The sequence below is a fragment of the Camelus dromedarius genome, chromosome 25 (assembly GCF_036321535.1).
Source record: "Camelus dromedarius isolate mCamDro1 chromosome 25, mCamDro1.pat, whole genome shotgun sequence".
Taxonomy (NCBI): domain Eukaryota; kingdom Metazoa; phylum Chordata; class Mammalia; order Artiodactyla; family Camelidae; genus Camelus; species Camelus dromedarius.
Window position 1 is genome coordinate 4,800,743 of NC_087460.1, and position 235,991 is coordinate 5,036,733.

The window sequence follows — 235,991 nt, forward strand, 5'->3', positions numbered from 1 at the left end:
AGACCCCCAGCTTCACATACTCATTCTAGCTCCACAGCCCATAAAAACCACTCCCCCCGTCACAAAGATACCCCATGATGATCAACAGCCCTACTGTCACCTCACAGATGGACATCTAATCTCCTTTTCTCTAACACTGGAAAGATATCCCATAATTTTATCCCAGCACCCACACCCTGACATCCCATAATAATTGCAAAGGACCCGTGGTCAACGAGACATACCATAATACTCCCAGGACAACCCAGAGTCACATCCCATAATGCTTCAATCCCCACTCCACCACCCCTATACCTTTCTAGGCAGACATCCCATAATAGTCATATTCCTACCTCCCCCACCTCCAGAGGCTGTCAGTCTATTCTGACACCCACACCAGGAAGGGTGAAACAGGCTACCCACACTGCCCTGTCCCCGCCCCAACCTGTGCACACCTTAATGGGCCAAAGCAGTATCCTGGCACAAAGCCTCTTGATGTCTAGGACAGACCCTAGCTTCCCTCATTCATCATTTCCAGACATGCAGGAACTGAGAGTCAACCTAGTGCCCCACCCAAAACTAGATATTCTCCAGATACTTACTGACAGTTAAATTTTGAGTTAAGACCAACCAAATACCATGTAAGTGAGACAAGCCATTCACATAAAGTTTAGTTGACCCCAGAGCATCCCATAATAATTACAAACTCCCATCTAAAGAGTATTTCTCAGCATTCCAGCAATCCTCTTCCCACACCCCTGCCCAGGTCAAACGGTCCATTCTAACCTTAGGCCACTCCTAAGGATGGATAATCCCACCATGGTATGAACGGAGGATCCTGCTACATACTCATGAAGAGTCAAGACCTGCTCTCCCTCTACTCACTGTACTTACGTTCAAGCAAGGCACAGAGCTGGGCACTGTGGGGAGTGCAAGGACCATGGGTGCCTCCCTCCCTTCAAGAAGCCTAAACAACTAAACTACAAGAAGAGATAGACTGTGTGGTGTCAACAGACATTCTGAGTGCTATTTCCTAATTTCCTGTTACAGAGAATAAAATAAATCCCAACTGATCTCAGGAGAGATCAGATCCCAGTAGAGGTTCTTGGCGGTCCTTCTGGAGGCAGGAAGGTCTTTCAAAAGGATTTACAATATGGATGGATGGTCAAGATAATCTCCTATCTGTTCCCTACATACTAAGGACTTTTGACTGGAATAGCAGTGTTCATCCACCCAGCACTTCTAATACTGAAATCCTATAATATCATCAGGTGCCTCCTTCTTGAGAGACTCATCAACAGGCCAGAATTGTTTTCCTCATGTTTGAACACCAAATTCTGCTTACCCTCAATGTGCCGTATTTCTCATTCATATCCTTTCTCATTTTATATCCTAAAATCTCATAATACTTGCAACTGCCCCCATCCTCAGCTTGTTGAGGCCCCATTTTCCACCCAATAATAACCCATCATTGTAAAATATTCACCCACTTCCCCTCCCGTGTACAAGTAAACGTTCCAGAATGCCTTCTTCATTCATTATGCCACAGGTAGCCTCCCAACATATACCATCCCCTTCCCTAAGCCACTGCAGGGACCCAGCAGCCACTCCAGGGACCCAGCCTGAGAAAGTCAGAGAGCCCAATCTTAAAATCCTTTGACCCTCAGAGAACCTGAGCCCAGAGAACCAGGACCCCCAGAAAACCAGTGTCCCGGGACCATCTCTTTGCTGCACCCACTCCGGAGCCCAAAGTCAGATATTGTCTTCCTCTACTCTCCCGTGCCTTTTCCATACAAGTCCAAGACCTGCAGCAGTAGGACAGGTTGAAGAGAAACTGGAGCTTCCTCCTAGGAGAGGCCCTTCCCGACCAGAAGTGAGTGGGATGAACTTTACATCATCTCTGCTTTGCCCCTGAAATCTCAATTCCCTAGAGAAAGGGCCTGGCCAGATGACTCTCCCTCCTCTGGGAACCACTGGACTGGAGAACTGGCAAGGAGAGGGGAGTTCAGGAGAGGCAAGAGCCTGCTTCAGGAAATCACCATCCCTACGCTTCCAAGAGGAGCACCAGTGATGCTGAGAAGTCTTTACCCCAGCCCCTGCTGGACTTAATTTTCCAGACCACCCCTTTGGCATATCCACTGTGGCAGACAGGTTGTCTCCCCCATTCTGCAAGGCTGCCTGGTCTTCTCATTCGATTTTCTTGACAGCCAGACTGGGCCCCATTCATTTGTGTAAACTCTCTCCCATGCTTATTCTGAGTACCAGGATCAACCCTTGTGCTCCTTACTTGGGGGACAGGACGCAACTCTTTTATTAAGATAACATAATGTGGAGACACCTCCTTTCAAGAAGTTTCTCATTTGTATACAGACCTGCCAGATACCTGGTATGCCCTCCTCTCTCCCCATTTCTCTAGGGGATCCAGCCTGCCTCTGGGCCTCAAATTCCCTTCTGTAATGTCTCCATCCGCCCCATACCCTCTCTTTCCCATGTATGTATGTGTGTGTGTGTGTATATATATGTGTGTGTATATACACACCACATTACTACAGTGATTCATAATATAAACCAGGAAGAGAGTTTTGTAACTGGGTAGTCACAGCCTCTTGCCTGTGATTACAAACATGGTAACTTTTGTCCACCACAACCCCTCTGCCTCATCCCTGCAGATTCAACCCACTCATCCCCTGGCTCCTCTTACTCTTCACCTCTCCCTGATACCAGCACAAGGAGCAGGTTAAAGTCCCTTACTCTCTTCTTGAGTTCCAGAGAGGGCTAGGATGTGTGTGTCTGTGTGATGCTTTTGTGGTCCTTATGCTTCTACTCCCCCTCTCCCTACCCTCGCCCGTGCTATCCTCCCAGATAAATTATAAATAAACCACCAGCATGATTGGCCCACAGAGACTAAGGGTGGGATAATCTCCTGATTAATGCACCCAGGGGGACAGCCTCTCTAGCCTGTTACCTTAGAGTTCTGTTTCTGTCCCATGGTACAGAAAAACCTAGAATAACACTCAAGATTAAGTTGTCCATGGAGTTTTCAGCACACGCTCTATAGTTTCTCTCTCTGCATCTCTGTTCTGTGTGAGCCCCAGAAACTCTGCTCATAATACATCTAAGGGATCAGTGTTCTCCTGCTCTGTCAGAAAGGGGGTCTGGGAAGGCGACACAGGACAAAAAAGCCAGAGTGACAGGGCACTCTGATGACCAGACAGGATGCAGGTGGTGCAGGGATGGGGGTGGGAACCACCCAAACATGTGTCCCTCAGGTGCCAACCTAGTCTCAGCTCCTCAGGGATGACTGCAAGGTGGCAGAGCTCCCCTGGACAGACCCCTACCTGAGCTACAGTCCCAAAGCTCAAACCCAGGAAGGCAGGGAGAGAGGGGGACTTGGTGCTGCGGTAACCTGGGAACACTGCTCCCTCGGGTGCCACACGGGCACAGCCAGAACCCAGGCCTCCTCATTGCAGGCCCTGGACTCGGCAAACCTCTAGCTCACAAGCTTTTTAGGGACCCAGGTGTCCAAGGTTCAGAGTTGGCTAGCGCTTGCCTGCCCCCGGGGCCCCTCCAAACAGCTGTCACTGAAGAACCTCTCCAGCCAGTCACTCTTGCCAGGCCTCAGGTCTGGCTCCAGGGCTCACCCCACCCTCCCCAGCTCCTTCCCTCCCTCTTCCTTCCTTTCCTTCCCCCTCCCCCCTCCCCAGAGCTTCACCTACCCAGGACAGCCCCACCCAGCTGTGCTGGGCACATCCCATAATAATCCTTCTCCTTGCTAGCCCCCACCCCCCCCCAAAAAAGAGAGGCGGCCATCCCATAATAGCCACCCACAAGAGACATTCCGCGGTGACCGCCCCCTCCCTGCAGAGCTGCAGGAGCAGCCATCCCATAATAGCTGGCCGCCTGTTTTACTGGTTACGGCTGTGGAGGGAGCTGGAGAGGAAATGGAGGGGAAGGGGGAGGGGAAGAGGACCAAGAGCCCCCACTTTGTGGTAGCGAGGTAGAAGGGAAGGAGAGCGTCCCAAGGGGATAGGGAGCCCAGGGGAGGCCGTGCAGGTGGGAGATGTGGTCCATGGCCACCACAAGCCTGCTTTGGGACCTTCTCCCCATCCCCAGGGGCTGCCTTTCCCTCTCAGCATCCGGGAGGTGGCTGCTAGTTAGGGGAGATGCCCAGGAAGGGTTGAGGTGCCCAAAGAGCTAGTGTGGGGATCGATTTCAGGTGTTCCCCTTGGGCCATTTGAGAGAGAAGGCAGACCTTAGAGAGGATGGCAAGAGAGTCAGGGGTGGGGGGGGTTGGAGAAGAGCTCCTCAGGCCCTCCCCATTCTGCACCACCATCCCATAATAATCCCCCAGCCCCACTCCCCCTCCCACACACGACATCCCATAATATCTTCTGGAGAAGCAGTCCCCGCAGTAGGTACAAAGAGCTATCCCATAATATGCTCCCCACCCCCTACTCGCCACCCCCCCAACTTGGCCCCCCCTCAGTCACATGCAGCCGGTGCCATCCCCCGCTGCTCCCCCCTCTGGCCACCGAAGGCCTTGCCAGCCCATAATACTCTAGCCTCTGGTCGCAGGAGGCCTCCAGCCCATAATATTCCCTTCCACCACCACCCCCCCTTCCCGCCCCGCACCCCTTCCTCCCGCCTCCAGTTGGAGCCGGGCCTCACCAGCCCATAATATTCCCCAGTCTCCTAAGGCTGTTCCAGCCCATAATACTCTCCCTGTCTCCTAAGGCCTCTCCATCCCATAATACTGCCAGACGCCTGACCTATGGGCCAAACCCCAGCCCGTTCCACACATCGAGGCTGTGTCAGCGCTGCCGGTCTCGCTCCCTGTCCCTCCCTCCTCCCTCCTCGGCGCTCTCCCTCCCAGGCTGTGTCCCGCCCTCCTGCCCTGGGCCCCTCTCCCGGCCCCACCCTGTGCCTGCCTGGGCCCTCACTTCCCCTCCAGCCTCCTCTCTTGCCCTTTCTCCCGTGCTTGGTTCTTCATCCCATGCCCCTTCTCCTCTCCTCTTCAGACACTTTCCCACCCACTCCTCTGTCTGTGGGGTGGGCAGTGGGGCCGATGGGGAGAGAGTGCCCCCAGAGGGCGACAGGCCAGTCACTGCCCCTGAAAACTGTCTCCTTGACACCATGGAAGCTGGCCCAGCCTGCCTTGCTCACCCATCCCTGGCCCTGGTTCTGACTGCTGGCCGAGCTCCGCCTGGGTGAGGATTCACCTGGAACCCTTGCTGTCTCAGAACAGTCCCCTTGGGCATCACAAACAGACTTTCCCAAAGGCACCTCCTCCCCACACCCTGGTGGAAAGAGAGCTCCCCCTTATGGGCTGCCTCTCAGGTGCCTTTCAAAGGTGACTTCATTGACCCTCACTACAACCTAGTAAGTAGGTATCATGATCCCCATTTTGCAGAGAAGAAAATAGAGGCTCAGAGAGGTTAAATAGCTTCTAAGGTCACATTGCCAAGAAGCGACAGAGCTGAAATTAGTACCCAGGTTTCTTTGGTTGCAAAGTTCTGAGAGCCTTTGGGATTCCCCAAGCTCCTAGGAGAAACTTCACTTTTCAGTATTTTCAGTGCTGCCCAGGAAAGGATAAAGCCTTCCTTGTCCCTAGGATCTCCTGAAAGAATAGAAAAAGGGGGCTCCGTGTGAGATTAACCTCACCCTCCCCATTTCTTCCTGGGGACCCCAGATGGCAGCCCCGCAGGGACTTCCCTCAGGATGGCCCAGGGCTAAGCACCTCTGCCACCTCAGTATCCCTTACCTCTGGTACACCCTGGTTCTCCTCAATTTGTTTTATCTTAAGACCAGTGATTGATACTCTTCCTCCAACTACTCTCACCACGTGGCGGGACCATCCTACAGAGGAGGCGGACTTTGAGGAGAACCAAGGGAGGTGTCCTCTTTGGTTTAGCTGGTGGACAATCAAGAGTGCTGTCTTGGAGATACTGGGTACATCCCAGGTCGGGGAGGGGAGTCATGGCCGACTGACTGCACTGCACGAAGGGTGAGCCATCCTGCCTTGGGTGCCACCCACGAGCCACTCCCTTCTGAGCCCTCGATGGGATGTGTTTTAGGGCCCAACACCATTGGAACACAGTGAGCCCAGTTCTTGGTGCTCACACAGCAGCACTGGGTCCTCCACAGAGGCTGAAGCAGGTGGATAGGGCAGGTATCCTGTAGGGTGAGTGGGTTAGGAGCGCCAAGGAAAAACTGCCAAGGTGGGGCCAAGATGACACAGCAGACTTGGGACGAGAGAGGCAGTTGGGGTGGCCTACATGAGGAGGGAAGGAGGAGAAAGGAAGGCAGGGAGGCTGAGAAGGTGGGCGGTAGAGGAAGAGGAGACGTACTGCACAGAGAAGGAGTTTGGGAGCCAAACAGATACTGTACTACTTCCTGGTTGTGTGGCCTTAAGACCTTAGCTTCTCCAGGATGTTTCACCTGTAAAACGGGGAGAATCATCATCCCTGACTCAGAAGGATATGCATTTTAAGCACCAAATTGAGGTCTTGGCATAGAAAGTGTTTTACAACTTAATGCCCTTCTACCTCTAAGATTTTCTCATTTTTCTCCTTTGGATTTTCCTAAACCTTAAAAGACGTAACTGCAGGACCTGGGCTGAGGGCTCTCGATTTCCCACATCTTGCTTCTGTCACACTGGCTGCCCAGTAGTTGGGGGTTCCCGTGGAAGTGGCAGTGGCCACAGGCTTTCTTAAACGTCCAATAGTGTCGCATTCTGTTTATTTCTCCTCTGCCTGCAACATCTACTTAATCCATGCTTGCCTCTTTAAGCTCTTGATGGAAATCCTTTGGATATACTGAATGTCGGGGAGCAGGGCACCAGAGCTTGAACAGTGGAGATTCCACACTGGAGAAAACTCATTTCCATCTGCCTCCACTGGCCGCGGGCACGCTCCTCCTGGACTAATTTAACAGCTCTCTGAGCAGTCTTTCTTTCCCCTTAGACTCCCCCCACCCCATTTCCCTACAGTGTATCCCACACAGTGTGTCAGGGTGGGCAAAACCTCACTCCAGAACCTCCAGGGACTTCCCATTGCCCACTAAATTAACTGCCAGCCCCTTATCCTGCATTCTCACGTCTTCCATCTTGAATGATAATTATTATTGACTTGTTCTGTGGTCCCCACAAGATAGTAAACTACTTCACAGCAAGATTCAACCATTCGTCACTCCACAAACATTTATTAAGTACTTCTTTTATGCCGGGTGCTGTTCTAGATGCTGGGGATACATCAGAGAAGCAACTAAACAAAAATCCCTGCCCTCAGGGAGCTTACATTCTACCTGAGGGTGGGGGGACACAGACAATAAACCACAAAATTTATAATAAATAAATAGTAAATTGTATAGTATGTTAGAAGATACTTGCTATGTGACTTTTAACTACTTTGGGATTTATTCACATATCTGCATATAAAAATACTTAAGTAGTTTTTTAAAATTGTGTTCTGTCTTGTTCAGATAGGGCAAAGTGCTGAGACTTTGGACTATGACGACTTTTGGCGTTCCCAGGGCTGGAAGGGCGTAGGTCCTGAACCCTAAGGATGAAGGAAGATGGAGCAGGTGCTAACCACCAGGCCTCTTCTAGATCAGCAGGAGGCGAGGACTCTAACCTCCGGCCAGATGGAGGAGGGCCCGACTTCACTGCCATCACTGAGGAATCTGGGTCAGTTCTCTGGTTTGGCCACCAGGGGTCATTTTCCCCCTGTAAATCACCGTCTGGAGCGATCACATCAAGACACACAAAAGGCTTAGTCCCAACTAAAACAGACACACACCCGGGAACACCCTGACACTGTCTCTCTCTCTCTCTCTCACACACACACACACACACAGAAACTTACAGCACTGAGAGGCATAAGGACAGAAAAGCATGCAGAACACATGCATAGCACCAACTCCCTCACTGACGTCAGGGTCTCAAGATGTCATAGAGCCAGCCCTGCCATCCCTCTCAGCCCCGACTCTGCTAAAGAGGGAAGGAAACAGTAGGTGGCCCATAGACCAGACTTCCAGTTCCCTGACCTCCAGCTTGCCACAAGCAGCCAGCCAATTCCTATCCTCCCATCCGTCACGCTGTTACGTCTGGTCCTGGTAAACTCTTGCCTGGCTGTGGCACAGTTCCCTATTCCCTGCCCAGAGAAGCCCCCCACCTCCTCCTGAGTGTTTGTGTGACTAGTTACACCCCCATCTCTGGCTGCCGTTCCAGGAAGTCAAGGTGTAATGTTCCATTGGGTGTGCAGCTCCTACCCACTCCCCGCCCCCCCCCAAAAACCCCAAGCCTTAAGGACTACAATTAGCAGTTGATCTGTGGATCCCTCTCCCGGCAGCAGTTAAAAGCAATGTGTATAATGCCCTCGGAAGGAGTTACACACTCACTGCTCTAATACTACAGAACAGGTATGGCTTTCCCACTGTGATGGGGGATGGACTCTTTGAGGAAGTCCACGAGGTCAAAGTTGTTTTCATAATATTACTAAGATTCATTTGTCCTCTTCTCTCATTCTCTCACTAGTAGACAGTGGAGTTTGCCAGACGACACAGCTGCTCTCACAGCTAGGGGGATGCGTGATTATGTATTTCTGTTTTAAAAATGTATTCTTTTTGATTTATAACATGGTTAAGTGTCAAAAGAACAAAGAATAAGCAAAAGCTCTTTGGAATTCTCCATTTTAAAGAGTGTAAAAGCATCTGAGACCAAAACGTTTGAGAACCGCTACTCTAGTACAGAGAATGTTCCACTTACTCTAGATGAAGCAGCAGCGACATCCACACAGAATTTACGATCTAGAATGGAGGCGATCTTGAAAGGGGGGTGAGGTGGAAGAAGGGAAGACCTAGAAAGGGGAACAGGGACCAGAATCTTGGAGGAAAAACCCCTCTAACTTACAGTTTTGCCCTGCCCTCAACCACCCATGTTGGGTGTCAGGTCTAAATGTTGAAAGTCACTAAACAAGAAGGAAACCATTTCAGCCGGCATCCAATACACTTTCGTATTATGCCTCAGTGCTGGGCTGGGGGACCCCGGGTGGACAACAGAGTGGGTGGCGCCCATGGCCCTAAGACCGCTGCGGTCCGTCTAAATGCACGACACCTGTCTTCTGCTCCATCTACCAGCCATCGCTGTGTTCATGCCCCGCCAGGGGCACTGCATCCAGTCTCCCCCCTCTGCATTGGCAGGCTCACAGCAGCACTTCCTAAGGACTGGGGAAGGAGTCCTTCCGTGCTCACCTTCACCCCCGATTCAAAGAAGACACTTCCAGCAGCTTTCTTCCTTCCCTGTGTCCCTGGTTCCCACACTTTGCTCTCTCCTGCTCTCACACTTTGTGAGCTGGAGCTGCCGCCCAGAAGTCCAAGTGCCCAACCCACCGCCCAGCACGTCTGCGAGTGAGAGGGGCGCGGGACTGGGAGTGGGATGGCCACGCTTTGGCACGACGTGCTTTCAGAGGGACGAATCCTCGGGGTCCTGGCACTGGAGGAAGGACGACCTGGGGTTGGAGGGCCCAAGCAGCCCCTGACTGCCGGCGGCAGTTGTGGTAGCATGCGAGGTCTCAGTGGACGGTTCGGCGAGCGCTCCCCGAGCCCCGTTGGCGGCCAAGGTCCTGTCCCGGAGCGGAGTGCTGAGGCCGCGCAGGGTGTTGCGGAAACCCTCGGCGCTGAAGTAGTACACCAGCGGATCGAGCACGCAGTTGGCGCCGGCCAGCAGCACCAGCACCATGAGCACCCGGCGCACCCGGCTGCGGGCCTCTGGGCTGGCAAGCACCACGTGGCCGCGCAGCAGCCCGTAGACGGCCAGCGTGGCGTTGTAGGGCACGAAGCACAGCAGGAAGATGACCAGGTTGGCCAGCAGGAGGCGCACCGTCTTCCGCCGCCGCCGGCTCTGCGTGGCGTCGGGCCGCGCCAGCGTCCAGAAGACGCGGCCCGACGAGTAGACGACGGCCGCCAGGGGCAGCAGGAAGCCCAGCGCCTCGGCCAGCAGCACGAGCGGCAGCAGCTTGCCCTTCCACAGCTCGTCGCTGAAGCTCTCGAAGCACAGGCGCACAGAATGGTCGTCGCGGGTGCAGGACGAGGGCCGGTGCACGAGGACGGTGGGCACGGCGAACACCAGGATGAGCGCCCAGACCCCCAGGCAGAGCAGCCGCGCCACGCGGGGCCGCCGCAGGTGGCGCAGCCGCAGCGGGTGCACGATGGCGGCGTAGCGGTCCACGTTGATGAGGGTCAGGAAGATGCAGCTGCCGTACATGTTCATCTGGAAGACGGCCCCAGCTAACTGGCACAGGAGTTCTGAGAAGGGCCAGTAGTGCCGCGCGTAGTACGAGAGGCGCAAGGGCAGCGAGAGGGTGAAGAGCAGGTCACTGGCCGCCAGGTTGCACATGTACACGCTCACCACCGAGTGCACGCGCAGCGCGCGCAGGAAGACCCAGAGGGCCAGCGCGTTGAGGGGGAGCCCTGCGGCCAGCACCACGCTGTAGACCACCAAGTGCAGGTGGTGGATGGGCTGGTGGTCCGGGCACTTGTTAACAGAGTCATTGATAGAAGTGTTGGCTAAGGAGTTGGCCAGCATCGTGCCAAAGTGCGAGGAGGAGCTAGGCTGGGGGCATCATGGGGCGCACCAGCGTCCTATCCAGGCGTTCATCTCCATTCTCCAGGGCGGGGGCCTGGAGGCTGCGCAGAGACAGTCCCAGAGCAAGCAGACGCAGGGCATGGGAGTGTGGGCTGTGGCTGCAGGGCAGACGGCCTCCAGGAGTGGGATGCCTTTGGTCACAGCTTCATGGGCAATGGAGACCTGGAATAGGAGGGAAGCCGAAAGTCAGGATTGTACAAGGAAGGGCCGAAGACACAAATGTTTATCTAGCTGAACTGGCTGGCCTCCTGAGTCTTTTCTCAGCCTCGTATCTTTCCACCGCCTTCCTTCTGGCTTTTCTGCCAAAGGGCTGTACGGCCCAGTGTTAAATGCCCAGGCCCTGGAATCAGATTGCCTAGGTTTAAATCCGGGTTTTGACAACTCGCCTAGCGTTTGTCCTCAGAAAAGTGACTTAATCTCTCTGCCCCTTGCTTTCCTTACCTGGAGAAAAAAAAAAGAAGAGGGGTCCCTACTTCATGAGGTCCTTGGATTAAATTAGATAATATACGTTAAGTGCTTAGGTTGCTGTTATTATCTGTTAATATCTCTCCCTCCCTTTTTCTTTCTTCTGCAAATGCTTCCTGGGACTTTAGAAGGTTCCAGGCATGTTCACAGCCGTGAACAATATAAAGACCTTGCCCCACCTACTTTCCATTCCATTGAAGGGAGCCAGGTAATAAAGCACAGTGAAACAGGTGTTACGTCAGGCGGTGACAGCAGCTCCCCTGGCACCAGCCTGCTCTGCTGGCTCCCCATTATCTAAAGAATAAAGTTCAAATTCCTGAGTACAGGACAGAATCCCAGCCTCCCCTCCACCACTGCTCCTGTGTGGCTGGGTTTGTGGTCAGAGGGACCTGGGTTCAGCTGTATTGTTTGACCTCTCTAACTCTCAGTTTCTTCAGCTGTAAAATGGAGATGAGATATAACAGAGCTTCCATGGGCTGATCACACACACAGCACAGTCCTGCCAAGCCCTGAGCGTTGAATGAGAGAGTCTGACGCAGGTGCTTTGCAGATGGGATTCTGTGATGGGAGGAGGTGGTGGTTTAGTAGTGAGGTATCATGAGCACCAAGGAGACTGCTGGAGAGAGCAGACGACAGCCACTGCCGTCCTCAGGCAAAAGCTGGCAGCAAAGGATGTGGCCAAGAGGGAAAGCAGCCAGAAGACAGCCCTTGGTCTCAGGATCCCAACTTCCGTAATGCCTTATATAAGGTCACACAAGCCACCATCCATCGCGACCTCCAGATGCCATCTATTTTGTGTGTGAAAAAATATACATAACTTAAAATTTACCATTCTAAATATCTTTAAGTGTATGATTCAGTGACATTACGTACAATCGCAATGTTGTGTAACCATTGTCACTGGTTCCAGAAGTTTTGCATCATCCCAAACAACAACTCTATACCCATTAAAGAATAACTGGGGAGGAGTGTATAGGTCAGTAGTAGAGTGCATGCCTAGCATGCACGACGTCCTGGGTTCAGTCCCCAGTACCACCATAAAAAAAAAATCTAGCAGCTGTGATGGCCAAGTGGTTAGAGGGTTGGAATCAAAAAACAAAAATTTAATTACCTCCTCCCACAAAACAAAACAAAACAAAACAAAACAAAACAAAACAAAAATAACTTCCCCTCCCCGCCCATAACCTCCATTCTAATTTCTGCCTCTGTGGATTTCCTGTTCTAGAGAGCTTATCTGAGTGGAACTATGTAATACCTGTCCTTTTCTGTCTGGCTTATTTCACTTAGCATAAAGTTTTCAAGTTCATCCATGTTGTAGCTTGTATCAGAATTATAGTCTTTTTTAGGGCTTAATAATATATTCCTATATATACACCATTTTTTGTTCATCCAATCATCTGTCCACGGTTACTTGGGTTTTTCTACTTTTTGGCTATTGGGAATAATGCTGTGAACATGGGTGTCCATGTGCCATCTTAGAGGCAGAAGTTGTCCGGAGACCCTGAGCCGTTATCCCAAGATACTGAACGTACTCCTTCAAAAGGAACTGCTTAAACCCTTACATGGAACCAAGTTGTCAACCTGACTATAACAAGCCTTGTTGTCATTCATGCCTTTGTTTTCCCTCCAACTCCATGACTCCAGCAGTTTAAGACTTGGGAGAAGCAGAGTACAACAGTTAAAGGGAATGAAGAAACATTTCCTCCACAAAATACCAATTTCAACAACGAGCATCATGCTAGATGGGGCTTATGCTTGCTGAAAAGGAGCACCAGCCTCTTTTCCTGACTCACGCCCACCTCCCGTGCTCCTTTGCTCCAGTCACGCCACACTAGTGATAATTTTGCACCTACCTTATGTTTTCAGGACTCTGCCTTTGCACGTGCTGTTACTTCAACTTGGAATTCTCTAAGTGGCAAACTCAGTCATTTCTTGGGACTCTGCGATGCCTTTCCTGACTCCCTCCCTTCCCACCAGGCAGGTGCAGTCCCCTCACCGGCGCTTTCCTGGCACTTTGTTGCCATCTGTGCTGTGATTGGCTGCTCTCCGTCTGCCCCTCCCGCTAGACGGTGAGCTCCCTGCGGGAGGGTCTGCGGACTGTGACTTGTTCATCTTCATAGCCCCAGCCCCTCCCTCAATAAATGTTGAGTAAAAAATAGTAGCTGCCATTTACTGATCACTCACCGTCTCCCAGGGTGTTTCATGTGCGCCAGCTCAGATCCTTCCGATAGCCCTTCCAGGTAGGTGTTTCTCCTGATTTTCACTTGAGCTCAGCCAGTGAGGAGTGAAGTCAGGACTCAAACCCAGGACGTCCCGACTCCAAAGTCCAAGCTGCTTCCAACAAGAGTGGGTGGGTGGCTGTGAGCTGGATGTGGTTCCGAGCACCTAGCTTTTACAGCTGCCTGTGTGAAATCTGTGCCCAGAGGTGAACTGTTTTACTTCCTCCTTTGTCCAATTCAGACATATACTTTTAATAACCTACTTTCTTCTTTCTCCCTGGTCACACAGACTCATCTCCCTTTCACACACACACAGATATGCCCCCCCTGAGGATTTCCCCTTCCTGTCGAAGCCCTCACTTTGCTGCTGTGAACTCCTCAGTTTGTGTCACTTGTATTTGTTCTGTTTCCTGAACTAGATGGTAAGGTCCTGGTGTGGGGGCCACACCTTCCACTGCTTTACTTCTAAATTCACTTCAGTCTCTACTCAGCTGGCCCTTGTGAGATCCACTAGCTGACTGGCAGGAGACCGCCCTCCCCCCATGTCTGCCCAGCCTGTAATCCAGTTATATTTCTTGTATTACTCCAGTCAGCGAGCCACTTTTTTTTTTTTTGTTGTTGAGCAAAAGTGTATTTATTTAGAGAGGTAGGGGGGTGTTAAAGTAAAGGCAAATACACACTCTATAGGCAGAATGCGGGCCATCTTGGAAGGCAAGAGAGAGAGCCTGTGAACCACCTCCTCTCACACTCCTGACCATCTTGCCCACACGTATAACTCAGTGAAAGGCTGCGTCCCTTTTAAAAGGCTTGTTTGGGAACAGCATGCATTAAAATTTCAAGAAGAGTTTACTCCATGATTACAGTAACACTTACCATTCTGAACCTTTACTTGGAGAATCAATAGCGTCTTGCAACTAGGGGCACATAGTGGACGCTGACTGAGTGAATGACTAATTAATTTCCAAGAATCCCAAGTCTTTCCTCAACAAAGTTACACTGTTAAACCGGCCAAAACGTATTAGGTGCACCTACTTGAAGGCAGAGAGCTAGGAATCCTTCCGGAGAGCAAAAGGTGATACTTCATTACTCCATTCCAAAGGGGAGAAGCCCTCGGGCTTATTTGTCAAAAAACCACCCCTTTACCACAGACTCGCACAGAATGGCCCAAGCTGAGTGTTGAGAGCTGCCAGGCCCCTGCCCTGGTCCCCACCCCAACCGCTTGCTTCCCTGGGCTGCCCGTCAGTGGAGCTGAATGGGCACAGTGCCAGGCCAGATGGCAAAAATGGGAAAAACTGCCAAAAAGGAGGCAAACAGGAAATGGAAGGAGGGCTCAAGGCATGGGGGAGGGGCAGCACAGCCCTCCCCTCAATCCTGCCTCGAGCAAGAGGTCAGGTTGTCTGGGGTGTAAAGCGGAGAAAAGCAGGGACTTCATCTCACTGGGGAGAAGGAGGGACGAGAGGCCCACACAGGCCCAGTAACCTGAGCACGCCCGGATGTGGCCACGTGCGCACGCCACTGCACACGTGCGCGTGCAAGGCCACACCAGGGGCCGGTACCCCCTCGGGGTGCGTACGCAAGATCCCTGGTCACTTGCAGTCCGACACGTCCACATGGCCTATAGCACATGTGTGTGCACAGAGGCGCAGACGGCGGGGCCAGGAGAGGAAGGGCAGACACAGCCCCCATCTTAGGGGCAATATCCTTGGGCTGACAGACAGACAGCTTCAGGAGCACATATGTATGCAGATGCCCAAAGACAGACCCCAGTCTCATGGCCCCAAGGCCCCGGAAACTGCCCCTTCCACATCCTGGCCCCCTACACCACGCACACACCAGTGGGTGTGTGGCCATTTTCCTCCACCCGGTGTCTCTGTCCTTCAGCGTCCCACGTGCACACCTGGGGCCCATTCCTTATGTCCTCGGGGCGTCTGGGACCTGTCCCAATACTTTCTGAGCTGGGCTGGGCACCAACTTTGCTGAGATAAGTCAGAGGGGCAGGGCTCTTCTCTGCACTGGCCGGAAGTGAGAAGGAGAGTATAAATGTGGGCAGGAGACTGGATCATCATCTTTCCCTCCCTCTCCTCCCACAACCAGCCCGTGGTATCCACCCTTCTGGCACCTGACCAACAGTGCAAAGGGGAGCCTGACAGAAAGGGATGGGCGATTTGGGACAGTACTGGAGGCCAGGAGGGGAGGAAGACACCTCCTGTCCACCTTCATCCTATCTGCCACCCTCTCCATGTGCTGCCCCCGACCCCCACCGCACATTCACCAAAGACCTTGCTGTCTTCACCCCCTCTTCATAGGAATCCATAGCCTTCGGAAGTTGGAAAAGCAGGAATCTCAGGTCTCATACTCCTAGCCTCAGAAGATCGGCTCTAGAATAGCTCCAGCCTCCTTTTAGATTCTGGCGGCCAGGAGCTGGTTAGCGTGCCCCCACCCCCACCCCCACCCCCACCCCACACAGCATGCACTCCGGCAGCGACAAGAGGAAGCACCTGGACCCACAGACACGTGTAATTAAGTGTCTGGGAGGGAGTTCGGACTCCCCAAACTGATTCAAACTGTGCTGAGCCTCTAGCAGAAGTTTAATGCAGTCTAAAATGAAGGCTTTGTGAAAAGCTCTGTCCAGGGCTGCTCCGGGGACACAGATGAATCCCGCCCATTACCTCGTCCAGGCTCTGTCGGGTGGAGATAGTACGAGGTCACTGGGGTGAGTGGATGGCCTACCTCCTGCCCTAGGAGTCATGTTCTTCCCCGCACACGTGTCCTATCTTCTCTCCAACCCCACTCCTCCCTGGTCCAGTCCTGCCCTGCTTTCTCCAGCCCAGATTCCTGCTACAGCCTCCCCTCACCTTTCCAACATCATCCTCGGGTCTTCTCACCTCAACTCTCCAGATAATTTTTCTGGAAAAGGAAGAAAGCAAAGACGACTTACAGCTCAATAGTCAGTTTCCTCAGTGTGTGGATGTCACATCTCCACCTGCTCACGTCCTTCCGCCCTGCTTTTGGGAGCTGGAAAACCAGGGCACAAAACCCCAGCCAAGAGAGACGCTCAGCTGGGGTGGGCCCTCACAGCTCTGTGCGCTGGGTGGTCCTTGCTTTGGGACTGGGCTGGGTCCCGCTGCCTCAGAGAAACCTCCTGGAGACTTTAGCCTTGTGGCCCTTGCCCTGACCCCAGGCGGCACTGAGTGTGCTCCATGCACCAGCCCTCATGCCTCTGCTGTCCTCTTCCCCCTGGGCTGGGCATGCAGGCTTCTGAGCTGTGGGGGCATCAGACAGAGGTAGATGGGGCTGGGCTCTGGGGGCTCTGGGTGGCCAGGGAATGAGGCTTGAGGGTTAAATTTCTGCTTTCCCTAAGTCCTTGCCTCCATCTCCTCTTTGGCTACAACTGTATCTCACCCCGAAGGGACTTAAGACCCACAAGTGGGAGGTCCCCTTCCTGTCAGAGAGGCCCCCACAATCACAGCGAAGGGGAGGACAGTTGGGAAGGATGGCTGTAAGGGCACTTCCGTGCCTTGAACCCTCCTGGAGTTTAATCAGATCAGTTCATTGTCATCCAGCAGAGGCCCGGCCCGGGGTGAGCGGGTGTAGGGGATCATCTCATCTGAGAGTGGGAAAGGGCTGGAAACCATCCCCAGAGGGCCCTCCTCTGTGGCCCAGGAACCAGGGTTCAGTGAGACTGTAGGGGCCTAATGCGTGAAGGGGAGGTTGGGGCCTCCAGGACCTGACAGGCCCCAGTGTGGGGGCTTCAAGCTCCAGGGCGCACCCTCTGTCTGAGCAGCTCTGCCTGCCCCAGGCCATCCCTTTGAGCGTTTTACTCTATTCAAAAAGGTTTCCCAGGGCCCAAGGCCCACTCTCGGCTCCACCCCATCCCATGGCCCCCATTTCTAAAGGAGGGGTGCTGCCCCTTGTTTCCCCCCGTGAGGTGCAACCCCACCAGGGACGCCCAGTACCTGTGCTCGCTGTGGCTCTGTGCTGCCCCAAGCCAGCTTCCGCTGCCTGCTCTGGGCTGGGCCGGGCTGGTAGGACCTGCTCTGGGGTGAGTGGAACACACCCACTTCAGCAGATCTGGGCAGATCCCAGCTCCCTGCACTCACCCAACCCCACACGGGGCAGGGAGAGAGAGAAGAGGAAGCAGTGCCGAGTAGCCACTGCAGCCTGGCCAGGGGAAAAGCACTTGATTTGCCCCAACTCTAGTTGACTAATGATTCCCCCAACTCATAGCTCAAAACTCCCTGCAGCTTCCGGGAAGCCAGCTGACACACCCAACCACTGATGCCAGAAGACTAACCCACCAGCCTCTCATTCTCCTCCCCAGTTCCCCTTGGCTGTCTGTCTCTCTTGGGTTCCAGCAGGCGGTTTTGCTCTTAGGACGTATGACTTATCCCTCCCTTTATGGGTGTGTATGGTTGTATGTGGGCAAGTGGCGGGAAGCAGGGCTCAGACGACAGCCCCTTGCCCCTGTACTCTGGGCTAAACCCTTTGTCCTCCGTAACAGCAGGGCCAGGCATGTTGTCTGTGCTCAGAACAAGAAAACAAACTTTGAACAGTAGGTGAGAAAGGATGTGGTGGTTGACTAAAAATGGGAGACGCTCACGTGAACCGGTTTCCCTTTTACAGGGCTTCTCAGAGCCTTCAACGTGCCATTTAAAGGTTGACTGTGTGTTGATAATTGAAGCTGCATGAAGGGTGCCTGGGGGTGTATCGTACTAGTCTATGTTTGTGCATGTTTGAACTTTTCCATAATAAACGTTTTCTTTTAAATGCTGTATAATTTCCCACACATGTGTGTCCCCAGAACATGTTTTGGGAGATCCCAGACTATTAAAGGTTGACGCTGGAGTCACACCTCCCGCATGGTGTCCAAATGCAGCTCCCCCCACCTTCAGACCATAGGGCCCATTACTGGACATCAAAGCAAGGGTTTCCTGAACTCCAGCCCCCGTTGTTTCCTCCCTCCTAAAAAGTGCAAGTTCTGCCCTACAGCCCTGGGGTTGGTCCCCCTGGACATGATCTCATTCGGATTATCCTCCAGAGGGACGATCCTACGCTTGCATCTGAGGTCACTGGACTCAGGAATTCAGAAATGAAGACACATACGTCCTCATGGCCACATGGTCCCCAAGACACTGGCTGTGACCTTCTTCAATCCAACTCTATGATTTCTTTACGGCTTCTCCTCCTGGCAGAGGGCTGCTTCCCTGAGTACCATTCCCATGGTTCCCTCACCTGCAGATTGATCCATAAACCCAGGGGTGGGAAGGTTGAATCCTATGGGGCAGGGTGGCAGGGTAGCAGGGCTGAGGGTGGGATCTTAACCAAAACAGGCCACACAGGTTGAAAATAAACACTTTATGTAAAGACATCCTTTAAGATGGGTGGCGTCCCCATCATGGTCTTCTCTGGGACTGCTGATCCAACCCAAGGGAAGCATGAATTGGAGCCAGATAAGAGACCCATAAGGGGCAGCCTGGGATTTAAAAGCAATGGAGAATGTGGAAAGGTGGGGCTGGGGTGGGGACAGGATGGAGACCAGCTCATCCGGCTTGGCTTAGAGTCAAAGTGCTAAACTCCTGGCTCCATCGAAGCACGAGGTCCTCGCTTTTGGCCTGGGTCAGGACCGTGTACGTCTCGTTCTGCAGACATCTCATGCGGGACACCTACGAGGGGATTGGGTGCACACAGCCCCACGTCAGGGAGCCAGGAGCCAGAGATGCCGTGGTGGGCAGGTGTCAGAAGTCCAAGAACCCAAGGCAGGCACGTGTGGGCAAAGGGAGGAGAGAGGAGGAAATTCAGGTATGGGTTTTTAAAGCGCCAAGAGACACCGCATAACCCAAACCCCATCCTTTCAGAAATGAGGCTGGAGAGGAAGTGATTTTGCCCAGATGACTTGGTGAGTAAGAGCAGGCCAGACTGAGGCCTCAAATCTGACACCTAACCAGGCAGGGGGTTTTCCCACCTGGCACCCTCCCTCCCTCCCTCCCAGACCCCTCAGCCTAGGAGGGATGCTCACCCCCAAATTGGAGGAGTGGGAACAGAGCTCCAAGGAGGCCTCTACCCAGAGGGTCACCCTCCCTCCATACCCCTACTGCTCAGACACCACGGGGGGCTCAGAAGAGTCCCGCCCACCCCTGGAAACCAACTGAGGGGTGGGTCGGGGAGGGCAGCGTGAGGAGCTCACCTTCCGGTCCCGGTTTCTCATCATACACTGCTGGCTTTTGAAGGCACAGTAGTTAGGGTACTGCACGTATTCTGTGTCACAAATCTAAGCCAGGAGCCAAGGATGGGAGGTGGGAGATATTAGAAGCCTCACAAGACACCAGCTCTCCGGAGCATGCCCACCATGGCAGAACCAGAACAGGGGTATGGCCTCGGATAACCAGACCCCCCACGGCACCTGGGGTGTCCCCTCTGCCCTTCCCATCCCACCCTCAGTCACAGTTCAGCTGCTGGGAAGAAGCCAGGAGCTGGAGATGAGAAGGGGCTGCCCTGCTGGTCAGCTTTCTGGGAATGAGGACCGGGGACGGTGGCACTAAGGACCCAGGGCCCGGGAAGGTGCCCAATAGTGGTCCCATCACAGGGAGCCTCCTGGTGATGGTTTAGTATGACCTTGAGGGAGTCACTTCCCTCTGAGGATGTCGCTCCCCATCTGTAACTCCAGGGGAGCGGCTGAGATGGACCAAGACCCCTTCCAGGTCTAGGGACCCAGGGAGAAGAGCTGGGCAAAAGCCCCTCAGCTCAGCTAAAAGCCCTTTCTCAAGGTGCCCCTACTTTTCCTCGCCGTGATTTTTCCGGCTGAGCCAGAGAAGGGAGAGCCTGGCTCTCAGCCAGGACAGGTAGTTCCACAGGGGAGGTAACTCCCCTGATTCCACCTAGAGGGAAAGCCCTGGAAGATTCTGGAAGGAGCCTCCAGATGGAGGCAGGGAAGCCTGAGATCAGGACCAGTTGCCCCTCAGGCATCACTCACTGTTTGCTGTGGAGATGAGGCCCCGCCCCCGCAGGGAGAGGGCAAACTGGGACCAGAAACTGTCTCCTGCCCCCTAGTCCTGGCCCCACCCAGCCCTCCGATTCCCACTCCTTTGCTAAATACAATCCTGCTCTACTGAGGGGTTGGGGTGGGGGGTCCACTGGAGACAGGCAGGAGGCTCCGCAAGGACTTGTTCTCAGAAGCCAGGGGCCCAAACCGCCTTCCACACCCTAGGGCTCCCAGGAGCAGGTAACCAGAGGCACCAGGGTGAGCAGGTGGGGCTGAGCTCTGGGGAAAGCTCTGACCCTGGTGGGGAAGTCCCCGTCCTGGAAGCTGAGGAACTCAGTCTGGAGCCAGCTGGCGACTCGACTGTCTTCGCAGCCCTTGGTGGCCAGCCGGGCACACCAGAAGTCCATGCGCAGCCCACCATATAACTCCAGCCCGTAAAAGCGGCCTGATTTTGCGGTCCCCACCTGTGGCACAGGGGATAGGGGAGAGGTGCGTGTTCCGGCCCTCCTGCTGCCCCATCCTGCCTGGAGCCTACTCCCTCCCCCAGCCGCAGGCTGCCGCATGAGGTACCTGGGTGCCAATGGACATGCTCTGGGACGTGAGCAGGGGGCTGATGAAGGGCGTCTTGTGGGAGATGTCACACTGCTGCCGCTGCAGGTTGGCCTCTGAGTGGCACTGCTCCAGTTTCAGGGAGCAGAAGTCACAGAGGGTACACGTAGCTATGTGTCGCCGCCCAAGGTTGTCACAGACCTGAGGACAAGTGCGGTTGAGAGACTGAGGCTGAGGCCCTCCCAGGCCTCCGCCTTCCAGAGCCGCCCCGCAGAACGTCTCCACATTAAGGCTCTTCCAGAAGCTCCTCTGACTTTTCTCTCCTCCTCCCACCCCAGCCAGAGTCCTCAAGGACCTCACATCAGCTCTCTATTTCTTCCTTTTCCTGGATGATTTATCTTCTCCCAGGTAATCTTCATCACCTTGCCGGTGACACCCAAACCTTTAGCATCAGTTCTGACCTCTTTTGCAAGCTCCAAATCCCCATGGCCAGGTGCCCAACAGTTGTCTGACGTAGCCTATCTGAAAAAGACTCATAAGCCGCCCTCTCTCTCTCTGCTAATGATAATGCTAATATTTGCAAACAGCTGGCAGGCACAGTGCTGCACACCATGGCAAGAAAGATCGTCATCTCACTTACAACCCTAGACTAGCTTAGGTACTAATCATGTGTCCGTTTGACTCACGAAGAAACTGAGGCTCGGTGAGGCTGAGAAACTTGCTCAGATACACGTCTAAGACACAGTGGAGGTGGGACATTGCTCCAGGTGCTTCCAAGTCCAAAACCTGTATGTTCCCTGAGAACCTAGGGGAAGACACTCTTCAACGTGGAGCCGTGCATCTCTCGGCCAGACTCTCCGGCCCGATCTGGTTTCTGCAACCTTCCCAGGAGGGAAAGCCACGGGCACAAACCTCTTCCGCTGCCTTGTTTGCTCCTCACAACAGCACTCGGGGGTCGGGGGAGGCATCACCACATCCCTAACCGAACATCATTAAATTCCCTTTTCCTACCAAATTAAATACAAATGCTTCAGGCTACCATTCGTGATTTTTCATATGATGACCCTTACTATCACTTTGACTCCATCTCCAGGTAAAACAGGGTTCTTGCTGCTCCCTTAAGCAAGCCAAGGGCGGGAGAGGTAAGCTCATTATTCTTGGTCCTGCATGAAATCTCTCCTTTTTCTCACCACAGAGTCTTTGCACGTACTGGTCCTTCTAGCAGGAACCTCTTACCAACCCCTCCTTTGGCCTGGTTAACTTCTTTTATCTTCAGATCTCAGTTTAAACATCAGTTCCTCTAGGAGGCATTCTGCTGTCCTGCCAAACACCACATCTGTGCTCCCCAGATGCTCTCTGCCCTTTGTCCTTAGTCATGTGTTGATCTTGTCACCCTGTTCTACCTGTTTCTGCGTCTGTCTCCCCACTAGACTCCAAGAGGACAGGGGACTGGCCCTGTTGTGCTCACTGCTAACGTCTCAGAGACCTAAGCACAGAGCTGCTCATGTCTCAGACACTGAGCCCAGTCAGTATCTGTTGAACAGTGGATGAATGGATGGCATACTAGCTCTCAGCAAACGCTTGCTAACGTTACCGTTTGAAAATTTATTTCAAAGTCCTGTTTCCAGGGAATGGGACTTGCTGGGTGCTTAGGACACACAGAGCTGGGATCTCTCTACAGGTCCCTGGAATGAGCTCTATGACCCCTCTAGAGAGGAGAGCTGCATCTAAGGTAAAGCCACACACTGAAGACAGTGAACTAGCTCAGGCCTAACAACTAGAAGCCGAAGAATGAATACTGGACTGGAGTCAATTCCAGACTTGGTCTCGAGCCTTCCTCCTTTAAGGGGAGCTGGAGATGTCCTTCCAAAGGGATTCTCACTCGGAGAGACTCTCTCCAGCGATGCCTCGTGCTTTCCGTGGCCCCGCCCGTCCCCCACTCCTGAGGTCCAGTACAGTGCCAGGCCCAGAGGATGTCCCATGAGCCTGGACCCGTTAAACAGCATAGTGGGCCTACCGACTTCCCGAAACCAAGGATCTCATCCTCCAGGTGCTGCCAGGCCCTGGCTGTGGGGGTTATGATGCAGGTGTTCTCCACAATCGAATAGCACAGTGTCAGCAAGGCCTCCACGTGGGGCAGCTGCAGGAGGCTGCAGGGACACACGCCGGCTGCGGGAATGGTCCAGACAACCACATCCACTCCCCACCCCCTTCAGCATCTAGTCCTAGTCACACACGTTCCACATGCTGCATGGGGCCTTAGAGGCCTCCGGACCAACTGCCTCCTTTTAGAAAAGGGGAACTGACACCCAGAAAGGGAAGTGAAAGTTGCAGTGCTAATCAGGCCCAGAGACCAGACCAGAACGCAAGCCTGGCAGCTCTAGATTCCACTGTATCACTGCGAGAAAGGATGTCTAGGGCAGTGCTGAAGCCAGCGAGGGCCACAGAACAGGCGAGGCGGGGACTTGCTGCAGCCAGGCAGATCTGGGTGGGTCTGGAGGCTGAAGCTGGCCAAGTGGGCTTCTCCTTCCCAAAGAAGACAACAGGGAGGGCTGGGCTGGTGTGTGTGGACGGGAGGGGGGCAGTTCAGAACTTCCGGTACCTGCCGGTGCTTTGGGCTTTCCGAATGTTATCCTCCTCATAGATATCATTCATTTCATCCATTTCCTGGACTGATCGGATGAGCTCCTGGAGGTTCTCCATCATCGTGGGGGTAGACTCCACTTCCCGCACCCGGGCAGTGAAGGAGAAAGGATTGGAAGAGACAAATTCGGACTGGAGCTTGGACTCGGAGTCTGCCTGCAGCCCAGACCTTGCCTCCAGGGCCTCCTCTGTGCCCTGTCCTTCCTCCTGCTTCCCCTCCTCCTCCTGCTCCTCCTCCTGCTCCTCCTGCTCCTGCCCCTCCTCCTGCTTGTGCTCCTGCCCTTGCTCTTGCTTGTGCTCCTGCCCTTGTTCCTGCTTGTGCTCCTGCCCTTCGTCCTGGCTGCCCAGGGACAAGGAGGACTGCAGCAGCTCTTCCACGTTGTTGTTAAGTCGCTCTGGCCAGGGCTGGAAGAACTGTCGTTCTGTGCCTGCAGCAGGGTTTGAGAGGGACCGAGAGAGAGAAGGGAAAAGGCCGGTCAGGCTTCTGGCCCCAGTGGCTTTATTCGCAGAGGGATGCACGTAAACACAGAAACACTAATCACACACTCACTCAGTCAAGGATAAAAAACACGGAAAAGAATATGAACATCAAAATAAAAAAATATTACCCTGGTGATTGTGGTGGTGGTGGTGGTGGTGGTGGTGTGTGCCCCCGTCCCACCTCCCTTACAAGTGCTCCTCTCCCCAACCCACTTCAAATTCCACCTTCTGTCCCGATCACTTAGGAAACACCACATATTCTAAACAGCTAGCAATCAATCCTTTCTGGAATGAAGATGTGAGCTTAGGAAAGTCCCAGAGGACTTCTAAATGCAGGAATGTTTGGGGGATCTAGGAATCAGAAAATATTCTGGGATAGGAAAGCCCCAACTTGTATTCATGAAAAGCAGGCTCCCCCTTACGTAAATAGCTGCCCACGGCTACCTCCTCGGGCTCAACATCCTCCCGGCTTCCCTCCCACTGACACCTTCAACCCTGGGCTCGGAGGAGGAGTAGCTGGTAGTCTTCCCGGGGCCCTGGGAGGGCCTCACCTGTGATGTGGGATGACATGGGGGAGGTCATCTTGGTAAGCGGCAGGTCAGGGGAAGTGTCTGCCTCCTTGAAAGTGTTAGGTGAGAGGATTGAGACTGGCTGGGAGCACCGGACTCTCTGCAAGGAGAGAAGGAAAGTGGGAATGCCTTTCCCAAGGGGCCGATTTCTGCTCCAGCTCATCCTCTGTCCCTGTGCCTCATGTTTGCTCTCACAGTTCCTGGGCAGGAATGAGGGGACATGGCCCCTGGTGGAACCTGCTAGACCTGACAAGTGGTTGCCTTGCAAGATCAAAGTCCCATCTGGCCCACACTCTTGCCTTCAGTCTTTTGCATTTGACTCTGACTGAAATCACCACCCTGTTGGAAGAAAGGGAAGGGCTTATCTCTTCGCCTCTTCCCTACTTTTCTTGCAGTAACAGGATTGTTCTGGCAGTCTGAACGCCCAAGGTGAGACTGTACTTCTATATAATCAGGGTAAATGATGGCAAAGTGGCAGGAAAGGAGGAGCTAAGGATGGCCTGGGGCCCTTCCTCAACTCTTCACTGCTAGCCTCTCCGTAGGTCCTGGCCACGACATCCAGCCTTCGTCCTGGCCTCACCTTGGCATAGTAGACGTGGTTGGAGCAACGGTACTGAGTAAACTGGCAGAAGGATTCAAACCAGGAGGCGTAAGGGAGGTCCGAGCAGACAGCGCCTGGGGAAGGGCGGTGTGGAGGTGAAGACACTGGGCAGGGCAGAGGGGACGTCCTCCCAGAGCGGGGCAGTGGGCTTCTGGGGTCTGCAGAGCGGAGCTGGCTCAGGGAAAGGAGCCAGCTATCCCCTTCCCCTGTGTCAGGTGAGCTCAGGGCTGGCCCTCCAGTCGGGCCCTCACCGTCGGGCACCAGGCCGTGGTTTTCATACTGGTCCAGCTGGACGAGGGTGGGGTTCCGGCAGCCGTGGGTGGCGCGGAGCCGGCAGGTGGTCTCCGCCTTCCAGGTTGGGGTCAGCAGCGCGAAGAAGCGCTCATACTCTGTGGTAGAGAGGGGGCTGCCCGGAGTGGAATCCTGGGCTGAGGCCGGTGCCAGAGGCAGGAGCAGCACTATGGGGCGGGAACGGACCACGGCTGGACCCGGCTCCGACACCCGCGGGGCCGGCCTGACCCAGCGGGAGAGCGGGGCGGGGACCCGGGGACCCGGTCGTCTGGCCGCCGAGGCCGCGGGTGAGGGTGAGGGGCCGGGGGTAGGGGGCCGTCTGCCCGCAGGGAAGGTGGGGAGGGGTCGGGAGCGGGGGCACCGGGCGCCCGGGGGAAAGCGGCTGAGACACTGTGACGGAGGGCTCCGGAGGCGGAGGACGCTCTCACCCTTCAGGAGTGAGAGCAGGGAGCCGGCGGCTAGCTGCCTCATGGCCCCGGAGGATCCGCCCGCGTTCCCGGGACCGAGCGGCCTCTAACGGGCCAAGTCAGGGGGTGCGAGGCCGCCCGACGTCACAAAGGGCGGGGCGGGCCGCGGAAACTGACGCGGCGGGGGCCCGGGCGGCGGGTGTCGCATTCCGCTCGAGAGGACAGGGGCGGCAGGTGACCACTGACTCGGTGCTTTCGATGGAGTGGGTCCTGCCTGCGTTGCTCTTCACCGTATTACCACTTCATCTCCCATAAAGTGGGTACTGCTACCCCTACTTTATAGACGAGAAAACCGAGTTCCGAGAAACCACCTGCCCAGGAAGGGGTGAGGCCTGGAAGCGAGGCAGGCGGTGATGGGGTGATGGGGCGATGGGGCGATGGAACGTACTAAGGCAGTCGGGCTGCCTGGGTAAGAACTAGAGAGGAAGCCTCCAGGTAAGGAGCCGAAGGGGAAGCAAGAGCCAGTTCAGGCGCGGAGGAAATCAGCCGCGAGGACCGCTCAGCCTAAGGAAATGGTTTCCAAGTGGAGGTGAGCATTGGCGTAGGGAAAAAATACTTGTTTTCTTGCTTAGTATTTAAAACAAGTCAGGCTAATACTTACTATAGTAATTCATGTGTAAAACAAACACACATTTATTGGGAATCAAGTGAAAGGTATTTTATGGAGAAAAGATACACAATCTTAAGCTGTGTTAACCCCTGGTCTGAGGCACAGCCCCAGCCAGCTCTGTCCTCCTCAAGCAGAGAAGCTGATGATTCCGGAGCAGAGGTACCACTTCTGGTTCCATGTCTCGTCCCACTTCTGACATGTCCGCCTCCCGCCTTTTAGCCAACTCAAAAGAAGGCAAAAATCTGCTTCGCACACGTGCTAAAATAGTGTCTCTACAATAAACACAACAGACCAACACGTACAGCTTTTATTCACCTACCCACCTCCTTTACACGTGAGATATCTGCATTCCACCCCGCCCCTCCCACTCACGAGGCCAGGATGAATCCTCTTGGCACAGAGGAAGGGGTGCCGTGCCCCTTCAACCAGGGCCACAGCCCAGGTGATGTGGGGGAGCCCCTGCTGAAAAAACCAGGAAGAGAGTGGAAAAAGTTTATCACACGATGGCCCCCCACGGGGGGAGCGAATTAGGAGGCTGGGGGAGGGCCCCACGCTACTGCCTCAGTCCTTAAATACAAAGCAAGGGGAGTGAAGAGGACCATCCCTCAAAAATGCAGCACCAACCTCAGCATGGAGGCAAAAGGACAGTGGGCAGGACCACCTCCCTCGGGAGACGGGGGCTGAACGAGAGCACATACCATTAGTGGCTGCGGCACCCCCCCTACCAGGGTTTGGGTGCAGCTTCAGCACCAGGAGTGGGAGGGGAGGAGAGGGGATGACGACGCTGCGCCATCCACCTCTCCCTGCCCCCGGCCCCGGCAGGCATCCCTCTCCCCACTAGCCCAGGTCAGGGGATGTGGAAGAAACTGTGCTGGAATCCAAGGCCCTTATCTATTTCTTTTTCCGTTCTTGGGAGCAGCGTGGGCAAAACCTAAAAAAGAATGCGAGGGAGAAAGGGGAGAGTGAGCGAGAGGGAGGATGCCCCTGGTCACTCAGCTGGGGGCTGTCCAGCTCTCCGCAGCTCTCACTCACCACTTCCCTCGAGGCTTGGTGGTCAGCCCCACACAGGCAAAGTGGAACCACTCAATGGAACACTGGGAAAGGAAGAAGATGGAAGCAGCAGAAGTCAGGGACCGGGGGGGGGGGGGAGGGCAGAGGAAAGGAAAGAACCCCCCATCCCTGACTCCTTAGGAATATTCCCTTATTCTGTCCCTTGGGAGAATCCTTGGAAGTCCCAAGGCCAATCGACTCCAACCACCTTCCTCCTATCCCGAAGTCCCACTATTAACCACCCCCTCCTTGTCCCTTCAGGTCCCCAGAACCCCGATCTTGAGGCAAAATGGTTCTTACATCAGGGTTGTCACAGCCAATCATCTCTCCGTAGGAGACCTGGTGACAAAGGCAATAGGTGGGTTCGTTGGGATCCACAGGCATATCCAACACATCAGAGGGGTGGACACTGCCAAAGGTCACTGAGGGCATCCCATACTCAGGACTTCTGCGTGCCAAGAGGAAGAGAAGGTGTCATCTGCAGGAAGGGAAGCTACACCCTGAGACTCCCAGAGGTGGCAAAAGGAGACCCTTATGGGGCTAGTGATCTGTGGCTTCTCCTCTGCCCAAAAGATTCCAAAATAACAAGAAGGGTAGTTGGTGCAGAAGACAGAGAGAGTGGCAAGGGGCAGTGCGAGTGGGATGGGCAGTGGGAAAGAGCAATCCGTCACTTGGCCAAGTGCTCCCTGACACACTCACGTGCGCACAAGTTTTAACTTCTTCTGGGCGGCCTTGGGGGCTTCTTCATCCGAGTTTTTCCCTTTGGAACGAGCACGAGCAGCTTTCTTCTCCTTTTGAGTCCTGCCTTCTAGGAGAGAGGCGGGGAGCCAGAAGGCAGGGAGACAGAAAGATGGGTTAAGTCCCCTTCTCCTGCCCCCACCTGGTGGCCTGCCCTCAGCCCTCAGAGCTGAAGAGCCCCTGGCTTCTCCCTCTGGCTTCTCCCTTGGAATCCTCGCCCCTCTGCTCACATCCCCACCCCCCTCCTCACTCTTTTTGCCTTTGCTGGAAGAGCTGTCATAGTCACTTGACTCAATCTGTTTCTCCTTCAGATCAGCCTCAAAACGGGCCAGGTCTGTGTCCAGTCGCCGAATGTGTTTGTCCACCTGGGTGGGAAGGAAGGAAAAGGAAGAGCTACAAGGCTGGTTCCACCAGAAGAAAACAGACTAAGACAGAGTCTGTGGCTCTCCCAGACCCAGAACAGATCCCAACACAGCTGAAGGAGGGGTCGAGGACCCCGAGGAACAGATGGGAGGTAGGTGGGGAGCGGTGAACAGGGCCATACCATCTCATAGGTCTGCATGGCCAGCTGCACCTTGTCGTCACCAAATTCCTTGCACTTGCCATAGGCCTCCTGGATCTGTTTGAGAAGGGCCAATTTTTCCTCGGAGCTCAGGCTGCGGGCGCTACTCATATACTCAGTGGCCAACTTGTCAATTTCAGCCTTCAGGTCTACAACAGAGACAGAGGCCTGGTCACAATGGCCCCTGGGTGGCTAGGTGAAACACACTTCTTCCTCTTGCTCCTTGGACCTTTTCCATGGACCATCATAACCTTCGAACTAAAACGCACTGAACGTTCCTAGGCACTGGGCCGTGTACTCAAGGAATGCAACATATTCACAGTATTTGCTGTAAAGGTGCCTTCAGGTGCTGAGAACATTGCTATCATATCTGGAACTGAAATTACTGAAACAGAATAAAGGATTCTTTGCACATTGCATTAATGTGAAGTATAATTTTGTTGATGTCTGAAGATGCTTCTTTGCAGGGCTTGCTGCCTCTTGAACCATGAGTTTTGTCTCAAAAGCCATCCAGTCTCTCATCTCAAAAACATCCCAGAACTGCTCTGAGTGCTGCAAACCAGGCTGGGTCATGTGCTGCTGCCGGCTTCCAGGCCTGCACGTCTATGCTTCATTTAAAGTGAGGCCCTAGTCCACTCGTGTAACGCTTCTTCTACTTCCTGCCCACCCTGACTTGCTTATCATTTACAGCTTGGTTATATTTCCCATCACTTTTGTTCTGTCTGTTCATTTTAGAGACTGCTCCAACATTTTAATACTGGAAGGCTGATGGCATCCCAGGACACTGCGACTGTACATGCCTACTGCCTAATATTTGGTAGCGCTCAGAAAAGATGTGGATGGAGACACAAGTGCGACTGCAACATGGTGCAGCAGGAGGAACAAGGACCTGTGCGCACACTGTTTCTGCCCCGCTTCGCTGGAAGCCCTTGGAGGAAGCTGGGAAAGCATGCATATAGTTCAGTCAGCTCCAACTGGTCTTTCTGTGCGTGAACTCAGGAGCTGGAGCTGTATAAGACCAGAGCTGGGGCGCAGCATTTGGCAGGCAGTTCTCAGGGGCCTGCGTCCAGGATTTTAGATGATGGTCACCTTTTCATGAGTAAACTTAACCCGAGTAACTTAAACCACAGCTTCAGGTGTCCTAATACCAGCTCATTACATCCTGGAGCAAGGCTACATAAGGATACCCTACGTGTCCTCCAGCAGGCATGGGGGATAGCTCCAACAGACACCTTCCACCCTGAAGGGAGAAACTTGATCACTGAAGTATAGCCTCAGCGCAGCCAAACCTGGTCAATGCCCACGGAAGGCCACAGCTGGCATCTGGCGCTTCTGTTAGGTTGAAGGACGTAGTGTAGAGATCCTGAGGTTAATTGCTTTTTTCCTTCTTTCCTTCCTTCTCTCTTTCTTTTTTAAGAACTTCTCATGTAGCAAAGCTCCTCTCTAACAACGTGAGTTGCAGTCTAAAGCCACACCGAATTTTGTGATAGTCAAGTTAACAGTCCAGTGGAGTACAAACATTCTAGTCTTCCTATAAACACACTGAATATGGAGAGGAGAAATGATTCCAGGGGTGACTTTGGTTCTGTGAATTCTTCTTGAGGAAGCTACAAAGAGCACAGCACCTCTGAATCCTTGAGGCACCGTCCCAAATCTCCATGTGTTATGGAAAAGCGGATATAGAAATGTGGGTTATCATTACTCTCCTTTTAAGAATTGCAAGAAAGTGAAAGAGAGAAGCCGCTGCTCTCCCAGCCAGACCAGATGATATGGTAACACCAAACAGAAATGACCAGACACGCTCATAACACACTGGACTCCTTACTCCATACATACCCTCTGTTCTTTGGTCCAGATCCCTCATGAGCTGGAAGTTTCTCTGCAGTTCAAAGGGGAGGTTTTCAATACCTGGGAAGAAGAGAAGAAACTGATACTCCCTGCACTTCCTAGGTCCTACAGCTGCTTTTGAAGAACAGGTCCAAAACAGGACTCCATTTTCCTGTCTTTGAACTGTCAGATGGTCTGTGACAACATTCATCATTCCTCTCAGGAGAGGCCACGTCCATGTCTCTCCACAACCAAGCCCTCCATCTCTGCACAGCTTTCCCTCCCTTCCCCTCTTCAGTGACCCTACTCTACAAATCAGCCCCTCCCTTTCCTTTATTTTCAATCTCTGCCTCCAAGCTCCTAGTCCTCAATTTACAAATACCCTCCTGGCCTCCTCCATCACTCATCTCACACACACTTCCAATCTGCATTCTGGATGGAGCCAGAATATTCTTTACAATACACAGATTTGATCAAGTCACTCTCCTGTTTATAACCCTCTGGTAAGTTCCTATCACAATATTCTTAGTCCTGTTCCACACCTCCTGGCCCTTGCTTACCTCACCCCAGCCTTAACTCAGGCCAACGCCCTGCTGCGTGCTCTCTGCTCTATCCCACTGGCCCTCTCTGAGTGCCCTTCCTGCCATGTGGCTTTCCACATGCTACTCTCTCTGTCCGGAATGCACCTCCTGGTCTTCATCCCACCTCCACCGTACCTGTTTGCCTATTAAATTCCTGTTTATTCTTCAAAGTTCAGCTCAACCCTGAATTCCCCAGACTCTAACAAGTGCCCTGGATTATACTGCCAAGCTATTCTATCTCTACCCTTTTTGGCGCTTATCCAATATAATTAAACAAGTAACTGTGTAATTAGGTATTTGGTATCTGTCTCCTCAGCTCTCCAGAAGAGTTGGACATGTCTGTCTTCTTTTCTATTTCCCTAGTGTTTAGAACTATGATGTGCATACAGAGGGTCCTCAATAATTACGTGAATAAATGCATAAACACTTAAGTCTTAAAAAGGAAAATCTCTTCCCATGACTCTACTCCCAACTTTTCAAATGCCTCTATGGCTTTAACCTATAACCTCAGGTCTGCCACCACCAGTTTACTGAGATTAAGTCCCCAATGATTTACTAAATCAAATGATCCCTTTTAGGCCTACCCTAAAAAAAATATGTTTTCAGCAGCTGGCACCATTTTTTCTCCTTCAAGTAACTTTCTTTGTTTTAGGATTCCAAATTTCACCATATATTTCCTGGTAATTCCATCACTGACGTTTCCTTAGCCTGTCCCTTAAATGTCAATGTTTTCTTGAGCTTACACTTAATTTAATCCTCTAATTTTCTCACTTGGTTTCCTCGAATGATCTCCATTTCCTTTACTCTCACAAATACAATTACCATTCCTATGTTTAAATTTAAACTGAATTAAATATATTACTGTCACTCCTGAATTTCTTAACTTATTGATGATATATTTTCCACCTCACTTCCCAAACAGGAAATTGAGAAGTCATCTTAGAGTCTTCCTTCTCTCTCCTCCACTGAGTCATTCAGTCAGTCCTATCTAACCTTTAAATACTTCTGTCACTCCCTGAGATCAGGTCCTCACCTCTGACCAGGACTATTATCACTAATTGATGTCCACGTTACCAATGTTATCATGTTCCAATTTATCATCCATCAGTTATTTTCCTCTGTAAAAAAAATCATTCTATTTAAAAAAATTTGTTTACTCCTCACTAAAGTGCAAGCTTCGTAGCTTGCTTAAAAGACCTTGCACAACCTGGCCCCAGCCCCCTTCTGTAGTCTCATTTCCCACTCTTGGACCTTAGAGTCCTGCATATCAAACACTCTGGTCTCACTTTTCCCTGACCTTACCACAAACCCATCACAACTTTGCTGATGCTTTCCCCAACCTGCAATTCCCTCCCTCTCTCCTCACTGGCAAATAAACAACCTTCAAGACTCTATTCAGGGGGGAGGATATAGCTCAGTGGTAGAGCCCTGTTTAGCACACACGAGGTTCTAGGTTCAACCCCCAGAACCTCCATTTAAAAAAAAACAAAACACTATTCAAACATCACATACTCTGTAGAGCTTCACTTACATCCCCGGGTAATTAGCTACTCTTTTCCAGCGTTATCTACTGTTCTTTCAATGTATTCCTATTATTTCACTTGTCACACTTTTATAATCATTTACTAGCAGAATCTGTGTCCTACTGGATTCTGAGCACTTAAGGGCAGGGGCTGTGTCTTACTCATTCTTGTATATTCCTAGTACCTGCCATTACGTCTGACCCATCGCAGGACCTCAAGAAACGAATGAACGAATTGACTTCCAAGGCCAAGACAAATGTAAGCACAGAGGTTGACAGGCTCCCTGAAGGGCTGGGTTACACAGATAGCATAAACACCAGATTTCCATGTGATGGGAATTGGATCTTTACTCCAAGAAGAGAAGCCTTCCAGTTAGTCATCTGACAGTCTTCACTCATAACTCTCCATCCCCATGAGAAGCCGCTTCTGCTAAAGAACTGGGCAAAGGAGCCACGAGCAGTTCTTTGTCGCTGCTCCAAATGGCAGTGGATGATACACTAAAACGACGGATTCAGAACGACTTTGAGAAAAAAAAAAAAATACCCTGAGGTAGGAGATCCTGAAGGTGGGGCAGCAAATATTTTCCCAGGTATGCCCACCAGCCCTTCAAGAGCCGTCCCTCAGCCCCGCCGCGCAGCCCCTCCTTCTCCCGTCTATATCCCAGAGCGAGGCCTCGACCCCGCCGCCCCGCCCCCTTTCTTCACACACTCCAGGATTCTCTCTCACGCAGCCCTTCACGATCGTGACCTTCTGACTACCAGGACTTCGGGGCCGTAGATCTTCTCAGCCCCGACCCACCTCCACCCCTCTGTGACCCCTGACCCCCTCCTCCAGCCTGCTCTTACTGTCCAGATAATGTTCCAAATACATCCCCGCAGCCATCTTGAAGCAAAACAAAGCAACTTCCGGTCCGCCCCGGAAGTGACTGAATCGCGACGGGCGCCCAAGCTGTCCTCCTCGGCCTGGAGCCCTTCCGCCCTCACGAGGGGAACTTCCGTTCTCTGTACAGCGCCCGCCGGGACGCCTCCGCGCGGCACCTACACTCGTCCCTCGCGGGGCCGCGGAGCGCCGGGTCGGCGGCAGCTGCGGCGGAGGGCGCCATTTTGCATCCTCGCTCAAACTTCCTCTCCCTCCAGGACGGGGATGTGCGGGCGTGAGAAACCTGTCTCTTTAGGCTTATAGTCCATAAAGAGCCCTTTGCAGCAGCCGAGGGTCTTTCTGCCCCTTTGCGGAATGTGAATCTGGTGACTAGGACATCTGGTCACCTTCTCAAGTCACTAGTTTCTTACGGAAGTTGAGGGAGGCGCACCTGGCCGTGGGAGATTTATGCGCTCCGCATTTCTGTTCACTCTCAAGAACACCAGCTCCTCAGGGTTATGTTCTAACGTGGAAGCAACTCGTTATTTATAAACTCTACTGGTAAATACAAAGAATTGCTCACAATAAAACTGCGATTGTCCACGCCTTTTGTCAGGGTTCCTGTCTTTTCATACTCAAGTACGTTATACAGTGACAATACTTCTGGCCTTTTTCTCCTGTTTTGGTCTCCCTCTTTATTCGAGTTCACAAAAGATGTTAACTAGCACCACGTTCTGGAAGTACTGGGACACGGAGCTGTCACAGCTGGGCCAGTTGGATGTAGCTCTCACCCTGGTCCGCTATTGCACAGCAAAAGGCACGCTTTTCATCAGGAGGGAAAGCCCATGCGTGACAGGCTGCCACCAACTCGGCAATCAGAACTCGACGCCTAGAACACGATCGTAGTGTTAGGACAGTTTTGGAGAACACCGTCTCCCCTCACACATTCTTGATAATAATATCACATAGTAGGTTTTCAATGAAACAGATTTTCAGCCACATAATTTAGATCAAATAGGTTAAAAAAAAAAAGGGCAAGGTTTACTACTGAGCAGGTGGTAAGACAGGATCTAGAATAGAATCTAGAAGACTTCCCTCTAATTGTAAGTGGCATGCCCTTGGATAATTTAATCTCTGTGCCTATTGCCTTCTCCATAAAATGTCTGTAACGCTACCTACTTCACAGGGTTGTTGCTGTTAAGTGTGAGTGTATCCCTTAAAAAGAACAGATTCTGGCTCCAAAACCTGCGATGAAGGTAGGGCTCTCAGCCCCTATTCAACAGTTGGTGAGAACAGGGGGAAAAGCAGTGAATATTTAAGAGGCTAACAAACACTGGCATATTTGGTCATCCGTGCTCCGTGCATCAGTGTCATACCACAGAGTCAAACTATCTTGGATGCCCACACAAGAGACTGAGCCCTAAATTAAGAGGCATTATTTCATCGCCTGTCCACACGCCACCAGGTAATGAACGCAGCTGCCCAGCAGTCCCACAGACAACAGCCACACTGTCAGATGTGGCAGCATTGTCACAACTTTTTCAGTGCTTTTTTAATTCCCAAAAAGGATTCTTGGTGGTGATCTAGCCCAATCCCTTCATTTAATAGCTGAAGAAGCATCACGGCTGACACTGGTTGATGGGAGAGCCAGGGCTGAAGTCCAGGTTTCCTGACCACGTTCTATCCTCAGCACTACAACTGTCCTGCGTCGTTCTTCAATCCTGGTTTTCACCACTGGAAACCTCTGGTTTTAGGTGCCACAGGATAAGTCAACTGGAATTAGCACTGAGCCCATGGATGCTCTGGCAGAAGTGTAGGTCCTTCCAGGAGGCCAGGCTTCCATTTCTTTGATGGGGAGCTTTGCGATTTTGTCTTGTTAATAATACGTGAATGACTTAGGCAATGCGGTCCTCGCAACAGGATTTGTATGTAGAAACCCTCGTAAACCAAGACTTCACCTCAGAAGTATCAAAGCTGTACCCTTCTATGGCTGGGGATACACACAAGGCCGCGACACGCAGCATTCAGTCTTCGCATACGCACACCCTGCTGTAAATCCTCGCACGCCTCCCCAGACAGCTGGCTCCCATGCTCACTCACAGCAGCAGCTCCACTGCCTCCGATCCTTTTACACGAATTTATTTCTATACAAGGTTCTAAAAACACCCCTTGGTTTGTACATAAGATTTTCTTTTTTTCTTCATTTTAAATTGCTTTATAACAACTGGTTTTCTGATTTTTTTTTTTCATTTTCTCTTTTCTCTGAAATCTGCCATGATTAAAAAAAAAAAGACAAAAGGAAACAAAAATGCCATTGGCCAGAAGACAGGGTGGAGAAAAACAAAAAGGACAAAAATAAACAAAACATCAAATATGAAAATTCTCGGAGATAATGCATTTATAAACACAGAAATGGTTACAACAAAGATGGCCGTGATGAGTGGGTATATATATATTTATATATATATATTTATATATAAATCCGTGTCCGGCAACTGACCGTGGCACCTAGGGAGTTAAGTCCAGTCCTTGCATTTGCCCTGAACTCTCCCTTCTCTGCACTGCTCCCTTGTCATGGGGTTTCACAAAGAACCCACAGATTCCACAGCTCCTTAGGTTTGGGGACCAGGAGACTGAGCAGGGAGCCTCGGCTGGCAAAGAAGGGGAGAGGTTCCAAGGGAAACCACAGCCCACACTTCTAAGCCACCTGTGACCATTTTGGGGATCTCTGGCCCCTTGGGGACCACATCTCAGCCCTTGCCCCTTTACAAATAAAGGGGGTTTGACTCCCCCAGATCTCCTTCCAGCATTAGGTAGGAAGTGAAACGAGACCGTGAGGGGAAGAAAACGGCTTGGGGAAGAAAACGGCTCCCAGGGACAGGGGTATGAGAGAAACCTCTGTTCTTGTGCAGGCAAGGACAGAACAGGAGGCCGGCTGCATTTAGGGCTCCCTCCTCTGGAATCTGGGAGGCCAGCCTCTAGTCCTCTATCAGCCCAAGCTTGGAGGATCACAAGGGTGAGGAGAGAGTTTAAGTGCCCATGCTGGAAAAGTCTCTATGAGGTCATAGCAAACCCCTCCCCTGAGCACCGACCCCCAATTTTAAAAGCTATGCTTAGGAGGGGAGGCTGCTGGATTACGCTACCAGCTCAGGACTCCTCTGCCATCAGGAGGGCTGACGTTCCTTCTGAAGAGGAGTCAAGAACAAGGATGGTGTCCTGTGAAGGAAGGCCGTGCCTGAGGCCCAAGGAGATGGAGCCAAGGCCTGTCAAGGAAGAAGAGGACTTTTCCCACCAAGGGGAGGTGGAGAAAGAAGGGAGCGGAACTTCTTTCCCCTCTTCCCAGTGGACGGCAGCACAGGTCCCTATGAGCTGGCCAGGTGCTCCACCTGGATGGTGCTGGTGGTGACAGTGAGGCAGATGTCCTTATGATGCTCCGCCGTCTTATAGGGGGTCAGGTCAAAGGAACACTGGGGTGGGGGGTTGGGGTTGCTGTCCCCGCCGCCCCCACCCTGGGGGGCTGCCCCCGGGGACTGGAAGTGTGGTGGCTGCGGCTGCTGCTGCTGGGGCTGCTGCGAAGCCTGGGAGGCCTGGGCCTGGGCCTGGGCTTGAGCTTGGGCCTGGGCCTGGGCCTGGGCCTGCGCCACCGCCGCCGCCGCCGCCGCCGCCTGCACCTGCTGCTGGAGATCAGGAGGGTTGTGTTTGCGCATGTGTTTCATCAGGTACGTTTCCTGAGGGAGATGAAAAAGGAGTTGAGGGAAGGAGGAGAGAGGTTCCTTGTGCCCAGCACCCTGGGCTCTTACTTTGCTGTACAGAGAACGACACTTATACAGGGGTTTTCTGGAGCCACTTCTGGTGTCACTACTTGGGGGACCTTTAGCATCACCGTGGGCATTCCACCAGCACAGGGCAAGCTGCCATCTTCTCAAATATCTCTGCGTGGAACAACCTGACCACCTGTCTCTGGAGTCTAACGGAAAACATCTCACTGAAAACTCTCCTCCCACAATTGCCAGATGCTCTCTTCTGCCTGATGTTTAAGTCAAATGAAGAATCACTGCTTAGCAATCTCTATAGGCCTAAAGGACCAGGCATCCTCTCAGCTCCTCAGCTCTGGGTCTTTGCAATTTCTGTTCTCTTTACTGATTCTGCCAGGTTGGAACAAGGGAGGGGGCGTGTCTGCCGCAGCAGCTCTTCACCAAGAAGGTGGGTGGTGGCGCTGGCAGGAGGGAAGGAGGGGAGGACTCGAGCGCTCACCGACGTGTAGGCCCGGCTGCAGATGGTGCAGGTGTACACCTTGGCGTGCTTCACGGTGTGCGTGGACAGGTGCACCTCCAGCGAGGCCGCGTCTGTGTATGCCCGATGACAGTTGTGGCACTTGAAGGGTTTATCTTTGTTGTGCTGCCGCCTGTGGGACTGGGAAAATTAAGAGAAATCAGGGTGAGTGCGCTGGACTCCGCCCTTCTGCCTCCTTGACCTTACTGGAAAGCCCTGAGCGGGGTGCCAGGGCTCCCAGGTTCTCCTCCTATCGGAAGGCAGCAGAAACTGCTCCAAATGAAACTGCAGGAGCTACCGGCTAAGGGAAGGAGCGTACCTCATGCAGCACATACCAGGGTCCCGAAAGTAAGAAAGATGGCTATGCCTGGCCCCGCTAGTCCAGTGGTTCTCAAAGTGAGGCACAGGGATCGCTAGGGAGTACCAAGGCCTTCTCAGGGGGCCCCCAAGGTCAAAACTATTTGCAAGATAATAATAAGACACTGTCTGCATTTTCACTCTCATTCCATCGTGACTGTACAGAGATTACACACTGTGTAATATAAAGACTGAACGCAGCAGATGTGAGAACCTCGCCACCTTCTAGGCAGCCAGGTATTAAATAAATATGCAAAAATGTAAAGCCATGCCATTCTTCTTAAATTCTGGGGGGGGGGGGTGGATTTAGAGATATGTTACTTACGTTAACATGCAATAGGCTTTGTTATTTTTAAACAAATTACTAAATATTTTTTCAACTTTTCCACTTTTGTAATGTCTATGTAATTCGATGTTACTCACACCAAGCAAAGCTTTTTGGGTCCCCCCAGGACTGTGAAGAGTGTCAAGGGGCCTGAAAGTCTGAGAACCACGGTTCTAGTCAAGCGGCCCTGCGACCCCAAGTCTTAGGCTCAAGGCCTCGCGTGGAGGGCGGAGCATTTACCTGCAGATTGGAGAGCTGCGTGAAGGCCTTCTCACAGCCCGGGTGTGCACATTTGTACGGTCTGTCACCGGTGTGGATTCTGCACGGGACGAGAAAAGAAGAAAGGGAAGGACGTCAGCAAGGCCACTCGGGGACCGGCGCCTCAACAGGCCTCCTCTGGGAGCACACGGAGGTCTCCAGGAGGCGCCAGCTCAGCGCCTCTGACACGGATCAGGCTGGATCAGGATCAGGCCGGGGGGCCGGGTTTCCACGGCTGTCTGCACCACTCAGCCGGGGCTGGGCTCCTCTCTGCCAGGGGCGGGGCTGGGGGCAGGCGGACCGCAATGACAGACAAGGCAGCTCCTACAGTAACCGCCCCTCGCTCATGAACATAAGGGAAACACAATGGTGAGAAAAAAGAAACACGCAACACTCTTCCCTTGGCCCCCAACACACAGCCAGAAACTCTCCCCCCAGCCTTGAGTACCACTCCCAGAGAAAGTCCTGGTGTCAAAGAAAAGCAGAGTTATGCGCACTGTGAAGAGCAGCAGTGATACTAACACTCGTGGACACTCCCTGGGGCTTGTCCCAGTCCAGCCCCCTAACTGCAGGAAGTGCCTAGTTAGTACCAATTTGACCTCTTTCCAAACACTACAGGGCCCTCCGCTGGGATGAGCCACAGACTCGAGGGTGTACAGACCCCTGCTCCTCAGCAGGGACTTCAGAACCGTCTCCGTGACTGGGTGCTTTTCAAGACCCCTGGTATGAAATTCTGAAAACTTCGCGGGACACGTCTCCCTGTGAGGAAAGCCCAATTCCTTCTCTTCGTGAAGCAAGATGTCGGACCGCCTTAAGGGGGGTCGCCACCTCCAGAAGCAGCCGGGAGAGGTGGCCTACGGCCAGCAAGTCTGAACGCCAGTTCAACTTGACATACCATCGAAGGAAATCACCACCTCTTCTAGACGGCAGGCTCACCTCCTCCGAGTCGCTCCAGATTCACGGGGCAAACAGTGCACATCCTTACGGAGTCTGAGCTTTTCTGTTTTGTGTGCTGGTTCTCCGTGAACATGCAGGACACACTTTGTTCCACGCTCCACTCCGGGCATCCCGAGGAGCCTTGCTTGTTGCTGCAGGTGCCGCCGGGCTGGGACCCAGCTGAAGTCTCATTCTAACTCCCATTCATGATTGGTGCCCCAAGGGCTAGAGGGACGGGCTTCAACCAAATGGCCCTGCTTTGGCATTGAGGAAGAAGTCTTGCAAGACATGTGCATGGGTGATTTCAGGGAGGGAAACGAGGGAAGAAGACATCTCCACTCCAGGTGAGGCTCCTCCTCCCACAGGCCAGGGAATGCCACACAGTCGCTGCATCTCCTCAGCACTGCTTCTGCCCCAGAAGGGCTCTCTCTGAGCATCCATCTGTGCCTCCAGTGTTGCTTGGTCTTTCTCCTAGGTGCCAGCGGTGCTCTCCTCCAGCCAGGTCTCTCCTCCAGCCGGGTCTCTCCCCCGCCCCCCGCATGCGGGTTGTTGTGTGTGTCCGGGGCGGGGGTGGGGAGGGCATGCCAGCGGGGCGGGGGCAGTAGCCTGCCACTCTCCCTTACCGTGTGTGCTGCTGGAGGTGGGAGAGCTGGCGGAAGGCCTTCTGGCAGTAGGAACAGTTGTAGGGCTTGGCCCCCGAGTGGATACGGAGGTGCTGGGCCAGGTAGGAGGTGTTGGCGAAGGTCTTGGAGCAGTGCGGGCACTTGTGGGGCTTGATGGTCTCCGTGTGCATCTTGGAGTGGATCCTGCCGGAGAGGAGAGGAGGGAAGGAGGGAGGAGGGAGCAGTTCGACACCACGGGCTCAGCTCTCTGCTGGGTGAAATGACGTTGCTTGACGGATGAGAACGCCCCTCCTCCCTCCCCCAACACGCACTCCGGCCTGAAGAGGCTAATGAAGAGGACACCCACGTCTATGTTGCTGCTGATCTTAAGTCGGTGGCTAGAATGGCAGTGAGATGATGAAGAGCTGCAGCCCTGGCTCCTGTAACCTTAAAGATTTCCGTCTCGTCAGCCCTCTGCTCGGCGCTAAGGTTACACACTCACCACAGACACCCTGCTTCCAAATAGCAATCTGAACAAGACCAAGACCGCCTGTTCCCCATGGACCTGAGGCTGTAGGCACACTTTGGCTCTGAACTGAGTAAAAGCAGGGCCTGCTCTGCAGAAGATTTCCAAACACAGACACAGAGAGAAACCACACACATCATTCCAGACTTTGGGATGGGAGAGCACCATTTTCCAGGCCCCCCAGACTGCAGGGATATGTAGTTGAGTTTTCACAGACAGCAACAGGAGAGCACTGAGGCTCCCCGGGGACAGAGGCGAAAGGGAAAAAAGAAGACGTGGAGAGAAGAGGAGGTGCAGGCCACGTGGCCTTGGGGTGAGGGGCTCACGGCAGGGAGTGGGGTGAAACCAAGAGCAGCCTTACCGGGTGTGCTGCTGGAGGTGAGAGAGCTGGCGGAAGGATTTCTCACAGAAGTTACAACTGTAGGGCTTGGCCCCTGAGTGGATACGGATGTGCTGGGCCAGGTAGGAGCTGTTGGCGAAGGTCTTGGAACAATGTGGGCACTTGTGGGGCTTGGTCTCGGTGTGTGACTTGGAGTGGATCTGCATCTCCGACTTTGAGTAGAATGTCAGGGAGCACATCCGGCACCTGGGCCAAGGGAGGGCAGCGGTTAGCACCTGCTCCGCCAGGAGGGCACTGCTGACCCCGCCCCTCCACTTCCAAAGAAGCCAACCTGTCTGATGGCTCTCCTTTTCCAGCGACACTGGGAAGCCCGCGAGAGCTCTGTTTTACCTGTCTTTACAGTCTATGCTTCTAATACAGCCCAACACAATAAAGGACTTCGTAAGTGTTGGCTGAACGACTGGACTCCCTAAATGTGTACAAAAATAAGAATTCAACCAGGTGCAACAGGAAAATCTTGTTACGGGCTCTGGGCTGATGTGGATTCCACTAAGCCAGGAGTATCACCCAACTTCCGTTTTCTTTCTGCCTATAACTTGATTTCAGACTTTTAAAGAACTCCTTTCCCCAGTTCCCCATGGATCAAGTATATCCTTCAGGTAGTCCTCAAGTTCCCAAGATGATGATGAGGACACACTGACTAGATTCCCCAGGACTTCTCTCCTGACTCCTCATTTAACTGTCTTCTCTCAGAGTTTCTCCTGCTTCCTTTTTGCCAGTGATTCCTAGAGGGATGGGGTGGAGAAGTGTCAGGATTACATGGAGGGCCTGTCCCAAACCACAGACGTCTGGCCTCCACCCTGTACCTGGTGTTCCAGCAACCACCCCCACCGCCCAGCCCCTTGGCGATCAAGTGAGAACCACTTCTGCAATGAGCCAAGGTAACTGGTGGAGTGAGCTGTATCCCTCAGAGGTGTAGGAGAAAAAGACTGGCAGGACCTGAGCTTCCCTGGCACAGGGAGCCAGTGTCAGCGCTGCTGGGGACTTCAGCAGCATCTGAATGTACTTTCACTCATCACCTGAGATGGCCATCCTTCTTCCTGCTCCGATACTGCCCAACAACAGCAAATAAGGAGGCCTGTGGGCAAGATGAGCCACGCCACTCAGACTTTACTGGGCGAGAGCGATCTACAGGTGAGCTGGAACCCCACCATCCCTCAGTAACTCACCAGCACACAACGCAGGCTGGTGGAAAGGGCCGCAGCCTGGGAGGCAAGCTCCTGGGACAAGCCCCTCTCCCTCGGGTCCTCCCCAGCCTATCTCTGTGAGAGGGGTTTGGGATGGGGAAGGGTGGCTTCTGCTTTTTTCTGATCTCAGGAGAAGTTTTACAGAATAGCTGAGATGCAATCTAGAATGATCTCTGAGCTCCTCAGAGAAGAAGAGCCCACTGATAGTGGCGGGGGGTATGGTCCCTGTATTTACGCTTCTAAAATTCCAGTCGTTAAGGCCAATTTCTAGTTCTCTAGTCACTTGATAACTCTGAAGGAAATCTGATTACCAGTTCACCAACCCCAGGCTGTGTCTGAGAAGCCCAACCATTGGATGGGAGGCGGGAGGTTCTGTTTATAGTTAGCAGGGTCCACAGGACACAGCCCATGGAAATCTGGACACCTGGGTTCTACCCAGGGTTCAGTTAAAGGCTTGCTTATCAATCTAGACCTCAATTTTCTGGTCTGTAAAATGGAGAGAGAAACATCTGCCCCCCCAGAGGGGCCAGCAAACACCCAGGATGGTCAGTGTAAGCCAAGTGTCCTCTCACAATGAAAGTGTGTCACCGTGAGCCGCACCAGCACTGGACGAGCTCACGCCGCTGTGCATTTCACTAAGACTGAGGCTGGAAACTAGCCACACTGTCACTTGGATGGGAACTGAACTAAAGTTACAAAATAACTTCCCTTGGCCCTGAGATTTCTCTGACAGGTGGGACAACACGTTCATTATAACTCAAGCAAAATTTCCTTAGTTTGCATGTAAATGTTGAACACACAACTGCACCCTTAATCTGTGACTGATTATACAAGAGAAAACAGCCCTCTTCATCAAAGTTTTCAACTAGGGAAGAAGTTGCAAAACTTAAATTCATCAATAATGGGCTGGCACAAAACGAGCAGTCTCCGAAGGAGTGAGTATCATCAGGGTGATGACAGCAATGCCGTGATAACAAATGCAGTAATAGTTGCCACTCGCTCTTGCGCCTGATGCTGCCCGGCTGGGAATGAAGCGCTTTAAACACATTGTTTCCACTCCTTACAACAACCCAGCAAGTACAGAAAGGCTCAGAAAGGGAAAGTAATTTGCCAAAGGCTAACAGTGCTTCACTCGTGCCTGACCCGAGGCTCCTCTCACTAGCCGCATTCAGGGAGAGGCCGGACCCTCTCCCGCCAAAAACGTTTGAGCACTAAAACTACAGAGAGGCTCAGGCGACCTTTAAAGTATTTCCAACTCTGAAATCCCATGAAGCCAAATCAGTACAAGTCTAATGCAAGGTGTCGGGTGGTCGGAAAGAAACCTGACACAGGAGAGCTGTGGCAGGGGGCAGTGGCCGGGAACAGAAATGTCCATGTCACTGGGCGCACAGCTCTAGGGGGCATTATTCACACCCGACACGACAAAGGTGCCCCTTGGAGGCGTATAATGCCATGGCCGTGGTTACAATAACCACTGAGTTATCATCCCTTTTTTTCTAAGATGCTCAAAAATACTTTCAAATACTCCGATTTTCCCTCAAAACATTTCCACACGGTAGACGAGGGCCATGACTGCTTCCCATTCGCTGGATGGGAACGAAGAGCTGGGAGTAAGTGGACCCACCCAGAAAAACAGCCTAATTCCTCCAACACCCAGTCAGATGCCACCGACCACGGGGACGGATGTGACTGACGTGCATCGAAAAAGGGATTAAAAAGATTCCTTTGGAGCTTCAGATTTTCAGAAGAAATTCCATTTACCTGTAACACAATTAGTCCCCCCTAAGTTCAGAGTTCTCGAGTCACCTGGAGGTGAGGCCATCAAGAACTCCAAAACCACTGAGGGTGGGAAGGTCCTATGGGACTGCCCGCTGAGTATATATTCACATTTCTTTCCATACACCATTTGGGAAGTCTAGAAATAGCTTTAATGTGGGACCAAAAAGCAAACAAAGAAAACCTGGCAGAATCAGGGCCCTGGCCCATGAGACGGTCAGAGGGCAACCTGCTACTCCTACAGGAGCCGACTCTGTGCAGGTGAACCCTCATGTCACAATGACCTCACTTTAAGCAAATACATAAAAATCCAGACTTCTACAAAATAAACTTAAAAGGGATTTTCATTTTATGAAACGATACATAAAATAATGCCTTTAAATGAATTACACTTGTCAGGCAGTTTTCTGATACGATATAAACATTTTCCGGGAATACCTTTATTCTATACAGTGAGGTACACCTGCAATGATAAAGCTGCGATGAACTGTCAGATTATGAGCTGGAATTCTGCAGAGCTCGATACTTTCTGCATAGCAACACTCTCCTCGTTTTCACTTACAAAGAGGAATTTAGACACTGTACTCTCCACAGTAGAAGTGTACAACACATAGAAATAAAGTTAAACGATGACTGTTTATCTCTTTTGATGTTCCCAACATTTCAAATCTTATCTGATATATACTCCCGACACTTGGGAGGCATACACAGAATTCTCCCCATTTTACAGATGAGGAAACTGAGGCCCAGAGAGGGGAAAAGGACTTGCCCAGGGTCACACAGCAAGTTCGTGGTGGAGCCGGGAACTGAATCCATGAGCCCAAGGCTCTGTCCATTTCCTGTGCCGCAGTTCCCTTCGCTCCTAAAATGGGAACAACATTGCCCATCTCGGTACGCTAAGGACAGACCCCGTCTCCCAGCCATGCACAACTGCCCCTGTCTGCATCAAAGCTGTGACAGTGGTTATTCCACTCTGTACACTGGGACCACACTTCCCAAACCCACTAGGGCCCTTGATGGTTCTCAAGGGGATTAAAAGGTTTCCAACTTTCAAAGGGCAGGGAGTTTAGAGATGTAATTATTTTTGTACAGTACCACATGCAAATACGCACAGAATGCTTTTCGGCAATGGACAACTTAAAGGAAGTGGAGGATCAAGAGAACATCCATGAATGAGAAAGTGAGCAAACAGCCATCTCACAAGCATGTGCTCCACAGGGGGAAGGGGGGACCTTGTTCAATCCCGCCTTTTCATAGACCCCTCCCGTCATCCCCTCGTCCCAGCCATGCAGGGTCAGGCAGGCTCAATGCTCAAATACGGCCCAAGAACCTGTGGGTGGCACACAGGTCAAGGTTAGGGGCTTGGCAGGAAGGTTTCTTGGAAAAATAGGAATGGAAGATGGAGAAAGCAAAAAGGAGCTGGTGTCAAGGATCTCAGGCCCAGTCTGGAGCCTCATTACAAGAAACCCCATTATGTCACCCCAAATAAGTTAACGCTTACACCCCCAGAAAGGGCAGGGGTGAAATGGGTCTGCATCCTAGGGAGGAGGCACTGGAGAAGTGCCAGAAGCCCCACCTTCCTACCCTCAGCAGACGCCTGACATGCACAGGGACCTGAAGTGGAAGCTGCAGAGCACAGAGCCCGATGCGGCAGGGAAGCTGGGAGCCGCCCCCTGGCCTGCCCTTAGCTCTGACTCTTACCTGTAGGTCTTGCCATCTTTCTGATGGTCATCATCATCCTCGGGGGACAGGACATAAGGGTCGTTCATCTCAGGCAGCCCCGACTCCAGCATCCGCTTCTTCTTTCGGCCCCGGGGGGGCTTAGTGGCCACAGGGCCACCTCCACCACCACCACCGCCTCCTTCCTCTGTTAGGGTCGATGCTACCTTCTTAGAGAGGTCAGGGACCACCTGCAGGGCTTGTGAGCCAGGGGGAAGAGCTGAGACAATCATGGGAGCCGAAATGGGGAAGGTCTGAGCTGATGAGGCTGTGGTCACAAGGGAGCCTGAGGGGGACGTGATTACCAAACCAGGACCTAGGATTGGGAGAAAAGGGAGATGGTGTCATGTTGCCCAGTCCTGATCTGAGTCCTATTTAACTTCCCCCAGATCAGTGTCTACTTAACCCCTCACCACCACCCCCTCGCCCAGAGTATATAGGAAACCCCAAACCCTGTAGAAAAACAATAGTCTCCTAACCCCTGTCCCCACCCCATCCCCGGTAACAGTGAGATTTACCCCTTGATTGACTCCCTTCTCTTCTCCACCTCTGAGAACAGGAGACTCCTTGATTCAGAGAAGGAAAGAATGTCACCTCCTCAAAGGCAGGGACCGCATCTTCTACTTCTTTGTATCCCCCACAATGCCTAGCGCATTGCTAGGCACACAGTAGGCACTTAATAAAAATTTGATTGAGCAATCAAACACATATCCCACTCCCCAAGTCCTTGGAGCCCTCCAGCCTGGGGTACTGATCACAGAAGATCAAGACCTCAGATTGGAGAAGAGCAGAGGTGCTCACCAGCAGTCATCAGTCCTGTAGACGGCACAGGGACCACCGTGATATTCTGGGTAACAGATGCCTGGCTATGTGGGGTCAGCTGGTCTGGCTTGGACTCTGTGTCCATACTGATGCCCGAGGGCAGGGACACCGAGGCAGGCACTGTCAGCAAGGTGGGGTAGTGGGGTGGAGCCAGCCCACAGCCCTTCTCTGGCAGCAGCTGATCCTTCATCTTGTTGATGAACATCGTGTTCTCAATCTGAAAGGGAAGGAAGAGGAGAGCGTCTCTGAGGGGGAGTCTGGATCTGTCTGCTCCCTCGGCACCTTGTACTTTCCATCCTCCGTGGAGACCAAAAGGCAAGTGGTCAGTATCTCTGTGCTTCCGGAGAGAAGCCCAACAGAAACACTACAGAATTCTCAACAGAGGGGGACCCGGAGAAACAGCACGTGACTTATCTTGCTGTAGTCTCCACGGTGACAGAATTTACCAAACAGAGCTGAAAAAAGTATGCAATGGAGTAGAAGCAAAGAACCAATACCACCTACCTGTCCTGAGACTGTGGGGATAGAAGGCCAGAAGTACGGGTTAGAATTGAAGTGAGATTCTTCCATTCTACCTGAAGGAGGAAAGAGAGACCACGTCACACCCAGGAACAACGCGAAGCAGCTGAGCAGTGAAGGTGGGCTGAGGGGTTCCTGGTCTCCTCTCTGGCATCTGACCACAGGCTGGGAATCAGGAGTCAAGACCTTAGGATCCAGCATGGTCAGTCCCATTGGTCTGAGCCACTCGGCACTATTTCCCCATTCAACAGAGACTCTTCCAGTTGTGATGCTGGTCAGAGAGCTTATACACATCTCATTTTCCCACACGACGGCTCCCAGACCCCAAAGAAACAAGAGTTGGTGTTACTTTCTTTTGCTGACAAAAAGAGAAACTGAGGTCATGAGAGGGGAAGGCATGGGCCCAAGGTCCCACCAAGCAGATCACTGACTGGCCTGAAACCAGCCAGGGTATGCATCATTGTTCCTCTTCCTCCATCCCTCGAGTCCATCTTCCTAGAAATAAAAAATTTCAAGAGTTCTAATCGACACATTTATAGTTCCATGTAGCTTGTAAAGGTTCTAGGCCAGAACACAAAATGCCCAAGAGAAGTAAAGAATGAAATTGGCAGGAATCAGGATTAAGGTATTTTGGGGGACCATGCCCCACTCAACAGACCCCACCAAGGTCTAAGAACATCTATGACACTGCACTGGCCACCACACCCACTGGACTGAGCAGTGAGAACCTAGGAGTGACCAGTTTTAAAAGGGTTCTAGCGCCAGCAAAAGCAGCAACAGACCAGATCTCCACCTAAAGAGAGTCTGAATCGGGACGCCGATGGGCCAGACACTCACACATGACCAGACTCTTGTTTCGTCATTCTCCAACACTACGTTTCTGAGAGTTCAAGGTCCCTGTAGGTGGATGACAGGAGAGCTTAAAACTTCGGGAAGTAGAAAGAGATAAGAAGAAAAGCAATCCCTCAGAATCGCACTGCAAGTCACAGATGGGTCCAGAGCCCAGGCTTCCCACCCCCCATTTTCACACTCTGATCGCCTCTCCTAGCAAGGCTTCATTGCAGGATATTGGTCAAGAGCAACCTCCCCAAAGCCTGGACCAGGAGAGATGCAGGCTGGCAGCAGGCAGGTGAAGAGGGAGTATGAACGAGACTGGTGGGACGGGGAGACAAAGAAGAGTGGAACCACACATTAACACCACGCTGCTACCCTGGGCCAAGAGCAACCACGGTCTGGGCGGGAAGGACTCACAGGAGGCTCTGACTTACGGCCATGGCCCTGCTGAGGGCATGCTGGAGGCAGAGGCCAGTGGTACTGAGAGCGGGAGGCCGGACTAGACACAGAAACCAGGTTTCAAGTTGGGACTGAGGAAACTAGGAAGGTTCTTCAACAAAGGAAGTGAAGCAAAAGGATATCACTCTAAATGTAACCCTGCACGCGGTCCTCCTCCAGAAATCTCAACACCCTTTTTCTGCTCTATTGAACAGCCCTCTCAATTTTCATAAAACCCCAAGAAAGGAAGCAGAACTTAATTTCAGCCTATTTTTTCCCAAAAAGTAGCAAAGGAGAGGAGACGAGTGCACCAAATCTGTGGCTACAACATCTTCACACAAGTGAGGCTCAACTTTAAATGCCTTGATGATCAACCACAGGCAAATCCTGCTCCCTGAATTATAAAACACAGTAAAACCAGAAAGTCCCCAACACAGGTGCTACCTGTTTCCCTTCCAGCCCCAGCTTTACAAAGGGCCCCAGGCCCTCCTTAGGCAATGGGCATCAAGAGGCAATCAGATCACTGTTTAAGGGGATCCAATCTTGCCGACCTTTTTCGTAGGCAGGGGTCGCACCCTGAACTTGCCCCCAGTCTCTAACATAGGACTCATCACTCAGTAAGCAAGTCCACACTTAATGAACCGACTGACAGCCGACTGTACACTCAGATCTTGAAAACAATGCTAGGGGCTCTGACTTTAACCCACAGCCCCCATCCATCTAACCTTCTAGCTGAGGGGAATGAAACAAAGAGTGGTGACTATGGCGGAAATGAAGTAGGGAATTAGGCCTGGGAGTAAAAGAAAGGAGGGTCTACTTACAATTTCCCCCTAGAGAGTCAAGGAAGTAAACACATTATGGATGTGAAAACTTAGGAAGGAGGAACTGAGAGCCTGAAAATAAGAATGTCCTCAGATAGGACTCCTGTGAATGAGGCCCCCTCCCCCCAGAAAAGACTGCATTCGTTCACAGGGTCCTACCAGGGGCTCCGGCGAGGCCGTTTCTGGGCGAAACGTGGCCTTGGGTTCTCACCTGGTGGACAATATCACCACCACCACTAACGTCTATTAAGTGCCAACTGTGTTCAAGGTACTGTTCTAAACACTTTACAACCATTGCACCATTTACTCCCACAAAAAATCTATGAAGCAGGATACTGCAATCCTGTTTTTCAAAAGAGGAAACTGGAGGCAAACAGTAAACAGCAGAGCAGGGATCTCAACCTAGGATCGAAAAGCAAGCTAGGAAAGAGGTCCTACAAGAGACCAACCCAAGTATGTGTTCTCTGATGCTGTGGTTTGATTCACAAATCAAAATCTAAAATAATTCCAGGGAACGGACTATATACTTCTTAGAGAGCTCTCAGCAAATGTTTTTAAAAATGAAGTTCTCAGTAACAGCAAAATGCGGTGAAAGATGGTATTTTCCATCCACATCTAGTGAAACCTCACTTGGCCACCAAGATAACTGATTTTAGAATGATGGAGTCTGAGTTAAAAGGCCACACTGTCTGGAGGGGGTAAAAGGAATAAAATGTCCCTCCACCTCCCCGATACCCAGTCTTTCACTCTGTTTTGGTTCTTAAGAGAACAAAGTGAAGTTCAGAACCACAGCTACTCCCAAGACAAGACGATAAAGGTGCCTGTGGGCTTCTGATAAACACATCAGCCCGAAAAGGGGGTACATGGGAGCACTGCTGGCCCAACTAGAAGCAGTATTTGCCAACAGGATGACACCTGAGAAAGGCCCAACGCTGTTCTGATGAGGCTGACTTACATCTCTATTTTTCCTGACCTGAGAGCAAACAGAGGCCAAGAAGGCAGGCTGTTGTCAGAACACAATGTAAATGGCGCCCCCTGGAGTTGTGTCCTGCGGTGGCCGGGTGCCGGGTCCCTCAAACAGCTGTTTACTGTCGTTTTACCACTTCTGCTCTCAACTGTCCACCCTGTGTGAAGGAACTCCCTGCAAACGATCCCCACATCCAAGCAGGCACAGAGCAAGTCTTAAAACCTGAAGAAGGTAATGATATTACAGGGAAAGCTCGTCTTTACACAGAGCGCCGGTTTTGATGATTATGCCAATATTTAAAAAAAAAAAAACAAAACTGGTTTACCCTAGACTGAGAAGGAAGAGGAAGGCTTCTACTATAGCCCCAAAGGACAGAAAAGAAGGAAAAACACACTAGGTGGAAAGAAGATGTTGGCAGATTGAAAATTTGGGTTCTAATTTCAACTTTACCACTGCCCCAGGTCTCTCCTGTTCTACTAATATGAAGGGAGGTTTACTGTAATTAAGTTGGACACTACTTTTCTTTCAAGAGGTTTACATACTTCTTTTCCAATCTCAAAAGAAATTCTGGAACCACTGAGGAGGTGAAGGAAAAAGACAATATTAAGTAACATCCATGAAACATGCAAGAGGGCCTTGAACTCTTGCACCAAAGCTCTGTCAGTCTGTCCATCCTCCCACAGTGCTACTAACCACCCAGGGATAGAGACACCACTGCCTCCAGCATGTGGTTTTCGTAGATGTGGTGAAGACTACCACCTCTTTCCTGGTACTAAATGACAATTTTTTAAATTTAAAATTATTTTTCAAATAAAGCATGATTTTCTTTTCTCAAGAAACTAACGTTCTCTCAAACAACCAACCCTTAGAAAGTCATGAAATACTCATATAAACCAAATTTAGTAGAGGAGGAACCGAGGAATCAAGACTTCTGGAATCCAGTTCTTGGTCCTGCATCAGTGGATGACTGAATAATTTACTACTCTACTAAGTCTCTATTTGGGTAGAGGACAGAGGAGTATGAACCCCTCAAAACAAATTCGTAAGTTATCTGGTGATGAGATGGAGACAACACAAAAAAAGAAAAAGAATAAAATGCTCAAAGTACTCCTAAAAGGAAGAGAGAGAAGTTTTTCCATGTGATGAGGACTATCAATGACAATTAGTAGAAATTACATAAAGACCATATAATTACAAGGAACTACCCAAATGTACCAGACCTATAGCCTCCAGTTTAGTAATCACCAACTGGAAGCATTAACAAGCAATAGAGCTGCAAAAAACAACCAACTTAGATCCGACCACAGAAAGAACTTGACACATGGATCTCAAACTCTCTTTTGGGAAAAACTATTCCAAAATGCACAACTGCTGAAAAGTTGCAATATTAGCTAAGGACTTGAAGTGAACTAACACAGAGGACCATTTTTTCTCAAGTTAGGAAACAAACCCTTCTCAGGTCCTAAGGGCATTCAAGAGGGCCATCCCAATAGGATTTGGGGGGGCTTCCTACTGTGAGCTCTTCCAAGTACAAAATAACTCAGAACAGGTTTATCCTAATATTCTATTGGCAAAGACCATGCCCAAGCAGACCAACAGGATCACCACCACTGCAAAGCTGGCAGTCTGGGCCAAACATCTTCTATCCCAGGCACTGCTGGACCACTGTACCCTGCACCCTGCAGGACGAGTAAGAGTGGTTGCCCTTGCCCTGCCCATTCCACTATAACTGTCGGATCTGGGCAACGTGAGGCAGGACAGAGAAAGAAAAAAAAGGCTGGAGAAGAGGGAATATGCACTTAATATTTACTCACCACTTTGGCTCAGAAACCTCGGGGGAATAAATTTTATAAACCAGCCTGGAATTGGTTCTCAGAAGACACCTCTAAGATTATACTCTGAACTCAAACTCTTTGGGGTTGATATATTATCATTTCCAGGCAACCTAAAACTCTATCACCAAGTCTCATATATTGAATTTTTCCAGACCTACTTCTGGAGTCCATGCCATACACTTTTATCAATTTTACTTCAAACTACCCACAAACCAGTTTTTTCCCCAAAACTTCACCCTACCATGTCAAATTCCAATAACTCCATGTCACATATTCTAATCACTCAACAGATCCACTTCAAACACTCTGCTGCAATATTAAGGATACAAACCCCACCTAAAACTCAGTTCTGCTTGTTCCAAATACAGGAAGGCAATTCCATCAGCTGTGCCACAAGGAATATACTGGCAACGAGGAACCATTTGTCCTCAAAGCAGAATAAAGTTCTCCTTTGGACACAATGCAACACTGCTTAGTGATTTCACTTGAGAATTTCACAATCTATTCTTGATGAGGACTGGTGGGAATGGAAGGTGATGGGGTACAGTGCCAACTTTTTGCACAAAACTTCCTGAGGATTCGAGATAATAGGAAAAGGCTGATTTTCCTCCCACAGCAAACACCAGTATAACAATTGCTATTACTTGAAGAATTGTCACATTTTCCGTAAAAGGCCATTTGATTATGACCCTTTCTCCCCCCAAACCGGAAAAGCCATTAATCCAAAATTGTCTTACCCTCTCTCTCTCTTCCTCCTGTCGTCTTACTCCTTCTCCTTTCCAGGGCTCCTGAACTTTCTGTAAACAAATTGTCTGGGTTACAGGGGCCAGTAAGGGTGCATCCAACAGAGAACTGTGGAGAAGAACCTCAGGAATTCTTTGACTGTCAGCACTCAGTCTGGAAGGCAGGCGGACCCCCAACCAACAATCCAAAGATGCAAGGATACAGTAACAGGAGTGTAGTGCCACCCTCTATGTGGCTACAAGGGAAATAAATCCAATTTCCAGCAACTAAGAGGAACTCTATCACCAGTGTGTGGGTTCCACTCCCTGGCTCAGACACTGGTTCTTCTGGGTTCCCCAGGGCCGCAAGTATCCAGGGATCAGAGAACAGACGAGTTGGAGGAAAAGAAGGGTCCCCGCCTCCCGAGGATTGGCTCAGAAGGCAAAGCGGAGGACTAGGGGGGATGCACAAGCCCTTGTGTCAGGCACAGTGCCAGTTCAGGCCCAGCCACTTCCTCTGGCCTCCCCCCCACTTCTGCGAGGACTTCGCCCCTGCCTACCCAAGGCCCTGCGCCAAGAAGTACCTCCCTCAGCCTGCACAGTGGTCTAGCTATTGGAGACCCCAGCTTTTCCCAAAACACCTTCGCTGCCTTGAGACAGCCCCTGGGCGCCTTCGCCTGATGTCGCCCTACACCCCTTCCTCAAAGACCCTTCTTTGGGACTCCCCTCCTTCCCCTCCAGGGAGCTGAACTCTGCCACCCACCAGACAGACACCCGCCCCCTAAACCCCCCCATTCCTCCCCATCGCCCGCTCCTCCACAACCACTTCCGGTTCCGGGACGGACACACGTACAGTCCCATCGTGGACCCCCCCCTTCCCCGCCCCCCCAAGGAAAAGGGGAGGGGGGAGGAGCAGAGAGCTGGGCGCGCGCCGGCTGCAGCGGCGCGAGACTCACCCGGCGGCGACGGCTGCGGCGGCGCCAGAGCCAGAGCGCGGGAGGGGCGGCGTTTGCTGGGAAGGAGGGAGCCGAGTGCGGTGGGAGGACCCGGAGGGGGCGAAGGGAGGGGGGAGAGAGTGAGGCGAGCGCGCGAGCACGCACTTTAGGCGCGAGACAGACCCACACACTCACACGCACGGAACGCGCGCGAGACACCCGCAGGGCGGGGGCGCGAGGCGGTGGGTGGCCCCCTCCCTCCCTCCTCTAGCACTCACCCGGAAGTGGTGCTGCAGCTCGTGCGCCTGAGAACCCCGATTCCTCCACGCCCCCTCCCTCCCTCCCTCCCCCCACTGGCTCGGAGTGGAGCCGCGGCGGAGAGAAGGCGGGAGCGCCGGAAACGAAAAGGGGGGAGGGAGGGAAATAGCAAGGTGGGGGGGGGGCGGCAATGGGGAAAGGGGGGGAAAAAATGCAAAGGTCGAGTCACTTCCGGGAGCGGCTAGAGCACATCCGGCGCGGCTAGCGCTCCAGGATACTCAGGGCAGAAGTTACGACAAAGAGGGGCGGAAGTGGCTTCTGCCCCGAGACGCGGTAGGCCCCTCCAAGGATGTGACGTCACAGCGGAAGTGAAGGCGGGTTCCGCTAAGGGCAGGAGCTGAACCTCTAGAACCGATGTCCCGGGCTTCCGGAAGGGACTTCTGGGGAAGTGAGAGGGTGGGAACGCGACAGATTCATGAATTATGCATCAAGGTACGAGGGGAGGTATGCATTCTTAAAAGACCGGTCCTGGTTTCCTTACCTCAGGGGGCAATAGGCTGATGTAGGGAGTTACCATTCCTTTTTCTTGTGAACTCTCAAGAATGTCTCAATGCTTTGAATATGCGAGATCTCTACTTGGACCCAAAAAGTAACTAATAACTTCTCCCAGCTTTCAGAATCCGACCCTTCCCTAACCACACCCCGGTACACCCTTTGCTTTGGTCTCTATTTTCCCGTGACCCTCGTCTACATCTCTATCTCCTCCTCATCCGGCTGTACTTTTAAATATAGCACTCTACCTAATACTATATTGTTTGCTGTCCATCTCTTCCAACAGGGTTATTGTCTCCATGAGGATAAGGACTTAGAATTGTTTGCTGCTGTATCCTCAGAGCCTAGCACTAAGTAATCGGTCGATAAACATTTGTTGCATAAATGAACAGTTACTATAAACTCTCTCAGAAAGCCTTCCTTGATTGCTCCAACCCATAAGGGTCCCGTTCTCAAAATTCCCACAGCATTTAGTCTGTACCTTTTGTTGCTGTTTTGACTATATCATATATGTGATTCCTCAGCAAAATTGTCAGCTCCTCAGGGGAGAAACTGTCTCATACATGGTACTCTCCCACTGCTTTGCTGAGCACACAGTAGATGCTGAATAAATATATGCTATTTGAGTAAATGAATGCTGCTACCGACCTGACCCAGATCTGACCAGAATCCCTGTGGGCTCAGCTCTATTTTGAGTGAAGCACAACTGAAGTGTCTCTTACCAACAGTAATAGTTCCTTGCTTAGAGAGCAAAATAACCCTGATAGAAACAACTACCTACAATGCCCGTTTTACAGGTAATGAACATAAGACTGAAGATTTAAGTGATTTTTCCCAAAGTTACAGCAAGGAAGTACCATAAGACATCTAAAAAAATTTTTTCAATTAAATGTTTAAATAGAAGATATGTATTCTGGGCTTGTAAGTGTATCTTTTTTAAGGAGTCTGCCCTCTTTATCACATTTTGAGACTCCGCACTCAGCCTGTGTTAACCCAGTAGTGACATTTGGCAGGATAAGGGTCTTAAGGGCTGAGATGTGACCAGACCTAGTTGATTCATGTGTTGGAGATGGATGATTTGAGAAACCTTGATTTTGGGGGCTGTGAAAGAAAAGTGGGAGCAAAATGGTAATAATCACTATGAGTCCTGGTTTTTTCTTGTTCTTTTCCCATTTACATTAACTGGCACCCCCTGGACCTCAGTGGCTCCACCTGTCAGCCCTGCTCGTTGTGGCCTTGCTGTAAGAAGCAAGTTTTAAGTGCTTTGAACTCCTTAGAGAAAAGCTTTAGAGAGATAAATGTGGGGCGTAGGGGGAGGAGGGCTGTTAATTTTAGCCTGGGGTTTTCCAGCTGGCACACTGTTTCCATCTTGAATCACTTCCACACCCTGAGCTCTGCCTGGGAGATCCCTCCTCCTGGGGGCTTCCCCATTCCCTGGTTTGGTCTGAGCCACAATGGTAAGCATTCCAGAAAAATGCTTAAGACTAGCCTGGCTTAGTCATTTGATGCACAGCTCAGGAGATAAAGAAAGCACAGTGATGAGACTGGCTGTATGACCTCCAGTAACCAAAGGGGCAGAAAGACCATTGTTTGTTCTGGGTCTGTGCCTAAGCCGTGACTTTCTGGTCTACCACTTGGAGCCTTCTGCAGACCTCCCAAGACCCCATGGTTTCAGTTTCAACTCCAGGAGAGATAAAGTTAGGATCTGTTCCCCAGGGCCTCAAGACTTCCTGATGAGCATGACAGTGCAATTTAGTTTAGGGTCATTCCTTTAGGACAACTCAGAAGACCAGGACATCTCCTTTCTCCTCTGTCTTTCACTGCCATATGCCTTTTCAGAGGGAAGGCAGGCATTTAGGGAGAAGGAACAGGTGAAGGTTTCCAGTGTCTTGCTGGTGTATTTTAATTTATTTAAATTCAGAGAAAACAGCAGCCTAATCAGGCGATAATTAATTCCCTCTTCATTAGGGGCCTTCATGTGTGCCTTCTGCATATGGATGAGCCATGGGGGTCACCCTGTCCCTCTTTGTAGAAGGTGATATAGCCGTCTGCTGTCGGGGCACTTCAGCTCATCCTTTTCTGTGCCTCCTCTTCCCTCTGCCCTGCCCCCCCCAACTCCCCCCCCACCTGACCCCTGACAGGGACTAGATTCCTGTGGAGAAAGGAGGGAAAGGTTAAGGAGGCTTCCGCTTCCGTCCTCCTCAGCCTCATCAGGTCCCTCCCTCATTGCCCCCAACCCATCCCATCAGCACCTCTGCCTTCACCCTCAGGTCCCCTCCAGCCCTCCTCAACATGTTTGTTTGCCTCGCTCCTCTGCTTTTAATTGGTTGTTCATCACTCTTTGGCCTGGCTCTGCTTCTTGCTGCTTTTTGTTAGGATGCCTGATGCTTCCGATCCACATACTGCTCTGGTCCCAAGAAATTTGGTCCCTCATCCCCACTCACCATTGTGTGCTGCACGGAGTCAGCCACACTTCCCTGAGTACACAGTAAAGCTCCCCACCCCCTAAAACACGAACCTGCCGCCACACAGACGACGTTCCTGATTCTAGCTGCAAAAATAAACACGCGGAGGCAAACAGGCCAGGGCAGCCCAGACTGCCCTCTTGCACATTACAGTCTCCTCTCCTCCCCAGAGCTCCCCCATTTCCAGGGAGCAAGTGGGGCACAGATGGGGGTGGGGGGAGAAGTGGGACCTGAGTAGTTACCATGGCAACAGAGCCTAGCAACAGCTGAGAGGCTGTTGTGTGGGTTTTTGCAGGGCTATTACAAGAGCCAAACCTAGAATTGGGGGCTCAGAGGTGACTGATCCCAGCTGGGCAGCTTGTGTTCCCTTCTCCAAACACACCCCTCAATTCCACCCCCACACCCCAGCAGTGCCTCTGTCTTAGGGCAGAGCAGAGAAAGCTAATGAGAGCTAACCACAGGACTTCTGGGGGGCAGCTGTGGGTGGGGGCAGGTTAGGGAGCAAGGATGAAAATAAAGCAAGCAGGGCAGCCTCTTTCCTGCGGCTCCCTCTCATCTCTCCCATTTGCTCTATTTTTTCTTCTCCTTTTGCCCTTCACCCTCCATCTGTCTTATCAGCACTCTCCTCTTCCTTTTCTTGCTTGCGCCATTGCCTGTCCTTCACCAGGAGTTTCCTTTTTCTTCTTGCTCCTTTCTCGTGGTCTCCCTTGACCTCCTCTGGCAAGTAACAAGCCACTCTTCCAGTGTCTCTCTTGCTCCGGCTGCTCCTCGTCACGAATGCTCCTTTCAGCGTCTCTTCCTTCCGTTCCACCCCAAGTCAAAGCCCCCAAATCAAATCTCAACTCCAGGCCAGACCAGGCCAGGTCATGTCAGGTCCAGAGGGGTCACCACCATCTTTCTTTTCCTCCCTCTTGGCTGCCCATCGCCCCTGCTCTCCTCTTTGTGGGGCTCATAAGGCCAGGGGACTCGGGTATCTTGCAAAGGCTTTATTTGAAAATTTTGAAACTTACATCCCACAAGAATTCAAGATTATCACCACAAGAAGAAAGAGATAATACAAAAATATATATCACAGCATAGGAGCCAGGTAAGAGAGGAAAGAAGGAAGGAAGGTGGGAAAGTGGTGAGAAGTCAGGACAAACCTGAGGGGTCGGGGTGGAGGGAGGGAGGGAATGTGGAGGAACCAAGGAGGCAGGGAGGGAAGGAGAGAGGGAGAGGTGGATTGGGAGGCAGAGCTCCCAATGGCCTTGAACCAGCTGGCTCCAGTCCCTGGCAGCCTAGGTGGAGTTAGGGAGGCCCTCAGGGATGCTGGGAAGTAGAGGGCTGGCTCAGGGCTCTGAGTTCCAGAGTGACATACACAGACAGCCAGGACAGACAAGACAGCAGGGACTTAGGAGGCAGGGAAGGGCAAGTGGGAGCCCCTTTCTCATGTAGTGCAGCAAGTGACTCCTCCCAAAAGCCATCTCCCAGACAACAGAACTTAGCAGGGGGCGGGGGAGGAGTCTGGGGGCCTCACTACTCCCATTCCCACAGTGACGGGGAGCCCTCAGGGTAATGAGCGCACCCTCAGGGTGGGATGGGGGAGACAGAGGAACATATGGACCGGGATGGGACCGTGACAGACGGGGGCCCCAGGAGCCCCCAGCTCACCTCCCACCCACCTCCAGGGCAGCATGCAGGGGCCAGAGAAACTCCAACAGTGGGGTTCATGAGGTGGAGTGTGGGCACGACACACAACACCACGACGTGGAGTCAGGAAAGGCATGAGAGGTCGCGGGAGTCACCCACAGACCCCTGAGTGATGGGCTGGGCGAGGAAGGGGGCAGAAGAGAAAGTGAAAAGTGTGAAACAGAAGAGGGGATGGAGGGACCTGTAGAGGGGAGACTGGCTGTACACGAGCAGGAGTGTGTGCAATGGCCTGTGAGGGGAGAGAGGAGTGTGCAAGGCTTTCATGTGAGTGTGCAAGGGTGGGGATGGGGGACCAGAAGCCACAGATATGTGAGGCCCCCACCTAAAGGAGAGTAAGCAGGTGGGCTCGCCTGTGGGCTAATGAGTGTTCCGAGATGCGTGCTAGGGCCGGAGCCCCAGCTCCCACAGCCGCCCTGCCCTCAGCGGGATGGGGGCTCTGCCAGCCCCTTGGCTTCCTGCTTGGTGGCACCCCAGCATTGGGGAGCATCACAGATTCACCAGGGGAATCCTGAGAGGAAAAGGGAAAGGGCACAGTCAGGAACCAAAAGGCAGGCCAGAATCGAAAGGGCAGTCCAAGAGGAGAAAAGGATCATGGTTAAGAAGGCAGAGTGGACCTGGGACCTTGTGCATGCTAGGCATGCACTCCACCACTGAGTACCTCTATTTAAAAAAATAAGCAAATAAATAAACCTCCCCGCCTTAAGGGAAAATAAAGGAGGAAATAAAAAAGGGCAGAGTGGAGTGAAATGGCAGTGTGAGACCAGTACACAGATCCACAGAGAGCAGGAGACGGAAGGGTCCCCCCAAACAGGAGAGGTGCAGTCTCCTGCGGAGGGCCAGGTCTGCCTCCTCCCCACCCACCCGGAAGGGAGCACCCCAATCACAGCCCTGAGTTGCCTCCCCTCCCCACCCCCCCATCCCTTTGCTCTGCCCTCACCGGTTCAACTGGAAGGCTGGAGCCCCCTTGGGCTGGGGCATCCCAGGCCGGGGTCCCCCTCGGGGCTCCTCATGGTCAGGGGTTGGGGTAGGCGAGTCCCCGAAGGCCCCCAGCACAGTGACCCCAGCTGGGGACAGGTCTGTTAATGGCTGCTGGCTCTCCTCCTGTCTCAGGGCACCTTGCTGCCCTGAGGGCCTGCGCCGCTTCTGGCTGCGGTCCCAGCTGGTGCACCGGAAGGAAGGAAGTTCTTACACACTCAAGAAGCCCCCAACCTGGGCTTCCAGCGCTGGTCACCCCCAGCCACCCCCAGGTACCCCCAACATCCTACAGCAAAGAAACCGGCCTTTAACAGTTCCCCACACTGCATGTTCTGAGACCGTGTCCACAAACCACTTCCCCCTATCCCCAGGGGGCTCGGGAATCTAAACCACCCTCCTACCTGGTGCAGATCCACAGAATGAGTACCTCCTCCCCATCAACACACAGATTCCCCCAGAACCGCCCCCTCCCCCCTGCATACCCAGAAGAGCCATTTCTCTCCTCAGCAGGCGCCTGGCAGGTTTAGTTCTAGTTCAAAGTCAACTAATGATCTGGACGCCTGAGTCTAATGATTCTCGCAGTAAAGTGTGAAGGACTGAGTGACCCGTTATTAAATGCATGCAAAGAAAGCTCCAGATTTTCTCCCTCTGCCCAAGGCAGCCTTAAGAAGGGGCATGGCAGAATGGGTCTTGGAGGAAATGGGGACCAAGGGATGTCCACCAAAGCCCCCCCACCTCCGTGCACACAAGTGATTCCCCCATGTCTCCGATTACCCTTGTACTTCCCCGAGAGAAGGAATCTGCTCATTCCTCACTGCTCCCCCGACCCAAATCCTTCCTTTCTTTTCGAAAAGTTCTTGCCTTCCTCCACCTTCTGTCCCACCCCTGGCAAAACTGCTGCGCTGCCCTTGCTCCCTCCCCTCTCCCAGCCAAACATTGCCAAAAACTCAGTCCCCATCTGCCAGCACCACCCCCCCTTACCAGAACTTGAAGATGATGCCAGTGGCCACGAGGACAATGATGATGGAGATGGTAATTGTGACATAGAGCTGAGGGTCCACACCTGATTGGAGGGGTAGGGAGAAACTTTTAGGGAGGCCTGAGGTGGTGGGAGCCAAGAGGGGCAGGGGGTGGGGTTAGGAGGAGTGTTGCCATTTGAATCCACATCACCCAACTCTCTCTCTGCTTCTCTGGCGCCTCCCCGCCTTATTCCTTTTTTCTTTTTTCCCAAGCCCCCGCTTTATTCTTATTATCAGCTTTCCCCAGAGTTTTCAGCTCTTTTCCTCCCAAATCCTTTTTCTCCACTTCCTCAAATCTGCATGCGTGTGATCAGGAGGCTCCAAGGTCAGAGAGAACCTCTCTCTCTGCATAGAAGCTAGGGGGTGGACATGTCCATCTCTGTCCTGGCCCCACCCCCAAACCACTGGCCCTGTCTCAGCCCTCCCTGAGCCAAGATGTCACCCTGAAGGGCCGTTCAGCTGCGGTGTTCCTCTGCCTGGAGTACTCCCACTGTTTCCAAGGTCCAGCTCAAATGTCAATTCTTGGAAGGTGTCCTACTCCCCAGGCAGAAGCAGTCTCTCCTTTCTCTCTTTTCCTAAAGACATGCTGTGCATGCCTCTCTTAGAGCACTTATTACGTTGACTCATCCCCAAGTGTTTACGCATCTGTCTTCTCTGGTGGACCTGAACTCCTCTGAGGCTCAGCTGCATCTTCATCTCGGCCGCCTGTGCCAGCATACTGCCCACCCGACACGTTTGTGGAAGGGCTAACAGACAAGGCCCCTATTGCTGCCCTTGGAGTCTTCAACCAGCCTCCCACCCAACCCTCACATCCCTACCAGCTCCCCCCACTCCCACTCACCTTCCCCGCGGCCCCCGAACAGGAACGGCCGTAGGGTGGCAGGTGCTTCTCCCAGGATGAGCCCATCTCCATCACCCCGCATGGAGTCTGAGTTGGGGTGTGGGGTAGCCAGCCCATGGGGGGCTGCAAAACCATAGTCCAGAGGCAGAAATCCAGGATTGGCAGAGCTGGGGTCTCCTCCATCGTCTCGGGACACTGTGGGGCCCCATACAATAGCCCACGGGTACTGGGACGAGGGTGGTCCCTCCTCAAAGCCTGATGGGGTGGCAGGGGGCGCAGTGCCTGGCAGAACTTGCCGACGAGATCTTGGGACCCGAGGGGATCGGCTTGGTGGGGGTGCCCGCTCCCACACGCACACATGGCGTGGGGCCGAGGGGCCTCCCCGGGCACAGGGGGGGCGGGCTGGGGCTGGTGGGGTTCGAGGGGAGGAGGAGGAACCTTGAGCAGGTGGTGGGAGGGGCAGCAGCAGCAGTGGCCAGAGAGGAAGGAGATGGGACAGCAGCAGTGCAGGCCTGCGGGAAGGGAAAGAAGGTGGCTGAGACCAAGCCCATCCTGGGCATAAGTGTAAGGAGGATGGGCTACCAGAGTTCCCGGGTTGCCTCCCTCCAAGTCTCTGTGCCAAAAGCAGGTGGGCCTTGGGAAAAATGGCCTCATTTCCCATCTTCCTAGGGTCTAGCCCTCAGGATGGAAGACCCTGGGTGGGTCTAGGAGGGAAAGGGCCAAGACCTCAGGGAAAGTGGCTTCCAAGGTCCTTCTGCTGTGCCAAACTTACCACATCCTGGACTTCATGTCCGAGATCTTCCTCAGCGATGACCCGGATTTTCAGCCTTTACTGGGGGAGAGAGGGTTCATCACATTCCAACCCTGCCCTGAGTACTTCCCCAGCCCATTCATCCACCATTCACCCCCATTCTCCTCCCAGCTGCGGCTGCCAGCTATGCTGCTGCCGCCCAGGACCCACGGCTGCTTAGCATCCTCTTGAGGGAAAAACTCTGTCCCCTGTCTATCTCCCAGCTCCTGTCTGCAACTTCCCAGGTCCCTGTTAGCTCCCCACTCCAGGGTCTACCCTCACTTCTCTGGCTTCCTTCCTTCTCACTTCTTCTGCCCACAGCTCCAAGCTTTTCTTGGATCTTAATTTAGAGCCAAGAACCTTGTGATTCCTTGAGCACCTACCGCGAGGGAGGGAGTCTGAATGGGGGAGGGAAGAGGAAGTCAATCTGAGTGAGTGTGTGAACGAGCGTGTGGCTGCACAGGGGGGAGCATCCCAGCCTGCCCACCCTACTTGTAGTCTGAGGCATTTCTCTTAGGGTTGGCCCCAGGAATCTGCATCTTCAGGAGAAGGAGAAGAAGAGATGGAGGGATGGAAGGAGGGAGAGAGGTGGGTGGGAGGAAAACTACAGAATATCATTTTTGCTCAGCGTTTAATCATCCAAACGCATAGGTGCCCTGTGAGGGGAGGTAGAGTTGGGGAGAGGCCACCCCCTCAGATGTAGCTCTCCTGGGTAAAGAGTCCTTGGAGAATCTGGATGGATGGTTTTGAAAAAGGAGAACACGTTCTCAGAGCTGAGGGTGGTGGATGGGGGGGCAGGCTCCCCATGAATGATGACACCCTGTGTTCTCTGGATTCTGGGTGTAAATCTGGACATTAAGCACTCTCAGAGAATAACAGGGGAATAAGATGGGAGAGTGTGGAAGGGACTCGGGAAGCGAGCTGGGTGGAGACATGTGAAGGGTGATGGGCTGAGAGAGGGAAGGTTGGGGAGGCATGAGAAGGCAGGAGAAAGGTGAAGAGGAAGTGGGTGGGGGTCAGTCTTCAAAGAAGGGACTGGGGGCGCACAGAAGACTGGCAGCTGGAGGATGCTGAGGGACAGCCGGACGAAAGGTCAGGGAGGGAAACAGAGGGTGAAGGGGTCACAGGAGCCGGGGAAGAAGCGGGAAGGGCAGAAGGAGGAGGAAGGAAAGGTCCAGGCAGGACGGGAAGTGGAGACGGGAAGATGAAGGGAGGAAAGGAGTGGAGGAGACCAGGGATAGGGAGGAAGGAAGTGGGAAAGGAGAGAACAGGGTGCTGAGGACAAAATGAGACGAGGAAGGGATGGGGGACGGAAAACGGGAACAGCAAAGATGGAGGAGTTGGAAATTGTTTCTTCAAACGTAAAGGGATACGGAGCTACGGAGAGAGGCAGGGATGGGAGCCTGGTGGGAAGAAGGGAGAGGGGGCCGGGAAGAGAGCTAAGCTGCAGGGACGAAGGAAGGAGTGTGAGCCAGTGAAGCGGAAAAGGGCTCCCAGGGACATCTGTGGCCAGCTGACTCCAGGACCCACCCGCCTCTCCGTCTGTGCATCTCCCAACCAACGTCAACTCCAGTCCCCGGACCCTGCACCCTCTTAGTCACCCCCTCCAGGAAGCCCGCAGTCCCCGGCTGGCGCGCCACCCCCACCCTCCCCTCGCTCCTCACCGACCTGTTGTGCGCAGGAGACGGGCTGGGGGTGGGGCGGGAGCCTCGGGCTGGGGGAACCCGGCCCCATCCCCAGCGTGGCCGCCAACCCACCCCTCCCGCAGGCCCGCGCTCCCCGGACAGGAATGGAAAGCGACAAGAGTAGGGGGTAAACGAGGACCAGGGGGTAAACGAGGACCAGGGGGCAAACGCTGAGGAAGGGACTGCACGGGAGCGAGCGCCGAGAGCAGAAAGGGAACCCGAGGCAGGAGAATACACGGAGCCGGGGGCCGAGCCGAAGGCGGGATGGAGGCAGCCGCGGGGATGGTGACCGCTGCGCCAGGAGGGCAGGATGCAGTCGGGACCCGCGGAGGGATGGCGAGCACGGCGGGGAAGACGCGCTTAGAGGCTGGAGGGTTGAGCCGGGCGAGGGACCGCGCCGGGAGAGGCGGGGGCGCAAGGCGCGGAGTCCGGGAGCGCAGGGCCGGGCTCCCTTGGGTGGGGGCGGGGGGGGGCCCTCTCGCTCACCTGCATGCCTGGCGCGGCGGCGCGGCGGCTGCGGGCGCTCGGGGCTGCGCCAGGCTGGGGGGTCTCGGGAGCGGTTGGGGCACGGAGCATGGTCGGGGGGTTCGGCCGGCAACGGGGTGCTGGAGATGGTGGGGGGCGGGCGCCCGGGGCGCGGGGCGGCGGCGGCGGCGGCGGCGGCGGGAGATGCTCGGCTCGACTCGGCTCGGGCTGCGCTCGGCTCGGCTGGGCTCGGCGCGGCAGCTTGAAGCTCTCGGTCTCCGCCTCTCCCCCTCCTACACGGTTTAACCCTCCAGCTGCCGTGCCTCCAGAGTCGCGCCCAGCTGCATCCCAGGTGCAGGGTGGGAGAGGGCGGCGGAGGGTGAGCGACTGTCCGATTCCCTGGTTCCTGTGGTGGGCTTCTCCACCCTTCACCCCAACTCCATGGACACCTATGGTTGTCCCAGTTTCTGAGATTCTGAGTCACCCAAAGCTCGTGTCCCCGACTATTTTGCCCCTGCTGAAGAGTGCTGGGGGATGAGGTGGGGGTAGGGTGGGGGTGAAGACCTCGCACCATCCTTGGCTTTCCCAATGACTTGATCCTCTGATTCCACTCTGGCCCTGCTATGATGCATTCTCCCCGAAGCCACCCAAATGATCTTTACAATAAGTAGACCAAGTTGCATTACTCAGCTTTTCTAGCACTCAGAATATCCAAACTCCTTACTGTGACTTACAAGGCCCTATATAAACTGGCTGCCAGGTAACTCTGATTTCCCTTCCTAACACTTTTCATGCCCCAGCCACACTGGACCTGATCTCTGTTCCTAGAATTAGAGGCTCTTAACCTGCCACAGGGCCTTTGCACTTGCTGTTCTCACTGCCTGGAATATTTTCCCCTGGCTTTTCACAATAATTGACTCATTTCATTAAAATTTCACTTAGGTCCAGTTTCACCTCCTCTCTATTAAAAGCAGTTTCCCCTGCCCCCACTCTCACCCTATCCTAACCCACCCTCCTCTTTCATGTTACCCTGTTCGATTTGTGTTGCACTTCTAGGACACCACACTCTTCTAGTTTCCCTTCCTCCTCGCTGTCTTTTCCTTCTCCATCTTCTGCTCGACCTCTAAATGTTAGAGTTTCCTGGGTATTAGTCCTTGGCCCTGTTCTCGTTCCACATTCTGTGTCCAGTGATGTCATCCAGTCCCAGGGCTTAAATACTATGTAAATGTCAGCGAATCCTAAATTTATATCCAGAGCTCCAGACTCATTTATCCAACAGCCTACTTGACATCTCCACTTGGATGTCTAATAGTCATGAGAAGCTAATGGCTAAAATAGATGTCTTGAATTACCCCTCCTACCCTCCAGCCCACCCCCACCCCTGCCAGTCCATTTCTCTCCTGGTGTTCCCCATCCTGGGACATGACAGCGCCCACTTGTTCAGGCTAAACACCTAGGAAACATCCTTCCTCCCTTTCCCTTTTTTCGCTGATTCCCACCCTGTATCTAATTCACCAGCAAGTCTTATGGGCTCTGCATCCAAAATATATCCTGAATCCATCTACTTCTCTCCTTTATTGCTCTAATCCTGGTCTAAGCTATCATCTCTCATCTGGAATAGTGCAGTGGCTTCCTAGCTGGCCCCTTGCTTCTGCCCTTGCCCTTTACAAACTAGTCTTCATAATATCTAGTAATATTTAAAACATCTAAATCATATCATGCTTTTGCCTGTTTAAAATATTTCAGTGGCTTTTCATTGCACTTGGAATAAATCTGAACTCCTTGTTAGGAGTGGCCCTCCAGGTAGTACTTCTCGATGTTCAAACAATGCACCAGATCGAACTTCTTGATATTCTAAACATCTGAGATCATTCTCTTGGCACCCCTGCATGTTTCATTCTTTCTTCGTGGAATCCTCTGCCTGCCCCCGCCCCCCGCATCTTCACCTGGTTGGCTCCCTCTTGTTCAGCCACGCACTCTGTCTCATCAGTATCTTTTCAAGTCATCACTCTCTGAAATGATCTTATATTTGTTTACTGTTTATTGTCCACCCCCCCACACATACACTGGAGAACAAAGACCTCATTGGTCTTGTTCACCTGGTGTCCTTCCTCGTAGATGCTCAATACTGATCGCCTAGTGAACTTCACCTGGGACCCCTGCCCACTCTGAACTCTTCAGCCTCCCCTCTACTCTCCATCTGCCTTTCCTCTCTGTCTGCCTGCCCTCCCTGATCTCTGCCCTGTGCTGAATTTAAAGCATTTAAATCAAGTCTCTCCTCACACCCCCACCCCTCCAGATGCTCACCCCTCATCTCCTACGTTATTACTATCATTAGCCTGACACTCTTGCCTCCCGGAAGGAAACCTGCTGTTCTGACCAGCATCTGCAGCCGCTGCCTCCTGCTTGTCTGTCCCTGACAGCCCATAATTCTGAGGTCAGACAACAGTGAGAGAGCCCTCCTCCTGGTGTCTCTCAGTGGATGCAAACCGGGCCGTGTGAGGCAGGGTGTGCAAATCACACCGTGCCCTGGGTCCCACTGAGCCCTGTGCATCTTGAGGATAAGCTGTAAGAGGACTCGTTCTGTGATGGGTGTGGGTCAAATTTATCAAGTGAGTATTCACTACCTGTGTAAATGCCTTTTACGCTGATGACTCTGGGTCATTATGAATTATTTCTAGTATTCTTGATTCATTCATTCTTTCAATGACTATTTTTTGAACACCTACTACATGCTGGATACTGAGCTACTGCCTGGGGCCCAGTGGAGACAAAGAACAAAGTTATCACTGTCTTCATGGAACTTAGACTCGAGCGAGGGAGACAATGAAATACGAAGTGATACACGTGTCTTCAGATGAATCTGAGGACCTTCCCACACTCCACGGTCTATAAATTCTCTCCCTGTGTCTGGCTCTGCTGGCACCTTTATCATTATTTCCGGGCTCACTGGGGCTTCCCAGTATTTGTCAGGGTAAACTTCTGTCTGTTACCTGTTCTCAGATGTCCTTCTTCTGAACTCTTCTCACTCTCAGCTGATGATCTCGCCTGCTGCTTTTCTGAGAAAATAGAAGTAGGCAGAAGAGAACTTCCCCACTTCTATATCACCAAGTCTCAGTCCCCACCTCTCCTGCTGAGGGAGATCCCAGGCCTTTTCAGCCACCCAAAGCCATCATTTCAGGAACTGTCCCTCCCTCTCCCGCAGCATGACCTCCTCCTCTCTGCTTGATTATACCCAGCAGCAGGTAAACATGTTGTCACTTCTTGCAGCTTAGGCTTAAAACAAACCCTCCTTAGCTCCACATTCCCCTCCAGCGCTGGCCCTTCTCTGCTTCCTGTACCAGCAAAGATCTCAGAAGATGCGCTCTGCTCACCATCTCTTCCACTTCTCCTCCCTCTCCTTCTCTTTCTCTTTTATCAACTTAATTAAACTCTACTTTTTGTAATTTATTATTTTGAATTGGTAATACATTCACATGTATACAAAAAGGTAGGTAGTGAAATTCCTCATTCTCACCTGGTCCACTGTCTTTCCAGCTCCCACCCCTGCCGCAACGAGATGAATTTCTCTGTATCCTTCCAGAGTTTCTTTATGCCCACACAGGCAAATAGTAATGCAAATTCTTACTTCCTCATGTATTTGGTGTAAAGTTGGCATACCGTGTGCGCGGGTCGATGTCTTCCCTTTTTGACTTGGTGTGCCTTTGCTGTCTTGCTGTATCCATGAATAGGAGCTTCACAGTATCCTGACGTGGGGATGGACTCCCAAACTGTCCTGAACCCACTGCTGATGGGCTTCTGCCCAAACTTCTCTGCTGAAACATCTCTTGTCAAGGCCACCTGTGACCTCTATTTCTAAACCCAGAGGTCAATTGTCAGTCTCATTTTACTTGGTGATCAGCTGCCTTTGATACAGGTGATCATGTCCCATTTTATTTATTTAAAAAAATTTGAGGGGGAGGAATTAGGTTTTTATTTATTTCTTTATTTTTAATGGAGGTACTGGAAATTGAACCTGGACCTTGTGCAGCTAGGTATGCATTCTACCACTGAGCTATACCCTCCCTCGTTTTAGATGACATCCTTTTGTTTGTTTGTTTTTGGAGGGGAAGGTAATTAGGTTTATTTATTTATTTATTTAGTGGAGGTACTGGGGATTGAACCCAGGATGTGGCACCTGCTAAGCTTGCACTACCACTGAGCTGTACCCTCCCTCCCCTGTCTTAGAAGCACTTTCTTACCTGACTTTTACGCACACTGTGCTGATCTTGTCCCACCACACAGGCTCCCTTACTGATTCCTCTCCATCTCCCTGACTGCCAGTATCCTGGCTCTCTGCGCTATGGGTGGTCACACCCCAGGAGATCACATTCAGTCTGATCACATATCTGATGACTCCTAAAATGTAATCTCCAGCTCAGCCCCTTCTCTTGTCCCAGACTTTTCCATTCAACTGTGGACCTGCCCCTCCCTCAGCATTTCATCTCTTAATAGTGGCATCTCTTTTCTTCTTGTTGATCAGGATGAAAATCTTGGCATCATCCTTTAAAAAAAAAAGTCTCTGTAGCTGTCTAGACTTTCTTTTGTTCAACTTTATTAGATGTATATACACAAGTGTAATACGTATTTGTATTATATATAAATATAATTATGTATATTTTGCTACACAAGATACTAGTATATATGTTAGGAGCAAAATAAAATGAGTATCTGTGAACTCACCACTCTACCCAAGGACTATAAAGTTACCAATAACTTGCATCTATATAATCCCTCAACCTCCTATCCCCCTGCCTCCTCCCTATAATATTTTCCCCACTTTGAAAAAATTATTCCCTTTTTTTTTAATTGAAGTATTGTCAGTTTACAACGTTGTGTCAATTTCTGGTGTTCGGCATAATAGTTCAGTCCTACATATACATACATCTATTAGTTTTCATATTCTTTTTCACCATAGGTTACTATAAGATATTGAATATAGTTCCCTGTGCTCTACAGTATGAACTTGTTGTTCATTTATTTTGTATATAGTAGTTAGTATCTGCAAATCTCAAACTCCCAATTTATCCCTTTCCACCCCCTTCTCCCTCCGTAACCGTAAGTTTGTTTTCTATGTCTGTGAGTCTGTTTCTGTTTTGTAAATAAGTTCATTTGTCTTTTGTTTAGATTCCACATATAAGTATATCATGTGGTATTCTTCTTTCTCCTTCTGGCTTACTTCGTTTAGAACGGCAATGTCCAGGTCCATTTATGTTGCTGCAGATGGCATTATTTTACTATTTTTAATGGTTGAGTACTATTCTATTATATAAATACACCACAGCTTTTTTCTCCAGTCATCTGTCGATGGACATGTAGGTTGTTTCCATGTTTCGGCTATTGTAAATAGTGCTGCTATGAACACTGAGGTGCATGTATTTTTTCGAATTAGAGTTCCCTCTGGATATATGCTCAGGAGTGGGATTGCTGGATCATATGGTAGCTCTACTTTTAGTTTTTTAAGGAATCTCCATACTGTTTTCCATAATGGCTACACCACACTACGTTCCCACCAACGTGTAGGAGGGTTCTCTTTTCTCCACACCTTCTCCAGCATTTATCATTTGTGAACTTTTTCATGATGGCCATTCTGACTGGTGTGAGATGGTACCTCATGTAGTTTTGATTTGCATTTCTCTGATAATTAGCTATATTGAGCATTATTTCATGTGCTTATTGGCCATTTGTATGTCTCCATTGGAGAGTTGCTTGTTTAGGTCTTTGGCCCATTTTTGGATTGACTTGTTTTTTTATTATTAAGTTGTATATGCTGTTTATATATTCTGGAAACTAAGCCCTTGTTAGTCTCATCTTTTACAAATATTTTGTCCCATTCTGTAGGTTATTTTGTTTTGCTTATGGTTTCCTTTGCTGTGAAAAAGCTTATGAGTTTAATTAGGTCCCATTTGCTTATTTTTGCTTTTATTTCTATTGCCTGGGTAGACTGCCCTAGGAGAACATTGCTAAGATATATGTCAGATAATGCTTTGCCTATGTTTTCTTCTAAGAGGTTTATAGTGTTTTGTCTTATGTTTAAGTTTATAAGCCATTTTGAATTTATTTTTGTGTATGGTATGAGGGAATATTCTAACTTCATTGATTTACATGCAGCTGTACAGTTATCCCAACACCATTTGTTGAAGAGACTATCTTTACTCCATTGCATATTCTTTCCTCCTTTGTCAAAGATTAATTGACCAAAAGTCTATGGGTTTATTTCTGGGCTCTCTATTCTGTTCCACTGATCCATATGTCTGTTTTTATACCAATACCATGCTGTTTTGATAACTGTAGCTCTGTAGTATTGTCTGAAGTCTGGGAGGGTTATTTCTCCAGCTTCATTCTTTTTCTTCAGTATTGTTTTGGCAATTCTGGGTCTTTTGTGATTCTGAATAAATTTTAGGATTATTTAATCTAGTTCTATGAAAAAATGTCGGGTGATTTGATTGGGTTGTTTGTTTTTTTCTTGTAAGTCGTATGAGCTGCTTATATATTCTGGAGATCAAGCCTTTGTCGGTTTCATTTGCAAAAATTTTCTCCCATTCCATAGGCTGTCATTTTGTTTTACTTATGGTTGCCTTTGCTGTGCAGAACCTTGAAAGTTTAATTAAGTCCCATTTGTTTATTCTTGCTTTTATTTCTATTGCCTGGGTAGACTGCCCTAGGAGAACATTGCTAAGATGTATGTCAGGTAATGTTTTGCCTACATTCTCTTCTAGGAGGTTTATTGTATCTTGTCTTATGTTTAAGCCTTTGATCCATTTTGAGTTTATTTTTGTGTATGGTGTAAGGGAGTGTTTTAGCTTCATTGATTTACATGCTGCTGTCCAGTTTTCCCAACACCATTTACTGAAGAGACTGTCTTTATTCCATTGTATATTCTTGCCTCCTTTTTCAAAGATTAGTTGACCAAAAGTTTGTGGGTTCATTTCTGGGCTCTCTATTCTGATCCATTGGTCCATATGTCTGTTTTTGTACCAAAACCATGCTGTTTTGATTACTGTAGCTCTGTAGTATTGTCTGAAGTCTGGGAGAGTTATTCCTCCAGCCTCTTTCTTTTTCTTCAGTAATTTTTTGGCAATTCTAGGTCTTTTTTGGTTCCATATAAATTTTATTATGATTTGTTCTAGTTCTGTGAAATATGTCCTGGGTAATTTGATAGGGAGTGCATTAAATCTGTAGATTGCTTTGGATAGTATGGCCATTTTAACAATATTGATTCTTCCAATCCAAGAACATGGGATATCTTTCCATTTCTTTAAGTCATCTTTAATTTCCCTAGTCAATGTTTTGTAGTTCTCTGCATAAAAGTCTTTCACTTCCTTGGTCAGATTTATTGCTAAGTATATTATTTTTTTGGATGCAATTTTAAAAGGGATTTTTTCCTTTACTTTCCTTTTCTGGTATTTCATTGTTAGTGTAAAGAAATGCAACTGACTTCTGTATGTTAATTTTGTGTCCTGCTACCTCGCAGAATTCTTTTATCAGCTCTAGTGGTTTTTCTGTGGAGCCTTTAGGGTTTTCTATATACAATATCATATCATCTGCATATAGTGACAGTTTTACTTCTTTTCCAGTTTGGATCCCTTTTATTTATTTTTCTTGTTTAATTGCTGTGGCTAGGACTTCCAATACTATATTGAATAGAATTTGTGAGAGTGGGCATCCTCATCTTGTTTCGGATTTTAGTGGGAAGGCTTTCAACTTTCATCACTGAGTATCATGCTGGCTGTAGGTTTGTCATAAATTGCTTTTATTATGTTGAGATGTGTTCCCTCTATGCCCACTTTCGTTAGTTTTTATCATAAATGGGTGTTGAATTTTATCAAATACTTTTTCTGCATCTATTGAGATGATCATATGATTTTTGCCCTTTCTCTTGTTGATGTGGTGTGGTGTATGTATCACATTGATTGATTTCTGTATGTTGAGCCATCCTTGTGTCCCTGGGATGAACCCAACTTGATCATGATGTATAATCTTGTTTACATGCTGTTGGATTCTGTTTGCTAATATTTTGTTGAGGATTTTTGCATCTGTGTTAATCAACGATATTGACTTATAGTTTTCTTTAACTATATGTCTTTGTCTGGCTTTGGTATCAGGGTGATGGTACTTTCATAGAATTAGTTTAGGAGTATTCCCTCCTCTTCAATCTTTTGTAAGAGTTTGAGAAGGACTGGTATGAGCTCTTCTTTGTATGTTTGATAGAATTCCCCGGTGAAGCCATCTGGTCCTGGACTTCTGTTTGTAGGGAGGTTTTTTCATTGCTGATTCTATTTCACTTCTAGTGATTGGCTGTTCAAATGATCTATTTTTTCTTGATTCAGTTTTGATGGATTGTATGTTTCTAGAAACTTGTCCATTTCTTCCAGGTTGTCCAATTTATTGCCATATAGTTGTTCATAGTATTCTTATAGTTTTTTGTTTTTCTGTGGTGTTAGTTGTAATTTCTCCATTTTCATTTCTTATTTTGTTTATTTGTGTCCTCTCTCTTTTATTCTTGGTGAGCCAGGCCAGAGGTTTGTCAATTTTGTTTACTCTTTCAAAAAACCAACTCTTGGTTTGATTGATTTTTTTTCTGATTTTTTAAATCTCTATTTTATTTAGTTTCTCCTTGATCTTTATTATTTCTTTCCTTCTGCTGACTTCCATTGCTTTTTAAATATCATTTTCTCACAAACAGATATCAACTAAACAATATGTTGCTTAGTCTTGCTCATTTTCAGGCTCTATAAAATGATATCTCATTATATGTAGTCTTTCGGTACATGTTTATTTTTTCACTCAATATGAATATTTACAAGATTTGTCCATATGGTTGCATGTTGCTGGAGTTCATATATTTTCACTAGAATGTATTGTACCACAGTGTGATACACCAAACATACAATAATTTACCTATTCTTCTTTATGAATTATTTCCTTTTTTTTTTTTTGCTATTATAAACATTGTTGCTATGAACATGATTGTGTCTCCTGTATAAGAGCAAGAATTCCTCTAGACTACATACATATCTAGCAGTGAGATTGCTAAGTTGTGAGATATGAGAACAATCATCTTTGAGAAATAATGCCAAAGTGTTTTTCAATTTAAAGTCCTATCATCAGTGTTGGAGTTCCCCTTGATCTATGTTCTCTCTAACACTTATATTCTTAGACTTCTTAATTTTTGCCAATCCAGTAGGTGTATTATAATATCTCATGGTGGTTTTATTTGACATTTCTCTAACTTCTAATGTAGTTGAGTATCTTTTTATATAAGCATTAGCCTTTTGAGTTATATCTTCTGGGAAATGCCTGATTATTTGAGTTGTTTGTGTTTTTCTGATTGTTGTAGGAAATCGTTATATATTCTGGATACTAATCTTTTGTCAGTTTTATGTGCTGCAAATATCTTCTTCTTCATGAAGATATTTGTGACCTCTCCTTTCACTTTTTTTCATGACATATTTTGATTATCAGAGATTTGTAATTTTAATAAAGGCATATTTATCAATCCTTCATTTTATGATTATGCTGTTTGTATCTCACATAAAAAAATCACTCTCTACCCTCCTGGTCTGAAAAATATTTTCTTACATATTCTTCAAAAGATTTTACTGGGTGACTATAACTCAGTGGTAGAGCACATGCTTTGCATGCACAAGGTCCTGGGTTCAATTCCCAATACCTCCATTAAAAACTTTTTTTTTAAACTTTTGCCCTTTATACTTAAGTTCTAAGTCTACCTGAAGTTGATTTTTGTGTTTTGTGTGTTATAAGGGGTTCTTTTTCTTTCTTTTCTTTTCTTTTTTTCTGGTTATATATGTTTATTTTAAAAATTCAAATAATACAGATTAAGGGGGGAAAATACTCTCCAAATCTCATCATTTGGAAATAACTAATATAACAGTTTCTCCATTCCTGTGACCACATTTGGCTCACACCTCAGTTGATTTGGTTGTATAGTTAGGTGTTCCATTTTTAAGAAAGTCTTGTTTATGGTATATATTTTTCATTTTTTAATATGAAAAATCAGTTACCACAGCCTCATTTATTAAATAGTCCCTCCTTTCTGCCTGATCTGCTTTGCTACCTCTGTTAGAGATCAAAGTTCCATACATACATGGATCTGTTTCTGGACACTCTATTTTCTGTTCTGCTGGTCAGCTTTTAAAACCTGCACCAATAACACACTTTCTTAAATCATATAGCTTTAAAATAAATCTAGGTATCTCCCAGAGCAAACACCACTGTGCCAATACACTCTTCTTCAGGAGCACCTTGTCACTTCTTGGCTATTGCTCTGAGAATCAGCTTGTCAAATTGTGCAGGACTTTGGTTGGAATTGCATTGAACACAAAGTCCAATTGGAGACAAACTAGTATTTTTTGATAGAGAAACTTCCTATCAAGGATTGGGGATATCTCTCAATTTATTTAGGTCGTTAATGTCTTTCAATGAACTTGTGTAATTTTCTGCATACAGCTAATGCATATCTTCCATTTTATTTATTCCTGGTACTTTATTGCTTTTCTTTTATGGTAAATGGTATTTTTAAAGATTACATTTCAAATAGTTCTTTTTTTTTGCACATAGAAATGCAATTAATTTTCCATATTGATTTTAGAGCCAACCACCTTTTTTTTTAATAACCAAGGCTTTCTACTTGTTTTGTTTGTTTGTTTGTTTTTAAATTGGAAGTACTGGAGATTGAACCCAGGACTTCGTGTATGCTAACCACATGCTATACCACTCAGCTATAACCGCCCCCAACAACCACCCTAATAAACTCTCTCTTGTGTATACTTATTTTTCGATAGATTTTTGGAATTTTCTATGAAGACAATCATGTCATCTGCAAATGATGCCTATTTGCTTTTTCCTTTCCAATACTATGCCTTTAATTCCCTCTGCTTGTGCTGGCCTGGTCCTTTGGTACAATGTTGAACACAAGCAGTAATAGCTGGCTTCTTTCTTTTGTTCCTGGACTTAAAATAAACACTTACAATGTTTTCCCAGTAAGAAAGGTATTTGCTGTAGTTTTTTTATTTAAATAAGTTTTATCAAGTTAAGGAAGACCCCTTCTATTCCTAGTTTGCTAAGAATTCTGTCATGTATGGTTATTGAATTAAATGTTTTTCAAAGCCAATTTTTATTGTGAAATATAACATCAAGACATGCAATAAGAGCACAAAGTATACTGACTACTCATAAAAGAATACTTATAGAGGGAATACTCATGCAACCACCATCCAGGCCAAATTAAAGAATCTTGCTGGTACTCAGAAAGGAACTCTGTGTCCTCACTCTGTCACACAATTCCGCCCTCACCATAGGTTAAGTAGTATTTTGACTTTTATGGCAATCACTTCCGTGCTATTAATAGTTTCTGTGTATGTGTGTACATGCCTTAACAATATAGCTTCTTTTGTCTGCTTTTGATGATACATATGTAATAATTCTATATGTATTTGTTATGTATGTTGCAGTGGAATCAGGGCATAGGGCATCTTTATTAATGCTAAACTTTTCCACACTGGTTTAACCTCATTGTACTCTCATTAATTTTGTGTGAGAACATCTCTCGCTCCATATTTTTGTCAACTCTTGATATTTTCAAACTTTAATTTTAGCTATTTTGGTGGATACAGTGATATTTCATTATTGCATTTCTTTAATACTAAACTAATACTAATAAGGTTGAGCACTTTTTCGTAATCATGGCCTTGTGGATTTCCTCGTGTAGTGCAAGTTCTAATCTTTAGTTCATGTTTACAATTCGTATTGTTAGCATTTTTTTCTTACTCATTTTTAGTTCTTTATACATCCCAGACACATCCTTTGTCAGTGATATATATTACAAATGCTTCCTTCTATTCTGTGGCTTGTCTTTTGATTAACAGATGTTCTTGATTTTAATGTAGTCAAATGAACCAATCCTTCCCTTTATGGTCAGTATATTTGATCCTTAAGAAAGACTTCCCCACCTTGAATTCATCACTAAATTCTTACTATCTTCCAAAAACCTTTTTAAAAAAAAAGGGGGGGGGAGGTAATTAGGTTTGTTTATTTATTTATTTTAATGGAGGGACTGGGGATTGAACCCAGGACCTCGTGCATGCTAAGCACATGCTCCACCACTGAACTATACCCTCCATCCCTCAAAAGCCTTTTTTAATTTGCCCCTGACATTTAGGCTGTAGCATAGTATTGAGTGATTTTTAATACATGGCTTAAAATAGGGGTTCAATTTTATATTTTCATATAGATATCTACACCACATAGATGTCACAGCAACATTGAAATGTGTGTCCTTTCCCTCCTGCTCAAATGTGCAAACTATCATAAACCAAGTGTCCATGCGTGTGGATTTGTTTCTGAGCTCTGTATTGTGTTCTAGTGGTCAATTTATCTGTCTGTATCTTGTGCCAGTACTACGCTATCTTAATTATCATGGCTTTGTAATTGTGTCCTGGTATCTGGTAAAGCAAGTCTTTCCACCTTGTTTGTTTTCAAGAGGTTATTCTTGACCTTTTGCATTTCCATGCATTTTAGAAATCAGTTTGTCAGTTTCATATACTTACCAAAAAAGCCTGTTTGGATTTTGATTAGGATTGTACTGAATCTATAAATCACTTTAGGGAGAACTGACTTCTTCATGATATTATGAATTCTAATCTATGAATGTGAAATATCTCTCCATTTATTTTAGGTCTTCAGTGTCTCATAATAAAATTCACAACATATGGGTCTTATACATATTTTGTTATATTTATAAGTTGATATTTGATACTTTTCATAGTATTGCAAGTGGTAATTTTTTTATTGAAGTGGAGTTGATTTACAATGTTGTGTTAGTTTCTGGTGTACAGCATAGTGATTCAGTTGTATGTCTATATATTCTTTTTCATATTCTTCTTTATTATAGATTATTACAAGCTATTGAATATAGTTCTCTGTGCTATATAGTAGGACCTTGCTGTTTTATCTATTTTATATGTAGTAGTTTGTATCTACTAATCCCAGACTCCTAATTTATCCCTCCCCCTCCCTTTCCTCTTTGGTATAACCATAAGTTTGTTTATGTCTGTAAGTCTGTTTCTGTTTTGTAAATAAGTTCATTTGTGTCATTTTTTTTAGATTCCACATATAAATGATATCATATGATATTTGTCTTTCTCTGTTTAACTTACTTCATTTAGTATGATAATCTCTAGGTCCAACCATGTTGCTACAAATGGCATTATTTCATTCTTTTTTATGTCTGAGTAATATTCCACTGTATATATACCACATCTTTATTCATTCATCTGTCGATGGACATTTAGGTTGCTTTCATGTCTTGGCTATTGTAAACAGTACTGCTATGAACATTGGGGTGCATGTATCTTTTTGAATTACAGTTTCTTCCGGATATATGCCCAGGAGTGGGATTGCTGGATCATATGGTGAGTCTACTTTTGGTTTTTTAAGGAATCTTCATACTATTTTCCATAGTGGCTGCACCAATTTACATTCCCACCAACAGTGTAGGAAGGTTTCCTTGCCTCTGCAAGTGGTAATTTAAAAATTATTCATCATCTAATTGTTTGTTGTTCATATATATATAGTTGATTTTATATTTTCTTAATCAAGCAACCTTGTTAATTATTATATTATTATTATAATAATTTATTTGTAGATTCTTTTGAATTTTCTACATATGCAGTCACATTTTCACATTTTCTGTAAATGGTAACTGCTTTGTTTCTTTTTTTATCTAATCCTTTTACTTTTTTTTTTCTTTCTTATCTTAGTGCTCTGGCTAGGATCCCCGTTATGACACTGAATAGAATTGTTGACACCAGGCATTTCTTCATCAGATTTACAATTTCCCTTTTACTTTTCTAAAAGTTTTTCTTTAGCCAAAAATGAATGTTGATTTTATCACATGGTTTTTCTATATTTATTGAGATGATTGTGATTTTCCTTTAATCTATTAATATAATGAGTAAAATAAGTGTATTTTGTAATATAAAGCTACCCTTAAATTCCTGACATAAATTCAAGTTAGTCTTGGTGTATTATCTCTTTTGCACATTGCTGGATTCAGTTTGCTAGTGTTTTATTGAAGATTTTTGTATCTCTGTTAATAAGTGAGGTTGGCTTGTCATTTTCCTTTCTAGTATTGCCCTTTTCCGGTTTGGTTATCAGAGTAATCCTGGCCCCATAGAAAGTGCTGGGGAGTGTCCTTTCTTTTCCTATTTTCTGAAGAAGCTTATATAAGATTAAAACGACCTGCATTTTGAAAGTTTGGTGCAACTTGCCTGCAGGATGTAATTTTTAACTCCTTCTTTTCCTTTTACAGCTCACAACTAATCCATTTGCAAATTCTGTTCACCCTAGCTTTAAATTAACTTCAGAATCCAACAACTTCTCGCCTCCACTGCTACCACCTTCGTCTGAGCCACCACCATCCTCTCCTGCCTTGCTCCTTTTTCTTTTTTTAAACTCTCTTCTCCACTGTCACCTTATCAGAGAGGCCTTTCCTTACGACCATATATAAAATAGGAAATGTCTTCTGCATTCCCCATCCCCCCTCCTTGTTTTGTTTTGCTTTATAAGTTTATTACCTCCTGACCACTTATGTGTGGATGTATGTATTTATTGCCTGAGTCTCACCACAAGAATGTAAATACCATGAGGGCACGTATTCTGTCTGTATCCCTAGCAGTTAGAACAATGACTGGCATAAGAGGTGCTAAATATATTCTTTTCAATCAATGATGAATATTTTATTATGTGACTGACCCCTTAGACGTCAGTCAGTCTCTCAAGCTTTATTTCAGTACATCTTGTTTTCAATCCTCAGCATTAAAAACACAGCGCCTGGCACATGGCCTTGCACATAACTGTCACTTAGTAACAAATGAATGAATAAATGTTAAGTCCTAGGCTTTGCTTAAGTTTAATTAGCTCCATCCTTCCCTTGGAGACCTGTACTTTTCTTCCCACTTTCCCCTCTTCTTTCCTCATTTCTAGTCCGTGCTCTTCTTTCTCACATCTACCCCTCCTCCTCTTCTCTCTCTGCCCTTTCTAATCTCACTCTTTAGTCCACCCTCTCTCCTTTATTTCTCCAAATTCTCCTTTTCTATTTACTAATTGTTCCCTCATTTTCTCCTCTTATACTTCTTTGTCTCACGGAACGGAATGTAAAACATCAGAATTAGAACTGGCCTTTATCTCTCACTCTGCAGATACAGAAAAGGGGACACCACAAGATGGCATGATTTGCAAAGGTCGCAACTAGTGTAACGCTGAATTAGGAGGAGATCTCAGAATACCTTTCTCCTTCTCTTCTCTCTTTCATTTCTGCTTTGTCTTCTCTTTCCTAGCATAATGTTGGAGTCAGACAAACTTGTATATGGATCTCAGTTCCACCACTTATACTGGTGACCTTCAACAATTATTTAACTTCTGTGATCCTCAGTGTCGTCATATGTTAATTGAGATATTAATGTGCACCATAGCAGGGAGGGCATAGCTCAGTGGTAGAGCATATGCCTAGCATGCACAAGGTCCTGGGTTCAATCCCCAGTACCTCCATCAAATAAAAAAATAATAATAATAAATAAGTAAATAAGCCAAATTACCTTTCCCCTAAAAAAAAATATATATATATATATATATATATATATATATATATATATATATATATATATATATATATATATATATATATATATTTAAATATGCACCTCAAAGGGTTGTTGTAAAGATTAAATAAAAAGTTGAACAACAACATACACAGACCAAAAAAACCAAAAACAAAACCCCTAGAGCTAATAGCACACTTCACAGTGAGAAACTCAAAGCTTTCCAAGATCAACTAGAAGGCAAGGATATCTGCTCTCACCACTCCTTTTCAACATCATACTGGAAATCTTTGCTAGTGCAATAAAGCAAGAACAGGAAATAAAAGGTATACAGATTGAGAAAGAAGACATACAACTATCTTTCTGACAGATGACGTGGTCATTTATGTGGAAAATCTGAAGGAATGAACAAGAACATAAAACCTCCTGGAACTAATAAGCAATTAGAGCGAAGTTGCAGGATACAAAGGTTACTATACAAAAGTCAACTGCTTTCCTGTATACCAACAATTAACAAGGGGAATTTGAAATTAAAAACACAGTATCATTTAGCTATCCCTAAATGTGAAATACTTAAGTATGAATCTAAGAAAGAATATATAAGATCTATGAATAAAACTACAAAACTCTGATGAACAAATCAAAGAAGAACTAATTAAATGGAGAAATAATCCACATTCATGGATAGGAAGACTCAATGTTGTCGAGATCAGTTCTTCCCAATTTGACCTACAGATTCAATACCATCTCAATCACAACTGCAGCAAGTTCTCTTATGGGTATCAACAAACTGACTCTAAAGGTTATATGGTGAGGCAAAAGACACAGAATAGTCAATACAATATTGAAAGAGAAGAACAAAGTTGGAGGACTCACATGACCTGATTTCAAATCTTACTATAAATACTATATTACTATATAAAGCTATAGTAATAAGACAGTGTATATTGACAAAAAAAAAATAGATCAATGGAATAGAACAGAGAGCCCAGAAACAGACCCCCATATAGTCAACTAATCTTTGACAAAGGAGCAAAGGCAATACAACAGAACAAAGATAGTCTCTTCAACAAATGATGCTGGAACAACTGGATGTCCACATGCAAAAAAAAAAAAAAAATCTAGATCTAGACACTGACTTTACACCCTTCATAAATATTAACTCAAATGGATCACAGACCTACATGTAAAATTCAAAACTATTAAACTCCCAGAAGATAACATAAGAGAAAACCTAGATGACTGTGAGTATGACTTTTTAGATACACCACCAAAGACATGATACATGAATGAAATAATGATAAGCTAGACTTAATTAAAATTTAAAGCTTCCACTTTGAGACAGACCATATCAAGAGAATTATAAGACAAGCCACAGATGAACAAAATATTTGCAAAAGGTACATCTGATAAAGGATTATTATCCAAAATACACAAAGAACTCTTAAAACTCAAGAAATAAGAAAACATACAACCCAGTCAAGAAATGGGCCAAAGACCTTAACAGAGACTTCAACAAAAGAGATACACAGATGGTAAGCTCCACATCATGTATCATCAGAAGTGGTGAGGGAATAACTCAGTGGTAGAGTGGGTGCTTAGCCTGCATGAGGTCCTGGCTTCAATCCCTAGTACCTCCACTAAAAAATGAAATAAACAACTGGAAGTCCTGGGGAAGTCATGTACAGCATGATGACTATAGTAAAAAAAAAAAAAAAAAACACTGTGTTGGCATATTTGAAAGTTGCTAAGAGAGTAGATCCTAAAAGTTTTCATCACAAGGAAAGAAAATTTTTTTGTAATTATATGAGGTGATGGGTGTTAACTAATTGCAATCATCTCACAATATATATATGTGTCAAGTCATTATGCTGTACACCTTCAGCTTATACAGTGCTATATCTCAATTATATCTTATGAAAGCTGAAAAAACATAAAATTTACTTTAAAAAGTCAAAAAAAATAAAAAAGTTAAAAACAAAAAGAAAGAAAAAAGTTCCCCCCGCAAAACACAAAAACCTAATTACCTCACCACCACCCAAAAAAAAAACATAGAAAAAAAAAGACATATATCATCAGGGAAATGCAAATTAAAATGATAGCAGATACCACTACATACCTATTAGATTGGCAACATCTGAAGCACTGACAACACCAAATGCTGGTGAGGACATGGAGCAAAAGGAATTCTGGTTTATTCCTGGTGGGAATGCAAAATGGTACAGCCAAGTTGGAAGACAGTTTGGCAGTTTCCGTTTCTTACAAAACTAAACATACTCTTACCATATGATCCAGCAATTGTGCTCCTTGATATTTACCCAAGGGAATAGAAAACTTATGTCCACACAAAACCCTGAATAAGGATGTTTATAACAGCTTTATGCATAATTGCGCTGACTTGGAAGCTACCAAGATGTCTTTTAGTAGGTGAATGGATAAATAAACTGTAGTACATCCAGACAATGGAATACTATTTGGCACAAAAATGAAATGAGCTATTGAGCCATAAAAAGACATGGAGGAAACTTAACGTGAAAGAAGACCAGTCTAAGAAGTCTACATACTGTATGAATCCTACTCAATCTCACTCTGGAAAAGACAAAACTATGGAGACTAAAAATATCAGTTGTTGCCAGGGGTGGGGTGTGGGAAGAGATAAATAGGCATAACGCAAGAGAATTTTTAGGGCAATACACATTTTTAGTTCAATGAAAATACTCTGTGTATTACAGTGATGGATATCTGTCATTATACAGTTTTCCAAATCCACTGAATGTATGTCACAAAGAGTGAACCCTGAAGGTAAACTAGGGACTTTGGGTGATTATGTGTCAATATAGGTTCATCCTTGGTAAAAAAAAAAAAAAGTACCATTCTGATGAGTGATGTTGATGATGGAGGTTATGCAAGTGTGGGAGCAGGGAGTATATGGGAAATCTCTGAACCTTCCTCTCAATTTTATTGTAAACCCAAAACTTCTCAAAAAAAAAAAAAAAGTCTTAAAAAAGTTGAGCAAGTAAAGACCTGGCACATAATAGAACATACATTCACCCTTTTCTTGTTCTTTCCTCATAGTTTTCTTTTTCCTTCCCTCTTTATTTTTTTTTAGGTCTTTGACTTTTTTTTTTTTAATGATGTATAGTCAGTTTACAATGTTGCATCAATTTCTGGTGTACAGCATAATGTTTCAGTCATACATGTACATACATATATTCCTTTTCATTACAGGTTACTATAAGATATTGAATGCAGTTCCCTGTGCTGTACAGTAGAAACTTGTAGTTTATCTATCCTTCCCTCTTTAAATGGATAAGGTTGGACTCATAAATTCTTTGGCTCCTTCAACCTTTGGAATGTTTTATTAGCCTTTGCTCCCTTCTTCTCACTTTCATATGTCATCTTTCATTTATTTCTTCTTTTTCTTTATCCTCTTCTGCCTCTTCCTCCTCATTCTTTTTCCTCTTCTCCTTCCTTTCTCTGTTTCTGCTTCTCATTTTCTATCATAAACCAAGCCATGTGGACCATAAGCTTTGAGCTTAAAGTCCCTTCAGCTGCAGAAGTCTGCAAGTTAGTTCTATGACTTTTCTCTTAATTTATGTTCTTTTCCCCTCTCTCCATTACTTATAAATTACTTAACTTCCCTGGGCCTCGGTTTTTCCATTTGGAAAATGGAAACAATAATAGATTGTTATAAGCATCAAATGAAGTAAGTAAAGCTCTTACCTCAGTGCTTAACACAAAGGCCTCCAAAATGTCATTAACTTTACTCTCACTTGACCTTCTGCAAGTCCGGTGAGAACTATAAAATACTATAGAAATGTTAGTTGTTTATTATTTTTTCCTTCAAGTATCATGGTGAATTGGAAAGAAGGCTCCGGATTTTAAAAGACCTGTCTTCCAGGCAGAACTCTGAATTTTGATGAGCCTCAATTTCCTCATCTGTAAAATGAGAATAATAACATGTGCCTTCCCTCCACCTAAGATTTTTTTCCTTCCCCAGGAATTAAAAGGCAATGTACAGGAAAGCATCACTCTTCAAGCATATGTTATAATCATGACAGATGGTGTCCAGGAATCACAATGCGGACGCTCTATAGGCACGAGGATTCAATGGGATTAAAAAAAATTTTTTAAGATGCCCGATCAACAGTAAGCACTCAAAACATGTTAGCTATTATTTCCTTTACCTTTTCCATTCTTGCCTCTTCCTCCTTCTGAAAACTCAGGGGTTGCACTACCCAGCTGACCTCTGCAGCTCAACTTCTATTATTGTCTCCTTCCTCTCTCCTCCTCACCACCCGCTTTTTCCCTTCTCCCTCTCTCTTTCTACTGCAGCTCTCCTCTCCCCTCAGGCACCCGGTACAGCCCGAAGTCCACAACTCAGGCCGCTTAGCGCTGACACGGAACCAGCGAGAACCTGCCTGAGACCAAGGCTTCCCTCTGCAAGTGGCTACTAGCACTCGTCCAGCAATAAAGTTTTATTGAAATAAGGCAGAAAAAAAGGCGCCCGTCAGTCTTTCCTCAGCAGCCAATGAGAAAGCGGGACGTCTACGTCGCTCACGGGAGCTTCAGCAGTCCGAGGGGGGGCGGGGCACGTCGCGCTCGAAACCCCCTCGGAAGAGCGGAAGTACAGCCGGAAGCCAGCCATAGAGTTTAGGGGCCAGAGCGACTCTGCAGGGAGGTGGCAGGAAAGGCTGGGAACAGCTGCCGGAGGTGACGGAGCAGTGGCCCCGCCCGGTGTGCTGGAAGGCGAAGCTTCCAGGTAGCGGCCCGCAGAGTCTGACCCAGAATACGACGGGGCAGCCGACAGGAGCCCACGGTCCCAGGGCGGCTTCTTTAAGGGAGGGGGCGGAGCCACGTGAAGGACCTTGAGGGTGAGGTCACATGGTTCGGGGCACATGCGGGGCACCGTGGAGTTTTGAGGGATCGTCGTCGTTGGGGTGAACCACTATGTGCCATCCCTTCCTCCACTGCGACCCGTGCCTTGCGGTTTAATGGGGTGCACGTGCTGGGGCTTGGGGTTAGGGCCAGGGATGGGGGAGGGTGGGCGTGGCAGCCCTGTCTCAGCCAGGCTTCTATCGAAGTGGCCAATTTTAGGAGTCCTAGATCCAGTGTTAGACTGCTCCATCTCTGAATCCTCGTTGCGAAAGTGGCCCAGTGCCTCTGCAATCCAGCCTCTAGCCCTGTGCTTTCCACCCTTCCCAGTTCAGGAACTTCCAGCTTCACAACCTCTTTCCTTGCAGCTCCAGACTTCCGGAGCCCAGGTCCCCGCAGCTCAGTGCAGCCATGAGTGCCGAGGTGAAGGTGACAGGGCAGAACCAGGAGCAATTCCTGCTCCTGGCCAAGTCGGCCAAGGGGGCAGCACTGGCCACGCTCATCCACCAGGTGCTGGAGGCCCCCGGTGTCTACGTGTTTGGGGAACTGCTGGATATGCCTAATGTTAGAGAGGTGGGTTCCTGGCCTGGATAGCCCGCAGGGAAGCTTGGGGCTGAAGTTTGAATTTGAGAGTGGTTGGGCAGGGCTCATTTTGCAACCCCATAAGCATTCAGTTGAACAAGAATACAGTGATAATTAACTGGCAGCTTGCAGAGATAAGCAGGCAGGTAAATCTCTAAACCTCTTGTTTTCCTTCTGGGGATGAATGACCTACAAACCCCAGTATTTTTCACTTTTAAGCAAACGACCTTGCGATTCAGAATAGGAGACTTGATTCCAGCCTGTTTCCATCAGTGTACCTCTTAATAATTGTATCACCTTGATTAGGTCACTTTTGTTTTAAAGCCTAAATTTTCTTTTAAAAAAAATGGACCTGATACTACCTGTCACTGTTACTGTAGATATCAGGTGAGATTATGGGAAAATGTAAAGTCTGGTACAAATGGAAGGATGAATGTGAAATTGGCCTGCCCTGTTCTCTCCCTCTTTGCACCTTATGCTAATTCACTAAGTTAGATAAGGTAGAAGGTAGCTTTTCCCCAAAAACACACGACAAGATGCTAGGAACACAGCAGAGAGAACTGTTCACACAGAAATGGCAGAGTTAAGAGTTTAAAGTTCAGAGTGGGTGGGTTGCCAAGATGTATGACACCAGCTCGAGTTCTGAGATGCTGTGACAGTGCTGGGTGGGCTGGTGATTGAGTCAATGGATTTAGCTTTTCGGAGACTGCCATCTTTCCCTGCTTTCCTCTGCAGTGGAACTAAAGAGAATCAAGGTGAAGAAAAAGAAGTATGTTTGGGGTGCCAGTTTAGCACTCTGCTAGTTGTCTGGGAATACCAGAAAAGTACGAGACTCAGTGCTACCCTCTGATACTTACATTCTGGTTGCAGAGATAAAGATGAATGGATATCCATGTATAAGTCATTTATTTAGCAAGCATTTATCGGCAGAGCCAACTACATGCACAGCTCTGCTAGACCTAAGTGTGGTACCAGAGACTGGGTCTGTAATCTTGTTGAAAGATATTCTTAGGTAACAACTTTAGGTGGCCTTTGATTGACTAAATGCCAGAAGGGGTGATCAGTGGTAGGAGGAGAAGAGGTCTGGGTGGGTTGGCCTGGGTGATGAAAGCTCCCAGATGAGGCCAGTCTGAAGCAGAATCCACAAATCCCAGAGCCTGTCCAGTCCGTGTAGCTGTCAGGGGAGTGAGGCTGAGGCGGGAGTCTTTGGTGCATTGGGAAGTACAGCAGACTCCCTAAAGATACTCAAATTCAGAAATACTCTTAAGGGCCACACAACACAATTTTCAGTGTCTGGTGTGTGTGTGTTTGTGTGTTAGTTAGATAACACTCTGAAGGTTTTCAGCTCTGCGTTTAGGGTAGGAGTTGGAGGTGAATGGAGGACGAGGGGACTGTGGATTGAGGGGATCATGTAAACAAAGCCCTGGACGTGAAAATGAGGCCTTCCCATGGGGAGGGTGATCAGAGAGGCAGAGAGCTGCTTTTGATGAGCTGGGAAAGCTGATGTTGGAGGGGGAGGATAGGGCCAGAAAGTGGAATTCAAATGAGGAGGGTGGGAGGGTGGAGAGAGATGCCCTTCCTGTCACCTCTTCATCATGTTCTTGCAGCTGGCTGAGAGTGACTTCGCTTCCACGTTTCGGCTACTGACGGTGTTTGCTTACGGGACATATGCTGACTACTTAGGTAACCGGAGGGGCTGGAGCTCTGGACTATTGGAGGTGGGAGAAGGGCAGTTTCTGGAGGGACTTAGAAGAAATCCTATGTAGATCCCTGAAGTACACAGGGTCAGGGTTAAGACCTGAACTGGCATGGAAAACTTAAAAAAAAAAAAAAAGGCAAGAGACAGAGGCTAGAGCTTCCCACAATACAAAACCAGGATTTCCTACACTTTGTCTTTTTTCCTAGCTGAAGCCCGGAACCTTCCCCCACTCACAGAGGCTCAGAAGAATAAGCTTCGACACCTATCAGTTGTCACCCTGGCTGCCAAAGTCAAGGTGAGTGACAGCCCCCTAGTCCTGGGCCGAGGAGCACCCTTTTGTGTGTCCCTTCTCAAGGGCCCAGATAAAGGGAGTGGCCCTCAGAAAGCCTCTGACCACAGTGTTCCTTCTTCCTACCTCCTCTGATGTCCCTGCAAGGTCTGTGTCTGAACTCTGTTACCTGTGGCCTTTTAGACTGAATAGTATTCTCTTAGTTTTTTGTTTAGTTTCTGTTTTTCAATAACTTCGGTTCTAAGTAAAACTTCTTTTGTGTTTTGGGTCAGAATAGCAACTAGGGTGTCGCTCACTGTGCTGTTCAGCGTCCTGCACCCCCACCCCCTGTAAAGTCCCGTGCAGACAGCCGAGCTGGAACAGTGCTCTCTCTTCTGGTGAAGTGCCAGGCTTCTGTTTGCTAGAATAAGAAATACATAACCCTGAAGTATCTTTGTATGTCCCGTTGGCTTCCGTTTTTTAATAACTATCCCCCTCCGCCTGTCAGCATCTCCCACCTGTTACCTGACTCTCCTGTCTTTCTCACGATTTTACGTAAATCAGGCTCTTTACCGTGAGATGCCTCTTTGGAAGCAGACAGAATCTAAATGGTAAACAGAGTAACTCCAGGGAGAGCCCACATCCATCCTTCTGTTGTGTCAAGCTGATCTTGACCAAGTCCATGTGTGTCCCTGAGCTGTGGCCAGAGGATTGACACCCGGGCAGATGTCACTTTCTTCCCCTGTGGTGGGGAGGGTAAGCAGGGTAGGGGAGCATAAGTCTTTGATTTAAGATTGTCCTTTCCATGATGTTATTTCTCATGTGGAAATGCTTTTATTTATTTTGCCCTAGAACCAGACTTTTAGAGATGATTTAGGAGTAGGAGTGGAGGGTGGGCAGGGGGAAAGGAGGGAAGGAGAATCTTGGAAGCCCTCCTCTGCTGCTGAACCTCACAAACCCCAGCCTGACCTCCGGGCCCCAGTGTATCCCATATGCAGTGCTGCTGGAGGCCCTGGCCCTGCGGAACGTGCGGCAGCTGGAAGACCTTGTCATTGAGGCTGTGTACGCTGACGTGCTTCGAGGCTCCCTGGACCAGCGCAACCAGCGGCTGGAGGTTGACTACAGCATCGGACGGGACATCCAACGCCAGGACCTCAGTGCCATCGCCCGAACCCTACAGGAGTGGTGAGACCTGTGTTCCGGCGCTGTCCCTTCTCTGCTCACCCCAAGACAGGGAGGGGTTCTCTGGAGGGGGTGCTGGGCTGGGCGGCAGACATGGAACCCAAAAGAATGCAGGGGAATGAGTTCGTTCCTCCAGAGGCTTCTGAGGGAAGCGAGGAGTGGAGGTGGGCCTGGGGAACAGGAGGCGGGAGGCGCGTTCTCCATATAGCAATGGGGGAGAGATGGGGGAGCTCCTGAGAGGATCCTCACTGGGAGGTGGGATCCTCACCTGTCTCAGCTAGATTTAACCCACTGGTCTGACCAGCACTGTCCAAAGGCTGTGGCTTCTCCCACTTCTGTTTTCTCTCTGTGTTCCTGTCTGACGTTAGTTCATGAATACACCTTCTTTTTTGCGTCTCCAGGCACCTCCTTTCTCCTCCCTTATCCTGTCTTGAGTGTCCTTCTGGCTCCTGGGAAGGTTGTTGCAGGCGGTTTCCAGGTGCCCTGGCGAGGCTTCTGACTCAGGGCTCTGGATGCCAGGATCTAGGGGTCTTTCTGAGTCTGTGATCGCAGCCCTCTGCTGACACACCTCCCCGCCGATTCCCGCAGGTGTGTGGGCTGTGAGGTGGTGCTGTCAGGCATTGAAGAGCAGGTGAGCCGTGCCAACCAGCACAAGGAGCAGCAGCTGGGCCTGAAGCAGCAGATTGAGAGCGAGGTGAGGAGGCGGGGGAGGAAGACGGCCCAAAGCTCCTCCAGCCTGGGCTGGCTGCCCTGGGCAGAGGGGTTTGAACACTGGCTGTCGCCAACAGACCCGGGGGCCGGGCCTGTCAGTTTCTGGAACCTTCCTTGTTTTCCCCACTCTTTACCCTGGTAGGTTGCCAACCTTAAAAAAACCATCAAAGTTACAACAGCAGCCGCTGCCGCAGCCACATCCCAGGACCCTGAGCAGCACCTGACTGAGCTGCGGGAGCCGGCTCCTGGCACCAACCAGCGCCAGCCCGGCAAGAAGGCCTCCAAGGGCAAGGGGTGAGCAAGCGCGGCAGGGACCGCTCGCTTCCGGGCTGCCTTGCTTTCACTCCAGAGGCCTGGCCGCCCTCATCCCTTTGGTCATTTATGTGGGGGTTCGGAAGAGGGGAGCTTGCAGGGCTTCGGGGAGTCCCTGAGCCTCTCTCTCTCTCTCCACCCCTTGCCAGGCTCCGAGGGAGCGCCAAGATTTGGTCCAAGTCGAACTGAAGGGACTGTCGTTTCTTCCCTGGGGATGTGGGGTCCCAGCTGCCCACCTGCCCCTTAGGAGTCCTCAGAGAGCCTTCCTGTGCCCTTGGCCAGCTGATAATCTAGGTTCATGACACTTCACCTGCCTTCTTCTCTCCCCCACCCGCAAACATAGATCACACCTTCTCTAGGGAGGAGGCGAGTACAAGTCATGTTTTTGTTGGTACTTTTTAATGTGACTTTCTTATGTGTCCCATCATCCCCTCCTCCTCCCTGCCTATTTCTTTAGGAGCCAGCATCTGTCTCTGTTTATTATATGGCATTAGTAGGTGGGTCTGCTCCATCGCCAGCATCACCCACACATGTTCCTTCTCCCACTGCCCCACCCCTGCACGTCTAACCCCCAGCTCCTGCTCCCTGCCCCTAGCCTGTTTGGGCAGCATCTGAAGAGCCAGAGGGCTCCCACCTTTATTCCCACCCTGAGAGTGCCGGAGCCAGCCTGCCATTCTGGGAACCACTGGACACTTTCATCCTAGAATCCCATCACCCAGCAGTTGCTTCCTCTCCTCTCTCTTCCCCTTGGGTCCGGGAGCGCTGCTGCTTCAGTGACCCCAGAACCTAAGGGCAGCTGTTTCTTGAGCTGTTGTGAGATGGTTCTTTCTTGACTCTGGCTGTTTGAAAGCCTGATGGCAACCTTGCAAGGATTTATACTTTTGTGAGTTTGGGAAGGGAAGGGGATAGAGATTGTATAAAAAGAATATATATACATATAGCTATATATGACATGACACAGAAATAAATCTATGAGAAGTCTATCTACAAACATGCCCTGAACTGGGTATCTTCTGTCCTTGGTATTCGTGGATGGGAAGGCTCATTCCCAGTCCACTCTAAAGCAAAGTGCTGGGAAAAGGAGAGAACTGGATGCAACGTGCCGATTCCCCGCCTAGGAGCCAGGAGCCCTCGGCCCTGGGCTGTATGACTCTGGACACACTGCTGAGTATCTTGGCATTCATTCAGAAGCAATGGATACTTACCAAGCACCGACCCATGGTAGGCACTGGAGCTGCAAATGATGGTCACTGTCCCTGCTCTCAGCCTGTTTCCTTCCACCTTATAGAATTATAGGGGGAATAGTTGATAGTAAACTGCAATTTTTGCATCAAAACCACATAGGACTCTCAGGTCTCAGTAAGAAGCAGCAGTCGGGCTCCTGTCCTCTGTCCAAGGCAGAGCATTCCAAACAGCATGCTGGGAGGGTTGGTCTCCTTGGCCCAGTGCACTGCTGTGCGCATCCTAGAAGTGGAAGGTCTAGTGTAAGGGGCAGTTGGCCCCCCACTTGTAGGGGAAGGGATTGCCTCCTGAGGGTCCCAGTGTTGACTGAGCTGCTCTCCAGAGCTTGTGCTGACCTCTAGTGGAGGTGGAGGGTTGACCATTCTTCGTTGGTCTCAAAAGTATCAGTCATAGAATTGGAAAGTGGGAGTGGATCCTGAATTTTTGGTTAAATTGGGCCCGTTGTCTTGAGGAGCAGTGGATCCTTAATGAGACCAGTCCAGTGAGCCCTGTCTCAGGAGCTGACGCTCTCAGCCTCGCATTTTACCTTTGGCCTGGACAGGCTTGTTGGGCCTATTGCATCTTGCTTCTCAGTCTCTGCCTCTGAAATAAGCCCCTTCTTCCTTCCGCACCATCTCGTGTGTAGAAACCGCTAATTCCTGATGCTTTGCCCCTGTCCCTACCCTCCCCCAAACCTGCCCATTCCCCCAGATTTCCTCTTGAACTTCAGGGTCTCATTTTCCTGTAAGCTGGTCCCAGATAATGACTCCGTAACTCCCCTGGCTCCTCTAGTTCCAGCTCTCAGTGGGTGGCTCTAAAGTCTAGTGCGGGCTGGGCTGGGACTGCCTGGCCCAACATGCAAGCAGGGAGGAGGGGCCCTTCACAGCCCTAAGGACATGCAAATGCAATTTGTCCTTGATTTACAAAGAAAGGGCTCTTGGCCACCAAGGCATGGAGGTGGGGAAGGAGATTATTTGTGGGCTGTTTTTGACCATGCTGTGTGGTTCAGGATTTAGGGATTTGGTGTATAACCAAGCCTAGGGCACTAGGGAAATTCTCCCAACCAACCAAAAACCTTATCGCCACTTGCACATTCTCACACACTGGTCCCTCCTGTACAGCTGTCTTAAGAGATCTTAGGGCTGGACCACTCTGGGAAGAAGTGGAGGAAGAAAACTTGCCTTTGTGAGAATTCACATCTCATGCACGTGACACAGACGACACTTGGAAGGTTAAACCAAAGTCTCTGGAGCCAGAACAGCAGTTGGCCGAGGTGCGTCTACGCACAAGAAGAGCGGAGACAGTGTCTGCAGTCAGCGTTTCTTCAAGATCACCGGCACCTCAGAGTTCGGCATCCGAGGGGAGTACCACCAGGAACTAATGTGGAGTAAAGACATTCTCAGGTGGAGGAAAAGTATGAGAATTTGTTACCAGCAGATCTACTGTAAAAGAAATGCTAAAGGAGGTTCTTGAGAGAAGAGAAATGATAATGGGAGACTTGGGGCATCAAGAATGAAGGAAGAGCGACATAAATGGAATATAGATTGTTTTCCTTTTAAATTCTTTAAAATGTTTATTCCAGTTGAAAGGGAAAATTATGAAGCTGTCCAGTGGGGTTTTCAGTCTCGCAGGTGTAATATGTGTGACAACTGCAAAACAGAGGCGTCAAAGTAAAGGGATGTGGGTGACGGTCAAGTTTCTACATTTAAAAGGAAGTGGTGAGATAAAAGTTCTCAGAGAACTGTGAACATACGTATTTTGTAATCCCTGAAGCAAAGATTAATACACATGAGTCCACAGGCCAAGTCCAGCCCACTGCTTGGTTTTGTAAATTGAATTTTATTGGAACATAGTTACACTTCATTTACATTTCCTCCCACTGTGCAGTACGGCATCAGAACTGACTGTTGCAACAGACATGTGTGGCCTGCAAAACCCGACATATTTGCTATCTGGCCCTTAACAGAAAAAGCTTGCCGATCCTGTCCTAGAGCAACCACTTAAAAATTGGAAAAAAATCACTGGACAAAGTGGAATACTAAATAGTATTCAAATAAACCAAAAGAAGGCTGGAACATGGACATAGTCGAATTGTAAGTAGAGGACCAAACAAACAATAAAATGATAGAAATAAATCCAAACATAATAATTATATTAAATATAAACAACCTAAGTGCAATAATTAAAAGATAGAAATTATCAAAATGAATTTAAAAAACCAAAAGATACAACTATATGCTGTCTTCAGAAAATCCATTTTCAAGTGTAACATAGGTGGGTTAAAAGTAAAAGGATGGGAAAAGATATACCATGCAAATACCAATCAGAAGAAAGCTGAAGTGGCTATAGGAATATCGGACAAATTAACTTCAGAGCAAGGAAGACTACCAGGGATAAAGAAGACTATTGAACGATGATAAAAACTTCAGTTTTCCAAGAAGATGTCATTCTAAATATCTCTGCATCTAACTACAGAGCTTCAAATTACATGAAGCAAAAACTGACAGATATCAAGGTAAAAACACACAAAGCCACATTATAGTTGAAAATGTCAAAACTGCCCTCCTAGTAATCAAAGAACAAGTAAACAGAAAATCAGAGAGTATGTAGAAGGATGTAGAACTGAGTGATGCCATCAGCCAATAGGATCTCACTGAAATTTACAGAACACTCCTCAACATGGCAGAATACACATTTTTTTTCAAGTGCACATGGAACATTTACCAAGATAGACTATATTCTGGGTCATAAACCAAACCTCAACAAATTTAAAAGAATTATGGTCATACAGGGTATATTTTCTGACCATAATGGAATTAAACCTAGAAATTAATAACAAAGATAACAGGGAAATTGCCAAACACTTGGAAACCAAACAACACATTGGTAAATCCATAGGTCAAAGAGGTGGTCCCAAGAGAAATGAGAAGATGTTGTGACCTTAACAAAAAGGAAAATACAAAATATCAAAATATATGGGATGCAGCTAAAGCAGTGATCAGAGAAAAAATCGTCAAGCACTTGCAGTAATAAAGAAGGTCTGAAGTCAACAATCTATGCTTCTACCTTGAGAAGGTACATAAAGAAGAGCAAAAATAAACAGCAAGCAAGCAGAAGGAAAACAAGAGCAGGAAGTAATGAAAACAAACAAAAAAATCAATGAAACCAAAAGCTGTTTGAAATGATCAATAAATTTGATAAACCTCTAGCTATACTGACCAAAAAGAAAAAAGAGAGCAAGCAAGAAAGAAAAGGCACAAATAACCAGTATCAGGACTAAAAGGAGATACCACTGCACACGCCACAGACATTAGAAGATTGTAAGGAAATACTACAAGCAATTCTACACACAAATTAAACAACTTAGATGAAATGGACCAACTCTGAAAGCTACAAGTTACCAAAACTCAACCAAGAAGAGAGAGACAAATATAAATGTACAACTATAAAACTCAGAAGATAACAGAAGAAAATCTTAGTTACCAGGAGTTAGGCGAAGTGTTCTTACATATGACGCCAAAAAGATGATTCATAGAAGAAAAAGTGGTAAGTTAGACTTCATCAAAGTTCAGAACTTTTCCTTTGAAAAAGACATCAAGAGGAGAAAAGCCACAGTGTGAGAAAATCATTGTAGACCCCTGTCTACAAGACTTCTAAGCAGAATGTATAAAGAAATCTTAAAACTCAACAATAAGGAAATAAACAACCCAATTTTGAAAAATGGCTGAAAGACATTTCATCAAAGAGGCTATAATGATGACAAACACATGAAAGGATGTTCAACATCATTAATCATTAGGGGAATACCAGTTAAAACCACAGAGATGTGTCTGTTAGAATGAATAAAGGAATACCCACACACCTAACAGAACGGTTGAAATAAAATAAAAACTGACAATACCAACTGCTGGCAAGGATACAGAGCAGCTGGAACTCTCTCTCTCACGTTGCTGGTAGGAATGCCAAATGGTACAGCCACACTGGGAAACAGTTTGGCATTTTCTCACAAAGCTAAATACGCATTTACCATGTGACCTAGCAATCTCATGCCATTTCACTCCTGAAGAAATTAAAACATGTTCTCACACGTGTACCTGAATGTTTATAGCAGTTCTGTCCATAATTGCCCAAAACTGGAAACTGGAATGTTCTTTGACAGACGAGTTGATAAAGTATAAACACACAGTAGAATATTACTCAGCAATAGAAAGGAGTGAACTATTAATACACACGACAACAGGAGTACATCTAGAAGGCAGTGTGCTGAGTGTAGGAGCCAGTCTCAAAGGGTTACATACCACAGGCTGTCGATACCTTTACTGCCAGTTTGGTTCCAGAGCGAGTGAACATGAATTTTTGCTTTCCCGGTGCAAATGAAAGTTATACTTCTACTACACAGTAGTCTGTTCTGTGTGCACTAGCATTATGTCTAAAACAAAGTACATATCGTAATTTTAAAATACTTCATTGCTAAAAAATGATAACCATCATCTGAGCCTTCAGCAAGTCATAATCTTTGCAACAGTCACATCAGAGGTCACTGATCACAGATCACCATCACAAATACAATAATCATGAGAAAGTTTGAAATATTGCCAGAATCACCAAAATGTGACACAGAGACATGAAGTGAGCAAGTGCAGTAGGGAAAATGGCACCAATGGACTTGGTTGATGCAGGGTTTCCGCAAGTGTTCCGTTCATCAAAAAAACAGAAACAAAAACAAAAAACAGTGTCTGTGAAGTGCAATAAAATGAGGTCTGCCTGTGTGGGACTTGATTACATGACATCCTGGAAACAGCACAACTATAGCAAGGGAGAACAAATCAGTGGCTGCTGAGGGTTAGGACTGGAGGAGGGGGGTGGCTTCAGAGGAGCAGGAAGAGGAGGTTTGGGGGTGATGGAACTGTTTTGATCGTGACTGTGGTGGTGTTTACACAAATCTGTATGCATTAAAACTCATAGAACAAACACAGCAACTTCATCATATGTTAAAAATACAATATTGAAAAAAACAAACATGCTAGACTCCTGGCATCCATCATTTTAAACACCGTGCCATTACTTGTAACTTTTAATATAAATGTGAAAAAATTTTCAGTCATCAAGGAGCTTTCCATCTAAAGGACCCGCATCGTGAATCTTGCCGCACAGCATGTTAGTATCATTTGTGTCAATCTGGATTTTGAGTCCCGGCTGCTGGGTAGTTGTATTATGGTCCGCAAGTCACCCTGTACTTGAGCAGTAAAATAGGAGAGGGGGTTTGAATGGTATTTGTAACCATTGCTAAGCTGCATCGGAATCCTCTCCAACCTTGGGATTCTGCTTTAGTGGGTCTGGGGTGGTGATTCTGATCTGGTGTCACTTTTGGGAACGGCCAGAGAGGGTGATCTCTAAGATCTCTTTCAGCTCGAAGATTTTTATTTGTATCATATTCTGGGTTTGCTTGAATTAAGGTCTCTGTGTAATTGGGAATCAGCTTCTGTCCTTCCGGGCCACATTCCCTGTGAACTGGGGATCCCTCCTGCCCCGAATCTAGGACAGCTGTCTAAGTTCACCAGTGATTTTCTAAGAATCCAGCTTTTTCCCTTTCATCAAGCTGTTTCCCACCTCAGTGTCACCTTGACCTTTCCCAGTGTATTTCTGCTCCCTCTTTTATCTTTTTACTTTTTATTTTTTGACATTTCAGAAGGCTACTTAATTTTATTTTTTTATTATTCATTTATTTATTTTTTAAATTGAAGTAGAGCTGATTTACAAGGTTGTTGTTAGTTTCTGGTATACAGCTTAGTCCTTTTAGAGACTCAGTCCCACCTCTGGGGCCCTTTCTCATGCCAGCTTCTCTCCCATCCTCCAGCTCGGGGGTCTGAATGTCCTAGCCTCGGACCTTCAGACACTTGCTTGGCCTCCGGGCTGGAGAACACTGGCATCTGGGAGATAATTGTTAGAACCTTCCAGCTGTCCAGGTGACAGAACTGAAGAGGATGGGATGGACGCTGGGAGGAACCAGGGCAGCCCCTGCTTGTGTCTTAAAGATGAATCTTCAGGGAATAAGAATCATAAAGGGCAGAAAAAGAGCAAGGAACCCTGAACCAAAACCCACTCATCTCAGGGACAGTCCAGAGCCGGGAAGGGGCTGAGCCCGGAAGCAGAACTGCCTGCTTCTCGTCCTCCAGGGGTACCATTTAAGGCCAGCCACGGAGGCTAGGAAGGCTCAGAGCCGCCAGCCCTCTCTGCACGGGGGGCACTTCAGGCCCACCTTCTGTCACAGCTCTGCCAGCCTCTGCACCCCAGGCCCCTCAGGTACCCTTCCCTCAAGCCCCGCCAGCCCCGCGCGCCCCGCAGGCTCTTCCCGGGATGGAGCTGGTTGGGAGGCTCCTTTGAGGAAGCAGCTACGCACAGTTTCTGCTCATGTCCCTTCTTGGTTATTTCTTACCTCCCAGTGCCTCCCAGACCAAACTCCCTGTCTTCATCTCTCCCTTCTAGTGCCACCTCACCTGGCTCCCACCTCTCCTAGTGGAAGACCACACAGATGTCTAAGAGGGAGAGAGGTACAGCCTACCTTTTACTCACCCTGGGACCCCCGGAGTGGCCTGAGAGAAGGAATCCTTGACCCTTGCTGCCCCCTCAGCCCCTGGAATGACCCCTTCCCAGGATTGAGCGCATCGAGGCAGGACAGGTATGGGGCACTGAATGGACATAGAAGACAGGGAGCTGGGAGACCAGACTGCTGGGTACTTCTCGTGGGTCAGCCTGTTCTCTAGGTGACCTGTTTATTCGATGTGGGCATTGGGCAGAGGAAGTGGGCACTGGGTAACGGGTGTTACTAGGACTTGAGGCCCTTTGTTATCCAGACTGCAAGATGAGCTGGGTCAGAGTGGCCCCAGACATTTCTGTTTCTATTTTCCCGTCTGTGAAGCTGAGGCATAAAAAGGTTTGAAAGAGAATAGTTGGTAGCTGGGAGAATGGAGGGCTGGAAGCTGATGCAAGTTCAGTAAGATGATTTCCAGCTTGTCTGGAAGCATCTTAGGAGTCCTGAGAGTAGAAGTGGGCATAAAGACCACCGGAGAGCACTGAAGGCACAGGACCGGGACAGGATACTGGGGCAAAGTCAGGCACCTTTATCCCATGCACTGTGTCAAATGCTTCCTCTGTACTAACTCACCTGATCTCCTAACTCTGAGGTATGAATCCATGTCCCCACTGCCACCAGCGCCTACGAAAAGGCCCATTTTACAAAGCAGGAGACTGACATTGAGAAATTTAGAGTCTTCCCCAGGGTCAGAGGTGAGCAAGGGGGCCCGGTGGGGCTTGCTTATACCAGCTTGTAGTCATAATTTCACTCCTCTAATTCCTAGTCTCCTACCAAGTATCAGCCTCTTCCAACCTATAATTTTTGGGGCTGGGGGGAAATAATGTAAGTGAGTCTGACCATGTCCTCCGGACATCTGTCAGAGGGCTGAGGGGGTGGCCATTGTGCACGAGGCTGGGCTGACTGGAGAGCTGGAAATGTAATGTCAGCCTCCTCCCCGAGTCCTTTCCTGGCTCTGCTCCCTGGCCCTCACCCCACATGGAAGACAGGTCAGGAAAGGGCCAGGGGGCTGGCTCTTGAGCATCTCACCCACCTTGGCTAACACCTAATTTCCCACCACACATCCTTGCCAAAAACAACCATCATGGGCCCTACAGATAAGTGCTGGGTTGCAGAGTGGTCCTCCCCAAGAGCAGGAAGCAAGGGTGGAAACTAACTGGTTCATGTGTCTGAAAGCCAGGACCCAAATGGGAGAGCCTGTGAAACCCTAGATGACTCACCTAGACTGAAATCAAGGCAACCCTTGCCCTGCTCCAGCCCCCACTTGGAACTCTACCCCTGAGTGTGGGCACTGGGCCTGGAATCCAGGTTGAGAGGTTGGGCATGAATTGTGGCCTAAGATTTTGTAATTGGAAGGGACCTCTACAGCTGAGGGCCAGGGAAGTAAATGGCCTGCCCAAGAACACGTGGCTGGCTTGGTGGCAGAGCTGAGAGGAGGAGCCTTGGGGCTCCTTCTACAACCCCAGTGAGCTCTCACCTGCCGCCTCCTCCAGAGACTGCTCCTCCCCCTCCCAGAGGAACTGTGTGTCATCTTGACAGCACAGATCGCGCTGGAATTGGAGGGCTATGGACGCTTTGAACATCATCGTCCACAATTCAGCCACCCAACTGGAGATGACCTCTCTCTGCCTCAACTTCTGGGATTCCTGGATTTTTTTAGCTGCTGGGCTGATTCCCTTGACCCTTGTGGTGCACCTTCAACAGACTTTCATGAGATTTAATACCCACCCTGGCCTAGAAGCCCGTGCCTGGTTGTCAAGCTCACCCTTGTCTCCCTGGTTGTTCAGTGACTGGACAAACCCTCTTGAATCTATTGTCCATCAGTGACACCAGGAAAACCCCCAACCCTGAGAGAACCTGGAAGGAGTGGTTTATTTTTGCCTTTGATTTGCCAACTGACAAGGACTGAAGATGTTTATAAAGTAGAAACTGCCCTCAGACTCTCACAGACACCTGCCATCACCAGTGAGTTGCCAGGAGGATCAGAGCACCGTTTGCTGAGCCAGGTCAGGCAGGAGTGACTGTCAAGAAATTTGAGTGCCTCATGCCCTTCCAGGGCTGCTCGGGTTCCAGGCTGGTTTTCTTCTCTGGTCTCCTTCTCTTGGCTCAAATTCTCAACAGCTGGGGGTGGAGGGTTTGAAGAATGCTGCTGACCCGAGCCTCTCCCAACCCCGAAGGACTGCATGTGGTTATCTGGGCTCCTTCCTGCTCTGTACCCCAAGTTTTCCCACCCACAGTCCAGGGGAGAAACTACGCCCAAGGGACAAGGGGTGGAGACTCCTCAGGCACCAGTGTGGGATGCCCTGCATCCCCCTGACAAATGAAGGTACAGCCAAAGCCAGGGACGGAGCCAGCAGGACAGCCCTTCTCACCCCACAGCCCAGCCCAGCCCCGCCCGCTGCTGCTCCTCACCCGCCAGAGATCTGACAGCCCCACTGTCCTTACCGCTGAGGTGCTGGGCTTGAACTGGAGTTACGAAGGGCACACACAGAGACAGAGGAAAGGGAAGAAAGTGACTAGGAGGAGACAGGAGGGTTGAAACTGAACAGGGAAAAGATCAGAAGTAAAGCCAGAATCCTACTCAGTCTTTTTTCCATTCTCCTTTATTCCATAAACACCTAGTTACAAGTTGCACAAATCAAAAAATAAAGGGAGAGGAAGGTGCAGGGAAGACTTTTGTGATGTGTAGCGGGTGGGAAGGGAGAAAAGGTTGAGAACCGGTCCTCTCCCTCCACACACAGCCCTGGGCCAGGGCTACAGCCCCTGCATCGGGGAATCGGAGGAGGAGGTGGGTGGACCCAGGGTAGCTGAGGGACAGGGGAGGCCCCTAACCCAGGGCTCGTCCCTAAAGCCCCTTCAATGCACGGCAGGGGTAAAACAGGGAAGGAGAGGAGGTGCAGAGACGGAGATGGAGCAGCAAAGTGAAAAATCAAGTGAGAGGATACAGGAGAAGTGGAGTCATCGTGGTAAGGAGATTAAAGAAGGAGAAACTAGGTAAAGGGGCAGTGAAAGGCTCTCCCTGAGACCCCCAGGGAGAGGTGGGGGCCAGCTTGCCTGTTAATTTAATATTAAATTGGGAGTGGGAGTTGAGGAAAAGTAATTCCAGGGATGATTTCTCAGCCTCTCAGCCTGTACCTGGAGGGGGAAAAGTGATGAGCATGAGTCAAAAAGGAGGCAAAATATAAAACCAGGAGTTGGGTCTAATTCCCCTTGCCATGAGAGCACTCTTCTCTCTTTCCTTACCAATTAAAACTTCTCCGGGGGAGGGTATAGCTCAGTGGTAGAGTGCCTGCTTAGCATGCACGAGGTCCTGGGTTCAATCCCCAGTACCTCTATTAAAATAAATAAATAAACCTAATTATCTCCCCCCACTGCCCAAAAAGCCTTCTATTATCAAAGGCAGCATTTGCTAGGCACTTGGACTGCTGCCTCAGCAAAGGGATGTGCAGAGTGCACTCCCCACCCCCACAAACACCTTCGTCCCCACCCTCGGTACTTACAAGAGAGGCTGAGGGCTCAGGGCCCTCACCAGTCATAGCGGCGGGACTGTCGGGAGGGGGAGTCCTCAGGTCCCTGTATCGCCAGGCGGGGAGGTCCCTCAGCCCTTCGTCCTCCACCCGCTGAAGCCTCATGCCTTCGAAATTCCAGAGGGCGCTGCTGCCGGAACCGAGAAGTCTCCCGCCGCCACTCATCGTCAAATGCTGCGGCCTCACCTGCAGAGGACAGAGACCAGACCCGTCACCTGAACCGCCTGGCTGCCGGAGGCGGACACAAGAGCGAGCCGCAAGCTCTAAGCCCCAAAACCAGGGCGAAGGCTGAAAGTCTGTGTGTGGAGGGTGTTGGACGCAGTGACAGCGATTTATTTGGCAGTTTTGGATTCAGCATGGTTCTGGAAGCCACTAGCAGGAACTCAGGACGGGGATAATTAGTTAGTTACGGAGCACAATCCCATGCATACAGTAAGTAATAAATGTTTGCTGATTTGGAAAAAATAGACACAGAGGAGAAAGAAAAAGACCGGTCCAGATGGAGACGGGTAGATTACTATCGATATTTGACTTAGGTAACAAAGTCCGCCCTCCCTCGCTGAGGATGCCGCCAGCACCTGACTCAGCCCGAAGCTGACAGAAAGGCTCCAAGTAAGGTCAGGACACAGGGCTCACCCACCACCTTGCCCAAGAAATATACCTGGTGGTAGAGAAAGCTGCTGTCTCTCAGCTCAAGGGACTGGGACTAGCGGCTACGGGCAAGGACGCGGGAAGGGTGATGAGTGGGAAGGAAGGCTCACTCTCATCCAGGTTGATATAGTCCTGCCGCTCCTCCTGGTCTCCTGTGCGGTGGTTTCGGGAGCGCTGGAGGATGTGAGCCCGGTCTCGGATGTGATGCCCAATGGACATCTGCTCTAGTCCACTGTCTGAGTCTCGCACGGTCCTCCGGGTCTCCCGGATCTGGGGTGAGGCAGAACACACTCAGCGGCTCCTTCCAGAGCCTGGCTATGCCAGCCCCGACACACCGCCCACGACCCAATCCTGAAAAAAGCAGCCAGGTTTTCTGTGGGTGCCACTCAGTCCTGCCTCCTCTGGGACAGGAGGAGCCTTCAACTCACCCCGCCCGGAGCCGAGCGCATCTCTGATGTCTCTTGGTAGACCTTGGGGGCACCGTCACCCGTATTGGAGTAGGAGATGACAGTGGAAGAGGAAAAGGTCTGGCAATTGCCTCCAGCCGTCATGTGCTCCTGAGGAGGGGAGGAAACAGCAGGCTGAACGGGGAGGAGTTCCCCTCCAGACAAGGGACCCCCCCAACCCATCCCCCGCTTCAACTGCCGGTTCCTCCTTGTATCTTTCTCACAAAATGTGAGAACTGAGAAACCACCAGGACTCCTCATTCCTCGCAAACTCCCCTGAGTCCAGCAATAAACCAAAAGGACCTGAAGAGATGGAGCCTTAATCGCATATTCACTCAGCACCCCTGTGCCCTCCGGCCCCAGTCGCTTTATCCAGCTGACACGCTCTTCCCACTCCCGCCTCCTGGGACTCAAGGTGTAGCCGGCCATCACCGGGAACCAGGCTGGGGAAGGGGATGGGGCCAGAGTCTCACCATGTTCCCAATCATGTCGTTCATCATCCCAAACATGTCCATGAAGCCACCCGACTAGAGCAGAGAGATGGAACACAGAGTCAGGGTTACGTTCACAGGTTACTGCGTTCTGGTTCCCACCGGCTACGGGGCCTCACATCCCCTCTCCCCTCCCTTCACATCCAACAGCTGCTCTTCCTCATTCCTCCTGAAGGAGACCTGAGCACAACATGCCTCTCTTCGCGTCTCTTCCTGTGTGCCGCCGCCCTCCTCCCCAGGTCTCCAGGGCTGCTCTCATCCCATTTTCCTTCTCCTGGCTGCCCTATTTCCTCCCACCTTTAGGAAGCAAGCCAAAGTTACATACTCTGCCAGGCAATTACACTTTCCTAATGGGCAAGGCTCCTAGAAGTACAGGAGCCAGTGTGAATTAGCATCTCGAACTTACAGGACTCCTAGCACACGGCAGGCCCAGAGCTCTGTGAAGACTGTATGAGGAGTCTAGGGTTATCCATAAGGCTACCCCAGAGAGACACATTTGGAAATAATACCTAAGGGTACAGAGCATGCCTGAGATAGAAGGTCACAAGGAGATGAAAACTCACCATTCCCAGCATCCCAAAGGGGGAGACAGCCCCGGTCTACAGAAACACGTAAGGAACAGAAATTAGAAACCACATCCTGTCTCTTTACTATCCCACACCAAGCCTGTGGCCTCTGCTGGTTTTCCGTCCTCCTCTCAAAAGGGGATCACAAAGCTTGTTTTCCAGACCCCTTCTCTCACTCCTCCTGGAACGCATTCCACTTGCTAAAGTGGCCATTGTGCAAGAAAAATCAAGCACTTTACTAACCGCCCTCCAACCTTTCTTTGGGTCTCAGGTGTATTGCAGCACCATTACCTGCATCCTGCGGCTGGCAGGCCTGGTCCCTGGCATATTGCCATCTGTGATGCTGAGGAAGGGGCTGTATCCAAAGCCACCTGACAACATCTGGTTCATGTGCTGACGGTGAATGGCAAAGGGGTCCCTGTGCAGAGAGTGTGCAGAGTGGATGGCAGGAGGGCCAGCAGTCAACACCTCCCGCCGCCCCCCCCCCCCGGAAAGAAAACAGCCATAGGGAGCCAGGGGCACAGATGTCCCCTCCAAGTCTGAGCAGCCACCCAGTTGCCATCAGTGTCAGCAAAGGGAGCCAAGATATCTTTCTGAACTACTCAGAGACCAGAAGTGCAGCGGATGCCTGCTCTGGAGCACGAGAGGGAGGGGTTACTCACATCAGGAACATGGGGTCCTCAGGCTCCACGTCCCTCATGAAGCGAAACATCCTGACTTTAGCTCCAGGGGGCTCCACACTGTGAAGATGAGGAGGCTCAGTGTTTGGAGGCGGCCAGGCTTTTTGCACACCCGCACGGAGTCGGGACTTTCAGAGCAAGGCCCCTTCCAAATACTGTAACTGACCCCCTAAACTCCAATGAGACCCTTCTCCAGGTATTCAGGAGAAGAGCTCGTCAAATCTCTCTCTGAAGGAGGACCATGGAAAAAATTTTCCAAGCCTGTTTTCTGCCTCCCCCTCTCAGAGCCATCCTCTTCCCAAAGCCCTGGCGAGAAACATACTCCCCCCTCCCCCGACGCCACCGTTCCGGATGCGAATCCCAAGTACCGGCCCTCCGCCCATTAATGACCCCAACCACTCCGCCCCCTCCTTACACCCGGCCGCAGCCAGGCCTCCCCCGGGCAGGCCTCACCGTCCCCACCGCGCCCGTCGGCGGCTCCCCCGGCCCCTGCCTCCCCGCCGGGCGAGCAGGAGAGGCAGGCCTGTCCCGCTCCCCGCCCCGCATCCCAGGCTCCAGGACCCTGCAGCCCCGCGGGCCGCTCCCGCCCCGGACCGACTGCCCGCTCCGCTCGAGCCTCACCGGTCCCCGATCCGGGCTCAGCAGCCCATCCGGCCGGTATCGCCTCTCGGTGCGCGGCAGAATCGGGGCTTGCGGCCCGGGACGCGGGATTGGTCCGGGCGTGAGCTCCTCGGCCTTCCGCGCCGCCTCCTAGCACAGCTGCCACCTCCGTGCCCCTCCTCGGCCCACGGAGCCCGAACCCCGGCCAGGCCCGGACGGAAGTGACGTCACGATGGGACAGCCCACCCCGGGGCCGGGCCCTCCGAGCTCCGCCCACCGGCGGGCGTGGGGCGCAGGCGGGCGTGCGCCAGCGCCGAGGGCCCAGGGGCCGCGGGATTCTCCGGGGGCGGTGGGAAGAGAGGGCTCATCAGTGACCTGGACTTGGGTCCTGTAAACCGGAGGAGGCTCTCTACGGGTGTGGGGGAGGAGCAGAGGAGTCCATCCCTCGGGAGGGGAGGAAGAGGACGGGGGACAGATTCCCATGGAGGAAGACGGGCTCCCCTTGGGCGACGAGGTGGGGCGGATCCCTGGGGGAGCATTAAGCAGGTTTCTACCCGGGAAGCGTTCAACCCGAGAGGGAGGAAGGGCGGCAGTTCTGCGGGGGAGGCGCTAGGGCCAGTCCCCTCGGGAGGAGGCGCGTTCCAGGCAGGGGCGGGGTCCTCGAAGTGACGCAGGGGAGGAGGTGACAATTCTGCCCAGGTCTGGCTTCGAGAACTCAAGCTGGGGCAAGGAGAAATATAGGTTGGGGGACAGGCCGCCAGATGGCGCTCTTCGGCCAGGCTGGAACTGCAGTCCCTTAGGAACTGGCGTTGGAGAGGCCCCCGGACCCCACTGCTGTGAAGGGTCAGACTGGGAAGAAGTCCTAGTTCTGAAATCTTTTTATTTAATGCCAATCTCTCCTTTCTTCTCTCCAACCCTTGTATCCTCAAGACCTCTCAGTCCGCATGGATCTTTCCTGCCTCTAGTCAGGCAGGTAGGTAGGTCAAAAGTCTAACATTTGGGAGAAGGGGTGGAGAACTCTATTAACCAAGCTCACCCAGGGGCGGAGTTGAAAACGGGCTCAGGAGACCTGACTCTAAGGCCAAAGACTGATACTTTGACATACTAAATGTCTTGCATAAAATCTGGCCCAACTGGAGAGAAGGGCCCTCCCCCGGGGTGTCAGTGTTTGGACAGTCTCAGGTGGACTTTAGACCAGACTCATCCAAACTCCAGCTCTCCTGGTTCTTTACACTGGCCGCTGGCCATGTGAGTGCTCTGTGGGGCCTGACAGTGAGAAAGACTTGTTCCCATCCCCAACACTTCCCTGGGGGAGAAGGAGGAGAGGTCCCTGTGACTCAGGAAATAGTAGTGGGAGTGGGGCTTCTCAGGTTTCTTTGGACTTGATCATTATTAAAGAGAAAAAAAAAACAATAGTGGAGATAGAGGGGAACAAAGACAGAAATTAGAAGCTGGCAGACTGGCAAAGCCGAAAAAAGACAACAGCAGAATAAAAGAAAATGTGTTTTCCATTGATATTTCTGGGGAAGAGACTTAGGAAAATCTTTTGTCTTCCAGATGCTCTACCTCTGAACATCCTGCCATGCAAGTGCCCCTTTTCCTCTTGCACCCAAACCAAAATAGTTTGACATGTGATCAAGACTTGTCCCAGTGAGAGTGCGGCAGCCCAGACTTAACTAAGTGTGGTCCTCACCTTCCAGCCTCTCCCCTGTCATTTCATCGTGTTCAGCCTTCACCAGAGCTGATCAGCTTCTGGCCTCCTCCTTTTGGTCTTTTTCCATTACCTTGTGTCTGCTACCTACTGCCTTTAGGTGCCTAGAGCTCTTTTTCTTCCTTCCAAAACTTAAGAATCTAATATCAGTCATTCTTACCTTTGCATGATTTGATTTGTTTTCTTTTGGGGGGGGGTAATTAGGTTTGTTTGTTTGTGTTTTACATAGAGGTACTGGGGATTGAACCCAAGACCTTGTGCATGCTAAGCACCTAAGTGCATACTCTACCACTGAGTTATACCCTCCCCACCCTTTGCATGACTTTAAATCAGTTACCCCTCCTGGGAGTATTTACAACTATGAGAAAAAACTCCAAACCTGGGCTTTGTCTCAGGTTAAAAAGAAATCCTTGAACAGATGGGGATGAAGGAAGAGATACCAGAGCTCATTTTCAGATTCCACAGTGACTTAACATATAGGCAGCCATCCACTCCAGGAACTGAAAGGATGTAATTTTACAAGTAACTTTTCTGTCCCCTAAACCAGGGTTTGTGTCTGTCTTCCTCCTCTGTCACTTTCCTTTCCTTTCCTTTCCCTTCCCACCTTCCCTCACTGTCTCCCTCTCTCCCTGCCTTCCCCTCTCCCCTCCACCCCTACTTCCTTCCTACCTTTCTTACATCTCTGTCCAGTGAACACCGATGAACAGAAATTCCTCAGTCACCGAGTGTCCTGTAGATTGTAAGATGTAGGAGGGTGGGTGGCCCTGCCGGGGGTGAGGCTGGACTCAAGGAGGATAAGGACTGTTGGGAAGAAAGAGAAACAATGGTTCTTATATTCACTGCTTCATCTGATGGAGCCAAAGTCAGGAGGTCCTTGAGAGAGCAGAGCTGGGCCAGAAAAGGAGCCCTTGTTAGATGTGAGGTCACACATGGGGAACAATCCCAGGGCAGTTGGCAACTGGACCAGAGCGAGGATGGGGCGATGATGTGGGAGTTAGGGGAGACTGGATTCCAGCCTAAGCCAACATGAATAGGTGTGACTGAGTGTGTGTGCGTATCTGTGCAAGTGTATTGGGGGAGGGACGTAAACCCTGACAATTAGCACTACTTTGCCCCAGGTAAAGAGAATGAGTTGTACAGTGGACACAGATCAGAGTGAGATTGAACAGTGACTCAGAAACATTGTTTTGTTTTTAATTAATTAATTTTTAAGCTTTTTTGGGGAGAGATAGGTAATTAGGTTTATTTATTTATTTATCTATTTATTTAATGGCGGTACTAGGGATTGAACCCAGGACTTTGTGCATGCTAAGCACACGCTCTACCACTGAGCTATACCTTCTTCCACCAGGAACAGTGTTTTAAAACCCACCTTTTCGGTTTGTTTTTATATCCACATCTACTCAACAAGTATTTATTTACTGTGTCAGGTACTTTCCCCCACTATGGAGATACAGTGATACAGAGAAAAATAAACCAGGGTGGAAGGGGCACAGAGGAACAGGCAAGCAGCTGGGCGGTGGTGGTTGCTTTTTAGGGTGACTAGGGAGGCTTCACTGATAAGGTGATATTTAAGCAGAGACCAGAACCAGGTGAGGGATAGCTGGGGTGAGGGCATTCTGGGCAGAGGAAAAAGCAAGTGCAAAGGCCCTGAGGCAGAAGTATGCTTAACGTATTCAAGGAACAACAAAGAAGCCAATATGCCTAGACTGATGTGAATGAAGAGCAGTAGTGAGAGACAAGGTCACAGAGCAAGAAGGAAGCCAGATCCTGTGGGATTTTGTATAACTTACAAGAGGACCACTCTGGCTGTTGTGTGAAGAATAGACCGTTGGGGGACAGCTGAAACAGAAAGGCCTTTTAGCATGCTGTACCCATAATCCAGATGAGACTTGATGGTGGCTTAGAGTAGGTTAAAACAGTGGAGGGGAGAGACATGGTCAGATTCTATGTATATTTTGAAGATGGAGTTAACAATTTGCTGATGGGTGGATGCAGTTCAAGGGAGAAGACTCTAGAATGGCTCCAGGGTTTTCTGACCTGGGCAACTGAATGAGAAACCAATGACCATTCTGCTTCCCAAACTGTACTGAGTACCTGCGGGACTAGTGTGAGACTACATGGCAATTGTGTCCGGCTGGACGACCGTGACCCTGCTACTGCACGGGGTAACTGGACAGTCTTATGTTTAGAAGCTAGCCACCCAAAGCAGGAGGACAACAGGAATAAATGAATTCTGTGCCTAGTTCCACCATAAGATATTAGCTATTAGGCCCTCCTGGGTAAACTTGCTAATGTTAATTGTGGCCATTAGCATTAGGGTTTTGAATCTTAAGAACTTCCTGTTGGGGGGAGGGTATAGCTCAGTAGTAGAGTGACTGTTTAGCATGCACTAGGTCCTGGGTTCAATTCCCAGTACCTCCACTAGTAAATAAGTAAATAAACCTAATTACCTACCCCCCAAAAAAAATTAAAAAGAAGAAAATATATATATATTAAAAAAGGAAAAAAAAAGAATTTTTTGTTGTCCCTTGATCATTTCAAGACTTCCAGAAGGAGGCAGGATGTCTGGCGATTAACATGGACCTTAAGGATGGAGGTTTGTGCTACCTCTGTGGTGTCGATAAATATTTACTGAGCTCCTACTATGCGCCAGGTATAGTGCAAGGTTCTGGGGATGAAAAGACAAGTAAGACATGGTCTCTGCCCAAGAGCATTCCCAGCCCAGAGGGAGGCATCGAATCAATGAAAATCCTGTGATGAAGGCCACCATAGAAAGATGTATATTAAAAGGGCAAAAGTGGGAGGGAGTGGCTTGGGGTGGGGTGGGGCTGGGGAGCCAGGACAGTATTGTAGATGGAAGGTGTGATTAAGGCAGAGGCACAGAGGTAGGCTCCCTCCCTTTGCAAGGAACTATGAGGAGTAAAAAAAATGCTGAAGCAAAACTTACGAGGGAACTGTGGTGAGAGCTGAGGCTACAGAGGTAAAGAGGGACCAGAGGAGCAAGGGTTGTGTTTGCTTCTGGACTTGATCCTACAGGCCTGGGGAAGCTATCAGAAGGTTTTATGGAGGGAAATGACAACAATCCATTTGTATTTTAGAGAGAAAGGAAGTTTATGCATTTCAGCAAACATTTTTGAGCTTCTACAATATGCCAGGTTATGGGGGTAGGTGCTGAAGATACAAAAATTTTAAATCGTGATTGACAACCCGAAGTAATTAAGCTTAAAATCAGTGAGTGATGCTGACCCCTGAAGCCGAGGCAGGACTGGGCCTGGAGAAAGAGGAGGCAGTCAAGAGTCTTTAGCAAGTGAAATGTGAAGGATCTGGGAGGGAAAGAAGAGATGGCGTCTCGGATGACCCCTTGGCAGGACTGAATAGGTGGAGGACAGGACCTTTAACTGAAATAGAAAAACGAGAAGAGTTTCTGTTGGAATGTGTGTGGGGTTGAGGTACTGTGGAGGGTCCAGGGAGAGAAGATAGGAGGGAAGTGGAGCCATGACTCCTGCTCAGGAGAGAAGCCAGCACTAGAGGTAGGGGTTGGAGAGTCATCGGTGTTTGAGGTGTGTGTTGGCAGTGGGATCTGAACCCTGAGGGTTCATGGTGGAGTAACATACGGAGTCTGGAGAGTGAGAAAAGGACCCCTGAGACCTGAGCCACCTGGAACAGCCATTGCCTCCTTCTGGTTATTAAGTCCTCCCTCCCTCCCCCAGCCTTTTACCCTCTGGGCAAAAGAAGCCTCCAGCTGTCAGTGCTGGTCCCCTCTCCCCTCGCCTTTCCATTTCACTTTCCTCTCCTCTAGGTCAGCCACATAGTCTGTTTAATCTGTGAAAATGTGGAAATCCTCAACAAACATGCACCTGTGGTAACGTATGTGATAACGGTGGCCCAGGGGATCTTCCAACACGGCAGCCAAAGATGCTCTGGACTTTCTATGTACAGAACACTGAGGATGGAGATGGGAGACGAGGCAGAAAAAGAAGAGGCAGTTTAGGGCCAAGGTCTGCAGTGATGTGGTCCAATATGAGAGCCACTAGGCCCAGGTGGCTATTTAAATTTAATTTAAATTGGGGGGGAGGGTATAGCTCAGCAGTAGAGTGCATGCTTTAGCGTGCACAAGGTGCTGGATTCAATCCCCTAAACCTCCACTAAAAAATAAAATAAAATACAAAAGTAATTAAAAAATACATAAAGAAACCTAATTACCCCCCCCCCAAAAAAACAAGAGGGGAGGACATGGCTCAAGCACTACAAGCATATGCTTAGCATGCATGAGATCTTGGGTTCAGTCCCCAGTGCCTCCTCTAAAATTAAATAAGTAAACCTAATTACCTCCCCCCGCCGAAAAAATAACAAAAATAATTTAAAAAACCCCAAAACATAAATTTAATAAAACCAAATGCAACAAAAAATGCAGTTCCTCTGTTGTACTAGCCACATTTCAAGTGTTCAGTAACCACATGTGGCTAGAGGTCACTGTATTGGAAACTGCAGATATAGAACATTCCCATTGTCACAGAAAATTTTATTGGACAGAGTCAGGAAGCATCTATAAATGTCATTTTCCTTCTGGACTTTTTTGAAGGCCTGCAAAGACTTTTTTGAAAAGAATGGGGGAGGGGAAGTTGGATGAAGGTAGTCAAAAGGTATAAACCTCTAATTATAAGATAAATAAATACTAGGATATAACATACAACATGGTAAGTATAATTAACACTGCTGTATGTTATATATGAAAGTTAAGAAAGTAAATCCTAAGAGTTCTTATCACAGGGAAAAAAATTACTTTTCTATTTAATTTTTTATCTGTATGAGATGACAGCTGTTCACTAAACATCATGGCAGTCATTTCATGATGTATATAAGTCAAATCATTATAGTGTATACCTTAAACTTATACAGTGCTGTATGTCAATTATATCTCAATAAAAGTGGAATTAAAAAAAGAAAAGTGTGCACAAGGAGGAGAAAGTGGAAGGAGGGCAATGGAGGGTCGGGCAATAGTAAACTTAGAGTGTAAAAGTGAAGGAGGGGGAGGGTATAGCTCATGCTGAGCATGCAGGAGGTCCAGGGTTTAATCCCCAGTCCCGCCATTAAAAAAAAAAAAAAAGTGGAGAAGGTCATGAAGGACAGCACAGAGCATAAGAAAAGCCAATCCAAGAATCTGGATGGGAGGGATGATGGTAAAACCAATTATTTTTGCTGAGGTGAAAGTTCATGAGGCAGTAGGAAAGCCATAGAATTTGGCTTGTGATGTTGATACCGTAAAAGACAGACAGTGACCACCAGGATGTTAATAGTTATTGAGAAGAGCCCAAGTGAGAGAGAGGCCAGCCGTATCCGGTGTTCCTTCAGCCTGCTCAAGGGAAAAAGGCTGAGAGGGCTCTGAGACTGAGTCCAAAACAGGGTGTCAGGGCTAGGAAGTCAATGATTTATTGAGCTCTTCCTCTTGGGTGCCTAGCCTTGGGCTAGGTATTGGGCCTAGGGGACGGAGACAGCAGTCAGGGAGGGGAGCAAGGGAGGCAGTTGGAGTTGAGAACAAGGGATAAGGATCTGCAATCAGCAGAGATCAGGGAGGCACTCCAGAAAAGGAGTCCCCTGGAGATGGGACAGGGTGCTGTCCAGGGGAAGAGAGTGCTGGATACCTGTCCCTTCCCAGGTTGTACTTTGACCGAGCTCTCCTGTCTCTTCCTGGAGGGCAGGGACCACGTCTTCTTCATTCAGCTTTGTGTGTCCGCCACACAGCACAGTGCCCAGCACCTGGAGGGAGCGCGATAAAAGTGTTGAAGTGCAAGAGCTCAAGCTTGCTATAGAGGCCAAAAGAGAACAGAGGGTTGTAGTTTAAGTCTACATAGATGTAAGTAGACTAAGATGCTGAGCACAGCTTGATGGGGTGTGTTGTTGACTAATGTGCCTTCGTGTTGTTGTAAAGATGATTTCTTCAGTGACGCTCCTGGGGGTAATAACATACTCAAAACAAACATAGTCAAAGTTAGGCTGGGTGAGGTCTTTCTCTAGGAGTCCATCGCCTCTCAACTCTCCAGGGACCTGAGTTCTGAAAAGGTTAAAAAAAACAAAGTCAAAATGAAGAATAGCCAACAAGGTCATTGGGAATAGGATGGGAGTAAGTAGACAGGGAGGTGTGGGGAGCCAGGTTTCGGTCCTCCCATCATTGAATGACAGACAAGTAGAACTTCCTTAGCATTTCACCTCTCAGATAAATAGGCAAACTGAGAAACACCAGGGAGCTGCAAAAGGGGAAGACTTCACTTCAGAATGAGATGGGAAGAGTAAGAATTGAACATCTTCTGCACAGTAGGGAAAGAAACTGCTAGGATGTCAGGCCGGAAGTCATAGTTCCCAGGGGGCTCAGGCCTCCCTTGTTCTCACGTGGCCTCCCTTTTCTCACCTCCAGAAAAAGTGTAAGAAGCACAGGTTTCTCCATTCAACCAGCGGAAAATTCTCAGTTGAACTGTGGAGTAACAGAACTCTAGGGGGAAGCGAGCCTCCACAAGGCCTCGGAAATCACTGTCTGGAAGGGAGAGCACACAGGCTGGCATCCTTTCGAACCCTTGGTCCCAGAAGCCCGGCGGCCACCCCCAAGGACTGCGGAGGATGGACGGTGGGCTTTCAGCATCTCACTCGCTCCAAATTCACGCTAATTGTCACGTCTAGGTTTCTTCTCAAGAAGCCAAGACTTCAGGAGGCTGGTCTGATGTCTAACCAGACAGGGAAGGTTCAGGGGTGCTTCTCCCACGCAGGAAGGGAATCAGATCCAGGCCTCCTGCTTCCTAGATCTCTTTCCTTTGGTCCCTGTGGACCCTAGTGTCCAAACTCTCAGATTCTCAAGGCTTTCCCTTGGGCCTTGGGGCAGGATTCCCATTCTCTGCCTCTCTATCTCCCTGGAATTTTCCACTGCAGCTGCCTCCGCTCCCAGACACCCCTCCCTGGGCAAAATTCCCGGCTCCCTCCGCCTCCCCTTCCCTAATCACACCTCATTTCCACCCCCGGCCTTGAGGCCCAGCCCACAGTCCGGCCCACAGTCCACAGTAACCCCGGTGGTCCCAGTTAGAGAAATGGGAGGCCAGACCCTATGGAAGGGTGAAAGGGAGGGTCCCATACACTCTCCTGGGTGGGGAGAAAGGACAGTGGAGGGGCTGGTCCCCTGTGGGGCTGGAGTGGGGGGAGTGGCCCTCCTCAAATCCCCATATAAGGCAGGGCAAGCAGTTAGGCTCCTGGATTGGCTGATTCAAATGAGCATTCCACCTGGCAACAGGGTTTCTATTGGCTCTCGGGAAAAATAGGAGGAAGGTGGATGGAGGTTGTTGGTGGCGGTGATTGGAGGGGGGAGGGGAGTGGAGGTGACCGGAGTGGGGGGCGGTTACCAGGGCAACAGGGTAAGAGCCCAGCAGGGTGTCCGAGACAGCAGGCGGGGCTGGGAGGTGGAGAAGGGGGAAGAGGAAAGGAGGGTGGGAGGGAGAGGAAAGAGACTGGCGGGGAGGGAACGAGACAGGGAGACTGGATGGGGGGGGGGGGGTAAAGGAGGGGGGAGAGGGAGAGAAATGTAGCAAGAGAGTACAGAGATAGAGAGGGTCAGAGATCGCTAAAGGCATCAGCGAGTGTGTCAGAGAAACAGAGACAGGAAGATGGAAAGATCTCAGAGAAAGATGGACAGAGTTCAGCAAGGAAAAACCTGGGTGGGGTTCCAAGATTTTTGAGGAGCCGGAGACTGAGAAACTGAGAGAAGAGTCAGAAAGAGAAATTGGGAAGTGTGTACACCAAGGGACCAAAAGACAGTGTCTTTAAGCACTCAAAGCCTACATGGTGATGACTGATCAGCTATGTCTTTTTTAAGAAAATGAAAATTTAAAAAATGATAGACAAAATATAGGAGTGCACACACATCAAAGATATCTTTTTTCAAACTCTAGCCTTCCACCCATTCCACCTTCCTGACCTTTGATACACACCCCAGCTCCTGTCCCGTCCTGAAACTCCAAGCTTCTCAAAATGACCCAAAGACACTGAGACCAACCGAGGGTGAGGAGCTGAGAGTGAGTGGAACAGTGTGGGCTGGAACCTCCTGCAAAGGAGGCAGATATAATCCAGGAAGGCTGGAGAAGATGGCAGCAGAAGAAAGAGAAATGCCAAGAGAGGGAAAATGTGGAAAATAAGGATCTTAAGAGGAGTTGAGGAAAATCAGCTAATGACACAGGGCCAAGTGACAGGCTCAGATGAGACAAGAACAGAGTGGTCCGGGAGAGAGGGAAGGCGATCAGAGATGGAAGGCAGAGGAGGGCAAGTGAGAAGTGGAGAAGCGGGGACAGAAGAGAGATGTGAGATTAGAAGTGGATGAGGAGGGATGAAGAGAAATTGAAGGACCAGGCAAAGAAAAGTGAGGTGAGATGGACAAACAGGAAAGGTGGAAGATGGAAGAGAAGACAGGAGATTAGAGGGCCTCTGACTTCCCTCAGACCCAGAAGAGGTCACAAATGTCAGCCTCGGGGAGGATGGGACGTCGGCTGCCCTTTTTGCTCTCCCATCCCCTCCCAAGGCCACCCAGAGAACGTAGATGCAGGAAGAGAGGGGAAATCCAGCGAGATGTGGAAGTAGCTCCCGACCTCTTCCTTCTCTCTAAGCTTTTGGTTTCTCAAATACCTGCCGGCCTTTCCATCTGCTTCCCCCCACCCCATCACTTGGCAAAATCTCAGGGCTTTTAACGAGGGGGGGGGGGTGTCAGTCGGATCTTGGCCATCCCTCCAGTCCGCCCCCAAAAGACAGACTCCTCATACGCAGGCAGTAGGTCTGGATTCGGAAAGGTCCCTCCCCGCACGAACCCCACCCCTTCCCACCTCCTCGCCCCACTCCTTTCTCCGCGACCGTCAGTCTCTCCATTTCCCCCTCCTGGTCTAGTCCTCCCTCCCGCCTCTCGCGCGCTCCCTCCCCTCGCTTTCATCCTCCTATCCCCACCTCTCCAACCTCCGCTTTCATCCCCCTCCCCTCTCTTCTCCTCCCCGCTCCCGCCTGCCCCACCCCTGGGAAGCCCCTCCCGTCGGGCAGCGCCGCTTTATAAGCGGGTTCCCTGCCCGGGGGCGGCAGCGGCTGGTCGGCGGCAGCTCTGCGGGTGCGGGGGCGGCGAGCCCAGGACTGAGCGATCGCGGCCGGAGCGCGCCGGCCTCCGCCCGCACCGCCCTTCCGCCCGCCCTCCGGACGGCCGCAGCCCTGCGGGTCTCTGCTCCAGACCCACCCCCGCCCCACCCCGCGCGCCTCTGCCGCCTCTTCCAGAGCCCCAGCTTGCCGAGCGGCCGCCGCTGCCGCTGCCGTCGCCGCCGCCGTCACCGCGCCAGGTTCCGGCCGCGGCCACCCTCCGCCGTCCAGGGCCCCTCCGTCCCGGCCCCGGGACCCCGGCTCCCCGCCAGTCCCGGCCCCGGCCCCGACACCATGTCGGAGAAGAGCGTGGAGGCAGCGGCCGAGTTGAGCGCCAAGGTATGGGCGGGGCCGGCGGCGGCCCGGCCCCCGCGCGCCCCCCGGGCTCCGCGCGGTCGTGCGCCCCAGGCCGCCCCCGACGGCCCCATGCTGCTGCCTAGGCGCGGGGTCCCGGCGGATCCCGCTCCGCCCTCCCCCCAGCGCCCCAGCCTGGCGCTGCCTACCCGCTCCGCGCGGCTCGCGCCAGCGCCCTCTAGCTTCCCAAGTGCCGCGCGCCCGGCTCCCGGCCTGGCCTCTCCGGCCCCGCGCCGTCCCCACCCCTCTCCGGCCCCGGCTCGTGCGCCTCCACCCCGGCCGGTGCCCGTCGGAGCTCTGCGCGTCTCATCTACCGTGCCCCCCTTCCCCGCGCCCCTCTCCGGCCATCCTGACCTCACCTTTCCTCCGCTAAGCGGTTTGAGAACCTCCAGTGTAAACAGAATTCTCCCGGGAGGCTGCTCCTCTCGGGCTCCTCCCCTCAAGGCCTGACCGTCTCTTGCTGCTCTTCTCCGACAGCTACTGCCTCAGTTTTCTCCTTCTCTCCTTTCCTTCCATCTACATCCATTCCTTCCTCCTCTGGCCTTCAGCTTTCTTTTCTCTCTATATCCCTCCTCCAGAGTCTCCCTCCAACCCCCGACTTAAAGATCCTTGAATTCCTATAAATCAGAAGGGGGCCGGGAATAGCCTTCGAAAAAGCTGAGGCTCAACATTGCATGGCATTACATCGCGCCGCCCTTCCCTGGCCCCATCCCTTCGCCCTTGCCTCTCTTCCATCCTTCCTCTAATTTCCCCAGGGAACCTTGTGAGTGTCGCTTGGGGAAATTAATTCGGCCAGGATCTGGGGGCTGGGAGCCCGACCTTGGGTGGGGGCGGTTGCTGAGGAGGTCACAGAGGTCTCCCGGAGCCGGTGAAGAGAAAGGGAACCAATGGGATTCAAGGCAGTGGGAGAGAGGGGCTACGAATGAGATCGGACAAGGTGTGCCGAGCGGCCCTCCGGTGGGCTGTGCGGTGGCATGTGACTTCACTGAGTAGGTGTCTTTGTATGTCTGAAATCCAGCGAGTGTGTGGGACTGCCCGTGTCAGTTACATGTGTGCATGTGGAGACGTAGCTGTTCTGGAGCCATGTTGCCGCTTTGTGAAGGCCGAGTGGCTCCGCTGTGCTCTTGTGCTGTCTCAAGAGTGTGTGCCCGGATGCCCAAATACTGGGCCATGTGTCTCCGGATCGCGTGGGCGCCCCTCTGTAACTGTGTGTGAATCGGTGTCAGCTTGTGTCAGTGTCTGTGCCTGTGCTGAGTAATTGAGGCCAAAGAGCTGCTTAACACAAGACCTAGGTCACATACCCTCCTGGCAAAGGGATCATGGGAGGACAGTGACCAGGAGGACACAACGGGACAGGGGAGGAGAGGGCCCGGCCCCTTGGACTTTGGTCTTCGGTAGTCTCCCTCCCTCCATCAGCCTGCATGGGAAACTCAGACCAGGGCCACACAGACTTGGTGCTGGGGCCCCCAGAGAGAAGCTGACGACCCCCTGGCTCTCCAGACCCAGGATGTAGAGAAAGCCCACCAGGTAATAGAAATGCCCTACTGAGCATGTGGCAAAGAAAAAAAAATGAGAACAGCAAAGTGGCAAGAAGCAACCTGAGCTGGAGTGACAGGGGCAAGGGTTCTGCACTCCCCATAAAGAGAGAAAGGAGTTGGGTGTCCCTCCAGACACCAACCCACTCTCTTAGCCCCAACCCTGTTCCAGAAAGGACACACCCTCCCAGGGTGATCCACTCACCCAGAAAACTTCCATCCACATGGAATCAGATACACACCAACACCAGATCCGATCTGATCACACAGAGACACCATAGTGTCGCTCAGTGCCTGCCAAGGGGTAGGGTGGAGAGAGGACTGGAATCTAAATTGGAAGGGCTGCTGTGGTGTCCCAAGAGAGGGGACTCTTGTGAGAACCTCTCTGGGCCACATCAGAACCAGATGTCAAAGATGTGCTTGCTGGGGTCCTGGGAAGAGAGAGGGGCCGAGTAGAGGGAGAGGACTCTAGACAGGTACCATTCCCCCTACTTTCCCGTCCTACCCACACAGGCCTTGTCTGTCTCTCTTGGTCTACCATGTCCCACACTCTTGCCCTTCCAGGTTTCCTTTAACCTACTTCCCCTACATCCCCCTGGAAATCCTACCCTTCTGCCACACCAGTGCACACACCACACCAATGCACTCACCGCGCTGGTGCACGCGCCGCCATGCCCTTGCGCACACCACGGGTGGTCGGGAGGAGGAAGAAGCTTCTTGCACTGTTTTGGGGTGGGAGTGGGCAGAAGTGAGAGGGGGCCGTTGGGAATCAGGCTAGGGGGCTCCTATTCCTGTAGTGTTTGGCCAAGTAGGAGCCTGAGGATTAGGGGGGCACACAGAGAAACAAAAGCATTCGAAGCTGGGGGGAATGCCCAGGAGAGAGTACTCAGGAAAAGGCCCCAGAGGTAGACAAAAGGCAGAGCAGGGCAGGCAGTGGGAGGGGGCAGGCGAAGAAGGCGGAGGGACCTCTAGAGGGGGTGGGGCGTCAGGACTGCGAGCAGATGGAGGGGATTTGCTTTGCTGAGCTGAACCCTTCAGCCGGTGAGGCTAGGCTGAACTTGGTGGGGGTGGTGAGCAGTTACCTTGGCTGCCTCTTCCCTGGCTTCATCACTTTGCCCCCTCCCTCGAGTCTTGCGGAAGGTACCTGGTCTCAACCTTTTTGTGGCCTGAGGTGTCTCTCAGCCACCCTGCCCACCTTCTCCATTTCACAGTCCTCTAAGCTCACTGCAGAGGGAGAACCGGGGCTGGAGGGCCTTAAGGGCTGCAGATCATTTGTGGTGAGAGAAAGGTGACCTCTCTCTCTCTTGTAGGACTTGAAGGAGAAGAAAGAGAAGGTGGAGGAGAAGGCAAGCCGGAAAGAACGAAAGAAAGAAGTGGTGGAGGTGCGGAAGGGTCACCTGCCCGCTGAGCCCCCAGCTGCCTTCCTGGGGGCCCCGCCTTTTCCTGACCCCGCCCACCCCGTCGCCCCGCCCTCGGGGCCCTCCCAGGCCCCTTGCCATTGGTGGGGATGGTGGGCGGAGGCACAGGGCCAGCCTGACCACTCCCTCTTCTGGTCCCCACAGGAGGAGGAGAACGGGGCTGAGGAGGAGGAAGAAGAAACTGCTGAGGACGGAGAGGAGGAGGATGAAGGGGACGAGGAAGGTGGGGAGGGGCCGGGGAGGCTGGGCTCCAAGGAACAGGCAGGGTGGGTTTGAAGATCTGCAGCTGGGCTTCGGGCGACCACAGGGGGGTCTCTGCCGGAGCTTCCTGCCCTTCCCCAATGACCCATTTCTGGCTCCTCAGATGAGGAAGAAGAAGAAGATGACGACGAAGGGCCCGCGCTGAAGAGAGCTGCTGAAGAGGAGGTTTGGGCTGGGTTGTGGGCTGAGGGGCTGTCAGGGATGCAGCAGGGCCGGGAGCCCTTTGGATTCAGACCGGATCCTGCTGGCGCCGGGGCGGGGGCTGGAGCGGGACTGGGGGCGGTCCCTCTCCAGTTTGACAGCTACCCCAGCTCTTTTCCTCTCCACAGGATGAAGCGGATCCCAAGCGGCAGAAGACAGAAAATGGGGCGTCGGCATGAGCCCCGTGCCAGTGGGCTGGGGGTGGGAGGCCCCTCCGGGGCCTGGAGGTGGGGGTGGGGACAGCCGAGTGCAGCCACTCTTCACCTGTCTCCCTGCTCTGGGCCCTGCGCCAGAGCTGCCGCCCTCCCTCTCCCCAGCCTTCTCCTGCCGCCTCTCCATACACTGCCCCCTCCATCCTCACTGCCATCTTCCACCTCCTGACCTGCTCCATCTGAGCTCTCCAGCTGGTCCCCAGTTGCCCCCTCCCTCTCCCTTCTCCCTTCCTCCATCCTGTCAGCCAATCCTACTCTCCTCCAGCCAATCTCACCCTCCTCGGCAGCCTCTCCTTCCTGTCCTCTGCATCCCAGCCTCACATCCTGCCCATCCCTACCCTGCCTGATCCCTGGGTCTCCCTCAGACGCCCTCCTCTCAGACAGCGCCAGGCCGGGGTGGGGCCAGGGTTGGGGCCGAGCCCCACAGCTGCCCCCCTCCCCTCCCCTTTTTGTATAATTTAATAAAGAAACGGTCGCGCTTCTGTTTTTAACCTGTCTCCTGCTTTCCCGGTGCAGAGTAAGTAGGGTGGCCAAGGGCACATGCTGTCAGGGCCCCTCCCTTCTATAAAAAAGCAGCAGTACCCTCCTACCACCCACCACTTGAGAAGACAAGATTGCACTCTGGGGTGGGCAGGGAGTGTCTTTAAGAGCTGAATCCTGCCCTGGTTTTCCTGGTTTTGGATTATTAGGGCTGCTCCCTCCGGCCATACACACACCCTTCCCTGCTAGCAGGCACCAGGCTAGACACTGCTGAGCCCAGTGGAAAGCTACCAGCTCTATTGTGCTGAACCAGGCAAAGAAACAGCGTCAGAAACAGGAAGTCCCGCCCCTGAAGTGGGAGAAGGCTGGAGGCCTGGGTCTCAGCCTCCTTGGATGTTGTGAGAGTTGCCTGGTACTGAGAAAGTGAGCTCCTGGGGAGGCAGGGAGAACTCCAGGGCCTCCTGTGGCTCCAGGCCTGCTGTGTTCTGCCTGCTTAGGCTGGGTAGATCGCAGAGCAAGAGCTTTCCTGGCAGTCTCAGGCTTCCTAACCTAGTTCTGCCTCACTTTCCCCTGCATTTGGTCTCTGTTGCAAGAATTCTGCATTTCTCCAGATCACCCTTGCCCTCTCAGTTCAGAACCTCTGGATTGGGAGAAGCTGCTGATTACATAGGGGTTTGAACTAGAGAGGGGTGGGTGTGATTCATTGATAACATTCTAACCGAAAGATGAGGAAACACCCAGGGTCAGGACTGCGTGCGCGCGCGCACACACACACACACACACACACACACACACAAACACACACACATCTTTTGTCTTCATACTCCCTGACTTTGGCAAATTATTTAATCTCTGAAGCTGCCCCAGTTTCCTCATCTGTACTATGCGGGATAATATTAGATTTCACGAGTTACTCCATGTAAAAGGTCCACTACAGTGCTCAGCACATAATGAAATCTCAATACAGTGTAGCTATTTACCCTTGGGATGCCCTTCTTCAGACCTACCATTTGTAGGGTCTAGTAAAGCTGGCAGTCATCGGATGGGTGGGGAGGCAGGTGGACCGGGGCAGTGAGGTTCTGGGAAGTTATGGGAATGAGAGAGGAGATGAATACCAAGGAAAGGGCTTGCTAAGAAAGGTGGGGCCTGGGGAGGCAACTCAGAAGTGAGTAAACGGATAGTTCAAGGCAGAAATGGTTTAGAGAGAAGAGCAGACGGTCCCGAGAAAGGGAACAGTCAAGAGGGTGGGGGAGGAGTGGAGGGGGCGGTGGGGACACCCAGGACTGAGGAAATAAACAAGGGGAGCGCCACCACAGGGGTGGAGGGTAAGGCTGCTGGGAATCAGCCCCCTCAGACTTTCCACTGCGAAGCGAAACCGTGAGCCCTGGGGTGTTGGGGGGGGGGGCAACGGGGAGGGGAAGTGGGGAAGGTGGAGGGAAGGCAGAAGGACAGGGGCCAGGGCCCTGGGAGCAGCAGAACAGCCTCCAGCTCAAGACAGCCACTTTGCCTCCACTCTGCTCTCTGCCTGCACCCAGCCCCATTCCCTGGGACCCCCCACCCCACCCCACCCCACTCTAGACCCCACCCTCCCGTTGCCTGATCCAGCTAGCTTTCCTCTAGATTCCAGCCTCTGGTCATTGGTTCCTCCCCTCTCCAGGCCTCCATCCTTCTTTTTCTAGATTCTCTTCCTTCAGCTCCTTCTTTGCAGAACCTCTCTTTCATCCACAGTCCTTCTCCACTTTCTGACCTCTTCCCTCTGGACGGCTGTGTGACCCAGGCCCAAGGGGAGATGCGGGAGGCTCAGTTCCCGGTCTGGCTGCTTCTGCAACTGCTATGGGCGGCTGCAGGTAAGGGGGGGATGGCCCTCTGGGAGGGTTGCCCTCCAGACCCACAGCAAGGGGTCAGTAGGGATCTCTCAATCGCTACACAGATGCCAAATTCTTAGATTAGGTGCCTTTCTTGGGGCAGTCCTTCAGAGCCTCTCTTTAGTTTCCCCCTTGGCAGGGAAGGGGCAGAAACCCAAGGTCTTCCTCAGCCCTGTTTCTCCCTAGGGAAACACTACATCTCTTTCTCTACCTTTAAGTCTCTTGACTCATGGCCCCTCCTCTTGGCCTCTCTTTTCCTCCCCAGTGGAGGCTCCAGACCCTGGGGCAGAGTTCCCGGTGGTGTGGGCCCAGGAGGGGGCTCCTGCCCAACTCCCCTGCAGCCCCACAATCCCCCCCCAGGATCTCAGCCTTCTGCGAACAAGACATGTCACTTGGCAGCATCTACCGGACAGGTATGCATCCCAAACTGGGGCACCAGGACCCCCAAATCCAGCAGCAAAGGCATCTGGACCCACAATCCAAGGCCCAAGCCAGTCCTCCGCGTTCTCCCCTGAGCTGTCAGGCTCTCTGAAGCCAGTGGCTCAGCCTCCCCGGCCGCCCCTGCTGCACTCCTCCGCCAGCCTTTCCTTCGCTGAAGGTCCCCTCACACCTGTGTCCCAGAACATGCCTGGCTCTCCAGTAGTGGATGGTGCTGGCCCTACGGGAGTGAGGGACGAGACGACTAGCGACCCAGAGATCTTCCCTTTGGGTGGGCTTCCTCATCCTCAGAGTGTGGTTGGGCTGCCTCTTCCCCGGGGCTTCCTCCCCCTCGGGTTTCTCAGTCCCATCTCGCTCCGTCCCAGTGGCCCCTCGGCGCCCTCCGCCCGGGGCCCGGGGCCCCGCGTCTACACGGTGCTGAGGCTGGCTCCCGGAGGCCTGCGCATCGGGAGGCAGCCCCTGCAGCCCCGCGTGCAGCTGGAAGAGCGCCGCGTCCAGCGCGGGGACTTCTCGCTGTGGCTGCGCCCGGCCCGACGCGCCGACGCCGGCGAGTACCGCGCCGCGGTGCTCCTCGGGGACCGCGCCCTCGCCTGCCGCCTCCGTCTGCGCGTGGGCCAGGCGGCGGGTAGGTCGGGGCGGGACGAGGGGAGCGGGGCTGGGAGGAGGGCGCCCCATTCCCCGCTGCCCCGGAGGCAGGAAGGGCTGAGCAGAGTCTGTGCTTCAAGGATGCGCCCTAGGCCCTGCTGGAGAACCCCCAGCAGAGGGGCGGAAGGGGGTGGTGAGCCTGCTGGCGGGTGGATGGTGCCCCCAGAGAAGCACGTGTGTTGGGGGGAGGGCCTTGTGGAGAGATTGTATCACCCCTTGAGCTCCCCTTCCCCCACCCACAGCGGGAGTGCCAGGGTGGAGGAGGGGCGGCACCCCTTGGAGAGGAGAGTGCAGGGCTGGAGTGACTCAGTTCAGACATCTGTCTCTCAGGGTAGGGTGGGAGTGGGGGTTGGGTTAGTGGGGAACCTCAAGCAAGACCTGGAGAAGGGGAGAGGGAGACCATGCCAAGTAAACTGGTGGGGGGAGGGGGGTAGGAGGGAAGTAGGCAGGAGACTCCTGGGCATCCATTTTAAGCACCTCCAGGCACTGCGCTGGTTGGGTGGGTGCGCTGGAGGACAGTTGGAAGGGAGAAGACAAAGAGATCTATAGTAAGGTACTTGTTTCCAGGAGCTTCCAGCTTAGGTGGCCTGCTGTGCTGGGAAAGTGGGCCTGATAACCTTCTCTGTCCTTGTGCAGTGACTGCCATGCCCCCAGGGCCTCTCTGGACCTCCAGTTGGGTCATTTTGAACTGCTCCTTCAGCCGCCCTGACTCCCCGGCCTCTGTGCACTGGTTCCGGGGCCGAGGCAGAGTCCCTGTTCAGGAGTCCCCCCATCATCACTTAGCTGGAAACTTCCTCTTCCTGCCCCAAGTCAGCCCCTTGGACTCTGGGGCCTGGGGCTGCATCCTCACCTACAGAGATGGCTTCAATGTCTCCATCACGTACAACCTCACTGTTCTGGGTAACTCCTCCACTCTGCCTTCACACTTGACCACAACCCCTTCCTGCCCCCCATCACCTCCCCCGTACTTATGAGCCCCCAAACCAGCTCTCCGGCAGTGATGCCACCTGTGATTGCAGTGGGCCTCACTGTCCCACCCCTTCCTTTCTCTTTTCCTTTGCAGCCTTTCAGCGCCTTCTCCCCTTCTAGCTTTTCCCTTGGCCATCCAGCCTCACTTGCTAGCCTTTGGTGTCCTGCTGGCCCACCTGCATTCTGGGGTTCTGAGCATCTTCAATGTTTCCATCTTATTCTGCCCCTTAACACTCTTCAGAGATGGACCACCTCTTTCACCCTTCTGCCTCCCTTCCCTGCAGACCCAGCAGTCCAGAGCCTCTGCACATTCCTCTCCACTTTAACTCGGGGTTCCCTCTTCTCTCCAGGTCTGGAGCCCGCAGTCCCTCTGACAGTGTACGCTGGAGCTGGTTCCCAGGTGGAGCTGCCCTGCCACCTGCCTCTAGATGTGGGAACCCAGTCTTCCCTCACTGCCACATGGGCCCTTCCTGGAGGAGGCCCTGACCTCCTGGTGGCTGGAGACCATGGCAACTTTACACTTCGACTGGAGGCTGTGGGCCAGGCCCAGGCTGGGACCTACACCTGCCGTGTCCATCTACAGAGGCAGCAGCTCAGTGCCACTGTCACTTTGGCAGTCATCACAGGTCAGCCCCCGGTGGGAAAGGACAGGGAGGAAAGGCTGGCTGGGCAAAGACTGGGCCAGTCCGCTTCATGATGCCAGGCCATGGGGCGCAGGTTACAGGGGCTGCCCCTTGTACCTCCTCTTTTCTCGCCCCCATATAATGAACTGAAACTGAAAATCTCCCCTGAGTCATTGGATGAACGTCCCACTCTTTTGTAAGGGACTCCCCTGCTCTGAATTGGGGGGAGGGTCTGAGAAGTTAGGAGGAGAGGTGGCAAAAGTTCGAATGGTTCAAAAGAGACGGAGTACATTTTAAGAGTCCTTGTCCACGTTGGGGTCAGGGCTTGGGGTAAAGTTGCAGGAAATGACCTGGATTTGGGAGGAGTTAATAAATCAGTCCCTTAGTCAGCAAATATCTACCGAGTGAGGGCTTTTCAAGACAGTCTAAAACAAGCACAGAAAAAAAACAAACAAACTCAGAAAGTATGTGCTGATTGATCGGTAACTACCACAGCTTGGCTGCCACTGCAGTGCTCGCCTGTGGCCACTAAATGGTAGCACTACATGGTAGGTGCTTAATAATGCATGTTGGTTAAATGAATAAATGACTATGCTAACAAGTAATACATCTCCCAAAGGCCAATGCTGAATTTCCACCTGCTTCCCACATCTCTACCTAGATCTTGTACCCACACCTCAGCCGTTGGGAGCACTTTTTCCCCACAGTACCATCTTTTCCCCACATCCAGTCCCCTTGTGAAGTCTGCTTTCCAGCAGTAACTCCAGTTGTGTCCCACTCCTCCTGAAACCTGGCCTCCTCCTTCCCCGATGTCCCATCAGTCGACAAAGCCTACCAAGTCTTTCTGTCCAAGGTCTTCTCCAGGGTCAGCTGTCTTGAGTCAGTTTTCCACACTATCTGCATGACAGCTCAACGGGAGAGAGACTGTTGCCCCTGTTTTACAGAGAAGGAACTTTCCCAAGGTCACCCTGCTGAGAAGTGCCAGACTTGGGTCTAAACTCAGATGTCTGTGCCACCAAATCTTCAGGGGGCCTGTACACCGACTGTCTCCTCCTGCCCACCCTGCCCCTCACTGCACAGCTTCAAGATGCTGTCTCTAGATCAGTTAGTCTGTTCTCTAGACATTCAGAAAGAGGGATAGAGTTCATGGGTGGGAGGGGGCACACAGGTGCGAGCCACAGCATGGAAGAAGGAAAATGCAAGACATCCTGGGGACCAACTCACCTGACCAATATAGGGGGTTCTGAGCATTCGAGTAGAAAGTCATGTAAAAGAATCTGAAATAGTATTTGTTACGTGATCCGGGCCAGTTTGAATTTGAACAGTCCCCTGAAGGCAGTAGGGAGCCTGGAAAGTTTTGGAGCAGCAGAGTGATCTGACCAGAGCTTTGCCTTGATAAGATTAATTGGGCCATGACCCCGATCTCCTCCCCTCACCCTCACCCAATCAGAGCCCAGGTGAGTCAAGGCGACTGAGACTTGGGAGTTGAACCTATGCTTTCATGTAAAGGGGTCAAGGCCCCCAAAGGTCTCTTCCCTCTGATTTTTTCAGTGACTCCCCAATCCTTTGGGTTACCTGGCAACCTGAGAAAACTGCTTTGTGAGGTGACTCCTGCATCCGGACAAGAGCGGTTCGTGTGGAGCCCACTGGACAAGCGGTCTTGGAGGAGTCTCCCAGGCCCCTGGCTGGTGATGCAGGAGGCCAGACTCCTTTCCCAGCCGTGGCAGTGCCATCTGTACCAGGGGGAGAGGCTGCTCGGGACAGCGGTATACTTCACTGAGCCGTCTGGCCCAGGTCTGAGACCCCACAGCACCATAGCCCCAGCTCCGAGCAGTCATCTCCATCCCACTTCCAGAATCCCTCCCGCCCCATCCCCACTCTCTCCTTTCCAACCAGGGACCTGACTTCTGGCTCTTATCTAGGCCTGATCCACTTCTGCCACTAATTAGCTGAGTGACCCTGGACAAATCCCTTGGACCCCCTGGGTCTCATTGTTCACATCTGTAATGTGGGGGTGTGGCAAGATGTCCTTTCAGCCATGACCCTCTGCCGAATCCAATCCTACACTCTCTCCATAGGTGCCCAACGCTCTGGGAGAGCCCCAGGTGCCCGGAAAACGGGCCACCTCCCTCTCCTCGTCCTTGGTGTCCTCTTCCTGCTCTTTTTGGTGACTGGAGCCTTTAGCTTCCACCTTTGGAGAAGACGGGTGAGCCAGGAACCCCCCTCCCCAGTCCTCAGAGTGCTGACTGGCACCCTTTCCTCAGGAAGATGGGCAAGGTGGACCCCTAGACTTGCCCTTAGAGCCCCTCTCCATGAGCCTCTGCTCTGCAGGGACCCCTCGTGCCTGAAGAACCAGAGGGAGGCTCAGAGGGGCTGAGAGCAGGCCTGGGACCAGGTGGGCAGGGAGGGGTTTCTCCTTCCCTTCTCCCCCTCATCCTCCTACCTCTGCGTCTGTCTTCCCACAGTGGCGACCAAGAAGGTTCTCTGCCTTAGAGCATGGGACTCACCCACCTCAGGCACAGGGCAAGACAGGGGACCTGGAGCCGGAGCCCCAGCCGGAGCCCGAGCTGGAGCCCGAGTCGGAGCCCGAGCCGGAGCCCGAGCCGGAGCAGCCCTGACCGGAGCTGAGCACCCCGTGCACCCGCAGCTCAGTCCAAATAAACTCCCTGTCAGCAGCAAGCCCGAGTCTGGCCGCTTCTTGCCCAGGGAAGATTCTGTCTCTCCCCAGCCCCGGAGGCCTCCCTTCTCGCAGCCCAGTCTCCTGACCTACTTTCCCCAGCCAGTCTCTCATCTGCCGCCTTTCCGTTCCTGGTTCTTCGTGATTTTTCCTTCCTGGTCTCTCTTGCCTGTTGTCTCTCCTGGACAGTCGTTTTTTTCTGGAAGGTCCGACACACCCTCATCCCTCATCCCTCCAGCCCTCTCCTCCGTCCTTCTATCCTTCTGCTCATGTTGCGTGGCTGCCCTGGTTTCTTTACATTTTGTCCCTCTGACCCACCGCACGCTCACCCCACCTCAGCACCGCGCTTCGCCCTCCGGGTGCAGCACACGCGCGCGCGCACACACACACACACATACACACACTGTCTCTCTCAGGGCAGCCCAGCTGGGTCTAGTCCTCCCGGAGGTGGGGTCTCGCAACTTTCCTGGGTGGCAGCCTCCGCCCCACCCCCACGATCCTCAGCCCTGGGCGCCCTGTCTGGTCCCAGACATGAGAGCACACTGCCACCCAGTGGTCTCTGTTTGTCACACAGCACCCGAGGTCACGGGGCGGGCTGGCGCAGCCCGGGGAAAATAGCAGTGAGGGGGCCAGGGGGCCAGGCGGCACAGATGCCCGCGTGCTGGCTCTGCCTTTGTGGCTGCACCCTCCGTGGTCTGCACAGGAGAGCACACTAGCAGCTGTCTCCTGCCCTGTGCTCCCTCCGGGGCAGGGACTGAGCAGCACATCTCCCAGCTGGGGAAGTTTAGGATCCAAGTTTGACACAGGGGAGTCCCAGGAACAGAGGCCCCACACGGGGAGGAAAGCAGCCAGCAAGACTCTGATGGCCGCTGAGGCCCGAGGAGTCAGGAGACCAGGCTTCTGATTCTGGTAGTGCTGATGTGACCAGAGCTAGTCTTTCTGAGCCTCGGTTTACTCACCAATTATATGGGACAATGAAGATAATCCAACCAAACGGGTTGTTGAGAATATACTGGATAATAAAAGGGCTTTGAAAACTGTGACATGTGCTGAACACCCGTTTACGAAAGAGGAACAGGCCTGATCTGGTCGTGGTTGTGCAGGGAATGATGAAGTCCCCCCCCCCCTCTCTCTCCCACCCTTGGAGGGAACATTCATCTGGGCTTCAGCAGAGCATGCACATGCACGCACGCACACACACACACACAGCGCCTCACCCCACCGAGACCCAGCCCTCTGCCTGCAGTGTGTGCAGGGCTCTGGACTTGGGCTGAGGACGCTGTCACCCTGGACAGAAAGGAGAACACGTCACAAGTGGGGGAGCTGGCCTGCAGGAGCAGGAGGCATGTGGTGCACAGACGTGCTGTGGCAAAGGCCCTGCTGCTGTCCCACCAAGCCTGTGTGCGTGGGGGCACAGGCACAAACCATGGAGCTGAGGACCCGCCCCATGGAGACACAATGGCCAGAGATTTGGGGACAGAGGACAGGGAACAGGGAATCTAATTTGTGCAGAGCCCAAGTGGGGAGTGGCGCCCTCTGAAGCCTGAATAATGAACCGTTTAAGGCCATCTGAGTTTCCCAGCCTCAGGAGGGTGGTGGCCCTTGCCTTGTCACAGGCAGGGACGCAGTGGCACAGAAAGGAGCTGGCCAGGGATAGTCACACTGTAAGGTGAGGCCTGAGTTCCCTTTGCGAAGCCACCGGAGCAGCATCCCACCCTGTGCCGTGGGCTTGGGGCGCTGCCGAGGGGACTCCTGGGCTCTGCCCACAGCCCTGCTCTCCACCAGGTTCCAATGGTGCTGGGGTTTCCTGGAAATTTCTGTGGGTGGCGTTTTTCCTCTCTGCTAAGTAACACCCGCTGCCCTTTGGGCTTGTGAGAGGAATTACTGAGGAGTCATTGGCTTTGTGCAGGGACTTCCCCTCGCTCCTGCACAAAGGGGACAGGGAGGGGACAGGCAGAGCGAAGGGCCACCTGTTCCTCCACCCACTAAGGAAGAGGAAAGCAGAGGGCGGAAGGAAGAGGGGGCAGGGGGCTTGTGTATACGGCGCTCCTTTGATTCATCTTACCCTCTTCTCTGTGGGGTCTCTCCTAGCAGGGTGACACATTCCTGCTCCTGCCCCTCTTCTCCCAAGCCCCCTCCCCAACCAGCAAGATAACCTCCAGCCCTTTTCCTGTCTTCTTAGGGCCTTCCAGGGAGCTAGGTTAATTCATCCTGTAACCCCAAGTTTATCTGCAGGGAGCTAGTGGGGGCTGTGGGCAGAATCATCTTAGGCCCTTGTTAAAAAGGAAGGAGGTGTGCTAGTTGTCCACTGACACATAGCAAATCACAAAACTCGTGATTTAAAACAATAAACATATTATCTCACAAGTTCAGGAATCTGGGAGCAGCCTGGCTGAGTAATTCTGGTGCAGGTCTCTTTTAGGGTGGCTGCCAAGATACGGGCCAGGGTTGTAGTCATCGGGAGGCTTGGCTGCGCTGGAGGATCTGGTTCCAAGGAGACTCCCTCAAGTGGCTGCTGGCCTGAGACGTAGTCCCTCCCAACATGGACCTCTTCATAGGGCCGCTCACGACAGAGCAGGTCTTTATAAACTCATCTGGAGAGTGACATTCTATCCCTTCTGTCTGTCCTGTTCTGTTGGTCGCAGAGACCACTCGGTAGGAAGGGATAACACACGGGCGTAAACTGAAGGAGGCAGGGATCATTGAGGGCTGTCTGGCACCATCAGGCCATCAGAGTGGGGAACAGTGCCTGAGAGAGAACTAGGCCAAGAGCGGAAGAGGCCTCTCTGAGTACCTTCACCCCCAGCCCTGCCATGAACCTGACAGCCTCCTCCATGTCTGCCATCCAGAAGTTCTGGAAGCCAAATGAAGTCCAGAGCTTTGCCAAGTCAAGTGTGTCAGGCAAGAGGCCATGCTGTGCTCATTCAGACCTGTGGTCACATTTGCCAGTGTGTCCCCCATCCCTGATTTGGTCTCATCTCCACGGGTCAGGGCAGCCCCAGAAAGCTCCCAGCCCCACCTGCCAGAGATATGAGGGCTCAGGCCTGGGCCCCGGCTGCTACACCTCCCACTAAGGAGATGAACGAAGAGCTTAGGTTTCCCTGCTCGGGCCCACCCCAAGATGGAGTTCACCCTTTGAAGGGAATGAGGCTGGGGTGAGGATGAATTCTATCTGTTCCACTCTGCGGCTGACAGTTTCTCCAAGGGGCTGCAGGTGCCAGCTGGCTGAGCCCAGGCTGGGCTCTGAAATTTGCCTGCTCATACCTCCCATGGGGCGGGAGGTCTAGGAACCATCTTCTGAGAGATGCAGAAAGTGGTCCTGGGGCCAGAGGGGATGTGGCCGGGGTGGAGGTGGGTCAGCCTGGCAAGACTCTGCTTCCCAGAGAACAGTCCGTGTGGCCCTTCCCCCATGGCCTCCATCTCTGAGCCCTGCCCCCACCCCCTTTGCAGAGGGTATCAGTGCAGCTGCACATGTTCTGGTAAGGAGGTCACCACAGGACCGCACCTGGGGCCTCCAACTTCCCTGCTCCTCAGGCAGCCTTACCGCTTCCCCAGTAGCGCCCTGCCCTGAGGCTGGATTCCCTCAGCCTCCATCTCTTTCTCCCTTCCTGGCCTCCTCGCCCCACATCCCAGCTTGGACATAGAATACATGCAGCAAAAATAGCTATTTATCAGGAACCAGGAGACTTCTGGAAATCCCCAGGCTCCATGCCAACAGTCATATGATGGGGCAGATAGCTTAACTTCAGTTTCTCTTCTGCAAAATGAGGATAGTAGTACCTACTGAAAAGGTTTGGCATGCGCTAATGTATGTGAAAGTGCTTTGAAAATGGAAAATCTCTCTAGAGATGTGAGGGATCGTGGCGATGCTGAGGCTCAGAGGCCCTGGATGAGCTTGTTGACCTCATACCCTCTCCACTGCTGTGGGAAAAGACTTCCATTCACCTCATCCTGGCCTTTTTTTTTAATTGAAGTATGGTTGATTTACAGTATTATATTAGTCTCAGGTGTAAAGCAGAATGATTCAGTATTTTTATAGATTATACTCCATTTAAAGCTATTATGAAACAATGGCTGTATTTCCCTGGGTTGTACAACATATTCTTGTTGCTTATTTTATACATAGTAGTTTCTCTTAATCCCCTACCCTTTCTTGCCCTTTCCCCCTCCACCTGGCATTTCTTTCTTTCTTCCTTCCTTCCTTTTTTTTTTTTTTTTTTTTCGGTGGAAGTATTGGGGATTGAACCCAGGACTTAGTGCTTGCTAACTGTGCGCTCTACCACTGAGCCGTTACCCTCCCTGCCTGGCCTTTCTTAATGCAGAGGAGAGGCAGTAGGATGAGAGGGATCTTCCAGGGACTGGGGACAAAGCAGGAAGGGCCAAATCCCAGTTCCATCATTTATGGTTACTAGCTTTGCGACTGTTAGCAACTCTCTGAAACGCTTCAAGCCTCAGTTTCCTCATCTGTATGGTCTGAAAAACAATTCTTATGTCTGATCATTGTTGTGCAAATTAAAGACACAACCATATAAAGCACACAACAGTACTAAGTGTTAAATATAAACTTGCCATCTCTTCCTCTTTTCCTGTTTGAACACCCCAGAGGGAGAGCCGGGTTCCTGGGACATTGACTCCTGGGAACCCATCTTCACAGGCAGCCACAGGCAACAGACCCAAAAGCTGGGTGGCATCACACAGTCCACCTGTTACCAACCAGTAGGTCCTGAGTTCTATCCAACCCTTGGAATGCTTTGTGTGATTGAAATGTTGTACAAAAACGTGTTATAGCTCAGTTGTGACAGCAACTTGCATCCGGGTGAGAGACCAAGCAGCCTCCCGAGAGTTGGAGAATTCAGGTTTCTTATGCCACAGGGCCTACAGAAGTTAAGTTAACACTCCAAGCTCTGGACTCCATCTGTAGGTTTACACAGGCTTTTATAGGCTGCCAGTTTACACTTTGCAACATTGTATGCAAATAAGGTATAACAAAAGTTGACTAATTAGGAACAAGCTTTGTAGAAATGGACCAATCAAGAGGGAGAGAAATAACCAATCAGGAGTGAGCTCCATGCAAATAAAGTACTACAAATGGACCAATCAGAAGTTAGGGAAATGGACCAATCAGGAGTGAAGGAAATAACCAATCAGGAGTGAGCTCAGGGAACCAATAAAATTTTAGGGGTAAGTTCCACTTTCCTAGAAATAAGCCGTTTCAGAGGCAAAAAGTGAGATAGAGCCTCTGGGCCAGGAAACCGGATGGTGCTGGCAGGAGAATAGTGGCCCTGCCGGCCTTTTTTGTGGGGCTTCCCACCTCATATCCAGTGTTATTTTGGGGGTTTTGTAGGGTATGTTTCATTTTATGAGGGGAGGGGGTAAATTTACTTATTTTATTATCATTATTATTTTTTATTTAACGGAGGTACTGGGGATCAAGCCCATGACCTGGTGTATGCTAAGCATGCACGCTACCACTGAGCTATACCCTCCCCACTTTTACACAGTGTTAGAATAAAACAAAAATTTAATTAGGAGATATTACATAAATGTCTGCCTTTCCATCTTCTCTTGAAATTTTGGCCAAGCTGGCCACTCCAGGTTCACGTTCTGATGCAGCCTGAGCCTTCGGCCCAGCTGGAGCTGTGTGGGCAGAGGCTGCCTTCAGTAGATCTACCCTCAGGGACTCTGTTTACCTTGGTCCCCACCTCTCCCTGTTGTTTCCTGCCAGCATGCTTTTCTCATCTCTGTTACCTAGCAGGCCCCTCTAGGCATTGCAGTCTGTGGCCTTGGCTCCAGTCTCTCGCCAATCATTCATTCAAAAAGTACTCAGTGATCAGGGGCTGGGGGGAGGAGGAAATAGGGAGTTAGTGTTTGAGGGGGACAGTTTTGGTTGGGGAAGATGAAAAAGTTCTGGAGATGGATGGTTGTGACAGTTGTACAGTAACACAGATCCACACACTTAAAAAGGGTTAAAATGGAGCAAATGTGTCCCCATTAAGTCCATGTCTCTTAAAGTAAAAAAAAAAGAAAAGGTGAAAATTGTAAGTTTTATGGTATGTCTATTTTATCACCACAAATTTCATATCAATAGAATTTAATATTTTTTAAAAAGTGTGCAACAAGTATTAAAAGTATTAACATCTAGCAAGCCCCAGGCACTCTGCTGGGTGCTAAGTAAGACAGATGTGGTCACCACTGTAGCCTGTGAGACAGACACTAAACAGTAATTTCTTCATTATTACTCTTGGACAAGGGCTTCCAAGGGGGAAGCAGCACAGGGTCCGGGGAGATCTTCTCATAAAGGGACCTGAGCAACCTTCTCCGACTATGAGGCGGGGTCGTTCAGAGGATGAGGATGGCAGAGCAACAAGATACAAACAGGGTTAGGTGTGCTGGCATCTCCCCTCCCTCCCCTCTGGACCACCCACCTCCAGGCTTCTTTCAGATGAGAAATCAACTTCAGTCTCATTTCAGCCTCTGTTATGCTGAATTTTCTTTCACTTGTATCAAAGCCCGGTGCTTACTAATACATGCTTCCCGTGGAAGACTTTCTCGCCCTCCCAGTGGAAACAAGGTTCCCCGTGGTAAGCTGTCCCATCACTGTGTGCTTCACTCTTTGTAGCAACTGTCCGGTTGTAATGGAATTATTCAATGTTTAGTGTTGGTGTCACAGGCTAGAGCGGTGATCACATTTAACTTACTTAATGTCACATCCCCGGCTCCCAGCAGAGTTCCTTGGGCTGCTAGACACTGAGCTTTTGTTGAACATAAGAATGAGTGGAGAGAACTGGGCCAAATCAGGGCTTATAATCTTAAAAGCCTACAGAAGCCTGCTAGGTCATGTAAATGAGAAAAGTAGGCAGGCTGTAAACAGGAAGGATGTCTGCATTCCTGCCCAAAGGAGAACACACACACTCTCCCTTGAAGGACACGCCTTATGCTTCCAGTTCTCTCCCTTAACCCAGACTGAGTCATTTGGCCATGTCCAGCTGCAAGGGAGGCTGGGAAGTATAACTGAAATTGGGGTAGCCATGAACTCAGCTAAAAACTGAGGGTTCTATTACAAAGGAAGAAGGAGAAAACAGACTTGGGGGACAGCTAAAGGGCTGTGCAGAGAGACAGCTAAGATCTGAAGACTGAGTACACTTCTAGATTAGTGATTCTCAAAGTGTGGCCCACGGGGGTCCCTGAGACCCTTATAGGGGGTTTGCCAGGGCCAGCCATTTTCATATAAAATAATAAGGCATTATTTGCCTTTGTCACTATGTTGACATTGCAGTGATGTTGCAAAAGCCATCTGGGTTAGACTGCTGCCTTAGCACAAATTAAGGCAGTGGAACCAAACCGTGCTAGAGACGTCATACTCTCACTGCCAGGCACTTGCAATAAAAAAAGAAAAAAAAAGTAATGCCAGTTTCACTTAAGAATGCCCTTGATGAAGCAGTAACTATTAATTTTATTAGCTCTCAATCCTTGAGTACATTGTGTTATGAAATGAGAAGCAGCATAAAGCACTTAGGCTGCAAATAAAGCACAGTGGTTGTCTCAGTAGAAACCCTTGTATGAATGGCTGGAGTTGCAAGCTGAACTCGCCACTGTTTTTTGTGGTAAGGAAAGGCCATGATGACATGTGCATGTTGAACCGGTCACTCAGGCAGAAGGGAGAGGCCAGGAGACCAGTGAGTCCAGGCAGAGAATGATGATGGTACCCTCGATGGGAGTGGTGGGTGGCAGTGGGACAGAGTGACTTGGACAGACTTCAGAGCTACTTAAAGGGTAACATCCACGGGAATTGGTAAATAAATACTTGGAAGCGGGGAGGTTGTGTGAGGAAGGAGTCAAAGATTACACCCAGTTTCTTGGGCTTGAGCAGCTTGGTGGATGGTGAACCCTTCACTGAGTCGGGAAACTTGAACAAGAAGTCTGGGAGGGCAGCAGTACCCAGGCCATAAGTTTGGTTTGGGGTGAGTTGAGTTTGCCATGTCTGGTGAGCATCCAAATGGAGAGGCCAATGGAGAGACAGAGACCACATCTGGAGCTCAGGAGAGATCCGGGCTGGAGAGAAATGGTAAAGGCTGGCCACAGACAAAGGCCCAGAGGAAAAGAGCCTGGCCCACAGTCACTCTGGGTGTCTCAGATGCCTGCTGTCAGTCCACGGGGCCAATGACAATGCTTCAGGTGCCAGGAGCCCCAGAAGCACCCACTGAACTCCTCAGGGCCCTGGAGCCAGGGGCTGTGTGGCGGTTGCCACCACTGCGGTCACATGCCCACCGTCTGCCTCCCACCTCTTTCCCTGAAGCCCAGGCCAGCTTGTGGTATCACGGATGCAATCTTTCTCTCGCCACCCAACAAAAAAGCACAGTGATGCCTTTTCTTGGCACCCCAAGAGAAGCATGGTGGCACTCTGGCCTCTGGCCGGGTTCTGCTCAACGTTTTCCCTTGACTTTGCCATTTTCACTTTGACATCTTCCCTGAGAGGCAGGGGGTGGGGATCCTAGTCCTAGATGGTGACGCTGGGGGTTGGCCCAGGCCCAGGGCGTGGAGGAGCCTCACTACCAGGTTTCCTGTCTCTCGGTTTAAGCCTGTCTCTCGGTTTAAGCACGTCTCTGCAGAAGTAACAGGTGCCCTCCCCAGTGGGCTCCTGCTCCCAGCCCTCGCATCAACACACCTGTGCGAGAAGCAGAGGGGAAGAGAGACACAGGCCCAGAGGTAAGAGGGACAGATTGCTCCGTTCCTTCCAGCGGGTCAGGGAAGGGGAGGGGACCGTGGCAGCAGATGTGCTGCAGTGTGCTAGATTCCTGGGTCTCTGCCCACAGCTCTGACCACCTTCTCTTGCATTTTGTGAGCAGTGATTTCCCCACTGGAAGCTTCCAGAGGCTGGGAAATAGGCCACACTTCTCCCCTCGTCCCCACTGTGCACAGCTCAGTGCCCAGAGTGGAACGGGCTCCCCAGAGGCTTGGCAGAAGGTTGACTTGGACTCCGAGGGACGGGTGCTCAGGAGCCCCGGGCTGAGAAAGGCCATGAATCATGGGGAGTGGAGATGAAGACAGAGAGGGGGAAGAAGAGAAAGAAAAGAGGGAAGAAGGAGTGGGGAAGACATAAAAAGAATAAACAAATATTAAGGAGGGAGGAGTCCTAAACAAAAGACAGGAAAAGAGAAAACAAAGTAAAAGCAAGAAAAAGGGTGGAGTCTGTTCTAGAGACAATTCTCCCCTAAATCAATCTTCCCAATGACACGGTCAAAAACACCAGAACTCGTACTTGCAGCGTCTCAAAAGCCAAATGTTGGATGTCGCCGCCTTTCACTTGCTCCTTATGCGTGTTTTTATGTTTTTTGTCTACTTTTGCGGATTTTTAGGACTTGTGAACAACAGGTCTAAAGACACTTCCACTTCAGTTAGCTTTAAAATGATGAATGAAATGGGAAAGCTAACATTCCCAGAAAGGGTTGAAACAGCTTTTACGGATGACCCGCTGTGAAAGTGATAGATAGCCATATTTTTAGGTCATACGTCATTAGAAAAATGGGTTCTGAGGAATTGGCTTTAAGTGTCTCAGCTGCTCCGGAAGGGGAACCTAGTGGCGTTAGAAAAGGATTTGCAGGCCCTCCCTGGGCTTGGTGGGTTTGGGGGTGGACGCAGGAGGGGAGATGCCCTGCAAATGGGATGCCCTGACCGACGCCAGCCTCTCTGCCCTCAGTCTTGTCCCCTGTCCTGAGACCTCCCTGGCCTCAGCCCTGTTCCCTGGGCGTCCTCTGCCTCCTCTTCATAAGTGGATCCTGGGCCAGGGCCTCATCGTACAGTCAAGGCCCTCAAAATAGGAGAGGCCGCGTCCTCACTAATTCGAAGATTTCGCTCTGGGTGGGAAAGCTCTTCCTGAAAGCCCTGCTCTTGCGGGGCAAACTTTCTGGGGTGCGAGGCTGAGAGTAGAGCCTGATGGAGGAGTCTCCGCACCTCACTTCTGACAATGTCTTGCGCTGTGTGGAGTCTGGGCTCGTACAAAATGGCCGCCCTCTTCACCTCAGATGACAGGCTTCCTAGGGGACCAGGTCAGAGGGAACTCGAGATGCCTCCATCCTTCAGTGTGGGGCCACTTGGGTAGAGGAGGTCCACCCGAGATACCAGCTGGCTCTGGGCAGACGCCCCGCAGCGCCTGGGCCCTGATCCTGGCCCTAGTGGTGAGGTGGCAACCAAGGAGCTGGGTAGACCAAGGGCCTGGCACGTTTTAGGCACTTGGTACATGTTTGTTGAATGAATATCTTTGATGAAGGTGGGTGCGGAGAGGGGCAGGCGGGGGCCTGGATTCGTCAGCTCTGAGGTTGAGGTCTGTTCTACATCTTTCGGGGGATCGTGGAAGAGGGAGGGCTCCGGTCCCCCAGTGTGGGTGGCTGAGGCAAAGGAGAGGATGGTGGAGGTTGCAGCCACTGAACCACAAGGGTCCCTTCCAGGGACCACGTCTCGAGGAAGTTCATGTGAGGCGGGTGAGCAGCAGAGGGGGCGCGTGCGGTGGGGGTGCATCCCGCCGCTGGGCTGGAGGGGCTGATGGGGGGCCGTGGGGAGAAGATAAAAGCGCCTGCGGGACCACAGACTGTCACTGTGGTGGGCTGTGCCCTCTTCCTCACCTCCCCCCACCGCCTGCCGCTTAGCCCAGCTGGGCGGGGGGCAGCTCACGCCCTCCGAGGGTGTGCAGTGCTGGGTCAATGCTCTGGTCTTTCCTCACCCCACGGCTCCGCTCCTGCATGTGTCTCGCCTCTTAGAACGTGCTCATCTCTCTCCCTCTGCCCCGACCTTGTTTTGCACCGTCCTGGGCTTGGTGTGTGCCTGTACATCGCGTGAAGTGTCTCTGCTGCTTTAATGAGCTGCTCTGGGTCTCTCCGGGCCTTCCTCTTTCCCTCCCTCACTCTCGTCGCCCTCCCTTGGGGCTTCTGTGTGTTCCTCTGAATCTAGCCTTTTCCTTTTGTCCACCCTGCAACCATCTCCCTGGCATCCGCCCCTGGGCTCCAGGCTGTGCCCTGCAGGCTCCCTTTGCGTGGAAGCTCATAGAAGCCTCCATCTCTGCCAGAGGCCTTGGATGCCGGTTTCCAGGCCAGAAGGGACTAGAGCTCAGTGGCAGCCGGAGAGGGGAGGGAAGCAAGAGGAGAAGAGGCAAGGGGCACCTCCAGGGAGACCAGGAGTGCCGGGATTGCTTCCTGAGGCTCAGCGGAAGAGAGACACAGACGCAGGGAGGGGAAAGTGGAGGCATCCACTTGGGGAGGCACAGAAACAGGAGTGCACAGATGTAAGCAGAGCAACAGGGAGATGGAGGGAGGGAGGAGAGGGGACCCAGGGCCTCGGGGACCAGAGGGCCTCCCAGCCTCTCTCGGGGGACTGTGGTGTACAGGATGCTACTGTACTGGGGCAGAGCACCTCTGGGGAGGCTGAGGATGTGGGAATCAAAGGCCAGCTCTCTGGGGCGGCAGCGGAAGCCCCAGGCACTAAAGCAAACAGCAGCTGGAAACCCATAGCCTCTTCCTCCCAGCCTAGCGCTGGCGTGGGTTGGGGCAGGGCAGGGAGCTGGTAGCAGGGGCGGGTGACCCAGCATCACAGAGTGGGGAAGAAAAGGTGGCCACCACTTGGGGAGGGACAAGAATGACCCCTAGCCTTGCTCGGCCATTGGAGCTGACTTGGGACCCCAGGGAAGAGCTATCCCACCTGGAGAGTCCTCCAGCCTCTGCTCACCGAGGCCGCGGTGAATGTAGGATGGGGGCACAGAGGGAAGCATTCCCAGTGTGAGAGTGCCCTGCCCGCCCCTAAGTGCCTCCGTGGCCCGCGCTGACTTGTAAACAACTTCACCTGTGATGAAACCTCCTTCCTGCCCTCTTCTCCTCCTAATTCACTGGTTTAAAAAAATTCTGTCAAGCCCCTACCCTGCGTTAGGCCCTGAGTCATTCCTCTTTCATGCAGAGCGAGTGACCGGAGGGGGCTTTTTTTTTTTTAATTTCCCTCAAACATCATTAGAAGGACCAAGCCCCCAGCACCCATCAGAGTCCTGAAGGGGCAGGGCCGACACGGTGACTCTGTTGTTGTTGTATGTTGTTGTTGTTGTTGTTTAGGGGGGAGATAATTAGGTTTATTATTTTTATTGATTTAAATGGAGGTACTGGGGATTGAACCCAGGACCTGGTGCATTCTTAAGCATGCACTCTACCACTTGAGCTATACCCTCCCCCAACACGGTGATTCTGGAACCCAGCAAGGGTTTGAGCTTCAGGTAGGGAGCCACCTGACATGAGTTGTAGTCCACGGTGGAGGCGGGGAGCAGCGGCAGGGGTGGGGGGTGTATACAGCCAATGCCAGAAAATATGCCCAGAGCTGGAAGAGGATAAGGAAGAATTCCCTAACCTCTCTCACCGACCCGGCCCTCCCATCTCTTCTGGGTGTTTCTCAGTGGCTGACCCCAACCAGGCGCTGGAGGGTGAGGGGGCCTGGGCAATGCAGTGTGTAGGGGTCAGCCTCCTCCTTGCGGGCAGCCGGACAGAGAGGACGGAGAATGCCTGCGGGTGGGGTTAGGGGAGGTGGTGAGCACGGACTGGGATGACTTGGCTTCGTGCAGGCCGGTGTTCATTGGGTCCCAACACATAACTGACCCATTTTAGTAACAGAATTAATATATCTGAGTACAGAAAAAAGTCGTCAGTGAGTTTCCCTCTTCCGTTCAATTCAATTTGGTTTAAGTTAACCAAACACATCCTGAGACCCTTCTCTGTGCTCCAGCTGGTGCCACAGCTGGCACTGATGGCTGGACCATCATCTCCAAGAGCTGGTGAAGGAGAGGTGGGAACCCAAATCACTGCAACGTAAGGTAGCGGGTGGGCGCGCCCAAGACGGTGTCCACTGCTGGAGGCTGTGGGAGGCCACAGTGCGATCACTGCTAAGGAGGTCTCCCGGAGAGAGAAAGACCAGGCTTGGGGGTGCAGAAAAGAAGTCTGAATGCACAGGCTCTGGGCCAGGTCTGTGCCGACACTGCCTCCAAGGCCGGTGCCTCTCTGAGGTCTGCGAACAGTCTGGGCCTGGAGGTCAAAGACACTTGAGCCTGCCTCTGTTTGTCTGGTGGCCTTCCTTTAGTCTCTCCTCCCTCCGTGTCATCTGGTCCTGTTATCAGGTCAAGTTTCGTAAAGCTCTACAAAGACCACGTCACATCTCTGCTCAAAACACCAGCAGTGTTTGGGGAGGGTAGAGCTCTGTGGTAGAGCGTGTGCTGAGTATGCAGGAGGTCCTGGGTTCAATCCCTAGTACCTCCTTTAAATAAATAAACCTAATTACTCCCCCCCAACAAGCCCCCCCCACCAAAACCCAGCAGAGGCTCAGTCTCCCTCAGAGCCAAGCCCAAACTCTCCTCTCTAGCTCTGTCAAGATTCAAGGTCAGTCTCCACGTGCCTCCCCCGACCCCTGTCATCCCCAACAACTTCCCTCCCCAGCCCTGCCACTTTGCATCTCACAGTGGGGCGCCCCTAGCTTTCCTTTCCAGCTGGCTCATTGAGCCTGCATCTGACACCCAGAGGTTTTGAAAACACAGATGGTTGGACCCACCCCATTCCTGATTCAGCAGGTCTGGGGTGGGCCCGAGGATTTGCCTTTCTCACAAGTTCTCCAGTGACGTCTGCTGCTGACCTGGGACCACACGCTGAGAGTCACAGCTCCAGCCTAACGCTGCCCATTCCTCCAGATCCAATCAGAGTGGCCCCCTCCCCCACAGCCTCATCCACCTTCCAAGATTTGGGGGCCAAGCTCTGCAACAGCGTCTTTCTGCTCTTCCCGCTCAGAGTCCTTATAGGGTCGGTCTGACAGTGAGCAGGGCATCACTCCCGCCTCTTTCTCTGTTTCCCCTCACACCAAATCAGGCCCCACGTCCTGGGGATTTTTACCTCAGTGCTGTCCCTCAAGTCAGCCTCTTTGAGTCCCATCCCCATCGTGTCACCCAGATTCTCGCAATCCTGCCCCCTGTGCTTGGCCTCCTCCAGCTCATCATTCACTCAGCAGCGAGAGAATCCACCTTGCAAATCTACTCCTGTCCTTCTCTCCGTAAAATCTTCTACTGGCTCCCTAGTGCTCAGGGTCAAGGCTCAGCCTCCCAGCATGGCATTCAAGGGCCTTCATGACCTGGCTTGGCTCCCTGGTCCCAGTCCCCACTCATTTTCCACTTTGTCCGAGAATCTTTTTCTGATTCCACCAGGCAAAGAATGCACCCTTGGCCGGGGCACCGCAGGTTTGGGGAGTACTGGTGGGTGTCTGTTTAGAGGGCTGCACATCTAGGCCCCAGCCTGGCTGTCTGGGTCTCTTCGGGGCCACAGGCCCAGTGAATGCCTGTTAATTGATGATTTGTGTCTCCCCTAGGCCCTGCCCTGTCTGCTGGGGAAGGTGCAGGTCCCTGCCTGCCTCAGCAAGGCCACAATGGACCTGGGAACCTCTCTTAGGCACCTGTTCCTGGTGCTACAACTGGGTGAGTGCTCAGACTTGGGGCCTGAGTGCCAGGTGGCCTGGGAGGAGGGGCTGAGTGGAAAATGCAAAGTGGGGGTGGGGTGGAGGCAGGACAGCCACACCTGGAGGCCTGACCCTGTCTTTTTCCACCTAGCGATGCTCCCAGCCAGCACTCAGGGGAGAACAGTGGTGCTGGGTAAGGCAGGAGACCTAGTGGAACTGCCCTGCCAAGCTCCTGAGAAGAACTCGCTCTTCAGCTGGAAAAAGTCTCAGATCACGATTCTGGGGACAAGGGGCATGGGCCCCTTCTCGCTCAGAGGTAAGTTGGCTCTGCTCCCTGCTCCCCGCTCAGGGAGGACAGCACTGGAAAGTGAATACCCCTGGTGTCAGAGCCCAGCACCTCGTAGTCTCTGGGATCCCGGAGGGTTCTGACTGGCAGAGACTCAGGGCCCTCTCCAAGTCCAGAGTTTCCCTCTGCCAACTGCTGGTGGACCGGGAAATGGTATTTGGTGGTCTATTATAATTTCAATATCTTAATATTCATGGACTTGTTTCAATGGATATTAGGAAAGTAATTATCATAGAAACTTCATGATTTCATGATTAGTGTTGCTACAGGCCCCTGGTAATACTCTTTTGACTTCCATTAAAAGCTACGGAATGATTTTTCCCTAGCTTTTTTAAAGTGAAAAGCATTAAGATCTCAATACATCTTAGGAACATGCTTTGCAATAAAGGAGATTATGTTTTCACGTAAGATTTACCCTCATGCTTGCCTTTAAATACCTCTTCTTTCTTCTGTGTGTGGCCTCTAAAATTCAACACATTTTTGAATAGGAGCGTCATATGAGTCAAAAGTAGAAAAATGCCAGGGGGGCAGAGTATAGCTCAGGTGGCAGAGCACATGCTTAGCATTCACAAGGTCCTAGGTTCAACCCGCAGTACCCCCTCTAAAAATAAAGAAAGAAATAAACCCGATTACCTCCCCCTGACAGAAAAAAAAAAAAAAAGCCAATTAAAAAAAAGTCACCAGCATGAAATGTATTTTTGTAAATATAGATTTTATTTTATAAGCTTATTAGATATATCATTGTTTGCATTTCACCACTTATTTTTAATTAATTAATTAATTATTTAATAGAGGTACTAGGAATTGAACCCAGGACCTTGTGTATGCTAAGCATGCACTCTACCACTGAGCTATACCCTCCCACCCCATTGCTTATTTTTAATATTATATTTTTTAATTATGAAAGAGTCAAACATATATAAAAGTAGATTATATAATGAACCCCTCCATGTATCCCACTCAGCTTGAACAGTGATCAATTTGTGGACAATTTAGTTTCACATCTATCTCTGACCCTCCAACCACCATATTATTGTATAGCAGATACCAAACTTGTCTCATTTAATCTGTAAATATTTCAGAATGTGTCTCTAAAATGTAGTGACTCTTTAAAAAAATGTATCCACAGTATCATTATCACCTCTTAAAAGTTAAAAATAATTTCTTAATGACAATAAACATCCAGTGTTCAAATTTTCCCAATGGCCTCATAATACTATTTTTAAATTTAGTCTATTGGAATCAAAATCCAGATAAAAATTCATGCATGGTATTTGCTTGATATGCCCCTTAAATTTTCTTGAATTTATACATTTATTCTCCTTTTTTCCCCCCTTCTTGCAACGGATTGTTGAGGAAACCAGGCAATTGTTCTGTTAAGCTTTGTATGTTGTCAGTAGGAGCTGCTGTACTCCTGTGGTGTCATTTAGCATTTCCTCTGTCCCTTGAATCTGCTATAGATTGGTGGTTAGATCTAGAGGCTTGTTCAAGTTCATATTCAATTTTTGACAAGGTGGTGTTTTGTGCTACCAGTTTCATTACATCAGGAGCCATGTAATATCAATCACTCTTTTAGTGCTATTAAGATTAATCAGTGGTTCAAGTTGAGTTAAGTGATAATTATAGTAACATTATTTTTGTTTGTTTTTCGGTGAGGAGGTAATTAGATTTATTTATTTATTTTTGGAGGAGGTACTGGGGATTGAATCTAAGACTTCCTGCATGCTAAGTGTGCAACATACCACTTGAGCTACATACCCTCCCCACAATAACATTATTTTTAGTTTTATTTTTCAACAGTTGCTGCTGTTCCTATCAAGTGATACTGGCTTTCAGCTTATTACAGCGATATAAAATTTCCTTTTAAAATAAGTTAATTTTTTAAAAAGTGAATCCACTTATAGATGTTATGTAAATAGGACAGGTACATTTGGTCAAAATCATGTATGAGGGGAGGGAATAATTGACGTGTGGGAAATACAGCTCCAGTCTAAGACTCTGATTTTACTAGTGAGGAAGCTGGGGCCCAGGGAAAGGAAGTTTTTGCCCTGAGCTTTTGTGCCCAGTTAGAGGCAGAGGTGTGGCTAGATCTTAGCTGTGGCTTTGGTCTTCCGACTTCCAGCCTAGGCTCTCCTGTGGAGTCATCTTCAGTGCAGTGGAAGCTGAACTGGCCACGGTGCATGGGAAGCCATCTCTGATGAAAATGCATCTCCCCTTCCTGCCTCCATTGGGGGTATAAAATCTCCTCCTTTTCTGGCAGGAGGTTCTTGCTGGGCTCCTGGAGTCATGATTCAGATGCCCATGCTCACCCTTCAGGTCTGGACATGAAGAAAAAGGGGGAGATTGGGCTGGATCTTTATTGAATCAAAGCCACTTCCTAAAATTAACAAAACCCCCAATTCCTGATCTCTTTCTGATAAAAACACAAAGCAGAAACCAGCATATTAACCAGGCTGACTGCCCTTTACCTGCCTGCGTCTTCCCCTCCTTCAGACAGCTGCTTCAAGAGGCCCCTGATCAAACTAATTTGCGTCCGCCCCTGGGGTGGGCTCAGGGTGCCCATTACATAATGTATACCCTTGGGCAGAGCTCAGGACAATAATCTCTCAAAGCTTTTTTTTTTTTTTTGTCCTAGAATTTTATTCTGCTAAATTGCTTGAAATAAGTGGACTTTCAGCTGGGATTTTATTTTATTTTTTATTAACTTAAAAGTTAAATTAATTTGCAAAAGTAATACAGGTCCATGGTAAAAATTTTAAAGGGTGCTAACGACATACAGTGACAATAAATCTCCCTCCTACTCCTCATGTTTGTTCTTATAAGGACACTAATCCCTTCACCGTCATGCCTCATCTAAATGTAATTACCTCCCAAAGGCTCCCTCTCCAAATATAATTGCATTGACTGTTAGGGCTTCAACATATGAGTTTGGAGGGGGACACAGTTCAGTCCATAGTAACATACTTTTCCCTATTCCTCTCACTAAACACAGCTGAAAACCCCGCACATTGCATGCAGAACTCACTTAAGAAGATTCTGAAAGGTGTTAAGGAGAGGGAAGTCTGGTAGGGACCTCAGGGCCTGAGGAATAGCACAGTGGTGAGTTTTCTTTTTGTCTCAAATGCCCCAGTCTTGGGGCTGAAGAAGCTGGCAACCTGGAAGCTCCAGTGGGCACATGGGCACAGACAAAAATAACTTTCAAAAAAGCCTGCTCTCTTTAGCCAAAGGACTGGGAAAAGGAGCAACCCAGTGAGAAAAACTTCAAGACAATCACAAGTCTACTCCAGCCAAACAGGGAGGAGAAACTGTGGCCCCTCCTCCTCCCATGGGAGCAAAGACTGAATAGTAGCCTAAACTTCCACCCTCCTGAGGCTGTAATGAGGCACCCAACGCCCCCACTGAGATGGGATCAGAGGACGCAAGGTTGAGAGCAGGGCCATTCATCCTCACCAGCCAGTGACAAGGCTCCTCAACCCCTGCAATGTCAGTGGAGACCACAGGAGGGAACTGGCCTGCCGCCCCCATCATGCAGTCAGGAGGCAGCCCTCCTTGCTGGGGTGGTGTCAGAGGGTCTAGCGAAGAGTTAGGACTTTCACCATCACCCAGTGATAACCAGGCCACCTCCACCTCAGGGTCCATGGAGACCATGTGGGGAGCTGGAACTTCCACCTCTGAGTTATAAGGAGCATCCCCTTCTAGCACAATGGAGGATGAGAGGGGAACCCAGATTTATTCCTCTTCCCTTGTCAGAGTGGTGTCCAAGAAAGCCAGTTAAAATAGAAGGTTTAAATAAGATCCAGAATCTCATAACACTCAAATGTTCAGATTCCCACTGAAAATCACCTGTGATATTAAGAACCAGAAACATCTCAAACTGGATGAAAAAAAGAATCAACAGATGCCGCACTGAGATGAAAAAGAGGTTAGAATTATCTGACAAAGATTTCAAAGCAGCCATGATTTAAAAAAAAAAAATCCTTCAGCAAGCAATTATAAACATGCTTGAAACAAATGAAAAACAGAAAGACTCAGCAAAAAATAAATAGAGGATATAATTGAAAAAATGGAAATTTTAGAACTGAAAAATATTTATGTAGAAAATCTTAAGGAATCTACTTTTAAAAATTTCTTAGAACTAATAAGTGAGTTCAGTAAGGTTACAGAATATAAGATAAACATACAAAAATCTAATGTAATTCTATCTACTAGCAATGAACATGTATACACAGAAATTTAAAATACAATGCCATTTACAATTGCTCAAAAATACTTAAGTAAATATTATAAATATGCACAAGATTTGTGTTCTTAAAACTACACAGTGTTGATGAAAGAAATCAGAGATCTAAATAAATGGAGAGACATGCTATGTTCATAAATTGGAAGACTCAACACAGTCAAATACCAATTCTTCCCAATTGATATACTGGTTGAACACAATTCCTATCAAAATTCTATCAAGATAAACAAACAAAACAATTCCAGCAAGATTTTTTTGAAGATACAGATAAGGTTTTTCTAAAATTTATATTGAAAGCAAAAGGAACTCAAAGAGCTAAAACAATTTTGAAAAAGAAGAATAAAGTAGGAGAAATCAGTCTATCTGCTTTCAAGACTTATTATACAGATAGAGTAATCAAGACTGTCATATTGGCAGAGGGAAAGACACATAGATCAGTGGAGCAAAATAGAAAACCCAGAAATAGATCCTCAGAAATATGCCTAACTGATTCTTTTTTACAAGGGTGCAAAAGCAATTTAATGGGGGAAAGACAGCCTTTTCAATAAATGGTACTGGAGTAATTGGACATCCATAGGTAAAAAACAAAATCAACAACAACAAACATTTGACCTAAGTCTCAAACCTTACTTTATTTTACTTTTTATTTTTGGTGCTGGGAAGTAATTAGGTTTATTTAATTTTGGAGGAGGTACTGGAGATTGAACCCAGGACCTTATATATGCTAAGCATGTGCTCTACCACTTGAGCTATACCCTCCCCGGAACTTATTTTAAAATTAACTTGAAATGGACTATAAACTTAAATGTAAAGTGTAAAATTACAACACAGAGGAGAAAATCTTCAGGATCTAGACTAAGCAAAGAGTTCTTAGACTTGACACCAAAACCATGATCCATAAAAGAGAAAATGGACAAGTTGGTCTTGATCAAAATTGAAAACTTTGCTCTGTAAGAGACTTTATTAAGAAGAGGAAAAGACAATTTATAAAATGTGAGAAAATATATTCATACTACATATCCTATAAAGGACTAGTATCCAGAGTATGTAAACAACTCTCAAAACTCAATACCCCAAAACCAAACAATCCAATTAGGAAATAGACAGAAGACGTGAACAGACATTTCACCAAAGAGGACATAGAGATGGCAAATAAGCACATGAAAATGTGTTCAACATCATTAGTTGTCAGGGAAATGCAAATTAAAACCACAACAAGGTATCGCCACACACATATCAGGATGGCCAAAATAAAAAACAGGGACAACATCAAATGCTGGTGAGGATGCAGAGAACCTGGTTCACTCTTACATTGTTGGCGGGAGTGTGAAATGGTACAGCTGGTATGGAAAACGGTTTTGGCAATTTCTTTAAAAAACTAAACATGCAACAACCGAGCAATTGCATTCCTAGACCTTTATCCCAGGGAAGTAAAGATGTACGATCACACAGAAATCTGTATACAACTGTTGATAGCAGCTTCATTCATAATAGCCAACAACTGGAACAACCCAGATGCCCTTTAATGGGCGAATGGTTATATCCATACCATGCACTATTTTTCAGCAGTAAAAGGAACGAACTATAGATTCAGACAACAACCTGGATGAATCTCCAGAGAATTATGCTGTGTGGGAAAAAAAAAAAAAGCTAATCCCCAAAAGTAACATACAGTGTAATTCCATTTATATAACATTCTTAAAATGACAAATTACAGAAATGGAGAACAGATTAGTGATTGATTACCAGGGGTCAAGGAAGGAGGAGTCTGTGAAGGAGGAAGGGGGTTTGGCTAGAAAAGAGCAACATCCTTATGGTGCTGGAAATGTTCTGTGTTTTGATTTGTATCAATGACAATATCCTGGCTGTGATATTGAGCTATATAGGGTTTTTTTTTTTTTCTAATTTTCTGGGGGAGAGGTAATTAGGTTTATTTATTTATTTATTTTTAATAGAGATACTGGGGATTGAACCCAGGACCTCGTGCGTGGTAGGCACACAGTCTATCACTGAGCTCTACCCTCCCCCTGCTATATAGTTTTGTAAGCTATTACCTTTGGGGTGACCTGGGTCAAGGATGCTCGAGATCTCTCTGCATTATTTCTTACAATTGCATGGGAATCTACAGTTATCTCAAGATAAAAAGTTTAATTTAAAAAATCACTAGGGTGAAAAGACGAGCTTTCATAATTTCAGAACACAACAAACAAAAAGAAGGAAGAAGTTCCGCGTTTGTACGTTTAGAAGGATGACAAGCACATTTTGTCAAGTGGAAAGCAAGCTATGCATGTGATACAGTCCCATGTTAATTTAAAAATTCAGTGCCTGTGAGTATATGTCTTCATGGACAAAGAAAAAAACATGGAGGAATCCACATCAAATTGTTCCCAGTAGTGTCAGGAGGGTGGGCCAAGGGAGCAGGGTAGTGTTGAGTCTGTATGATTTTTGTAGTTCAAATAACTAACCTAAAAAGTAATGATTATCTTAACACAACTTTATGTATTTTTCAAATTATTTATTAAAAAATTTTTTTTGAACAGGGGCTTTTATCGATTTAGGTTTTTTGTTGGGGGATAGGTAACGAGGTTAATTTATTCATTTATTTTTAGAGGAGGTACTGGGAATTAAACCCAGGACCTTGTGCATGCTAAGCATGCGCTCCACCACTTGAACTATACCCTCCCACCCTTAACACAACTTTGAAAATGTATACTCATGAATGTTTTCCCTTTCATGAAAAATTATTTCTAAATATCATTTTTAGTGCTAACCTAATAGTCCATCAAGTCAATATACTGTGATATATAGCCATCGTCCTTTTGTGTAATGTTGTCCTCTGTTAACAACACTAATTATTTTTGTACCTCCATTTGGGCTTGCATTTTAAAACTATTGTTTTAAGGATAAAGTTCTAGAAATGGAATTAAGGATATGCACTTTTAAGAATAGTTGGTGTATATGGCAAGATCTCTTCCAGGAAGGTTCCACCCACTTACAGTAAATCTAGATAATAGCGTCCCCATGTGCCTCTCCCCCCAGCATCCTTTGGCACTGAGCAGTATTATCTAAAACTTTTTTTTTTTTGCTAATTTGATGGTTGAAAAATATATCACAGTTGTTTTAATTTGCATTTCTATGATCTCCTGTGAGACTGGAACAATGTCCTCCTTTCTAAAAATTCTTACCTCTTTTGTGTCAATGTTTTTGTTCTGTTCCTGTGATATGATTTTCCTCCAGAACAGCCCCTCTTCCCAACTTCCTGATCTTCCTGACTCCTCCAATTTCTGAACCCCAGAGTCAGGTATTTTTCTCTACTTCAGTCCCTGGTTTCCCATCAGTCACTGACTATGGCCACTCCTTCCCATGGAATTGTTCCTCTGTTTCATCTCCTCTGTTCTCGTGGAAATGCCGCCATCACGAGCCAAGGCCACATAGCCCTCACCTGGATTACAGTGGAAGCTTCCTGACCATTCCCTCTGCTAGTCTCTGCTACCTTGATTCCCTTACACCTACTACAGCCCTGGCTTCCAAAGTGATGCTTTGCACCTGTCACTCCTTCGCCCATTAGATTAAGCCTGGAAGCCTCTGCCAGACTGTCACCCCCTCAGCATCTCTTCCTGCAGCTCCGCTGCCGGAAACCTCCACACCCGGATGTTTTCCTCCCTGCCTTGAGGTGGTTGCCAGTACTACTTTCCTGGAGCTTTTCCTCCTTCCTAGATGTCCTTGCTGCTCCCCTTGCCTCTAGTCTGCTGCCTGTACTCCTTTTAGGGCTTAGTTCAATACTGGTCTCTCCCACGAAATGATCCCAGACTCACCCATACTCTTAGACCTTTCACAGAGTACCGTCACTTTTACAAAGTGTGGAACGGTCTGCACAAGGGGATCATGATGAGCCCAGAAGACGTTTTAAAAGGGAAGCAAGGAGGAAAAGTTATTTTAGGGAAAGGGTGATATGTCTCATTTTGAACCAACTGAGTTTGGAGTGATGGCAGGACATTCAGAAGAAGTTGTCTCTTGGGCCACTGGAATGTGGGCCCAGAGTGAAGGAGAGAGGCTGGGGCGGGGATTCACCTGCGGAGCTGACAGAGGATGCTGTGGAATTTAGAATGTCTACAGAGATGGGGAAGAGGATCCAGAACAGAGTCCAAGGTGGCATCTAACGGAGATAGCAGAACAGGAGTGCCAGATGAAGACAAGGGAAGGGTGCTCAGATATGCAGGAGAGAACCCAAGGAGGCAAGAAGAAGGCAGAACCAGAGAAGGCTCTCCCTCAAGAAGCATGGTAGATTGTGAAAGGACTGTAGTAGGACTTCAGAAAAACTGGGGAGCTAGCCAGTGCGTAGACCCAGGGGAGAGAGCAGGTAGGGTAGGGACTCCTGTAGGACAGATGGAAGGGGAGGTGGGCGAGGGCTGGAGGGAAAGCTGGGGTTGGGTGTGAGCCCAGGGCTGCGGGTTATCTGGAAAGGTCTCCTGGAGAGGATAAGCCTAAGCAGTGGGAAGGGGCTGGGAGGTCTGGAGGAGGGGAGAAGGGAGGATGAAGGCTGATAACTCCTCTCCGCATCAAGGCCAAAATAGGGAGAGCACCAATGACCTCTCGGGGGGGTAGAGGCGGTGCCCAGGGGGTTGAGGTGGGGGGCTTTCTCTCAGCCGCCTTCACCCCATCCCTCCAAACATGCATTCCAAGGAAAAGGCCATGTGTTGGCTACGTGAACTCAGCTTCTAAAGCCCTCCTCTCCAGGAATCCTGGAGCTGCTGCTGTACCCAGAAAATTTCAGCTAAAGAGAAGAGCTTCTTCTTGGTGATGGTTGTTAGTTTTAAGGAGGACACTGGAGGAGGCCACATGTCCGTGCCTGAGGAACTTTCTGGAGACAGTACTATACAGTGTACCCAACAGGCCTGAATTTTGATCCTGGTTCCACCACTTACTGGAGTCAAAATCCAAAAAGTAGAAAAGGGCAAGTGAAAAGCCCCTCCCACAGCCATCTCAGGGTGTTCATTTCCTCTCTTCAGGGACTGCCAAGGTGACCATCGTCTTACGTTCACCTCTAGAAATACTTGTTTATAGACATGGCAGGATGGATAGGTAGATAGATGACAAATAACCTTCTTCCTCCTTTTAAAACAATGGTAGATATTGCTTTATTCAGTTAGTGATGTTTCTTGGATATTATTCCATCTCAGTATATAAAGACCCTCCTCTACTGATCGCATCGCTCTGAATGGCTGACCTCTGATCTATTTAACCTCTCCCTTCGTGGTGGACATTTAGTTCTGTATGTGCCTCTATAATTCTGGTAGACATTCCAAATTACCTTCCAAAGAAATTGTACTGGTTTATGCTTCTTTCGATAATACGTAAGCAAGAGTTTGGGCGACGACTTAATTCTCTGAGCCTCAGTTTCCTTATCTGCAAGATAAACAAAACAGCACATGTTGCTTTTTAAAAAATTATTATTATTTAAAAAAAATTTTTGTTGACGTACAGTTGACTTGCAATGTCATATTCGTTTCCTGTGCACAGCATGGTGATTCGATTGTTTGAGATGATACATATAAAGTATTTGGCACGTAGGAGTTGGTGCTCCCTAAATGAGGATATTATTTTATTTGGGATTAGTGAGATATTGTCCTGGCCAGGTAAATGAATGTGCTGGGACCTCCTCGCCAGTCTGGGGTTCTCAGATTAGGACGAGGGGCAGATTCTGCCAGAAATTAGCAACTCAGATCAGAAGAGTCGTGGGCACTGCCCTGGCCAGTGGTGCTGGGTCTCCAGGGTACCGCAACCTCCTCCATATGGTGTCCTCTCCCAGGTGCCTCCAAGCTGAGTGCTCGCGTAGAATCAAAAAAAAACCTGTGGGACCAAGGATCCTTTCCTCTGATCATCAAGGATCTTGAAGTAACAGACTCTGGGACTTACATCTGTGAAGTGGGGGGCAAGACGACAGAGGTGGAGTTGCTGGTGTTCAGACGTGAGTGGGGCAGGCCTGGGACAAGGACACCTCCAGCCAGTCTCTCTTCTACCTTGACTCCCAGCCCTATACCCAAACCAGGGCCTGAGCCGGTGGCACCTTAACGTCCAGAGACTGATCAGACAGGCTACCATGTCTCCTCAAATGCTTCTCAGGCCTTGGGTCGGCAGAGGGAGACAAAGAGACCTGGGGTGAGGGATGGAGTGGGGAGGAAGGCAGGAGACAGAGAAAGAGGTAAGAGAGACAGGGAAGAGGGGAGTGGAGGGAGAGGGAAACCCTGCCTTGGATGGGGGCGGGCAGAAGGGACAGAAGGGAGATGCTGGGACGGAGTAATGGAGAGACACTTTGGGTTTCCTGGCTTCTTCTCTTCTCCTGGGGGTAGCGTGTGTGTGACACAGGCGGCCTGCTCCCTCCACAGTGACTGCCAGCTCCGACACCCGCGTGCTGCTGGGGCAGAGCCTGACCCTGACCTTGGAGAGTCCCTCCGGTAGTAACCCTTCAGTGCAATGGAAGGGTCCGGGGAACAGAAGCAGGAAGGAGGGCAAGAGCCTGTCACTGCCCCGGCTGGGGTTGCAGGACAGCGGCACCTGGACGTGCACCGTCTCCCAGGACCAGCAGACACTGGTGTTCACCAGGAACATCCTGGTGCTGGGTGAGAGGCGCTCCCCTCCCCTGCAGGCTCCCCCCTGCCTTGGTGGCTGACAGACCCTCCCTCGGCTCTCACTGCTCTGGCTCTCACTGCTCTGTTCCTGGGTCGGGGGTAGGGGACAGAGGGAGGCCAGTGCCAGGGCCCCCTAGAGCGGAAGTCTGTCCTGAGGGGTATGCTGGGTCCTCTCTTCCTCATGGAGCTGATTTATACTCACCTTTCAGGGTAGTGGACCCTGAGGAAGGAAGGGACAGAGGCGGTAAGGATGTCAGGGGCTCCGAGATCCCCAGAGGAGTCCCCAGAGGACGAAAGTCAAGCGCATCTATCTTCTTTGTTGCCTCAGCTCCCTGCCCCCCAACCAAGTTGGCAATCCACTAACTCAGGGACACTAATGGCAGCAAGCCAGCTCTGATGAAATTTGATGTCGCATCTTCAGAATCCTGAGCTAGGTGCTGTGAGGGAAACCCAGGGCCCAGAAGGCAGGCTCTGCCCAGATCCTGTCCTCTGGGTGCTTCCGTGACACATAGTACGGTAGTGCAGTGGGGAAGTGCGTGGACTCTGGTTAAAATCCTGGCTCTGACTTAACCATGTGGCCTGGGGCGAGTTGCTGAACCCCTCTGGGCTTTGGTTTCCGCACCTGGAAAGCAGGGATGGTGGAGCCTACTTTGTCATGTTATGGGGAGAAGTAAACTATGGAAGGCACGTGGTCAGCCCGATTCAAGTATCTGCTCTTATCTTGTGAGGCTGATAAATTATGTATCCAAGTGGCGCAGGCCCAGTGCCCTCTGTGCTCCAGGATCCAGAAGACAGAGAGGCCCCTTTGGCTGGGCTGTTCCAGGAGGGCTTCTAGGAGGAGGAGGCACTGCCACGGGACCCCCTGGGATGGGGAGATGAGAGAGGAGATAGAGAGGCAGAGGGGCATTTAAGGGCCTGAATGGCAGCCTCGGTGTTTGGACTCACCCGGTCCCCTTCCATCTCTGGGCTGCCCCCACTGCGTGCCTGCCCTGCCCTGTATGGACCCAGGTTCTCTCCCCTCCCCGCTCCAGCCTTCCAGAAGGTCTCTAGCACAGTCTATGCGAAAGAGAGGGAGCAGGCGGTGTTTTCCTTCCCACTCACCTTTGAAGACGAAAGCCTGAGCGGGGAGCTGACGTGGTGGCCGGCGAAGAGGGCTTCCTCCTCCGAGTCCTGGATCACATTCTCCTTGAAGAACATGAAGGTGTCTGTGGAAACGGTTCGCAAGGACCTCAAGCTCCAGATGAGGGAGAAGCTCCCGCTCCACCTCACTCTGCCCCAGGCTTTGCCGCAGTGCGCAGGTTCTGGAAAACTGACCCTGGTTCTCACCCAGGGGAACAGGAAGTTGCATCAGGAAGTGAACCTCGTGGTGATGAGAGGTGAGGAGCAAGGCTGAGATGGGAGGGCGGGACAGGCCCCGACAGGGACGCCTAAGCCCTGCCTGCCTGATGGAGCTGAGCAAGGGCCCTCTGGTTTGGGGGCTGGTTTTGAACTGAGGCTGGAATCCTCTGTCCTTCCCTGACATCCAAGAGCCAGCCTAGAGTGGGCGCCACTGGAATTCCCAAGGGCAAGTGCTGAGAACCAGGTTCTAGTTCCGTGTCTATCCAGCCCTCTCTGACCCCAACTCAGCCCCTCCCCTCTGTGGGTTTTCTTTCTCCTAAAGAGGATAACGAAATCTGCTCTTTGTATGACACTGCTGATGCTAAGGTCAGGAGCTACACGGAGGCCTGCACATCCTTATCTCCTTCGTCATCATAATAACCTCTCAGATAATAACGGCTAAGACTGGATGCTTAGTACATGCCAGGCCCCACTCAAGAGCTTTATATATATTTGTCCTTTTAAATTATCGTCTGGGGCTCAGGTTGGTAAGTAACTTGCTCAGGGACACACAGATAGTAAGCAATGGGGCTGGGATTCAAATCCAACACTGCTGAACCTCAAAAGCCGCATCCCCTCTCTTAAAACTGCATGAAAATGTGCTCTGAGAGGCTGAAAGAGGGGTGCTGGCGTAAAGCATCATTTTGATTGTTCTGCGGAATCCCCTTAGAGCACGGAGGTGCCGGGAACCCAGAGGCCCAGGCTCCCAGCCTCAGGCTCTTGTCTCTCTGCAGTGAATAAGTCCCAGAACAATTTGACCTGTGAGGTGCTGGGACCCAAGTCCCCCGAGCTGACACTGAGCTTGAAGCTGGAGAACCAGAGCGCGAAGGTTACAAATCAGCAGAAGCTGGTGACAGTGCTGGACCCTGAGGCAGGGATGTGGCAGTGTCGACTGAGTGACAAGGACAAAGTCCTGCTGGAATCCAAGGTCGAGGGTGAGTGAGGGTCCAGGTTCCATGTCCGAACCCTGAGCTCCTGCCTCCAGGGCTGCAGGACCCTCCCAGGGCTGGGACCACCCAGCCACCCAGTTCCTCTGAGATGAGTGGGTTATAGGCAGGTGCCTGGACACAGGAGTCCAGGTGAGGGGAGGTGGGGTGTGGTCCTGGGCTCTTGCAGTCCTGTAAGTTCCCACCTCCCTAAGCTCTACAACCCAGGAACGGGGCCCACCTGGCCAAGAGCCCTCCTCCCTCGCTCCTCTTCAAACCCAGACACACACAGATCCCCGCCCCCCCCACATACACAGACACGCATGCGCACAGCACACCGCCTGGACTGCAGCTTCTGGCTCCCTAGAGTGCCCTGTAGTCCCAAACCTTGAAACCGCTTCCCCAGCCTTTCCCTTCAAGCTCTGGTGGAGGGCCCTGAGCATCCTGCCCATTCTTCCAGCCCAAGGGTCAGACTCAAGTGCAGCTGGGCAGCAAAGCCTTCCTCGGGCCCTCCACAGTGCCCTGTGCCCTGCCGGAGGGCAGCGAGCTCACACACCTCTCTCTCTTGCAGTTTTGCCTCCCGTGCTCACCCAGGCCTGGCCAAAGCTCCTGGCCTTCGTGCTGGGTGGCATCACAGGCCTCCTGCTTCTCACGGGGTTCTGCGTCCTCTGTGTTAAGTGCTGGCGCCGCAGGGTGAGTGAGCCTCCTCAGACCCCCCTCGCACCCCACGGCGAGCTCGAGCCCTGGAGGCCTGTCCAGCAGCAAGGGTACCCTGGATCTGTGACCTGCTTCTGCTCCGGCTCCCGCTGCCCACCGCCAAGCTCCCCCACTGCAGGCTGGGCCCTGTCCCAGGTCCCATGCGGAGGGAAAGACAGGAAGGAGCAGAGGGAATTCTGGGACAGATGGCCACAGTCACTGCCTCTCCCCTCCCAACCCTCCCCACTCCGCCCTCCAAGGGGCAGCTCCCTTTCGGAGGCCTGGGACCCTCATGACCCCTCTCCTTCTCCCTGGACAGCGCCAAGCAGAGCGGATGTCTCAGATCAAGAGACTCCTCAGTGAGAAGAAGACCTGCCAGTGTCGCCAGTAAGGAACTGGGGGGCAGAGAGGAAAGGGAGGGGCAAGGTGGGGGGAGGGGAGGAGATGGGGGCTACAGGGAGGTGAAGAGAGCTGAGAAGGGGGCAGGGGTGGCCCAGGAGGTAGGAAACAGGTAGAGGTGGGGGACAGAGGTGAGGGCCAGCAGGCCTGGATATGTCTGGATATGGTACCCTGGCTGTGGCACTGGAGGCCATCCCTGCACTGGAAGAGAAAGTTGGGGTCTGGGAGCCATGGAGGCCCCAGGCAACAAGGAGCTGGGGAGGAACAGATTTGTTCCTCTTTTTCTTTGCCCCTCCAGCCGGCTCCAGAAGACCTATAATCTCACTTGAGGCCCCGGCCAGGAGGAGGTCCCACCTGCAGCATCCCCAGCTGTCTTCCCCTGCCTTCCTGGGCCTGCAGACCAGATGAATGTAATCCACTGAGTGCCTCTGGCCACCCCCTGCCCTCCTCATCCATTGTGGGCCTTGGTTCTCCTCTTCCAGAGGCTTGCTGGCACCCTCTCTTCCCCATCTCCTTTTCACTCAAACTCTGGCCCTTCATTGATTTCTTCTCGACTCTCTCCCTCACTGCTCACCTGGATCCCAGAGGAGCATGTAGGACCAGCCCTGCCTGGCCTGGAGGGGGAGGCTGGGTGTCTGAAGCACGAAGCACAGGCCTGTCATTGTACGGGAGGAGACCCTGGGACCAGAGGGGGCAAGGACTAGCCCCAGATCACACAACCGGTCAAGGAGAGTTCAGGATCCAAAGGCTTCTGACTGCCAGCCTGCTCTGCTCCATTCTACCTGTCTCCCCCTGCGTTGGCAGAAACAGATTCACATCCTGACCTGACACAGACAGGCGCCCAGGCACGCTTGTGCACACACACAATTCTATATCACCCAAGCAGCACGGCTCGGTTTATAAACCAGTTTCACATCCTTTGTCTATTTGAACCTCATGAACATCCTACAAGGCTGGTGGTGACAGGATTGAGATTAGCATCTCCAGCTGATAGACTGGAAATGGAACTCAGAGAGTCAGATGATGGCCCTGGTTCACACAGCCAGTAAGTGGACTAGCCAGGACTCCAGCCCTCTAGTTCCACTGCTGTCTCTTGAACACGGGGACAAATACCACATAGATCTCTGCAGCTGGCTAGTCACAGATGCCCAGCATGTACTTGGATTCACAGGAGCCCTCCAGCACAGGGAGGTTGCCTCAGAGAGTTCAGGAACCTGCGGGAGGGCCTCCCTGCCTCACCTGCTGGCAGCCTCCCTGTTCCCAGGGCACAAAACTGGCAGTTCTCCTAATTAGGACACAGGCTGGGAGCACAGGGCCTGTGGGGGAGAGTGTCCAGCGACCCACTACTCACCTTGTGGAGAACCTTCTGGAAGGTGAGCTTTGCCAGAGAGAAGGGGTGGGGAGCTGGCCAAAGACTGAACCCTCTGAGGGGACCTCCTGTGAAGGCTGACAGCCCTGGGCCTTGGTCCCCCTGCCCTGCACCCTCCTTCATCCCTCTCCCAAACCACTCAGGACACAAGAAAATTGGGGTTCCAAGTTTTCTTCTTCCTCCTCTCCTTGATCCATTTCTCTCAGGACCCCCAGCCTTTTCTGTCTCTCTCTCCCTTCCCTTCCTCACTGCCTCCTGCAGTCCCTACCTCCTTTTCCTTTTCCCTTCTTTTCCAGCTTGCCTCTTCCAGGAAGAACACCCAGTTGCCGCCAGGGCTCCCCATGGCTTGCTCTGTATTCCTGCCCACTCCCCACCCCTGCCTTCCTGTGCTGAGAGAAAAATACAACATACTTACAGTAAAGAAGATGCTGTTCTGTGTGTGTGTGTGTGTGTGTGTGTGTGTGTGAAAGAGAGAAAGGGAGAGAGAGAGAGACAGACTCTTCTCTGGGGACCTGGAAGCTTCTGATCTTTGGGATCAGATCCAGAGGGGGAGAGGTTGCCAGTCTTGTTCAGGAAGGAGATGGAATTTCCCTAGAGAGGGAAAAATCCTTTGGAGACTGATTACCCACCTCCCCACCCCAAAGGGCCCTGAGTGTGCGGTGGGTGTGTGACAACTGAGGGAGAGAGACTGCAGGGCTGTGTGCTCTACTGATGAGAAACTGCGATGCATGCGGGAGAAATATGTGTGTCCCCAATACGGGTGTGAGTTTGTGTTCCAGGAAGAGGCAGCGGTGTGTATGGGGGGATGCATTCTTCTAGCCCTGTGTACCCCCATCCCACAAGCAGCCTGGCCTTCATCCCCACCGCCCCTCACTCCGCACAGCCTCCAGCACCTGCCCGTGGAGCTACACCCCTGGCACAGCCCTTACAGACACACTCACTGCCTCCCCAACACCAGCTGCCTCCTCGAGCTTGTTCGTGAGGAAAACGGGGTGGGGTGGGGGCAGGACACCAACCGGTTCGCCAATGAAGCCGGTTCCCCGCTGTCCTCCTCGCCCCCTCCCTCCTGGCGCCTTCCTCGCCCCTCCCCCTCCAAGTCCCCACCGTGCGGTCCCCCGCCCCGCGCCGGCCCCCGCCCCGCCAAGCTGGCCTCCATCCCGACCCGGGGCGGCGGGCGGCGGGCGGCGGGAATCCGCGAGAGAGGGGCTCGGAGAGACCTAGTGGGGCCGAGCCCGAGAGGCTGGGACGTGCGGGAGGAGGGAGGCCCGGAGGGAGGAGGGAGGAGGGAGGAGGACGGCGAGCTGGAGCCGGCAGGCGGCGGGAGCCCGGGCGAGCCGCGTCGAGAGTGCGGTCTCCATGGCAGTGCTGGGCGCAGCCCGAGGTAAGGCGACCCCGGCCCTGTCCCCCGCGGTCCCCTCCCCACTCCCCCCGCTGCCTCCTCTCCCCTCGGGCCGGCCCTTCTTTCCCAGCCACCTGCTGTTTCTGGCCTGGAGACCTCGGTGGGTGGCAGGCCGGAGGGAGGAGCCGCCTGACCTTACCCCCTTCACCCCGAAGGGCGAGGGACCCCTGTCTGCCTGGGGGTCCCCCGACCCCCTCCCACCTTCCTCTGATCTTTCTCCGTCCTTCACCTCCTCTCTCTGTCCTTCACATCCTTCCTGCCGCCCTCTCTGAGTCCCCAGCTCTTTCTTCCTGAACCCACCCCCGGGGCCTGGGTGGGGGTGGGTGGGAAGGGGGTCCAAGGCTGTAGGAGAGGGTGTGGGGGGGGCGCTCCTGACCAAATCCCTCCACCTCCCTCTGGCTGGCCATTGCCATGGCAACTAGGGTGTATTGGGCTCCCAGGGAAGACAAAGGTGGGGGATGGACTAGGACCTCTGAGGGAGGGCAGGAGTCTAAGGTTCTTCCATAGGAAATAGACCCTCCCACTGCTGTGCCCCATTCTTACCCCTTTTACCCCATTATGCCCATCCTTCCTACTTCCACTCTGTTCAGGGTTTCACCCCCAATTTCCTCTTAGCCCCCTTCCCAGGGCTCAGTGAAGCCAGGAATCACCAAAGGCAGGACATCCTTCTTCCCATCGGAGGGAAACTGAGGCTGGGGCAGGGGAGGAAAGAGTGGGGTCCTACCAGGGGGAGTCTGAACCCTAGTAAACACTGGGCTTTTCTTCTCAGCCTCCTTATTCCCTGCTCCCTCCCTCCATTCACCTCCTCCCTGCAAAGCTTCCTCTCCAGGGGTCTCTGGGCTTCTCCTTCCATTTTCAGATACTCACTTTGCCCCCTCTTTTTATCTCTTCTGCTCAAACTCTCCTCCTTCCCCCCTAGTTTCCCTCTTTCCATTTCTGGATGCTTCTGATGTCAGCGGTTTCCCTCTCTTTGGGTTCCCTAGCCACCCCCCTCCTCGGTCCCAGCCTCCTTTCTCCTGTCTTCCCAGATTCCCAGTGAGTGGGAGGGCGATTGTGCAGGCTCGGGGAGATGGGGCTGAGCACCAGGACCACTGGACCCAGGAGCCTGGAAGGTTGGGGAGGGGCTGTAATATCACATCCCAGTTTCCCATGAGTCCTCGAAGAGAAACAAGTCATGCCTCTGCCATACATAGCTCTGAAGAAAGATTCAGGGATGAAGACAACAGTTGAGTAGGACTGAGCAAGGGACAGAAGGAGGGACCTGGGAGCCCCAGAGGGAGGAAAGATGGCTGACAAAGGATGGGAGACAGGAGGTCAGAATAAGTTCTGGAAAGCGGGGTTCTTATCTGTGTAGGGTGTTGGAGTGGCCATCTGGTTTAAGGCAGGAGAATGACCCTGTGACCCCTAGTAACTAGTCATTTCTATAGTTTCAAGAGAAGGGAGACATTGGGAACCAGTGAGAGAGCAGCCTAGGCCCCATCTTTCCCCTCCCCCTCCTACATCTCATCTCTCCCTTGCAGTCTGTTCAGGCAGCTGAGCCTCCCCCCACACTCCTGGGGGCACCCAGAAGAGCCCTGATTGGTCAAGAACCAGAGGAAGAAGAGACTTGGACATCCTGGCATGGGGACCAGGTCTCTGCAACCAGCCTCACAGCTGGGGAAGCAGTCAGCTTGCCTCCCCCGTCAACTGTAGGGTTACTTCAGAAGGGGCCCCACCCAGTATGGAGGCTGAGGACGACCTCTGCTGACCCTCAGTCTCCTCCTCTGCCTGCAACACCTGACCTTAACTGGGTCAGACATGCAATGCTGAGCCGCAGGGTGGACCGAGGGGCAGCCTGCCTCACTCCCGGGCAAGGGTTGTGGGCATCATGGGGGTGTGTGTGAGTGGGGCTCCTGGGTGAGACCTAGCCCCCACCCCCAGGAGTTCGAGGGGGGTGGGGGGACTGAGGAAGGATGGCTCGGAGTGGGGCGGGGGCGGAGGAGGCCTCCCTTCGCTCAAACGCCTTGTCCTGGCTGGCCTGCGGGCTCCTGGCACTGCTGGCCAATGCCTGGATCATCCTCAGCATCTCAGCTAAGCAGCAGAAGCACAAGCCGCTGGAGCTGCTGCTCTGCTTCCTGGCAGGCACGCACATCCTCATGGCGGCCGTGCCCCTCACCACCTTCGCGGTGGTGCAGCTCCGGCGCCAGGCCTCCTCCGACTATGACTGGAACGAGAGCATCTGCAAGGTCTTTGTGTCCACCTACTACACCCTGGCCCTGGCCACCTGCTTTACGGTCGCCTCCCTCTCCTACCATCGCATGTGGATGGTGCGCTGGCCCGTCAACTACCGCCTCAGCAACGCCAAGAAGCAGGCGCTACACGCTGTCATGGGCATCTGGATGGTCAGCTTCATCCTCTCCACACTGCCCTCCATCGGCTGGCACAACAACGGAGAGCGCTACTATGCCCGCGGCTGCCAGTTCATAGTCTCCAAGATCGGCCTCGGCTTTGGCGTCTGCTTCAGCCTCTTGCTACTTGGGGGCATTGTCATGGGGCTGGTCTGTGTGGCTATTACCTTCTACCAGACGCTGTGGGCCCGGCCCCGGAGGGCCCGGCAGGCCCGGAGAGCGGGAGGCTGGGGTGGGGCCAAGGGGGGCGGGCCAGGGGGGTTGGGTACCCGGCCAGGCTTTGAGGTGCCAGCCATTGTGGTGGAGGATGCCCGGGGGAAGCGGCGGTCCTCGCTGGACGGCTCCGAGTCGGCCAAGACATCCCTGCAGGTCACCAACTTGGTCAGCGCCATCGTCTTTCTCTATGACTCACTCACAGGGGTGCCCATCTTGGTGAGACTGGGGTCCCTCCACCTGCTCTCTCCAATACCCAGGCCCCAGCATGATCACCCGACCTCCAACTCCATCAGCCACACAAGCAGCTTCATCATCTATCTTCCCTCCTCTCCCCAACCCCACTCCATTTGTGAGTCCCCATCTCCGTCATCCATCTTCTAGTTTCCATTACCCTCAGCTCCGTAGCCTTTTCTCCAGTTACCAGCACTCAACTCCATCATCTGTCCTTGGGTTCCACTCCCTGTCTTCCGGCTCCACCATCTATCCTGCAGCTCCACTGTTCAGTGCCCCAGACCTATCATCCAGCTGCCAGGCTCCATTCCCCACTCCTGAATTTCCTCTAGACACAACAGGATCTTGAGCACTTCTGGTGGCAACCCCAGAGAGCTCACCCCACCCACCCCAGCCTTCTGCATCCTCATCTGGTCCCTATTCCTGAATTTCAATCTGTCTTCAAGTTTACTGTACCGCCTCTGCTCCCTCCCTCTGGACCCCAGGGCTCTGTTCCCAGTACTGTCTCCTGACCTTCCTCTGAGTCAGTCCCTCCCACTTTGTTCATCGTCTTCATCCTTCAGCTTTGCCTCTGCCGTGATCCTATGTACACTGAGCCATCCCCTCCTGACTTCTTGCCCCCCAGCTACATTGGGATGTGGGATCTGGGGTCGAGTGAGACCCCTCAGCTCTGGGCCCTGACCAGGGCCTCTCCTGTCCTTCTGCCAGGTGGTGAGCTTTTTCTCCCTTAAGTCGGACTCCGCTCCCCCATGGATGGTGCTGGCTGTGCTGTGGTGCTCCATGGCACAGACGCTGCTGCTGCCGTCCTTCATCTGGTCCTGCGAGCGCTACCGCGCCGACGTGCGCACGGTGTGGGAGCAGTGCGTGGCTATCATGTCCGAGGAGGATGGTGACGACGGTCAGAGGAGGGACTGGGCTTTTGCTTTCCTGGGCATCAGCTTCCTTTCCTGACCTTTTCTAGCCGCCCTTCTCCGTGTGGGGACGGGCTGCCCTGGAGTGCCCCCTGCTGGACAGAACCTGTGCTGCCCCTGGGTTGATTCCAGGCTCCCCTTTTCCCAATCATCACCCTTATGTACACCCACTGCTTCCTTCTGCACTGAGGGCTCCCTCCACTGGGGGTCAGTTCCCTCTGGAAGCCTACACTACCCAGCTCTGCCTCCAGAGTCCCAACACAACCATAAAGGAAGGATGTGAAACAAAGGGGGAATCTAAGCTTCCTGAGGGACCCCCCCCCCCCAGCTATAGACAGCTTCGGGGATGGGGGGGACTGTTTCAATTAAGTGTGTCTGTATGTATGAATGACTAGGGATTCAGCATTGGACACTACAGACATTAGCCACTCTTGCTTTCCTCTTGGAGTTCACAGACTAATGGGAACAGGAAGATTCCCTGGGGGAGCTTAAAAGGGGGTTGGAGCTTTTAAAGGGGAGTGGGAGGTGCGCATTCGCTGCCTGTGACCACTCTGCCCCTTTTCTCTCCTAGATGGGGGCTGTGATGACTATGCAGATGGCCGAGTATGCAAGGTTCGCTTTGATGCCAATGGGGCCACAGGACCAGGAGCCAGGGACCCCACCCAAGTGAAGCTGCTGCCTGGAAGGCACATGCTCTTTCCCCCTCTTGAGAGGGTCCACTACTTACAGGTATGGGACTAGACGGTACACTTCCTGTCCTAGGTACTTTTCTCCAGTCTGTTACCCAACCCCCTCCCCCATTCCCTATTCCTGGCCTGCAGGGCACATTAGGGGTAGGTGAAAGGAGGACGTGGTGAGGGAGGCTCCTCTTCAGGCCTCTCAAAACCAGGTTTGCCCAACAGAAGATGTTTTGCAAAAGTTTAAGGGGTGGCGCCATCGTGCAGAGGAACCCCACTTTGGTTCCTGCCTCTAGCCGCTTGTCCCTGCAGCACCTCTGGGTCTACTTGCTCTTCTCCCCAGGTCCCTCTGTCCCGCCGTCTGTCCCACGATGAGACCAATATCTTCTCTAATCCTCGGGCACCAGGCTCCTTCCTGCACAAGTGGTCATCCTCTGATGACATCCGGGTCCTCCCAGCCCAGAGCCGGGCCCTAGGGGGCCCTCCTGAGTACCTAGGACAAAGACAAAGGCCGGAGGATGAGGAGGAGGAGGAGAAGGCTGAAGGTGGGGGGCTGGCCAGCCTCCGCCAATTCCTGGAGGGTGGGGCTCTGGGGTCAGCTGGGGGACCCCCACGGGGTCCTGGCTTCTTCCGTGAGGAGATCACCACCTTCATCGATGAGACACCTCTGCCTTCTCCGGCTGCCTCTCCAGGGCCCTCTCCTCGCCGGCCCAGGCCGCTGGGCCTCTCACCACGCCGACTCTCCCTTGGGTCCCCTGATAGCAGAGCCATTGGACTTCCTTTGGGCCTAAGTGCAGGGCGACGCTGCTCCCTGACAGGTGGTGAGGGGAGTGCGAGAGCTTGGGGAGGATCCTGGGGCCCAGGTAATCCCATCTTCCCCCAGCTGACCCTGTGAATCCAAGAGGACCTGCTGGACTCAGAGGAGGGGGCCTGGGTGGGTAACACCTCGATCCATCACTGAGCCTGGGGCAGCTGCCTCCAGACTCCGGGGAGATGGGCACTGGATCTGGGGCCCTGGAACCCCTGCTGTCTCCCATCCAAGTGACCAGATGCCCTAATCACCTCCCATCAACCCTAGCAAAATGTATTAAAGTCTAAAGTGTTACCATGGAAACCTCTGTGTCCAGTGTGCTATGGTGGCAAAGGGATGGTCAGAGGCTTGGGGGTGGAGAGGCTCACAGAGGACAAAATAGAGCAGGGGAAGAGGACAGAGGCACAGAAATACACACAGAGAAAGCCAAACAGGCAGACACACAGAAACAGGCTTATGACAGCATGCTGAGCTGGGGTGGGGGGGCATGGGGAGAAACTTGGGGTTTTGGGGTGTGAAGGATCTTTGTTGAGTTCTGTAGAGATGCTTGTAGAGTAGGTCTCTATCTCCCATGCCTCAACTCCCCTTCTTGCCCCAAATCTGTACCGGCCCACTTGGAAAGGCTTTGAGCAGATGGTGTCACAGGCCTGGAGTTTTCCCTCCTCCCTGCTGCTTTCTGAAGCTCTTTTTCCAAATGTGTGTGGGTGGGTAAGTATGTGGGAGGCACGCACACTCCTTTTTCTGGACCCAGGAGTGCAGGGGAACAGAGCTGCAGTAGCTACTCCCACCCCGTGGGCCTCAGGGGTTGGGGTCAGGGATCTAAGAGGCTCCTCACGCTCTCTCCTGAGCACCAGGCCTGCTCCAGTGTCAGCTGTCTGCCCGGCTCCCTTCACGGTCCGTTTCCTGTCCCGCACTACCCGCTGGTCCGAAAGCCCGCGTTCTGGAAGTTCTGCCTGACTTCCCCCGACTCCTGTTTCTCTCTCATACCGGCCTCTCCCGGGGTTGGTTCTCGGCCTCATCAGCTCCCTTCGGCGACGCTCATTCCTTCTCTCTTCCTCTCCTCCCTCCTCTCCATCTCTCCTTCCTTTCCCCTCCCTCTCCCTTCCCCCTTTCCTCCCTCTCTCCCTCCGCTCCCGCATTTCCCTCCGGCAGCCAGCCGGCCGCTCTGGCATCATGCTCCGGCTCCTCCGGTTGCTCCTGCTCCTGCTGCTGCTGCCTCCCCCGGGGTCCCCCGAGCCCCCCGGCCTGGCCCCGCTGTCCCCCGGGGCGCCTCCTCAGGCCCCCGACTTGCTCTACGCGGACGGTCTGCGCGCCTACGCGGCGGGGGCCTGGGCGCCGGCGGTGGCGCTGCTGCGGGAGGCGCTGCGGAGCCAGGCGGCGCTGGGCCGCGCGCGGCGGGACTGCGGGGCGCGCTGTGCGGCGGAACCGGGGACCGCCCTCCCCGCCGCCCCGGGACCCGACTCCGGGACGAGAGCGGCGCGGGCCGCATGGGAACCGCTGCTCCTCCGCGCCGCGCTCCGCCGCGCCGAGTGCCTGACCCAGTGCGGGGCGCGCAGGCTGGGCCCGGGGGGCGCGGCGCGGCTGCGAGTGGTGAGCGCGCTCCGGGACGCCTTCCGCCGCCGGGAGCCCTACAACTACTTGCAGAGGGCCTACTACCAGGTGCGCGGCGGCCCGGCCCCGTGGGTCCTCCCCGCCCGGCTGCCGTCCTCCCCCCAGCCTCCTCCCTGCTCCCCGGGAGGGGCCGCGCGCCAGTGCCCGGACTCGGGTGGGGCTGTGTTGATAGGACCTCTCCTTGGGAGTCGGTCCTGTCGAACTGCGACAAACAAGCACCCACCGAGGTGGCAGAGGGACAACCTCGGGAGTGTGGGAGCAAAGTTGGGATGGGGGGCATGCGGCGGGGTGGAAGCAGATCGAAGATGGAGGGCAGGGGCCTGACGGTTTAGGAAGTCTGACTGAGACCTACGTGGGGTGACAGCCGCCGCTTCCCAGGAATGAAGCGGAGCGAGCAGGGGCGTAACGCGCCGCTGGAGAGAGAGCGTGGGGGCTGTGGTGGGGGGTGAGTGAGTGTGAGCCTTCGCTTGGGCTAGCGGGGAACTCGGGAAGGGAAGAAGACGCGGACGAGGATAAGGGGCCGCGTGTCCAGGGGCGGGGGCAGTGGACACTGGCAGCTTCTGGTACGGTAGCTTCTGGCTGCTAACTAACGCCTACGTGGCCGGGGAAGGGGGGCGTTGGTCACACGCACCTCAGCTCAGGGTCCTAGAGACCTGCGGCTTTTGCTGGCCGCTCAGGTCACCCCGGCTTCCCCACCTCACTTAACCATCATTTCCATCTAGTCTCCCAAACTGAGGCCCCAGGTTCCTCTGCCTGTATCCCACCCACTCCAAAATCTTTAGACCCCCCCCCCCTTTCCTTAGCTACCAGACTCCTGAGAGTCCCAACATACTGGGGGTCTGGAGGTTGGGAGGTGGGCACTTCTGACCAATAAGTCTTCAGAAGGCTCTGGGGCAGTGCCAAGTGTGTCTAGGGTTGGGGTGGGCTGGTGAGGGGGCAGAGTCTGACACCCCCACCTCAGGGCTGACTCCCTCATCCTTCCCGCTTCTCAGCTGAAGAAGTTGGACCTGGCAGCAGCCGCAGCACACACCTTCTTTGTAGCAAACCCAACACACCTGCAGATGCGGGAGGACATGGCTAAGTACAGACGAATGACCGGGGTTCGGCCCCAGAGCTTCCGGGACCTGGAGACACCCCCATATTGGGTGAGACCCTCAGCATGGCCCCAAGCCTATCCCGAGCCTCTAACTGGCTGGGTACTGGACTGTGGCCCTGTCCACTGGGCATCAGGAAATCTGGGTACTGTCCTCGGTGACCCTGGATGGGGAGTCCCTCTCTGGGACTTCGTTCTCTTCCTGAGGATCACTAAAGCCCTGTGTCCCAACATTCTGATTCTGAGGTTCTCCCTTGTATTCCCCAAGGACTGGGGAACTGGGACCCGGAGTCCAGGCCCCAAAGGGGACCAACGCCCCTCCCCTTCTTTCTACCTCCCAATCTCCTTCGGCACCCCCTCCCCCAGGATCTCAGGTGACTTACCACTCCCTCCACAATAGGCAGCCTATGACACTGGCCTGGAGCTACTGGGGCGCCAGGAGGCAGGACTGGCACTGCCCTGGCTAGAGGAGGCCCTGCAGGAGAGCCTGGCCCAGATGGAGAGCTGCCGGGCTGACTGTGAGGGGCCTGAGGAGCAGCAGAGGGAAGAAGATGAGCAGGAAGGGACAGGGAGCCAGGGGGGCCTCTATGAGGCCATTGCAGGTACAGAGCCGGGAGTGCGGGGGTGCATGGGGGGAGGCACGTCACAAGCTGAGTGGCTCAGGTGTGTCTCCCACAGTGCACTGGATTCGGGTCCTGCAGTGCCGGCAGCGCTGTGTGGGGGACACGGCCACACGTCCTGGTCGCAGCTTCCCTGTCCCCGACTTCCTGCCCGGCCAGCTGAAGCGGCTGCATGAGGCCTATGCTCAGGGTCAGTTGGGGAAGGGTGAGCCCGGGGGATGACTAGGGTTGGAAACACGGAGAGTGAAGGTTTCTCTCTGATGGTACCCTAAGCCCCCTCTCTCCATCCCTCCATCTGTCTCTGCATCTGTAGTTGGTCAGGGCTCCTCGGGGACCGTCACCTTGGGAGGACTCTAATTTGCTCTCCTTTGGCACCATTGTGGAAAGCCCGGGATGGGGTCACAGGGCTCCTCCTGCCCTTGCTGCTTCTCACCCTCCTTTACTCTCTCCTCTGCCTCCTCTCTGAACTCTGCCTGCGCAGCTCAGGTATGTTCCAGGAAGCTTTGGAAAGAAGCAGTGGATGAGCCTGTCTGCGGGTGGGCTGGGGGCTCTGGAGTCGGTTGGCACTGGGGACCACCTTCTCCGGCTCTGCCTCTGTCCCGCTGGCTTCTCACCTCCGCCCAGGGATTGCTGCGGCACTGGGTCTGTGTGCCCTGCCCCACACTGTTGCTCTGTCTCCAGTGGGGAATCTGTCCCAGGCTGTGGAAAGTGTCCTGAGCGTCCTGCTTTTCTACCCGGAGGATGAGGCTTCCAAGAAGGCTCTGGACCAGTACCAGGCCCAGCTGGGAGAGCCAAGACCCAGCCTTGGGCCGAGAGAGGTAACTGCCTCCGCACTACCCTGTGAGGTACCCCTACTTCAAACAGATACTTGAGAGACAGCACCTGGAGCCCACCCCTATCCCCGCCAAAGGCCACCCCAAGCCCAGCATCTGGCTTGTCTCCACTGCCCGCGCCCCACTTAGACTCTCCTTCTGAGTCCAAGCGCCAGCTGGGCCCCTCCCCTTAACCTCACTCCTGCCCGCCCCCACCTTATGCACGAGTGCACACACGTGTGTGCACACACTCACACACATACACACTCCCCCCTCAGTCTGAGCCCCGACACCCTGAAGCTGCTGAGGGAGGAGGGTTGAACCGGGGGCACAGCCAGCAGTAGGGAGCCTGGGGCTCCTCCAGCCGTAACTTCCTGCACCCCCACCCCCGCCTGCTCCCTGTGTCCACCCACCTCAGGACATCCAGAGCTTTGTCCTTCGATCCCTGGGGGAGAAGAGGCAGCTCTACTATGCTATGGAGCACCTGGGGACCAGCTTCAAGGATCCTGTGAGTGACCCCACTTCTCAGGAGGGAGACAACAGTGATGCCCTACGTGGATGTATCGCATCAGTCCCCCCCCAACAGCCTTTCCTATTTCTCCACAACCCTGTGAGGCCTGAGAGGACACTGTGTCCCTGGGTCACAGGGACAGAGGCAGGTGCCTGTCGTTAAGGGCGGTTTTGGGGTCATGCGGTCCTCTGTGTTGGTCTCTCCTCTGCCACAAACAAGCTCTGGACCTTCACTTGGCTCAGCCTCAATTTCCTCACCTGTAAAATGGGAACAATCACACTTATCTCATAGGGCTGTTGAAGCCCCGCATTGGCTACAAAGTACAGACATCTCTGCTGCTGCTGCTTTTATTACTCTTCTTCTTGCTGCTGTTTTTATTGTAATGAGGGGAAACTAAAGGGCAGAGGTGACTCTCGCTAGTACTATAGCATTAGGCAGGGCTTCTCAACCTTGTTAGCGCTACTGACATTTTAAACCATACTTCCTTATTGGAGAAAAGGGATGATCCAGGAATGTGAGGCAGCCAAGGCCAGCTTCTCTGACCTCTTCCCAGTAGGTGTCGCCAGCGCTCCCTGAGTCACGACCATCAGCACTGTTTGCAGACATAGCAGTGTCCCCTGACTGGCAAATCTCCCTGTTTGGGAACCGCTGACTTAAAGCGTAGACTCTGAAGCTAGTTTAAATCCCGACTCTGTCCCTTACCAGCTGTGTGACATGATCATGTTACTTTACGTCTTTGTATCTCAAAGTCCTCAACTGCAAAATGGGCACGTTAACACTGCCTGTTCGAGGGGGGAGGGTATGACTCAAGGGCAGAGTGCATGCTTAGCATGCATGGGGTCCTGGGTTTAATGCCTGGTACCTCCTCTAAAAATAAGTAAATAAATAAATACATAAATAAATACCTCCCCCTGCCACAAACAACAACAAAAAGCAACAACAACAAAAAAGGAAAAAGTACTTGTTTGATAAGCCTATTGTGAACTTTAAATGGCAAACCCCACTTCCATGTATAAAGCTCTTAGACCAGCACCTGGCCAATAGTGCCATGCAAGTGCTATGTTGTTGTTGTTACGTTATTAATATTGTTATTACAGAGTTGGGCCCAGTGTCCAGGGCTCCCGACAGTGAGTCCAGGGCTTTCCCACCTCCACCTTCTCCTCTGGAAGCAGGAGGACCTTCATGTGATTGTTCAGAGTCTACGATCAGGGATTCAGGGGTGGACTTGATGGGTGATGGTGCTTTTCCTGACTGTCCCAGGATCCCTGGACCCCGGCAGCTGTCATCCCGGAGGCTCTTAGAGAAAAGCTCAGGTAGGAGATGCCTGTGTCGGGAGGGGCGTGGCCTGAGCTGGAAGAGGATGGGAGGGGCCCGGGGAGGCCGGGTCTGGGGAAGATGGGTCTGGCTGGCCTGTGCCTCCACTGAGCATATCTCTCACCCCTGAGAGAGGATCAGGAGAAGAGGCCGTGGGACCATGAGCCTCCTCAGCCGAAGCCCTTGACTCACTGGAAGGGTGAGTTCCTGGGACAGCAGGAGGCAGGAGCCCAGAGAGGCTGGGGCTGCCCTCAGGGGACCCTCAACCCCCTCTGCCCCATCCCTCCCCTGCAGATGTCCTCCTCCTGGAGGGAGTAACCCTGACCCAGGATGCCAGACAGCTGAATGGGTCCGAGAGAGCAGTGCTGGATGGGCTGCTCACCCCAGCCGAGTGTGGGGTGCTGCTGCAGCTGGCCAAGGTGAGGAGACCTGTCAGTCGGTGGCACGGTGGCTGGCTGGGGACCCGCAGGCACAGCTGCCTTCTCCCTGGCTCTTGGCCAGCCTCCTGTCCTGCCCTCTGACTCCCCAGTGGGGAAATGGTTCTTGCCACTGTCTCACTGCTGTGGACAAGTTCCTTTTCCTCTCAGCTTAGCTGACATGGGCTGGACATTTTACAAAGGAATTTTCCTAGAGATTGACAGGAAGAACAAAACAAAACACAGAAAGGCGTTAAATAGGGGTGAGTGCTTGGTTGGCCGGGGCCTTAGTTACTGGCTCAGCCGCGGGCGCAGCAGACACACAGCCTTCTTCTCCATCATCACATCCCCTCCTAGTTTGGGTTGAATGATCCATATTCACCAGGCTGAGTCTGCCATTTTATGAATCTTCGGTCCTCATCCTGGGCTAGTATTCGTTCAACACTCACTCTTTGAGTGCTTGCTGTGTACTGGGAACTCCTAGGTTCCAGAAAGGTAGACAAACACAGACCGTGCATTCAGGAGCTCAGTGTATAGAGAAGGAATTGGACGTGGAGACACATAATCAGAGTGGGAGATGAGTTTGATAAAAGAAGTATGTAGTCATCCAAGTAGAAGCCCTGAGATGCAAAGTCATGGAAGGTTTATGGGAGAGGGTGGCATTTGAGCTCCGTCTGAAGGTTGAGTGAACCAGGCAGAGAGGGAAGGAAAGTCAGGCTGCGAGGTAGCAGAATGAGGGGGGTCCTGGGAACGGCAGTGGAGCACAGGAGTTAAGAGCATGGGCCAGTCCCAACGGTGATGACCAGTGTGACCTTGGGCCACATATTTTCACATCTCTGAGCCTAGTTTCCTCCTCTATGAGATGGGGCTAAATGCAGCGGTTTTGTTGTAGGGTTGTTGCAAGGGTTAAATGAGTTAGCACATGGCAGAGCTCTTCGAAGAATCTAGAAAGTGTTCAGTATTAGCTGTCACCATTGCAGGCTGTGTATTATCCAGAGGCAGTATAGGAGTGGAGGCACAGGAGAGATGGGGAAGGACCTCTGCACCCTACCGAGGACTTAGGACTTTTTTTGTAGTTGGTGGACAGCTTTCTGAAGGATTTAAGGAGGGGTTGACTTTCCTGTTGCTGTAGAACCTCCAAGTGCAGGATCTGGAGTCCCCATCCTGCAGGACCAGGAGCTCCCTCTAGAGGCACTGTGGAGAATGCAGTGGGAGAGGGAAGTAGGGGAGTTTCTGGGGTGATGCAAGAGCGCCCCTGCCCTATAGGGCCTCATTTCAAGGGGATGAAGATGGGGACAGATGAGAAATATTTAGAAAATCAAAGATAGAGAAGCTAAGATAGAGGACTGAATCTATGTGGAAGACGATGAAAGAATGGAGTCAAGGATGATCCCCAAATATCAGACCTTCTTCCTATTCCTTGATTACACTAAACTCATTCTGGCCTCAGGACCTTTGCACTTGCTATTCCTGCTGCCTAGAAAAATTTTTTTCTTTCAGATATTCCTTCATATCATTTAATTTAAATTTAGATGTCACCTCGTCAGTTAGCTGTCCCCTGACTCCTGCTGGGGGATGCTCAAGGTTGTAACCCTGCTCTAATTTTCTGTAACACTTATCACCATCTGAGTTGATCTGGTTTGTTTGTTTGTTTGTTTATTATTTCAAAATATAAACCCCATGAAAGCAGGAACTTTTCATGTTCATAGTTGAGTCCCCAGTGCCTAGAACAGTGGCTGACACATAGTAGATGCTCAGTACCTACTGAATGAATGCATGAATTTAGGAATAGAGGGCTAGATGCCTTGGGTGGCTAGGTGGCCTCTAAGAGATGCGGTTTATATATGGGGTAACTAGGTAGTGGTACTCTGAGTTTAAAGAGGTGTCAGGAAAGGGACATCCAAATACCAGGAGACCTCCAGGTGATGCGAGTCAGGTAGGCAGTTGGGTAACTGGGACTCAGCATCCAGGGTTCTCACGTTCTCCAAGAGAGTGTCAGGTGGGAAAAAGTCGGAGAGAGATACCTGGTCGGATGCTATGTCCCCACCTGAAGTTAGCCAGGACCTGGCCCCGGTCCTGCCAGTGTCCCATTCCAGACAGACTCCTCTATTCTCAGCTCATCGGGGATGAGTGGTCTTGCCCCTCCTGCCTCACTCCCGCAGCTGTCCTTACCTCTCAGAGCCCCTTCCTCTGCACAGAGTTCTCTCCAGAGTTCTCTGCACAGCCCCCTCGGCGAGTGGGATTCCAGATCTTTACCAGCAGTGACAGCACAGATGTGGAGATAGTCATTCTCTGGGAAAAAAAAGCAGCTGCTCAGAGAACTCCGGGAGCTTCTACCCTCTTCCAGGGAGTGGGAGGGTTGGAGGGAAGGCCGGGTATAGCCCTGTGGGCAGTGAAGGGGGGCAGTAGCCGGGGACCCAGCGGAAGTGACTCCACACTCAGTGCCCTCCCTGTTTAGGATGCAGCTGAGGCTGGAGCCAGGTCGGGCTATCGGGGCCGCCGCTCCCCACACACCCCCCACGAACGCTTTGAGGGGCTTACGGTGCTCAAGGCTGCACAGGTGAGAAGAGGTGCCCATGGCCTGGTCTGATGCCGGAACCTGAGCGAGCTGGGCATCGGGGCCCAGCGTCTCCTGGGAGGGGCGGGGAGGCGCTCTCATAGGAGCAGCCGAGGCCTCTGCCCAGGGCAGAGGAGGGGGTTCCAGACCGAGGGGCCCATGTTGTCGTCAGTGGGAGGAGCAGGTTGGGCTAATGGGCTGCTGAGCCCCAAACTGTAGGCGGAGGTAGCGGAAGTGGTGCCGGGTCGGTAGCTGGGACCATCCTTCCAACCCGCCCCTTCCCTCCTTCCTTTCGCTGCCTGCAGCTGGCCCGGGCCGGGGCCGTGGGCAGTCAGGGTGCTCAGCTGCTCCTGGAGGTGAGCGAGCGCGTGCGGACCCTGACACAGGCCTACTTCTCCCCAGATCGGCCCCTGCACCTCTCCTTCACCCACCTGGTGTGCCGCAGTGCCGTAGAAGGTAACCACCGGGGAGCCCGGCCACTCCTCCCCACCCTGGGCCCCTGTTGGGCCCTGTACACCCTCAGCTGTGTGGTTTCAGTCTTCACTCCAGGAAGACTGACCCCTCTGCCCGGGCTGCGGCCAGCTCCTCGGCCGGGCTGTGACCCTGGAGCTGCAGGGCGGGTGTGGATGGGCTTCCACCAGGCCCCTTTGCTTCCCAGGAGAGCAAGCGCAGCGCATGGACCTGAGCCACCCGGTGCATGCAGACAACTGCGTCCTGGACCCCGACACCGGGGAGTGCTGGCGGGAGCCCCCGGCCTATACCTACCGGGACTACAGGTGGGCTGCCCTCCAGGGTTCGGGCAGGTGGGCCTGGCCGGGTGGGGGTCTCACTGCCTCCCGTCTTCCTCCCTCCCCAGTGGACTCCTCTACCTCAACGATGACTTCCAGGGTGGGGACCTGTTCTTCACGGAGCCCAACGCCCTCAGGGTCACGGTAAGTGGGGCGATGTGGCAGGGAGCCCAGCTGTGGGCTCAGGATTCAAAACAGAAGGTTCCCAGAGGCAAATGCAGGGAAATGGATGGGCCCCCTTAACCATCTCCTTTCCTGGCCTCCCCAACACCTCCCACCACGTGTCTTTTCAGGGCCTCTCCTAGCAGGGGTCCATTATGCCAGGAGACCCTGCCTTCCGCATTTGCCTCACCTCCTAAGGGAGGGCGAGTGAAGCGCAGAACCCCAAACCCCTGTTCCAGGTGGAAGCTCGGGGCTGGGATTGGTGGAAGGGGAGGAACAGTGATTTTTTACCATGAATTGCTCTGTCTTACCCAGTTACTGCCTTCTCTGCTACCACCACCAGCTACCTGTAATCCAAGCCCTCCTTGGGGTGGAAAAATTTCCCCAAGATCCCTCCACCCAGAACCCAGGGTTTGTTACCGCACCCATCCCCTCAGATGGCTTCACACCTGGTTCAAAGGGTTGGCCAGGAAAAGTCAGGGCACCTGGGGGATGGGCCAACCCAAGGCCCTTGAGGGAGGCCCCTTCTCCCTTCGGCTCCAACGCCTCTGGCCTCAGGCTGGCATTCGTGCTCCCCAAGTGGAGATCCATTTCCCATTTGCCCCAAGATAGTCCCTGAATTAAGGAGGGAGAAGTGGTAGGCAAGAAAGCTGACCTTTCCGGGGCCCCTGCCCCCGTCCTGCTCTTGGGCAGGAGTCAGGGCCAAGTTCTCTGAGGGACTTTCCCTGGAGCTGACCCCACCCTCACCCCCAGGCGCAGGTTCGACCTCGCTGCGGGCGCCTCGTGGCCTTCAGCTCTGGTGGGGAGAATCCCCATGGCGTGTGGGCTGTGACAAGGGGACGGCGCTGTGCCCTGGCGCTGTGGCACACGTGGGCACCTGAGCACAGGGAGCAGGTGAGGAGGAGTGGGAGTAGTGGTGTGAGGTGTGGGCAGGGGCTGAGATCACCCAGGGAAGGTCCTTGGGGCAGGGAGGCAGGGGATGGAGCCAGACCCTCCTCCCCATCTCCCAGGAGTGGACAGAAGCCAAAGAGCTGCTGCAGGAGCCAGAGGAGGAGGAAGAAGAAATGCCCAGCAGAGACCCTGCCCCAGAACCCCCCAGCCGCAGGCTTCAGCGGGTCCAGGACAAGGCTGGGAAGCCATCTCGTGTCCGAGAGGAGCTGTGAGGGGCTGAGCCAGCTTGACTTGTGAAGGGTCCACCTTGATGCCAGGGTCCACCTTGATGCCAAGACCCACGAGAAGCCCCTATGTGACAGGAGGAGAACAGCCAGCTCTCTGTCCCTGCACCCCCATCCTCTTGGGGATCATGAGGGCCATCAGCCCTGGACTCAGAGGACACGGCACAGACTGGCCTGGGGGGCCAGGCTTGGCCCCAGCTGGCAGACCTCCTGCCCTGGGACAGACAGAAGACTGGACGCCACCCTGGAAAGAAATGGCAGTGGGTAGGGCCCGACTGCGGGGTTTAAAGGAGGAGGAAGAGAGGGAGGACACCCCGCTGCCCTCTCCCAGCCTGTCAATAAAGGTCCTGAAGACCCTCAGCCAGGGCCCAGTCAAGTGTCTTGCAGTTTGCAGTTTCGGGGTGGCTGAAGGTGGGAGTGGCGGTGGCTGTGGCTGGCCTGGGAGGAGACAGGTATCTTGGGCCTCTGGAGGCGGGGCCGCTCAAGGCTGTGATTTGTCAGGGAAATCTCGGCCACCTGCTCCCCTCGTGCAAATGACCCCTAACCCCTGACAGCTGCTCCTTGGGCCTCCTACCCTAAGCCCCGTCTTCCCTCACCGAGCTTGGCTGAGACTTAGGGCAGCCTGATCCCTCTGGTTCTTGCCTTCACAGCCCCAGCAGGACCCCGGGTGTCATGGGGGCAAGGAGTGGGTCCAGTTTATGATAGGCGTAGGGGACGGGTTGCCTTCTACTTGCGAGTCTTTCTCCACTCAAAGCAGGGCCAGGCCTGTTCATTCTCCTCGCTGGATCCCCTGGACTTGCCCCCACTCCCCCAGGATCAGACCTGGGGGCAGCTGGTTGGGGTTTGTTCAGAAGAAGGATTATCCAGATCAGTCCCTTCTAATCTCAGCTCCTGCCTGCACCCTCCCCATATTCACTGTAACCTGCTTCCCCCACTACCCTGAGCTAAGGAACACAACTTGGGGTGTTGACAATGGGCCATCTCTCACCCTCATTCTCTGTCTCCTGGACTGGTTGCTAGGTAGGCCCTGAGGGCCAAGATCATTGCCATGGGTGGGGGCCAGGGCCTGGGGGGCCCCTGGAGCTGTGCTTGCTGCTGCTCCTTTGCACCCCTCCCAACCCTGACCCTTAATCCTCACAGCTTTGCTCTAATCCCGTGGGGCCTGATGCTCTGCTCTCTGCCTCGAGAGAGACCGGCTGGGGGAGCACACATACCCCTCCCCCCCGCCGCCAGGGCTCGCTACAGGGGGCTGCTCCTCTGTATCGCCCCGCACTCCTGCTCCCACCCTCCCCCAGGCTGGGCCCAAGTCTCTCTGGAAGCCACACATCTCCCTCCCTGTCCTCTCCCCCCACCCCTGCCAGCTGATTTCATTTGCCTGACGTTAGCCCTACCCTTCCCTGTCAGTGCCCCCCCGCACCCCCCAGCCGGGGCCAGGCCAGGCCAGCTCCTCTGGCAGTAGAGCCGGGGCAGGTGACAGGCGGGCGTCGCAGCTGAGGGAGTGAGGAGGCACCCGGGAAGCGGAGCTGGAAGCCTAGAAGAGGTCCAGTCACAGAGCCCAGGTAAGAGGGAGCTGGCCCAGCTCCGCCCTCCGGGGCTGGGGGCTGCAGGGAGGGCGGGCTGCGCCAGGGCTGGCTGGCTGCACCCTTGGAGGGGCTGGCAGAGCAGGGGAGGTGGTGCTAAGCACCCAATCATTTCTCTCTTTGAGGGGTGGACTCATGAGGAGTCCGGTGTGGGGTGAGGGCCTGGTGGGGATCCCCTGACACCTACCCCCATTTCTGGCAGGAGTAGGAGCCACCCCTCAACCTTGCAGCCATGGGGGAGATGGAGCAGCTGCGGCAGGAGGCGGAGCAGCTCAAGAAGCAGATTGCTGTAACCCCGGGACCCTCCTGCTAGGGGACCCCCGAAAACATGGAACCGGGGCATGAGGGAGTGTGGCCTGCAGGGAGGGGGCTGGATTCACCCTTGAGTAACACCTTAGAGACCCCTGACCTGGAAGTGGCCAGAGACTTTCTGAACTTAGACCTCATATTTGGGGTGCCCCCAAAACCCTAGAGCCCCAAGCCCACCTACCTCAGATGACCATGCACCCCCACACCCCACCTTTACCCTCCCCTGATGCCTGCTTTCCCCCCAGGATGCCAGAAAAGCCTGTGCTGACATTACTCTGGCAGAGGTGAGCTCTCCTATCCCCCGACAGGGCTGGAGGGGATGCGAAGGGAGGGATGGGAGCTCCCTGAGCAGCCACAGCCTGGTGCCCAAGCTCTAGAACAGCACGTCCTTGGAATGAGGAACGACATTTATTAATTCATTCAGTAAGCATCCTGTGAGGTCTGCTCTGGGCCGGGCACCACGTCAGAGACCAAGGAGGAAGATGCCGTCCTATCTCCGTCCGTAAAACAAGAGTGATCACCCCCTCGCAGGGTGGTGAGGATGAGAAGGGGGCAGTGACTTGTAAATCAGAAAGCCCCTGGAGGTTCTCATTACTAGTTGTCTAATACTGCAGTTTGGCGGTTCTAAGATGCATGTTTTCACATTTTGACATTTCGGAAATCAAGATGCATCCACTGGAGGGTATAGCTCGGTGGTAGAGCATGTGCTCAGCATTCACAAGGTCCTGGGTTCAATCCTCAGTACCTCCATCAAAAAACAAAACAAAACAAAACAAAGATGCCTCCAACAATTAGTGATGCCTCACAACTATCGTTGGCAGGGTTTTTCTTTCTCAGTGACCCCTAAAAGAATCATGCTTCTTAGAGTTGGTAGCACCTCAAATTGGATGAAATGTTAATAATGAGTAAATTATTTTTTTACTGAAATTGAGCCAGACACTGAGCTAAGTTACTTAAATATATAATTTTATTTAATTTTCGTGGCAATCCCCTAAGGTAGGTGCTAGAAACCTCATTTTGCAGAGGAGGAAACAGGCTCAGAGAGGTTAAGTAACTCACCTGAGAAAACAAGTAAATAGAAATTCAAGTCTATTGTCTCTGGACCCCCAGCCTAAGTCTAGAAGCTGGATGGAGTTTAAGGGGCATAGGACCACAAAGTTCCGGAGGTGCAGTGCAGAGCCATGGCGCTGCCCTAGGTCCCAGTGAGAGCTGGCCGTGCTGCAGTGGTGCGTGAGGGCAGGCTCCTAGCGGCTGGGCTTCGCCAAATGTGTGCATCGCTTCCCAAGTCCCTGTGCAGAGGCCTCGTGTTGGCAGCTTGAATTAGTCAAGGTGGGAGTATTTACATGGTGGAAATCCATCCCCTCCACAGAGAAGAAGTGGTGGTTAGACCCTTAGCAACCTGCTCCGGGCCGCGCCTGTGTCTGTCTCCAGCATCCACATCTGTCTAAGCTACTCCCAGGCAGAGGCTGGGTTCTCTGAGGCTGGGAGCCTGACCTGGAGGCTGGCACGGAACAGAAACTTGTACAGATCAGTGGCTGTAACACTGACATGTGGACATGTGCCCTGCTCACTCTGATTTCTAATGTCCCCTTTCCTGCAGCTGGTGTCTGGCCTAGAGGTTGTAGGACGAGTGCAGATGCGGACCCGGAGGACGTTAAGGGGACACCTGGCCAAGATATATGCTATGCACTGGGCCACCGACTCCAAGTGAGGCTTGAGAGGCGTGGTGGGGATGGGGGGCAGGGAGGAAGGAGGCTTGGGTGACCCGAATGTCCTCTCCCCAGGCTGCTGGTAAGTGCCTCGCAAGATGGGAAGCTGATCGTGTGGGACACCTACACCACCAATAAGGTACTGTCGCCCTCCTCCCTTGGGGCTTGATGCCGCCCTCCTCTGCCCTCCCCACCGGGAGCTCGGCTCAGGCCCCCTGCCGCACGGCCTCCTGCAGGTGCACGCCATCCCGCTGCGCTCCTCCTGGGTCATGACCTGTGCCTATGCCCCATCAGGGAACTTCGTGGCGTGTGGGGGGCTGGACAACATGTGTTCCATCTACAGCCTCAAGTCCCGGGAGGGCAACGTCAAGGTCAGCCGGGAGCTCTCTGCTCACACAGGTGAGTGAGAGACCAAGGGTCCAGGGAGGCCCCGGGCCTGGCGGGGTGCGGCCCTCTAGCCAAGGCCCTGTCCTAACCGCCCCCAGGTTATCTCTCTTGCTGCCGCTTCCTGGATGACAACAACATTGTGACCAGCTCTGGGGACACCACGTGGTGAGGACTGAACACCGTGGGCGCTGGGGCTTGGGAGGCACTTCTGTGCTGGCCTTTCTCTGTGACAGCCTCCCCTCCCCCCTCAGTGCTCTGTGGGACATTGAGACGGGACAGCAGAAGACTGTGTTTGTGGGACACACGGGGGACTGCATGAGCCTGGCCGTGTCTCCTGACTTCAAACTCTTCATTTCGGGGGCCTGTGACGCCAGCGCCAAGCTCTGGGATGTGCGGGAGGGGACCTGCCGGCAGACTTTCACTGGCCATGAGTCCGACATCAACGCTATCTGCGTGAGCCCCATCTCTGTGCTCCACCTCCCGGGACCGCCTCCCACCCCCAGCACCCTGTCCTGTATCCACTCCCTTAGGCCCCCTGCCCCTTTCCCTTTAATTTTCCCCTTTGAAATAATTTCACCTTACAGAAAAGTTGCAAGAGTAACAAACAGCTCCCATCTGCCCTTCACCCACGTCCACTGTTAACATTTCACATTTGCTTTACGGAGAGGGAGGAAGTGAGGGAGGGATGGACAGACAGACACCAAGATGGAGGTGTAGGTATATTTTGTTACTTCTTCCCCTAGATCTTTTGAGAGCAAGTTGGAGACCTCCTGCCTCTTTACCCCTTAAATTCTTCAGTGTCTGCTTCTTAAAATCAAGGCCATTTTTACACAGCCACTGTCTATTTCTTAAAATCAGGAAATTTAACACCAATGCAATACTGTAGCCTACAGTCTATATTCAAATTTCACCAATTACCTCAAAAATAGGAATTCTTTTTCTGTCCAGCAATGTGCACCTCATTTCCCTGCCGTGTCTTTTCAGTTTCCTTTAAACAGGAACCACTTTTGACCTTTCTCTGTCTTTCATGACACTGACATTTTTGAAGAGTTCAAACCAATTTTCTTAGACGTCCCCCCCCCCCCCGTCGGGTTTATCTGACATTGCCTCAAGATGAGATTCAGGGTATACATTTGTACTTGGCCCTGCACTTACACGCTGATCCAGCCAACTGTCGTGGTTGGAGTCTGGGACAGCCTCCGCCCATCTGGTGGGGTGACCCTGGGCAAGTTGCCCCGTGCTCTCCCCTGCAACGTGGACATAATGAAGGCCAGTGAAGGGTGTAGGGGAGCCCCGGCCACAGCTGGCAGGTGATAAACATCAGCGACCATGCAGGCCGAGGAAGGGATGAGCAGAGAGGCTAAGGGAAACAGCTGGGCCTGGAGCCACCAGGGCAGGAGCAGGGAGAGGGCAGGAGAGACAGTGGGCTGCCCAGGACTGAGTCCTGACCCCCGGCCATCTGTACCCCCAGTTCTTCCCCAATGGAGAGGCCATCTGCACAGGCTCGGACGACGCGTCCTGCCGCCTGTTCGACCTGCGGGCAGACCAGGAGCTGACCACATACTCCCACGAGAGCATCGTCTGTGGCATCACATCCGTGGCCTTCTCCCTCAGCGGCCGCCTGCTCTTTGCGGGCTACGACGACTTCAACTGCAACGTCTGGGACTCCATGAAGTGTGAGCGCGTGGGTAAGGCCCCCGCCCCCACCCCCGCTCCCCTCTTACTGCTGCTCCCTGACTACTGGGTGACTGACTCCGAGCTCTACCCCTAGAATCCAGTCCCCCTTGGTTCCCAACCTAGAACCATCTCCTTTCAAAGAAAAGTTGCTCTAAGTGGCCTTTCTCCACTGCCCAATGCCATAGCTGCTCCCCGCCCGAGGGGCCCCTCCCGTCATCCCCAGACCTGTGGACCCTGAATGTCCAGTCAGTTCTGGGTTCCAGGGGCATCCCTTGAAGGGAAGGGCAATCTCAGGGACACTGCAATGACAGGATCAAGGGGATCGTGAGTGACCTGAGGGCTCTGGCCCAAAGCTGGGTGATTCTTGGGGACTGGCCTGGTCTGAGGTTGAATCAGGGAGTGTGGCTTCTTCTTTTGGGAGAGGCCAGGTGCTGAATGAAGGTAATGCTGGCCAGAGAGTCAGGATCCAAACCTTAATTGTGTTGTTTTCTTTCTGAGCGCCCTTGGCCAAGTCACTTCTCTCTGGGCCTCAGTTTCTATTTGGAAACCCTCCCTGTTTTCTAATGCCCATCAAGGTGCCCTTGCTTTTTCTCCCAGCTCAGTGACACCTCCCAGTCCCTCCCCGCCCCTCCCCCACCCCAGGTTCTCAGCACAGAGATTGGCCTCCAGAGAAAGCCTGCCCCTTAGGGCTAATCCTCTTTCTCTGGGGGCTGGAGTCCCACACCCCGCCTACCTAACCTAGGGCTCCTGTGTGTGACCATACACTCCCTGTCAGGCTGACTCCTCTCCCTTTTCTTCAGGCATCCTCTCTGGCCACGACAACAGGGTCAGCTGCCTGGGGGTCACAGCTGATGGGATGGCTGTGGCCACTGGTTCCTGGGACAGCTTCCTCAAAATCTGGAACTGAGGAGGCTGGAGGAGGGGGAGGTAAAAGGCCATGAAGACACTCAGCTGGCCCTGCCTTGCCCAATTTCTTTAAGATTTTCTCTTCTAAGACCCCAGCTGCCATTCCCGCCCAGCTTTCCTCTTTGAGGGCAGTGGGGAGGATGGGGAGTGTGCCTTTGGGAGGCAGTATCAGGGACATGGGCAGGGAACTGCCCCATCTCCTCCCATGGCCTCCCCTCTCCATGGTCCTGACAGCTTCTCCCTTAATCAGCAAGGATAATGCACCCCCAACCCCCGCCCTTGGCAGGCCTACCAGGCTTACTGTCTGAGACCTTAAGCCCTAGGATCCCTCTCCCAGAGCCACCACCTTTGTCTAGACCCAGGTGGAACAGGGTGCTCGGCCCCGTGACTATGGCTCTGGCACCACTAGGGTCCTGGCCCCCTTCTTCATGCTTTCTCCTTTGTCTACCTTCTTTTCTCTCCTAAAGCACTTGCAATAAAGCGTAGCTGTGATTCTTGCCTCCCACCTCACTTCTGTCCCCAAAAGATGCAGGTCCCACTTAAATAACAAAGTATTATGGGAGCAATGATAAAGGTTGGGGATCAGCTAGCTGTGGGCAGAAGAGAGGGTGGAGGCAGAAGCCCAAGCCTCCTGGGGAAGGCCTGAGATGGGTTAGGAGGAGAAGGTGGCTGGTGGGGTGTGCACGACAGTTCACACCCGCCTGCCTTTGGTGACTGTGTATTTGTCCAGGAGGGTTATGTTGAGAAGGGATCAGACTATAAAAGGCCTATAAAAAGCCAGAGTCTAGACTTTATCCTAAGGGCAGTGGGGAACAACTGGGGAGTTTTGAGCAGAGTAGTAACGTGATCAGTGATGCTCCTCTGGAAGATCGTCCTAGCAGCAGTACAGGTGGATAAAATGGAGGGAAGGGAGCCTAGAGGGAATGGAGGGAAACAAGGTAGGAGGCAGGTGGCAAGAAATGCAAGAGCAATAGGACAGAGGGGCAAGGGAGGGGATGAGGGAGAGATTAAAGATACAGAATCACCAGGATGTAGGGATTGTAGGGACTGAGTGCGAGGATAAGGGATAGTCCGAGGGAAGGAATCAAGGTGATGGCCAAGGTTCGGGTTTGGCAACTAGGTGGCTAGTGCTGTCATTCACAGGGATGGAGGATGGGGGAGGAGGAATAACTCTGGGGAGATCACAAATTCAACTTTAAACAAGCTGACTTTGAAGCGCCTGTGGGGCAGCTGGATAAAGGTCAGGCTTAGGCAGAGAGACCTGGACGTTACCAGAATACAGATGAGTGACAGCTAAAGTCCTAGAAGTGAACACCCAGGGAGAGAAAGGAAAGAGTCAAGGACAGTGCCTTGGGGAACAACAGGATTTAAGGGAGGTACGTAAAAGAGGCTTAGAGGTATCAGTGCGGGGGACACTCAGGCCAGGGAGCACAACACCCTCCCTCTCCAGACTGTCTTTCTCCATGCAGAAGACCCAGCACAAGGTTTAGGTATAATACTTAAAAACATCATTTAAAATCACTTCCTTTAATATACAGAAACACATAAAACACAAAGAAAGCCAAGGAGGCTCTGAGTCCCAGAGTTGGTAGTTTAGGAGGGGCTGAGGAAAACGAGCCTTTCCAGTCTCCCAGGGAGAGAAGGGATGAGAGGCACAGAGTGTCACTCAGCCCCTGGTGAACCCAGTACTGGGGCCACGCACGGCCTAGTTCTCCACCAAAGGAAAGTGCCGATTTTCCTTGTCCTGGCCCTGGCCTTGCTCCCATGCTCTTCCTCCAGTTTTTGGAAGTCGTCCAGTTCCCAGAACAGCCCCTCCTTTTAGTTCCTTAACGTTTTCACTCAGGGGAGAAGGCCGCTTACTCTGCAAAAGGCAATGTGCAAGTTGAGGGAGGGAGGTTGTTCAGGGGAGGGAAGAGTTGGGGAAAGGGCCTCCCACCTTTCCGTTGGATTTCCTAGTAACAGCTTTCACCCTGTGTCCCTTTACCTGCCGTGGTGTCAGAGTCCCGGGGGAGTTGTCATCCTGCAGGATGGTGAGAGGAGATCTTCCTAGTACCTTGCTGTTTGGTTTCCACCTGCTGCGCATGGAACCTAGGGTTGGGACAGAGTTAAAACAAGGAGCCAAGATTAGGGGCTTATAGTTTATTCCTCCTCCATTCATCCAGGGACATTATCCCAGAGTGTTAGCCCAATTTCTCTTCCCCATACCTTGCTCTTAGATTCTGTACCTGGAGATCGAGGTGTCTCAGGGTCTCTCAAGGGCTTGTCTGAGCCCTGGCTGCCCACTGGGGTTCCTGAAGACTGTCCTGTTTCCTCCTTGGAAAACACCTGCTTGGAAGGGAGCTCAGTCTGACTCCAAGGTGACATCTGATTCTCAAGGGAAAACTGGCTGTCCAAAGGCAAGTCCAGTTGAGAAGACGGAGGTGTCTCCAGGGGCAGAATAGGCTCTGGGGGAAGATCTGATCTGGGGTCTTCGGTCTCAAATACGTCGCTCAGCTGTTTCACCAGGGGGCTTGGTGGCTCTAGCGGGGGAGAAATGAAGTGAGACAGTGACCCTCTGATACAAATCATTCAGCAAGGAGGAAAAGATATACGAGCCTTAGGAGTCATGCCCTCGTGGGTGAGGGACTGGGAAGAGAGAAGGCAAGGCGAGAGAGAGCAAAATGTTGAGAAAAGAGTGACACAGGTCCAAAGCAGGAGGATGGAGCCCCCTTTAAAGTGGTGCCCTGAGAGGATAGCTTCATTTGACCCCACCTAAGGGTGCTAGGTGACGGCCTGAGCAGAATAACCTGAGCCCAACACTTACCTCCGCTGCTGGTCTTCATAGGTGTCCGTGCAATGCCAAGGGTAGGAGAGCGGGGATCTGAGTCCTGGGTCTGCTTAAGATCCTCCAGCTTCTCTTCTGCTGGCTGGTCTGGCTGTGGAGAGCTCTCCACCTGTCAGAACCAAAAGCTAGAACAAGTCTGGGCCCTGACTCTTCCCTCCCAGGTCTCTAACCTCAGGCCGATACTACAGGCTGGAATTGCCAAAGCCCTCAGACATCCAGCCTGCTTCCCCTGGTTGAGAATGTGAAAAACAAGGCCTCAAAGTATGGGAGTGAGGGTAGGGTGGGAAGTGAGAGGTCTTTCAGAATCAAGGCAGTCAGGTTAGGCAGAGGCCCAAGAATTCAGACAGTGCCGCTGCCTTCCCTACCCCGGCCCGGAGTACCTGGATGGGAGTGCGCAGGATGCCGGCGGTGGGTGAACGGGGGTCCGCCACTCGAGAAAGAAGCTTGTTGTGCGGCGGCGGCCGCGCTGGAGTGACTGGGACGCTCTTGGCTGAGCCCATCTCAACCGGGAGTAATAGGATGGGGCGGGGCAGGGCCCGGCCCGGGCGAGGAGGGGATGCCTGTGAGAAGTGACTCAGGTCTCAGCCCTTACCGCGACCACGTTCAGCCTGACTCCAGACCACTCGATCTTCCCCGTTCCCCGCTGAGGAACCGCCTGGCCGCTGGGCCAGAGGTCTCTGTGGGGATAATGACTATTACAGCTGATAGGGCAGCTCCTTCCGGGCCTGCCCGGCCCTCGAACTTATCCACCAATTTATTCAAATCACTTACCGGGCCCCAATTCCACCTTTGGGTGCAAAGCAGCTCGATCCTCAGCTCCCGAGGCGGTTTCAAACTTCCCGCCACGCCCCTGCCTTGGCCCCATTGGCTGAGCCGACGCAGGCTGCTATAGGCCCGCTGTGTGAGACCCGCCTCCAGTGGAGGAAGTCATTGGGCTGAGAGGACGTCCATCATGGGGGCGTGGAGCCAGTGGGCAGCGGTTTGGCTGGCCCAAGGGAGACGCCTCCTTCATCACGGGACTTTTGTTCCGTATGGTGCTGCGAGTTGTCCGTAGCGAGATTTTTGCGGAATGCGTCTTCGCTTTTGAGACTTTCAGTTTCATTATCATATGATTTTATTAAAAAATAGAATCATGAATTACTACGTTATTCTGCACAGATCCAGCTGGAGACAGAGTTATGAAGATTCTTCTCAGGCGAGATAGTAATCTTTATTGGTAGACAGTTAGCAATCACTCGACACTAACCCTCTCAAACCTCGCCTCATTGGACAGCCGCTTTTCAAATACTAAGAGTACAACTGCCCTTCTAATTTCCAATTGGACGAGCCCCCGGGAAGTTTCTGGGATTGACTAGTTTGAACAATCGTCAGTCTCTGCGCTTCCGTGGAAGGCACGCGAAGGGGCTGTAGGGGGTCCCAGCGTCCCAGCAGTCAAAACTGTGTGGCCCACCTCGCTGCTCTACGTGCGCTCTGCCCTGGAGGAGTGGGATTGGTTCTTTCGACCATCCATTGCAATAGAAGCGCTTTTCACTGGCGTTAGTCAAGAGGCGGGCAGAGGGCGGAGCATAGTGGGTAGGCTGCGTCCAACTGCCGTTCTCGCGCGTCTTCCCTTCCGCGCAGGCGCCTAACCAGTAGCGCTCATTGGACGGAGGGGAAGGGGGTGGGGGACTAGGAGCGGTGGGAGTCGCCGTGTGTGGAGGAGCTGCTGCCGGTGTCATGGCGGAGCTGAGTGAGGAGGCGCTGCTGTCAGTTTTACCGACGATTCGGGTCCCCAAGGCTGGAGACCGGGTCCACAAAGACGAGTGCGCCTTCTCCTTCGACACACCGGTAAGCCCATTCCCCACGCCCGCAGCAAGCACGACTTCCTTCCATCGACTTGGTCATTCTGCCGGGGCCTGCAAGGCTTGGGCCACCGCCTCCCTGCTGTGCACCATGGGACTTGTAGTCTCCCACGCTACTCTTGCCGTTGCTTTAAATTCGCGGGAGCTGTCGTGTGACTACGGCCCCCAGAAGGCACCGCGCCCGCCTCACCCGCTCCCGGCCTCGTGGAGCACTGTGGGGATTGTAGTCACTCACTCCCCTCACCGCCGTTCTGACCTAGAGGAGCACGCTGGTCGCCGGACTACATCTCCCACGTGGACCTCTGCGAAAGCCGGGAGTTGGCTTTGCCTGTCGCGCATGGCTCTCCGGGTTTTGTAGTCTCGTGTGGGAGTGATGGGGCGACCCCCCGCTGTTCTGGGCCCGGTTGGGGTAGGAGCGGCGGGTACTGCAGTTCCCAGGTGCCTGGTAGCCTGAAGTGGCCACGAAGAAGGATGATTCTGAGAAAGGCCGAGTTAGAGAGCCTCCACCCGTGGTTAATATGGACAGGGGGCGGGGAGGTGGGTCACTGGTGGTAGAGAGAAGAGGTAGAAAGCTCTAGTCGTTTCTCCTTTGAGGTGAATTATGGCCGCAGCCCCCTCTCTTTCTCCTGCCCATCACACAGCCAGAGGGAACCCTTTTGAAAGTGTTCCCTCAGAGATGGTTTCCTTCGTGGAGGACTCTTAGGGCCTTTTCCCATCCCGCTCCCACTCTTGACTAGTTAGACAAAGCCGCCACCCACACCATGCCTCACGTTTTGCAGGCTCCACCCGGTACCTCCCTTCCTGCAGTTCTGCCTTCCTGTGTCATCCTCGGGCAGAGACCAGCCTAAGGCCAGGCCAGGGCCTGAACTGAGAGGGCAGCTGCCTGGTTGGGATCCGCCCCCCTCACCACCCCTCCCTCAAGCTGCTGCTGGGCCCTGCCGTGGGTGTTCAGCCAGACCAGCTCGTGGCAGGGAAAACTGCAAGTCAGAGTGGAAAGGCTTCATCAGTGCATCGCCAGTGCTGAGTGTAGCAGCATGATCTAAAGCCCAGTTCAGGATCATCACTGTGATTTGTGGTTTGCTCTGTTTGCTAGTCTTGGATCTGGGCCTCAAACAATGTGCTGCTTCTCCAAAGCTTGGCTTTGGCAGAGCTAAAAGAGGACTGCTCAGAGCAGAGCTCCAGGGTTCCCAGTCCTTGGTGGATTCAGCATCTTTTATTTTTTTATTTCCAACAGAGGAGTTTAATCACTGCAGAGCTCCCCATGCCTCCCAGTTTATCAAGTGTATGGCTTGGTGAAGCCTTGTCTTTCTCAGGAGGGAAAGGGTTTTTTCCTTAATTATCAACATTATCAAAAGAAATCTCCCTTCTTTTAATTACCTACAGTGGCTCCCTCTTTCCACTCCTGTCTCTCCTTAATGGCTTGAATAATCCAAATGGGGTTTTTGTCATTTTATTACACTTGCCTTCTCTCGCCCAAGTCAAGAGACCTCCATTGGTTGACTTTGCTAACCAACTTCTGGCGTATTTGAGTATCTTCAAATTGGGTTTATGGTAGAAAGAGCGCTTATTTGACCTCTTTGATAAGAAATGCTCTATTTGTTCATGAACGTTGTCATCCACAGTCTTCTAGGGAGTGGTACAGAGCAATCTATGGGACCGAGAACTGCCTTATGGTGTCCTATTTTTCATTTCATGGCAGAGAATTTTTCAAGGCCACTGAGATTTTCATTCCAGGAAGAAGATGCCTGTTGTTGCTTGGACCTGAGGGAAAACTGTTTTTGTCTCCAATTTCCTCCTCTCCCTTCTCCATCACTTTCGTCACAAAGGCACTGGGAGACTTGCTCGGTTTAAGAGAAGCCCAACTCCCTTCTTCAGCTGTGATTTACGGTGGACACTTGTCTTTCCCTGTTTTCTTCCTGGGTTGTATGTGTTCTAGCTGTCTCAGCAGGTGTTGCTAGATTGTTCTAGAAAGGGGTTGGCTTTGAGTTTGGAGGTTGATGGAGCTTCAGTGGGGATTTGGTTATTGGTCAGGGTGGGAGGCATTAGGGTGGCGACTGGAGAATATCCCTGCCAGACTGGGTCCTGGTTCAGCTGGGAGCCCCAGGCAAGGCATTGGTCCCCTGGAGCCAGGCTTCAGCAGGAGAGGAAGGAAGAGACCAGTGTGGACCAGGGTTCAACTGCCTGGTAGAGTGAGGTAAAGAAAAAGTCTGGGTTTGCTGGCAAGCTCAGGGGTTAGATGTCCTGTTCAGGTGCCGGCATCTCTGCTCCACCAGTCTGGAAGGTTTTCTGAATCTTGGAGATCAGGTAGGGTGTGTCATGGTGTCCCTGGTTTAGGCTCAGTGTCCGACATGTAGGTCTTTTCAAGTCCATGGTAGCTGATCCTCATTTATTTTCTGGATCTCTAGGCCCCAGGAGAGAGGTAAACAGAGTTCTCTACAGTTGACTGGAGGGCTCCAAAGAAGGAGCCAGGAGGAAGAGGAATGGTGATGGATAGGTGTTGCTCAGGCCTGGTGTCCTTGTTGTTTGTTATCAAAGTCATGGGAGGGTGGGCAGAATCTTAGCCTGGTACCAGGTCCTAAAAGGCTAAATGACTTGCCAGAAACCACACACTGTTCAAGAACAGACCTTTCTTCTGGAAACCAGCCGTTTCTGAGCCCAGGTCTTGCTTTCCCCTGGCTGGGCTTCATCCTCCCTGTGTTTTTTCCCTTGCCTCTTGTCCTGCAGGAGTCTGAGGGTGGCCTCTACATCTGCATGAACACGTTCCTGGGCTTCGGGAAACAGTATGTGGAGAGACATTTCAACAAGACAGGCCAGCGAGTCTACCTGCACCTGCGGCGGACCCGGCGCCCGGTAGGCGAGGCCTGGGGACATTTCAGGCCCATCCCGCTGGGCTCCCCCTTTGTTCTGAGCTCCCATAGGTCTCAGTTACCCCCTCTCACCTCTTTCTCTTGGTGTCATTAAAACTCAACGCGTGTGTTTTTTAGCTCCTTTCTCTTCCGAGCTGACCACACTGCATCCCATCCACCCTCCCCGTTCATCCCTTCCCTGGTGCTCATGACTGACCTTGCCCTTCCTGCCTCATTGCAGAAAGAGGAAGACGCGACTGCCGGCACTGGAGACCCTCCCCGCAAGAAGCCCACCCGGCTAGCTATCGGTGAGCATTGCTGCTGTCCTGTGCTCCTCCCTGAGCTCTCAGAGCTGCTAGGAAAGCCCCCTGCAAGATGGGCCCTGGAGCCCTGGAGGGGCCAAGGTGAAGTGCTGTGTCAGAGGACTGGCACCGACCTGTGGTGGTCAGCCTACTCCCCCTCTTCTTTCCTGTCTCACCAGGTGTTGAAGGCGGGTTTAACCTCAATGAGGAGAAGTTTGAATATGATGAGGATGTGAAAATCGTCATTTTGCCAGATTATCTGGAAATAGCCCGGGATGGGTTGGGGGGACTGCCCGACATCGTGAGAGATCGGGTATGAATACCAGCCCACCCTGCCGAAGAGTCTAGGGCCGGGGGGTGGGGGCCAGAGCAGTCACGTCTTGGGCAAGCCCTGAGCAAGCTAAAGGCCACGGGGCTAGAGGGGCGTGCAGGGCTGTGGGCTGGGTCCTGTCTCTGACCCTCTGCTTCCCCCAGGTGACCAGTGCGGTAGAGGCCCTACTGTCAGCCGATTCGGCCTCTCGCAAGCAGGAGGTGCAGGCCTGGGACGGGGAAGTACGGCAGGTGTCTAAGCATGCCTTCAACCTCAAGCAGCTGGACAACCCTGCTCGAATCCCTCCCTGGTGAGGCCTGGCCCCTCTGCCTCGGGGCACAACCCCAGAGCAAGGCAAAGAGGCCACCCTCCCGGGGGATCTGGTGGGAGAGAGAGTCGGAAGCAGGATGAATGGGGAGACGCGGGGGAGCTGAATGAAGCAAGGGGATGTCCAGAGGAAATGAGAAGAGAGAGGTCTTGGACCAGCCGGGGGCCCCCAGAGCCCTCTCTCCGCCACTCCCCTAAACCCTGACCCGTATTCCAGCTAACTTTCTTCTCCCGGGGTTAGCGGCTGGAAGTGCTCCAAGTGTGACATGAGGGAGAACCTGTGGCTCAACCTGACGGATGGCTCCATCCTCTGTGGCCGGCGCTACTTCGACGGCAGTGGGGGCAACAACCACGCTGTGGAGCACTACAGGGAGATGGGCTACCCGTTAGCTGTCAAGCTGGGCACCATCACTCCCGATGGAGCTGGTACTCCCCCCTCCGCCAGCCGCCTCCACGCGGAAATCCCTGGGTCTTAACCGTTAACTCATCTCATATGACACGAGTAGCCCATGAGTTCATCTCTCGATAAACTGTGAAAGTGTTGCAGATGAGCCTGTCTGCAGTTAACTTCCCAAACCCAGGCCCCTTCCCAGGGGTCCCCGACATTATCTATTAGTGTGTATCCTTCCAAACCCATTGCACTGTAGAACCTCATCCCACAGGGTGGGGTCACACTTAATCCCAACCCTCACCCTGTTTCACCCCATCTTCCCTGGCAGCCAGTCCCAGAGGGCTTGTGTCCTCACTGACATTCAACAGAGCAAAGAGGGTGACCCTGGGCTCGTCCTTCTGTTCCACAGAGGCCCCGCAGGGCAAGGGGTGGGGTTGGTGGCCAGGCCGGACCTGAGCCACCCCCTCTGACACTGCTCCTGCCTCCTGCATTAGACGTGTACTCATATGACGAGGATGACATGGTCCTGGACCCCAACCTGGCCGAGCATCTGTCCCACTTTGGTATCGACATGCTGAAGATGCAGAAGGTGAGACCCCTTCTGCTCTAGTTCTCTCATCCCTGCGCATCAGGCCCTCCTTCATTGCCCGAGGCTGAGGCAGGGTGCTGGGGAGGAGTGCCAGTGATCCCAGGCCCCAGATATGTGAGCTTCCTGTGAGAAACTTTCTAGAATCATTTATTTGTTCATTGAATGCTACTGAGTACCTACTGTGTGCTAGTCGCCATGAATAAGACAGGATGTGGTCCGGTGTGGTCCTTGCTCTCATAGGCTTATGTTCTAGATGAGAGGCAGGTGTTAATCACATGCTCACGCAAATACGTGAATAACTGTAAACTGTGGGGGGCGCTGCAACAGTTTACAGCAGGGGATCAAGGGATTGTCCTCGAGGAAATGATGCTTGGGTGGAGATCTGAGGGTGAGAGGGGTGACTTCAGGATGGAGAAGCACTTCAGCTGGAGGGAGTCAAGCGTTCGTTTCATTCCCTCATTCAGGCAGAGGCCTGATGCTTGACAGGCCCTGGGGCAATTGCCTGTGACCTTCTGGAACTCCTACTGGGTGATATCCAGTGTGCCTCCCCTGCTAGAGTCCTGGAGTCCATAATTCAGCGAACTCTGGGTTCCAGCTGGCTGTCGTCCTCTACCCTGTGAGAGATCAATGTAAAAGATCAGGGCTGCGTTTTGCAGCCAGTCTGAAGTGCCTCTTCCCGTGCAGACGGACAAGACAATGACAGAGTTGGAGATCGATATGAACCAGAGGATCGGCGAGTGGGAGCTGATCCAGGAGTCAGGGGTACCGCTGAAGCCCCTGTTCGGGCCTGGCTACACGGGCATCCGGAACCTGGGCAACAGCTGCTACCTCAACTCGGTGGTCCAGGTGCTCTTCAGCATCTCTGACTTCCAGAGGAAGTGAGTGCTGCCCTCTCCCCGTCCCCGAGGGCCCCGGCTCCTCCCAGCGGCCAGCCTCCAGGCCCCCTCCTTTGGCTGCCCTCAGGACCTCTGTTTTAGCCCAGCTGTAGTTCCTGGTTCACAGGGAGGGGAACAGGTTATAGACCCGTCCCACTGCCACCCGGTCACACACAAACCCCCCGAGGGGGCTGACTGCCAGACCCCAGGGCCCTCTGAGGCCTCCTGACTGAATTAAGGGTGAGCAGGTGGTCTTCATTTTAGGCCAGTGACATCAGATGAACACCTAATGTGGACACGGAGCCTTTGGGGAGAGGGGAGGGCTTGGGACACAAAATTAGAAGATAGGCAACTTCTCAGTATAAATGAGTTTGCTGTCTAATCTGGAAGGCGTGATGCACGTGTGAAAACTTGGAACGTTTTAGAACAAGTTCTGTTCGAAGAATCTGAACTGTATTTATCCTCCTGGGCTGTCTTCGCCTTCCCTTGACTCTCTTGGGGAGGAGCCTGGAGTATACTGCATGCTGACCGAGTTGGGAAGTGGAGGAAGAGGAGGGAGGGGCTTGCCAGAAAGAAACGGACTGCAGGGTTCAGCTCTGTGCCTCCCCACTTTGGAGGGGGCCTGTTCACTGAGCTAGTAGATAATTGCTCCCTTCCCTTTCCTCTGAGCCTGGGCCAAACCCCTCAAACTACCCTTCCCTTGGCTCTTAGGTACGTGGATAAGCTGGAGAAGATCTTCCAGAACGCCCCAACCGACCCTACCCAGGACTTCAGCACGCAGGTGTATGTAGCCAGCCCTGTGCACAGAGGCTGTTGAGAGCCCTGCAGCCTGTGGGCAGCAGTTTAGCCCCTGGCCAGCTAGATGATTGCCTTCTGAGCATGCTCTCTGCCCTGAGTTGGTCTCCTGGGGAATCTAAGGTTTTTCACATTTCAGGGAGTTGTGTCAGGAGGGCTTGGAGCAGGGGTTGAGTTAGGGAGGAAAAGGCATAGATTGGTGTCGGACGATCATTAGTTGACAGAAGCTGAATGGGTTTCTTGGATGTTAACACAGGGCCAAGCTGGGCCACGGCCTTCTCTCGGGAGAGTATTCCAAGCCAGCACCAGAGTCAGGTGATGGAGAGCAGGTGCCAGAACAGAAGGTGAGTCTGGGCCCCTGTCCCTTTCAGGCTCTGGAATCGTGGGGCCACTGAGGTCTGGGAGATATCTCAGGAAGGCCACTTGGTGACCTCTAGGGCCCCAGCTGAATCACTGCCCTGGCTCTGCCTAGGAAGTTCAAGATGGCATTGCCCCTCGGATGTTCAAGACCCTCATTGGCAAGGGTCACCCCGAGTTCTCCACCAACCGGCAGCAGGATGCCCAAGAGTTTTTCCTTCACCTTATCAACATGGTGGAGGTGAGGCCTGGGAAGAGGGGCCGGGGGGCGCTCTTCACCCTCCTCCCGTGGGCCTGCAGTTGGAGTCGCTCCCTTCTCCCTGCTCCCCATTCTTCCCTCTGTCCCACCCCACTCGCCCGTGACCCAACAGTGTTCACACCCTGAGCCTTTCCTGCGAGTAGGGGTTCCCCTGAGAGCAGCAAAGCCGTGAGCCTTACGCTTGATGGGCTTGCAGCCTAGAGAAGGGAACTCCCGAAGACAGTGCTGGGAGGATGCTTAGTGCTTGTGAAGAAAGTCCAGGCACGTTCCTACAGGGCGGCAGTGGGCCCGAACTTGATGGGGGCGGGTGATTAGGGAAAGCTTCCACTCTGCTCCTGCATCCCTTTGCCTCTTTGTGGTCGTCTCCCTTCCACTCCCCTCTCCCTGACCCCCCAGTGACTCTTTTAGGCCCCCATTCTAGGGCTTGGCTGCCCAGAGCTCCCAACCCCACGTCTTTCCCATAGAGGAATTGCCGGAGCTCTGAAAATCCTAATGAAGTGTTCCGCTTCCTGGTGGAGGAGAAGATCAAGTGCCTGGCCACGGAGAAGGTGAAGTACACCCAGCGCGTGGACTACATCATGCAGCTGCCTGTGCCCATGGACGCGGCCCTGAACAAAGGTAGGGTGCTCTGCGGTGCCAGCGGGACCTGGGCGCGCGGGGCTGCTGTCTGAGGCCCGCGAGCAGTGCCTGGGCGCCTCACAGGAACAGAGCCCAGTCCGCCCTGCTCAGCAGAGCTGTTGGGAGAGAGGCAGGATCACAGCCGGGTGTGGGTCAGGTGGATCTGGGGAGGCAGAGGAGCTGAGGGGGTCGTGACCCAGAGCCAGTAGGTCAAGGTTAAGGAGGGAAAGAGGCAGCCCCCTCTGAAGGCTCCACCTGCTGGTTCTGCCACCAGAGGAGCTTCTGGAGTATGAGGAGAAGAAGCGGCAGGCTGAGGAGGAGAAGCTGCCACTGCCAGAGCTGGTTCGGGCCCAGGTGCCCTTCAGCTCCTGCCTGGAGGCCTACGGGGCCCCCGAGCAGGTGGACGACTTCTGGAGCACGGCCCTGCAGGCCAAGTCCGTAGCTGTCAAGTAAGTCCTGTGGGTCCGGGCCTATGTAAGGGTAACCCTGAAGATGCTGTCGGCCTCTTTTGCATTCTCGTGTCCCTTTGTGGTCAGAATCTCAGGCTTGTATCAGTTGAGGCTGGTACTCTGGCCCTGAGGGAACCAAGAAGCCCTAGCAGGAGTGGATGCAGGTGATTGCTACGTGTCACCTTGTCCTGCCCAGTCCCTCCTCCCCAGGGGGTCAGGGCCACTTTCTGGTACAGCCTCTCTCCGTTTACTCCCCCTGTCCCAGCAGAGCACAGGCCCTTAGTAACAGTCGTGGACAGAGCTGAGATTTCCGGCAAAGGGCCTCACTTAAGCCCATCGTTGGCATGAGCTTAAATGTGAAGGAGTGATTTGGTCTCAGGGATTTCACCGTCTGCCCCATTGCTCCTCCTGACGGTAGGACAGCGCCCCCTGCTGTTGCTGCTGCTCCTTGTCTGCAGAGGCTCTGATGCCTGCCCAGGGCGGGAAAAGAATATGGGACATCTGGGCTCTTCGGTCTTCCACCCATGAGAGGCTGAACCCAGGTGGGGCTTTCAGGAGATGTTCTCTGGGTGCCAGGACTTTCTCTCTTCCCTAGGACCACGCGATTTGCCTCATTCCCTGACTACCTGGTCATCCAGATCAAGAAGTTCACCTTCGGCCTAGACTGGGTGCCCAAGAAACTGGGTATGGGGGCTGGGATGAGTGAGGGAGGTAAAGCAGAAAGTGCTAGAAAAAGAAGGAGGCCTTAATACTTAAACGAGTGCTTCTCCAATTTTCCTCTGAGAGGGGAAATGTTACCTTAGATGTGTCAAAATGTGTCTAGTTTCAGGAGTGGGGGGCATAGCTCAGTGGTAGAGCACCATGCTTGGCCATCTCCAGTACTTCTGTTAAGGTAGAAAAAAAATGTGTCTAGTTTGAAAAGCACTGACTAAAAAAAATTAAGGCTTCTTTGATTTTTATAATTATTATTTACAACCAAAAGTGATTTTCATAGTTTTATTTCTATAATTGGTAAGGTGTTTTCATTTTGATAGTCTTGAAACAATTTATTATCACGAGTCTCATGAGCCCCTAACAACTTGGCGAATTGCAGGATTAAGTTCATGTCCTAGACAAGTTGACCCCATGGAAGTATACATTGGTTCTGTCGCACAGTCGCAGGCCACTTCCTGGCTTGTGGATCGGTGGTGGTAGATCTAGAACTGGAATCCAGGTCTCCTGAGCCCCCAGGCCGGTGATTATTTTTACTACATGAGACCCCTGCGATGGGTCCTGCTTGGAGCAGCTCCTTATTACAGCACAAGATGGGGGCAGGGGCTTGAGATTCCCAGAGTGCTTTTCTCAGGAGGGCCTCACGGAGTTGTCCAGGTGACCCTCCTTCTGCCGTTCCACCGGCAGATGTGTCCATTGAGATGCCCGAGGAGCTAGACGTCTCCCAGCTGAGGGGCACAGGGCTGCAGCCTGGAGAGGAGGAGCTGCCCGACATTGCCCCACCCCTGGTCACTCCGGATGAGCCCAAAGGTAGCCTTGGTTTCTATGGCAACGAAGACGAAGACTCCTTCTGCTCCCCTCACTTCTCCTCTCCGACATGTTAGTGACTCTTCTTCCTGCCTGCCTCTTTCCCTTGCTGATGGGGGTCTTCTCTGCCTGACTCCCCTTGACCCTGTACTTTGTGTTTCTCCTGTCCTCCCTTTCAAATTTCCTCAGCCCTCTTTTGATGGACGTGAGGACCGATAGAGCGCTCCAGCCACACTGTGTGCATGGCACTAGTACCAGCTGATTACCCTCGTTCCTGCATGGGGTGGGGGCGGGGGATCAGACCCCAGAAATGGCCTGTTCTGTGAAACCCAGCAAGGAAGGGGCTTCCTGGGGGCTCGTTAGGCTCAGTTCTGTACCTTTAGGGTACTGCAGGCCCCACATTGTGTTGTCATCCTAGTTCTGGAATAAGGTGCCAGGCCCTGGGAGAAAAATGCATTGAATGGGTGGTTGGGAGAGGGCCGGGGGTTGGACTGTGGGAGGGAGGAGGGGCAGGGAGTGGCCTCAGGCCTCAGACGCCTGAGGCCACTCCCTGCCCCTGCTTCTCTTCCAATAGCACCCATGTTAGATGAATCAGTCATCATCCAGCTGGTGGAGATGGGCTTCCCTATGGACGCCTGCCGCAAAGCCGTCTACTACACGGGCAATAGCGGGGCCGAGGCTGCCATGAACTGGGTCATGTCACACATGGACGATCCAGGTCAGCTGGGGTGGGGAGCTGGGTGGGACGGGGGCCCCCATCCTCCCCCAAACACTTCAACCCCTTCACATCTGCAGATTTTGCAAACCCCCTCATCCTGCCTGGCTCCAGCGGACCTGGCTCCACAAGCGCCGCGGCTGACCCCCCACCGGAGGACTGTGTGGCCACCATTGTATCCATGGGCTTCTCCCGGGACCAGGCCCTGAAAGCTCTGCGGGCCACGGTATGGGCTGCCCCCAGCGGAGGACAGGTCCTGGGGAAGGAGTGGGTGGCAGCGAGGTTCCATCCCTTACAGGCAAGAACAGTGACCACCCGCGTGGTGCGGCCGATCTGTGTGGGGCTCCACTCTCGTGGCTGTGACGTGGAAGCTGAGGCCTCCACTGGGGCTTTCTCCACCCCGAGCTTGCTAGTAAAAGTAACGCTTCCCTCCTCCCCCAGAACAACAGTTTAGAACGAGCCGTGGACTGGATCTTCAGTCACATTGATGACCTGGATGCAGAAGCTGCCATGGACATCTCAGAGGGCCGCTCAGCTGCCGACTCCATCTCTGAATCCATACCAGTGGGCCCTAAAGTCCGGGATGGTCCTGGAAGTGAGTGTCCTGGGGAAACAGGACAGGCCTGGTGGAATCTAACCAGTCGGCTACACCAGGTCCTCATCCCAAGGCAGCTCTGCTTCCCCTGTGGGTGACGGGGGTGCATAGGGGTCAGAACCTTCTTTCTACTGACGTGACTCCTGAAGGTGGGATCCTGGGAGGCTGAGATAGACTTTGGCTCATTACACGCCCCACAGGCTGAGAAGTCACGTCCTGAGCTCGGGCTGTTAGATATATTTCCCTCGCTGCCTTCTCTGCTGTCTCTCCCCTCCCTAGAGTATCAGCTCTTTGCCTTCATCAGTCACATGGGCACCTCGACCATGTGTGGTCACTATGTCTGCCACATCAAGAAGGAAGGCAGGTGAGGGGCCGGCACGTGCATTTTGAGTGCGGGGTGGGTGGGGATGGGTAGGGACATCCTGGAAGTCCCCAGAATCTTTGTGGGGGAAGGTAAAAGACTGCCTGACGGGGCACAGATTCACCAGAAATTGACAGAAAGCCTGCCAGCAAGGAGCAGCAGACTAGGGCCCAAGGGCTGAATCCAGCCACTTGCTTTAGTAAATAAAGTTTTTAAGAGCGTGGCCACACTTAACTCATTTATGTATTGTCTGTGGCTCTTTTCACGCTGCATCAGGAAAGTTGAGTAGTTGTGTCAGAGACCAGGTGGCCTGCAAAATCTAAATAGCTCCCGTCTGGCCCTTGACACAGTTTGCCAGCCCCTACCCAGCGGGAGTGGGTGGTAAAGATACCACGGGGTCTGAAGACCCCGAGTAGAGTAGGAATGACCCTATGAGGTTGGGATGCTCCCTTCAAGCAGGTGGCAGCCGGACTGTAGGTTTGGGGGCCCAGGCAGAGTATGTGGGGAGCCTTTGCCCAAGAATCACCAGGATCAACTCCAGGGGTGGCGCAGACCGGGTTGATGCAGCTTGGAAGGCCTGGGTGGTTCATCCTCTCCCCCGACCCCTCCCCTAGATGGGTGATCTACAACGACCAGAAAGTGTGTGCCTCTGAGAAGCCGCCCAAGGACCTGGGCTACATCTACTTCTACCAGAGAGTGGCCAGCTAAGAGCCTGCCTGGAGTCCAGACCACTGAGGGCAGGGGACAGACCACCGGGCGTGGGGGGTGGGGCTGAGGGGTGGGCGGCAGCCCCCCTGCTCTGTACCCTTTTTTCTTTTTGCCTCCAGCAGAAGGAAAGCAGCTAGAGGCCCTAGGAGAATGGCCAAGCAAAGCCGTGGGATACTTTGGGGTTGGAGCAGGAAGGGGATGGGAGGGACCGGCCACCTGTGAGGAGATTGTTGCTTTCCTGCCCTTGACCCCACAGCGCTCTGCTTCTCTGTGATCCCGCCGGCCCAGCGTCGAGCGGGCTTGTTTGTGTGTGTGGCGTGGGTGTAGCTTCGTGCAGCCTCTTCCACAGGAGGGGGCGTCTGTGCCTCCCCTCCCTCTTTGTGTTTGCTCCCCGTGTGGTTGGGCACGGAGGGATATGAGGGAAATGGGGACCCCCTTCGCCCTCCTGCCTCAGTCTTTCCCCCACCCTATCTCACCCCGGTCCTCTGGAAAATGCCAAAATACAGGATGTGAATAAAGGTACCATGGCTAAGTCGTGTCCTGTCTGATACTTTGGGGGAGGCTGTCCTCCTGGGGCTAGCAGGAGGGCCAGTATCTAAAAACACCTGGCCCTGCCCCTCTGCCCCTCTGCCCCTCTGCCCCTCAGCGCCCCCTTGGAGGCAGTTCTTGGGAAACTGGGCTGAGTGAAGAGAGCACGGGGGATGGGGGGCAGGCAGTCAGATGAGGGGAAGTGAAGTGGGGGTGACAGACCAAAGATGGGTTTAAAGAGCCCTTCCTTCCAGCCGTCGCACGAGAGGGGGCCCAAGTAGGTAATTCCCAAATGTCCTCAGTGGTTAGGGAGCCCCGGGCCCCAGGCCCTGCAGTCCTCCCTCAGGCCTTGGTCAGAGTGGGATACCGGGGTGGGGGGCAGACTTCTCAACTGCCTATCTTACCTGCAGTTTCTAGCGAACATGGGCCGTTCCCCCCGCCCCCGCCCCGCTGAACCCTGTTACTTGCGCAGTCAGTTACTGTGGGGCTAGGCTGGCCCTGGGATGGTCAGAGGTGCCTGATCAGCAGTCAGGGACTTCGCTACTCCGATGGGGGAAGGGGTTCCTTTTCCCGGAGTTGGAAAGATGCCCTCAGGGCTCAGGCCAAGTCTGGAAGTGGAGTGGTCGGGCTGGCAGCCAGCGCACAGTTCTCGCCTCCCCAAAGTCAAGCAACTGAGTCTGCAGCGACTGAGCCTGACTCCCCTGGAACGTCGCTACAAGAAAGGGGGTAACGTCAGAACCTCGCAACGCCGGCGGCGGGCGGGGCGGCGGGCGGGGCGGCGGGCGGGGCGGCGGGCCGGGCTTCCGTGGGGCGGCCCAGCCATGGCCGAGGAAGCGGGCGGGGCGGGGTTCTGCCTCTCCGCGCTCTATATAAGCGGCCAGTGGCAGCGGCTGCGCGCTGCTCCTGACCTTCAGTGTGCTGGCTCCAGCGCCATGGCGCCGTCCAGGAAGTTCTTCGTGGGGGGGAACTGGAAGATGAATGGGCGGAAGAACAATCTGGGGGAGCTCATCAACACGCTGAACGCGGCCAAGGTGCCGGCAGACACCGGTGAGCCCTGGCCGGAGAGGGCCGGGTGGGAGGTTGGGCTGGGCGGTGCCCTCTCCCGAGCTGTCTCGGCCGGTGTCCGCGTGGACCTGCGTGCAGGGCTGGGACCAGGGCTGTTGGGCTCCGCGCCTTGGCCCCGCGACCTCAGGACCGGGGGTGTGTCGACGGGGAAGGGCGGAGCCACATCTCCCTGCGCCCTCCGACTGTGGATCGTCGGGAGAAAGGTGGTCCCGGGCGCAGATGGGGCCTGTACCCGCCGGAAGCCGAGGGTGGAAGCGGGGCCCAGGCCCTGCGGGCGATCAGGAGAGGTGGCGGCAGCCGAGGAGCTTGGGGGAGGAGGCTGCGTGCGGGCTTCAGTGGCCCCCTCGGCGCGGGCTCCGTGCGCCACCGCACGTAGCCCGAGACTCCTCCCCGCGCCGGGCCCGGCGGGCCGGCTCCCTCACCGAATGGCTTTGGTCTCCTGCGCTAACGGCTCTGATCCTTTCCCCTCGGCAGCCTGCGTGACTCCTGCCTTCCACAGAAGGGACTGAGCAGGTGCCAAACGGGCTGAGCCTTTTGGGAATGAGTAACGATCCTACAGCTTTCTCCAGTCTGGAGACCGGAAAGCGCAAGGCCTCTATGAGCCAGTCGACTCGCTGCCACCCACGGGCAGAGTGCCATCCTCAGTCCTTCCCCTCCGACCCACCTAAGGCACAGAACCCCGGCCTGATCAAGAGGCACCCCCTTCCGGTTTATTCCCGCAAAGACCCCAGTACAAATCTCAGGAGTTGGCCCCTTCTGCTTTTGCTCAGAATCCTCGCCTGGCCCGGGGGAGGTGGGGATGTGCTATTTTAGAAGGGAGGCGGGGTTGGCCCCCAGAGAGTGCTGAGTCTAGGTGGTGCTCAGGCCCAGAATAGTTCGGGGAAATCAGAGCCACAGCTGTTAAAAGAGCAGAGGGCAGGGCAAGGGCCGTGGCCTCTCAGGAGTACCTGGAAGGCCCAAGGAGTTGAATCCTGGCCCAGCCCGGACTGCAAAGTGGACAAAGATTATCTTGCTGGGATGAAGAGGAGAGGAAAGCAGAACTCCCAGCAATGGGTGGGGTCTGGAGAATGAAGGCTTCCTTGTGATCTCATCCCTTTCTGTCACCGTCTCATCCTCAGAGGTGGTTTGCGCACCCCCCACCGCCTATATTGACTTTGCCCGGCAGAAGCTAGATCCCAAGATTGCTGTGGCTGCGCAGAACTGCTACAAAGTGCCTAATGGGGCCTTTACTGGGGAGATCAGGTGAGATGCAGGTGGGAGAGGGGTGGGTGGGGGACCCAGTCCTCACTGTCCTTATGGAGGGGAAGCCACAGGGTGGGCTCACTGCTGAACCATGGCTTTGTCTCTTCCTCTAGCCCTGGCATGATCAAAGACTGCGGAGCCACGTGGGTAGTTCTGGGGCACTCGGAGAGAAGGCATGTCTTTGGGGAGTCAGATGAGGTTAGTAACCAGGGGAGGAGATAAGAGATGGCTTATTCCTCGAGAGGTGTCTCACCAAGTCTGTTCCTCAACAGCTGATTGGGCAGAAGGTGGCCCACGCCCTGGCGGAGGGACTTGGAGTCATCGCCTGCATAGGGGAGAAGCTAGATGAGAGGGAAGCTGGCATCACTGAGAAGGTCGTTTTCGAGCAAACCAAGGTCATCGCAGGTATCTCTGGAGAAAGGGACCTTTGAGCCTAGCCTTGGCTACAGAGACACAGAGGGTGGGGTCAGAATCCCTGCAGCCCATCCTCATGCTGATGCAGAAAGGGGAGGGTGAGAACCCTTGTATCCTTCTTATCCCTTCTGCTCCTGCCCCTCATGGTATAGATGCCACGAGGAGTTCCTTTAACAGCCACCAGGGGACAGTAGGTCACCATCGGTCTCATTCCCTGGGGAACAGCTGCATGCCTCCTTCCTTTTCACCCTGACACCCCATGATCTCTGCCCCACAGATAACGTGAAAGACTGGAACAAGGTTGTCCTGGCCTATGAGCCTGTGTGGGCCATCGGTACCGGGAAGACTGCAACACCCCAACAGGTAACCAAGCCCAGGAGCCCTGCCCTCATTCTTCCCTACCTTGGTAGACTGGACGGCCACAGAGACCATCTGGGCCAACTCCTCATTTAAAAGACAGGAGAACAGAGAGTGACTTGTCCAAGGACACCTGTTCCAGCGCCTGGGTGGGATGGAAGCCCTAGTGTTCTATCTCAGATTCCAGGGTTGTTGCCCCCAAACCACACTGCCTCTTTCCACTGGTGCTCAGGGTTTTTTTCCCCTTTGAGTGAAAGTCTTAGTCTTGCTTCTTCTTCTAGGCCCAGGAAGTACATGAAAAGCTCCGGGGATGGCTTAAGTCCAATGTCTCTGATGCAGTGGCTCAGAGCACCCGCATCATTTATGGGGGTAAGTGGGTTTGGCTCCAGCCTCAGGTCAGTGGGGAGCTGAGAACTAGACCTGGGGTGGGGATGGAGTATCCCCATCCCATCCCTGACCACCCCTCTCTCCCTCCTCAGGTTCTGTGACTGGGGCAACCTGCAAGGAGCTGGCCAGCCAGCCTGACGTAGATGGCTTCCTTGTGGGTGGTGCTTCCCTCAAGCCCGAATTCGTGGACATCATCAATGCCAAACAATAAACCCCGCCCAGATCTCCCTTACCCTTCCTGCTGAGCCAGGGACTAGGTAGCTCAGAAGCCCAATGTAACTGTGCCGCCCCCCCCACCCCCACACATGCTTCTGATGGTGTCACCTGCCCCCTTTCGTGGCCTAATCCAAAGTGTACCTCTTCCTTTACCATTTACACCCTACCCTGTTAATGGTTGGGACCAGGCCAATCCTGCCTCCACTTACTGTACCAGTTGGAACTAAACCTGTCAACAAGGTGGCTTCTCCTAGGCTGGGATGTGGGAGAGGTGGTTCGCTCGTGGGTCCCCTCAGTCCCCAGTGAAAGCAGGAGAGAGAAACAATCCTGTCCCATCTCGCGCCATGAGGCCAAGGGCTGAGAGAAAGCCCTGTCCTCCGCTGAGGCCAGGGTGCTGCTCCTTCCCACGGTGCCAACGCCTGTGTGTTGTCTGTGAGCAGTCCCACGTGTGGGGGAAATAAACACTTGGCACTGAGCCTTGTGGTGTGTCCTTCTTCACCGAACTTGCCAGATCACCTTTTTCCTTTTGGAGGCAGCCAAGGGACCCTTGTGCAAAATAATACCACAGACAGGTTTCTACAGCAGCACTTTTCTTACTATTTTTACTTGCAAACGTGTCTTGCATCCCAGGCTGCCACAGCCTTGAATACCAGCCCCCTCCCATCCCCCTCTGGGTGGCCCTGGGGCTGTTGTGCTCCCCAGAACTGGGGTTGGGGTGGAGCCCAGCCTCACTGGCTTTAGTTTGGGTAGCTGGTCTCGGCCAGCAGTGACTCCTCCCTGCTCCAGCCCCCAAGAGGGGTGGGGTCCAGGCCCCAGTGCAAACTGGTGTCACAGGGGTCATTGGTAGAGCAGGTAGCGCTTCATGGCAGGGGGCAAGGGCAGAGCAGATACATGGCCAAGCCGGGTATCCCCCAGGGCGCGGCGCACACATAGGCGGCTCAGGTGCAGAAGGGAGTGTGGCTCCGCTGGGAGAGAGAAGAGGGGAAGGTAAGTAGGGGGTGTGTCCACCAGCCAGACATCCTCAAACCACAGGCCCCCACCTGCTTTCCTGCTGCAAGTCTGCTCCCACCTTGGTTGAGAGGGTGATCTAAGGCACCCTGAAGTTCTGCATCTGCTCTTGGGGCAGGGGGAGGCACCACGGATTTCACACATCCCCAGTCAGAGCTGGGGTGATGCTCGAAGGCCCTCTAAGCAACAGGCCAAGGTGGCTCCAACAGCAGTGGAGCTAGCCCAGGCTTCCATTCCAGAGAGGCCTTGAAGCTGGGGCTGAGGAGATGAAGGGCCCTCCACTCTCCAACAGCAGCCACCCTCTGCTGAAGACTTTGCAACTGCAGAGAACAGTTAAGTCCGGTCAGCCCCAAGGCCTGGCTCCATCAGTTCTCCCAAGGCCCTGCCTCCTTCACTGCTCTCCTGCCTGTTGCTGGGGGGCCTCAATGGCTCCCTCTGGGGTTTGACTGAGGAAGGAGGCAGCCATGCATTCTAGAGAGTCATAGGCCAGTCAGTCTGGCACACAACCTGGGTGCCTGGCACTGCCAGTCCTATTGCTTTGGGACTTGCACACCTAGACCAGTACACACTTAACCCTTGGCACCTCTTGCTGCAGGGGCTGATCTCTCCGGTGAAGCCCTAATCCCTGTGGCATGCTTCTCTCCATTCTGAGGGGTCACCACTTACTAGCAAGCTGCCTTCCCAAGTCTTACTTTTAACTCCATGGCTGTTAGAAAAATTAAATTAGGTAACAGCTGTGAAGGCCCTTCGCCATTCCTGGCACTGAATAGGGGTAGGAGACCAGTCAGATGAAGGCCCGTTCCCACTGCTCCTGTAAGGCATTGAGTTTCCATTCCAAACTACAGCCACCAGGGGCAGAACACTCTCCCCACACCTGCTCCAGGGCTCACCTCTCCTTTCGCCCAGGTAGCTGATGCGGACCTGGCACTGGCCCCAGACGGCGCTTACTGCTGGATAGAGAGTCCTGCCCTTCAGTCCGTGGAAGGCGGGACCCAAGTAGGTGCCCCCAATAGCGTAGCCCAGAGTTCCCTCCTCCATGTCCAGAATCACCAGCAGCCTCTCTGGCACCTCCAGCTGCTCACCCTGAGGTCCGGCTGGATACTGGGGGGCGCCAGGCCCCTTGCTCTGATGGTACAGCTTCCCCCGCCCAATGTCCCAGCCCCACGACTCGCTGTTGCTGCCCAGCAGCGCCGCATAGTGGTCAGCCTGCAGCGGGGCGAGGGCCGTGGCCACGCCCACCACGGCGTGGGTGCCCCTCTGCTCAGGGGACCAGGTGATCTCCCAAGCGTGCAGACCCCTCGAGTAACCCCTCTTACCCCGGGCCCCATCAGTGCTCTGGGCCACGGGCCTCCGTTCAAAGCACAACCCCCCTTCCTTGACCTCGATGTTCTCTGAGCAGTCCTTGGGATTCCAGCCGTGGCGTCGCTGGGCCCCCAGATCAGGAGGGGGAGCAGAAAGCAGCTCCTCCAAGCCCTCGGGACAAGAGAGGTCAGGGCACAGGGCCTGAGGGGTGGAGGTGCTGCTGCTGCCCCCTGCCAAGGCCGTCTGGCCCATGGAGGTGAGGAGCGGGAGGATTCCCCGAAAGAGTCTTGCTGGCGTCTCCTCTTCTGAAAGTTGAGCTCCTGTTTGGGATCGACCTAGAGAGGACGCGGGAGAGAAGAGAGTGAAGCGAGGGATCCTGGCGGGGACTCCTCACTCAGATGCCCCATCCTTTCCCCCAGGTTTGCTCACCGCCTTGCTCCTCCCTCTTCGCTCCCCTCAGGCTCCTAAACCCATCATCACCTTGCCCGCACCCACCTGTCCCGGTCTCCCGAGACTCGCGAGTTCGCCGCCTTTGGGCTTGTCCAGGGACCGTCCCCCTCGCGCCCCACCCCCCTGTGCCCTTGTCACCAGCCCCCGAACCTCGCCTGGCTTCCAGTGCCGGGAGGTCGTCGGGCCTCCGGAGGAGCCCAGCCGAAAGTCGCTGAGGCGCGCTAGCCTCAGACCGCCTGCCGCTTCCGCCTCCAGCACCGCCCCCAGGGCTCGCCCCGCCCTAGGCCACGCCCCCAGGCCCTGCGGAGCGGTTAACCCTCTCGGTGCCGTTCCAGGTCGCGTCCTGTCCCCAGACCACGCCCCCTCGGGGGTCCCTCGGGGGCAGTTACTGTCAGCTGGGTGGTGGCTCTGGAAAGGCAGGTAGTGCGCAGAGCCCAATCCCGAGCAGTTAACCTCGGGGCACCGTCCCTGGCCGCCCTCACCTCCGCCACCGCCCCAAGGCCCCGCCTCTGCGAGAGGGCCTCGGAGCGCTTAACACTCTCTGGCTACTATGGAGTCCAGCCCTGGCAGTCCAAACTCAGAATTAACCCTTCCATGGTATCATCGCTTTGGGATCCCTGGAAGTCTGTTCTCCACCGTCAAGAACTTTGAGCCGCTTGTACAACCAGCTCCTGAGTCCCTAGAGATGAGGGGTGTGAGGTCAGGGTTGGGCTGCCATTGTGATATTCCCAGTCCTGGTGATTCTGGGTCACTATTACTGGGCTGGTCTTTTTCTGGCCCCAGTTGTGAGTTAGCCTGTTCTGTGCCTGAGGTTCTGAACTCTTGAGTATCTGGCTCTGAGGGGCAGGTGTCATAGGTCTCCACGCTGTTCTAGTCCTCATCCTGCTTGTCAATCCATTCCTGAGCTGTTGGCCTCATCTGGGAGAGTGTAGCAGGCAAGACGTTGCTTGTGAGTGAAGCTATGCCACTAACTAGCTCTGTGACCTTGGGGAGGTTCCCAAACTTCTCTAAACCTGTTTTCTCTTATGTAAAATGGGAATAATGATGGTACTTAACCTCACAGGATGTTGTGGAGTTGAACTAATCCAGGTAAAGCACTTAGCACAGAGCCTGCACTCACTAAACACAGCTATTTCTGAAGTGTCCTTAACATTTACAGAGTGCCCACTCTCTAGAGAGTTAGTGTAAGATAGTGGTAAAGGATGCCAACTGTGACTGGGTGTGAATACCTGAAGGCTGGCAGGTAGGGGACCTTGGGCCAATTACTTAACCTCTCCATGCCCATTTCTTCTTCTGTAAAATGGAGATGCTACTGCTACCTACTGCATAGGCTGTAGTGAGGATCAGTGAGGTTTTATACATACATACCTAAAGCGTTTAGAACAGTTTCTGGTTCAAATTTAATCATTTGTGGGGGAGGGTATAGCTCAAGTGGTAGAGCGCATGCTTAGCATGCACAAGATTCTGGGTTCAATCCCCAATACCTCCTTTAAAAATAAATAAACCTAGTTACCTCCCCCCACCACCAAAAAATGTAATCATTTGTGCTAAAGACTGAAGATTACGCAGTGAATCCTCAAGGAAGTTAAAAAGGACATTTATAAAACACTTTATCATGTAGTAGGTAAAGTTCTGGATATCCAGAAAGTACTGTGGGAGGAAAAAGGATGGGACTCCTAACCAGGGATCAAGCAGTTTGGAAAGAAAAGTGTCCTGGTCCAGGGGATGACACTGGGCTGAATCTTTAAGAATGACAAGGAATTTGCCTGGGAGGTGGTTCCAGATGAATGTGGGTTAGATTAGAGTTGCTGCAGTAGAAGACATTCAGGCTGAGAGGTCAGCGTGAAAAAAACCAGAAGTGGTAGGTGGGTTTGGGGAATGTGGAAGATTTCAGGGTTGCTGTAGCAAGATCGGAAATGTGAGACAAGCCTAGAGAAGTATGTGTCACCGGCAAGCCAAGTCAAGAACGCAAATGTCAACTGAAAGAAATTGCACAACCTAGAAGTTGAGAGTTATGTTTTATTCTCAGACTTTCTGGGGACCTCAAGCCTGGGAAGCAGCCTCGAAGATCACGCTTAAGGGACTGCTCCAAAGAGGCACGGGAAGAGCCAGGATATATAAGTTAAAGACCATGTAGTCAGAATATGCAAAGATTAGTGTTAACTAAGGAAAACCAGATATTCCAAGTTAAGAAATTTAGAACTTTTGTGTGTATGGGAAGATGCAAAAGTCTGGGCTCACTGAAATCATTCCTTTGATACGTGCCTTAACTATCTAGGGCTCATATCCTGTTCTTTCCCGTCTCGAGTCCCCTCCAGGTGGGGGGTGGGTGCAGAGGCAGGCAGCCCACTTGTCTCCATCCTGAACTCCGTCCTTCTCACTGGCTCACCTTTGGGGCCTGGGGGGCATAGGTGGTGGCTGATGGCTGATGGTGTTTACTGATACAGCAGGCAATATTTTTCATTCACAGAAATGTTATCCTGTAGGATGGGCCAGTAACAGGGAGCCATGTAGGAGAAAAGCAGGAGAGGATCATGGTCAGATCCTCATTTTAGAAAAACCACCCTGGCAGCAATGGAAAGGAGGCTTTGAGGAAAATAGGGCTGGAAGCAAGGAAATGGGTTCCAGGGGCTCAGTTGACAAGTATTGAGAGCCTGAAATAGGGCAGTCAAAATAAGGATGAAAAGAATTCAAGAGTCACTGATGAAACGGCAAGATTTGGGGACTGATTAGATGCTGAGGGAAAGGAAAAAGTCTAAGAGAGGTTTCTAGCCTGGAGAACTTTGTTGGAAGGTGGTGCATTGAGTAAAGATGGCAGAGACAGTGCCATTTGCAGCAACATGGATGGACCTGGAGATTGTCATTGTATTGAATTAAGCCAGAAAGAGAAAGAAAAATACCGTATGATAGCACTCATATATGGAATCTAAAAAAAGGAAAATGATGATACTAATGAACTCATCTACAAAACAGAACCAGAATTATGGAAATAGTAAACAATCTTATGGTTACTAGGGGAAAGGGACTGGGAAGGGATAAATTTGGGAGTTTGAGATTTGCAAATGTTAAATACTATATATAAAAATAGATTAAAAAACAAATTTCTTTTGTATAGCACAAGGAACTATATTCAATATCTTGTAATCTTTAATGAAAAAGAATATGAAAATGAATATATGTATATATATATATATGCATGACTGGGACATTATACTGTACACCAGAAATTGACACATTGTAACTGACTATACTTTAAAAAAATGATGAATATATATGCATGTTCGTGTATAACTGAAAAATTGTGCTCTACACTGGAATCTGACACAACATTGTAAAATGACTATAACTCAATAAAAAAAGTTTTTTCTTAAAAAATGGCAGAGACAGGAAGATGCCCTTGGGGGCAAGGGCAGGAGGATGGGAGAGAGATGGTGGGTTCAGTTTAGCACGTGTTTTTGAAGTGTCTGAAGCAACAACCCATTAGAACCATCCAGAGCACACTTGAAAATAGCAGAACTGCAGGGCAGGGAAGGGAAAGGAAGGGCAGAAAGGAAAGGGAAGGGGAGTGAAGGGAAGGGAAAGGAGAAAAAAAAAGGATGGCAGGTCTGGAGGGAATGGTAAGAGGCTTGGGCTGGAGATACAAATTTGGGAGGTGTGTCAGCCTTCAGCCAGGAGTTGAACTCTCAAGTTCAATCAAGAGGGGCCCAGGAGAGAGACTGCAGAGTAAGAAGAGAGTCAAGGAGGACACAGCACAGCACACAATTCAGGTGAGTTTGCATACATGATTTTTTGGTCATTGGCAACTTTAGTGAGAGAGCACACATAGGCTGTGGGAGGTGGGGGGCCAGGCAGAAGGGGATGAACTGGCACTTTCCGTGTGTCAGGCGTTGTGCCACATGCTTCAGGTTTTTAGGGGTTAGACAGTTGGGAGATGTAAGGTGATAATTATGTCTCATAGTTAAAATTATCCTTGAAAATCCCTTACCCCATCTATTAGGTACAGCGTATGTTAGTTTTGTACAAAATATGTGTCAGTACACATACAATGATGTACAAAATAAAATTTTATATTGTTTTAATTAAAGAGAAAGAAGAAAGCGAATTCAAAAGAAAGGTGTAAATCTGAAGACCTGTCATCCACCCAACCTTGATATTCTTGTGACAACAAAAATCGTGACATCATGACTGTGGATAGTGCCATGATGCATATTAGTGCAGGAAGGCTTAGGAGACAGTGAGCCTAATCCATGGCCAACTCTAGGTCACCTGGAGACCCTGTACCTACTCAGCTGCTGGTGGTTTGAAATCTTGAACTCCTCAAACATTGTTGGTAATAGCTCAAATAGTCCACAATGCTACAAGTAATTTTAACTTCTCACTTTTTTATTGTGATGTATACAGAGTACACTAATCTTAAATTGCTCAGTGAATTTTACAGATTTACATGCAACAAAAAGACCAAGAACATGTCCAGCATCCCAGAGGGCCCCTTCTTGTGCTGACACTACACCCCCAAAGTAACTCCTATCTGACTTCTATGCTATAGATTAGCTTTGCCTCTTCTTCAAGTTCATGCCAATGAAACAATACCATATGTATTATTTGTACTCTTCTGTGACTGACCTGTTTTACTCAACATGTCCATGAGAGTCATCCCTTTCTTTGCACGAAATGGTAGCTCATTATTTCCATTGTTCACAGTATTCCACTGTATGGATACACCACAACTTACGTCTTCCACTGTTGATGGACATTTGAGTTGGCTCCATTTTTAGTTATAGAGAAAGCTACTATGTACAGTATCAGTCTTTTGGCGAACCTAGGCACTCATTTTTGTTGGGTGTATACTTATGTGCAGAATTGCTCGGTTATAAGCAATTACAATGCATAGATTTAACCACATGTAATTTCTAGGGTTCTCACCATGGAGGGATTTTATTCAGAAATTAAACCATTCAGGTATGTTGCAGCATGGAACACTTCAACAAGTTTATGAAGATTTGAACTCTTGTCTTTCTGTCCTTCCTTCATCTTCTGGGGATGATTTGATCAGTTCTTCAACTTTTCATTGTGTTTCTCTGTGCCTCTCCGGAAGTTCTTCAATTTCTTCTGCAAAGCCATCAGTATTCACTTCCTAGGCCACTTGAACAGTGAGTTTCACTTCTTTGTCAATATAAAACCTTTAAAATCCTAAACATGTTCTTGCCAACATGCAAGGACTATTTTAGGCTTGATTGTTTCCATGCCTGCTTCATATAAAGGATGCAACTGGCCATACTGGAGAACTTTCAACTCTTCCAGCTCATTACCACATTTAGACTAGGGTCAGCATTCACGGCTCTGCAAGTCAAGGAGGAATCTTAGCCTCACGCATGTGGCTTTGAAACAGCAATTCACGCTGAAATCAGCAGAGTGAAGAAGGGTGATGGTGGGGGAGGAAGACTTCAACGTCTTCATCAACACACTCATTAAGTCTGCGGTACCTCACTGTGATGCCGCAGCCTGTGAGCGGCAGCACCAAAGCCGAGGCCTTTCTCTCCAAGGACCTACTGGGCTTCTAGAACGTAAACTATAAAACCGAATCAGGAAAAGTGCTGCAGCCACCCAGGACTTCGCATTTGATTGACAGAGTACAGCAGATTTTTTTAAGGGCACTGGCATTTGTATCTCTGCAGACCATGTCTGGCTTTATTAAACACAGTACTACATTGCCACCAAGAGAGGAGAGAGAGATGGTCACAAGGTCATTCGTTGCTTTCAAACCAGGGCCTTGTGTTTCTAGCTTGGAAATATAAAAGCAGTTGGGCATCCCCCTGCCCCCAAGATACCAGCACCCTTAGATTCTGGAAGATAACTCTGGCCAATAATTACTTTTAGTAGCTCTGGGTGGGTTTTGCTGCCTGTTCTCAACAGATACAACCTCATCAACAGTTTGAACGTTTTTGAGGTTGAAGTGGTTTCTAAAACTGTTACGACATCCTTCGCTGGTTTTGAAACCCTTCCATCCCAAACCTGACTTCTCTGGCAGGAGGTGTGAACTGTGACTTGAGACCAATAGCTTTTCTCTTTCCTTTTTTGCCCCATATGGCCATTGTTAGGCACATATTTCTTCTTCATTTCTTCCAGGCATAAGTTTAGTGCTCTTTCAGTCCTCATTAATGATTTATCAAATGTAATTTGCTGTCACTGTAACAGTTATAGGAGAACTTGACGACCTGGCTTCACAGATTTGTTGAATCTTCATGGCACATGTGACTTCCCAAGGTCATATTCATGTGCCACGTTGGAGATGGACATACTGCCCCTTGGTGTGTAAGCTAGTTTTCCTTCCAGCATGTAGCGTCAAATGAAATGGTTAGACTGCCTTCAGATGGGTCGTGTTATGCGGTAAAAGGGCATCTTAAAACTGGAATCTAATTTAAAAGGCAAAACACTAGCACCAAAGTCAGCCTCCCAAGAGACACACTGGGGCCAGAACTGGGGCCAAGAGAACAGAGTCCAGTCTCCCGTCTCATGCTCGCGTGGAACCGTGGCTGGCGACCTTCTGCCCTATTTAATCCGAGAATTGTTGTGTTCAAGTTAAGTGTGCCTATGATGAAACTCCATCACACCTCATTTAATACGCACAACAGACAGCCCCATTTTTACAGATTCGTAAACTGAGGCTCAGAAAGATTAAACAACTAGTCCAAGACTAGAGCTGGTAAAAGGCAGTGGCAGGATTCAAAAAAGGACACTGCGCCAAACCCAAGAGCGGTGACGAAACGGGGACTGCAGAACACGCGGCCCAAGCCTGATGAGCCTCCCCCCGCTGCCGCCCGGGCGCCGGTTACGTAACCGCGGCGGAAGCCGGGCAGGAGCGGCGGCTCCCTCGGGGGCGGTCACGTGTGCCGACACCTGCGCAGGCGCGGCGGCCTGGCGGCCGGAGTGGCTCGCGCGCCCCCCAGCGGCCGCAGCCTGGCCTCCGCCCCGCCCGCCGCGAGGGCCGCCCCTGGGCTGCAGCTCCGGCTGCCGCCCACGCCAACCTCTTTCCGGCGCCGGCGTTTGCGTCTGGAACATTCTGCGCCGGAACAAAGGCCCCAGGGCGGAAGCGAGGGCCTTTGAGGGGTGGCTGTAGCCCCCGGTTCCAGAGGGGAGTGGAAGGAGTTGAGTGCTCTTGTAGATCCGCTCATCGAAAATAATACCCCACGTTTCTTTACGTTTGAAGGGCTCCCTTCCTCCGTCTCTCAAAAACTTGTCCTTACTTCCCCATCTCCCTCTCCCTCCTGCTGGCACCGCTGTTCCGTCTAAGGACCCTGCTCCGGAGAGAATCTTTGTGTTCACCCGGGAGGAGGGAGGCCTGAAGCAAGAGACAGCCAGGCTGTTCTAGAAACTGCGGTGTGAAGGAGCTCGCCTGTTACGAACAACACTGCCTCTTAAACTCTACCTACTTAGGTCAGTCAGTCGTCAAAAGTCTTACTTGCCAAATCAAATGCCCTTTTGTTTAGCCTTGCTAAGTTTTAAAGTAGTGACTCAGCTGTCTTTAGTTTTCCTCCACCTTTATGTCCTTCAGGGCCTCCACCCACTGGGGATCTCTCCCTGGCTTGTCCTCTGTTCACTCCTCATCTGTGGTTCTCAGAGTGGAGAGAGGAAGTAAGGGCATTTTATCTATAAGAGCAAATCCAAATTGAGGGCAGAGTGTCATTAATTGCTTTTTTTTTTTTTGAATTTTGTGTTTTGTTTTGGTGGGGAGGTAATTAGGTTTACTTATTTATTTTAGTATTTTTAATGAAGGTACTGGGGATTGAACCCAGGACCTAGTGCATGCTAAGCATGTACTCTTACCACTGAGCTATGCCCTACCCCCTTAATTTCTTTTAAAAAGCACATTTAATATTCATTCAGCAAGTATTTCTTGAGCACTTACTCTGTGGCATGCACTGGGCCAGGCATTGGGAGGCAGAGCAAAACTGAAGGTCTGTTGGGGTTAGAAGAAGCCAATATAGAAGTAAAAAGTATTTGTTGTCTGGAAAGGAACAAACTTTATGATACACAGATTCGTGTGTAAAGACAAATTGTGTTTGCTGCTATCAAGGAAAAGCAGGGGGTTCCTAATTCAGATTATTGGTCAGGAAAGGCCTTTTTGAGAAGGCCCCATTTAAGCTGAGGCCTAGAAGACCGCAGGAGTTTGTTAAGAGAAGAGTTCCACACAGAAGAGTACATGACAGCCCCAAGGAGGAGGGAGCTGGCTGGTTTGAGGAACTGGCTGTGTGGCTGGAAGCCAGAAGCAAAGGTCATGAGAGACCTGGCTGGGCTTTGCTTCTAGGCCTTGGTGAGGAGAAAGCATTTTATCCTAAGAGCAATGGGGAAAGCCTGAGGGGGTTTAAGTAGAAGTTTCTCTTTACTTTTGACAAAGCTTACTGTAGCTGCTCCTGCAAGATGGTTGGACGAGAGAGGGGGAGGGAAGAAATCAGGAAGACTGCTTAGGAGGCTAACGCAGCCCTTCCGGGGAGCAATGCTAGAAGTCTGCGCCAGAGCAGTGTCACAGAAGATGGAGAGAAGTGGATGGATTCAAGATCTGTTTTGGAGGTAGAATGGATCACACTTGGTAATAGATTCAATGGGGGCCAGGGGGGAAGGGTGTTTTTGAGGGAGAAAAAGTGACAAGGATGACCCAGGCTTTCTGGTTGGAACATCTGAACGGTGATCTGCGGAGCACTGAAGAAGCAGAGTCAGAGGGAAAGATTTGGAATTTCTCTGGATATGTTAAGTCTGCGATGTCTCTGAGTTATATAAATGAAGAAGTAGGAGGTAAGCGATGAGCCTGGGACTGAGACAAGAGTTCTTGTGTGTAAACAGAAATTTGGGGTTCGCTGAAACATGCAGTGGTGTGCTGGAGCTGGCTCCAACGGGCTTGTGAGAGCTGGTGGTTAATTGTTCATGAATTCTGTGAGCCGGTTATTAAATGCAGTCATTTTTAAAAACTGAGGAGGGAAGGATATAGCTCAGTGGTAGTGTGCAGTGCTTAGCATGCACAAGGTCCTGGATTCAATCCCAGGCACCTCCATTAATAAATAATAATAATAAATAAATGAATAAATAAACCAAATTACCTCCACCCCCCCAAAAAAACCCTTAAAATTGTATAAACATAGCTTAAATAAATCATATTAAAAACAAAGGTTAACAAGTACTCACAACTCATCACTAGTGATTTTACTGCTGCTGTATCAGTTTGGTAAGACTGCCAGGACAAGATGCCAGGTAGTTTAAAGAACAGAAATGTATTTTCTCACAGTTCTGGAGGCAATCCAAGAGCAAGGCGTCAACAGGGTTGTTTTGTCTGAGGCCTCTGTCCTTAGCTTGCAGGCGGCTGCCTTCTTCTGTGTCCTCACATGGTCTTTTTCTCTGTGTGTGCATTTCCTCCTCTTATACTGACACCAGGCAGGTTGAATTTGGGCCCACTGTAATGGCCTCATACAATCACCCCTTTTAAGGCTCTGTCCCCAGTACAGTCATGTTCTGAGGTATTGGGGGTTAGGGCTTCAACAAACCAATTTTGGGGGATACACAAAGCACATAACAATTAAGCCCATAACAATTTTACTATTATCTATGTTTTTGAAATTATTTACCTCTATTGTGTTTCTATGGTGGAAACACCACATTGTGAGTTGCTAGCTTGAAATCGACTATGGTGGGAGTATTTACACCAGAGAAATCAGTAAATGCTAAAAAGTAGGGCTTTTTGTTCTCCCTGGAGAGACTGGTTTTTAAATATTTACCAGCACATCACTGCCATCGATGTTATTTAGTCTTTAGAGTATAATCTGGGTGTGAAAAATGGGAAACACACATGCGCATGCACACATGCACACCCATGCCTTTTGCTGAAGTGCTGCAAACTCTGGCTGGTAGAGATACAAAGAAAGACTTCTGAGTGTCACTAGTTTGCAAGCAGAGGCCGATCAAGAGGCTTTCCACTGAGTGACAGAAACTGATCAAATGATATTAAAGAACATCTCATAAGGACATTTATTATTGCACATAAAAATAAATCCAAGGGTAGTGGGGTCTTCTAGTAAAGAAGGTTCTTTTCTCTTATGAGAAAGCAGCAGGAAGGAACTCTCTCTGCTGAATGTGAAAGGCTTCTCTTGGGTACCAGATTGCCATCTGCAGCCATCACAGGACAGCAGGGAGACTCAGCCACAGGAGAAGGCAGTACTGTGGACAGCAGTCCTGGAAGACACAGTGGAGGGGAAGGACCAGCCAAACCTGAGGCTCAGCTCTAGCTCCCTATTTCCAGTGGTCTAATGGACATCTCCACGTGGATGTCCCACTACCACTGCAATCTCAGTAATTCCCAAAGAAATCGATCATCTTCTGTAACTCCAAGTTCAAATCTTTCTATTCCCTTCAGTGCCAATATTATTTTCCCAGCAACCCTAGACTCAGTCAAACCTTGGATATATTCATCTTCTTCATATCCTATGTCCATCCAGTTGCTGAGTCCTGTTGGACTTTCCTTTCCAACCCACCTCTTTATTCCAGGCCCTTATCATCCCCAGCTTCCTAATCTTTCTGCTTCTACCTTCAATGAGTCATTATTTATATATGTCATAAACGTGTAGTTAATCTGCATTTTCTATTTTAAGAAGAACTTAGCATCTTAAAATTTATTGAATTCCTCTACTTCTCTATCCAATAGACAGCCTATATATTATATTATTAGAACTAATAAGATAGCAGGGTACATGATATATATAGAAAAATTAATAGTTATGTCAGTGTGGTACTAGAGCAGAAATAGCTAGGTATATTATATATAGATCAATGGAAAATAATAGTCCAGGAATGATAGATAGATAGATAAATGGCATTTCAAATCAGTAGGTAAAGATAGGATTAATCATTTCTTTAAGGCAACACTCTATAAACAAAATGAAAAAACAACTGGGAAAACATTTTCAGCATTTATAAAAGACAAAAAGTTAATGTATTTGTGTGGTGGTTTTAAAATGTGCCCACAAATTCTTGATACTCTTCAAGAAGTGGAGCCGAATTCCCCTCTACTTGATTGTGGGCTGGACTTAGTGTCTAGCTGCTAAAAATACGATAAAGTGGAAGTGATGCGTGTGATTTTGGAGATTAAGTCATAAAAGACACAGTGACTTCCATCTTGGTCTCCTCTCTCTGAGGAAGCCAGCTGCCGTACTTAAGGACACTTGGGCAGACCTAGGGAGAAACCCATGTGCCAAGGAACAGCCCTGCCAACAGCCATGTCAGTGAACCATCTCTAGCCCCAGTCAAGCTTTCAAATAACTGTAGCCCCATCGAAGATACTTCTAGATTCCTGATTCACAGAAACTGAGATAATAAATGTTGTTTTAAGCTACTAAATTTTTTAAAAACTAAAGTATAGTTGATTTACAATGTTTTGGGTGTACAGCGAAGTGATTGAGCTATATACACAGTGATTCTTTTTCAGAAAGATTATTTTCCATTACAGGTTATAGTCAAGACATGCACAATAGGGGAACGGTATAGCTCAGTGGTAGAGTATGCACTTACCATGCACAAGGTCATGGGTTCAATTCCCAGTACTGCCATTAAAAAATAAATGAATAAATACTTAATTACCCCACAAAAAAGAAAAAAAAATATTGAGTATAGTTCCCTGTACTATACAGTAGGTCCTTGTTGTTTATTTATTTTATATATAATACTGTGTATTTGTTAACCCCAAATTCCTAATTTATCCTCCCTGCCAAACTACTAAGTTTTGAGATAATTTGTTATCATCAATTAAGAACTGCATTTGGCTACAACATAGCTCCCCCAAATCTGGTGGCTTAATGAATTTTTCACTCTTATATAAAATAAGTCTGGAAATAGGCAGTTCAGTGTTGGTATAACAGCTTCATGATATTTTCAGTGTCACAGCTGCTTCCCGCTTTTCTTCTGGCATCTTAGCATGTGGCTTATATTCTCTGGGTCATCTCATGGCCCCATGTGGTTGCTGGAACTGTAGCCATCATATTTCTGTTTTAGGCAGGAAGTCAGAGAAAGGGGAGGAGGAAAAAGGAACATTCTAGAAGGTTCACACGATGACTTTCTCTAATATGTCATTGATCTATCAGCAGTGAATGGGGGCTGAGAAATATTTTTAGCTGGGTACAGTGTTGCCCCAATAATATGAAAGTTCTGTTAGCTCACAAATTAGAAGACTATAAAAATTCAATTAAAAAATAAGCAAAGAGTTTAAATAGACAGTTCTCCAAAGGTACACAAATGGCCAATAAAAACATAAAAAGATGCTCAACACGTTTAGCCATCAGGAGAATGCAAATCAAAACCACAATGAAATAACACTTCACATCCACTAGGATGGCTATAATCAGAAACAGGTAATAGCAAATGCTGGCCAGGATATGGAGAAACTAGAACCCTCTAACACTCCTGATGGAAATGGAAAGTGGGGCAGCCACTTTGGAAAACAGTTTGCTGTTCTTCAAAAGATTAAGTATAGAGTCACCATTTGATCCAGCACTTCCACTCCTTACAATTCCATTTGTAAGGAAAAAATTGCAATAAACTAAGTTGAAATATCGGAGGTCTGGTTCTATCTGTAACAGGTTTTTCAAATGAAAACAGTTTCTTCCTGGGGATTTGCATATGATATTTTATTTCAGGCTCCGAGCAAAATGCCTGGTACATAGTAAGCACTCAATATATAGGGTTGAGCAAATGAAGTAGTATGTTGACACTGTAAATATTTTAGAATGAAATCTCCATGTGCGAAGAATCATGTCCTCCTCTGGAATCCATTCATTATAGCATAGAATTCAATATTTTGATACGAAGTGTTATTTTTGTATTGATACTAGTTAGGTATATAACCAAGAGAAATGAAAATATGAGGCCATACAAAAATTTGTACATGAGTGTTCATAGCAGCATTATTCATATATTTTTTCATTTTTATTTCACTTCATTCTTTTTCATTATAGGCCATTATAAGGTATTGAATATAGTTCCCAGTGCTATATACAGTAGGGCCTTGTTGTTTAGAGACTTAGTTTCCTCTTCTTCCAAATATCTATCTCACAGGATTGGAGTGGAAATTCAATATCATCTCACGCAATGTCTGGCAGGAACTCTCCAGAAATATTTCTTGCATCTCAACGTCTCTTTTGTGTCTCCTTTAACAAGTCACACAGGCTTGAGTGTCTGGGAGTGGCTGTATTAGTTCTTGTTGATTATTTATAGAACAACGTCGGATGAGTATTATTTTAGTGGGAACATGTTGGCTTTTCTCCCTTTATATCCCGCAGAAGGTTTGCATCAAACCAGCTGAGTATGTGAGGAGGATAGAAATGGTCCCAAACTGGGTTTAGCAGTCAATCCAGCGCTTCAGCACAGATTACACTCTTACTCGGCCCCTAACAGTCAGTATAGTTAAGCCTATTTTACAGATGGAAAAGTGGAGTCTTAGTTAAGTTACTAGTAAATTGCAGATCTGTCAAGACACCAACCACGGTCTTAAGATATATCCGGCCTGGGCTCCTTCCACTCCACCTGCCAAAAGTCTACCTGAAAATAATTAATGGGTGGAACCTATGCGAGAGTGGGGGAGCCAGACCACTTACCTGGGTATTTCTTGCTCCTCTTCCTCACCTTTTGCTTCAACAAATGAGTTTTCTTTTGAATTCACAGTACTTTTGCTTTGAGGATATCCGGTTCCTTTAAGGTTTCGGACGACGTAATGACTAGCCCCGCCCTTTATCCCCTCCCCTCAGCTCTCTGCTAAGCCCCGCCCACCGGCTTTTGCCCTGGGCCAATTACCGCGCCTCATCCGGGTTCCTGGGACTGGGAAATTGGGTTCGTAACCAGGCAACTACTGGTCCACAGGTTTCGCCAAGGATTTTCAGTTCAGGTATTCGCGGCTTTTCTCTCAAAGGTTGCCGGCCGCGGAGGCCAAGGGCTCGCCTCCCGCCCCGTTGCCATAACAGCAGCACACAGCGCCTCCTTCTCCCTTGCCCCTCTACCAAACAATCCTTCCCTCTGGGGCCAGGACCTCTCCAGAACAGCTTCTAGTTGAGCAGAACCAGGGTCTCCACCCCTTTGCAGGGTCTGCTCCTTTGCAAAGGAGGATTAATTGAGTGGGAGAGTTGGAGGCTGGGCGTCAGTCTGGTGTCCCACAAGGGACAAGGAAATGGTGCTGCGCGGGGTGGGAGAGGTAGAAGACAGGAGTGGAACAGTGGTTAGGGATGAGAGGGGAGGGGACAGATCGGTAGGCGAGATTGGAGAAGAACGTGGCTTAAGGCAGAAGTGGGAAGGACTAGGGAGAGGGGAGTCCAGGAAGCTGGAGACCGAGTTACTGGAAGAGTGGGAGCCACTGAGAAGGGCAGGAAAGGTCTTGGGGGTCTGGGAAAGGGGTCCTTGGTGGGAAGTGGGAAGTGGAGGTTGAGAGTCAAAATGGGATGTTCATACGGCTGAGGAAAGAAACATAGCTGGGAGGAGGTCATGGGTGATAGGGTGATGGGAGGGGTACCCATCAATGGAGGTGAGGGAGTGGAGGCTTGGCGGACGCTGAGGAGACCTTCTTTCTCAGGACGAGGACCTAGCTTGATCTGACTCCAGAACCTTCAGCAGGGAAGAAAAATGTCAGATGAAGATCTGGAAGACTTTGAGCCAGACCTGGATGATCTGGAAAGGGAAGACGATGAGAAGGAGACAGAGGAGTGGGAGGACTACAGGAAGGAGGGAGAAGACTTCTTGGAGGAAGTGAGAACAGGGACATGGAGTGGTCCCGGGGTTAAAGGATGGGGTTAGGCTGGAAAGGGATATCTGAGTCTGTCCACTTCCTCCTGCAGTGGATGCCCACCCCCCTCACAGAGGACATGATGAAAGACGCACTATCTTTGCTCTGCAAGACGGGTAATGGGCTGGCTCACGCATATGTCAAGCTGGAGGTTAAAGAGAGGTGCGTTTATGGGGGACCAGAAGAGGTCTGAGGTTGTAGGGCCCAATTTCCTTTCTCACCCTCCATCCTGGGTGTTTTGGCCGAGTTTGGACCTCTGCCATCCTGGGCCAGTGAGGAGGGAGGGATAGAATCTACTTGTCAGGAGTCTGTGACTCCCTGCGTCAGGGCTGGCCTGGGGAAGTGGAGGCTGTGAGGGTATGCGGGGGGACTCCTGTTGGACGCCCTTGCTTGTCCTTCAGAGTGTCAGTTCTCCACCCTTCACAGACACGGTCCCTGCCCACTATTAAGAACCACTTTCTTTCCCCCTCCCTACCCCTCCCATCTGTCACCCACTATAAGCCATCTTCTTGCTGCCCATGCTGGATTCTTTACCCTAACCCTGGCCTCTGCCGTCTCCTAGGGATCTGACAGACATCTACTTGCTGCGTTCCTACATCCATCTGCGCTACGTGGATGTTTCTGAAAACCACTTGACAGACTTGTCCCCACTCAATTACCTCACCCACCTACTCTGGCTCAAGGCTGATGGCAACCTGTTGCACACCGCCCGGCTGAATGAACTGCCCTACCTGCAGATTGCCAGTTTTGCCTATAACAAGATCACTGACACTGAGGGCATCTCCCATCCTCGTCTGGCCAGCCTGGATCTCAAAGGTGAGGCCTTAGGATGGACCTCACAAGATTCCTTCCTAGCCTGGGGCCAACAGAATTGGGCAGCGTGGTCCCTGACTGTGCCACACAGCAATCTGCATTCATTCATTCATTCATCACTCCTTCAGACCCTGGTCATGGACTGTTCCATGTGCTAGAGAGATGGCAGTGAACAAAACAAAGAAAATCCCCATTCTCATGTAGCTTACGTTCTAGTTGGGGGGTACAGACAATTATCAGTGATCACAATAAGTAAATGTATAAAGCATGTTAAAAGGAGATAGGTGCTATGGAAAAATAGATCACAGTGAAAGGAATGGGGGTGATTTCAAACAGGTTGGTTAGGATAAGTGTCATTGGGAAGTTGACATTTGAGCAAAGACTTGGAGGAGGAGAGTGAGCGAGCCATGTGGATTGCTGGGCACCCTCATTCTCTCCTCAAAGCCTTAGGTGGACACGTCCATCAGGCCCCTGGACCACCAGACCACTTGCCCCGGAGCCCAGGAGGTGTGAAGTCTGGAGCTGTCCCTCTGCACACCCACCTGGTGTTAGAGAAGATGATGCAGAGGCTCCCCAAATTCCTGCTCTACTGCTGAACAGCCAGAGCTGCCCTTTGAACTCTTGACATTCTCCTTCTCTCAGGGAACCACATCCGTGTGGTGACAGGTCTGGACCCCCAAAAGCTGATCAGCCTGCACACACTGGAGCTTCGGGGGAACCAGCTGGACAGCACCCTGGGAATCAACCTTCCTAAGCTGAAGAACCTCTTCCTGGTAGCTCACTGGGTCAGAGTGGGGCTGGTACTGGGAAGGGGGTGCCTGTCCTGGGGGCCAGGATGCCTGACTTCTACTTGATTCACCTACTAACTTCATCATCATTTACTGAGCCCTTACTGGGTGCCAGATGCTGTAGGGATGCAAAGTCAAAACAGACAAGGTGCCTACCACTGAGCGGGGCTGACAACACACACTGTGTAGATAATACAGAGACAGTTTACTCTGATCCAGGCAGTAGCATAATGTGTACGACTGAGGTACAGACATCAGGCTAAGGAGGCCACTTCTGTGTCTAGTCTTTTAGACTCTTGAGCTTCTTCATTCCAGGATGGTGCTGAAGCCGTTGCTCCTCAGTGGAGCAGTGAGGACACTTGGGCGGGGGGATGGGTTGAAGCATCTCTGTAATCAGAGGCGGCTATGGTGGGATGGGCAACAGGGGTTTATGGCTGACCTTCCTCTGGGCCGGCAGCTTCTCCTGAATTCTATATTCCCTGCACTGATCTCTGCCCACCTCCACTCCCCTCCTGCACCCTCCCTCTCCACCTCGTAGATTTGCTCTTTTGCTGCATCTCTTTCTGATTTCTCTTCCTCCCCGCTCCCTCTCCCCTCTCCCAATCCATCTGCTATACCCTGGGGCTAGGCTCAGAACATGCTGAAGAAGGTGGAAGGCTTGGAGAACCTAAGCAATCTCACTACCTTGCATCTTCGAGACAACCAGATTGAAACTCTGAGTGGCTTTTCCAAGGAAATGAAGTCACTGCAGTATCTCAACCTAAGGTATGCACCCCCTTTAGGTCCCACCTTGCTCCTGCCCCAGTCAGGAGCCTTGTGTTCCTCCCTGGTCCCAATCCCTGAGTCCTAGCCTACTCCCAGATTCTTATCTCATCCTCTATCCTGATCCTTACCCCCCTTTCCTTAATTTCTTCTGCATTCAGTCCTGACTGCAGCTCCAAGACCTTTATAGTCTGAGCTCCCTGAGCCCTATTCATTCAATCCACGGTTACTGAGAATGTGCTATGTGCCAGGCCTTGGGCTGTGTGTCAGGAACCATCTAAAGGAGTCAGAGATGGTCTCTGTTCTCAGGGGACTCACAGTCTGGCTCCAAGTCTGTTTTCTTGGTCCTATCCCATAGAAGTTTCCACTGCCCTTCTCCATCTCCTGGACCTCAATTCTTCCAATTTCCTGCCTCTCTTCTCCCGAGCCCCACCTGTAAGGGATGGCCCCACATTGATATAAAACACAAGGTGTGCTCAGCTTTGAGGAGAGGAGTATTTAAAAGAAAATTCCTAGGTGGAGAGGCGCTGAGGAGCAGGCGATTTTCTTTCAGCAGCTCCTGTCTGGTGGCGGATGTTACGTGTGTTTCTTTAAACAAAGATGTAAAGAAATTTCCTCTTTAGTCAACGAGGCCAAATGGCCAAATCTTCGAGGCTGGCAATGGAAAGAGACTCTCCAAGTAGGGAGGGGTGGTTGTACCTTGAAGCCCTGAGTCCTGGAGTGATCGCACAGTGGTCTGGTGGGGTGGAGGGGCTGCTGTTTTCCTGTTAATGGTCTAGACAGGGATAACGGACCTTCCTCACTGGCTGTCAACCAGGGATGTTTGGAAGCAAGTGGAGGGAGAGGGTTTGTCTCAGTCAGTGACCGGGAGGTGCCTCTGGGGCGAAAGACCTGCAACGCACAGGACAGCTGGGGACCAAGTGCGTGTAGCTCTCCCATGAGAAGCACCGCGCAAGGTTCAGCATCTCTCTGAGATAAGGCTGAAACGTGGAAGCCTAATTTCATAAAGGAGTGAGGCAAGAGCAAGGAAATAAAAGCAGAGTCTTGTACAATTTACACACACCCGAGGGGAGGACGCTTGCTCTTCAGGCTGGGAGGCCCCAACCCACCCCTAGCTCTAAGCTCCTTCCTGTGGGAGCCCCAAACCTCTGACTAGGTGTGATGACACAGAAGAAATCTGTCCCTGAGAGGGAGACTCCCCCCTCCTCCCCAACTGTTAGACAGGGTTGAGACCTAGCTCTGCTGCTCCAAGAGGATAAATACGACACATTCCAGAATAGACAGTGGCACCTAGAGATTCCTTGAAGGGCAGAAGCAGGACAGGAGTGGGGTTGGATGGCATCTCAACAGCGAATCTGGCTATGTTTGGCGGGCCAGCCCACAGAGGCCACGTTTCTAGAGAAACCGGAGCCCAGCGGGAGATTTGCCCCAAGACCCCATTCCTGGCAGTTGGTCTCCAAAGCCCACAGTTCCCTGGTGAACCCCTCCTGACTGCACCGCACCGGCAGGGGCAACATGGTGACTGACCTGCGGGAGCTAGCCCAGCTGCGGGACCTGCCCAAGCTTCGCGCCTTGGTGCTGCTGGACAACCCGTGCACAGATGAGAACGACTACCGCCAGGAGGCCCTGGTGCAGATAGCACAGCTCGAACGCCTGGACAAGGACTTCTATGATGAGGAGGAGCGGGCTGATGCCGATGAGATCCGTCAGAGGCTGAAGGAGGAGCAGGAGCAGGAGGCTGAGCCTGAGCCCGAGCCCGAGCCAGAGCCAGAGCCTGAATCCGAACAGGACTAGTTATTGATCTAGCGGTTCTGGCCTCCAGGGATAGTAAGAAAGTGGGGCAGGGAGGCAGGAAGAGGAGGCTGGGGTCTGCAGATGGGGAAGAGGAGGAGTGGCCGTAGGAGGAGGGGGTGAAGAAGGCATAGCCAAGGAGAACCCTAACCCTAACCCTGGGTTAGGAGCCAGGGGTGTCCCAGGGTCAGGAGAAGGAGCCAGAAGGGCCTGGGAGGAGCTGAAAAAGGCCGAGGAGATACATCAGGAGGCCTAAAGAGTAAGTGAAAAGAATCCGGGTGGCAGGCAGAAGTGGTGGTGTGGGCTGGGCAGCCACACCTGACTCAGAGTGGAGATCAGCCGGAAAGGCTAGGCTGGGGCATGGTGAGGGGTGGGCTAGGGGCAGTGTATGAGGATGTGGGCTGGGTCTAGGGGAGGGGAAGAGGGGAAGATCCTGTACAATTATCTGAAGCTAAAAATAACAGGACACAGGGGCAGAAGGAAGAAAGGAGGGCAGGGTGAGGCAGAAAGAGATGGAGGTGATGAGTCCAGGGAAGGGTGGCAGCTGGCACTCCAGATGGGGCAGGGGCAGCAGTGGGAGAGCAGCAGGGCCCAAAGGCTTGGCTTCTGTCCCCTTCCTCCAGGAGAGCAAAGATGCTGGTCCCAAACTGAGAAGACTCCCAGTTACAGGAGCCACCACACGCACACCCCTCATCCGGAGCGGAGGCTGCCTTCTCCTGCCTCAGGCCTGGAAATCTATCACAGCCTGGCGCCCAGGATCTGTATGGGACACCTGGGCAGCGGTGCTTAGGCAGGGGGCAGCCTTCAGGCAGGTCTGCTGGGAGTCAGGCCTGGATGGGCCAAGGGGATGCTGCAAGAATAGGCTGTGGAGGAGCTTCGGAAGCGGCGGCCTGGGGTGTTAGGAACAGCTCGGTTTTCCAATAAAGAGACATTTTGATACTCTTGTGTCTGACCGGGTTTGTGAGACACTGAGTCTATGGTGGGCTTCACTGGCGTGAGGCTGAGACTGTTACTTTACTGGGGGTCGGTGTGTGGGTATGAATGCAGGTGGGCGGTGGGAGGCCAGGTCCTGAGTCGCCCCCAGCCCCTCCCCCATCACTCTCCCCGAGCCCTCCCCACCCCACCCCATCGGTCCCCCACCCCCGTCGGTCCCCCACCCGCGCTCCTACGTGCGCCTCCGCCGGCGGCTCCTGACTCATCGGGGGCTCCGGGTCACATGCGCCCGCCCGGCCCTATCGGCGCCTCCTCTCGCCCGCCGCCCGGGAGCCGCAGCCGCCGCCGCCGCCACTCCCGCTCTCTCTGCGCCGCCGCCGCCGCCGCCACCGCCAGCACCGCCGCCAGAGGCTGGGTCTGCAGCCCTGAGGTGAAGCCCCGGCGGAGCCCCGCGCCCCTCCGCCCCCTTCCCTCGCCGCTGCGCCCCCGCCCCTCTTCCCCTGCCTCGCGCATCCCTTGCCCCGCGGCGCTGCGCACCTGCTCCATCACCCGCGCCTCCCCGGCACCCCTCCTTCCCTGGCATCCCCGGCCGGTCGGTTTCAGGCTGTCGCCCCTTCCTCATTAGGGCGCCAGGCCTCTCCACACCTGTGTGTCTCTAACTGCGCCTTTCTCTACCCTTGCCTGCCCCCTCCCCATGCCCGTCTTCGCCTCTGTCGATGTTTTAAATTCATGGTCTCTCAGGACTGTGCATTTTTATCCTGGCATGTCCCTTGGCTTTGCATCGGGGAAATGTCTTCTCTCATCCTTCCTCAGCATCCCCAGACTTCCTCTAGACCCCCTCTCTCCCACTCCTCCCCCGCATTGCCTTCTCCCATTACGGTGCTGCTCTCCACTGCACGGGGAAGGGATGGGAGGCGGGGGGAATTTGCCTAGGGGTCGAGGGGAGGGCTGGCCCAGGTTTGCCTCTCCCCACGGATCTCTCCTCCCCCTCCCTTCCGACTGCAACCCCCAGAGACTGAGGACCCTCTCTCCAGACTTCTCTACTGTACATCTCTCCGGAAGAGGAGGGACGTACGTTTGGAGAGAGATTGGGACCCAGGAGTGGGGGCTGGGGTGTTAAATTGGCTGAGATGGGGGCTCCGGAGGACAGGCCCCAGCTGTCCAGGCAACCCATGTTCTGGCTCCACGGAGACATGCAAGGCTGGCAGCCACACGGCTCTGAGGCGATCTGGGGGAACCCCACCGCCGGCTGCTGCTGCAGCTGCCGAGGGGGCGAGGAAACCGCTGCCCCTCCCCTCCTCACTGCGGTGTCCTCCCTTCTCGGCGTTTACTCTTACCCCGCCCCCCACCGCAGTGACCTCCCCTTCTTCACTGCTTTGACCTTCTCCTCTCCCCACGGCGGGGGGGATCCCTTCTACAGCCGACGGCCGCAACCTGCTCCTCCCCACCCCCACCCACTGCAGTACCCACTTTCCCATCCCTCCCAGCCTCCCACCGTCCGGCCCCTCCCACTGATATCAGGCTCCACCCCTCTAAGCCTCTTAGCTTTCTCCTTCCTTCCCTTCCACCTAAGATCCCAGCCATCATGTCCATCGAGAAGATCTGGGCCCGGGAGATCCTGGACTCCCGTGGAAATCCCACGGTGGAGGTGGATCTCTACACTGCCAAAGGTAACGGGCAGGGCCTTCCCACAGCCCCCATGCTGGGTTGCCCTGGCCTGGGAGGGGAGGCTTCCCAGATTCCTGGTGGGGATGGGGTGCTGGGCCAGGCTCACAAGCCCGGACTGTGGGGGCTGGATCATTCCTGTCCAAGGGAACCAGGAGAGGCTGGCCTCTGGGTTCTAGTTTCTGCCTCTGCACTTCTGCGTGTGCACTGTGTGTGTCTGTGCGCGCGTGCGCACTGTGTGTGTGTGTGTGTGTGTGTGTGTGTGTGCGCGCGTGTGCGTGCGCGCGCGCGCGCGTTGCCTGCTTCATTTCCATGGGTTCCTGCTTATCCATGTGGCACCTCAGTTGGGCAGATGAAGAGGCCACTGCTTGTGCATCTGCCTCTGTATGAGTGTGTGTGTGTGTGTGTGTGTTAAGGAGCAGTGTGGGAGAAGGCTGGATGTTGCAGGTGGTAATGTGGAGCTGGAAGGCTGAAGGAATCTCTGGTCCCTGTGGTGTCCTGTCTTCCTCCTCATTACACGTGCCCCTCCCAGGTCTTTTCCGGGCTGCAGTGCCCAGCGGAGCCTCCACTGGTATCTATGAGGCCCTGGAGCTAAGGGATGGGGACAAACAGCGTTACTTAGGCAAAGGTGAGGCCCTTTCTCTGTTCTGGGCTCTCGCATTCATCAGCGTTATATTCCTACCTCACACCAGTCCCCAGCCCTCTTCCTGCATGCCGTCCCCCCACCTTTCCCTTCTGGCTCCTCCTGGCTTGACCTGGCCTGGCCTCTCTACCTCTCCCCAGGTGTCATGAAGGCAGTGGACCACATCAACACCACCATCGCCCCGGCCCTCATCAGCTCAGTGAGGCCCACTCTTTGCTGGGGATGGCAGGACCAGAGTCCTGGAAGGGATCCTAGATTAGGGGAGGGTGAAGAAAAGGGAGAAAGGCCCACCTCTTGGGATCATGGTTACCAAGGGAAGGGTGCTCCTTGTTCCCATGGGGGTTCAGGTCCCCTAATCCAGACAGGCTGCTGTCGCAGGAACCTGGTTGGACCCTGGCTGGATGTGAGCCTGTGTGTGGATGGGGGTCCCCTCTATCTTAGGGTCCAGTCTCTATCCCAGCCTTGGGTGATGGAGGCTCTGTTTGCAGGGTCTCTGTGTGGTGGAACAGGAGAAGCTGGACAACTTGATGTTGGACTTGGATGGGACTGAGAACAAGTGTAAGCGGGGGCTGGGAGAAAGCGGGGGTGTGCAGGTGGGCATGAGAGGGGCAGACAGACAGGTGAAGGGCCAGTGCTGTGAGGGCTTCTTTGGAAGGACCAGCCCTTCCTGTGGCCTCCTCCCAAAGCCAGAGCAAGAGAAGATGAGTTGCCCTGCAGTGGGAGGGAGTGACATTAGACAGAAGGACAAACTCTGCAGCATAAGGAAGGGGGAGTTGGCAGCAGAAGTCTGTGGTCTCAGGGATGTTTAGGAATAATTACAGCTCTCCACCCTTTCCAGTCATCCCCGCCCCCTGCCCCTGCTATTTTCAGAAGAGGATGAATGAGGAGTTGCAGGAGTGGAGAGGGAGGAGGGGGTCTCCTTTACTGGTTCCTTCTGGGGAGTATAGGTGGAGGCCAGGGCTAGAAGGGAAAGGGGACATGTTTGCTCAGTGCCTTCCTCTATAATCTCCTAGCCAAGTTTGGGGCCAACGCCATCCTGGGTGTGTCCCTGGCCGTGTGTAAGGCAGGGGCGGCGGAGCGGGAATTGCCCCTCTATCGCCACATTGCTCAGCTGGCTGGGAACTCAGACCTCATCCTGCCTGTGCCGGTGAGCACTGCCTCCTGCCTGTGCCTCTCCCAAGGGTGGGTAGGGAGGGAGCAGGGGACCTTGCAAGGACCGATGGGAAGGAGGAAAGTGAATTGGGGCAGCTAAAGAGAAAGGATGGGGACAGGAGACCCTGAGTCTGGGCAGCTGGAGGAAGTCTGGGATCTTGGGTTGAGACTCCCAGGGGCAGAGAAGGAAGTGCTCTGTGACTTTTCCATCCTCTTGTGGCTCCCAGGCCTTCAATGTGATCAACGGTGGCTCTCATGCTGGGAACAAACTGGCCATGCAGGAGTTTATGATCCTCCCTGTGGGCGCCGAGAACTTTCGGGATGCCATGCGACTCGGGGCGGAGGTCTACCACACACTCAAGGGTGTCATCAAGGACAAGTATGGCAAGGATGCCACCAATGTGGGAGATGAAGGTGGTTTTGCCCCCAATATCCTGGAGAACAGTGAAGGTGAGGCCCGGAGCCGCACTCCCAGCTCTAAGTCTCACTCCATCCTGGGACATCAGGGAGGGCCACCCACTTCACCAAGTCCCAAGGAGGATGCAGGAGGGTCCATGAACTAACTCCAAGAGGTACCAGTCCTCGGAGTGGGTGCCAGAGGGCGTAACAAATTCACACGCAGGCCTAAAAGGACGGTCTTTACCTGCCCAGCCAGATCCGTTAGCATCTGTAAGTTCCCACTGGAGCCCCTGGCAGTGCCGGGAGGTCGTCTGTGGGATCCATCCCAGCCTTTAACTCTGATGGATTCTCAGTTTGATGAGATACACCAGACTCCAGGGAATACACTCCAAATGTGTCCCATTCCCACTCCAACCTCGTAGGCCTCTAGGATTCTTAATTTTTCTCTACCCTGGGAGAAAACTTATAATGATGAGAACAATACAGACAGGTCATGGCTAAGAGTTAATGTTCTGGAGCCAAACTGCCTGGATTTGCATCTTGACTTAAAGAGTTCCTGGCTGGTGACCTTGCTCACTCGGTTGTGCTCTCTGTGCTTGTCTTTCTTATCTGTAAAATGGGAACCATAACAGTATCTACCTCTTAGCATCACTGTGAGGATTAAACAAGATCATCTGTGTAAAGTGCTTAGGTGACACAGCCCTCAATAGATGACAGCTATTTAAAAAAACTATTATTAACAGCATCCCATTCCTCTGTCTTCCTTGAAGGTGGCCTGCTCGTCCCAGACCTTGGGATAACCCCAAAACCACCTCCACCAGATCTCTTCCCAGCCACAACCCTGCACCTCTGTTCTGAATTTCTTTCTGTCTCTCATTCCTCCTCATGCACCCTTCCTGCTGATGATCTCACTGTATTCCATCCCCAGCCTTGGAGCTGGTGAAGGAAGCCATTGACAAGGCTGGCTACACGGAAAAGATTGTCATTGGCATGGATGTCGCTGCCTCGGAGTTTTATCGTGATGGCAAATATGACTTGGACTTCAAGTCTCCTGCTGATCCTTCCCGATACATCACTGCGGACCAGCTGGGGGCTCTCTACCAGGACTTTGTCAGGGACTATCCTGGTGAGAGCAAGGGCTGGGGCTGAGAGGGCAGGGGGAGGGGAGGGGTTAGGCAGGGATGTGTTAGAGCAGCTCTGGACCTTAGGGGATGCTGCTTCAGGGGCCAGGTAGAGATGTCCTAAGAAAGCCCTGAGAACCAGAGACGGGTGAAGGAGCCTCCTGCAGGCTGGGCTTTGTCCATCGTGTAAATGTGCAGGGATCTGTGATGAATCTGTTCCATCTGCTTTGGATCCTGAGTAAAGTCACGAGCTCTGAAACTGCTGCTAGGGTCGTGGGGAGGGTGTGGAAGGAGCCAGGCACGGTGAGAGAGTGACCGGATCCGGCAGGGAACTAGCACAGTTCAGATTCTTTGATTGATACAACTGGGTGCTGAGTGGGGCTGGAGCCACGTGTGGCTAGAACAGGAGGCCGAGGGGGAGCTGAATCACCTGCTCCAGGTCTCCCGGGGCCTTTCACCCATGGATGGAGGCAGCTGGTTTACATCTTCCTGAGACCGAGCGAGAGAAAACAGACATAACTTGCAGAATGAAGGATTTAGAACAGCAACGAGGAAGGGCCTCCTGGTAGAAAATAGAAAAGTGCAAAGACAGATTGTGAGCAAGTTTCTAAATCTTTGTTTCTTCAAAGGTTTTAGGAAGAATCAAGATAAGAATCAGTCAAGGCAGGATTATTTCAGGGGGGCGGGAAGTGGGGGTGCGGAGGCGCAGTCGGCCAGGGGGTCTCATCTGTCCATTCAGGGAGTCAAAGTGGGGGTGCTCTGGCCTGACACAGAGCCCCCTCACCTCTTCCCCATAGTGGTCTCCATTGAGGACCCTTTTGACCAGGATGACTGGTCTGCCTGGTCGAAGTTCACGGCCAATGTGGGGATCCAGATTGTGGGTGATGACCTGACTGTGACCAACCCAAAGCGGATCGAGCGAGCTGTGGAGGAGAAGGCCTGCAACTGCCTGCTGCTGAAGGTCAACCAGATTGGTTCGGTCACAGAAGCCATCCAAGCGTGAGTGCCCTCCGGCCCTCTCCCACTCAGCTCATTTCTGTGGGATGCCTCTTGCAAGTGGCCCCCTTCCCCTCCTGCCCCCCACTGTCCCCCAGGATCCTGGAGTCACCTTCATGGCCCTCCTGGTTCTTCTCCGTCCAGATGTTTTCTGACCAATGTTGGGGTGGGGGAGAGAGTGCAGGTGTTGGGGGCTGGGGCCCAGTGCTGCTGTGTGGCTGTAGGTGCAAGCTGGCCCAGGAGAACGGCTGGGGGGTCATGGTGAGTCACCGCTCAGGAGAAACTGAGGACACATTCATCGCTGACCTGGTGGTGGGGCTGTGCACAGGCCAGGTGAGTGGGAGGGAGACCTCTGTGCAGTTGGTGGGTTCTGGGCTCAGGTGAGTCTCTCCTTCCAGGTGTCTGCAGGTATTGGGGGAATTTCAAGGGAGTATAGATTTTCTTTCAGGGAGCGAAGGGGCAGCCACTGAGCTACTTATCTTCTGGGATGTTTCAGATCAAGACTGGTGCCCCGTGCCGTTCCGAGCGTCTGGCTAAGTACAACCAACTCATGAGGTGAGGGAACCTCGGGGAACGGGGGCCAAGGGACCAGAGGGTTCAAAGCCCGTTTGCCCACCATTTCATCTCCAGTGCCCAGGGCCTGGAGAACTGGAGGCATCCAGAAAATATTTTTCAGTGATGTGTTTACAGATGGCCTGACTGATGGCCCATGGAAAGCCAGGGAATGCCCAGGCTCAGTCCAGGATCCAGGAGCGGATGGTGTGAGGGGCTTGGAGAATGGAGGCCTCCTGGAAAGAGAGGCAGGGGTACCACTGCTCCCCTGATGCTTCTTTTTTGGCTTATCTCTCTCAGGATTGAAGAAGAGCTGGGGGATGAAGCTCGCTTCGCGGGACATAATTTCCGCAATCCCAGCGTGCTGTGATTCCCCTACCGGCCTGGAGACTTGGAACCCCTCACCCCTCCTCCTGGAAGCTCTTCCTTCTGGTCCTGCTCGAAATTTCACCCCAGACACCCCAGCTGACCTGCTGCGATGCTTCTTGGCTGGTCCAGCCCCTGCTGTCTCCGCTCGCCCGTCTCTGGGTTCCACACTCTCCACTCCTTCCTTTCCATTCTCCCTCCTCAAAAACTGGCCATGGACTGAGGGTTTTAAGGGCGTCCACGGAGGGCCGATCAGGGTCTGAGACGGAGTGTCAGGGTCAGTTGCTGTGGTATTTGTTTACAGAGGGGGCATGCGTCACGTGTCCTTTGTGCTGGTCGTGTTTCTGTAATCTGTATGAGGCAGAACTGCGCTGAGTGCTGAGTGGAGGGGAGGTCTGTGCTGGCTGCGTGCTCGTGCCTGGCCGAAGGAGGCTCTAGGGTAATATTTATTCATTTATTTATTTTTCATTCATCTTGTTAGTTAATGAATCACTTCCCCATAACTCCAGGGCCAGAGACCGGCCTGACTGGAGGGGGTTGTGTGTCTGTATTTCATGTGACTGTAGATTCCCAGATGGCCTGGGGTGGGAGTCTTGCTGGAACGGGAAGGGTAACTGAATGATGACAGTTCCTGTGTGTTCCAAGCCTTAACTGCAGCCTGGCTCCGTCCAGAGGTGGGGCTGTGCGCCTGGGGGCTCTCCCCCATTCCTCTCTCCCCGGCCGTCGCTTCCCCGTTCTTCCTCCAGCTGTACCCCAGCACTGTCTCACTCCCCTCCGTGCCGTGTTCCACAGCTGCCAGCACCTCTGTGGCGTTGAAATGAGCACCACCATTAAAGTCTGAGTCACCGTGCATTAGTGTGTCTGAGGAGTCTTACTCTAGTCTACACAAGAGGACAGAAGATGGAGCTCCTGGAAATCGGTGAAACTGGATAGCAGAGCTGGGGCGGAAACAAAAAGAGGAAGAAACCCAACAAACACGGCCAGGAGGATGGCACTGCCTACCCTGCCCTGGCCAGGTGGGGAGCACGTTGCCTTGCCTTAGCAGCAAGCCTGGGCGCCAGAACCCAGGTGAATTAGGGGTTCTTAACCTGGGGTCCAGGAATCCTAAAAGGATCAAAAATTTTGTGCTTATGCATTTTTGGAGAAAAGGGCCCAAAGTATTTCTGGATTGGCCAAGGGCCTTGACCAAAGAAGGAATGAGGCTGGAGCAGCTCCTTACTGGCCCTCTCCCAGACACCATCTTGGCTGCTTCTGGGACAGGACAGCCCAGCCCAGGCAGCACCCCTGCAAGGTGGGGACCTGGGGAGGGAAGAATGGACCAGGGGGCCTGGAGGAGGCCTGAGGAAACTCAGCCTTCCAGTAAACGGGAGGTTTAGGACCTGGAGGGCTGGGTCAGCCTGCCGGTAGGATGCTGGTGTGTGGCCAGAGACCCACTGTCAGTCTTCAGCTCCAGCAGGGCCTCAGTGTTGAGATGGGAACCCAGAACCCCCTGGGGGAGAAGCCCCCTCACAGGGCTGGGATACCAGGGCTCAGCTGGTTCAGGCGGTGGGGAGCTGCGGCCACTAGAGGGAGTAAAGGTTCTGCAGGACGTGGCCTGCACCCGGGCCAGGGGTGAGGTGGGAGGAATTTCAAGGTTGCTCCCTCTGTGGGCCTCCCACTCTGTTTCTTCTCTGAGTTCTGGTTCTGGGCCCCCTCTGCCATCCTGCTGGGCTCCAGGACTGGAAGAGGATTGCAGTTCTGTACAGGGAGGACCCGTTTCTCTGCTTTTCTCTTTCCTATGTTGCTGACAACTCAGCCATTTTCAGTTCAAATATCTCCTTGCCCTCTCTAAGCCTCTTCACTCCAGTGGGGGCATCTCAGCTTTCCCTTCTCTGCTGTCTACTGTGCCCCTTTCTGTTTCCCTTGGGCACGGTGTGCTTTTCTGGGGTCCATCATGTCTGCTGTTCTTCAGTAATCTTGGACTGACCAGGGCCCTTCTGGTTGGAGCCACATTTCCTAACCTCTGCCCTTTCCTCCCTCCTTTGCTAGGTGGCCTTCTCTGGCAGCCACCCCCTCAACCCCCCCTCAACTACTCCCCCAATCCAACCCCTCAGGTACTGGGTTGGATTGGGTTACAGCTAGCTCTGCCTGGGCCTCCCAGGCCCCTCTCACCACTTTCTTTCTGTGCCGTTGCCTGGAGACCAGTGGGTTGTGGGGAGCTGGGGCCAGAGAGGGAGCTGGAGTGAGGGATGATGGGGTGTGTGTGATGCTCCCTGAAGCAGAATTGGGAGCCTGGGTCCCAGGTAGGGGAGGAACTGGAAGGAGTAGGCCCTGCCTTCTCTCCTCACTCTCCCCACCCCCTGTTCCTATCAATGCCTAAATTTTTCTTTTAGGCTCAGATGTGTCACCATCCTAGCCCATCCCTTAGTGGTTAAAAAAGGAGGGAGAAGAGCTCTGCCTGGGAGCTGGGAAGGGCCTGGGCCAGAGCCCAGTGGGGGACTGCACTGAGAAGTGCAAAGAGGAAACGCAGTGGGGGGCGGGGAGGTGGGGAGGAGTCTTGGAACAAAATTGGGGGGTGTGGAGGAGGAAGGGAGTGGGCAGTGGGGTGGGGTGGGGCGGAGCTCTGTGGAAGGCCCTGAGGGATGCGGAAGGTGGGCCTGGGGTAATAAAGTGAGTGCCAACCAATTCAAGTGTCTGAAGAGTGGTGATTCATTCCTAGGCCAAGGAAGCCTTCCGGCTCAGGTCCCCAGTGCTTTAGAATCCGTTTAGAGCTTTTGGGTATTGCTAGAACTTGGCTGAGCCTGGCCCTAAGAAATATGAGGCAAAATCTACTAGTTGCTACAAAGCCAACCTCCTTTCTTTCCAGAAGGCTGGCGGGGTTCTGCCTTCAGGGCCCTCCCTCTGCCTCTAGCCAGCTTGGCTACACACACCCCCCACCCCCACCCCAAATCTGGAGCGCTATTGAGGGCTCTCGATCCAGATCCAGACTCCGGCTCCAGCTCTTCCTGTTTCCCAGCCTGCCTCCCTCCGGTTCTCCCGGGCCTTCCCAATCTCAGCTGCCAAAAATCACCCAGCATCTAGTGTCCTTTGTCCTGGGAGATGTTGCAGTTTGGTATGGGACAGGGAAAGGGCTCAGAAGACACTGGTGGTGGACTGGGGGTTGCTGGCTTCATGGCTGAAGATGGAATGGTGGGGACTGTCAGAGTCAGAGGCTGCCTGGAAGGCGGTGCCCGGAGGAGGAAGAGCCCGCAGGAGGAAGAGCCCGCAGTCTGTGGAGGGATTGTCTCCACATTAGTGACTGCGACTGGGGAACCAGGGCACCTGGGGTTGTTTCCACACTAATCCCCACCTGACCCGACCCTGTGGCCCAAAGTACCATGAGTGATGACTTTGAACAGATTTGAGAAGGAAAATGGAGCTACAGCCTGGCAGAGGGCCTGAGGATGGTGTCCCACTCCTATAAACGAACGCCTTCCCTACACTGGGGCTTGGCCTCCCCATCACTGACCTTCCCTCCTCCATACTGCCACCAAAGGCCTTGTCTATCTTAAATTTCCTTCTAATCTTTACCCAGACCTCTCCACCTCCACCTCATTCTATCTACTTGGTCTTACCCACCCTCCTCAGCCCTTTTAGAAACCCTAACCCCCAGAATCCAGG

General features: G+C 51.9%; 19 protein-coding genes and 3 long non-coding RNA genes across 71 annotated transcripts; 11 read left to right on the forward strand and 11 right to left on the reverse strand.

The window, feature by feature from the left end:
- Positions 1 to 9,153: 9,153 nt before the first annotated feature.
- LPAR5 (lysophosphatidic acid receptor 5) lies at positions 9,154 to 17,692 on the reverse strand. Of its 11 annotated transcripts, none has more exons than XM_064478973.1 (4): positions 17,262 to 17,692; positions 16,161 to 16,212; positions 13,271 to 15,317; positions 9,154 to 10,783 (listed from the first exon to the last, which is right to left on the reverse strand). In XM_064478973.1, exon 4 carries the CDS (start codon positions 10,559 to 10,561, stop codon positions 9,440 to 9,442), a length of 1,122 nt encoding a protein of 373 aa, XP_064335043.1. In that variant the 5' UTR covers positions 10,562 to 10,783; positions 13,271 to 15,317; positions 16,161 to 16,212; positions 17,262 to 17,692; the 3' UTR covers positions 9,154 to 9,439. The 11 variants fall into 11 exon arrangements, with proteins under 11 accessions (XP_064335043.1, XP_064335044.1, XP_064335042.1 ...); XM_064478974.1 differs by having other exon boundaries at positions 16,161 to 16,320; XM_064478972.1 differs by having other exon boundaries at positions 16,161 to 16,568.
- A 953-nt stretch (positions 17,693 to 18,645) lies between these two features.
- Positions 18,646 to 26,189, reverse strand: ACRBP (acrosin binding protein). 2 transcript variants are annotated; one of them, XM_031444208.2, is made up of 10 exons: positions 25,846 to 26,189; positions 25,378 to 25,584; positions 25,106 to 25,200; positions 24,508 to 24,625; positions 23,436 to 23,904; positions 22,851 to 22,983; positions 20,855 to 21,034; positions 20,581 to 20,748; positions 19,490 to 19,573; positions 18,646 to 18,968 (listed from the first exon to the last, which is right to left on the reverse strand). In XM_031444208.2, the coding sequence occupies exons 1-10, from the start codon at positions 25,886 to 25,888 to the stop codon at positions 18,846 to 18,848; spliced, it is 1,620 nt and encodes a 539-aa protein (XP_031300068.1). In that variant the 5' UTR covers positions 25,889 to 26,189; the 3' UTR covers positions 18,646 to 18,845. The 2 variants fall into 2 exon arrangements, with proteins under 2 accessions (XP_031300068.1, XP_064335055.1); XM_064478985.1 differs by lacking the exons at positions 19,490 to 19,573; positions 20,581 to 20,748.
- A 304-nt stretch (positions 26,190 to 26,493) lies between these two features.
- ING4 (inhibitor of growth family member 4) lies at positions 26,494 to 33,749 on the reverse strand. Of its 11 annotated transcripts, XR_010377782.1 has the most exons (9): positions 33,621 to 33,749; positions 30,681 to 30,752; positions 28,827 to 28,993; positions 28,533 to 28,647; positions 28,244 to 28,352; positions 27,845 to 27,992; positions 27,527 to 27,588; positions 26,867 to 27,425; positions 26,494 to 26,766 (listed from the first exon to the last, which is right to left on the reverse strand). XR_010377782.1 is itself a non-coding variant. In XM_031444214.2 (8 exons), the coding sequence occupies exons 1-8, from the start codon at positions 33,655 to 33,657 to the stop codon at positions 27,386 to 27,388; spliced, it is 735 nt and encodes a 244-aa protein (XP_031300074.1). In that variant the 5' UTR covers positions 33,658 to 33,749; the 3' UTR covers positions 26,494 to 27,385. The 11 variants fall into 11 exon arrangements, 9 of the variants coding, with proteins under 9 accessions (XP_031300074.1, XP_010989160.1, XP_031300073.1 ...); XR_004134102.2 differs by having other exon boundaries at positions 26,494 to 27,425; positions 27,845 to 27,883; XM_031444214.2 differs by having other exon boundaries at positions 26,494 to 27,425; positions 27,845 to 27,989; positions 28,244 to 28,349; positions 28,542 to 28,647.
- Positions 33,750 to 36,013: 2,264 nt separating this feature from the next.
- Positions 36,014 to 54,324, reverse strand: ZNF384 (zinc finger protein 384). Of its 10 annotated transcripts, XM_064478977.1 has the most exons (13): positions 54,163 to 54,324; positions 53,906 to 53,961; positions 52,965 to 53,024; positions 47,318 to 47,388; positions 46,793 to 47,030; positions 46,510 to 46,557; positions 45,974 to 46,307; positions 45,042 to 45,134; positions 41,271 to 41,495; positions 40,405 to 40,587; positions 38,828 to 38,906; positions 37,888 to 38,046; positions 36,014 to 37,361 (listed from the first exon to the last, which is right to left on the reverse strand). In XM_064478977.1, the coding sequence occupies exons 4-13, from the start codon at positions 47,381 to 47,383 to the stop codon at positions 36,996 to 36,998; spliced, it is 1,791 nt and encodes a 596-aa protein (XP_064335047.1). In that variant the 5' UTR covers positions 47,384 to 47,388; positions 52,965 to 53,024; positions 53,906 to 53,961; positions 54,163 to 54,324; the 3' UTR covers positions 36,014 to 36,995. The 10 variants fall into 10 exon arrangements, with proteins under 10 accessions (XP_064335047.1, XP_031300060.1, XP_031300061.1 ...); XM_031444200.2 differs by lacking the exon at positions 53,906 to 53,961; XM_031444201.2 differs by lacking the exons at positions 53,906 to 53,961; positions 54,163 to 54,324 and adding an exon at positions 53,510 to 53,726.
- Positions 54,325 to 58,130: 3,806 nt separating this feature from the next.
- Positions 58,131 to 64,827, reverse strand: PIANP (PILR alpha associated neural protein). 2 transcript variants are annotated; one of them, XM_031444196.2, is made up of 6 exons: positions 64,645 to 64,827; positions 62,456 to 62,515; positions 61,684 to 62,195; positions 60,805 to 60,886; positions 59,786 to 60,007; positions 58,131 to 59,356 (listed from the first exon to the last, which is right to left on the reverse strand). In XM_031444196.2, the coding sequence occupies exons 2-6, from the start codon at positions 62,470 to 62,472 to the stop codon at positions 59,335 to 59,337; spliced, it is 855 nt and encodes a 284-aa protein (XP_031300056.1). In that variant the 5' UTR covers positions 62,473 to 62,515; positions 64,645 to 64,827; the 3' UTR covers positions 58,131 to 59,334. The 2 variants fall into 2 exon arrangements, with proteins under 2 accessions (XP_031300056.1, XP_010989156.1); XM_010990854.3 differs by lacking the exon at positions 64,645 to 64,827 and adding an exon at positions 62,756 to 63,057.
- Positions 64,828 to 84,847: 20,020 nt separating this feature from the next.
- COPS7A (COP9 signalosome subunit 7A) lies at positions 84,848 to 90,902 on the forward strand. 3 transcript variants are annotated; one of them, XM_010990849.3, is made up of 8 exons: positions 84,848 to 85,156; positions 85,526 to 85,730; positions 87,347 to 87,422; positions 87,645 to 87,733; positions 88,689 to 88,891; positions 89,477 to 89,582; positions 89,742 to 89,893; positions 90,061 to 90,902. In XM_010990849.3, exons 2-8 carry the CDS (start codon positions 85,569 to 85,571, stop codon positions 90,098 to 90,100), a joined length of 828 nt encoding a protein of 275 aa, XP_010989151.1. In that variant the 5' UTR covers positions 84,848 to 85,156; positions 85,526 to 85,568; the 3' UTR covers positions 90,101 to 90,902. The 3 variants fall into 3 exon arrangements, with proteins under 3 accessions (XP_010989151.1, XP_010989152.1, XP_010989153.2); XM_010990850.3 differs by having other exon boundaries at positions 84,848 to 85,044; XM_010990851.3 differs by having other exon boundaries at positions 85,150 to 85,222.
- A 9,407-nt stretch (positions 90,903 to 100,309) lies between these two features.
- On the reverse strand, positions 100,310 to 104,904 carry MLF2 (myeloid leukemia factor 2). The gene is made up of 9 exons (XM_031444194.2): positions 104,707 to 104,904; positions 104,068 to 104,145; positions 103,697 to 103,823; positions 103,403 to 103,438; positions 102,822 to 102,875; positions 102,331 to 102,459; positions 102,013 to 102,172; positions 101,225 to 101,437; positions 100,310 to 100,859 (listed from the first exon to the last, which is right to left on the reverse strand). Exons 2-8 carry the CDS (start codon positions 104,115 to 104,117, stop codon positions 101,250 to 101,252), a joined length of 744 nt encoding a protein of 247 aa, XP_031300054.1. The 5' UTR covers positions 104,118 to 104,145; positions 104,707 to 104,904; the 3' UTR covers positions 100,310 to 100,859; positions 101,225 to 101,249.
- Positions 104,905 to 110,829: 5,925 nt separating this feature from the next.
- Positions 110,830 to 115,296, reverse strand: LOC116150369 (uncharacterized). Its single transcript, XR_004134101.2, has 2 exons — positions 112,806 to 115,296; positions 110,830 to 112,156 (listed from the first exon to the last, which is right to left on the reverse strand). It is a non-coding gene; the product is annotated as an uncharacterized LOC116150369 (long non-coding RNA).
- Positions 115,297 to 115,724: 428 nt separating this feature from the next.
- PTMS (parathymosin) lies at positions 115,725 to 120,015 on the forward strand. Its single transcript, XM_064478988.1, has 5 exons — positions 115,725 to 115,882; positions 118,743 to 118,814; positions 118,995 to 119,073; positions 119,215 to 119,276; positions 119,441 to 120,015. Exons 1-5 carry the CDS (start codon positions 115,838 to 115,840, stop codon positions 119,489 to 119,491), a joined length of 309 nt encoding a protein of 102 aa, XP_064335058.1. The 5' UTR covers positions 115,725 to 115,837; the 3' UTR covers positions 119,492 to 120,015.
- A 1,438-nt stretch (positions 120,016 to 121,453) lies between these two features.
- Positions 121,454 to 127,223, forward strand: LAG3 (lymphocyte activating 3). Its single transcript, XM_031444191.2, has 8 exons — positions 121,454 to 121,851; positions 122,135 to 122,282; positions 122,673 to 122,932; positions 123,589 to 123,852; positions 124,272 to 124,547; positions 126,096 to 126,338; positions 126,623 to 126,750; positions 127,010 to 127,223. The coding sequence occupies exons 1-8, from the start codon at positions 121,794 to 121,796 to the stop codon at positions 127,160 to 127,162; spliced, it is 1,530 nt and encodes a 509-aa protein (XP_031300051.1). The 5' UTR covers positions 121,454 to 121,793; the 3' UTR covers positions 127,163 to 127,223.
- Positions 127,224 to 135,769: 8,546 nt separating this feature from the next.
- Positions 135,770 to 158,080, forward strand: CD4 (CD4 molecule). The gene is made up of 10 exons (XM_010990846.3): positions 135,770 to 135,927; positions 141,592 to 141,697; positions 141,830 to 141,994; positions 152,074 to 152,232; positions 152,651 to 152,884; positions 153,925 to 154,269; positions 155,005 to 155,205; positions 155,768 to 155,889; positions 156,212 to 156,279; positions 156,590 to 158,080. Exons 2-10 carry the CDS (start codon positions 141,649 to 141,651, stop codon positions 156,618 to 156,620), a joined length of 1,374 nt encoding a protein of 457 aa, XP_010989148.3. The 5' UTR covers positions 135,770 to 135,927; positions 141,592 to 141,648; the 3' UTR covers positions 156,621 to 158,080.
- A 136-nt stretch (positions 158,081 to 158,216) lies between these two features.
- GPR162 (G protein-coupled receptor 162) lies at positions 158,217 to 164,595 on the forward strand. Of its 4 annotated transcripts, none has more exons than XM_064478990.1 (6): positions 158,217 to 159,041; positions 160,088 to 160,284; positions 160,580 to 161,878; positions 162,602 to 162,791; positions 163,376 to 163,533; positions 163,825 to 164,595. In XM_064478990.1, the coding sequence occupies exons 3-6, from the start codon at positions 161,012 to 161,014 to the stop codon at positions 164,374 to 164,376; spliced, it is 1,767 nt and encodes a 588-aa protein (XP_064335060.1). In that variant the 5' UTR covers positions 158,217 to 159,041; positions 160,088 to 160,284; positions 160,580 to 161,011; the 3' UTR covers positions 164,377 to 164,595. The 4 variants fall into 4 exon arrangements, with proteins under 4 accessions (XP_064335060.1, XP_064335061.1, XP_031300046.1 ...); XM_064478991.1 differs by having other exon boundaries at positions 160,088 to 160,171; XM_031444186.2 differs by lacking the exon at positions 160,088 to 160,284.
- Positions 163,711 to 165,332, reverse strand: LOC116150368 (uncharacterized). Its single transcript, XR_004134100.2, has 2 exons — positions 165,280 to 165,332; positions 163,711 to 163,974 (listed from the first exon to the last, which is right to left on the reverse strand). It is a non-coding gene; the product is annotated as an uncharacterized LOC116150368 (long non-coding RNA).
- P3H3 (prolyl 3-hydroxylase 3) lies at positions 165,328 to 175,727 on the forward strand. 2 transcript variants are annotated; one of them, XM_064478989.1, is made up of 15 exons: positions 165,328 to 165,951; positions 166,896 to 167,048; positions 167,397 to 167,598; positions 167,660 to 167,806; positions 168,298 to 168,434; positions 168,847 to 168,936; positions 170,200 to 170,252; positions 170,385 to 170,452; positions 170,548 to 170,672; positions 173,128 to 173,229; positions 173,532 to 173,682; positions 173,885 to 174,002; positions 174,083 to 174,158; positions 174,930 to 175,070; positions 175,187 to 175,727. In XM_064478989.1, exons 1-15 carry the CDS (start codon positions 165,466 to 165,468, stop codon positions 175,337 to 175,339), a joined length of 2,202 nt encoding a protein of 733 aa, XP_064335059.1. In that variant the 5' UTR covers positions 165,328 to 165,465; the 3' UTR covers positions 175,340 to 175,727. The 2 variants fall into 2 exon arrangements, with proteins under 2 accessions (XP_064335059.1, XP_031300045.2); XM_031444185.2 differs by having other exon boundaries at positions 167,675 to 167,806.
- A 782-nt stretch (positions 175,728 to 176,509) lies between these two features.
- On the forward strand, positions 176,510 to 182,411 carry GNB3 (G protein subunit beta 3). Its single transcript, XM_010990842.3, has 10 exons — positions 176,510 to 176,910; positions 177,134 to 177,220; positions 177,486 to 177,524; positions 178,841 to 178,947; positions 179,025 to 179,088; positions 179,186 to 179,348; positions 179,435 to 179,501; positions 179,588 to 179,789; positions 180,808 to 181,024; positions 181,814 to 182,411. The coding sequence occupies exons 2-10, from the start codon at positions 177,164 to 177,166 to the stop codon at positions 181,918 to 181,920; spliced, it is 1,023 nt and encodes a 340-aa protein (XP_010989144.1). The 5' UTR covers positions 176,510 to 176,910; positions 177,134 to 177,163; the 3' UTR covers positions 181,921 to 182,411.
- Positions 182,412 to 183,427: 1,016 nt separating this feature from the next.
- On the reverse strand, positions 183,428 to 185,617 carry CDCA3 (cell division cycle associated 3). Its single transcript, XM_010990843.3, has 6 exons — positions 185,515 to 185,617; positions 185,124 to 185,303; positions 184,723 to 184,852; positions 184,145 to 184,438; positions 183,904 to 184,007; positions 183,428 to 183,780 (listed from the first exon to the last, which is right to left on the reverse strand). Exons 2-6 carry the CDS (start codon positions 185,241 to 185,243, stop codon positions 183,625 to 183,627), a joined length of 804 nt encoding a protein of 267 aa, XP_010989145.1. The 5' UTR covers positions 185,244 to 185,303; positions 185,515 to 185,617; the 3' UTR covers positions 183,428 to 183,624.
- Positions 185,618 to 186,393: 776 nt separating this feature from the next.
- On the forward strand, positions 186,394 to 199,131 carry USP5 (ubiquitin specific peptidase 5). 2 transcript variants are annotated; one of them, XM_010990839.3, is made up of 20 exons: positions 186,394 to 186,570; positions 189,309 to 189,434; positions 189,672 to 189,738; positions 189,912 to 190,045; positions 190,207 to 190,352; positions 190,611 to 190,795; positions 191,255 to 191,349; positions 192,034 to 192,227; positions 192,936 to 193,007; positions 193,276 to 193,363; positions 193,492 to 193,617; positions 194,100 to 194,253; positions 194,528 to 194,702; positions 195,298 to 195,386; positions 196,101 to 196,292; positions 196,795 to 196,938; positions 197,016 to 197,161; positions 197,377 to 197,530; positions 197,810 to 197,894; positions 198,506 to 199,131. In XM_010990839.3, exons 1-20 carry the CDS (start codon positions 186,460 to 186,462, stop codon positions 198,597 to 198,599), a joined length of 2,577 nt encoding a protein of 858 aa, XP_010989141.1. In that variant the 5' UTR covers positions 186,394 to 186,459; the 3' UTR covers positions 198,600 to 199,131. The 2 variants fall into 2 exon arrangements, with proteins under 2 accessions (XP_010989141.1, XP_010989142.1); XM_010990840.3 differs by having other exon boundaries at positions 186,395 to 186,570; positions 196,101 to 196,223.
- Positions 199,132 to 199,948: 817 nt separating this feature from the next.
- Positions 199,949 to 203,283, forward strand: TPI1 (triosephosphate isomerase 1). Its single transcript, XM_031444188.2, has 7 exons — positions 199,949 to 200,174; positions 201,311 to 201,434; positions 201,548 to 201,632; positions 201,707 to 201,839; positions 202,126 to 202,211; positions 202,487 to 202,574; positions 202,685 to 203,283. Exons 1-7 carry the CDS (start codon positions 199,949 to 199,951, stop codon positions 202,801 to 202,803), a joined length of 861 nt encoding a protein of 286 aa, XP_031300048.1. The 3' UTR covers positions 202,804 to 203,283.
- Positions 203,284 to 203,381: 98 nt separating this feature from the next.
- SPSB2 (splA/ryanodine receptor domain and SOCS box containing 2) lies at positions 203,382 to 205,834 on the reverse strand. 5 transcript variants are annotated; one of them, XR_010377783.1, is made up of 4 exons: positions 205,614 to 205,811; positions 204,707 to 205,453; positions 203,878 to 204,136; positions 203,639 to 203,773 (listed from the first exon to the last, which is right to left on the reverse strand). XR_010377783.1 is itself a non-coding variant. In XM_064478994.1 (3 exons), exons 2-3 carry the CDS (start codon positions 205,368 to 205,370, stop codon positions 203,967 to 203,969), a joined length of 834 nt encoding a protein of 277 aa, XP_064335064.1. In that variant the 5' UTR covers positions 205,371 to 205,453; positions 205,719 to 205,834; the 3' UTR covers positions 203,382 to 203,966. The 5 variants fall into 5 exon arrangements, 4 of the variants coding, with proteins under 4 accessions (XP_064335064.1, XP_064335066.1, XP_010989139.1 ...); XM_064478994.1 differs by having other exon boundaries at positions 203,382 to 204,136; positions 205,719 to 205,834; XM_064478996.1 differs by having other exon boundaries at positions 203,382 to 204,136; positions 205,614 to 205,808.
- A 6,832-nt stretch (positions 205,835 to 212,666) lies between these two features.
- On the forward strand, positions 212,667 to 225,464 carry LRRC23 (leucine rich repeat containing 23). 7 transcript variants are annotated; one of them, XM_064478997.1, is made up of 8 exons: positions 219,367 to 219,483; positions 220,162 to 220,334; positions 220,424 to 220,533; positions 220,934 to 221,187; positions 221,827 to 221,957; positions 222,601 to 222,737; positions 224,243 to 224,561; positions 225,149 to 225,288. In XM_064478997.1, exons 2-7 carry the CDS (start codon positions 220,212 to 220,214, stop codon positions 224,526 to 224,528), a joined length of 1,041 nt encoding a protein of 346 aa, XP_064335067.1. In that variant the 5' UTR covers positions 219,367 to 219,483; positions 220,162 to 220,211; the 3' UTR covers positions 224,529 to 224,561; positions 225,149 to 225,288. The 7 variants fall into 7 exon arrangements, with proteins under 7 accessions (XP_064335069.1, XP_064335068.1, XP_064335071.1 ...); XM_064478999.1 differs by lacking the exon at positions 219,367 to 219,483 and adding an exon at positions 212,667 to 213,002 and having other exon boundaries at positions 224,243 to 225,226; XM_064478998.1 differs by lacking the exon at positions 219,367 to 219,483 and adding an exon at positions 213,673 to 214,136 and having other exon boundaries at positions 224,243 to 225,226.
- LOC116150367 (uncharacterized) lies at positions 215,559 to 219,318 on the reverse strand. The gene is made up of 2 exons (XR_004134099.2): positions 219,197 to 219,318; positions 215,559 to 215,786 (listed from the first exon to the last, which is right to left on the reverse strand). It is a non-coding gene; the product is annotated as an uncharacterized LOC116150367 (long non-coding RNA).
- A 317-nt stretch (positions 225,465 to 225,781) lies between the features above and the next one.
- On the forward strand, positions 225,782 to 233,204 carry ENO2 (enolase 2). 2 transcript variants are annotated; one of them, XM_031444173.2, is made up of 12 exons: positions 225,783 to 225,888; positions 227,032 to 227,128; positions 227,656 to 227,751; positions 227,907 to 227,965; positions 228,255 to 228,324; positions 228,780 to 228,913; positions 229,146 to 229,368; positions 230,246 to 230,443; positions 231,236 to 231,437; positions 231,659 to 231,767; positions 231,931 to 231,989; positions 232,287 to 233,204. In XM_031444173.2, exons 2-12 carry the CDS (start codon positions 227,044 to 227,046, stop codon positions 232,354 to 232,356), a joined length of 1,305 nt encoding a protein of 434 aa, XP_031300033.2. In that variant the 5' UTR covers positions 225,783 to 225,888; positions 227,032 to 227,043; the 3' UTR covers positions 232,357 to 233,204. The 2 variants fall into 2 exon arrangements, with proteins under 2 accessions (XP_031300034.2, XP_031300033.2); XM_031444174.2 differs by lacking the exon at positions 231,659 to 231,767 and having other exon boundaries at positions 225,782 to 225,888.
- Positions 233,205 to 235,991: the final 2,787 nt, after the last annotated feature.

What these genes read in the sequence shown, in the direction of transcription:
- ING4 (XM_010990856.3), bottom strand. Translation starts at nt 33,657, where the DNA reads ATGGCTGCGGGGATGTATTTGGAACATTATCTGGACA. An exon ending in TCTGGACCAAAGAACAGAGG is followed by an intron (nt 28,994 to 30,680) that starts GTATGTATGGAG and finishes TCTCTGTTGTAG; the next exon opens with ACCTGAAGGCTGAAATTGAC. An exon ending in TTCCAGCAAAGGCAAAAAGA is followed by an intron (nt 28,353 to 28,532) that starts GTGAGGAGGGGG and finishes CCTCTCTCCTAG; the next exon opens with AAGGCAGGACTCAAAAGGAG.
- COPS7A (XM_010990851.3), top strand. Translation starts at nt 85,167, where the DNA reads ATGGTTCGGGGCACATGCGGGGCACCGTGGAGTTTTGAGGGATCGTCG. An exon ending in GACATATGCTGACTACTTAG is followed by an intron (nt 87,423 to 87,644) that starts GTAACCGGAGGG and finishes CTTTTTTCCTAG; the next exon opens with CTGAAGCCCGGAACCTTCCC. An exon ending in AGCAGCAGATTGAGAGCGAG is followed by an intron (nt 89,583 to 89,741) that starts GTGAGGAGGCGG and finishes TTACCCTGGTAG; the next exon opens with GTTGCCAACCTTAAAAAAAC.
- PIANP (XM_031444196.2), bottom strand. An exon ending in GGCATCATCTTCAAGTTCTG is followed by an intron (nt 60,008 to 60,804) that starts GTAAGGGGGGGT and finishes CCGGTGCACCAG; the next exon opens with CTGGGACCGCAGCCAGAAGC. An exon ending in CCAGCCTTCCAGTTGAACCG is followed by an intron (nt 59,357 to 59,785) that starts GTGAGGGCAGAG and finishes TTTTCCTCTCAG; the next exon opens with GATTCCCCTGGTGAATCTGT.
- GPR162 (XM_064478990.1), top strand. Translation starts at nt 161,012, where the DNA reads ATGGCTCGGAGTGGGGCGGGGGCGGAGGAGGCCTCCCTTCGCTCAAAC. An exon ending in TCACAGGGGTGCCCATCTTG is followed by an intron (nt 161,879 to 162,601) that starts GTGAGACTGGGG and finishes TCCTTCTGCCAG; the next exon opens with GTGGTGAGCTTTTTCTCCCT. An exon ending in CGAGGAGGATGGTGACGACG is followed by an intron (nt 162,792 to 163,375) that starts GTCAGAGGAGGG and finishes TTTCTCTCCTAG; the next exon opens with ATGGGGGCTGTGATGACTAT.
- TPI1 (XM_031444188.2), top strand. Translation starts at nt 199,949, where the DNA reads ATGGCCGAGGAAGCGGGCGGGGCGGGGTTCTGCCTCTCCGCGCTCTAT. An exon ending in CAAGGTGCCGGCAGACACCG is followed by an intron (nt 200,175 to 201,310) that starts GTGAGCCCTGGC and finishes TCTCATCCTCAG; the next exon opens with AGGTGGTTTGCGCACCCCCC. An exon ending in GCCTTTACTGGGGAGATCAG is followed by an intron (nt 201,435 to 201,547) that starts GTGAGATGCAGG and finishes CTCTTCCTCTAG; the next exon opens with CCCTGGCATGATCAAAGACT.
- LAG3 (XM_031444191.2), top strand. Translation starts at nt 121,794, where the DNA reads ATGCGGGAGGCTCAGTTCCCGGTCTGGCTGCTTCTGCAACTGCTATGG. An exon ending in TGGCAGCATCTACCGGACAG is followed by an intron (nt 122,283 to 122,672) that starts GTATGCATCCCA and finishes GCTCCGTCCCAG; the next exon opens with TGGCCCCTCGGCGCCCTCCG. An exon ending in GCGCGTGGGCCAGGCGGCGG is followed by an intron (nt 122,933 to 123,588) that starts GTAGGTCGGGGC and finishes GTCCTTGTGCAG; the next exon opens with TGACTGCCATGCCCCCAGGG.
- LPAR5 (XM_064478973.1), bottom strand. Translation starts at nt 10,561, where the DNA reads ATGCTGGCCAACTCCTTAGCCAACACTTCTATCAATGACTCTGTTAAC.
- P3H3 (XM_064478989.1), top strand. Translation starts at nt 165,466, where the DNA reads ATGCTCCGGCTCCTCCGGTTGCTCCTGCTCCTGCTGCTGCTGCCTCCC. An exon ending in CCTCTATGAGGCCATTGCAG is followed by an intron (nt 167,599 to 167,659) that starts GTACAGAGCCGG and finishes TGAGTGGCTCAG; the next exon opens with GTGTGTCTCCCACAGTGCAC. An exon ending in TGCTGCTGCAGCTGGCCAAG is followed by an intron (nt 170,673 to 173,127) that starts GTGAGGAGACCT and finishes CTCCCTGTTTAG; the next exon opens with GATGCAGCTGAGGCTGGAGC.
- ENO2 (XM_031444173.2), top strand. Translation starts at nt 227,044, where the DNA reads ATGTCCATCGAGAAGATCTGGGCCCGGGAGATCCTGGACTCCCGTGGA. An exon ending in CCCCGGCCCTCATCAGCTCA is followed by an intron (nt 227,966 to 228,254) that starts GTGAGGCCCACT and finishes CTCTGTTTGCAG; the next exon opens with GGTCTCTGTGTGGTGGAACA. An exon ending in GTCACAGAAGCCATCCAAGC is followed by an intron (nt 231,438 to 231,658) that starts GTGAGTGCCCTC and finishes GTGTGGCTGTAG; the next exon opens with GTGCAAGCTGGCCCAGGAGA.
- PTMS (XM_064478988.1), top strand. Translation starts at nt 115,838, where the DNA reads ATGTCGGAGAAGAGCGTGGAGGCAGCGGCCGAGTTGAGCGCCAAG. An exon ending in GGATGAAGGGGACGAGGAAG is followed by an intron (nt 119,074 to 119,214) that starts GTGGGGAGGGGC and finishes CTGGCTCCTCAG; the next exon opens with ATGAGGAAGAAGAAGAAGAT. An exon ending in AGAGAGCTGCTGAAGAGGAG is followed by an intron (nt 119,277 to 119,440) that starts GTTTGGGCTGGG and finishes TCCTCTCCACAG; the next exon opens with GATGAAGCGGATCCCAAGCG.
- CDCA3 (XM_010990843.3), bottom strand. Translation starts at nt 185,243, where the DNA reads ATGGGCTCAGCCAAGAGCGTCCCAGTCACTCCAGCGCGGCCGCCGCCG. An exon ending in TCCTGCGCACTCCCATCCAG is followed by an intron (nt 184,853 to 185,123) that starts GTACTCCGGGCC and finishes TGGTTCTGACAG; the next exon opens with GTGGAGAGCTCTCCACAGCC. An exon ending in TGAGACACCTCGATCTCCAG is followed by an intron (nt 184,008 to 184,144) that starts GTACAGAATCTA and finishes TCCCAACCCTAG; the next exon opens with GTTCCATGCGCAGCAGGTGG.
- MLF2 (XM_031444194.2), bottom strand. Translation starts at nt 104,117, where the DNA reads ATGTTTCGCTTCATGAGGGACGTGGAGCCTGAGGACCCCATGTTCCTG. An exon ending in CTGCCAGCCGCAGGATGCAG is followed by an intron (nt 103,439 to 103,696) that starts GTAATGGTGCTG and finishes GTGTTTCTGTAG; the next exon opens with ACCGGGGCTGTCTCCCCCTT. An exon ending in TGCGCTCGGCTCCGGGCGGG is followed by an intron (nt 102,173 to 102,330) that starts GTGAGTTGAAGG and finishes GCCTCACCCCAG; the next exon opens with ATCCGGGAGACCCGGAGGAC.
- LRRC23 (XM_064478999.1), top strand. Translation starts at nt 220,212, where the DNA reads ATGTCAGATGAAGATCTGGAAGACTTTGAGCCAGACCTGGATGATCTG. An exon ending in AAGCTGGAGGTTAAAGAGAG is followed by an intron (nt 220,534 to 220,933) that starts GTGCGTTTATGG and finishes GCCGTCTCCTAG; the next exon opens with GGATCTGACAGACATCTACT. An exon ending in AGCTGAAGAACCTCTTCCTG is followed by an intron (nt 221,958 to 222,600) that starts GTAGCTCACTGG and finishes CCCTGGGGCTAG; the next exon opens with GCTCAGAACATGCTGAAGAA.
- CD4 (XM_010990846.3), top strand. Translation starts at nt 141,649, where the DNA reads ATGGACCTGGGAACCTCTCTTAGGCACCTGTTCCTGGTGCTACAACTG. An exon ending in GTTCCTGGTGCTACAACTGG is followed by an intron (nt 141,698 to 141,829) that starts GTGAGTGCTCAG and finishes TTTTCCACCTAG; the next exon opens with CGATGCTCCCAGCCAGCACT. An exon ending in GGGCCCCTTCTCGCTCAGAG is followed by an intron (nt 141,995 to 152,073) that starts GTAAGTTGGCTC and finishes GTCCTCTCCCAG; the next exon opens with GTGCCTCCAAGCTGAGTGCT.
- USP5 (XM_010990839.3), top strand. Translation starts at nt 186,460, where the DNA reads ATGGCGGAGCTGAGTGAGGAGGCGCTGCTGTCAGTTTTACCGACGATT. An exon ending in CATCACTCCCGATGGAGCTG is followed by an intron (nt 190,796 to 191,254) that starts GTACTCCCCCCT and finishes CTCCTGCATTAG; the next exon opens with ACGTGTACTCATATGACGAG. An exon ending in TGAAAGCTCTGCGGGCCACG is followed by an intron (nt 197,162 to 197,376) that starts GTATGGGCTGCC and finishes CTCCTCCCCCAG; the next exon opens with AACAACAGTTTAGAACGAGC.
- ACRBP (XM_031444208.2), bottom strand. Translation starts at nt 25,888, where the DNA reads ATGAGGCAGCTAGCCGCCGGCTCCCTGCTCTCACTCCTGAAGG. An exon ending in CATGTCATCCCACATCACAG is followed by an intron (nt 23,905 to 24,507) that starts GTGAGGCCCTCC and finishes ACCCTGCTGCAG; the next exon opens with GCACAGAACGACAGTTCTTC. An exon ending in TGAGAAACCGGGACCGGAAG is followed by an intron (nt 18,969 to 19,489) that starts GTGAGCTCCTCA and finishes ATCCCCTCGTAG; the next exon opens with GTGTCCCGCATGAGATGTCT.
- SPSB2 (XM_064478994.1), bottom strand. Translation starts at nt 205,370, where the DNA reads ATGGGCCAGACGGCCTTGGCAGGGGGCAGCAGCAGCACCTCCACCCCT. An exon ending in CTACCTGGGCGAAAGGAGAG is followed by an intron (nt 204,137 to 204,706) that starts GTGAGCCCTGGA and finishes TGTTCTCTGCAG; the next exon opens with TTGCAAAGTCTTCAGCAGAG.
- ZNF384 (XM_031444200.2), bottom strand. Translation starts at nt 47,383, where the DNA reads ATGGAAGAATCTCACTTCAATTCTAACCCGTACTTCTGGCCTTCTATC. An exon ending in TCCCCACAGTCTCAGGACAG is followed by an intron (nt 47,031 to 47,317) that starts GTAGGTGGTATT and finishes CTTCCCTTTCAG; the next exon opens with ATTGAGAACACGATGTTCAT. An exon ending in CACCTCCAGCAGCACACCCG is followed by an intron (nt 40,588 to 41,270) that starts GTAAGGCTGCTC and finishes CCTCTCCGGCAG; the next exon opens with GATCCACTCCAAGATGCACA.
- GNB3 (XM_010990842.3), top strand. Translation starts at nt 177,164, where the DNA reads ATGGGGGAGATGGAGCAGCTGCGGCAGGAGGCGGAGCAGCTCAAGAAG. An exon ending in CTGACATTACTCTGGCAGAG is followed by an intron (nt 177,525 to 178,840) that starts GTGAGCTCTCCT and finishes CCTTTCCTGCAG; the next exon opens with CTGGTGTCTGGCCTAGAGGT. An exon ending in CCGACATCAACGCTATCTGC is followed by an intron (nt 179,790 to 180,807) that starts GTGAGCCCCATC and finishes CTGTACCCCCAG; the next exon opens with TTCTTCCCCAATGGAGAGGC.